Source organism: Pseudopipra pipra, chromosome 14 (genome assembly GCF_036250125.1).
Source record: "Pseudopipra pipra isolate bDixPip1 chromosome 14, bDixPip1.hap1, whole genome shotgun sequence".
NCBI lineage: Eukaryota > Metazoa > Chordata > Aves > Passeriformes > Pipridae > Pseudopipra > Pseudopipra pipra.
The window spans coordinates 9412656-9688620 of NC_087562.1; the positions used below are offsets into that span (position 1 = coordinate 9412656).

A 275965-nucleotide genomic window follows, 5' to 3' on the forward strand; every position below is an offset into this window, starting at 1 on the left:
AAAGGAGGCCCCAGGTGCTCACACGGCTGTCCGGGTACACCATCCCTCTCTCCCAGACTTAGTGGCTGTAACTGCAAGAACAACCGATGCCTCGTGTCCTGTGACCAGACCTAAGTAGTGCTGCTTTCCCCTCACTTATTCCTTCCTTTTTCCAGCGGGATCTCTGCTTCCTGCTGATTTCCAACTCATGGTTCCTTATAGGAACATGACAGCTCCTGCACAGCTTGTGTATGTCCTTAACCCACAGATTCAAAAAACCAAGATGCAGCTGACAGCAGGAGCAGTGGAAATGGTGCCGTGATGGCGTGAATACACAACAGCCCCAAGAGCACTGCCAGCACGTGGGCAGTGGGCAGGAGGTGGCCCTGGGGGCTCTTCTGCACCTTCCCCTGGCCCTGAGGGGAGGCATTTAAACCCAACCAGCACTGGGCAGCCTGCTCCAGCTGACCCTGCCTAGGCAGGATGAGGGGATGAGCCAGTTGACCAGGTGTTTGAGCAATGGGAATGTCGCAGGGTTGGCTCCTGTGTGACTGGAGTGGGTGGGCCCCCACATGCACCAACATTCCCCACAACAAGTTTTCATGGGAACAAGTGGCAGATGAAGGGACAGAGGAGACACAAAGCAGTGCTGTCCACTCTGGGATGTGGCCTGGGCTCTCAGTCTGCACCGGGAACACAGCAAGGCAGGTCCCGACCCATTTTTGCCACTGTGGCTGTTTCCCCCTGCTCTGTTTATACACATCCAGTTTGTTCTCTCTCCATTTCCTGGCGAGGACCCTCTCCCGAGAGCTGCCGTGGTTTTTTAATAAGTATTTTTCAAGTAGCTGGCCGAGACCCCGGGAAGGATAATGAGATCATTCCCAGTGCGGAATGCAAAGCCTGCAAGCCTGTGCCAGTTGTTGTCGCTCCCGGTGGACCCTGCCCACGCTGCCGGTATTGCTGTTGCTGTTCCTCATCCCAAACACAGGAGCGTGCCCCGGGCAGCACCTGATGGGATCGGGCCAGGGTACAGCTCCCTGCCAACAGGAAGACCTGGGAATTATCACTGAAACCGCCCAGAAATAAGCTTCGAGGCTCATTAAAATTCTACCGATGCAAACGCTGATTCCATTCATGAATCCCATTCCCCTTTCAGGACCCGCTGGCCCTCCACCGGCCACAGGCTGCGGCCGCGCTGCGGCGGGGGCACCGGGCACCCCAATCGCCGGGAATCCCCGCACGGGTACCCCGGGCCCAGGCAGCGGTCCCGGCGCGCCGCCCAGCCCCGACCGGGACTGCGGCGGAACAAAGGTGCCCGGGGGGTGCCCAGGAGGTTCGGGGGGTGCCGGGAGGTGCCCCCGAGGTGCCCCTGAGGTGCCCCCGAGGTGCCGGGGCCGCCGGGGCGGAGCCGCCCCCAGCGCGAGCAGGGCGAGCAGCGCAGCGCGGGCCGAGAGCGACCCCTGCCGGGCGTGGGGAGCGGGGTCTGTCCGCGCGCCTGCGCGGTGCGTCCGCCCGCAGAGCTCGGGACCCCCCCGGCTGTCCCCGGACACCCCCAGAACTCCAGATCCCGGCACACCCACGTGCCCGGACCCCCTGTCCCGGAGCCTTCTGGTTTTTTTCACTCTCTTCTTTCCTTTCATCCCCAGTCCTCTCTTAGCCCCCGCCCAACACTGGCACAGGTTGCCCAGAGAAGCTGTGACTGCCCCATCCCTGCAAGTGTCCAAGGCCAGATTGGACCGGGCAACCTGGTCTAGTGGAAGGTGTCCCTGCCCATGGCAGGAGGTGCAACAAGATGAGTTTGAAGTCCCTTCCAACCCCAACCCTTCTACAATTCCTCGATCCCACAGCAGGCTCTGCCAAGCAGCCATGTCATCTCTGTCAGTTTTGTCACTGAAATGCACAAGCAGCCCTGGATGGAGCTGCTCCCACAGCTCTCCAGAGCTCTCCAGACCCTTCCCCACCCTAATCCTGGGATAGTTGGTTGGGCTTTTGTTTTTTCGTTTTTCCTTTCCCCTTCCCAGCAAAGGCTGACGGAGGGGGCCCAAAACATGATTCTGAGGTCAGAGTTGGGCTACCGGAGGATGGAGTCCAATCTAGCTAAAATGTATGCTATTTTTCCTGTGGTTACAATTATTTTTAATACCAGTAATCTTTTACATGCAAAACTTCTCCACTTATTCCATAACTCAGGAATAGTTGAAAAGAGGCTAATCAAACACCTGAATTAAATGTATTTTTACGCAAAAAATTTTAGCTGCAAACAGGAGTGTTCCAGGAGTTTGGCCCAAGTGGCACAGGCCGTGACTGTGGTCCCCAGCCTGCAGACAGTGACATACAGGTGACCTCAGCTCCCTTGCTGCTCAGGCACAGCCCCCTGAGCAGGCTGGGAGCCTGCACGCAACCTCCAGCCCAAGGTCTGAGATAGCTCACCTGAAGCCTGGGGCACCCCAGAGGTGCCCAGGGATGGGGACCCTAGCTCAGGGCACCAGGGGGGCAGTGAAGACCTCACTCGGTGTGTCCCACCCCACCATGGGACCACCAGCATCAGTGGGGATCAGGCACAGGTGGGCAGAGCTGGAAACAAACCGTCCAGACTTGGTTCCAAGTGGCCGTGGATGGCCCATTGTCCAGTTTGTTCTGCCTAGAGGTAACCACTCCTGCATGTGCTGTACTCCAGTTTCAGTTTGGCTTGTCTCATCTCAGCCATCAGACTGGCATGCATTTTCACCTGCTGACCCAAGAGCCTCCTCCTAACGGCTCTGTTCCCACTTTCCACTGTTACATTCTGATGTGTGACCAAATTACCCCTCACTCAGCGTCATTTAAGTCATGCAGGCTGACGCAGTGCCCATGTCTTCTCCTAGAGCCTTTCCCAGAGTTCCAAAGTCCCCCTGCACCCTGAGCAGTGGGAGCACGTGGGCCCCCACTGCCACAAGGGCCATGTTGCCACCATGGCTGGACATTTGGCTGCACAAGCAGCCACTGGCATGCCCCACACACCACTGGGATGTGCCAGTGCAGTGGCTGCTGCTGCACAAGCTGCTTGTGCATTCACAAGCAGTGTAGGTACAAGCAAGACCTCAACTCATCTAGTCCTTTGGCTCCCCTTTGTGAAATGGGGATCAGAGCACTTGTTTTGCAGAGGGGCCCTGCAGTTCGGTTCCTGAATATAAAGTGGTTTGAGCTGCTGTGGTGGAAGGTGCTGGGAATGGACAAAGGGGCACCAATGGCCCAAAACTGACGGAGCCCCAAGCAGTGTTCTCACCCAGTTGCACTGTGTTTGCTAAGCCAAGTGTGTAATCGGCACACACGGGAGACATGTTGGCTTGGGCTGTGTCACTCACAGCAGCTCAGAGCACTCTCACTGCGAGCTCGCGCTCCCCAAGAGGGGCTGTCAGCGTCTGCGCAGCCACGGAGGCCGGGTGAGGAGCAGGCGAGGATGGAGCTGGCGGCGGCGGAAGCGCGAGATGGGTATCATCAGCACACAGCCATGGCGCCGTCCTCGGAACAGAGAACATCCAAACCTCCCTCCTCCCCCCACCCCTGCCCGCCAGCTCTCCCAAATGAAGTCCCAGCTTTGTTTTCCTGATTTCCATTTTGTATCCTAAAATATTCACTCCAAGTTCCGCTTGACAGACAGCCCTAATCTAATCTCCATGTCTGCTTTCTAATTTTCGCAGCCGGGATAAAACAAATTGGCTGGCGTTAATTGCCTGTGCAGCGGCCTGGAGCTCTGAGCCGTGATTTACGAGCTCGGAGCAGGCGCTCTGCAACACATTTTTCTTAATTTATTTTTAATGAGTCTCTCAATTAATTTTCTTGGAAACATCTTAATGATGTTGGAGGCGGGTGTTAATGAGGTTTGTACCAGTGCCTCATTTTGCATATTTTAAAGTTCTGAATGGCATCATGAGCAAACTCCTGGTCCTAAAACAGAAAAAAGGTTAAGGCTAGAGAGTGGCACCCACCTGGGCTGACACTGCTGCCCTGGCTGAGGCTGAGGGGCAGCATGGGCCAGTTGGTGACTGTGAACATTGCGAGGCTGAAGCCAGTTGAGCTCACAGGGATGGCAGGACTTCGGCAGCATGGTGGGGCCGAGGGGCCACACTGGGGCATGGCTGGTGGCCAGATGCTTCTTAAGAGGCAGAATGAAAGCCTGGACTCTGGACACTGAGACCTCCATGCTGGCATCCCCCATGTTGTGGACATCCCATCCCCTGCATCCCCCTGGCCAGACCCTTTGGGTAGGAGCGCCCTGGGACACAGGATGGGGCTGCCTGGGGCTGGCAGCTGTTGGGTGCTCCAGGGTGTCTCTGCTGGCCCACAGGGTCCCCAGTAATTGCTGGTGTATGTGTGCCAGCAAGAGGCAGCGGCAGGATCGCCTTTGTTTTCTCCCAGCATGTCAGTCTTCATTAAACCAGAGGGGAATGAAAAAGGATTCACTTTTGTCCCAGCCTGAACGCGGCAGCTGTTTAATTTCAATTAACGTGGCACTGAAAAGAATAACATTACGGTAGTAATTAAAGTGAGACAACTCCCACCCCCAGGACTGCGGCTCACCCAGCAGAGGGGCCAATTTGACCACCCTGTCCCCTCAGCACTAGTCAAGCTTAGGTGGGCAGCTGTGGGTCAGGGCTGCGGGGCTGCCCCACAGGCTCATAGAGAGCTGGAGCAGGGTCAAGCCCTTCCAGACAGGCACTGCCCACAGCTCATCACGGTGTGGCACATGTGTTGGTACAATGCAGCATGGCATTGCATATGGCACAATGCAACATGGCGCAGCACAGCACACAGCACGAGGCTCTGTACCCCAGGATGCTCTGTGCCCCATGGAGGCTCTGTGCCCCAGCTGTCGCTGCCTGAACAAGACTGAAATCCCTTGCAACTGGCAGAAATTATGGTCAAATTGTTGTGTTCTGGCCGGGGGGGTCAGCAGCCCTGTTAGCAGAACTGTTGGTGCTGCGCCTGCTCCCACCGCCTGTGGCTGCAACCCGCTGGTGGAGCAGGTCGTCATAGCAACCGATGATTTCTATTATGGTACATCTGCATTCACCTTCTGGGCCCAGCCTGGCCTTGGAAATTTCCAGTTAAAACACTTACCTGTGAAACTGCACTGAGTGTCAGCAAGGGACAGCACACAGCACAGGGAGCCCTGTGGCACCGGCACAGGCCAGCGGCAAGTCTGTGCCCACACTCAGGGTGCTGCTGGCCCTCAGAGACCCGTTCTGCTTCTCTGAGCACCCGGGCACTGTGGAGTGGCCCCAGGCAGGGCGAGTCTACCGGCCACACACACGCTCAGCCTTCTCTGGGCACACTCAGCCTCTGCTGGGGCCTGTGGCCTGTGGCTCCACCAGGACGTGCCCCTGCAGTGGGTCTCCCCGGCCCTGCCCTGAGCACGGGGTGCGAAGCAGAGGGGCCACACTGGGGAGGCTGCTGTGTCTGGCTGTCCCAGGGCACAGCCCCAAGTGTGGCACCACTGCTCACCCCGCTGCCACCCAGCCCTGGCTGCAGGCCTGTGGCGTGTCCTGGGACCAGCCGCAGGCTGAGTACAGCCTGAGGACAGGGCAGGGGCAGTGTGAGGGTGGCAAGGCCCCGCCATGGCAGGAGGGTGTTGCCGTGCCCTGGCCCAGTTCTGAGGATGATGCCCAGAACCTGGTGACCTCATGGTGGCAGACAGGGAAGTGCCACAGCGTGCTAGGGACACAGAGCGGTGAGGAGGATCATGGCCCAGGAAGACCGCGGTGAGGACTGTGGGCAGTGGCGGGGTCAGGTGCTGCTGAGGGGGGGCTGCAGTCCCGCACAGCTCTACCATGCTTTTCTAGGGGTCCCAGGCTCGGCCTCTCCTGCTGGCACCAGGTGCTCCCCTGATGGGGAGTGGCAGTGCCAATGCCATGGGCTGGTGGGGCTGCCCCAGGCACGGCTGGGTGACATCCCTGGGACTGAGGGTTGTCTGGCGTCACAGGAAAGGCCTGTCCCCTGTTGTGGTCCTTCCAGCAGTGAGGGATTGGCCAAAATGTGACACATCCAGGGAGGTTCCTGCACCTCAGGGTTAGCCTGAGGGTTCAAAGGTATCACTGTACAGGGCTACCGGGGGCAGAAGAGACAACACCAGAGCTGAGCGACTCCATCCAGCAGCTTCAGCAGGAGACAGAGGCCTGGCAGCCCCAGGTAAGTAGTGCCGACCCTGTGCTCCACCCAGGTGCTGGTCATGTGGCCACAGGATGGTGGCCAGGTGGTACAGGAGACCTTGACCAGCCTTGACTAAGCCACCAGACACCTTGTCCCCAGGGCTGGGGAGAGCACAAGGGCTTGGGGGTACCCAGTCTTCCTGTGGCTGCACTGGTCCCACAGCCACTGCTTCCCACAGTGCCACAGTTCATGCTGGTGTCACTGCAGTGCTGAGGGCCAGTGGTGTTGGGGGCTTGGCCATTTGTGAGCCCAGGGGGGGCTGTGTGGGTCACACACACACACAGACAGGGTGACGCTGTCTGGGGGGGGGTAGGGTTGTACCCACCTATCAGCAACATGCTCTGTTGCTGCTCTGCACAAAATCAGGACTGCCAGCCTTGTCCAGCCCTGGTGTCTGCCCAGGCAGGAGCTGCAATATGGGTTGGCCACAGTGGCAAGCTGGACAGATGCTGCTCACACTATGTCCTAGAGCCAAAGGCAATCGTTGGTGCTGGAGCCACAGCCTGGGGAGCCCAGAGTATGCCAGGATACACAGCAGCAGGAGCTGGAGCCAGCTGATGTACTGGCCACGATACAGGCACTGCAGCGGGACCTGGACTTCTGCAGGGATGTGAACCGCAAGCGACTGGCCCAGCTGCAGCAGCAGGAGTGTGAAATGGAGCAGGAGCACCAGGACTTGGTCTCTCTGATGCAGCAGTGCCACGTGCTGATAGACAAGGTACCACTGCTGGGCACAATAGCTGCAGGCCAAACTGCATGTGTCCCCCACTGCATTTCCATAACAGGCTAGGCACCATGCCTGCCCCACAGCCTGTGCAAACAGCTGGTGACCCCCCATGGGAGGGTAGGGGATGTCCTGCCAGCCATGCAAGGGACAGGGCTGTAGCACCACACCCTGTACAGAGCAGCACAGTCACAGGGCAGGCATGGCTGGCACAACCCAGTCCACTCAGCTGAGCAGAGCAGGAAGACTGCAGCCCCCAATGGCCCCACTGTGACACCTTGGGCACTGTACCAGGGCTGGTGGCACTGCTGCAGCCTGCAACCTCCTCAGTGAGCTGGGATCACCACTCTCCCTGTGACCATGCTCTATCACAGGTCAGGGACCACGAGGATGGTCATCTAGAGCTGCTGGCTGTCCAGCAGACACTGCCACAACAGGGGGGGCTGCACAGGGATGAGAGGGCCAGAAGCCAGCAGCCTTCCTGCCTCCCACCTGGTGCAGGCCACATTCCTTTGCCACAGGCCCTCCCCCACAGCTCATTGTCCATGGGTTGACACAAAGTGGCTCCACCTCCAGCCCCAGCTCTGCACAGCAGGGGCACAGGGTGATCCCACATCCTACTGGATACCCACAGGTCAGTGATGCACCTTTCCACCTGAAGGACCAAGCAGTGCAGACAGAGGTCACCTCCAATGTGGCTGCCCACAGCCATTCTGTCACCAGCCACAATATCCCAGTGGAGAGCAGAAAGCTGCTCAAGCAGGTCAGTGCCAGCAACCCCCCAGCCACTGCATCAAGTCTGGGAGGAAGCAGTCTGGGGGGCACAGGAGCCAATACAGCCAGTGTCCCAAAACGTGCTGCAGGGCTGAGCCCTGCTCCACTTCCCCCAGAAACCCTGGGGTAGGGTGGGCGGTGGCAATGCCAGCTTTCCCCCACTGCCTCACACAGCCAGGCACCAGCTGGCTCAGAGCTCCCTGCGGCACAAAGAGGGCAGTTGTGCCCCTGCCCAGGGAAGGGCACACAGCACGAGGCCAACCCACCAACGCACTGCCTTCTCTGCAGCTGGGGACACAGGAGAACCAGGGCCCGCAGCACAGCCCAGCTCAGCTGAAGGAGCAGTTGGGAGCCACCGAGGCCCAGAAGAAGCAGAGTCTGCACCAGCTGAGTGGAGCTGAGGAGACCATCCAAGGCCCCCACCAAGAAGTGGTAGAGCTGCAGCAACAGGTGAGGGCAGGGCAGGACAGGGATGCAGCCTCAGTGCCAGAGCCCTCTCCTGCCTCCAGGAGACGCTCAGCCTGCCCATGGTGTAGCCAACCACTCTCCCTGCCCCACAGCTTTGCGGGCAGGTGCAGGACACAGCCAACCTGCAGGAAGAACTGGCCCAAGCCTGGCGAGAGAGCACCAAGCAGGAGAAAAAGATCACAGTCCATAAGACACAACGGCAGCAGCTCCATCAGGGGCTGAGGAAGAGTTCTCAGCAACAGAGCAAGCCAGAGGTAAGGATGTCTCAAGCCTTCCTGTGGGGCACCAGGAGTCTGTCCTCAGCCCATCTCTCTCACTGTGCCACTGGTATGTCTACTCCCTCCAGGAGAGGCTGCAGGACCTGAGCAGACAAGCCCAACACTGGCAGCAGCTACATGTGGACAGTGAGAGAGCTCTGGCTCTGCGAGAAGAGGAGCTGGTTGTCTGCAAGGTGGAGCTGGCTTTCCTTATGGAAGAGCTCAGCAAGGTGACAGAGCAGGTGGAGGATACAAACAGGCATTCAAGACACGCCAGGCAGGATGCAGGAGAACCCACATCTCACAGTCAGAACACCTGAGCAGCCCCACAAGTGTCAGCAGCTGAAAAAGTGAGCAGAATCCCTTGCACAGCCTGGTCTGAAACAGGGCTGGGCCAACAGTCCCAGGTGTGCAGGGACAGCTGGGCACAAGCTACCTGCCAAGGGCATGGGCTGTGGGAGAACTGCCTTTGCATGAGTATGGGCCGGGGTTGAAACAGGGACAGGCTGTATTTGTCCTTCAGGTCACTGAAATTCTGTGCTTTGTTCCAGGTTCTACAGGGCAACAACCTGACAGCACCAGCCTTGCACAATTCTGCAGAGCTGCCTCCACCCAATACTTGCCTCTGGGACAAGAAGCAGCACAAAAGAAAGCAAGGATTAAGACTGACAACCTTTAAACAAATAAAATTCTTTCTGTTCTGTAGCAAAATTAGTGCCAAGCACCAAAGCCTTCCTGGGCCACAAGCTGTGGCCTCTCATAGAATACAGTGATCAGGGGAGTTGGGAACTCTCCTGAGACTCAGCTGCTCCCAGAAGTCCTTAAGTCTCAAAGCAACAGGTACTGCCATCTCAGAGGCCAAAGCGGGCTGGGGTGCGTCGTGGCGTCAGGGGCTCCCCCTGCTCCTTCCGCCCAGGGGTGTAGATTTTAGTAGATCTGTCAGAGACGACAAGGGTAATTAATGGAAAATGCAACCTTTTGCTGTGCCAGAATGCCCATGGGGAAGCTGGGATGCTTCATGCAGGCAAGCCATGGCCAGGCAGGGCCAGCACCCACCTTGCACTGCCCAGTGGGTTACGACGCTCCTGCTCCTCCCGGCGGGCACGCAGCTGCTCCTCCGCCAAAGCCATCTCCTCCTCCATGGCAGACACTTCCTCCTTGGCACGGCGGCGGTTCTCCTGGAGCAAGGCAGCAGCAGGTCAGGGACAAGAGAGGGATGGCCTGTTCCCTCCATGTCAAAATACACACACACAGCAATAGAATAGGCACGCAATGGGCCTACCATCTGCCAGCTCATCCTGAACAAGAGACTTACCTGGCGTGACTTGCCAGCATGTTTGATACTGTAGAACATGGGGCCCAGCTCTGCCAGCCACTCTCCATCCACAGCAGTGACACACTGCATGTATTCCTGCAGGGACAGAAGGGAAGACCAGGGTAGCAGGATGGTACTCTTGGGGCCTGGGCACTATGCACAGAGCCATGGCAGCTCCCTTTCTCCCCCACTTGCTGATGGCACTTCTCAGGCTGGAACCATACCCCTTCCAAACAATTCCTCCTGGACTCAGAGGGCCCCCTGCTATGGGTTAGATTTGGTGAGACCACAAGGAGGTTCAAACATGTCCCACAGAGGCCAGGGAAAAATAGTGGGAAAGAGACAAATAGGACCCTGCAGATGACACAGATGTACTTAGTTGGTACAGATGGGAAAGGCTGAGAACTGCCACTCAGGCAGATTCCAGTCTCACAGCAAAGCCCTCCCATCTCCCTTGGAGCACTTGTCACCCTTCCTGGCAGCCCTCAGCTTAAGCTCACCTTTGTGGTCATAACCAATTCGTGATACACAATGTAGTCTGGTGTGTAGCCCATGCCAAACAGAGAGCTCGTGGGGTGCAGGTGGCAGGGCATGCCTGTGCGGATGTTCACATACTCCCCAATGCCCTGCAAAAACAAGTGTGCTTAGCCCACCTGTTCCCAGGCAGGACCTCACAGCCCCCAGGCAGCTCAAACACCTCTCACCTTCAGCTTTGCAGCCTGATGGAAATATGCAGCACAGATGCACTTCCTGACAACATCCCAGTCCGTACCACAGGACGCCAGGCTCATCCGTTGCTGCACCATAATGTCCTTGAGCTGGGCACGCACCTCCCGCACCTGCAAAGGTGTGTGCTAGTCAGAGCCCTCTCCTGCACAAGGCTCCTTCCCCCAGGCTCATGGCCACAGCCTCACCTTCCGCATGGCCTTGGCATGGATGAAGTGCTGATTGCACCACAGGGTAGAATAGCTGTTGTTTTTCCACTGCAGGTAAACATTCAGGTAAGTCAAGTGATCACTCTCTGGAACAGCAAATTTCTCCCGCACTTGGTCACTCTCCTCCTCTCGGCCCTGAAGGGTGAGCAAAGAACACAGACTAGTCAAGGAAAAAGCAGGGCCCCAAGCAGGGAAACGCCCCAAGCTGCTGGAATGAAACGGGTACCTTAGGACGATAAAAGATGGCAGGCACAGACAACATGGAGACAACAAGCAAGATCTCAGAGCTGCAACCCATGTCACAGGAGACTATGAGCATTTTGGAGAGCGCAGGGTCCAGTGGGAACTCCACCATGAGACGTCCCGTTGAGGTCAGACCACCTGTAGGAACAGCACAGGGATCACTGATCAGCAGCTGGGCAGGTCCCAGTTCCATGTGCTGGCAGCTTGCCTCAGCAGCCAATACCTGTGTTATCCAGGGCCCCCAGGATCCACAGCTGGTACATGGAGTTCAACATGTTGTCCTCAGGGGGTGGATCCATGAAGTGGAACTGTAGCAGGTCCTGCACACCCAGGGACTTGAGCAAGAGCACTACGTTGGCGAGGTTGGTGCGCTGGATCTCAGGTACTGTGGTTGTCAGCAGCTCATTCTTGTAAGCACTCTGGGTGTAGAGCCTGGGAACAGATGCCAAGAGCATGCTCCTCCTGTTCTGGCCACTGTGTTTCTTACAGACTTGCCAGCCTCTGCCCAGCCCAGCCTGGCATGGCACAAGGCAGCAACCCTGCACCCAGACAGCAGGACCCTGGGGGGCACCTCTACCCCAGCCAAAGCGTGTCCTCCCCAGCACATCAGGGTGTTTGGGCTGCAGCACAGCACCCGCCCAAGCACAGCCCTTCCCTGGTCTCAGAGCAAAGCCTGGGAAAGGCCTTTGGTTTGGCTGTTATCCTGACAGCATCCAGGGCGGAACAGCCACAAGTGAAGATGAGCACAGGAAGAAGCTGGAGCACATCCTTTTCTCTGCAGAGAACTGGGTCCCAAGGAGGAGTCCTTCAGGCCTGCCTATTGCCCACATCCCCCCAGAGTTCAAGATAATGAACAGCTCCAGTGAGCAAAAACATAGGTAACTTGATGCCAAGCTCGGGATACAAAAGGAACAGGAACACCAGTGATGTGCCTACCTGAAGCAGTGGCCTGGGCCTGTCCGGCCAGCTCGGCCTGCCCTCTGATTGGCATTGGCCTGACTGATGGGGTAGATCTGCAGCGCATCCATGCCTATGCGGGGGTTGAAAACCTGCAGGGCACAAGAAGATCAGATGGAAGTAAGAGGAAGGCTGGATCACAAATGCAGCAGAGATCACAGATAGTACAGGAAATCCTGGCTGACCTTCAACTTGCAGTAGCCAGAGTCAATCACAAACATGATGCCATCCACTGTCAGTGAGGTCTCTGCAATGTTAGTGGCAACGATGCACTTCCTGACCCCGTCGGGAGCCTGCAAGCACACTACACATCAGTCACACCCCCGGGCAAGGCTCTGCTCCCCTGGGGAGGAGCGTGGAGCAGCAATACAGAGCCCCAAGTGACAAGTGGAAGGGGGCACATGCTTTCTCTCACCCTCCACATTCAATACAGAGACATGTCTGCACCCCTCCCTCCTGCTCTGTACTGCCTCCTGCTCCACTTTTCCCTGTCCCCACCCCTATCACAGAGCACACATCAGCACCTTCTGGAAGATCTTGGCCTGCAAGTCCGAGGGCAGCTGAGAATAGATTGGCAGTACAGCAAGAGCAGGAGCCTTCTCCAGCTCCTCAAGGTGCTCCACAATCTGCTCTGAGGTCACCTAAACACAAAGAGGGGCATAAGCATCAGATTGAAACAAGGGGGTAGGACAGTGCCTGCCCTTCCAGCTCACCTCAATGTCCTCCTGGCCAGGCATGAAGACGAGGATGTCTCCAGGAGCACCAGACAAGTGGACCTGCAGGGCTTGTTTCACTGCAGCCTCCACATAATCCTCCTGTGGGGTCTGAAAGGCAGAGCTCAGGTTAACAAGGGCCTGTCCTGTGTGCAGCACACTACGGCCACTCCTCCTCTGTCCTGTGTGTCCACCCCAGAGTACAGCACATCCAGGTCACAACCCCCTCCTGTCACAACAGTACTTCCCTCCACAACACTGACCATACCTTGCTGAAAAGAATATCCACAGGGAAAGTGCGCCCAGGAATGTGGAAAATTGGAACGTTCCCAAAGAAGGAGGCAAACTTATCTGCATCCATGGTGGCCGAGGTGACAACAAGTTTCAGATCTGAGCGTCGGGCCACCACCTAGAAAGCAGATGAAAGGAACAATAAGGAAGGGGTATTTGTGCATGGCTGTGGGCTGCTTCTATTCTTACTGAGACAATGGCACAGGACAGAGCTTCTGCTGTCTACAGAGGCACTGGCAGCTCATGCCAGGGAACACAGGTGCTGTATGATCTGCACAGTTAAAAAGACCCACCAACCTTGGTCCAGGAAGCCTTAAGCCAGCAAAGATCTCTGTACTGAGAGTTCTGACACTCAGTCAGTGAGACTCCGGCAGCACCAGGGGAGATTTAACCCTCCAGAACCAGGAACCCAGATACTGGAGCAGCAAGTGCAAGACAGAGGCATGACAGCTCTGCTTCCCTCTCCCAGACCTGGCAGAGAAGGGCTGTCTCTGCCAATACTCTGCTCAAATTGCCCCACGCTGCTGTCTTCTAGCCCAGGCTCACACACACCTCCCGAAGCAGCCCGAAGAGCACATCAGTGTTGAGTGAGCGCTCATGAGCCTCATCCATGATGATAGCACTGTAGTTGTCCAGGTCAGCCTCCCTCAGTGACTCACGGAGGAGGATCCCATCTGTCATGTACTTGATTACTGTGTTCTCGGACGTGCAGTCCTCAAAACGGATGGCATAGCCCACCTGGGAAGGCAGAGATACCAGCAAGTCTTCCAACAGCCCCATGCACTCACTGTCATTGGGTGGTACCCCTGCACCCTCTGCCAGACTCACCTCCTCCCCCAGACGGACCCCCATCTCCTCACTGACCCGCTTGGCCACCGACATTGCGGCCACTCTGCGGGGCTGGGTGCAGCCGATCATGCCATAGTCAGTGTAGCCATCCTCGTGCAGGTACTGTGTCAGCTGAGTCGTCTTCCCACTCCCCGTCTCCCCTACCACAATCACAATGCTGTTGTCTCTGAGGAAAGAGAAAAAGTATTTCTTTGTACACCATGAAGAAAAGTTTTTGTGTTCACCTGTCAAGTGTCATCCTGCTCAGGCAGGAGCTGCCATCACCCACGGACAGCAGTGCAGTTTGTTCCCCAAGAACACAGCTTCCAAACACCCATGAGTCTAGGAGAATTCCTCACTTGGGTTCCCAAATGTAGGCCAATGTCCTGGGGATGCCCTGGCAGCCATACCTGAGGATGGAGAGCAGTTCCTGCTGCACAGCAAAGATAGGCAGGTATTGTCTCTGCTCCAGGATTGATTTCTTCTTGGCAAACTCACTGCTGGCTTCACTTTTTTCTTTCATGTGTTCAGCAAACTTCTGCTCAGTCCTAAGGACACATCACAAGTCCTGAAGCTGCTTCTCCACACACTCTGCTATACCCACAGCCCCCATCACCAGCTGAACAAGTAATTCAGAGCAAGTCCCTACTTGTAATCCACTTTGCCATCTTCCGTCACCATCTCATCCTTCTCCTCCTCTTTCTTGATCCCCATAATGTCTCCCAATTTAGTGCCTGCCAGCTCCCAGTGCTTGTGCTGTGCCTGGAAAGATAGAGAGCAGCATAACTTTACCACAAGAAGCACAGACAATCCTAGTTATAAGCCTAGGTCCCACAATTTCCCAATGCAGAACGCACATCCCACTCTTCATCAGGTCTTCCTCTTCCAAATGAATTGGAGCAGAGTTTTAAGACACTGCTATGGATACAGGCACAGGATGACCAACCACCTGCTAAGAAAATAGTACGCCATACTGCTACCATACTGCCTGCTGACTGTCCCTAAGCTGACTGGCATTCTTCCATCTGCTTTCTTCTTCCACAATTCAAATGTCTGTTGGATCAGCCTCCTCTGCACAAGTGCACAGTGATTCATGTCCCAGGCAGTGCCCAAGGTAATCACAGCACAGCAGCTGCTATGAGGCAATGCAGTGAGCTGGGCTGCCAAGATGTCCCAAGTTACAAAAATATGAACTCCTTATCACCACTGCTGCCAAAGCCCGAATTCTGCAGAGTCCAAACAAGACTGTGAGGCACTACCTAACATGTACAGTGGGCAGTAAGCCAAAAGATCACAGCATACCCTCTTACGCTCCTTCTGCTCCCTGTGCTTGCGCACCAGCTGGCTGCCTTTCCGGGCTATGATGGCCAAATCCGAGGTGGCATCCTTCACAGGGATAACTGGCTCTGGCTGGAGGAAGGAGGCATTGCTTCAGTACAAAGGGCTCACACATGCAGCCATCAGCACCTTCAGCTGCAGCCTCTACCTGCTTGGTGAAGACAATCCTTCCATCCAGGAAAGGAGGCACGAGGTTGTGCACCAACAAGTGAACTTTAGCGGAGTTATCCTCTTCAAAATCTTCATCCACTTCAATCCGATGAACCACACCACTGGTCAGCATGCGATTCGTCTCCCAGCGCTCGTTATCCTGCAAGAAACAACATATCATAAACACACAGAAGACTCACAGAAAGTCACGGAGATCACACCAGAACACTGAGCTCGGGCCTGGGCGCCACACTGGCAACAGGATGGAACTGATGGTTCCAACCTAGGGAGCCTGAAAGTAGGCATGAGGGAAGAAACAATAACTGGAAGTAGAGTACAAGAAACAGACTGGTCACGTGAGTCATGTGGTCAACAGGACTGCCTCCAAGGAAATGCAGGACAGACACTGCCCACAAGGCCCCCATACCACTCAGAATACGCAAAGAAGCCTGGACATAATCCCGCTCGTGTGCTGAGGGCAGCTGCCCCCAGCATCCACTGGGCCAATAGTGGACAATACTAGTAAATGTACCTCACACCCATAACAACAGGAGCACAGCCCTTTGCACTCCTGCTGCCTTAGAACTGCAATCCACCAACCACTTGAACTGCAAATTCTGCCCACACAAGAAATGCAGAGCTGGAATTTCCAGAGGGACACAATCACAGCTTCCCTGTGAGCCCTCCCTCAGCTTGGGTCAGGACCGAGAGTGTCCTTCTCCACTTGACAGCAAGGGCTCAGCCCATGGTCTCCCAAGGGGCAGCCAACCCCACGTGTTCAGAGCAGCCAACCCCACATCTTGGCCCTACCTCATTGATCTGCCGCCGCTGTGCTGAGATCCGCTTCTGCCTCTGCTTGTGTAAGTGCTGCTCACGCTTCTTCACGTACTCCTCAGAAGAGTAGGCCAAGGGGTTGTGAAACTCATCATAGCCCTCATCCATCATGTACCAGTCCCGGTCAGCTTGCTGGGAAGGGAGAGGTGCAGCACTCAGCTCTGCCCGTCCCCACAGCCCGGCAGCCCCAAGCCCCTCACCTGCCCTCGGCTCTCACCCGCTGGTCATCCTCCCACTGCTGCCGCTCCTCCTCTGTCTCAAAGGCGATGCCCTCCTCGCCGTCTGCGCGCCGCCCTGCAGGTGTGCCAGTTGGTCCAGAACGCTCCCAAGGAAACCCCACAGAGCTGACCCTGTGCTGCAGGGAAAGGGATTCCCCACTGCCCACCCTGGGCAGCCCAGCCCAGACTCCTCACCTCTCCCTCGGGACAGCCGTGGCGTGGCTCCGAGGTGCTTCCTGTCGTCAGCCCACTCATTGTATTTGTACGATGGGGTGGGCAATGGCGTCTTGTCTGAGTACCTGCTCCTCACAGACCTGAAAACAGAGCAGGAGTGAGGAACTGGTGTCACAGCTCAGCGCTGCTCACAAGCACACTGTCCCCCTTCTGCAGCCCCACAGCTCACAGTCCTACCCCAGGCACTGGTACCTGTCCCGTTCCCGCCGGTCCGTGTCCCGCAGTGACGATGGCCGGTGGCTGCGCTCCGAGTCCCGATAGGAAGGCGTGGGTGAGGGAGATTCCCACTGTGAGCGACGGGTACTGCTGCAGCCACTATCATCTTCCTCCCAGCTGGAGCGAGATGGTGTGGCTGCATCTGGTAGAGGAGGTGGGGTTTCACACCTGATGTTCCAACAGCGGCCCCGAGCAACTGGAGCCACCTAACACCTTCTAGCAAGGAGCAGGGAGAGAGAGTATTCATTTTCCCTCCCTCTAAGGGCAGGGGCTGACCCAGTGATTCCAAGGAATTGCCAAAGGGCCACATTTCCATCACACAGACCCAGAACAGACCCCACTCGGCAGAGATCTGCCTGATTTTCACACATCTCTGTCCTTACACAACCAGCAGGAAGCAAAAAAAAAAACCAAACCCCTCCCTGTTAAGTCTCACACAAAAGCTCTACGGGGTCCCACTCCCACCTTTGGGCCGATGTCGGGGGCTCTCAGGTTCACTCCTCCTGCTGCTCCGTTCTGACGAGCCATCCCTTTCCGATCTGCTGCTGTGACGACTCCTGTCCCGCTCCTCTGTGAAAACAAAGTAGGATCAGGTGCCTATTGCACAAACAAGCTTCCCAAGTCTGCTGGAGAAATCACCACAAACGTTAGCTAAGAACTACAAACAGGCGGCAGGACAAGCCCAGACCCAAACCAAGAAGCACCACAAAGGTCTCTGAGCAGTTACCACGGTCCCGTTTACGATCGTGGTCCCGCTCCCTACTGCGTTCCTTCTTCCGTTCCTTCTCCTCCTTGGAGGAGGCAAAGACTCCGTGTTCCCGACGCTCTCTTTCCCGCTGCCGGCTGCGTTCCCAGAACTCCTCGCTGACACCCCCTGTGTATGAAGGTGTCTCCACGTGGACGGAGCGGTAATGCCTGGGCAGGCAGAGCAGAAAGAAGGAACGCTCAGGAGTGCTGAGCAGTAGCTGCCTTTCAGCTGGTCTCGTACGGCTCCAGTTTCAAGCTCGGCCATAGTGGCCCGCAGTCCCCCTCAGGCCTCCGTCTCTGCCACGCCGGAGGCCGCAGCCCCGTGACACCGCCTGTGCTCGCCCCTCGCTCCCTTCCCGGCCGGGAGCGACCCCCGCGGGCATCAGGAGCCCCCCGCAGACCCCACCTGTTCCTGCGAGCTTTGCGGCTGCTCCGGTCGTCTTCATCCTCTTCCTCATCCTCCTCCTCGGCGCTGCCCGCCTCGTCACGACCCTCTTCCCAGTCTTTGTAGGATGCGACCCGGGATCGCTTCCCTCCGGCCTCCTCCTCCTGGCGCTCTCGCCGCTTCTGCGCCGCCAGCACGTCCAGGCCCAGCAGGGAGGTGCGCGGGGCCGGCGCCTTGAAGATGTGCTGTTCGGCGCCCTGCGCCCGCAGCACCAGCCCGCCCGCCTCGCCGTCCGGGCTCGTCCCCGACAGCCGGTGCAGCGACTCCTCGCTCGCCGCGGCCATCGCGGCCGCAGCGCCGCCCGGGCCCCGCCGCCGGCACCGCCCGCAGCTTCCTCAGCGACCGTAACCCAGCTCCCCGAGCGCCGCCATGGCCGCCCCACAGTGCTCCGCGGGAGGAGCCGCTCTAGCCACACGCACCATAGACACAGCGGCCAGGGCCTATGGGAGCGCCGCCACCGCAGGGTGAAAACACCGCTGGGCAAAGACGCGCTACCGCTCCTGGCGGACTTCCGGCGTGGGGAACGCCCGCGGGGTCACGTGGCCGCCGAGGCAGCGGGGGAGTTACGGACGGGCGGGACCGGCGGCGGCAGCCCGGGGACAGAGAGCCCCCACGGGGATAGAGAGTCCCCCACGGGGAGAGCCCCCCACGGACACCCACACACCGCGGAGGGCGGCGAGAACCCCCCAGAGCCCCGGGCAGTCCCTGCAGCCCCGAGCCTTCCAGCCAACCGCCGGCGAAGGCTTCCAGGGACCCACCGGGATGTGGTGGGGCGAGAGGAGGCACAAGCTCGCCCCTGCGCAGACAGGCCCATGTGCTGCACAGACACAGAGCCTGCGGACAGACAGACACACACACACACAGTCTGCACAGAGACACAGCCTGCAGCCCGAGGCAGGACAGTTTTATTCCCCCACGGCCCCTCAGCTGGCTGTAACTGTCTCCTTCACCCAGGCCAAGACGCGCTGCACGTCCACGTACACACCGTACTTGGCGGCCGTGCAGGTCTTGTCATAGCTGAGGATGCCAGCTGCGTACCAGGTGTCATCATCAGGGTCCTGCACAGCAAAGGCCCCACCAGCATCCCCATAGCAGGTGTCCTCCCGCAGCTCACTCATGCCCACGCAGAAGGTATTGTTGCTGAGGATGGGCTGCACCCAGTAGGACGCATTCCGTGCCCTGTAGTACTCCTGGCACTGCTTGTCCTCAGCCACTGGGAGCATCACATACTTCAGCATGTCAGAGAAGGCGAAGGTGGCACCACGGCCCCAGCCTGAGACATAGCCCACCCGCCCTGGCTGCACGTAGTCTTTCTGGGGCAGGCAGATGGGCATCACTTCCTCTCCAACAAGCACCTTCTGTTTGAGCTTCAGCAGGGCCAGGTCCACAGTCTGTGGGTAGCCAGGGTGCAGCACGATGCGCTCGATGCCCAAGGCAGGCTGCTTCCGGCTGCCCAGGAACAGCTGCAGCGTAGGGGCAATCTCCTCTGGATTGGTGTTCTCGCTGTGGTTCAGGTACACGTTCCTGCCAGTGGTTAGCAGCCACTGATCACTGATAAGTGTGGCCCCCACAGTGAGGTTGTGGCGGGTCACCATCCGGGCCTGCCAAGGGAAGCTGCCCTTCTGAGCCAGCAGACCCCCAATGATGCGCTGCATCTGCCTGGGGGGGTTCTTTGGCTTCCCACACACTGCATAGGACAGAGCAGGGCCCAGGTTGAGCCCTCTCAGCCCAGTGGAGCTCAGCAGCCCCTACAGCCCTTTGACTGCACAGACTGCTCACGGCCCCACAGCTGCCCTGCTTTTCACAGCCCCAGCCCCTGTGACTCTGCTCTCACCTGGCTCGCAGACAGGCACCTCCTTACCAGCTTCAGGACTCACCCACACCTGATTCCCATCACATTTGTATGTCCCTTTGAAGAGAAACCAGAGTCAACATCCCTGCCCTGCAGCCAGGGAGGCACAGAGGTGCTTGTACCTCCCTGGGGCTTGGGTGAGCAGATGAAGCTACTCATACCCCTGAGGAAGTGGGGTAGGGGGCTGCATCCCTGGCATTGGGGCAGCCCCTTGCATCCCCTGGAGCTGGGGATGTGCCTCACCATCATCGGAGCCGCGCAGCCGGTAGTATGGGTCGCAGCGGTACCTGACCACCAGGTGCTCCACGTGGCCGTGTTCAATCTCCGCAGGCTTTGCACAGCTCCGCTCTGCAGGCAGACAATGCTCAGCTGGCCCAGAGCACCAAGCCCAGGACATGCTCCCACCTCCATTGGGTCCCTCCCTAGTTCCATCTTCCCTGACCCTGCCTGCTCCCTGCCAAGTCCCCTCCCCTTCGTCTGAACCCCAGTGCTCCCTGCCTGCCCTGGAAGGTACCGGTGGCAGCTGCAGTCCCCAGCACGCTCCAGGCCAGGCCAGCGATCAGCAGCTCTGCAGGTCTGCAGGGAGAAGAGGGCAGCATCAGCAGAGCGCTCCCAGAAAGCTCCCCTGCTCCCAGCTGTGGGCTCCACCAGGACCCTGTTTGGGCTCCTGTCCTGTCCCAGGAGGGCCCTCGGGGCTGCCCATCAGACAGCCAGGAGCCAGACCTGGACCCTGCTGCTGCAGAGGGCAAGGCTGCAGTGTTGGGACCTGGGGTGCTTCCAGGCCCAATATGGGTTCTGCCATGGCCCTCAGCAGGGCCAGGTCCTCAGCCAGGCCCTCAGCCAGGCAAGCAGGACAGACAGAGCACCGAGCACATGGAGGGACATGTCAGTGTTGCTTACCCCATGCTGGCAGCTCCCTGCTCACAGCAGCCTCCTCCTGCAGGTCACTGCTGCTCGGGGCTCCCTCCTCACCCCTTTTATTGTCACCTCCCTCCCCCTGGTGCAGCTCAAGAGCTCCAGACCTCCTGACCCTGCTGCCTGCAGCCAGCACCTTTCCCAGCAGGAGGAGCACAAAAAGCCCCACCTGGCTCTCTGCCGGCTTGGCAGAGGCTCTCGGGAAGCTGCCAAGCCCCCACGGGAAGCCAATGTGCCAAGAGTTTCCCGGATTTTGTAGCTACAAATATGGGGGGGTCTGGCTGCAGACTAGTGCCCTGGCACTGTGACACCAGCTGAGGCTCACAGAGAGCAGACCAGCCTCTGCCCTTGGCAAACCTGCCCTGTGCCCACACCTACCACAGTCCCTGCAGGGCACAGGTGACCACCCCAGTGCTGGCAGGAGAAGCTGGGTCCCAGGAGCCAGGTCCCATCCCATCCTGTGCCTGGCTTTGCTCACAGTCAGGGCACACCCACCCAGAGCTGGGGTACCAGTGCCCTGGGCAGTGCCACCCTGCTGGCCAAGGGGAGCAGCATGTCCCACACTAGGGACAGGTTCTGAGGGACTGCAGCCAATCCGGCTTCCAACCAGTACCCACCCCTTCCCACGCAGAGGGGCCACAGCCCTGTGTCCTGGCAGCCCCTGGCCCCAGGGGTGCAGGTTGTTTGTCAGCAGCATCGAGGGCTCAACCCAGGCTTACGGGAACTCACAGCAGCAACTGCTGGCCAGTGCCCAGCTGGATGTGGCTGGGCAGCAGGGGTGCAGGGCAGAGCACATCAGCCTATTCCCACGAGCAGTCTGCCTCCAGCAGGAGTACAGCTGAGGGGCAGCAGGAGAGGAGGGAGCCAGTGCTGCAGGGAAGCCACCCCAAAACCATTCATAGCATGTGGTGCTAGCCCCAGCCCTGAGCCATTGAAGCTTGGCCTGCCAGGGTCTTGCCAGTGCCCCCCTGCCCCTTGGATGCTCCAGCTCTTCGGGCTCAGGAGGGACATCTGTGGCTGGTCCCAGACACCCCAGGTGGCTTTCCCATCCTCTATGTGCTTCTTCCCATCTCATGGGGCATTTGTGTCCCCAAACAATGCAGAGCTTGACATCCCTGATCCAGCAGCAGCCATACTTGTACCACCACACAGAAGGCTTGAGTCCAGCACCAAATGCATCAGGGCTTGGCAGCTCTGATCCGTGAACAGCACCAGTACCTTAGGAAGGTGCTGTGTCACCCTCAGCCTGAAAGAGCAAGAGTCTCCCAGGCACTCTCCAAAGCACATCAACACCTTGGCCGACAGATCAGGTGAATTCCCTGTTAGAGCAGCGATAGGTGTCACCTGCCCACAGCAGAGAATCTGGGACATGAAGTGGCTGGTGCAGGGGGCTGCAGAAGGGGGAGGCAGGTGGGTGATGACCCTGACATGAGCAGAGTGCCACTCGGAGCAGGGGCAGGAGTTGTAAACAACTTTGGGGAAGTGCTGTGGCGCAATCCTGCTCTGCAGGGTGGACTGCGAAAGGCTGCCAAAAGAAATGTTGTGTCCAGGGCAAGCTCTTGTTCAAGCAAAGCCCAAGGTAACTGCAGGAAGTTCAGGGCGAAGGAACAGTCAGTGCTGGAGGCTCCAGAAACAAAACCAACAGGCAGAAGCACTACCAATCAGACCTTTTCCACAACAATAACAGGGCATAACCACAGCCATCTCCAAACAGCTTTGTACTGGCAGCAAAGGGAAGAACTGGCACCCAGCAACCCCAAGTGCCTGGCCTCGGGCAGAGATCTCTATGAGGGGAGCCCTGGTGCACTTCTGTCGGTTCATCCCAGAGCTCAGCTATCCTGCAGCTTCTCCCACCAGAAAAGTGGGAGCAACATAGAGAGCCGATCCTGCTTGGCTCAGGAGACCTGGGCTGTGTCCCTCCAGCCCACGAGGTATCCCTGGAGCAGCATACACGACTACGTGAGCCAAATGTTTATTGATACTTGGGCTGGGTTCGGCTGCCCACAGGAAAGCCAAAACACAGCCCTGGGCAGTGGCACTGGTGTGGAGGTCCCCTCCCCTGCTCCCCACTAATGCAGCCCCTGCTTCACCCATCAGAGGCTTGGTCCCAGCCTGCCCAGTACTGGAATTATCAGACTCATTCCTGCTCAGCCATGGCTCCTCCTGGCTAGACCTTGGTTCTGCAGCATGTCAGCACCGGTGATCTGCTCCAACCGCCTCCATGACGTTCTTGAAGCCCTGCTCCCTAACCAGGGACAGTGCGAGATGGCAGGGCCAGCCTGGCACTGCAGCTCAGCCTGGTGGTGCACTGCTTGGGCACCAGCACAAAGTTGTTCAGAGCCACCCTGGGCCCAGGGGCTCCCTGGGGAGGTGCCTGGAGCCCCCTCACCTCAGCAGCTCCTCCAGTTCCCGCTTCACTGCCCCCACCACTGGTGGCCCGTGGTACACAAGGGCTGTGTACAGCTGCACAAGGGAGGCTCCGGCACGGATCTTCTCCAGGGCATCCCGCCCGCTGCTCACCCCACCCACCCCGATGATGGGCACCCGGCCTGTGGGCAGGCACAGGTTCAGGAAGGCACAGGCAATGAGGGCATGCACCCCCCAAGCCCTGCTCTGCTCCCACCTTGGGTGAGGCAGTACATCTCCCTGATGGTCTGTGTGGAGAGCTCCCGCAGGGGCTTCCCGCTGAGGCCCCCGGGCTCCATGCGCTGCCTGCTCTGGAGGCTGCTGGGGCGGCTCACGGTGGTGTTGCTGACAATCAGCCCATCCACACCTAGCTGAGGGGGTCAGCAGCGTGAGGACACAGCAGCAACAAGCAGCTCCCCCCCATCCCATCCCATCCCATCCCATTCCTGGGATGCCAGGTCAGGGCTCCCCCAGCACATAACCCCAGAAACATCCCTGGGCACAAAGCAGCTGCCCCTCACTGCTTGGACTATCTGAGTCACCCAAGGTCTGGTTGACACACATAGGTCCTCACAGACTCCAAGCTACCCAGGATACCACCCCTATGGCAGCCAGGGAGCTGCAGGTGCACCTATCTTTCAGAGAGGAGACCTGTCAGGAGTGCCATGGTCCTGCCCCCGTGCTGTGTGAGGTGAGGCAGGAGGCACACCAGCCTTCCCTTCCCATCTCACCTCGCAGATAACGCTGGCAATGTCGCGCTTGTCCTGTGCAGTGAGATCAGGGGCAATCTTCACCAGCACGGCTGGCTTGTGCTCGCAGGGCAGCAGGTCCCTCTCTGCCAGCACCTGCGGGTGCACATGGCAATGCATGGCAGGGAGAAACCTCATGTCTGACCAGGAGCCACAGGTGCCAACCAGCACAGGGACAGGCCCTGCTCCTCTACATGGCATTCTTGACAGAGAGGCACCCTCAGTACAGGGCCTAGGGCACACGGCCAGCACAGGACCCCAAGGACACCCAAAGCCGTGGGGTGGGTGACTTGCTGCCTCTGGCAGGAACAGAGTGGATGGCGATACCTCACTGCTCCTGAGCCTTTTGCTGGGGTACAGTGCCCTGGTGCACCCCACGGCAGCAGCTGATCAGGGGACATCTCAGCAATCCTGCCTGCCACTCCTGGGAGCCGCCCCACTTATCCCTGTGCCAGGGCAAACCCACTGGCTGGAGTGGAGCAGACACTGCCAGGGCACATGATGCATCCAGTGCTGCAGCTGCAGGTTGGGCTGGCTGGGGGAAGTGACCCACCTTTCTCAGCAGGTCCTGCAGCTCAGTCTTGCCCTGTAGGTCTCGTAGCCCTGGGGTGTTCGGGCTGGACACGTTCACAACCAGGTAGTCAGCCAAAGGGCCCAGTGTCCGGACCCCAGCCACGTAGTCAGCTGCAGCGTCTATGGAGCTCTTGTTCTTGCCCAGGTTGATTCCAAGGGGCATCCCCGCTGGAACATAGACATGGCTAAACTAGGGCAGGACCAACCCCCACCCAAGGGCCAGAGTACCAAAAAGGGAGGCTCTAGGACCAGCTAAAATCAAGATGGGGATATGCAGCCCATGTATTTCATGGGAATGGGCCTGGCACTGTCCCACAGCCACAGGAGCATCGCCACAGCTGCCCCGCTCAGCACCTCCCAGCACCACAGCCTGGCAGAGGTTGCTGTCAGGATCTGCCCAGCTGGGGTCCTTTTAGCTTTGGCTTTAACATGTTCTGCCTAAAGCAGTATGTGCAGCTCGGTCCCAAAGAAAATGGCAGGAGAAAGGTGGCTAATCACAATCCCAAGGGGAGAGGCTACAGCCCCAAGAGGGTCCTGCTGTTTGAGTGTACCTTGCTCTGGCCAGGGTGCTCCTGTGCCTGGACACTGGTGTTACACACCTTTTCTGGCCTACAGCTACCTGGGAGACCCCCAAACCCACCCTGCAGACCCCAAGAGCAAAGTCTTACAAGCTTGTCTCACCACCAGTGAGCCTGGTCTGTGTCTCCTGGCGGGCCCGTAGCCTATGCTCCACTGCAACATGGCCATGGCTGTTGAATCCATACCTGCACCAGGACAGATGGTTCAGGGCTGGGCTAGTGTCCACAAACCCCAAACAGAACACAGGAGAAACAAGGCAGACGCGTAGTCTCTGCAGCTCTGCTCAGCACATCCAACCCAAAAGCCACCACAGCACCAACCACAGAGCTGGGACCACCCAAATAACCTTGCACTGCCACGTGCACCCGCAGGTGCTGGCACAGAGGGACTTGCTGCCCTTTGAGTGCAAGCCAGACATGGGGTGAAAATCACCCCTGACCTTCCCCAAATAACCACCCTCGAGGTGGGCAGACTGCAGGACACGGCTGAACACTGCCCTCAGATCCCACCTGTTGATGACCGCCTCGTCCTCTGCCAGCCGGAAGACCCTGGGCTTGGGGTTCCCTTCCTGGGGCTTGGGTGTGACGGTCCCCACTTCCACAAAGCCAAAGCCCATCTTGTACAGCCCGTCCACAGCCTCACCCTGCTTGTCAAAGCCAGCGGCCAGGCCCAGGGGGTTGCGGAATCGCTGCCCGAGGACTCGCACCTCCTGCGGGGACAGGTCTGGGTCAGAGCCCACCGACCGCAGAAACCACAGCCGGGGCCTCGCTCCAGACCCCTCCCGAACAACTCCAGCTGCCTCCCCTGACCTCCCTTCCTCTGCCCCATGGAGTGCCTGCCCGAGAGACCCTCGTCTTCCCCCGCGGACTGTGACAGGTTTCCACTGGCACCCGACCGCCCGCCCCCCGTCCACTCCGCCCTCCCGACTCCCTGCCCCAATCCCCGCCCCGCCCCACCCCCGATCTCCCCCCGCCAGAGCCGCACCAGCGCGGGGCCGTCGGGACGGGCGGAGGGCAGCAGCCCAAGGGCAGCAGCGCGCAGAGCCAGGCCGTGGGCGGTCTCGGGGGGCAGCGCCCGGAGCGCGGGCATCACCGCCGTCGCGTAGAGCCGCTCGTCTCCTGCCGCCAGCGCCGAGCCCAGCAGCAGCCCGCAGCCTCCCAGTGCCAGCGCCCGCAGCCGCCCCTGCCCACAGCCGTCAGCGGTGCACCGGCACCGATCCCCTCTACCGGCACCAGCACCCCTCCATCCCGGTACCGATCCCCTCCCCATTCCCTACCGGCACCAGCACCCATCCCATCCTGGTACCGATCCCAACCCGGCACCCTCACCAACACCCATCCCATCCTGGTACCGGCACCGATCCCATTCCACCCCCCGCACCCATCCCACCCCGGTACCCATCCCATCCTGGTACCGGCACTCCCTTTCCCCCCATCCCAGGCCATACCCTTATATCCCGGCACTACGGCCCCGGATCCCACTCCACCCGTCCCGTCCCGCCCCGCTCCAGCCCCAGCCGCCCCGTCCCCGCGAACGGCCCCGCCGGGCCGGTCCCGATCTGCCCCCGCTCACGCGCAGCGGCGCCGCCATGGGCTCAGCCCGCCACGTGCGAGCACTTCCGGGATCCCCCTCGGTGATTGGGGGAGCGCGGACCCTTCCACCCAATAGCGACGCAGAAGCAGCAGCAGCAGTTCAGGGCGGGGCCCCGCTGGGGGGCGCTCCCGGCCCCGCCCGCGCGGCGCGCGCACAGGACGGATCCCGGGCCTCGCTTTATTGGAACCGCGGGAAGCGTCTGCGACTTCACGGACAGGCACAGGACAGGGACCGTACAGGTGTGGCAGCATCACGAACAGGTGAAGTACAGCCCTAGGAGGCCCCACCCCTGGCCCGGGGAAAAACAAGGTGCTGCCGCATATCCCATCAGATTCCCAAGAGCGCAGCAGAGCAGCTAGGGGAGCCCCTGGGCAGCAGAAGCCGCCTAGCCCTGCCAGTCGTGCTCTCAAGTAGGCCCAGGCAGAACATGATGCCTTGGGAACAGACCCCCCCCCCCGAGAACACCATGAAGGCCAGCAAGGGCTCCCCGAGAGGGAGCCTCCTCTGGGAGCACAGAGCCATCATGAAGGCAGCCAGGAACAGTGCCCAGAACATCAGGCACAACTTTCCCATACATCTACTCAGACTGACAGGGGCCCAATCTTGCACAATTCCCTACAGTTCACCTCCTGGAGCAACAAAGATCAGGAAAGTGGCAGCATTTGGTGTAAGTATAGTAGGAAGAGAGCTCAAAAAGGAGAGCGTGTTCATTTGAGGTTAATACAGGAAACCAATTTCAAGGAGAGTCTTTTTCAGAGAGAAGCTCCTGCCTCTCCTTCCTGCAGCCCAGAAAGTTTTATGTCTTCTTCTTTAGCTCCTCAAATCTCCGAGAAAGATCATCAAAGTCAATGTCTTCTGAGGCGGAGGAGTTGGCGCCAGCAGATGCCGTTGGCAGCGTGTCTGGCACAGACGGTAATTCAGGCAGCACAAAGTTATCAAAGGTATTAGGAGCTCCAGCTCTTGGTTTAGGAGAAGCTTCTGGCTTGGGCTCAGGCCCTGTTTAAAAGAGAAGTATCATTGCATCTCACTGTCAGCACACGCTCACTGGGCCAAATGGAGCTGCATAAAGTAAAGCTCACCCCAGGAAACAGACAGCACCAGTGGGTTTTTCTGAACAGCCCCTAACACCCACTGGTTTCCCAAACCCCTGGACATACTCACCAGGCACTGGTGCAGCAATGTCCTTGTCAGCATTTGGCTCATCAATCTGAAAAAGACTCTCAGTTACTACAGCTCTGTCCCACCAGGCACGGTCACTTCAGCATGCAGGCAGAGCTAAGCGGCACAGTCCCAGCAGAGCAGTGCACATTCCTCCCTGCCCTGAGCAGGTAGCCCTGGCTTTGGAACAATCTGCCTCTCTTCCCAAGAAACAGAGGCAGCACTTCAGCTTTCTTTTCCCTCCCTTTCAATTAAAGCAGCTTCACTGACTATGTTCTGGAACTGAATCAACGGAGCATATCCACTATCAGGTCTGAAACATTCAAGAGCATGAGTGCAAAAAGACTGCCCTCTTCACCCATGTCATCACAGCTCTTCTGCCCTTCCTCATAAACCACTGACAGGCCCTTGTGACTAGCAGCAGGATATGAAATGATGCAAACTCAGGTTTTGGTCTAGCTGGGACAAAGGCCCACAGCACACCCAGCTGTGCTGTTAAAGCTTCTCATTTCCTGCAGGCTGCAGCCAGCAACATCCATCCCCACCCAGTTCACCTGCACTGCTGTGCCTGTGCCTGCCCCTCCCGAACTCAGGCTGTTGTGCAGGGAGCCCAAGGTTCAACACAGCTCCTCCCTACTCTGGATAACACAAAAACAAGCACCATGTCACCAAAGGCAGAGTGGGGGAGGCATGACCATGAACTACAGCAACAAAACCACAAACAAGCAAAAAAAGGGAAGTCTCCAGCCTCTCTTTCATTGTTCCCCAAGGACTGAGTGAAGTCTGGGAAAGAAAGAGTGTTTAAACATACAGCATCTGGGTCAGCCAAAATTGTCATTCAGGCTATTAATTAGTTCAAAAGCCATAATTAAACAGACTCGAGACGATAAACCCTTCACATTGCAAAGACCAGAATTTGTAGACTCTGCTTCTGCTTGTTAACTGTTTATCACTACTTGAATGATGCAGCAAGAGAAATGTTGGCTTTCCTTTGCAGCCAAAGCACAGAGCTGAACAAGGAACTTCTTCCCACAAGTCATCCTCCCATCACGCGCACTCAGTGATTCACCCGTAAGCAATGCCAGCACCACCCCAAAAGCTCCAAAGGTTGGCAGCAGTGTCCTTAATGAACACTTCCCTTCTCTGTGGCTACCACTGCACTCTCTTTGAGGGTCCCCTGCTGCCTGCAATGGCCATTCAGCTCAGGCACTTACAGACTCATATGTGGGTGGGTTTGCCGGAATTGGTGGTGGGTGGATGTTAGTGAAAGGCTGGTAGGTCCCCACTGGCAGGCCACTGAAGTTCTCCTGTACAGAGAGATCAGTCATGCACCACACTACTCACCTGGGATACCACACCTACAGCTGCTACAGGAGCCACAGGAAGTAGTCTTAGATAAATGCAGGCAAGTATCCAACTGGATTGAGTTTATGATACAAGTAAAAGATTCTCAAGTATTAAGTCAGTTGTAGTCACCTGGTGCAGGCAGACCCAGCTAACAGGATTATTCTAAAGAATCAGCACAGGTAAACACTTCATCTTCCAAGGCATAAGTAGTACCAGGACAAAAAGGGAATACTCTGCCATTTTTGGCCCTGTGTGCAGTATCACAGAACAGGAAGGAGATTTCTGCCTCACACAAGGCTCTGTATTACACCCTCACTTGTAACACAACAATGCCTCAAGGATGCAGACTTGGCGCAAGTCCTCAGCACGTTTATGCCTGGGCCAACAGCCAGCTGATGATACTTGGCCCAGGTTTTCCACAAAAACCACTGCAGCACTACTGGGACCATGTTAAGACTCCAAGCCATCCCACTATTCTGATACTCTCAGTCTACAGAGATATCCTGTAAATGACTGAATTTAGAGAATGGGGCTCTTTTCAGCTCCCACATTCCACCCTCACAGAAAGTCATCTGCAAGAGTCATTGGCTCAGTCTCCTTCCCTTGCAGGTCTGAAGGCAGGGCTCTTCTGCATTTTTCTGTGCTGTTCCCACCCCAAAAAACTCACCTGATTTCCTTGACTGAATCTTGGCACACTACCAGCCTACCAACTTCGAAGTGCAGCTCCAACTCCTGGACAAAAGCCTGGCAGTCAGAAGACTGCCTCAGGAGTTAAGTCTGGACTCCTCTGTTCCCTGAAGGCAAAGAGGGCTGGCTGGAGAAGAGGGGTAGGAACCTCCACAGTCAAGAAGCAACACGAAGCTTCAGCTGCACTGCCAACAGTCCCCATCCCATGTAACCTCACACCAAAACAATGGCCTTCTGACAAATCAAGCTATCAGGTACAGACACTTTCTAGTCAGCAGGCACAGGGCTAAGCACCACACTCAAGAGTCTTTCACAGAAAAAGGAAACACACAAAGCCAAGAAACTTACCGGTCCCTTTGGAGGTGGATAGGAGAAGGGCGGATTTGGTGTTGGCATGGGCATAGGCATCATCACGGGCATGGGTACTAACCCATCATGACCCATCATCGGGGCTGTAAATCCACCACCTCCACCCCCTCCATGGCCACCCTTCTTCACATCATCCGTGAACCCCACATCAATTAGATCTGCTTCTCCACCTGCTGGGGCTTCAGCCTGGAAAGGGTGGAAGAATTCTGCTCACCACCACATCTCTGTTCCAATCACTGCCCTCTGAACAGCAGTAGATGCAGCCTTTGTCACTGGACAAGATGGGAATAAACAACGAGGACAGAACAGAGAGCAGCTATACAGTGGTATTAACAGAAAACAGAACAGGAACCAAGCAGTTGCATGAGTAACTACGGGCACATGCTGTAGGGCTGTGGGAAGGAACAAGGACCGTGCTGTGCTGGGGCTGTCTAGAAGACACCAAAGCACAATGATCACCAAGTTCACTACAATGCCACAGCCCACGGCTCACTCACCATCACCACAGAGTCAGGCTCATAGGGCACATTGTAGTTCTTAGCAATCTCGATGAGGTATCTCTCCACCAAGATCTTGGGCGGCGCCTCAACGCTCAGTTTGTGCATCAGCTGGAACACAGGGATGGAGAAACTCAGTGGGGCTGGGGCAGTGGAGCACCCCACAGCTCTGGCCCAGCACCATGCCAGCTCTATCCCAGCCAGGGCCACCAGGAAGCACTGGGCAGCCCTGGGGAAGCCTCTCTGTCCAGTGCAGCACACTGTGGGCAGCAACAGGCCAGGGCTCCATGTGCTCCCCCCTGCCCAGGCTCTCAGCACCGTGCTCCAACACAGGTGGGCTCCATCTGCCCGCCCTGCTCTGCAGGGACTGTGGGCATCACCCACTGGCCACAGGCCCAAGGGGCAGTGAGCCTCAGCAGGCGTGGCTGCTCTGCCAGCTCCAGCTGTTCCACCAGTTCATTACCCTGTCATTGACTGTCCCAATCTGGTTTGTCCGGCACAGCTTCCCGTACTCCTTGCTGTACTTGGCACACAGCTGGTCAGCAACCTGCAATAGGAGAGAAACTCTAGGAAGACGCATACTTTTGCTTTCCCCCACCACACACTGCACACCTGCTGTAGGCCCCACAGCCACCCCCCTCCCTCTCATTTCTGCCACTGAGCATCCCTGTTCAGCAGCCACAGCCACCCTGGATGCTCCAGGGACACCTGGTCTCCATCTGCAGAGCCCATGAAAACACATCCTCTGTTTTAACGACACAAAGTCCCAAACAAGGGCTTCCACCAGCTTCTGGCAGCATCATCTCCACCCTGCATGCACAACACCCTCAAAGAACTCTACTCACAATCTTCAGCTCGGCCACTTCCGACTGGAGACGTGGTGCAGCCCAAATCAGGGTCGATACCGCCTCTGCCAGGCCAGAGTCCAGCTCCCTAGGACACAATAAACAGTTCTCTCATGCACCCTGCCTTTGCTTCTCTCAATCTGCTCAGCCTCAAAGCTCCCATCCTCCACATTGGGCACCAGAGTCTTTCCTGCCTGGGGAAGAAAAGGTCTCTGAGGGCCTTAGGACACTGAGACAAACACAGGTGCCCTTCTGTACCCCAGACATGCCCCAGCAGTGTCCCTCCCTGAGCCCAGGACCCTCTCAGCCAGAGCTTACTTCATGGACTGGATCAAGCCAAAGCGGGCAAGCAGCAGATCACAGTACAGCTCCAGGATCTCCATGGCCTCCACAAGGTAATCTTCACGGATGATGTGCTCCACACGAATCCTGGCACGCTCATCTTTTCCAGCTGCCAGGTAATCTGCAATCTCCTTCCTTGCCTTCTGGGCCAACTCAGCTGCAGCACACATCCCCGAGCATGGTCACCGTGCTGCCTGGGGCTGCTGCCTCCAGACCCCCCACAGTCCCCACCACACCCAAAGCCACCACCAGCTTCTCTCCCCCACTGAGCTTCTGCAGCACGAGACACTTGGCCAGAGCTTGGCAGAGCCCTTGTGTCCACGTCCAAGTACACTAACTCACAGGAGACAGGAGAGTGGGCTTTAGCTGCTGGAAACACTCCTGCACCTACAACCTCCCTGCAGAGTCAATCGGGACCACAGACCTAATCTGTGTCAGGGCAGGGCAGGGCAAGTGGGGAGAGGCTCCCACAGCACGCAGGGAGTTTCCCACTGTGCTGTGAGCACACACAGCCCACAGCTACCACTCCACACATTGCACTCCAGCACTTGCCAGGAAGATGGAGAGAAGCCAACCCCAGCCAGCCTGCTCCTCTGGGCCCTCACACACTGGGACAGGCTGTAAGGCCTAGGTCCAGCTAGGAAGAGCAGAATACTGAATACTTGGCCCACAAAAGCATCCTGACTTCAGAAAAACCTCTTTAAGTCTCCTGAGCCCCAAAAGTATGGTGGAGCCCACCTGCCCCCTCCAGTACTCACTCTTCTTTTTCTCCAGCAGTTTGAGGCGATTGATAACAAGGCGCAGGTTGACTCGCAAGCGCTCGGCCTTGAACCCAGAGCCCAGCATCATAAACACCTTCTGGGGAGAAGAGGGAGGGTCACTGGAAGCAGGGAGGCCAAGAAATTCCCCCCAAAGCCCAAGCCTGCCATTCCCGAATCTAGTTATTTATAAATAGCTGGACCTCCAGCGCTCATCATTACCTCTTCCACTTCACAACCCTGCACCCAACCAAGCCCAACAGGTTTGGCCTTGGAAACTTCCAGGAAACTATCCAGGAAACTTCCTGGATATTTTTAAAGAAACAGGAAAGTCAACTGGAAGAAAAAAGCCCATCTCTGTCATACCAATATGCAAGTTATAAACCAGCTAGATAACTAACCCAAGAACTGTAGAAACTAAGGTTGTAAGAGTCGTGTCAGGAGAAGGAAAAGCTGCCATTCCACATTCCCCACACTCTTCCTGCTTACTGAACACACGCTCTGGCACTCCCCCAGTCTCCCCAGGAGCCATTTCAACTCATTAATCCTACAGAAAGCTAATTCTGAAGATATTTAATTACTGCATTTTGCTTTGCCGATAACCATTCATCAAAAAAACCCCAACCTTCCTGAAAAGATATTATATAGAAAGACGTTGGTTTGTATCTCGCCTCTCCATTCTTCCCTGCCGGCGGCTGCTCTGGCCACCGCGGGGCGAGCCGTGACCTGGCCCGGCTGCCAGGGCGGCCACACCAGCCCCATCAGCCACCCGGCGAGACCCGCCGCGTCCGGCCCGGTGCCCAGGGACAGTTCGGACAGTGCCCTGGGCGGGCTCCATCGGCGCAGCTGCACCCGAGGAGCCGCGGGGGGAATTCCCTCTCTCTCCCCAGCCAAAGAGAACGTCCCACAGCGCGGGCGGGGCAGGTCCCGGGACTGCGGGAGACTGGGGAAGGGCCTCCGCGTCACCACCAGCACCTCTTCGGCCGCAGAACGCGACCCACCACCCCGCTCCTGCTCCTCGACCCCGGACCCCGCTCACCTCCCGCCGCTCCTCACGGCCCAGTCACCCAAAATGGCGCGCACTGGTTGGCAGCACCTCACCGCGAGCGGAGGGATCCCCACAGCCGGCACTCCCCGCTCCCCGTCCGGGGCACTGCCGAGCTGCTGCGGCGGGCGCTCTTCCGGTCTGGCCCTCAGATGCCGCCTCGGCGCGGCGCCGGCCGGGCAGGAACGGGGAGGAGCGGACACGGCCCCGGGAGAGGGGCGCAGAGGGACTACATGGCTCGGCGGAGGGATCCTGTGCGCAGCGCTGTAGTGTCGCGCCCGATAGGCGCCCGCTGGTGCCCGCCCCCGGCGCGGTGGTTCCGGCAGTGCGGCGTTCCGCCTGTGGCTGCCGCGCCGTGCCCTGGCTGCGGATGGTGAGAGGGGCCGGGGTGTTCTCGGTTCTCTGAGGGTTGCATGGCGCTGGCGCCACTGCAAGGGAGGGTCGGGCCGAGGTTCAGCCGGGTCCTGGGCCCGGTGCCGCAGCCCCACGGTGAGCCGGCCCGCGGCGGCCGCGCTCAGCGGCCTGCGAGGGGAGGCGGCTCCGAGCCTCCGGGGAGGGGCGGTTCAGCTCTCAGTGGGAGCGCGAGTTCACAACGCGCGCAGTGGGTCCGAGTTAATATTAAACCCGTGGGTTTTGGCCTTGCAGGGTACGCGAGATCCCTGTGAGCCGGGACGGCACAGGCGCTCCCGGTGAGCTGTCGGCGGAGGCGGCCGGGGCAGGGGAGCCCCGCCGCAGGCACAGATGAGCTCCCTCGGGCGGCCGGGAGCCGCGGGCTGGGGCGGATCAATGGCAAACAGGTGAGATGCTTCAGCTAATGAAAAACCGGCACCTGAGGTCTTGAGGGCGAGCCGGTGACAGCCAGGACGGCGCTGGGCTGGGGCTCCCGGTGCGTGCCGGTGCCGTGCCCGTGCCGTGCCGGTGCCGTGCCCGTGCCGTGCCGGTGCCGTGCCCGTGCCGTGCCGGTGCCGTGCCCGTGCCGTGCCGGTGCCGTGCCCGTGCCGGGCTCTCCCGGTGCCGAGCCGTCGCTCCCGTGCCCGCGCCCGTGCCCGCGCCGCGCGCTCCAGCGGCGCCGCCATCTTGCCCGTCCGTCTGTCCGCTGCCCTTTGTCTGTCCGTGGCTCCCGGCGCCTGCGGCGGGACCGGGTAAGGCGGGCCAGGCCGGGCCGGGCCGGCGCTGCCGCCCCCGAGGGGCGGGACGGGCCCCGCGGCGGCCCCTCCGCTGCCGGGGCCGGTCTGTCTGTCGGGGCTGCTGGGCCGGGACCCTCGGCGGTCCGTACCACTGCCAGGGGAGCCGGGTCCCTTTGTGTGTCCGGCCGCTTGCGGGCCCGGTTGCTCCTGCCGCCTCCCGTGCCCTGGGACTGCCGTCTGCGTCCCGCTGTTTGGGGAGGCTGACGGGATCCCCGTGTCTATCCATCTGAGGCGGCTGACGGGATCCTTTTGTCTGTCTGTCTGAGGCTGGTGGGATCCCTGTGTCCATCAGTTGGTGAGGGACTGACGGGATCCTTGTGTGTGTGTCAGCGAAAGGCTGACAGGATCTCTGTGTCCACCTTTCTGAGGAGGCTGATGGGATCCGTGTGACCATCTGTCTTGTGGGAAAGGATTTGGATCCTCCTTTTGTCTGAGGGGACTGCTGGGATTGCCACCTTCTTCTGTCAGTTTGAGGACAACCAGTCGATGATGAGGCTGCAGGAATGGACAGGAGGTAGAAGTGTGTTGGGACTGAGGTAGCAGTCACTCTTGAAAGGGGCACTCAGGTTTTTTTTTTGGGGGGAGGCAGGATTGCTTAAACCTTTGCCTGAGAACTGGAGAGGACTGCCTGTGCACGGTGACTTGTAAAACGCTTGTGGATCGTGTTGGATGCTGGCACGAAATCCAGCTGTGCTGATGCAGAACGAGCCTCGTAGACAGAAGGTGGAGAGTAACCATGGGACAACCAGCTGAGCTTGGCCAGAGACTCGGAAGGTTCCAGTGAAGTGTGTGACAGGCTCTTCTCTTCTCAGGTGAGCCCTCTGCTGACGGGAGGAACACTCTGCTCCCAGGTCAGGGAAACATGTCCCGTCGGAAACAGACCACTCCTAACAAAGTTCACTGTGAGTATGATGTTACACAGCAGTGTGGGACCCTCTGTCTGGATTGTGGAGTGAGAAGGGGAGGATGGGAATGACGGGAAGGTACAGGTTGCGGGGAACAGTGGTTACTCACATTTTGTCTTAGGGAGCGTAAGAAGAGAAGCTGAGCTCTGTGCGTCAAGGGAGCTGGCTGTGCCCTGGCGTGGCAGGATGGGGATAGGCTTGAACAAACAACTAATGCTGTAGAGATAGGTGTGTATGTGCAGGGCCTGTAGCTGGGCTTTGTGTTCACACTGTCATAAGTGCAAGTTGGAATACTAGGAAATGCGACTTAGGGCTCTGGCCTGCTTGAGTAGCAAAGGAGGTTCTAGGCAAGGTGGTTGGAGCGTGTGGCTGAAAGCCAGCAAGTCTTGGGTTTTGATCTTTGTCCTACCAGACTCAGCTGACTGGCCTTGGCATGTTACTTAAGCTCACTGTACCCCAGTTTCCTACTAAATAATTAAATAAAGCCACTTGCTCTTTCCTGTGAGGGAATGGGTGGTGGTAGGTAATTCACAGGACAGAAAAATACTGTCTGCCAGATCATTCTTGAGCTCAGCTGGTAGGACAGATCTCTGTTTCTCCAACCTTGCCAAGACCCGAACATTTGTTTGACAGTGGAAGGGCTGAAGATGCTGTACATCAGCACTTCTTGTGGGCAGGCTACAGCCAGGTGTCAGTGCAGCTGGGAGACATGGATGGAGGTTTGGCTGCAGAGGGGAAACTGCACATGTATGGCTTTTGGTTGACTGGTGGTAGCAGAGGGACGTTGAGGGGCCTGAAGCTATGCCCTTGTTCATACCCGGGTTTGTGGCTGGAGACATGCTTGGAATTTGGGCTGGAATAAGGAATACAAGTTCTTCTTCCATTTCTGTAGACCCATGAGAGCAAGGCTGCTGAGAGGGCCCTGGATATTGCTAGCTGCAGTAGCTGTCAGGAGTATGAGACAGAGCTGAGTGCTGCAGCCCTAACACTGCCTCACTGCTGGTGCTGCTGGCTTGCATGTCTGTGTGCTGCCTCCGTGCACGGGTACACAGCAGGGATCTGTGCATGCTGCTCTCTGTGTGAGGAAACACTGCTGGAGCGTGGCACCGTGCACACTCGGTGAGTGCACTGGGAAGAACTGCCTCTCTCTGGGACTTGCAGCCGCACCGGCCGCTCAGCTCGGGAGAGCTGACCGAGCTGTCCTTGGTGACCAGCGTGAGGGTCTCGGGGTGTGGCTTGTGGCATCTGCACTGCCCTGTACTCTCCAATTCCTGCTTCTGGGTGCTGGGTTCCACAGTGGGCAGACTACAGTTGTGATTTGCCTGATACTGCATTAATGACTTTGCAGTTGTTTTCCTCAGAGAAATTTGGAATGTCCTGTATTTTGTCCTGTGATGCCAGTAACACGCCTTGTGTCCACATACTTTTGCTTCTGAGAGTGCCCAGGTATTAGTGCTGCCATTGAGCTCAGGTTTATATCAGGCATGCACTTAAACTGTGTCCCTGGGGGCAGAGTTGAGGTTTCTCTCGAGTGTGGAAACCAAGGGCTACAGCAGCTCTAATGGTGCAGGTACAGCTTCCATGGTGTTTTGGTGGCGCTTTTCTGCACTCCACAGTGTAAGGGTCATGTTCTTCAGAAGCTTGTACTATTATATACAAAACTCTATATATCACAGAGTTCAGCTGTGCACTGTTTTCACAGTGAACATTGCTCTTCTATCTGCAATACAAGTGATTGTATCTCCAGTCTTGGTCTTGGGGGAAGCTGCCTGACAAACACTCTACCGGTGGGCATGAGGTTGAGGTTATGGCATCAGGTATGCCATGGAGAGCAATTCTGGGACCTGTTCACCTCCTTTACATGCAGTACGTTGCTGCAGAGCAACTATTCAGCAGGAGCCATCAGGACCAGCAAGTAGGACTACAAGAAAATAAAGGGACCGAAAGATACCAGAAACATGTCAATGATGATGTCTCCACCTTGGGATGGAAAATCTTGTCTGTCTTATGATGAACACCACGAAATCGTTGGGACTTCTCTGTCTACCTAGCCTGCTGTGTGTCTGGAGGGCCCAGAAATGCCGTGCAGTGCCCTGACGAGGATAATCGGAGAGAGCATCGGCTCCAAGAACGGGGTGAGCCAGCAGAATGAGGAGTCAGGCTGAGACATAGCAGACACGTTACTGGGACTTCTTCACAGGGACTGCAGTGGTTGGGAGGAGAGGAATGAAAGGGACAGCAGGTATGCAGCTTTTTACACAGTTGTCTGCAGCTGGGGTCTGATTTGGCAGGCTCTGGGGCTGGGGAAGTGCTTTTTGGATTTGCATAAATACAACTGTGAATATCTGACTGGACAAATTTAATGGGAGGATGGTGCCTACTTCTTCCTTGCATGGCTACTCCATGTTCTCTTCTTGGACTCACCAGGGCAAGCGACAGCTGCAGATCTCCTCTCCCTGGCTTGCTTGGTGCTTCCTCTTTCCAGGGTTACTTTCCAGGCTTGGCATGGCCCTCATTTCACCTTGCTCTCACAACAACATGGTTTGCTGTCCTCACTTAGCACAGAAATGTTTTGTTTGGCATGCAGAGTGACCGGCTAGGAGATTGTGTTACAAGTCAAAAGAGTTTTAAATGGAAGTTGATGTGTAAGGAAATTCAAAGTAATACTGAAGCAATGGTAAAACAATTATAAAAATTACTATTATCACTAAAGTCTCATTGTGCATGGTGGCCAGTGCTGCAGTTTTAATTGTAGTCATTTCTCCTGCAGCATGTAATTGGCTCTTGATAATTTAATTTTGTTTTGCCATGTGGTGCATGAAAAACACACCTGACAAAGTGCTAAAAAAGAGAACAGTAACAGTGGAATATATTTACTGAAAAATACAATACAGTTAAGTTGTTTCTGTGGAGTAACCTTAATTGATTCAATTTGGTCTTTATTGTCTCCCAGAGTCTGAAGTAGAAAAGTATAAAAACTCTCTAAGCAATTCATCTGCTCTTGCATTCAAGCCCATCTGTTGCTGCACTGTCACCCCATCAGTCGTGGACCACTTGCTGCTTTGCACTTGCCAAAATTTGCTGCAGGTGTTAGTGTGCACTTCTCTCTCCCTGCCATCCATGAGCTGCTTTGCTTTCTATTGCTTGTGCCCTCTGCAACTGATGCTTATTTTAGAACTCTGGAGAACAGCTTCTGTTAGTCAGATTAATTCCTGCTTCCGAGCTCTATTTATCATGGTCCTAATATCCCATTAATCCTCTATTTGCTTCCCTCTCTCTCTGACACACACATATTCTGTGCTCCTTGGATTCTGCTGTCTATAATATTCCCAGTTTGAAGAGGGAGTATCTTGCAAGAAATAGCACCCAGCATTCTCAACCAAGCAGAAATGTTACTTGCATCAAAACCCTTGGTTCTGAAGGGCTCCGTGGGCTGCCATTGTTAACCCTTTCAATTGTGTTGTTTTTCATTTCAGTAACCACTACAGCAGTGTGGACAACCCAGAATAGCCATGGGGCAGGTGGAATAGATCCACAGTGGTGGAAAGACTTGCAAATTTCAGGTCCAGGAACACAGAGAAGACCTACACGAACAGGGACTTTTAAATTGGTGTACAAGGGGGAATAAAGTGACTAATCTCTGAGAGACCTTTCTGTTTAGGAAAGAAGGCAGGGGAATGATGCAGTTCCTTTGGATTTTGTTTTGTGGATTTTGGGGTGGGAGTTGTTTGTTTGTGTGTTTATTTTCCAGAACACCTGAGAGTTATCCTACATTCATACAGTTGGAGAAGGGAAGGGCTCAGGGCTGATAACCCAGCAGACCCTAACAGTCATGCCTATCTCTGTTGCTCAGTACCACAGGGCTGTCCCCTACCTCCACCGCTGCTCACCTGGTATCCCACTCATTCACAGGAGTATGGAGAGGAGAATGGAATACAAAGCAGAGGCATTTGTGTGATCTCTCATCTCTAGCTGCTTGTAAGCAACTTCAGTGACTTGTTTTGGTGTTGTGGTCAGCCTGCAGCCCTTTTTGTATTTAATAAAGAAACTTCTGGAGAAGAGTCTGTGAATTCACTATTGAGCATAACATCCTTTATTTATGGCAGTGATGCTAAAGCTGTTGCCTGTCTTACTCCCCTTCCAAATGAATGGAAGTGAACCCAAAGCGGGGTGGAGGGAGGGATGTAAGTGGCTATATGGGAGCATGTGTGTGCAGAAACAACAAAAGCACAATCCTGTACTTATCAAATGTTAAAGTGCTAAGGCTTCATCAAAGTAGGACTTAGTTCATCAGTAGGTGAACAGGACACTCTTTGCTAAGTCATTTTGGGCTCTATTATTATAACACATAAGAAATTCTGTGCAAGCTGAAGACAGCATTTTTACATGTTTGAGTTTCCCAATCCCGTGATGGTTTTGGATTCAGGCTGTGGAGGATGCACAGGGTGTCCCTGCTAACAGCACGGGTTTGGTTAACAGGTTGCATTGCTGGCTGTAAGCTGGCTGTTCTCTGCACTGTGCTGAGTCAATGCTCACTGGGCTCTGGGGGTGTTGTGCCCCTGGCACACACAATTACTCTTGGTTACTGTGACTGATGCCAGTGTTCCTGATGGGAGGAGTTCCCTCCTCTGTCACCTGGATAGAGATCCTAGCTCTTAAATCCTGCAGACTGTCTGCATGGCTTGTGTAACTGAGCAGGAACCTGCCTGCCTTTGGACTCCAGGCTGCTGCTCAGTGGGAATGTAATCTGGAAGGGAAGAAAACAAACACAGCTGCTTCCACGAGAGCTGCAGTGGCGTTTGGGAATCCCATTTTGGAACTCTGTCACAGGTAGCACATCTCCCACCGTAGTTTTATATCTGTCCTGCGTTCTGCAGGTTTCCTCATTTCACCATGCTTTCTCTTTCTCTTGCAATGCTTTTTTGGTCTCTGGGCTTTTATCCTGGTGGTTTGTGGGTATCTGCTTCTTGGAGAGGCTCTGGGATTATGTGTGTCTGCTGCTCATACAGTCTGTATCTCAGTCCTACCAACGTGAGGCTGTGATCCAGGCATAAAAACACAACTCCAGATCATGAAAACCATTTGGTGCTGGAATGGCTTCTGAAGGGGCTACGTGTATCACAGCAGTCATGACAGTACCTGTTGCTTTCAGTGACAAATAGACTTGGGGTGCTTCTCAGCACCTCTCCTCACATGCATGGATTGTGTTCTCAAGTTGTCTCTACAGAAACCTTTCTCACATTTCTAAACAGAATGATAAAAACCTTCAAATGCTTTTGGAAACCTCCATGGGGACATTGGGAACTAAAACTCTTCTCCCACAGTCTCTGTGAAACTTCTGAAGGTCTTTGAAATCTTCTCTAAATTATGGCTTTTTAAAGCCCTGCCAAAATGGTGAGGTAAGCCCCAGGAAAGGCAGGGAGTGGGAACACAGAGCAACACTGACTGGAACAGTTCAGCATGTGAGAATGTGCCTGTCCTTGTAACAGGACTGGTGCTCTCTCGAGAATTCAATTCCCTGGTTATACTGATGCCAGCTGTGGCCCAGTATTAAAAAGTAGCATTTTCTTCTGAAAGCTGTGTTTTGATTTTATTTGAAAAATGCACTGCATCTTCCTTGGCATTTTTGCATTTGTGCTTTGAATGGTCCTTAAGCACTTAAAAATCAGTTGATAAATGCAACCCAAAAGCCAGCCTGCTGGGAACTTCAGCATCTTTGCCAGGCCTCCCAGCTCATCCACTGAAAAAGGTAAATCACAACTACACCTGGAACAAAGTAATTTGTTTGCTTGAATATGAAAATTAATGGTTACCTTTTATTGTTATTCTCTGGAACCGAAAGTTATCTCGAGTGGGGATTGCTGAAAGTTTTCTTTCAGAGAAGCACAAATAACTGCTTTCTTAAAAGGTGTTTGTCATTTCCTGTTGAGCTGAGATACTAGCGGTCAGTGCTTTCAACAGAACGGGCTGTTTTATCCTGAACGTGCATCTCAGCTCTCAGGGTTCCTTCCCTTGGGTTGCTGTTTTGAGCACATGAAGTGCCACTGAGATTCTACTTTAGCGAGAGCCATTTCTGGGCAAGGCAAGGTAGTGGAGCAAGTCATCCATCGTATGCACAGGAGAACATCAGCTCCAAGCACAAACACCTTCTACAGGGACAGCTTGTCCTTATCCCTCCTGGAACAGAAGGAGGTGACAGAGCATGCCAAGAACAGCCCCTAGTTTTGGTATTACTGTGGAGGGCAGGTGATGTACCAGACCCTTAGGGAGGCTCTATTTTTGTGCAAGATGCCTGTTATAGCAGGGAATAGGACTTAATGATTTAGAAGAGCTATATAGTATCTGTATCCCTGATCTGGGATACTGTCATAGTCCCCAGGGGCTTTGCCCAGCCTAGAGCTGTGCTGTAGGATATTGGTGGACAACTTGTCAGCAAAAGCCACCTGGCTATCTAAGGCAGGTATATGGGTCTCGCAGGTTTTTTTGTGGCTGGAGCAGCATATACAGCGTATGCAGGGGGCAGGCCAATGCTGGACATTGCCCTAGTGAGACTGTTCTATACCCAGGCACTGGACTTGCACCAGTAGGTGCCAGAGGCTGGTGTGGCAGGGTAGGCAGAGAAGTGACCTAAGTGCTTTCCAAGAGGTGACTCCAGAGGTTCTGCACAGTGCAGGTGAGCAGCCCTATGCCTGTTGCATTTTTGGCAAGCTGTGGTGGTGAACACGATGGAACAGCACTGGTCTGACTCTTTGTCCTTGTGGCTGCCAGGGGAGCAAGTCTTTGCAGGGCTGGAGGAGCAAGCCCGCCAAGCCATGATGAAAAACAACTTTCCTGGAGCTCTTGGGGACCAGAGGCCAGCCATCCGTCCGCTGCAAGACCCCGACTCCAGCAGCAGTGAGTTCTGCCCCTTCCAGTAACGGCAAGGTAGTGAACTGGGGAGACTGACAAGGCATGAGGCTACAGGGTGTGGGGGGTTCCCTGAGAACCATCTTACCCAGCTCCTCTTCTGTGTCAGCCCTTGGCTCCTGTGCAGGACTTTGTCCTGAGAGAAGGCAAGCCCAGAGCCAAGGACCAGCACAGCACAGACTGGGCAATGCCCTCACCACTGGGACACAGTCCCATCTCACCAGAGCAGGGAAGGAACTGCAGCAGGTCCAGCTGACAGTTTGGCAATTATCGAGGAAGGCAGGATAAAAGGCCATGCCCAGGGACTCTGCAGAGCAGCTCAGGGACTGAAGTGCCCCAGACTGAGTTTAAATGAAGCCCATGGTGGGAGGGGGTGGGTAGAGTCACCATATGATGCTGGTCAAGACAGTTAAGACCTGTAAGTTAAGACCCTGAGGCCTATGAGCGCCCTCAGGGTCCTTACACTTGGCATAACTGTTCTGCATGTTTCAGGTGGCAGTGATGATGAGGAAACCACCCAGGATGAAGTTTCTTCCCATACATCCGAGGAGGATGGCTCAATGGTGAAAGTGAAGAAGGAATTGGAGAATGCAGAACGACCCATGGCTGGAACCCCACTGATGAGAGAAAACGAGGCAAGTGTGTATTGGCTCTGCATTCACTGTAGCCTCCAGGGAGGGGAAGGGTACTGTCTAAAAACCTCCTGTCCCATCATGGGTCTTTATCTTTCTTTCCCTCCCACCTCCTCCAAACTTCTCCTGGCAGGAGGAAAGGGTATGAAGAGCTCTTGGACTGCCACAAATATGAGACAGCAGGCATGAACTGGCCAAAATGTTTGTGGAGTGTGTCCCCTTCCTTCAGTTTTGGTGCCTCTTTCTGATTGACTTCCCCTTCCCCCCTGCCGCAGAGCAGGCCCTGCCTTCCAGAGCCACTGTGCTGGCAAGAGCCTGGGTGCTAGTGGAGGCTGTGAGGCCTCTGCCTCTTCTCCCTGAGATGTAGGAGTTTTGCTCAGAGGCTACGTGAGGGAGGTTTCAGATGTCAGGAACCCAAAGCAGCCCCAGTGGGACTGGGCACACAGCACTGGATCTGCAGCAGCTCTGGGAGGAGCTCAGGGAGAGTGGGAGGCTGCGGGGGGTCTGTGTGCCTTTCACCAAAGTGGCTGTTCCTCTCTGTAGGTGCCCGAGAGTTTGCACACTGACCCCATGCTGGGACTGTCACAGTGCCCCCTCTGCCAGCTGGAGTGTGGAAGCAGAGAGCAGCTTATTGCTCATGTGTACCAGGTAGGGATGTCTCTGGCCTGAAGGCCTAAGTCCAGGTCCAAAGCACAGAGTAACTTTGTTCTGGTCTTTCCAATCACAGAACTGAGCTTCTAGCTAGGATGTGACTGAACTTTACAGCAGTAAACTGTGTCCAGAGGGTGTCCCAGGGAAAGAATTAGCAAGGCACCAGTCTGCAGATCTGAAAAACACAACTCTATCCCATGGCAGTCTCTGCAAGTATTGCAGGCTGAAACCAGGCAGTTCCTTCAGATTAAGCGGAAGCAATTTTTACATCATTCAGTGAGATAAGAAACCTTCCTCCTAATAACTCATTTATTTTTTACTTCATTACAGTTCTTGTAATTACCCATGAGAATAGCTGTTCTTCCTCTACATGGTTCCAGTTTTGCAGGAAATCTGTGGTGGAATCTCAGGTTTTGTTGTCAGTGCTCTCTTCATAGCATATCAAAGTCTGTAACAGAAGGAATGAAGCAGAACTGAATTGGCCACTTACCTGCACCAGCTGCCTCCATCTAAGTGCTTCCTCACCAGCATCCTGCCTGCTGTTAATCCAGTCATGCTTTGTCCAGCACCAGCTGCTCCTCAAATGCATTTCTGAAAACGAGGGTCAGGTCTTATGATCCAAGTATGTTGGCCTTAATTGTTTCTCCTGCACTGGAGTGGAGCTGTAGAAGGGTTTCTTCCTTGTTTGACCTGTGACACACCAAATGTCTTGAGCTTGGTCTAGTTGCTGTCAGACAGAGGTTTAGTGGTAAAGGGTTCCCATTCCAAGAGGATGAACAGAATGGTTTGAGCGTGCCTTGGGCAGGGAGCTGGGCAGTGTGTAACTGACATCTGAGTGGTTGTTTTGCAGCACACTGCAGCAGTGGTGAGTGCCAAGAGCTACCTGTGTCCTGTGTGTGGCAGAGCCCTCAGCTCACCGGGGTCCCTTGGGAGGCACCTCCTGATCCACTCAGAGGACCAGCTGTCCAACTGTGCAGTGTGTGGAGCACGCTTCACCAGCCATGCCACCTTCAACAGGTCAGGGTCTCCCTGGCTGGTGAGTGGGCTAGAGCACCACATTAAAGATTAAGTGGGTTGCCTTAAATGACTCAGAAGTTGTGGCTGTGGACACACCGAGGCCTGTAGGACAGTGCTAAACATCCCCAGTGAGTGAGATTCCCTTGATCCTTTCCTGCCTGCAGCTCCGCATCCCCTGCAAAGACCTCCAGGGGCTGTGGTGCTACAAGGGTGTTCCTTAGCTCTGTGCAGAGCTAGAGGGGTGCAGAAAGCACTGGGGTCTCCAGTAATTGGAGAACAACACGCTGCTTCCCTTACCCAGCAATCCATCAGCATAAGGCTGCACTGCCCAGGTAGGTTCATCATTTTCAAAGCAGGGCTATAGGCAGAGACCAAAATGTTCTTTCTCTGTGCCCTGCCTGGTGGGAGATTATCCACTGACCAGTGGAATGGGGCTGAAAGGAGAAATCCAGAGATGAGGGGAGGAGCAGCTCACTGGTTAATTCCTGCTCTTGCACTCTTCCAACCCAGACACCTCTCTGGGCTAACCCACTTCCTACGCCCGGATAGGATGGTGCTTTACTTCAGATGCATCTGAGGACAAATGGTTTAGCAGAGGCCTCTGCCATGGGCTGTAGTGGGAGCACTGTTTGTGGCAGTCCCTGGAAGGGGGCAGGGAACTGAGATGGGGACTCTGCCAACAGCACCAAGTCTCTGACTCTGCTCCTTATGCTCTGCAGTGAGAAGCTGCCGGATGTGCTCAGTGCAGATCGGCTGCCAGCGCCGCAGAGCCAGGGCCCCTCCGGAGCCGAGGGGAAGGACGTTGCCTTTCGCACCCCCGTGTACCCCGCGGGCATCCTCCTGGTGTGCAACAACTGCGCCGCGTACCGCAAGCTGCTGGAGGCGCAGAGCCCCAGCATGCGCAAGTGGGCCCTGCGGCGGCAGAACGAGCCCCTGGAGGTGCGGCTGCAGCGCCTGGAGCGGGAGCGCACGGCCAAGAAGAGCCGGCGGGACAACGAGACACCCGAGGAGCGGGAAGTGAGGCGCATGCGGGACCGGGAAGCCAAGCGGCTGCAGCGCATGCAGGAGACAGACGAGCAGCGGGCGCGGCGGCTGCAGCGGGACCGGGAGGCCATGCGCCTGAAACGCGCCAACGAGACCCCTGAGAAGCGACAGGCCCGGCTCATCCGGGAGCGTGAGGCCAAGAGGCTCAAGCGGCGCCTGGAGAAAATGGACATGATGCTCCGGGCACAGTTTGGCCAGGACCCCTCTGCCATGGCTGCTTTGGCAGCTGAGATGAACTTTTTCCAGCTACCAGTGAGCAATGTGGAGCTGGAGAGCCAGCTGCTGGGCAAAATGACCTTTGAGGAGCAGAGCAACAGTGCGCTGCAGTAAACCACAGCCACGAATGGTGCTGCCTCTGCTGTGCCTGCCCCAGGTGCACTTAGCAGGCTTCTGCACTCAGGAGGTTGCTGGGGGTCTCTCTGACCTTCCCTGACAGGTGGTTCTGGTTCTCCTCTGAACCAGAGGAGGAGAACAGAGGAGAGAGATGTCTGCCAAAGCAGCTCTGGTAGGAGCAGATTCTGAGTATACGGTCTGCTCTGGGGGCCAAGTCACAGCCTGTGACAGAAGGAAAATAAATTAATGTTCACATTTATTAGTCCCCTTCTTTACCTTTTGTGCTTTGTCCTGTTCTTGGATCCTGGCCCCATAGATGGGTCTGGGCTGTGGCAGTTCTGCTGTATGTGAAACCCACCTCACTACAAAGGGATCTTGTTTACTGCAGCATGAATTATGAAGCTGAAGACTTTGACAGTCCACAAGTCCTCCAGGAATAAATCCTTTGCAGTCTGTGCCCATAAAAAGGAAACAAAGGAGGATGTCTTGCTGGAAATGGCTGTGTACACTGTTTTTCTTAACACTGTTATTATGTGCTTATTTGCAGTAGCAGCCATGGAAAAATTAAGAGGAAGCTAAGCTCCTGTTGTAAGATACTCCATAAAAACAGTAAAAGAAAGGCTGGCTGAGGAAAGCAAACAGCAGACAAGTTTGCTGCTTTACTCACAAGTTAATTTTCACCTAAACAACATTTCAGGTTTGCAAGTGGTTGAATGATAAATAATACAGCAGGTCAGTTTCTAGGACTGGATGGGTTTGCTTTCTTTACTCAGCGCTGGTGAGACCACACCTAGAGTCCTGTGTCCAGTGCTGAGGTTCCCAGTGCAAAAGCAGCACAGATGTACTGGAGGCAAAATGTGATCATAGCCTATGCCTATAGGAAAAGGTTCCAACTATTAAACTATGGAAATTAAATCTAGGCATCTTGAATGTGGAAAAGGCAAAAAGCAGTGGCACAGAAGGACTCATGAGGGGCAAAGAGGTGGTACACTCTCTGTTATTGGGTTTCTTTAAGAATGTGCATCTGAAAATGCATGGTGTAGCTTTGTGGTTTCCAAACATCAGCCACTGTGCCACACCTCTGTGTTTTGTAGCCTAAAGACCCCTACTACCTCCATAGCATTTCCAGTGAAGGTCTTGTGTCACACAGACTGGTTCAAACACCCTGGGAGCTACTGTCTTCTCTCTGGTGGCTGTTTTTCTGCTTTGCAGAGAAATGGAGACCACAAGACTCCTATTTGAGATCAGAAGAGTAAAGTTAAAACAAGAAGCAAAACCTTTTGACCAGACTACTTAGAACCCTATTTCCCCCTCATTTTTCAGTTTGAAAATCTTTTGATTGCAGTCCCTTAAAGCCCGAGTTAAACTTACAAAAGTTGCCTTCAAAGTGCATTTATGTTGCAGTTTTCTGGCGATAATGAACTACTCTTAGTGCCAGCCCTGGGGACGCTGCTAGGAAAGAGCACCAAACCTTTTCAGTGCTAGTTTCCTCCACATGCCACTGCAACATCTTGTTTCCTCCTTACAGAAGCTGTTTTAACATGAAATTCATCACGTAGAACTGACACCCAGGAGCCATCCCTGTCTCTCTCACTTTGGGAAAAGGCACCAGATTTGGAAAAGGAGCTGTTCAGTTCATGTTCCTTTGTTCATCTCCTGCTTTGTTCTCTGATCTCTCACTTTTATCCTTACCTCTGTTCATTTTCATACGCAAACCCAGTTTGCTTTTGGCAATATTTGCTTTTGCTCTACCTCATGTATTTTGCTTGCCCAGCAGAGATGTACCTTCACTCTGCAACCTGCAGCTGGAACTTTCCCTGCAGCATCACTGGCATCTTTATGCCAAGGGGTTCAAGAGAGACCACATAAAACAAAAGTATCTGAAAAAATTATGGCTTATAATCCGTCTGTCAAACAACCTGTACCTTGCCCTTGTCATGAGTCTCCAGATCACTGTGTAAGACCAGAGAAGCCACATCTTGATGATCACTGATGCTACAGACGAGCAAAAAGTCTCAAACACCAAAGGAAAAGCTATTGGTTTATATATAGATATATATATATATAGATATATACTGTGTTTACAGAGTCAACAAGTTAAATGCAATATTCATAAGAGCATTAACAATAAAAATACAATCTGTGTGTAGCCAAGTACAGACTTAAAATGGTAAAACAGGAAAAAGGATCTCACCAAAAGTACAAATATACAGTACAAATTGATTTATTTAAAACAGTTACAAAAAAAGCACAACAAAATAGAGATTATCCTTAGAATTATTAATGCTTTGTTAAAGATCAGGTAGGAGGAAAGGGGCAGGGACAAGGTCGGAGGGGAGCACCTGACTAGTTCTAAGGCTTTAGATACACTGCGTTGGTTACATGTTAATACAGCCATATACTGGGGTTATAGTGAGGGGTCAGCACTTATCTACAAACACCTCCCTGCCTCAGGGCAGCCCAGCCAGCCCTCCTGTGTCTGTCTGTCTGTCTCTGGGCAGACCCTCCCCGGCGCTAAGGTGCCATGAAAGCCGAAAACAACTCGAGTGTGCAGGGGCACGTTGGCAGCAGCAGCCTGGAAGGACTTTAGGGGCAATCCTGTCCTCCACAGACAGGTGTGAAGGCCGTGCAAGGGCCTGGACCATCAACCTTTTAAGCCATACATGGAACACCCTGGGCCAAACTGTACAGAATGTGCATTTGTGGCCATCGTAGCAGCTTCTGCAAAGTGTCAGGCCCTAGGACAGCCTGAAAGACAAGGAGCAGTTGTGAGTGATGCTGGGGAAAGGCACGTGTGCTGCTGCGGGCAGGAACTACCATTTGGGCTACTCCAGCTGCTGTAGTTTCTTTTACAATATTTTCTGAGTAACAAGGATTGTTAGTTCTCTATGGGGCAAAGTGACTTCAAGTGTGGGGGTGGGGACAGGGACACTTAATGTGAAAAGTGCATTATACCTGCTCGGTGGCTGGAAGGGGAAGGCAGAGGGGGCCCTCTGCAGCTTCCTCCCTTCCAGACAGAGCTTCCTCTGCATAGTCGTAGGCATGAGCACTCTCTGCTGTGAATGACAGGCCTGGCTCCGCTGGGCAGCTGACTCGAGGAATGTTCCATGGGATGGGACAGATGGCTACAGAACACTCAGTATTGCATCCCACAGACTCCTGCTACAGAGTGTGAGCTGGGTAAGACCAGGGCCAGGAGGCCTTCTCCTCCTCCAGGCAGGACAGACCACAGCTCTCCTCCACAATAGGAACATATTTCTCTGAAGTCTGTCACATCTCTGCCAGCAGAAAAGCCCAGGTAACCATCCCACTCCACAATGTTTTCCTGGCTTTATCTCCTCTTTTCCCTGTAAACCCAAGAAATAAAAGAATGAGCTCCACAGGCTCATTCACAGCCTTTCTGCCTGCAGCAGAGCCTATCTCACACACTCCCTGTCCCAGGAGAGTCTCAATGCTCAGCACAACCACCATTGCAGTGCTGAGCCACACAGCCCAGCCCTGTAAGGACAAGTTCCAGTGATACCAGTACTGCTGAGCTGGGCTGAAGGACCTCCAGTGGTCCACTCCTGCCCACCGTTTGGGGCAAGCAGCCAGATGCACAGATTCTTCATCTCAGTGCCCTGCCTTGAGCTGTGCCTGAAAGCACTGCTTCCAGGGAGGAGCTGGCAGCTGAAATATGCACAACAGTGGGAGTGACAGGGAGTCTGGGAAGAAGGAGTGAGGTCCAGTTCACCCTGGCCTGTTCCACAGAGCTCAGGACTGCACTCAACAGAGGTGCAGCAAGCCAAAGTCCAGGTCAGCAGCCAGGTAAACAATGAGGGTGAGCACCTTCACAGCCCTTCAGCTGCCTACAGTACAAAGCTGTTTTAGCCACACAGCATCTTGCCTCGGTCATCTGTGCTGCCCGTTCAGACCACGGCACAGTGTGGCTGAGATCGGAGAGGAGTCACAGTAACACACAGGGGATAAGGCAGGCTCTCCAAATCCTCACTCAGACAGACTCCTGTGTTCACACATGTGAGGGGCTGCACCCTCAGCTGCTCAGACATTCCCTCTGTGGTGTGGCCAACCCCTCTACATTCACACGCCACACGTATGTGAGATCCCTTCCTCAGCTTTCACAGCTCTCAATTCCTCTGCATGCACCGAGCAAAGAACACGCACGAGAACCTGGGCTCCTCTGTCTCCAGCCTCTGGCCACAGACACCTCGGGTATCCTGAGCATTACGTACTGATTACCAACATTAATCGAGGTCTTTGCGTAGGAGAGTGCAGTGAACAGGAGCTGTGACACCCCCGGGTGACGGGGGGGCCCAGGGGGACACTTCACTGACAAACAGGGCTGTGAAAACAGCGTCTGTTCCTGCAGATGCTGCACCTGAGGAAGCAGAATCTTCACCCGACAGCATCGCCGTGACTTCACACATCTCAAATACAGCTGATGAGATCAGAAGTAGTGTGTCATTTGGGAGCAGCTACACATGATACAGGCAGCACCCTCATTCTGGAGAGCCCCGTGAGGCACAAACACTGAAGGCATGATTAGCACAAGTCACCTAAGGCCTGAAAAGAGTCTGTCCAGGTGCAGGTATTTCAAAGGCAACAGAAATGGCTAGCAATGTGCTAGGAAAACAGGACGGGGATGGAAGGGACATTCTGGAGACTCTCTAATTTGCCTGATACACAGGCAGAGCACCTGCCCATCACACAGCAGAAGCCAACCAGTTACAGGACACACTCCTAGAGAGTGCAGAAGAGCCCTCAGGCAGCATCACTGCAAGGAGAGGTGCTGACACACACCATTCTGTGACAGAGAGGAGCAGTGCCCCAGAAGTCAGGCACACCCAACAGAAACTTCAGGAAGATGAGAGCAGTGAGACAGAAACAGCATGCTGGACGTAAGGGCTCTGCACACTGAGAAAAGCCCTCTCCAAAGCCTGGTCCTAGCACAGAGATGGGCACCTGAACACAAGGAATACTTAACCCAGGTTAAGTCAGTGAAAACTTTCCTCCCCAGAATAGTGACCATTCTTTATCCTGGCTGAGCAGTTGTAGCTGGTGTCATAATACACCATCAGAGAGAACAGATTAGTGTAACTACAGGAGCCTTCACTCAATAGAGTGTTATCACCACAATGAGGTATTCATACACAATTGTATTAAGTCCCACCATGAAAGAGACTGGTCTTGATTTTACCTTATTGTTCTACAGAGGAACTCCGAAGTGAAGCATCAGAAAAACTAACAAAACCACCCCAAAATGCCCTGTGATGCTGTGATATTTTTAGAGCCCCTACATTAATGAACTGTACTTTTCAGAAACTTTGTACCTCGCCTGCACATGCACAAACACTTGTCTCTTGTCCAGAGCTTATTCAGGAAACTGTCTGCAGGGAAGAATTAGCCATCCAGAATGGTTTTTTTTCTGAGTTAATTACAAAATAGCCTCGGTCTTCTCACAGAAAAGGATGTTTTCATCCTTTCCTGGAGAATGCTGAATATATTTTAATCCAGCTTTAAAAAAATACAAACTAACAAAATACCAAACCCCCAAATCCAACCAGACAAAAAACCCCAACCCCATTCATTCCTAGGCAAAGACTCTGCAAATTTATAAGCCCAGGATTTTTTTTTAAAGTTACTAACATGGGAAGAAAGATTTGATTTGGTGGCAAACAATTAAATGTATTTTATAGCAGGAAACTAAATGTCTCCCAGCTCAACTTGTGTCCCATCCCAAGTGGTCAAGTTCCCTATTCACCTACACCCAAACCCATCCTTTTGGTCCTTCCTCTTGAATTTCTGTGAATCATTTAAATCTGTACATTCTTTGCAAGAAGAAAGAGCAGTTGGATTCAGTGGAAGAGACATTAATCAGAACCACCAGAGAAGCACCTCCGTCCTGCCCTCGAGAGCTCCGTCAGTGAACGGTCCTTTTAAAGTGCATGTGTGAAGAAAGGGGATACTGGGAGTAGAGCCCCCAGACTCCAGTGGGGACCCGTCTCTCCCCATCATGAGAAAGGAGGAATAAAATCTTCAGCAATTTTATCTGCTACCTTAAGCCGTGTCTGCCCTCCTCATTTCCCCACCTGTCCTGAATGCTCAGCCCCTGCCCTGCAGGGAGTCAGTTATCCCTGGAGGTGGGAGAAAGCCCCAGCCTCCAGCCTCTGGAATGCACTCATTGCATGCTCATGAGCACGTCCATGCTCCCCACCCCAGCTAAGCCTGTCGCTGCTCCCTGAGGCACTGGAGCCCTCCTGACTCCCCAAGAGTCAGCCACGGAGCTGGAATAGAGCCAGTCCTGCAGGGCAGAGAGCAGCCTTGCTGGTGAACCTGTCAGAGTCTGTGCAATTCCTCCACCTGAGGGGGAGGCTCACCTGCCGGGACTGCCCCAGCTCACACCTCCACGGGATCACTTCCCTGCATTCGAACGCCCTTCAATAGACAGCTTCACCTCCTGGGGAATGAAAGAGGGACGGAGCAGGGAGGGCCGAGGCTCCTCTGCCTGCACGCTGTATCTTTGGAAGCCTGGGGCTGCCCAGCTGTGCTGAGTGCCAGCCTCAGGCTGAGAGGGCTCTGCGCGAGCGCTCTGGGCCGCGCTGTCCCTGTCCGTGTGGCTCTTCCTTTCAGCAGCTCTGTCAGGTGGCTCTCGGAGCCCCTGAGCTGTTCGTTCCGATCTCTCCCTGGCAGATCCCAGCTGATCTGTGAGAGGGGAGTTGGCCTGAGAAGCAGAGTTGCCATTCATGCTCTGTAAACTGATTGATATGCAGACATCCCCCACTTGCAGCCTGTGACAGGGCAAAGCAAAGAGCTGAGCAGTCCGCCCCGGGCTGCAGGAGGACCAGCCCTGGCCATACACAAAGAAGGGATGCTCCGGGGGCACATCAATGCTCACTTTACTTTGTTGCTCCCCAACCACAAAATGCAGTGTGACAAGCCCAGGCCACTGGCTTTCCTGAATATCCACCACAGTGCTGGAGTCGATCTTCAGGCCCCCGCTCACCTCCGCACTGCGAACAAAATCTTGAGTCTGCAGGTCCTCCACCCGCTTCAGCTCTCCAGTTGCCAGCTGGATGATGGCTCCTTTCATGAAGTGAGAGGGCAGCTGGGAGGAGCTGGGTGGCTGCAGCTGGGCCAGCTCCTTTTCCAGCACGCTTCCTCGAGCCTGTGCATCTGGGCTCTGCCTCACCAGGGCTTCTGAAGTGGAAGACCTGATGGGCTCAGACCCAATGGGAACAAGGACTGGCTTGCCGTTGGCTACCACCATTCCTTTGGTTAACTGTCTCTGTCTAACAGCCTCCTCGGGGGACATTCCACATGGGCTCCGGGACTGGCTGTTCCCAGCCCTATCCACGGTGTTTCTCAGCATGTCTTCCTGCCCATCAGGGATATTATGGCAAAGGTTCAAAGGGCTCGGATCATCTTTCCTCTGGGCTGCCAGAACATGATAATCCTGAGACGCCAGCACTCCCACCACCCTCTGAACCTCCAGATCAGTGTCTGGGGTGCTCCTGTGAGCTGGCACAGAAATCTCTCTTCCCAGCATCTGGTAACCTGGAAGGAACTGTCCGTCACCCACACCTCCTGCTGCAGCCCCCAGGGGCTGACAGTCCTCAGCTGCACTGCTGGCAGAGTCCACGGCCTCGCTGAGTCTCCTGGCCATGCTTTGCTCCAGGGGCCTCTGCCCACCGTTGGCTGCAGCCACCTCTGAGCTCAGCTGACTGTCCTGCTGAGGAGACACTGGGCTCCCACCTGCTGCAGGTGCCTCATAGGCCGCATACCCTGGTGGGAGGCGGGACATCTGATAATAAACAGGAATCCTGCCCGGGGCCATGTCCAGCTGGGGCACAGAGTGGTGCTGCACCTGCCCAGGAGAGGCTGCAGAGGCGGATTTGTTGAAGCTGTGGGTGGGAGAGGTAGTCTGGGGGGAAGGAGTAGCTTCTTCCGCGAACAGGGAGGCATATGGCACAAAGTGGGGGACGTGGGGGGCAGCGAGGTTGGTGGAAGGAGACAGGAGAGGACTAGGCAGGAAGGCAGGAGGGACGGCATAGGGCACTGTGTAGTGGGACCCGATGAGCTGCAGGGAGGCCGGAGGGATCTGCGCGTAGTGGATGGGGGGGAAGGGCACCCCCGGGTGCTGAATGATGGGCGAGCTCACGTTGAAGGCGGGGGACAGGGGGCTCACGTTCACCACGGGGTGCAGGCCCGTGGGGGAGAAGGTGGCAGGTGGTGCTGCCACTTTGTAGAGCATCCCGTACTGGTCCACCGTAAGCCCCGCCGCCGCCTCGGGGGCTTCGCCGGGGCCATAGCGGGGGGCGGCAGGACCCGGTCCGGCCGTTCGGGCCCACTCCGGGCCCTCGCCCGAGCCCTGGGGGCCCCCCGCCCGTCCCGCCTCGGTGCCGGCGCTGGCGGCGGGAAGGTCCCGTTTCTTTGGCGGGAGGCACTCCTGGCTCCGCTCGTGGCCCGCTCTCATGGCGCCCCGCGCTGTCCCGGCTGCCCCGGCCGCCGCGCTCCTTCATGGGGGCACCCGCTGGGGCTGCCCCGCGCGGGTTCCCGGATCCGCGCCGCCCGCCGCCGCCTCACCTGCGCCAGGAACAGAGGGAGCCGTGAGTCCCACACACAGGCACGGCGGCGGCCCCCGGCCCAGAGCCGGCACCCCGGGCACGAGAGACGCCCGAGCCCGGTCGCCGCCCCAGCCCCGGCCCCAGAGCCCCGGCCGCGCTGCGCCCCGCGGACCCGCCTGGTGCCCGCCCAATGCCCGCGGCTCACCCGCCATGGCCCAGCCCGGCCCCGCGGACCCGCCCGGTGCCCGCGGCTCACCCGCCATGGCCCGGTCCGGCCCCGCGGGCCCGCCCGGTGCCCACACCGGCTCCTCCCCGCCCGCGGCGCGCAGCGATGACGCGCCACGCCGCGATGACGCGCCCGGCGCACAGGAAGGGCCTCATCCGTCGGCGGGAGTTCTGCCGCCGCCGCGCCCGGATGACGTCACGTGGCAGCAGCAGCGCCGTTGCCGTGGCAACGGGCCGCGTAGGCCCGGGGCCGGCCCGGCGGCAGCGCCGTGCGGGGTCTGTCGGTCCCGCGCCCCACGCGGACACTCCTCGGCTGGGCGGGAGCGCGGGCCCCGCGGCGCAGCAGCCCGGCTCACCTGCGGGAGCCTGCGGTCTGAAGGGCCCCGCTCCCTTTCTCGCACCCCCGTAGTGTCCCGCAGGGCCCGCGCTGCCGGCCGGAGCCCCGCGGAGGGCAGTTTCTCGGCATTCGGTGATCGCTGAGGTGACAAAAGGTCCTGGAAGGGCGGACAGAAGAACTGCTCAGGGCGGGAGCGGCTGTACACCCCTTTCCTGAGGCGCCTCGCTCCTCCCGCCGCCGACGGACGCTTCGACAGGGCGAGATCGCGGGGGGGCGGGGAGCGGTCCCGGAGCCCCCCGGAACCCCGGGCGCGGGCGGCGGGACCCGCCCGGCCCCGCCGCCGGGAGCGCGCGCCGCCGGGACCGCCCCTCGCGTGACGTCATCAGGGACTGCCACGGTGCAGACGCACCGTGCCTAGTCAAACCAGTCCCGCGGGTGCTTCCGCCAAGAAAAGTAGTGCAAAAGGCCTTTTCCGCCGCGCCGCCGGCGGTGCCGAGCCGCTCCCGCTCCGTTCCCGCCCAGCCCAGCTCAGCCCGGCTGCGCCCCCGCCCGCGGCCGGGACAGCCCGGGGGGCTGCGGCGAGCGAACCGGCGCGCGGATCCCTCCGCCTGCGGTATCGGTGCTGCGGCCGCGCCGCCGCCATTTTGAATGCCCGGCTCCGTCTGCCGCTGCCGCTGCAGGGACCGGCCCGGTGAGTGGGACCGGCTCAGGCGCCGCCGCCCGGTCCGGGACTCCGCCGCCACGAGGTCCCGCTGCTCGGGGCCCCGCGAGCTTCGGTGCCTCTGCCCGCCCCGAGCTCCGCGGCCGGGCCGCGGTCGCTCTGCTCGCGGGGCCGCCCGGTGCCCTCCCGCTGCCGGCGCCGCTGCCTCCGCCCGGCGGCTCGGCCGCCTCGGACTCTGCCCCCCGCGCCCTAAGGCCGCCTGCCCGGGCACCAGGAGCGCTCCGTGCCCGGCCTGGGCCGTTCCCCGGTGCGGGCTGCGCCCCGTGCCCACGGTTGGGGGGCCGCGCGGTGGCCGAGGGGAGCGCAGCCCGGGACTGGTCCGTGCTGGGGCCTGTGGCCGTCCCAGGAGCAGCCGGGACCTGTGCCCGTCCTGCCGCCGGGATGTGATTGCCTGGGCTGTGCAGCCGCTCCGAGCGTTACGGCGTCCCCAGTGCTTGCCGTGTTTGCCGGCGATCAGGGGTTTCAGCAGGCGCAGGAGATGCACGATCCGGCCCGAGGCATTCTGAGCTGTGGCGGCCGGTTTGTCAGGGAGGCTTCAAGTCCTTTCTTCAAGGCTGATTGAGTTCTCTTCTCGCACAAACTATAAGACAAACTATATATATTTAATTTTTTTTATAGTGAGCTTTGTTTTTAAAGTTAGCAGATGGAACAGGTGTGCTTTTTATTATGTTGTAAGTGATGCTTAAGAATGCTGAGTGATTTATTTCAGTTTCTGATGCTTGAGATGTTAATGAGGCAGCACAGAATCCCAGTGGAATACCTTTGGAAGTGTGACATGTCACACGTGTGGGTAGAAGGTATTTGGTCTGTAGTGGCTTAAACAGAGTAGAACATGTATGTGTTTTCCCCTGCATGGTGCTCCAGTATCCCACATTTAATATGGCAGGGAATTTTGTGTTGTTTTCTTTTTCTCTTTTTTTTTCCCGTTCCACTTCTGTGTGATAGAGCACAGCAGCTTTTTGTACCCCTGTTTCGCCACCACTGCTCCTCTAAACTACACTTTGTATTTTTCCCTGTGTTTATTTGCATGTCCTGTTCTATTGCCGAATTCTTTCTTTTGCCTACTCCTGTGCATTCCTGTTTGGCAGGGTTTGAAAACCTACTGGGTACTCAGGAGCTCAGCAAAGGCAGGAGATTTTGTGGGTTTTTCTGAGGAGTTCAGTGTGAATCTCTTCATTCTTCTGGGCTGGGAGAAAGAGGGGAAAAGGTATTTAAATTCCTAGGACTTGAGGAGGGGAAAGTCTGTGGTAATTGTTTTGTGAAGGGATCCAACTTTAGTGTTTCCAGTGTCTGAGATAACTTTCAGACTTCCTCCTTTTATGATAAAAAACTCCATTATCTTCCTTTTTTTCTTTTCTTTTGTGTTCCTGTGACTGCTGATCTATTTTCCTGAAGGTGGTGTGGTAGGGATGGGTGGATCCTGTAGCACCTTTGTGGTGTTGTGTGAGAGAGTAAGGGATGCAGAAATGTTCGGATTCTTGGTAGCTCCTTGTGTACAGAGTCTTGTAGTGGCATCTCTGTCCAACAGAGTGAGTGAGTGTGTCAGGCCATGGTGTGAGGAGGTTGTGGACAGCAGCAAAGAAACCCAGATTGTCAGTTCTCAGGCACACACAGCCTGCCCTGCTTGGTGCAGTTCAGGTTTGGAAGGTTGCCTTTCCAAGTGTGAGGGCTCGTGGAAATCTTAACTGCTGCTAAAGCTGATGTCACTCACTCAGTAAAGCTCCTCGAGCCTCTCTAGTGTGAGTATTTGTATTTGTGAGTAGGCAGTGTATAACTTCAGCAAATGGGTTGTTTGACCTCTTCATATTTTTTAGTGACACGACAAACTCTTCTGACTGAAGGTGATGTTAACTTGTTGTAGATGATACTCAGCTATTCTCTAGGGAAAAGGGTCTGCTCTGCCTTGTACCAGCATTCCATCACTGGACAGAAGCTCGGGAGTTAATAAGTAAATATATGATGAGGCTGTAACTTGAAAAACAGAGCTACGCTAACATGGGGACAAGTGAAACTGCTGATATCACAGGTATTAGTACAACCTGTACCTGCTGTTTGGCAGAGATGCTGCAGATAAAATTGAAGACTAGAACTTCCTAGAGCATAGCCGAAGTTACCTGGCCTGTTGTAAAGTGTATATTAATGAATGTAAAAATGGGGCATCCTGTCTTTCATGTGGCATTAACCAGGGTTAAAAAGAGTGTGGGGTTTTTAGTCACAAAGTAGTAGCTAATTTTTTTTTTATTTAAAGTCTAATTCTACAGGGAAGTGAACAGGAAGTAAAATAGGCAGATTACAGATTAAAATAGCGAGGGACCTAGAAGTAGGTAATAAATACAAAGGTAATGTAGGTCAGTGGTGATTGAAGTATAGAAATGGAAGCCAGGAAATCTGGAATTCTGTGTGCAGCTGTCATACTGATCAGCTCTGTAGCTGTGCTAATTCTTCTTCGTACCTTTGTTAGCATCTAAAAAAAGGGAAATATTTATTTTCTTTTTGGGCAGCTGTTGAGGTCAGTGTTTGTAGTGGTTGTGAACTCAGCACATCTTTTGAAGGCAGTTGAGGAGCTGTTTGGTTTGGGGTGTGTGCACAGTTGTGCAGGAGTGGGAACCTCATCCAAAGTGCTGAGTTGTGTGTGGGGCTGTGCCCCAGGCAGCAGAGAGTGGGAGGGGGCAGTGGGGTCTGTGCACACTGGGGGTCTGTGAGAACTGGTCCTACCCTGCCTCTCCCCTTCCCTTCCTCTCAGCCCCTGAGCAGCACCCTGCCTCACCTCTTCAATACTCTTGTGCTACATTTCTTGTTCATTTTTTTAAGATGTAACTGGAAGTGGGACCATCACTTCTCCAAGACTACTTTTTCTCTCTTCTTTAGGGGCACTCTTTTCCTTACTTGATCTCCCCCCTCTCCCTCAACTGTCTTTGTATAAAGCGAAACATAAGCCTGGTGCCTTCTATTATGAGAATGCATTTTGAAGCCCCCTGCTGCCTTAATTTCTTTCTGATTTTCTGATGTTACTTTCTAATTCTCTTGTATTCAAAAGCTTTTTCTCAGGAGAGGTTGTTCCACTTAGCATGTTACATGGTTGGTTACCCTTTCACTCAGCTCTTTGTGTTGCCTTTGCCCTTGATGATGATGGTGCTCCTTACTTTGGTGTTTACTGTTTTCTGTATAAATATTGGTAATACTCGACCATACACCGATATCCCTGCTTTTGTTCACGGCTTCATCTCTGCTTGCAGTGCATATTTCTGGTTTTACTGCCAATGTATCTTTGTTTTGAATTATCTGATAGAAGTGTGAAGCCCACTGATAGCAGTGTGGCGTTGAGGCCATCGGCGTTGTGTATCAACATTGCAGGCAGATCCTCTGCTCTTGTGTGTGGGAGGCTGGATTCAGTGGGACCAAAGCAAGTGGGGGAGTTCTGCTACTGATTTCAGTTGGGAGTTGGGTCAGGCTTTCATTGCCTAACTTCCTGAAAGCTGTGTTTGCTCGAGGAGTGTGATTGCCTGTGCAGGCACTGGGGTGGAGCAACTGGAGGTGTGTATTTCAGATGTGTGTGAAATGTGTGCTGCTTCAAGCTTGGGGTGCTTTCTAGACAGAACCGACTTCAGAAATACTATTTACAGGAAAAGCTATAACTTGGCGTGTGTCTCACTAGAACTGGAAATTCAGACTATTTTCCCAAACAGTAGAGCCCTTCTGTGAATAGTTGAATGGCTTTGATGGCCTTTATGTCTTAACGTTTCCGGAATTCAAGGCTGAATAATAATGGAATGTTAAAATGTTAAATGTCTGATAATTTGTCCTAAAGAAGTTTTAAAACAACTGTTTGTTTTTTTAATGTCATTACCATAGAGACACGTTAGACATTTTAGACATAAGCTAATATTTCTGAAGAGTTTCCAGAGGAGAAGGTCTCAACTCAACATTTAAGGATAGTCTGTCCTTTGTCTTTACACTGCAATTCCTGATGGAGGAATATAGCTTGACTGAAGCACTTGAGCATTTTCAAGGTTGATTTTGGTAATACTAGGTGCTTCTTGTAAATATAAAAGGTGACTCACCATTTTTAAATGTGACTGTGTTCTAAGAGAGACTTCTGGTAAAGTTTTGTACTCAAATATTTTTGGTATAATGGCATGTTGTGTAAAATCTTTAACTCGGAAATGTGACACGCTAACTAGTAAAAGACCATAAAAGAGGAGAAAATACTGATTTAGCAGCATAATTTAGATGAAATTTAATACATTATGATTTTTGTTTTCTTTATTTTTTTTTTGTTTCTTTGTTGTTGTTGTTTTTTCCTCACTTTTGGATAGTTTAGAAGAAATGAGTTGCATAAAGAGAGGGTGCCTTTTTATTGGTTCGGGGGAGGATTCCTGAATAGCAGAGGGAGGAGAATCACTGAGATAGAACCTTTTGTGCAACCCAGAGAATAGGAAAAAAGCTGGAATTCTATTTTCAAAGGAACTTAGACACCTGCCACCATTTGAACTAATCTGAGTTAGGTATCTGACTCTCTCAGAAGTTTTCATCTTGATAGTAGGTTCTTCTGAGGAGCAAGGCCTTCACAATGAGAAAGGGGAAACAGATCTGATGAGGGAGAAGAATTCTGTGTACAATCCTGCCAGATACTGTAAATATTAACTTTTAGGCTCTTTTCAGGGCCTGATTTCTGGGGCTTGTAGTTAGCAAAGAAATGGCCAAGGGAAACTCCTGCTGTAAACCAAAGGAGGAAATAGGTAACTACTTCTAAAAACTGCCTTGTTGTTTATGTTAATGTGCAAAGAATAAAAGCATGTGCCTGTGCTGGTGAAAAATGTTAACTAATCCTGAAAAACAAGATCTGCTGCTTTGGAGGAAGTTATAAGCAGCACTTAGGCACCAGCTAAATTAAAACTCCGGGTCTCCTTTGGTAGATGATACTGTTGTCCTCCCATTGTTGCATTAAAGGTCTGTTGGCATTATGATAGACTTTGGAATTGTTGAGAATAGGTAAATGCTAATCTCTTCTGGAATGTTTCTGAATTTAAGTGTTCTTGTGTCCCAAGTTTCTTCTCATCTGCAATATCTACTGCTTATGCTTACTTGCATGTTTGAAACTCCAAACTGAGGTGAAATTTCTAAGGTATTAACATGCAAAAGAATCTGAAAGTCGATGAAGGCAGAGAACAGGTACCTGCTGCAAGAATTTCTTGGTATTAAGAGAAGGCTTGTGGAGGGGAAGAAACCCCAACGTGCTGTGTGGCATGGGAACTGTGTTGTGTTGAAATGCTGGAGGAGTGTGTGCACAAGAATGGAGCTCAAGCTTCTAGGATAAGCATGTGAGGGGATTTGTGAGGGAGAGACACTATTTTACATAGATGGGTGCAAAACCTTTTTTATGGGGAGGCATTTAAAGGTATATTAAAAAAGCTGAATGATTTAATATTGACTGAAAGAAAAAGAGTATGTAGTTGCAGCAAAAGGACGGAAGTTCTCAATGTTGGAAAATAAACCATAGCTTTGTCTTTTGTCCTTGATGATGTCCTCCATCAGAGCAGTTCTGAATTGTTCTGTTCTCATCAGGCAGGAAGCTGGTGTGAGACGCAGGTGCTCTTAGGCAGTCTTAGGTTGGACTGTGTCTGTGGGACTGTGTGTCAGTGTGTTACATGAGTGAGGACAGCAGGTAGCCTCAGAATTTGGCTGTTGAGACTTACTCATCAATTCTCTGCTTTTTGTGCTGGTTTCTAATTGCTTTCCTGTGGTTGTGGGGTGAGGAGAAAAAATAATCTTTACGATGTGTCTTGCTGATTCTTTATTTATGCAAGGACATTTGTAAATGTGAGTTGTTCATTTTGTCAGCACCTGGATGATGTTTGGGTGCAGTCCTGTTAGATCTTCAGTGTTTGTTTTCACGGTACCTGCCTTCTCAGTGAGGTAGGAAGTCCTGCCTAAACACTGGGGAAGGATGCAAAAAAATATTCATAGAAAGTTGCACTTAGAATATATGGTAACTTTGTTCAATTCTCTTTTTCATTGACTAGAACTGAATAGGCAGTCTGTCCTTTTACTTTCTGTTGTCCAGGGCCAAACTTAAAGTGCTGAAGCCTTCCATGGGCATACTGACAGAAAGTTTTGGACCCATGGCAAGGAAAGCACTGGGCTTGTAGAAGTCACAGGCTGCATATATCAGTGTTCAGAGTTTATAAACTCTTCAGATATAGAGTGGGAGCAAAGCAACTTGTATCAAAGCAACTTGTTGCTGAACTTCAGTTTGTTTGCAGATTATGTATTGGTGTTTCAAAAACTTTCTAAACAGATCTTTCTTTAAAATAACAGTCATAGTTTTAGCTTACAGTAGACACTGCCTATCTTCTCAGGAACAGCAAAGTTGTAGATCAGCTTAATTAGGGTGCATGGCCATAGCATAAGTGTGGATTACTGCTGGAGAGAACCCTTCTCCTCTTTCCCACTTGGTCTCTGCATGTTCTCGCTGCTCCCTTTGTGTCTGCACAAGCCAGACTGATGTGTCTGGGCACTGCTCTTGGGAGGAAAGGGGAAGGCTGTTTCTCAGATGTACAGGTTGCCTCACGTGGTGCACTGTCCCTGGAATGCCAGAGTCAGCACAGTGGAAGGACTGGAGCCACCTTTTTCAGCATGAGCCCCCACATGGCTGGTCTTGATGATTATGAAATTATTGGCTGTAGACTGCAGAGGAATATTCCTGCAGTAGTGCTTTTATTTTTGTAACTTCTGCCCAATCTTCCAACAAGAGCATGGCTTATCAAAATCAGTTTAGAAGCATGTGATATATGTGAATAGTAGGTGAGTCCAGGCTTTAAAATTGGGGACTTTAAACAGACAGTTGTCACCCAGGAAGGAGTTTTTTGGGTTTATGATACTGTTATGTGAAAAATGCAAACTGAGCACTTTTTAGCAATCAGAACTCCAAAATGAGTGTTACCAATTGTTAAGAAAATAATAGGGAGCAAAATAGGAGATATTTAATATAAATAAATCAATAGCACACCTACCTCTCAAGTGCTGAGTGCAGCATTTTGCCCTCCTTTCCCTTCAGAAAGGATGCAGAAGAACTGGAAAATGTGCAGGCAGGGCAGCAGAGGTAATGGTCATGGAAGGACTTCTGGAGATTCTTAGTTCCCTGTGACTATTTCTGTGATGCTTGTTAGTGCAGCATGAGTGCATAGCAACAGTTAATTTATTCCTATTGCAGTAATGTGAGGAAGTGTTATGAATTCACATGGAGAGACAAGGAGAGACTAAGGAATAATGTGTCCAATAACCTTGGTCCTACATGTGTCAGCATTTTGGGACACTTTACTTATGCAGGAAGAACATCTCTTCCATTTTCAGAGCTGAATGCTTTGTGTCTCTGTAAATTCAAACTTTCTAAGTATGAAGATGGGGAACTGAAATATGAGGAGTCTACTTGGTTTGGCTGAAGAGGCTTGGTGTTATGTATGAGTTTAAAATTGAGACTTACAGACCTGGCTTTGGCTGGCTTACTGTGAGGCCACCTTTACTTGTTGAACATGCATCTCTCTCTGCTTTTCTGAAAGCGAACAAGCCCCCTCTTAGCTCTGTATGTGTCCTAGCCTGTCTGTGGTGTCATGCAAGCTAGTTAGTGCAGTACTTGAATGCACATCTTCTTCTGATATGGTAATGCTTAAAAAGTATGACACACTGTTCTGGGGGGACGATGACCCAGACAAAATCTGTAGTAGACTGCCATGGCAACTTTTTACAAGTTGATGTGATATTATCTGTTATCAGAAGGGCTCGGTTCCATTCACAGGCTGGCATGGATGAAAGAAGGCTGTAAAGATGCTTGTGTAGTCTGAGCTCCCAGAAAGTCAGAAGTGAGCTTTGGTGAGCATGAACTAAAAGCTCAGTTGTTGAACATAATCCTAAAGTTTGGCTCCTGTTTGAGAGCCACTTCCCTCTTACCAGATACTTGGTAGGCTACGTTGCTCTTGGGGTCAGATGGCTCCGTCAATATTCCATCTGATGAGGTGAAGCTACTCTTGAATGTTTTTGCACGCTCTTTTCATACCAGTGCCACCAGACAGTAATGTCACAGGCTTTGTTTGTTTCAGAAAAGGTGGTTCTATTTGGGATGTAATAAAAGGATGGTGTCAACTTGATATATTTATTTTTAAAACAGGATTCTCTGCAGTATCCACACAGCTAGGATTGCTCTTCCCTCTGCTTTTCTGCTGACTTCCACACTGCTATGAAGGAAGTGTATATGGCACAGGTTTGGAGGAGTTTTGAAGCACGGCCATCTGAAGCACTTATATGAAGTCTTGTGGAAGTTATTAAACAGAGTTGTGTTTTTTAAAGGATTTCTGACCCAAGTTGTCATGATTCTGGGATCAGCTGTCTTTGGAACCTGGCTTTTCTGGAGAGAGGCAGATGATATGAATATGAGAGTACCTTGCAGAATGCTGTTTCTACCTGTTTCAAGTGGGGAGTCATGTTCTATTCATTTGACAGGTGGCTCAAATCACAGCAATTCCCATTTCTAATGTTCTGGAAAAGCAAATGTGAGGTACAATGAATTCCTCATGTTCTCAAGTTTACTTTTAACCATGCTATGTTTTCTTCATTCTTTTACTTATATACTGGTAGGGTAAGAAATAAAAAAAATACGCAGCAGTATGAGAACAGCATGAAGCCTTTAGGTACAGTACCAGTTTTACAGACCTCTTTCTTCTCCCAGAGGATGCCAGCCCCCATCAGACTGCGGGAGTTGATCCGGACCATCCGGACAGCAAGAACCCAGGCAGAAGAGCGTGAGATGATCCAAAAGGAATGTGCTGCTATCCGGTCGTCCTTCCGAGAGGAAGATAACACATACCGATGCAGGAACGTGGCAAAGCTGCTGTATATGCACATGCTGGGATATCCTGCACATTTCGGACAGGTAGGTCAGAATTCAGTGCCCTCTGTGCATATGCCAGTCTGCCTTCTGGTTTTGGGCACGTTGACTTGTTCAGAGCATTCCTGCGTGCGGTTTTGCTTTGTTCCTTTGGGATGTTTTGAGGTGTGTTTTCATGTATGATCTGCACTTCGATCAGTTAGTTTTGACTTTGTTAGTGATATCTGCTGTTTGGGGACTTAATGTATTTTGTTTTGAAACTTAGTCTGCTTTTGCCATACTGTCTCCCACCTCACCGCTTGTGTTTCTGCAGAGCAGTGGTGCTTAAACCACAGTCCAAGACAGAGATATTTTTAGATGGGTTCAGAACAGCACTTTGGATTTTTATCTCTGGTGGAAAATACCAGATACTTCAAAGGAGTTTCTATACCCTTTTCCTTCTAAAGCAGACAAGAGCTGGTGTGTTCCCAGCAATCAGAAGTTGTGTTCCTTAACCATCTTAGTGAGGTGACATGGAGAATGCAGGTATGAGTTTTCCATCTCTTGGCTTATTTTTGATGTGCTATTTTTGACACAGATTGTGGAAAAGGGAGATAAGAAGATGAAAGTTCTTGATCTACAAGTTCTTGACAGGGTTAGCTTTGCTCAGTCTTTGGGGCACGATCTGTTTTGCTTAGAAGTCAGTAAGTGTCCTGTTAGTGGTAATGTAACCTAGGTCTTCAGTAAAGTTGCAGTCAGTCAGATCGTTGTATCCCTTCAAGTAACTTCATGTCTTGTGAGTCTATCTGTTCATGATTGGATTTACCAATCCTGATATGTATCACTGAAACAGTAAACTCAAACTAGTGAAATCAAAATGCAAATAGTGTTAGGGAGTGAGCGTGGGCTGTGCTTTTCCATATAAAGTGCATCATCTTACTTCTGTATCGTTGGATTCTTCCCTCAGGATAATGAATTGTTGAGTAAGAGCAAGTGAATTTGTGCATTATTATGTCTTTAATGCTTTTCATAGCCAGGCTCCCTGGTCCAAGAGAGAAACTTCCTGTCACAAAAATTAAGGCTTAAGTATCTTAAAACTGTAAGAATAATGATAAGTGTTACAGATAAGCATCATTGAGAATTTCTCTGTTTGGTCTATGTTACAAACATGTTTAAATTTCATTCTTTTGTTTTGTTACTCAAGTATTTAATGCCATTCGCTTAAGAGTTGGACTCAATGATCCTTGTGGGTCCCTTCCAACTCAGTATATTTTGTGATTCTGTAATATATAGAAGATTAGATCAGATATCTAGTAACTTGCAGTTTCTGCTTTGGTCAGTAGTGGTAAATTCACTCTCAGTGAAAGAAGGATAAAGCAGATTTTTCAATATCTGTTGTTGCCAGGATTGCTACATCTCAAGAAGAAGCATCTATTCTGACTGTTTTGGGAGCAGGGCACTTCATTCGATGCCCTTGGTTGTCATGGAGTTTATCAGCTGCACTTTCAGAAAGGCTCCTTCAGGAACCACTTTTCAGTACCCCAGTGCTGAAAAGGGGTTTTAACAAGTGTTCTCCAAGTGAGTGACTTAGAGACCTTCACATGTCCTCAATGCTTATTACTGGAAGGAATCTTTCAAGATGGTGCTGTTGTGTAGGAGGAGTGTGGTTTGTGTGAGCTGGGGACCTGTTGAGGACACATGCTGTTCCAGCAGTGGAGTGGAGCAGAGAGACAGTCCTGCGTTGTAGACAGGAAGCTTCTGAGAGTGACAAGATAAATACGCAGGACAGATGTTTTGGTGAAAAACAGGAGAGCCACAAGTGGTGATAGTCTCTCTTAAGGCTGTAAGCAGCCTGCAGCTAACAGTGTGGGTGGGGTAACCAGGAGTGAATGGTCAGTATTGTTCTTTCCGAGCCAGGGATCCTCAGCTTTCACCCAGGATATCTTGTACACAAAGACAAGCATGAGCAAACTGTCTCCTGAGCATGTGCAAAGGCCATTTGTGCAAGTTCAGAAGTTGTCAGACAGCCCAGACAAATGGTCAAATAACGTTACTATTGTCATTGTGTCTGTTTGCAAAAAAATTGTAGTTGGTAGAGTGGTTATGTCAGTAAAAGTTGGGTAAGTTGTAGTCTTGTTACATGCCAGTACTGTATTAGCTTTGCTAATGTATCTGTTACAGTACTGATGTAGCAGATTTTAATTGTTCCTTTGAATGAAATGGATATAACAGTATCAAGATTTTTTCCACTAATTGACCTAGTAAGAGCTTCAGCTGATCATGTTTCTTAGCGTTGCTGTGCATGTATCTAGTTTGCATGTATTTATATACAAGTAAAGCAAGAATTCATCAGCCTTTCATGGGGTAAACTTCACTAATATCTTTTAAATTCAAAAGTACTTGAAATATATCTTAGAGTATCTGTTGCAGTCATCAGTTTTCTTATGTTCTTCCTCAGTCATTCATCTTCTGCCTTTGTTGGCTCTCATACTGTAGCTTAGATGTCATCAATTTTACATTGCATTTTTGCAGAGGATTGTATAAGAAAGTATCTTGTAAAGCCAGGAAAAAAAGTTGATTCACAGGTGCATTATTCTCTTACAGAAAGCACAGGAAAGATGAGAGCTCGATATCTAGTGTTCTGTACCTTATCCCTGGTTGATCTTACCCATTTGTGCAAATTCAGTTATCTTTGTGCATGACTGGTCTTATTGTTCAGAGGTGTTTATTCTAGGTTTTCATCCCCTTTAAACCTAGCAAACTGAACTTGCTTGCTTTCAAGCTTTTTCTTACTGGTTTGTCACCCTGCACTAGCTGGGCGTTCGCACATGACAACAACTTGCCCAGTTGAGTGTGTGTTCTGATGCCACATGGTTGTGAGAACTTAGCAGTGATGAGGCCATAGCACTTTCTATGGTGCTTCAACTTTCATTTTCTTACCAGTGTCCTGTGCAACTTCCCCCTTGTGATGTGTGTGCTTCTTGCATCTCTCCTGTGCCCGTTGCCCTGTTCAAGCTTCCGTCTAGCTGGGGCCGTGAATCCCTTTTCCCAACACCCTGTATCTCTGCCTGTGCATGCCTCCTTTACTTCCTTTGCAATGGATCTGTTGCCAGCTCTGTCTGACCCCTCCTCAAACTCATCATGTACACCTACTTGCTGCCCCAGCTAGTTTGTAAAGCAGACTTACAGGAACTGTTTGTGAGGGAGAGGTCTTTACTTTCCTGTCTGGAAAGTAGATGTTGATTATACTTGGTTAGTTTTCTGTTATAGAAAAATATTTTGGTGCATAGTAATGTCAGAATATCTCTGTTTTGGTTTGGGTTGTTTGTTTTTTTTTTTTTCAGTGCTAAGTTTAAAAATGGGTTAGCAATTAAATTCTTAATCAGCAGAGTGCAAGTGGCAGCTATGTGTGTTGTTTTTGGGATTTCCTCTATGCTATTGGACACAGTTGCTGTTTCTACACAGTGAAGGGAAGTTTGTAGTGGCTACAGTGCACGTGATTTTAGTAGACTTCTGGTGTTCCAGCAGAGATTAAAGAGCAATGCAGAAACTTAACTATCTCTGACAGTCTCTGGTTTACCTAGGTAGCAAGTGAGTTACAGATCATAATAACAAAACTTGTTTTTAGAATCATAGAATCCTAGAATGGTCTGAGTTGAAAGGGACCGTAAAGGTCGTCTAGTTCCAACTGCCATGGGTAGGGACACCTTCTACTAGACCAGGTTGCTCCAAGCCCCGTCCAACCTGGCCTTGAACACTTCAAGGGGTGGAGCAGCCACAGCTTCTATGGGGAACCTGTGCCAGGGCCTGAGCACCCTCACAGGCAAGAATTTCTTCCTAATAACTAACCTAAACCTGCTCTTTTTTCATTTGAAGCCATTGCCTCTTTTCCTATCACTACATGCCCTTGTTTTGCCAACTTACAGAGCATTGATCCTCTCTCTGGTAGATAAATAGAGGCTCTTAAGTCTGGTTCAGAAGTTTCTGGTGCAGAGTCAACAAAATCTAGATTTCTAGATCTTTACAATTTTGTTTTTAGTGATGGATCTATGATCTCTATCAATATGTTATCGTTTACTTTTGTGATGTGACATAAACCCACATATCTAGTATGTCTGAGGTCATGGAAGGCCAACAGTGTCTGACCAAGACACAGGAGCTGCTAGTGACCTTCCTGCTGGCTTGCTGGGAACTTTGGGCAGGTCATTTAACTTTTCTTGGTTTTCCACATCACCAAAATGGGAATCAAATACACTTTCAACAATGCATTCCAAGAGACCTATATTAGTATGCATCAAAATTCAAACTGTTTCTCCTCTAGCTAAGAAGTAGTTTTAAGCTAATTGTCTTTTTTTTTTTTCCTCTTTTTTCTTTTTTTTTTTCCAGTTGGAGTGCCTCAAGCTCATTGCCTCTCAGAAATTCACAGACAAGCGCATTGGGTATTTAGGTGCCATGTTGCTGCTGGATGAGAGACAGGATGTCCATCTTCTTATGACCAATTGCATCAAGAAGTAAGGGTACCACCTCTCTCTCCATCAACACATGCTCTGAGGTTTCAGGATCAGGAAGTACACTCCTGACAGTGATGTTTTGAGTACTTCAGGTTTTTTTCCCCTTGTATTAGAAAACTGGTATCTTCAATTTGTTGTATGCCATTGACCTTAATAAGGCTGTTGTAGTGTTGCACTGTATTGGATGATCCTGCTTCCTTAGTGGGAAGAGAATATAAAATTGCATTGGTTTGGAAGAGGCATATGTAGAAAGCAACACATATTGTCCTGTGTTTGTTTGCTTCTGCTGACGAGCTCTGGAGAGTCGTCAAGGAGCAAGGTTGTGTATCTTACTTTCTCTTTAGGGTTGCCCTGACAGTCCTGATGAATGGTTTTCCTTGGAAGCAGGGCAGCAACTTGGGATGTACTGTCTGTGTGTCATTTTGCTGAAATGAGACAAGAAGGGATGGGAATTAATTTTTTTTTAACACTTTTCTTCTCTCAGCAAAACGATTTTAAACTGGGACTTTTCTACATCTTAGTATAGTAAATGACAATTAGTGTGTTTCCAGTAACGTTACTTTCAAGATGGATGGGAGCAGGAGTGGAACAGCTGGGTTCTGGGTGACTTACCCAAAGGCCTGTTTGGTTGTGTGGAGTGTGTCTGTTTTTATTATGATTTACTTTTAGCACATAAGCCTCTCATATATGAGCAAGTAAAGCACTGATCTTCACTTAGACTGTGGCCTCAAAGTGCTTGGAAAGAAACTTGACAAAACTGCAGGCCTGAGGATCTGCTAACTTTGGCCCCAGTGTCCAGGAGATAAAAGATGTTTGTGTAAAGATCTTCCACTGAAATGCCATACCTATGAGGCTCTTCCGTTAGAACCAGGCTGCAGGTTAACACCTTTTGATTGTTTATACTGCAGTGAATTTGATAAGGGTGTTGTGAGTTTGAACGGGGAATGGGTCAGGCTGAAGCTGAGCAAAAATGGTGGAGAGCTTCCTACTACCTCCCTGGGTTGTTTATTGATTTCTCCTTTGGCTTTCTGTATCTACCACTTTGTCTTGCTTTTATCTAGACATTAAGGGATTTGATTTATGTCATTGTTTTTAATTATTTTATAGCAAGACCTAGATTTTTGATACAAAAGGGTGAGCACCCTCTTGAAGCAGGTACTTGCTATACACACAGCTTTATGTAGCTGCCAAAAATTTGTTAAAGGAAGGAAACAAAAGACCAACCCATTTAGTAGCATGTGCTGTCTGTTCCTTCATCCGCACGTTGCCATAACTACTTGGTGTTACAACCAGGATACTGTTCTCTCTCTGTTCTGCACCTCCTGTGTGTTGGGTTACCCACCACTGGTTTCCCTGGCTCTTCCATGGTGCAGTCCCCAGCTCCCCTTGCCTACCAAGCCAGAAGCTATATTTTTTACTTTCTTCAGCATTGAATCCTGGGTGCTGTGGCAACATGAGTACCAAACATAGATGGAGAAGTAGTGTGCAAACAGGTTTTAAAGGCTGTTGGGATTGCCGTGTGGAACCTATATGTTGTCTTGTGCTTAGTGTGACATTGGTACTTGGCCTCATGAATAGTATCTCCTGTTAGGTGGTTTAACTTCTTATTAACCACTTTTCACAACTTCCTTAGGCATATGAATAGGAAGAATTGCTGAACAGAATTCCTGTATGGTTTATTTTCAGGGTGTGTGAGTGGTGGGGTTTGCGGCTTTTGGTCAGGATAGCGGATACTTTTACGTAGATTCTTCTATCCTGTTTGGTTTGTAAATGCAGGAGCTAAAGTCTGTCTTAGAACATGTTTCATATGGGACAGCCCACAGAGTCACTGCAGGTCTGTACTTCATGTTAATTTCTTTTCTGCACTCAAGTTCCAAAATACAGTGTTTTGGTTTTAGAAGTTTTAATGGAATTCTGTGTGGTCTTCCTTCTTCTCAGCTCAATCCCTGGATACCCACCTGATAGTTGAGCCAAGTATTTTATCTTTTTAATTGAGGATTCTAAGTAGAAGTAGTAGCAAACCCTGTGGTACATGCACTCAAAGCTGCTATTGTTCCCAAATTGTGCTCCCACATAGCTGAGAATCTGGAAGGTTCTTTTGGGCCATGAGTGCAGCTGGTTAGATGACTGTAGCTATAGATGCCTTTTTTTGTGTGTTGTTCAGTTTCTCTGTGTGCATGCTGATTGACTTTTTTTGTTCTCCTTTACAGTGACCTTAATCACAGCACACAGTATGTGCAGGGGCTGGCACTCTGTACTCTTGGCTGCATGGGCTCCTCAGAAATGTGCAGAGACCTTGCAGGAGAGGTGGAAAAGCTCCTCAAAACTTCCAACTCCTACTTGAGGAAGAAGGTACTTCAGGAAACTTTTGAATACTTTTTTATGTGGATTAAAAGGCAAGATTGATTGAATACCCTGGTAATATATGGAATATTAGATGACTGAGATGACAGTGGCTGAATATTTTCCCATTGTGCAAGACAGAGCTCAACACTCCCTGTCTGTCGATAGCAGGAATGTGTGTAAGCCTCTAAAAGACAGGCCTCCAATGGGTGAGACAGTTGTTTGTATTTTTGTACTCTCATTCCTAAAGTTATTGATGGTAATGTGAACACCTGACCCTCCGCAGACATTACCCCCAAACTCATGGTCATCAGTTTTATTTCTTGACAGATAAGTCCAGAGAAACTTTAATTATTAGCAGTGCAGACTGGTATCTGAAGATTTGGACCTATTTGGTGTCTTCTGTTGATGATGGTGGTGACAGTAGTAAGAGAGCTAGAAAGGTTAAGGTCTTGAAATGTGAAAACACAAATTTTCTTGTTTCTGCAGCAAATGTGCCATAACATCTGCAGAGTGTGATCACCCTCCTTCTTCTAGATTTATTTACTGATAAATTTTGGGAAGAGTGCGGAGCTGTAAGATTTAGGAAGAGGTGCATTGTTACTTCTTTGTCTAGTGCTGGATCTAGAGAGAGATTGGAGAGAAAGCAAAGCTAAGAGGTATTGCTGTATTCTGGGAAGAGGCCCTTAGTGCAATTCTCAAGCAGCTGCAAAGAATAGTTTTTCCTGTTGCTTTGGCATCCTAGAAAAAAGAGGCTTTTTTTTTCTCTCCAAAAAACCCTGAAAGTATACTTTTGTTTCTCATAGCACCCATCACCTACAGGAGGAAGTTATTTTGTGGGGAGGGAGATGATATTCAAGGGAAAGTAAATGAGCCATAATTTGACATAAGTTCAATTATTTGCTTCCAATGCATTGTCTCTTCCCTAGCAATAGGAAGACAGGCTGAAGTAGCCCTGTTAAAGGCAGAGTTGCTTTGCAGACAGTAGAACTTCTGATGTGAATAATGTAGAAGTGAACCATTGCTAGTGGGAGTATTAGCTTGTAGCTCAGTGCTCCTGCACCCCAATTCATGGTAGTTTTATTGAACATTCTTCTATGATGCTGTTTAGTGAAAAAATTTACCATAAACTTTCCAGACCTTTGTGTATCATGAAGTCTGTGACAGTTCCCACTATGGCAGACGTTCTCAGAAGGGGTATTGTTGTCATTGCAGTCTATACTAACTGAGGTGTTTTTCCTATCCAGGCAGCCCTGTGTGCTGTTCATGTCATCAGAAAGGTGCCTGAACTCATGGAGATGTTCCTGCCAGCCACCAAAAACTTGCTGAATGAGAAGAACCATGGTAATAGCTGAGAGAGTACTTAGGAGGGCTAGACCATTCTCTACAGGATGGTGCACTCGCTACCTAAGCCTTTAGTTTGGAGGGAACTTTTGAGGTCTATTTGCATGATTTGTTTCTTCCCATTTCTATGCAATGAAAACAAATGTCATTCAGAAGGAAGGGATGTGTAGGATTCTGCTAGTCAGCAGGACTTTTACATGGCATAGGTGAGAAAAGGAACTCTCTTGCTGTGTTTTGATACACTTCAGAGTAGTGGGTGAAATGGGAAAGTTTGGGATTTTTATCCAATACACTGCCTAAAGTGACTCTAAAGTGCAGTTTTTAGGTTTGGTTGGGGTTTTTTTTTTGTGTAGTCTTTCTCTAGATGGAGTTCTGAGACTGTCTGAGGAATGCCCAGTCCAGGTCACATAAGGTCAGCTAGGCTACCTAAATCAGAAGAGAAAATCAGGAAGTATGAGAAACCCAACATCCACAATGCCATTGACACATTGTCCTTCTGGAGTCTTTTGTTTGTACAGAACTGTAGAGTGGTAGGATTTAGAAGGGTCCTTAGGGGTCACGTAGCCCATGTCTGTTACTGTATGTTTAGTTTATGGAAATTTCTGCAGAGCAAGTCCAGTTTCCCTCCTCCTTTGACCTTTAGTTACAGATCTAAGACATGAGCACATTGCTATCTGCCTCCCCTTGGGCACAGCTGCAATCACAAATACCTGTAGTGGTAGATACACTACAGGTTGAATTCAAGAATACTATGTTTTTAATGATTTCCTGTTGTTTTCTTATGATCTTTGTCACGTGTCTGGAGCCAATGGAGTTATGTTAAATGTAGATATGTTTTTCTTTTCCCCACCTCACGTTTAGGTGTTCTTCACACATCAGTTGTCCTTCTCACAGAGATGTGTGAGAGAAGCCCAGACATGCTTGCACACTTTAGAAAGGTAAGTGTGAACTGGTAATATTGCAGAATTAATATTCATGGCCTTTTAATAAAATCCTTACAAGTCTTTGGGTGTAGACTTTAATGATACTGTCTGCTTGTTATCTAAATTTTTTTAAAAAGGTATTAAATGTGTGAATCTTGTGTGTATCTAGCCTAATCTCCTTCAGTAAGTTGGGTAAATTACAGAACATCAGTCTTAAGATTGTGCAGTATAAAACATCCTGAAGTTAGATTTGAAGTGTTGCCTTTGATGGTCCCTTAGGGTTTTTTCCAGTCTTTGTATCTAATTGCATAGTGACACTATAATCACAAATGTAGCAAACATAAAGAGACAAAGATGAAAAACCAAAGCTTATGCCAATACCTAAATGCCTTAACCACAGCCACACAATTGTATAAACTCAGGTCAAAAATACCCATGAGAGTGCTATAGATACCTCATGTCTGATTCAGGCTGTACTACATCATTTTCCATTTTAACTTAAGGGTTTGAGAGTCAGTGTCACTCTTCCTCCTCTGGTTAGGAATGTTTGCTTCCCACCACCCCCCGGACTTCATTTTTTGCTATAATTTGCTGAGAATATTATTGCTGTGTGAAAGACTACCAATAGAAGGGCATCTTAAAATTGCCTTGATTGTCATTTTGACTCCTTGGTCAAAGAAGGAGAAACTGAACAAAGCTGGTAGAACAGAACTGGCCATTTGCTCCTCTGAAAAGTCTTAAAGGGGTTTGTTTATTTGCATGCCCAGTTTACTGTTCTTGGCTTGTCTGTATCATTAGGAATTTCAAACTGTGCATCCTTTGGTGCATTTTCCCTTGCCCTGATTGCATATATCAAAGCAGGATTGAAACTCGGATGAGGTTCATTTTGCAGGTACCATCTCTGCTACTAATGCTCAGTTAAGATGATAGATATGGGAAAAGAAGGAAGAGCTGAGTCCACAAAATTTAGTTACTAGGTACATTGTTTCTAGCTATTTCTTATGGTTGTTTATGCTGTGAATGGTGCAACAGTGACCTGTGCCTAATGCTCGCTTTGTCTGTTTTGTCCCTTTTGTCTGTTTGGAATCCTGCTGAGTTAGAATGAAAAGGTAAGAGTTAATTTTTCTAGATGGTGCATGTTTGCCTTGAATCTGTAGATGTTTGTCCCTTGTGAGGCAGTGCCTGTTAATGACACATTTGTGATTGATGCTGCATGCTTAGATCAACTGTACTTGTCTAACGCTCTTTGTATGCTGATCTTGTCACTTAAACCTCTAGACCCATGGCAGCCCTGAATCTCAGTTGTGGCCTTCTCATCAGCCTGTTTTCCTCGCTCTCTCTCATTTGAGGAATACTTCAGGGAATTTTTTGTACCTGTACAAGCTGTAGCCCTGGACCTTCTTCGTTTCACAAACTTGGCTTTGTGTTTTGCCTGAATCATGGGGCAACCTTGGGTGATTCCCAAAAGGGAGCAGGACAGACAGGTGTTTAGCTGCCTCTAGGAGGCTGTAAAGCCTTACTGTGCTAAAAAGAGCTACCAAGTCCAGCTGCAGTGCTGATATTCTTCGTGGGTATAATTTGTACTCCAGAAGATGGGGGGGCAGCCCTCAACTGATCTCCAGGGCTGTAATGTTTCTCTCTGTTTGTCCTCAGTCCTGATAACTCTTGCATGTTGGAAGGCAAAGAAAATGTTCATCAGGGTTCTAGAAATGCTCTGCTTGTCTTTGTCTTGAGGGAAAATGTTGCAGCACCTTTTGATTTCCTCTTTAAGGCAGATATAGGAAATTCAGGGTTGCTTTTGTTTGTGTGTTTAGTTAAATGCATGTTTTCAGAGTAGTATATGTGTCCTGAAGAGCAAAGGTAGGAACAAAAAGAGACGATGGGGAATCTCAGCTGGTTTCCTTCTTGCACTGTACCACAAGTGTAGATTTAGTACTTTAAAGATACAATATGGTGCTCCAGTCCCAGCTTAACTGTATCTAGTTGTGCCTTAGCTAAGCTGTAAGTATTCATATAGCATCAGCTCTAGCTGTGCAGGTTGAACTTTGTGGAAGAATCCAGACTGACTTGCTTTCAAATACAAGATTTGTTCTTGGACCTGTGCTTCAGACCTGGAATTGGGGAAAGAACAACACTCTAATAGAACAACTCTCTTCTTCACAGCTTGTTCCCCAATTAGTTCGTATTCTGAAGAACCTTATCATGTCTGGATATTCACCAGAGCATGATGTGTCTGGGATCAGTGACCCCTTTTTGCAGGTAAGAACTGATGTAAAGTGACTGATAGCTTTAATTCTAGTACTGTGTTTTGAGCCTTAGGTGTGATGAGGTGGCGATCTCAGGGCAGCTGTGTTGATTTTAAGATTTTTGTGACTTCATTAGAGCTGATTGTGAAAATGCTCTTCATCTGCCCTAGTGAAAGACACCTGCCTTAGTTTAACCAGCAGTTGTAGTGCCTTACCCCACCCACGTCATGTGACAGAAGAGAGAAGCAGCAGCATGTGTTGGTCTCGCAAGGCTGTGCCTGGTAGTGAGGGGGCTCTGAATGGTTCTGGCTAGTGGGAAGAAAATGAGCACAACATAAGCGTGTTCTTATTGATAAAGGTCTTACTCAGGATAAGCATTTTGCTTAAGAATGGAAATCAGCAGCCTGTTTTGCTTCTTCACCACTCCTCATAAAATGTACTGGGCATTTCATGACCCATGTCAAGCACTGCCATCCAATGAGCTTTTCTTTCCTTTATTTTGTCAAATAGGTACGAATCCTGCGGTTACTAAGAATTTTAGGGAGAAATGATGATGATTCTAGTGAAGCAATGAATGATATACTTGCACAGGTGAGGTCTGAAAGGTTGATGAGCGGTTTAAACTCTCTCTTGGTTTTTTAATAATTTGGATTCAGCAGCTCTGGGGAGGATACAGCTGCTTGTCATGGTGGGTGGAATTTTGCTGAAAGAGATGCGTGTTCACAAATGTGATGCTGTTTGCTAGGGATTAGTTACTTTCACTGCTTGTTCTGCACAACAGCACAAAGGGGAACTGCTTTGCTTGTGTTGGAGTTGCTTATTTTGTTTCCTTTCTTCAGGTTGCCACTAACACAGAAACAAGTAAAAATGTGGGAAATGCCATTCTATATGAAACTGTGCTGACTATTATGGACATAAAATCTGAGAGTGGCCTGAGAGTAAGTTGCCTTTGCTATGGCCTGTGTTTTTTTCCTAGTATTGTGTGTTAGAGTAATTTGTTTGGAGGGCATGAAGCAAGGTTGTTTCACCCAAACACAGCTCTGCAGTTGACTCTAGATAAGACTGTAACCTTTTCAGAAAGTGGTGTTTGTTTTTGGTTTTGAGGTTTTTTAATAACAAAAATTAAAAAGCAGAACTTCCTGCAGACTGTGTTTCCTTGAGTGCAGGTGAGAGCCTGTGCTCGTGTTTCTTAGCTTCTCCTCTGCTTAGGCAGCTCTTGGAGTTCTTTTTGGCTAAGAACCACAATGGTAGTTTCGACATCTTGCCTTTAAGATCACCATGAGATGATGAAGATGACCAGCAGCCTTTTTAGATCACTGACCTTCCCTAACTCTTTCTGCAGGTCTTAGCCATTAACATCCTAGGCCGTTTCTTATTAAACAACGACAAAAATATTAGGTAAGTTGTACAAAGCATGTTTTGACAACACCCAGTTTAAAATGTGTGAGAAGCAATTACATAAAGATGATGCTGAGGTGGAGCTTTCCAGGAGACCCTGTTGGGATCACTGCTGTTGGGATTAGTGTGGCTGTCGAGCTTGCTGCTTTCTTGATGCATTCTTTTCTCTGCAAACTGTGGCCCTGCCCTTCTTAGTTGATAAGCCTGGGTGTATTATCTAATTCTTAACTTGTGGGTTTTAATCAGGTCCACCTTTTTTTCCAATAACCCGTGAATCCCCTGTGTTGTCCCAAGTAGTCTGTGGTGCAATTCAAATCGGAGATGGCATTGGAGATCTGACAAATTAGGCAAAGACTGTGCACTGGTGGAAACAAGGGAGTTCAGTTGCACTTTGGTCCCTCTTAACCTGGACATGGAATTGCTGTAACTGCTAGAATTGAGTCCCATCTCTACAGGCAGTTGGATATGGCAAATCATGATATGGGTCGCAGACTTCGGCCGTGGGAATTGTGACTCGTGCTAGTTTGAGTGTAAGATCCATGGATGTCTAATTTTTAATTGCCCTATTTTTCAAAATCTTTTTGAAGGCTGGACAGCTGATCTGAGCCCAGGAACTGGGGCAGGTGCTTGTCTAGGCAGTGGGGTGTTGTTAAGCACGTTACAGCTTAGTGTGGTAACTCACCTGTGAAGACAGGCCAGGCAGTCCCCTGGAGGATTTCCATTTGTTACTGAGTACAAGAGAATCCTGTTCTGTTGGAAAATAAGAACAAGTTTGGGACAGGGGCAGTGTCTGTGCACAGAAATCAAATGGCTGCTGACACACTGATGACTGTGTGTCCTTGTCGCAGATATGTAGCCCTGACGTCATTGTTGAAAACGGTGCAGACAGACCATAATGCAGTACAGCGACACAGAAGCACCATTGTGGACTGCCTGAAGGATCTGGATGTCTCCATTAAAAGGTAATCGAAGTCTCAGTGAAATAGACTCTCTAGGTTGACAGCCTATGGAAGGTGAGCAGGGCATAGGGGAAAATGACGATAATCCTGGGGAACTGTTAGTGAGATGAATGTGAAGATATAGTATGGTTTGTAATTCAAAGAAGGTAATGAAGGTGTTTCCTTCTTTGGAAAGCTGCTGTTACATTTCATGGGGAAAAAAAAAATTTTGTTTGCCTGAATTTTTCCAAAATGGAATCTCATTGGAGATCAGATTTGTGTGCTCTCAGTGAGATGGAAAGTCTCTGTACAGTATGGTCCTGATCAAATCTACTCTGATGTGTTCCACCTTGTTTTTCTTTCCCAGATGAACAGGCAGTGCCATGTTGTCATGAAACAGTGTTAAGTCATCCAAATAATGTATTCTAGATTAAATGGATTAGGCAGTGGTAGAATTGAGACTAAACTTGATTGTTCAAACAATTTGCTTACAAACTGCTTGCTGTTATCATATCCTTTTATCGTTCTTTGTGTTCATTTGTCATTTGAATAGTGGTATGTTGCTGCTTCTCTGGCCAATAGGAAAGCTTGCTATCATACTTCTCGCTACAGAAATACTTTTTGTCATATACTCAGTCTTAGCTTCTTCCTCTGTTTCTTCACCCAGAGGGTGGTTGGGCACTGGAGCAGGCTCCCCAGGACAGTGATCACAGCACCAAGCCTGACAGAGATCAAGAAGCATTTAGATGATACTCTCAGGCATATGGTGTAACTCTTGGGGATGGTCCTATGCAGGGCCAGGAGCTGGACTTGATGATCCTTGTGGGTCCTTTCCAACTCAGCATATTCTGTAATTCTGTGATTCTCATTACTTCAGTTATGTTCCTTTTACTCATAATAATACCTTTCTCCTGTTTCTGTCAGTCACTCATAGAAACTTTTGCCCTGCCTGTGTGGAATGCTGCTCTTCTAAATTGAGTCTTTCAGCCTGTCAATTCCTAGTTCTTTCTTTCAGAACTTTCTTCCTTATCATTATTCTTTCTGTAACTGGGTTACGAAGAGGGGTCTGAGCTCAGTACAGCATACAACATGCAGTGATGGCACCCCTGTTGCATTTGTGGAATCTCTGCTACAGGCCAAAATTTCATTAAGCTTTCATCACATCATATACCTTCAAAATATACCTTAAAAATTGCTCAACCTCTTTTTTCCATCTACTCAGACTGATCAGATACCCTATAGATACTTGTTCTTACAGGCATTCTTCAAATTTATGCCCATCTTTGAATAAGATCTAGATTTTTTTAAAAATCTACTCAGTCTAATAGGTAAAGAATAGGGAAGAAAGTGGATTTGTCTTGCTTCTGAAACTTAGTTTAAACTGTTATGTAATGGGTATCATGTAATCTATTTTTACAGTTGCAATCTATGCCAAAACACAAATTTGTATCTTAAATGCTGAGCAAGTCTGGCTGCTGTTGCTGTTTGGTACCAGACTCAGTAGAGGGCTAGGCTGTAGAACAGCAAAGCCCCATTAAAGTTTTGATTAGAAGGCAACAAAACCATTTTATTGATTCCTGCTAGGAAAATACTACTGAGCTTCATGTCTGAGTGCTGTTGGAGGATGAAGCCTTTGAGTGATCCATCAGCAGAGCACGATGTTGCCATGCTGACACTTGTGCTGCTGACAATGCACTTCTTCATTGAAGCAATATATTGACTGCATGTGTGTCAAACTCCCCAGGTAGCAAGTTCCAAGGGCTGGGACTTGAGGGAAAGGCGTGATACCTGATTTTGGTTATCTGAAGCATGGTGTCTTCTCATCATGTAACTGTTGCAGTGTGTCTTTGGTCCATGTAGTATAATTCAGAATGGCTTTGCTATTTAATTCAAGTCTTTTTGTCTGCTTAATATGATCAAACTACATGATTAAGAGCTTCATGACAAATGAAACATGTAATATGACTGAAGGTAAGAAATACATGCTGAGGTAAATGCCTGGTTCTAAGATTACAGTGTACTCCTGCGCACTTGCAGTGTTGCTATATCTGCTATAACGTGACTGAAAATTTAAACATAAATATGTAACCCAGTATGGTCAGGTGCAAGGAGTTGGGAACCAGTTGGAGGGATGGAAGTAATTCTAATAATGGTCTAGGTCATCAACTAGACACATGTTTAAATGTTAAAAGGTAACAATTTAGTTAAATATTTCCACCCTAAGTCTGAACGCCTCTGTGTTTTCAGTCTCTGAGTATTAGTTGGGTAAAAGGCAAAGTAACACATTTACAATTCACCATTCTGTAGAAATCCTTATTACAGTAATAACTAGGAAGATGTTGAGAAGCAGTGCTGTCTAGATGTTCTCAGATTCTTGAGAACAAATAACTTGTGTCCAATACCATTTTAAAGATCAGTCAGGGTTGTTTAGTGAGCCTGCTTTAATGCATTTTAATTTAACTATTGCAAAGTTGTGCAGAAATTAATCTACTTTTGAAGGTAGTAGTCTTAATTCAAAAAATGTCAGAAGAATGAGAGACCTGTGCTAGAATCAACTACAGAAGCTTCAAGTAGAAAGGCCAAGGAATAGCCTCTGAGCTCTGGATGTGCACCAGAAGGAACAGCAGGGAACTGGTACTCTTGACTAGTTGTGGTGTCAGCCTGTCTGTAGGGAGGAGGAATAAATGGAGCACCAGCGTAGCTTTGGGTTCTAGAAATCTTACATAGTCTATCCAACAGTGTACAGTGAAGCTTATCAATGAATACTTTAAATCTCTACTGTATATGAATCTCTAATATATGGATTGGAAACAGGTCTCTTCTGGATCCCTGAATCTGGAGAAAGCATGTTATAACGTGGATTAGTTGTTGCACTTGTGTGTCAGAAGTGACCAGCAAGTGATTACAAACACTTGGACAGTCAGAGTTTAATGCTGATGGACTCTGGTTGCTGAAAGATATTGCCAGCCTTAAGGACACATGGATAGATGTTTCTAGAACACTCTGCACCCTTGCTTCCCCCTTAGTTTTTTGGAGGGTGGGTGTTTATTGTCTGCCTATGAACAGGAAAATACTGGCACATTTAATGTGAAAGGCTATTCCCACAGAATTATATAAATATTGCTCTCTTCTTAATTAAAAGGCAACTTTGTTTTTGTAGCTGGACTTGTGGTTTGTGGGGTTTTTTCTTCCTTCACTAGGTGAAGATACTTGATTGGTTTTCTGTCTCTTGCCCTAGGCGTGCAATGGAACTGAGTTTTGCTCTTGTTAATGGGAACAATGTCCGTGGAATGATGAAGGAGTTGCTGTATTTTCTAGATTCCTGTGAGCCAGAGTTCAAAGCAGACTGTGCATCTGGAATATTTCTTGCAGCTGAAAAGTATGGAGTCATTTTACTTGCTATTAATTTTTGGTACATCCTCAGAATTGTGAGCATCTTGTATATTGTTCCTTCCCTTCCCCACTCCCCAAGAGAGAATGTGTTGATCATTTCTTCTCCGTTTGATCTGTGGGTGGTTTATCAGTTGTAGCCCACTCTGAGGAACAGGATACACTAGTGTTGGTGTCCCCCCTCAGGAAGCAGTGGGCCAAGAAATAACTGAGGGGAGATGTTATGATGATGATGAGTTTCTTGCTGGTGTTGAAGGCTGGCAATTATTGCTCCAACTTGTTTTCTTAATTTTGTCAGATATGCTCCTTCCAAGCGCTGGCACATAGACACGATTATGAGAGTCTTAACAACGGTAAGTGAAATTGCCTCTCTACATAAAATTTTCTTAATTCTTTAGGAAGTTACTCTTCATCAAGTTGGAGATGGCTATAAAGGCTGGCGGATAATAAACACAGAGGAAGTGCACTTATGATAGTGACCCAAGGCAGCCAGTCAGAAATATGTAAACTCAGTAAATATGACTGAGTGGTTTTTTAGAGGAAATGTATGATTTCAGAAACACACAAGAATAAGAGTGTGTAGCAGAGGATTTCTACTGCAGTAGTCACATTAGCTTCTAAGTTAGGACAGCTCTTGTCCTGTCTGATTCCAGTATACAGTGCTTTCAGAGGAGAGTGAACGCAGCCTTAAGTGACTTGCAAAGAGAAAGGGGGTGAAGCAGTTTCTTGGAATTATTCTGAGTTTATCAAAGCTTATTAATGAAACTTCAGTTCCTCCTCTTTGTGTTTAATTATTACTCTTTACCTCATAGCTGAGGTGGAACTGGAGTATTGTTTTGGCAAACGAGGGAAGAGATCTTGATAACTTGGGTAAGACAGTGTGTTCCCTCAGGCAAAGGAGTGGGAAGAGATTTATCAGTATTTGTGTTCAAATTTGAGAAACTCATCAAGAAGGGAGTCTGGCTTGTGTGCTGTTTTGCCACCCTGAAACAGAGAAAAGTAGATTTCTCTGAACTGAGAATCGATTTCCATTAGAAGGTCGGCTGTGAGAATTGCTCTCAGATGACCTCGTTCAATAAAGTAACTTCCTTTTCTTGACTGCTAGAGAAACCTTGTATTATAACCTCTTGCAATTTCAGGGTATCTATAGTATGGATTTCTCTGGGTACAGTTTTGTTCATTGGTAAATATGCTGTCCTGTACTTCTACCTCTCTGAACCTGCTCAAAATCAACCATAAAGTGCTCACAGATCAGAAGGCTGATTTTTATTTCCATGCACTTCAGGTGGTTTTGTGAAAGGTAGCAGCAGCTGCTGGGTGTTACTGAGAAGGTGGATAGTAAAACCTAACAATTGTTCTTGCAGGCAGGAAGTTATGTTCGTGACGATGCTGTTCCCAATCTGATCCAGCTAATAACCAATAGTGTGGAGATGCATGCCTACACTGTGCAGAGACTCTACAAAGCCATCCTTGGAGATTACTCTCAGGTAAAACCAAACATGGCCAGCTTCGTTTTCCTTGTTGTACTGCAATAAATATGCATTTTTACTAAGCATCTCAAGGTAAGCCAACACCACTCTGTCTGGCTCCAAGGGACAGATTGCAGAGAAGGCATGTTTTCTATAAGTTCACATTTTTAGTTTCTTCAATTCTCTTACAGAATTCTTGATCAAATCAAACATTTCCTTTTTTCTGCTGTGGAGAACTTCCTTCACTGGGAGGAAGACTAAGCTTGCTCTTGGAAATGAAGGTGGTTTAATTTATCATACAGGCATCCATTTATCTCTGAGGCTTCTCTGGTTTTTCTTCCAACAGCAACCCCTGGTGCAAGTGGCCTCCTGGTGCATAGGAGAGTATGGAGATCTTCTGGTGTCCGGTCAGTGTGAAGAGGAGGAACCAATACAGGTATAGCTTGGGAAAGAACAGCAATGGTATCCCTGGCTGAGGCTGGAGCTGCTTGATGCTGGCTATGTGAGGGGAATGCTTGCAACAATTCCTTAGCATTAATGTCTGTGATGGTGATGGACTCTGGGCAGGAATCTCCTTCCCCTGCTGCAGGCATGGACTGTGTAAACACTGGCTGTGTGGAGTGATGCTGCAGTTGGCAGAATGGTGTGGTTTCAGTGCTAACCTGCCTTGCAAGGAGTCTGCCAGTGTCTTAGCTGTCTATTTTGGTGATAAACCTGCCCTTATATGTGTGGAACAGGAACTGTATTTTAAAATTTGTACCATGAGATCTCCACCTGGATGCATCTGTCTCACATGCTTTGAACATAACGCTACGGGCTCAGAGTTGCAGAGGAGGTGTGACATGGCCATTAAGCAAGAGACAGGTTTTTACAGTATGCTCTGGCAGGCTTGCTGCAAAGCTCCTCTCTGTCTCAGCCTAACCTCTCTGTACCTTTTCAGGTAACAGAGGATGAAGTTCTTGATATTTTAGAAAGCGTCCTGATATCTAATATGTCTGCATCTGTGACACGAGGCTATGCTCTCACTGCCATCATGAAGCTTTCCACAAGGTTCACCTGCACTGTCAAGTGAGTTCTCATTGGTGGTGTACTGCACAGGGCTTTGTTGCAAATATGCTGGCATCAGTTGTCTTCAGTAGGAGTATTCCTTGAATATGTTCTGCTTCCATGGGTTACAAGAGTCATCCTGTTACTTGTTGGCTTTTAGAGTCCTCCTTTGCTCACTGAATGGAAGATGTCTGCTGTTTGTACTGTTTTCTCTATGGATGTCCTCTACTATATGGGACTTAATCCATGTTGCCATTTCTTGAAAATTTATGGGAAAGAGAAGTCCTTACTTTCAGTGGGCTGTTCTTTCCAGTTCCTTTTTCGGATGATGGGGAGAAAAATAGCCTTGTTTCCTCTTGGAGGCTCCTTGGTGTGGGTAGTTGAGCTTTGTTATGCTGTACCTTAAGGTGGTGTGTTAATCACCTGCTGATGATGTTGTGAGAGGACAGTTCAGATACGGATATTGCATGGATACTGCAGGGACTGCTGTGTTACATGAGTTACAGGGGACTTGTGTTGAGCAGAGGCCAAGTAGCATCTTCAGGATGACACATGCTAATCCCTCGGTTATTGCTGATAATTCCGTGGTGTGTTTGTTTGTTCCCCCTGCCCCAACAGTCGCATTAAGAAGGTAGTTTCCATCTACGGCAGCAGCATCGATGTGGAGCTGCAGCAGAGAGCCGTGGAGTATAATGCACTTTTCAAGAAATATGATCACATGAGGTAAGTACTGATGAGTTTTGGTGTTTGAAAAGGGTCATTATAATGTGTGCTGATCTCCTGTTGATGACACTCCGGGCTTTGAGAGCTTTGTCTGGTGATTTTGGTAGGTTTACAGGGGAACTAGAATCCCTTCCCCATCTATAGGGTTAGTGAGTGTTTTAAGGACTTAATGTACCCTGCGATATTGTTCTGTGATCAGAGACTTTCTCTGCCAAAACATTTGTCCTGCTTTGAGCCTGAGCTTGACCGATTTTTACTTCTCGGTGTTGAATCTTAAATTTCCTAGGTGAGTTAATACCTGCAGGTAGCTTCTACTGTACTAGCGTTACTGGAGTCATTAGGTTCAAACTGATCTTAAAATGCCTTTGGAATAAAGATGAAGAGATGCACTGACCTGTCCTCCTAAGCTGTTTTCTGAACTAGTAGCAGTTCTTCCGACTATCAATACTTTTCAGTTTTTTAGAACATCTTTTTCATTTACTGTATCTTCTTGTAGTATCTGTTTAAAATCTCAAATTCTGCATGGAAAGGCATGCTGTTTCACTGCACCACTCAGCATCCCTGTTTTACATTTAGTGAGCATGGTAACCTTCTTACACCGTATCATTCAGAGGTCTCCATTCATAATTGTCTTGCACGAGTGATTGTTTTTCTATGAAGCAGTTAAAGCCTTGGTTTGTTACAGTAACTAAAACTGTTAATTCTTAGCAGAAGTCATTAATCTGCTATGTGCAGTAGTTAATTGTTGATACCTAGGAGCACCACAGATTGTTCTATTCAATGAGGATCATAAGATTGGAGGAGATTTGCTGAGGATTAACTTCATCCACCCTTGAAAACTTTCCTTAAGATACCATGGGATGAAATTTTAGAATTTAGAGGAAAGATAAAATGGGTGCCACTGGACTAAATATTGCTTGTGTTTGTAGGGACTTCTAAACCTTGTTTGAAAGGCTCTTCACAATCACATTTTTCCATAGATACCATCCTATTCACTATGTGTAGGACACAACATCCTTGTGACTTCCTTTTTTCTCTCCCCCTGTGGTATCTATGCAGCAACTCAAATTGTTCTTAGATAAGTCACGTTAAGGAGCAAGAGCATGTGAACTGCCTGGGGCTTCCATGGAGCCTTATGAATGAGTTGAGAAAAATCCAGCATGAGGGCCTTTTGATCTGAGCTGACCATTGCAGCTGACAGTGTCTGGCCATCAGCTTGGCAGTGTTTGCTGTTCCCAGTTTTGGGAGGCATTGCACTTCAGGAATATATATGTGAACTTTGTTAACTTTTACAAGACAGCATTTGTACTTTTTCCGCCAGTGTATTCTGCTGCTCATGACAGTGTAAAGGTCAATGTTTAGTAGTTTCTGCCCATTAAGACTGTTCATGGTCAAAAACGTAGCCCATTGTTGGGTTTATTGGCACCGTAGCACCTTTTCAGCCCCAAGATGTGTAGACAATGTGGCTTGCCCCTGTTACATGCAGCGCTTTATGGCTCAATCTACAAGGGGTTTCTTATATTTACAGACTAGTTCTCCCTGTGTCAGGATTCAGGATCCCATGCCTCTTCTTCAGTCTCTGTGTCATTTCAGGAGGGTACTCTGAGGCTGGGTGTCCATGTCTTTGGAAACTTAATTTGGCTACATGAGAGCGTGGTGACTGCTTTTCCAGCTTTGCCACCTGTTTTAAGTGGTTAACCCTTCTGCAAAGAACTCAGATGAGCTAACTCTGACTCACCAGCATGTGGGACAGAGCAGTCAAGTGGCCCAGGTCTGCAGCTAATCCACCATTGCTCAGTTATGTAATTTTTATCTTGGATTTGTTATCCTAGCCCCATAGTGGAAACTGTATCAGGTGCTGGGGGAAAACCTGAGACAGGAGGGCTCCTTTGGTTTTTAGCTGTCAGCTAATGTATTTACAGTGGCACAGAATGCCAGGGATTGCTTCTGACCACCTCAAGCTGTCATGCAGTCTTACTGTTCCCCTGCATTGGAGCTCAAAAGAAAAGGCAGGTTGCCTTGTGTAAATCATCTCTTGAATGTTTAAGTATTTGGATTGGGATCCAGGAAGATGGCACAGTGTAACTATGTCAGCTTCTTTCAGGCCAGCACTGCTTGAGAGAATGCCAGTAATGGAGAAAGTCACCACAAATGGCCCTACTGAGATTGTACAGACCAACGGAGAGACAGAGCCAGTGGTACTGGAAACCAAACCTCCACCCTCTGGATTGCAGCCTGCCAGCCAGGTAACTGAAAGTGACTTGGGATGAGCTTCCACTACATGTCAGATCATGCTCTAGCCACTGCCAACAGTAAACTGAAACCATCTCCCTCCCCCTCTCTGCCTCTTTGCTAGTTCTGACTGGTGGTGATAGATCATGGCTCTGCTCTGATGGCTCTAGTGTCCAGAACAGGTGTGTCAAACAGGTCATCGTGGGCCTCCCAGGAGAGGGTTGGATTAGCTCTGTTGGTTATGGTGCTAATAATGCCAAGGCCGTGGCTCTGATCCCAGTATGGGCCATTCATTCCAGAGTTGGACTCGATGATCCTTGTGGGTCCCTTCCAACTCAGGATGTTCTGTGATTCCCCAGCCTGTCTCCATGTGCACGAGCTCTTTCCTTCTCTAGCTCTGCGGTCCCATGAGCATGGAAACAAGATCTCTTGTGGGGTGTGGGATCACAGTGAAACTAAGAACCCCTGTGACTGGCCAGCAGCTCTGTTGGTCTTCAGTTTGAGAACAAGTAGAATCCACTGCACTAAAAGAGAAAGTAGCAGAAAGTTGAATATATGTAACTATTACATCCTCTCTCTCATTAGGCAAATGATTTATTGGACTTATTGGGTGGAAGTGATATAACACCTGTAATCCCCACTGCACCTACAAGCAAGCCAGCCTCTGCTGGTGGGGAGCTCCTTGACCTCCTGGGAGACCTCAACCTAACAGGTGAGCAGGCTGCGTTTCTTAGAAGTCCACATTCTCAATGCTGGGGTGCAATGAGAGGGAACTAGTTCTTCATTGTCTTTTAAGTCCTAGTTTTCACACTTATTCTTACCAAGATCCATATTAGCATACAGGTGGGAGTTGGGGAGTGAAGTCCCAGGTTGACTCTGCCTGATTAGCTGGTGAGACTTGAGCATTTCTGCACTTCAGTCTGGGAATGCTGTGAGCCTTTCCCAGAGAGGACTGAGAGATGTGAAGAATTAATTCCATTTGAATGCCTGCTGGCTCAAGAGGAGCTGGTTCTTGAAAGCAAAGAAGGGGGAGGATGACAACACAGATTTTTTTGTAGAGCTTCAAGAAGTACAATATGCAGTGGTCAGTCTTTGGTGAAGAAGTAATTATTCTTCATTTCATGACAGACAAGTAATAATCATTCAATGTTTTTTGTAGGTTCTCCAGTATCTGCCCCTGCACCCCAGATAGCACAGCCTCCATTCCTGCTCGATGGACTCACATCACAGCCTCTCTTCAATGATATTGCTGCAGGTTAGGGACATATAAATCCTTTGCCCTGAAGTTTCTCAGCACTCAACTAGAAGAGGAAACAAGGGATAGTAAAAAAAAGGGGGGGGAGGGGATTTGAAAATGTGGCATAGACACTGGAGTAGAAGGGGCTGTGTTTAATCTTCGGAAGAGTTCATGTCTGGGGTAAATTAAATGCATGCTATGATGTTGAAATGATCTCTGGATTCTGTAGGTCCTCTGCTTTTTTGTTTTGTACAGGAATCCCCTCCATTACTGCATACAACAAGAACGGGCTGAAGATTGACTTCACCTTTGAGAGGTCGAACACGAACCCCAGTGTCACTGTAATCACAATACAGGCCTCCAACAGCACAGAGCTGGATATGACAGATTTTGTTTTCCAAGCTGCAGTACCAAAGGTAGAGCCACTTAGGGCAACTACAGTGAGAGGTAGAGGGCCAGCTGCAAACACTCCCTGGGCGGTGCTTTCATGTAGACAGAAATTTGCAAGGTAAACAAGGCTGAGAGCTGTTAAAAGGATTTCTTAGTGCTCAGTTTGGTCATCTCTTTCTAGTCTGAAAGTAAATGTTGTAAATGCAATAGAACACAGGTTCCTATCAGATTGGACTACTTTTGCTTGGACAAAATAGTGTTTTAAAATCATCACTTTCTAGGAAAGTTGCTAAACTGCACGCAAAAAAATGTTGAGTCAAAAAACATATTTTGGAGATGCTAATCATTCCTTTTAATCTTATTTTCTAAGAAATATATCATGTTCTTCGCAGCTATGAATACATGAAAGAGAAACTCTTCGAAGTTATTAGCTGCTTATAAAATTTGAATGAGTCACCATATGGTGATTAGTGGCAGTCCTCATTTAAAGGAGTGAATTCTTCCCTTGCATTCAGCTGCAGCACAAAATATGGGAGTCGGATATTGCCTAGTTTATAGTAGAGCAGACTGCTGAAGCAGGATGTGACTGGAATGCTCTCCAAATTTGGGAAAATGCATTCACTTCTGAGAGTTTCACTTCTGGGAATTAGTATTCCCCTGCCTTGGATTCAGGTTGGTTTCATACCTGCCATAGGAAGGTATTAGGACAGAATGGGCCTCCTGAAGTTCTAATTTTCCTTGCTTTCTCCCAGTGCAAAAAAGTCATTTTATGTTCTTACTTGATTAAGCACCAAATTTTCTCTTTGCCTTTCTTCAGACATTCCAGCTGCAGCTCCTGTCTCCCAGCAGCAGTGTCATCCCTGCATTTAACTCGGGGACCATCACACAGGTCATTAAAGTCCTGAATCCACAGAAGGTGAGTGATTCCAAGAAGAATTATTAAAGATACTGTCTTGGAATTGTTCATTTAGTGGCAGTCAGTTAGGGATTCATCTGTGATGAGAGGTAGGGAGTGATGGTAGTGAATGATGTGTTTTTCATGATGGTCATTTTGGTTAGGGTTAGGAAAAGGTTATGAAAAATAGAGTTTTGGGGAAAAAAAAGGAGGTTCTGGCCTTCTATTTGGTTATACTGCTAAAACAGATTCACAGCTTTGCTATCTTGAATTCATTCAAGTCTTACATTGGAGTGGTTGTGAAGTTTTCAGGTGACCTTTCCAGAGGAGCTCAGCCTAGTATTTATATGGGTGGTAAAAGTGGTGTCTGGAAAGCAAGCATCTTGCCATGTGAAGATATTCAACATTTGTTCTTGCTATCTGCAGCAACATTACTTGAAATGTTTGCTACACAAAAAGTAGCTTGATACATTTTCTTAACAAAATTGTCTGTTTTCTCAAGTGGTGTCATTTGTTTTTAATGTGATGAGCGTAGTTTTAAACAGTTGATTGAAAGAATCTTTAGGTGTGATGTAATCATAATTCCATTTGTTTTATAGCCTTCAGAGACAGGCTTCAAGACTGGAATATAACAGATTTGAGGGGAGGGAGGGATGTCCTCCTTAAGAGGCTTTGCAAGTGCTCAGATGTCATCAGAAAGAAAAATAAAATTGAGAGCACGTGTTTCTTCTTTTGAGGGACAACCTTGAGATCTTAAACGACTCTAAGAACTTAAAACATCTGACGTTTTTCATAGAAGTATATCATGTTCTTTGCAAGTTAATACTTACGTACTGCTCTAGATGTAAAGTATTGCTGCTAGACTGAAGTGCAAGTGAGAACACAATCACAAATTTCAGCCCAAGATTTCAGTGAATGGCTGTCTTCTAGTGCATAGCTTTTGTGGATTCCATGCATCTCCCCTTATTTCCATGTAGTCTGCTCACCTCTGCCTATATTCAACCACAAGACTAATTATTCTCTGTCTTGTATACATCTGGTAGGAGTTTCTCTGTGGTGCCACAGAGCACCTTTCAAAGATCACCGTGAAAGTTATTTTCTGAACTTTGGAGGATTTAGGAGTTTTCCTGTGATGTGCCAGAAGTCACAATATAGCCCCCTCAGGTGGTACCCCCAAGGTGGAATACAGCTGGGTAGTGGCATGTTTCCTTGTTGGAACACCACAGCTCCCAGGAACACTTCAGAGTACAGAAGTGCAAAATAGTGTCCATTGAAACTGAATTGAAACTGATGGCAAGTTTTCCAAAACAACACCAAATAAACAAAAAAATGACACTGATGATGTTGATCTATTAGTGATAAAACATAACTTCTTTATCCTGAATCTGGTTGGAGCAGTCCTTGTCCTCCTTTCCTCCCTCTGCTATCCCTTTTGCATATTTATGTGTAGGTATGGAGAAAAGAGACAGAAATGGTTGACTTTTTGCTTTTCTTCTTAGGGTTTTTTGAGAGTGAGGAGAATAGGGAACTTGACTGGAGCATGCTGTGTTTTAGGGCCACTTAGTATCTGGGTGACAGCCAAATGACAGCGTAAAGCAGCTTCTGAGCTATTCCATCATTTACTCCCAGCAGAAGGCTTGGAGGCTCTTGTTTCCAGTCTTTCATAGGCTATTTCCTTCACAGTGCTGCTGAGCTGTACAGTACTTGAAGTTTCCAGACTGCTGTGTTGAGTGGACAGCCAGTTTGGGAAATGCCATCTTTCCCTCCAAGCCCAAGTGCAGAGCAGTGGAGTACGGACCTGCCTCCTGCTTTCTTCTATTGTTAACTGGAATTTTAAGTTACTTTTGTATTTAAGGACCTCAGTGCTTGCAAGAGCAGGGCCAGTGCAGAGAGATGTAGGTAGAAGCTGTGCTATAGCTTTTCTAAGAGCTCGTACCTGATCTGACAACTAGTGACCAATCAATGTTCTACCAGATTGAGCATTTATCTGCAGTGGCATGGCTCACCCTGCACATCCTTCCAGCAAGCTCTTGCAGTCAGGAAAGGTCTGTGTTGAGTATTCATGGGCTAAGGGAGGGGAAATGAATGTTGTGGGATTCGCTGACCTTTAAGGAAGACCTGAATTTGTTTTGTGTGTGTGTTTGTTTCCCCCTTTTCTCTTGTAGCAACAACTACGTATGCGGATCAAGTTGACGTATAATCACAAGGGCTCAGCAATGCAGGATCTAGCAGAAGTCAACAACTTCCCCCCTCAGTCTTGGCAGTGAGGCTCTGGCACCATTCTTATTCTCATCCCACCCAATCAAAAGAACTCTGGGAAGAAGGTTGTGATCCTTGGCAATCCCCCAAACTGCACCATGGGCATGGGGAACAGATGAGACCTGCTGATGAGGAGGAATTTTCCTGAAGTGATTGCTGACTTTGAAGCATATCTGTTAAGACTAATCTCCTCTCCTCCGCTGATGAGGCTGGTGGCTTGTGGACGCTACTGTGCACTCCCTCACACATGCATTCACAGCCAGAAGCAACATTCCCTTCTCCCCTTCCCCCGCCTTCCCCTGGCCCCTCAAAAAGAAACACAGCCTGGTTGGAAGAGAAGTCTGGAATTTCTAGCAGGGAAACTTTCTTCTCTCTGAGCAGTTGCCCCTTCTTTCTGCTGTCTTTTTTCCCTGGGATGGGCAAGGCGTGTCATCATTCATTTCTAGCTGGATTTCTTCAGGCATTTTCATCTGGGACTCAGATGGGGACTTGGGGAATGTCAGGCTGCCTTGCCTCTTTCTTCTTGTATCCCATAGGTCTGAAGGGGCTGGAGGCTTCTTATGACCTTCTCAGTGCATTATTGTATACACCCACCTCTTAGTTATGTGATGGCATACAAAGAGCAAGTGAGGCCTTGGGAGTTCATCTGCAAACCTGGGACAGTGCAGGAAAAGAGGTGCTGGCAAGAGCTGGTAAAATTGCGTTTGGTGCTGTACTTGGAAATGAAGACCTTACACTTGAATTTTCTTTCTTTCTATCAGTAGCTACAGCCATGCAGATCCACAGAGTCTTCTGTAGCTTCCCCAGAAAGTGTAGCGAGATATGAGAAACGTAGGGATCCAAGGAGCAGCTGATTTCCTACCACAGACGGTTTCAAAGTCTTTCACCCTGTTAGTTGTGGTTTATGGGTAGAAAAGACACATTCAGTTTTGTAGATCAGTCTTTGGGCAAGGGCTCTGCTCCTGCTGGGAGAGTCATCAGAGACTATGCTGCAAAGTTGCTCTTCCTGGTTATTCCAGACCTTCTCCCCAATTTAATTTCCAGAGCCTGTTGTAGACCCCCTGGGTTCCATTTGAGTTACTTCTGACTGGGATATTTGTGTTGTATCTGTAATATTGGCACTGAAATAAAGACCATGCGGTTTAAAGAGACCTTTCCCATTTTGTTACTTAATTGATCCTTGTAGTTTACTCCTTGCTCCCCTTTCAGGAGAGTAATGTGCCAGTTCAGGTTCAGACTGAAAGTAATTTTACTGTGTTTTGAACGGAAGCCAGTTGTTTGAGTATTTGGATCCAAAGAGGTGAGGTACAGTACCCCTGTGAGCTCATGGAAAGCTGTGTTCAGGATGTTCCTGTGGAACTGCTGGTGGTGCAGTTCAGGGCGGTCTTTCAGAGGCCATGCGTAGGACATAAAGCACAGTGTGACAAACTGTTCAGATATTCAGTGCTCTTCAGGGAGGAAGAGGGGAGGATACATCTTAGATCTTCATCTATGAGTGTGCTGGTAAGCTGAAGGTAGGGTGTGTCTGCTGCAGTTCTGTTTTAGGGCTTTCCGGACAGTGATCGTTGAGTGCTCTCATGGCAAACTTAGACACAGCTTTTTGTGTCCGCAGAAGTGCTAATACTGGGCTCCAGACCTTGCCAAAAGTGTTGCAAGAGTGGTACACAGTGTATTTTGGAAAAATTGAAGACCTATTCTGCCATTGAATTGGGAACAGGAGGACACTAAAGGTTGTTCAGTCTGCTTTGGTTTTAACTGCATTAAGTAATATAAGGTAGGACTGACTGTCACTGACATAAGTGCCAGTCATGTGTTAGTGGAGTAAGTTTGTCTTCTCTCAGAGGCCTTTTTTACTACCTTACTGATTAAACAGGTTTGGGCCTTTGGATTAGCAAAGAGCTTTATTCTATTAGAACTGGCATCAGCATGGGGTTATAAAATCTAGAAGAATAATGTATGATTTCCTTAAAAGTAACTTTGGGTTGTGGTAGGGTCATGCCTTGGCTATCAGTGGTGGGATAGATCCTGTGCTTCTATCTAGAAGCATTATGAAACAGGCAGTCTAGCAGGAAATGGCTGAATTAAGGTACATTTCTGGTGCTGAGCATTTAACTTTGTTGCTTTCACTGCAGTTCTGGCTATTCATCACCCCACTAGCTCAAACTCAGTGTTGAAAACTGACCATGTTAAGTTTGTACTTCAGTGAGCTTTGAGGGCGTCCCAGAGAGAACACTAATGGAAAGTCTTTGCCTTGGTTCCTGAGCTCCTTATAAGCTCTCCTGTTCTCTTCACAGAATTGTACATGGTCACTTGTACTGAAAGCCACACACCTTGCTCTCCCTTTGGTTTTGCTGGGAAAGAGCACTGGTGCGGGAGATTAGATGGGAAGGAAGAAGGAAATGGTCTGTCACCTGGCGAGTTTGTTGCAGCAGAGTTGGGAACAGTGTATCTTGTCCCTCTTGTCATGCTTGTGTTCTGTCCCTAGAGCAGCTGGGTTTTGCTGTTGGTCTCTGGTAAGCTTGTAGGATGAATTCCTTCTGTGTTCTTGGCTCCTTCAACCACCCCTTGCACCGTGTCTGTGCTTGGGGAAATGGGCACTTTGTCACATGGGGGCTGGAGGAGGTGGCATGTGTACCCGAGATGTGTTTTGCAGGAAGCCATCCCTTGGCTATGAAGAACTCTTTTGTAGCAGCCAAACATTCCGCTTGTCCTTGGAGCTCTCTCCCCTCCTCACTAAGGGATGGGCGCTGACATTCTGCCAGAAGGAAGGCCAGGCTTCCCACCTTCCCGTACCCGCAGTCCCAGATAACGCTGCTTGCTCCTTGACCCCTGTGTGCTCCTCAAGCTCTGTGCTGCTGCTGAGGTTTCCCTCTGGAGAGTACTCACACGTCTGAGGCACTCCCAGACTGAGTCCTCTTCCCACCAGCTGAATGCAACAATTCTTACAGGCCTGGTCAACGTTTTACTTGCTTCACTGTAAGGGGAATATAAAGGCAGCAAGATACAGACTTCATGGCTAATCTTACTAACCTACATGGAAGACTGGAGCTGGGAGATATTGAATGTCTGTTTTTTTCAAGTGAATGTATTTTGAGTCAAAAAATGACAGAAACAATAGTGGCCATATTGGGCCTGAAGGGGGAGGAGACATGGGAAGGTCCTAAAGTCGACTTTATCCAGGTTTTGATGGGACAAAATATGGCCTTGAACAACTTATTGAAGCAATAGCAGTGAGGGGACTGCCACCTTTACAGTACCTTGGATCTATAACTTGGAAGATGCTGAAACAGCTGGGAAAGGTGCCAGTGCCTTCCCTGAGGCTGGTCCCAGCTGTGAGCTGCGGCAGCAATGATGCTGGTGCACTTTTATGTGTTCATTTTCTACTTGGAGGCTGTGAGGGAAGGAGCTGCTGGACTACTTCCCTCTGAACTTTCACTCTATTCCTGTATATTTCTTTTTCTTTCCTGATGTTGTAATTTAAATTTTGCATAGAGCCCCAATTCCACCTCTTTGACAGTATAGAGAAAAAAATTAGCAAACAAAAAACCCCATGAAAATACAACCCCCCAACAAACCCAACCAAATTTGAAGTAAGAACATGCCATTTGAGCAGGGAGCCTGGTGGCACTTGAAATTCTGGAGACCTATTTTTGAGATGTGAAAAATTTAAGTAAATGCTGAGTCGTAGGTGAATGAGGAGCTTAACGGATGTAAACATTTACATGGGATGCATTAGACTTCTGCTGTGTGTATTGTCTTTTGGTTGAAACAAATTATGAAGTGACTAATAAAATGAGTCAATATTCAATGATTTAAAACTGTGCCTTGTTGCTTTCTGCAAGTACAGCTGGATAGGATATTTTGATTCTTAATGTTTGGCCATGGCAAGTTCAGATGATGCAAAAAAAAAAAAAAGGGAGATTTTGAAAACCTTTATGGGAAATTTTGGAGAGCAAAATGAGAGGACAATTGCAAAACGCTTGGGCAGTTCAGAATAGCACCTGGAGAGAGAGTGTGTTAGTTAGTTACTAGCAGCAATGCTTGTCCAGGTGCTAGAAATGTGTGTGGGATCTGAACACGAAGAATATTTTTCACCGGTATTTGCAGTGTGCTGTGGGTATTGGTCATGATTCCATTGCTACTTAAAAGGCCCTTTGGTACTCCGTGTGCCTCTGGGACAAGGATCACCATCATCTCTGTGTCAGAGCAGCATCTGTGTCTGCGGGGAGGCTCTGCCTTGTGTTTTCTAGTCACAGTCACATTTCATTAGATAACTTTTCAAGTCTCTTCTAGCACGTAATTGCACTGTGGGGAAGATGGGAGGCTTTTGTTGTTAGTGTGCTTGATGCTGTTGGGGCATGAGCAGTAGGTGCCCTAAAGCATTAATCAGATTCTTCCAAACTGCACCGCGGTGATGATGTCGTTAGTAGATAATTATATCATTAGTAGCAGCCACTAGTTAAGAGTGGCAGAGCTTACGTGGTGGACCTGCAGGGCACCAGGAGGAAGGCGATGTTCGGCTGTCGAGCTGTGTTCCTCCAGCCGTGGCAGCTGGTGGTGACAGACGCTGGAGGTAAGCGGAGGGCGGGCAGTGACGGGTGTGTTTGCTGCGCTCAGGTGAGCTTTGCCCCGTACCCGGCCGGCCGGCGAGCGCTTCTCTCAAGGCACCTGGCGCCGGTGGGAGGCACGGACACAGCGCCCGGGACGGGGGAAGGACCGCGGGGCCCGGCCCGGGAGGGGACAGCGGGGCCCGGCCCGGGAGGGGACAGCGGGGCCCGGCCCGGGAGGGGACAGCGGGGCCCGGCCCGGGAGGGGACAGCGGGGCCCGGGAGCTGCCGCCGCCACCCGGGGGCGGGGCCTGGGCCGCCCGCCCCGCGCGCTTCCGGGGCGGGGCCGCCGCCGCCGCCCGGGGTGTGGGTCCGGCCGGGATGGGGGAGGCCGGGCCGGGGCCGGGGCCCGGGCCCAGGGAGGCGCAGGAGCCCGAGGAGGACGAGGCGGCGGTGCCGGGCGGCGCACGAGGGGGCCGGGCCGGGCCCCGCGGCGGCATCCGGGTGCTGAAGGTGAGGAGGGGGCCGGGGCCTCCGGCGGGGTGGGGGTTGGTCGGCCGCGGGGCGCCGGGGGCGCTTCCCGCCGCGACCTTGGCGGGGCGGCCGGGCGGGGCCGGGGTCTTCCCGTGCCCGGCGCGGGGCTCCCGGCGGTGCGGCCTGTGCGGCGGGGCCGCGGCCGGAGGCGGTGCTGACGCTCTCGGGTCTTGGCTGCCTTGCAGAGGAACGCGAAACGCGCCGGCAGCAGGAGCTGCCTGAGCAGGAGCCGGGTTGGGTCCCGTGAGAGGGCCTGGCTGAAAGGGGACGTCGGACGGGGCTGCGTGTATGTTTATGGAAGAGACTCTGCAGCTGCGGCTCCCTCGGACTTGCGCCTGGTCCTGTGCACGGTGGACACCCCAGCGTCGGAGATCTGTAATGGAGAAGGGAGGAAAAACCTCTTTTTGCAGCTTCATGGAGACCTGGTCAGGTGAGGGCTGAGAAGGGATAAATCTGACTGAGAAAGGTTTAGTAAGGGTTTGCGGGGCTCCGTTCACTGTGTGCCTGCGCCTGTTGGCAGGGCAGGTAGGGAACAGGCAGAGGTGACAGGTGGCAGGGCAGGTACAGCCTTGAGTCATGCAATTCATAAAAATGAATTGCAGGTGATGTGCCCTTTACACAACTCTTAGTTAAGTGTTTAACTGGGAGGGTTTGGCTGGTGCACCAGCCAGAACTATGTCCTCGTTTTCTAGGTAGAGGCTCCTGTTCATATATCCCTTTGTTATGTTCTGTGTTATGGGCGTTTTAGTGTCCAGATAACCTGAGCTATTTAAGAGGCTGTAAACAGTTATTCCGAGTCAGCAAAACATGTAAGGTGCTTTCACAGTTTTGTCATGTAATATTTATGTATTAGTAATTTTTTTACTAGGAAGAGTTGCCAGGTAAATAATTAAAGGCAGACAGGAAGTGTAGCAAGGGTTATATAAAGAAGGCTTAAGCATCAGATTATATGTTTTATGCCTGAAATTGATTTAGGCTGAAAATAGACAGCTCAGAGTTTGATGTGCATGAACTTTGTCCTGTGGGTGTGTTATGGACTCCTAGTTTAGAAACTCCCATTCATTTTGTTAGGTTTTAGACTTTGCACTGATTCTTCTTGACTTAAGATTCAGTTATAAAATTGTCACCCCTGTTCTCAGGGACAGATAATTGTTGTGGGGTCCTTATGTGAAGGCTATTTAGACCTATTTGCCATGTCCAGTCAGGGTTGTTGGAACCAGGGATGAATTATTTAGAAACACTGTATGAGGACAGATGGACACTTGAACATAGCCATTGAGGCAGCTGAAAACCTCTGTTTGTTGGTTGAAGAATTCGTAAGGAAGTTGGCTTGTTTTGCACCCTAAGAATGAGCAGATTTTCCAGCATTTAGAAGGAAGAGCAGACCCATTACTGCAGATCATGAAAAAGCTTAGGTAAAGCTTATAGATGTGTTCAGAGAGGCACTTTTTGACATTTTTGACTCTTGAAATGGCTTTTGTGTTCGAATTCTTTTTGGTCTCTGTTTTCACATGCTACCTAGCTGTGCCTGTCTTTGATCTGTGGCAGGCTTTGTGCTGGATTAGCAAATTGGATCTGTTGCCATTGTTTTGAAAGAGAGTACTGAGCTATAAATTACTGCTTCCCACTCTTTTTGCCACTTGATGTCTCTCTAGAACTTGGTCAAGATTTGTCATAAATTTTGTGAAGAGTTCTTCATTAAGGGGTGTGTATTCCTTGTAATCCTCAGAATGTGTTTGCCACAGAAGACATCCTTGAATTACTTCCCACTGGGGTTGTTCTTGGTAGGAAAATGGGAGTTACCAGTATTGCTTCAGTAGCACTTGTGTTAGTAACAGGAAGCAGGCCTGAATGGTACCTGCGTGCGTGTCCACAGGAAGATGACAGAGTGCTTGAGATCCCCATGCTCTGTTGAGATAATTCCTTCCTTGAACAAAGCTTGCTGATTACTTTAATAATGTATTCACAAATATCAATTACTCTATTAAGCATCTGATCGTATCTTACTGTAAGTGCATGTGTCCCCCAAACACCTTCTGAATTCTTCACCCTTTTAATGTCAGGAGGTGACTTTCTTTCTGAAGCTGAGTGTGGCAAAGGTTGATTTGGCACCTGACTTGGGAGTCTGAAAGCTGGATGGAAGAATAGCAAAACCTTTTTTGTGTATTCACACTAAATATTCAGCAGTGTCCTTGTGATCACCCCTTGTTTCTGCTTCAATTTTGGGAATTCAAGTCAGTTTCTGTCAAAACTTTTTCTTCTCCACAATGCACCTCGAGGATCTTTAGCTTTCTGCTAGCTAGAATCTTTTCTTATGTTTCCATCCCTTCATATCCAGAAAACATACCTTCCTGCAGAGGGGAGGTTAAACAAGAATAGCACAGATACATTCTTTAGTCTGGACACCCTTCACAACAAAAACTTAAACTGCAAAGATTTGAAAACTTGGCCGTTGCTTATGGAGAGCTACAGGTGCTACAGGAGTTGTGAAACTGTTGCTACTTCTTGTTGGCTTTTCTGTCTCCTAAGCCTTTGCACCTGGGCTCAGCAGAGAGGCTCTGAGCAGTGAAGTGTCCAGTCCCTGATGTGTGATAGTACTGTGGCTGCCATGGGCTGTTTGTGCTGCTGTGACAGCCGGGTGTTCCTGTGTGTGCCAGCATTCAGAGTCAACTGCGCTGGGTACAGGATGAATGTGTACAGTTCTAATGTGATCTCGTGCCAGTTTGGGTTTCACACCACATTGCTTTCTCTCAAAAGGAAAACATATTTTTCTATCTCAATTTGACTATTACTTCCAGAACCTGTCAGCCTTGATCAAGTTAGTGAAGAAATTCGGTACAGAAACTGCCATTCCATGTGGTTTTCCCTTTGCTGGCCTGCTCAAATATTTTTTAGCAAAACACATGGCTCTTGATGAGAATTTGGACCAATAATCCATTCTGCCAGGTCTCCAGAATGTCTCCAAAAGCATTCAGTGACCTGCTCCCTTTCCTGGTGTGAGCATGGTCTGTAGGCAATGAGCTGTTTTGTTTGTGGCTTTATTTCCAGAGCCCTGTATGGGACTTGTGTGTGTCGTCAGTGGGACACCTGGGCTGGTCACAGGTCCAGCACACGGCCAGTGCCAGCAGGGAGTCAAACACCCTTCCCACTGTGTCTGAAACACCCAACCCCAAGCAGAGTGGCCAGTCATTGCCTCCTGCCACTTTTTGGGTTGAGATTTTTCTGTAAGCTCAAAACTCCCTTGCCAGGTAGTGAGCTTTGACCAACTTGTGGTGTTTTACAGACAGCTTCCAGAATTCAGAAGACTTTGGCAAGGTTTTTGTCCTGCAACCATTGACCAGCAAGCCTGGTTGGTGCAATAGCACGAGCTGCTCTTTTGGTTGGTTTTCAGACAGGAATGAGTGGTATGGCATGAGAGGTACATTTGTAGAGGATTGCTGACAATGTTCCTTTTGTATATGGCTTTCATAAAAAAGAAATAAAACTAAGGGCATTGTGTTTGTCTTCAAAGAGCATATCAGTGTGATTTATGTGGACAAGAAAGAAAATTAAGAGGTTTTCAAATTAGCATTTTGAAACTTTGCAGCGTTAATTCTAGCTGAAGTGTAAGATGAGAAGAATAAAAAATAAAAAAAGCAGATCTCATCTCCAGAAGGGGCAAGTGTGATGGGATAGAGTATCCAGCTCTTTCAGGAGGATGAGCCACAGTACCTCAGGTGAGCATTTAGCAACCTGTACAACTGTGACTTAATTTGTGTTGTACGAAAAGCACTTTTCCCTCCACTGCATTACTGTTCTTCCTGAATTCTGATATGCAGATATATTGTTCAGTGTGTACTCACAAAAGCCTCAGTCCATTCAGTGACCAAATAGTAAAGTTTGAGTGTTTGTTTGGTTTTTTTCCCTGGGAAGTCTAGATGCAGACTACTCGACGTGTTCTTTTTGTGAGTGACACTCAAGCATTTATCGTTCCTGAGCCACAGGTCACATGCTGGAAAAGCTGTTTTCTGGCAAGCATAAGGCTTTAATAGCAGAAGAATAGGAATCTAGGGTTAGCCAAGGGAAACTTGGGCAAGGTATTTGGAGATCCAGTCAAATCTCTCATATTCTTCTTGTATTCTGTGCAGAAAGGTATAGAATACATTGGGTATACTGTACTGGAAGGCAGCAGTGTTTGATGCAGTTATTATTTATTCCAGTTTCTTGCCTGTTAAAGGAGGCAGATACATAGGTTTGTCATTTCCAAGGTTACCTCAAAAAGCTCTTTTGAATGTTTGCTGTTGTGTTTCTGTAGCAAAAAAAAAAGAAAAATTAAGTGATAACATAAACCTCAGTTACATATTTGTAGAAGTGCTTGGCTCTGAGCTTGTAAATTTTAACAGGCAGTTCTAAAGGCTGAGAGCCTGAAATCTCAGCAAAGAAAAAAGAATTGATGGCATTACGCTCTTTTGAACCAATCTCTTGTCCTACATCCAGGGAAAGAAACAACATTTAATACATCACCTTTTCATACTGATTGTACAAGAACTCCATCTTAGCTGACATCAGCTTATTAGTGAATAGAAGCTCCAAGAGACAATTTCTGAAGCGAGAGGAAGGGGGTTATTTCACATAGAGCCTTCTGGCTAGCAAGTAGATGTATTTCTGTGTAAAACAAAAGCAGGGAGCAAAGTTGCCCTAAGCAGGCTTAGCAAGCATTGAGCAGTAAGAACTGGTTTTCTGGGTCAGCTGCATATCAACTACATTGCCTTTTCAGGCTAGAAACTTTGTTGTTTTGCACCAGAACTTTGAGAGTGATCCAGAGATGTGTGAAGTGAAAGAGTTGCAATGTATCTCCTTGAAATACCTGAGGTCATTTTACATCTTTTTGAGATGCATCCTGTTGACTACAAAGGAAGCCTGGAGGACTAGGTACATGTAAATGGTGCATGTTTTATGAAATTGGTCCTGCCTTAATTATGAGATGACATTTGTAAAGCTGTCAGTAACAGTGTAAATATTCTGATAGAGTCATTAAAAAGAATCAGAAATATTTTTGTTCTTGAAAAGAGGTGAGAGGAAGCGGAAGGGTTTGGTACATACAGCAGTAAAATATTTCACGTTCAGACACGCAGTATAAACAATGTTATGCAAGTCAACAAAGTTTAGTGGAAAACAGGTCCTACCAAACAAGCTTGATCTTGATGCTTTGAAATTTCAAGCTCAGTTGCCAAAGGCATTAGTCATTTGTTGCAGTGAGATGTTGGACAGGGCTCTGAGCAACCTGGTTGAGTTGAAGATGTCCCTGTCCATGGTGGGAGGTTGGAATAGATGACCTTTAAATGTCCCTTCCAACCTAAAGTGTCCTGAGATTCTGTGTTCTGATGTCATGGGGAGAAAAGCAGTGCACAAAACAGTAAAACTCGTTGACTGATACCTTACAAACTGGAAACTGTTATTCAGTGTAAGCATCCTGGTTTGGATGAGGAGTTAATGTGTGTTTGAAAGAAGAAAGATAAATTTGCACTGTTCAGTTGTTTTGTTAATAACCTGTGGCTAAAAAAAAGGTCATGCTCAGGAGGGCATGGATGGAGGGAGTGATGGGTACTGAGAAGTCAGTGCAGCAGGCTGATGTAAATGGTTTAGCATGGAGTATTCCCTGGAAAACATTGGGTTTATTTATGTAAAAGACAAGAGTACTAAATTCTGCAGAGGAGAGGAAGGATGCTGTAACTTGCCAAAACTGTGGTTCAGGAGGACTCGTGGATTGAAGGGATATGAGTGAATGTGCCAAACAGTCAAGAGTAGGTCTGATCCAGGATTATAAAAGCTGTTGAGCAGAACCAATACCTCTCTGCAGTGCGTGGATACAGGGACCAGTCCTACTTACTGGTGCTGACAGAGTGGGGATAAACTAAAAACAGTTGGGTGGTAAAAATCCTTTTTAATCAAAGTAGACCCACCCTACTGCAAGAAAAATTTTAAAAGCACGTTGAGCCTCATCTTGAAGAGGAAGTTTGAATAGTTAATGACATGATTTATAAATGTCTGCTTAAAGAATAGGTGACAGTTGAGGTCCAGTGACTGTAATCTGAAGCTAGGCACTTTCAGATTAAAAATGGAGATTTTTAATGGTGGATAATGAGTTGACCATTATAACAGTTTATTTTAATTCCTATCTAATGTTTTCAGTGCTTAATCTTTTACACTGGTATTTTTTTCCCTAAAGTAAAACTTCTAATTTAGTGAGAAACTCAGTTGTTTTTATTGCAGAAAATAACAATTCAGGTTCTCTGGAAGAAGTGAGAAGAGAGGATCAGAAAACATCTTTTCTGTTCTGAGTATACTAAACCTGATGGTTCAAGAGAACTTTTCTTATTGACATTTATTCAAGTTAGTCACTGAATCCTTCCTGCAATCTTCTGTAGTCCTAAAAAGTCCTTTTTAAATGTACTGGTTGAGTTAATTTGCCAAAATATGAGACTCTTGCACTGGTGAGAGCTGAAGAGAGTAGGAAATTTCTTTTTTTCTTTCTTTTTAGAACTTATTCTTCAGGAGGATTCTTCATATGCTTTGTTCCCAGCTGCATTTGGAAGAAAAATTTAAGAGTTCTTTTATATCTTTGAGTCATTGTACGTAGGGGTTTTTAATTATTTGGCATCTGCTTTTTGCGCAGTATTTCTGGTTTTGTGTCTTGTCATTGTTTCCTCCTGGTGCTCCTTAAATCGTGGAATGGAAATGCTCACCATGGATTGTGTGGCTTATGCCTATTGCTTTTCTTCTCTGTTTCTCTTCTGCAATGTAATCACAAGTGCTACAGTTCTTAAGTGCTGCTTGCCAAGCAGGGAGCACAGCCCCAAGGGTGCATGCTTGCAAGACCTTTTCAGAGGAGCAGAACAGCCAGAGTGTCACTATTCCTCACACCTTTGCTGCATTGAGACTTGTTTAATCTTTTTTTGTGTTCTCAAACTATTTTCTTGTATGTTTTGACAGGAGGCTGGAGCCCACAGAAAAACCCCTTCAGATTGTGTATGACTACTTGGCTGGGTTGGGTTTTGATGATCCTCTCAGAATGCAGGAAGAGGCAGCAAACTCTGATCTCAGCTGTATGATTCGCTTTTACAGTGGTAAGAAATTGTGTGTGCACACTGTCACTGTTCCTGTAGCTGTAACTGTGAGCTGGAACTCAGCTGAAGCCTTAGTCATCGGCCTACTGCCTTTATAGAGGGCTGCATCAAGCACCCAAAGTACCAGTAAGCATTTCTTAAAATAAAACATTTCCAAGATTAATAGAAAAAACTCACAGTTCTGTAGTTTTTTGTTTCTGTCTGTGACTTGATATGAAGATAGGTCCATGGGATTGCTCTGTTGTCTTTAGTTTCTGGTGTTGCAGCTGATGGTTTGTAGCTCCCAGTGGGATCAGAAACATACTGCAGTTTGGTCTAGATGTGCCTGGAGATTGTATTTACAAAAAATGTCAGGAAGGTCCTGGTCAAATACCTCCACAGCCTGTAACTAGAGAGCGAAGGTGCCAGCTGGTTAATAATAATGCAGGCTGCCATCAGGAACCCAGGGCATTGGATTGCTGAAGCCAGACTTGGGAAAGTGGCTGCTGAATTGGTTTACTCAGGACACAGTGTGCACAAGGAGCCACAGAGTCAGAGGCCTGTGGTCTATGGTGCTAGCAGTCAAAAAGGGAATTCACTGAAGTTAAGATGAAATATAAAAGAAATAAGGGAGAGGAAAGCTAATAAAGGAATTATTTCCTTACTTTTAAATACTTCGCTTGTGTATTTTTTTGCATTTCAGAAAAAAAAAAAGCGCTTTTAATGGAAAATTTTTCTTGCTTCATGGATCTGGGCAGCCAGACTAAGCTGCTAGCCATCATTTGTTTGTTCAGTGTCAAAAAATGCATTCATGAGAAATCAGCTTCCTCACTCTGTTATCTGAGACAAACCCTTTCGGTCTGGGAGCTGTGTGCAGAACAGGCAAAACAGTGTATATGCTGTATATATGCAAATATATATAGATATAGATATATATGCACAAAACAGTATAACAGATGGAAAGAAGTATGATGAGTAGTGTGAATTTATGGGGCAAGGAAGAGGGAGTCAGAAGTTACTTCAGCTGGAAGGAGGAAAGGCATAAAGCCTAGGGCTATGGAGAGCTTTTGAAGAAAAAATGAGCAATTTATTTTGGCTATGTCAGGCAGGAACTGCTGAGGATTCAGGAACAGTGACTCAACTTCATGGAAGCAAGTAGGTAGAAAATGAAATTGAGTAGTTTCAGTCAGCGTGGGAGGCTGCTCCTGCTTAGAAAGAGGCTGTGAAGGAAGAAATACAAGGGTTGAAGAGTATTCAGGAGACCTGTTTTAAGAAAGTAAAAGCAAATGCTGACAAAGTGATTCTCAAAGTTAGCAGAGGAATTAGAGGGAAAGCTATGGAGGATGATACAATAATTTTGCAAAGCCTACAGCTGAAAACATAAGGGAGGAAGTATGGATTTTCCCCAGAGAAACACTACTTAGAATCATGGCATCACAGACTCTGGGTTGAGTTGGAAGGGGCCTTAAAGATCACCCAGTTCCACCCCCTGCCATAGGCAGGGACACTTTTCACTATCCCAGGTTGGTCCAAGCCCCATCCAGCCTGGCCTTGAGCACTTCCAGGGATGGGGCAGCCACAGCTTCTCTGGGCACCTGTGCCAGGGCCTTACTGTAAAACATTTCTTCCTTATGTCCAATGTAAATCTGCCCTCTTTCAGGTTAGAACTGTTGCCCCTTGTTCTGTCACTACAGGCCTTGGTAAAAAGTCTTCCTATGCCTTTCTTGTTTCTTTCTTCCCAGAGCTTTCTCTTCTCCGGGCTGAACAACCCCAACTCTCTCAGTTTGTCTCCATAGGAGAGGTGCTCCAGCCACCTGACTGTTTCCATGGCCTCCCCTGGCCCTGCTCTAGGACATAGGTGTTGTGGTTTTGGAGCAGATAGGGAAACCAGAGGATTGGTGTAGCTGCTTAGTAAGGCTTGGAACAGTGCTGCTGTCGCAGTCAGTAGGACACCACTTGTGGTCCCATAATCCTGTTTTCTTACAAGTCTGGGGCTAGTCTTTCAGCTTGGTGAAATCAAAGCAGTTTTTTCTGTGGATGCTTACAGTTTCTCACTAATGAAGGACATCTGCCACACTTCATGTCCCTGAAACAAAACAACTGTTGCAAATAAACAACTAAATGTTCCAGCTAAATTCAGCCAGGTATGGGCATCAAGACAACGCTTTAGATTTGGCAAGCTGAAGATCTGCTGTCTAACTGAGAAACAGTATAACAGCTTTAGTTGGTAGTTAACTTTTTGCTCCTAATAAATGTTTGGAGTATGGTTTGTGTCTGGAAGTGGGGCATGTATAACCGACAGTGAGAATATTTTTCCAGCCCGTCTAATGAGATTTTTTTGTCATTGTCTGACATGTGTGTTGGCTGCTCAGTTCCTCTGTCTGACTTTAGGGGAGGAGAGTACTGGAATATGAATCCCTGCAGCTTCATGCTGTTTCTGGATATCAGGACACTTGTAGGACAGTTGGAGAGAGAAGCAGCATGTCAGCAGCAACTTCTGAAAGAAAAAGTATCCTTTCCTAAGTAAAACAAAGTATCAGTTGCCAGCATCTGTCTTAGGGATTATTTAGGAAAAAATGAATAAAAAATTTATATGAGGAGATTCTTAACACTTCAAACTCATTGCTCTGTCAGGTCAGGCTTATTCCTGTTCTTTAAAGTGTTTGATTAAGTGACTATTTGGAAAATATTCCTAATCAGTAAGAGAGCATAAACAGTGGACAGAATCTTGAAAAGCATCTGGGAGACATTAAAAGGTCCTTGGCTTGGGGTAGGCACTGCTGAGCAACAGTGATCAAGGCATATTGCTTCTCACTTTCTGGTCTTTAATACAGTGGGGCCTCTTCAGCATGTATCACCTCCTCCTGTGGGGACATTTGGAAATCTTTGCCTTCTGGCCAGTCCATGATCACTTCCAAGATTCCTGGATGACTGAGGTTCCTTATTTGAGCTTGTATGATCCATGTGACCCGCTTACTCCGTGTAGCATCAGTTGCATGATGCATAGAGGAGACCCTCCTTTTGAACATCCAGCCCAGCACCCCAGAGAGGTGCCAGGAGCAGCTGGGCCTCACTATGCTGCCAGTATCTCTTTTTCAGTTATAGTGGACTTCAAATCCTCTATCCCTGACTCCAGAAGCTGAAGGGTTGAGCTTGAGTGTGTCTGGTGCTTTGTGCCAGAGGCTCTAGGTAGGGCCATTCTTCCCATTTGCACAGTAAAGCTCATGTTTTATATCTTGTCCTGTTTGGACTGGCCCAAGGCTGCATGAACAAATGGCCCGAGGGCTACTGCTTGAACAGTCTCCTGCTTGATGTGTTCAAAGGCTTGTTGTTGCTTAGGGCCATTTGAAATCATTCTTCTTCCAGGTCACTTGATGGAGAGGGCTGACAATCAGACTGTAATCCAGAATATACATTCTCCAAAATCCCACAGTGCCTAAAAAACCTTGTGTTTCTTGCTTGTTAGTTGGTGGAGCCATTGCTATTATCTTGTTAATCATATCCACTGTAATCCGATGACAGCCATCTTGCCATTTTATTCCTAAAAAAATGGATCTTCTGTGCAGGTCCCCTGACCTTTGTTTTATGGCAAAACCAACTTTCAGAAGGATTTGGACTATTTTCTTCCCTTTCTCAAAAACCTCTTCTGCTGTGTTGCCCCACGCGATGATATCAGCCATGTATTGCAGGTGTTCTGGAGCTTCCCCCTGTTCCAGTGCAGTCGGGATCAGGCCATGGCAGATGGTGGGGCTGTATTTCTGCCCCTGGGGCAGTTGATGCCAAGTGTACTGGACATCCCTCCAGGTGAAAGCAAACTGCACTCTGCTGTCAAAGGGATGGAGAAGAATGCATTAGTAATATCAGCTGTGACACTGCTGGGCTGCCTTTGGCTCCACTTCCTTTTGGAGTTCCAGCATGTCCATTGTGGCAGCACTCGGCAGCAACCTCCAGTCAGATCTGAGCAGCCACAGTGCTTGTCATGGCTTAGAGTAGCTGCAAATAGTTGCTTCACCCTAAACAAGACCTGAACCACATTCATAGTTCCTAGCAGTAGGACCACACTGGTTTCAGCTTCCCAAGGATATTCAAAATTCCCAAATGCTGTTGTAATTAGCCTGGTGGAGAAAAGGAGAATGTGGGAAGGGTCTGCTTCCTAGGCAGGCTCTCCAAGAAGAAAAGGCAGACAGTGTCATTGTTGGTATTTTCCACTATATGGCACCAGAGCACAAGAGGTGAGGGCTGTGCTGAGCACACAGACCAGATGACAAGGTACAACACGATAACCTTAACCCAGCCCTTACAGCAGGTAAGGTGGTACATAAGTGCCACAAAACAGAGCAAATAAATCAACATTGTGACCAACCACTATTAAACCAATACAATAAATGCTTATAGCAAATTTGTTTTAGCACAGTCTGGTCAGGTCTGTCTGTCTCTACCATTTGTGCCCCACATATGGCACAAAAAAGGACTGTTGTGGTTTAACACCAGGTGGCCACTAAGCACCATGCAGCTGCTCACCCCACACACTGCTTCCCCCATGGAATGGGAAGGAGAATTGGAAAAAGATAAAACCTGTGGGCCGAGAACAGTTTAATAATTGAAATAAAGTAAAATAATAACAATAATTGTAATGAAAAAGGAAATAACAAAGAGAGAGGAATCAAACACAAGTGATGCACAATACAATTGCTCATCACACGCTGACCAGTGCCCCTCTCTGAGCAGTGATTGGCCCTTCTGGCCCACTTCTTCCAGTTTGTACAAGTGGGCATGATCTTCTATGGTGTGGAATACCCCTTTTGCCAGTTTGGATCAGCTGTCCCAGCCGTGCTTCCTTCCATCTTCTTGTGCACCTGCTCGCTGCAGAGAATGGGACACTGAAAAGTCCTTGACTTGGGGTGAGCACTGCTGAGCAACAACCCAAACAGCAGGGTGTTATCAACACTATTCTCACATGGAATCCAGAACACAGCCCTCCACTGTCTGCTAGGAAGAAAATGAATTATATCCCAGGCAAAACCAAAACAGTCATCGTCAGGGAAAGAACTTCCTTCTGTAGCTGATTTTCCAGGCCTTCCCTGAAAGCCCAGTAGAAGCCACTTATTTGATGGTTTCTGTGACTTTAGCTGATTTAATGAGAGTTTGAAAGAGCTTTTCTGTTGCATCTGAATGAAGGATATTTGTCAGGCATATAGGTTTGCTAAGGTCTGTAATTATCTGTAGATTAAAAACACACTGCATGGCAACCATTCTAACATTGCTTGGGAGGCACGTGATGGTGCTGCTCAGCTGTTCCTGCGCTGACTGAGGAGGTTACTTGTTCTCTGCATGAGGCTTTTTTATTTTTAAAGTGCAACTTGTCTACCTGTTCTTAACAACACCTGGTTTTGCATGTCAAATCTGTGTCGTTATTTGTACACTCAGATGAGAACAAAGAATGTACGGAAAGTAAATGCTAATGACTCCTTTTTTCTTCAGAAAAGCCGTGTCAGGTGGAACAGTTGGATCGCATTCTCCTCTCTGGAGTCTATAACGTCCGCAAAGGAAAGACCCAGCTGCACAAGTGGGCAGAGCGCTCAGTCACTCTCTGTGGCACGTGCCTCATTGTGTCCTCGGTGAAGGACAGCCATGCAGGCAAGATGCACATCTTGCCTCTCATTGGAGGGAAGGTAAGGCTTTTTTTGGTTAGCTCTCTGTAGCTTGGGAAGGAAGAAGGGATTGTAATGTTGGGAATCGTCCACAAGAGGCTAATGTAGGCTTTTGTAACAGTGTTAACACACACAGCCCTTTTCTATTTGCTTTGCTTAAGTAGTAGTCTGAAGGCTACTAAAATGAAGAGACACTACTTCTGCTTTCACATTACTAGCCAGCGTTGTGAATGGACACCCTGGAAATTATTACTTCTTGGATCTACATCAGAAAGGTGTTAAGCAGGATTTACTTCTGAGCTTTTCTCCAGTGACTTTACAGCTGTGTTTTCAGCAAAATGTAATATTACTGGTGGCCATTAATACCTCACCCTAGACTCCAGGTCGGTTGTAGCTGCTGGAGCTTAGGCAGACTGTTGTCAATTCTCCCTTTGCAGGTGGAAGAGATGAAACGTCGGCAGTACACCCTTGCTTTCACCTCGGCTGGAGCACAGGCTCAGACGTACCACGTTTCCTTTGACTCGCTGGCAGAGTGCCAGCGGTGGCACCGGAGGGCGTCCACGGTGAGGCCCTGGGGACACTGTGCTTCGGGCCATGGGTGGAGGGATAGGAAGGGTTTTCAGATGCAGACTTGGTCTGCAGGCAGAGGTGAAGCTAGGATGTTGGAGAAAGTACCTAGGACACTTTCCAGCTTTCTTGATTTCCTTTGTGCTCTGGACTACAGAGATTTTTCTTTTAGCCTTTTCTTCTCTTCTACCTGTGCAACAATGTCCAGCAGTAGTTCTGTGTTGTTTTAACCCCTGCTGCACCTGTGAGAGTAACTTCATGACAGGTCACGACAGCAAACCCCAGGGACTGGCTGACTTTACAGCCACAGAAACCTACAAATTGCACTTGTTGCCATACTTGAACCTGCCTGAAGTGCATTCACAGGGTTGCCCTGCTAGATTTGAGTCACAGAGATCATAGGTCAGCAGGGGATGTGTGCATCAGAACACACTGACCTGCTTTATTTCAGATTAGAGTGTGATTAGATGGTGATAGCTTAATGCTGAACCACACTTTTGCCTCATAGATATGGTTGTATATATAACCCATGTATAAATGGGTGTATATATATTTTGTAATATATCTATAAATGAACTATGAAATAAGGTCAGATTAAAGCAGGTCATAAAATGTCAAATGAAGCATCAAAGACCTTGAAATAAAACATACTTAATGAAAGGAGATCTGGTATTTGCAAAGACTTTATGAAGTGTTGCAAAACCATAATTTATTAAGGCTTTTCGTAACAGGTTATGTTTCAAATTTTATATCCTCAACAAACTAACAAAAAAAAGAAGTAGGTAGAAGTACAGAAGAAGCAGCTAGGCAGAGGTTCTGTAAACCTCAAATAACTGAACTGGAAAATCAACTGCTTCCTGTTGCTACTTGCACCTTTGGAAGGCACTTGAGATCATCCTTTCTCAAGAGTTTCCTCAGCCTAAGATCTGTTTTTCTCCATTAGGTTGGCTCTCTTACAGCCTAGACTTTAGGCAGTGCCCTGTGCACATACAGAGAAGGGCTTTGTGTGAGTCCAGGTTGGTATCCCTGTCAGGGGTGTAGCAAATGGCATAGACTCATAGTCCACAGTATGGATACTCCACCTGATGGATACAAGGAGTTCTTTCATGTTTTTGTAAATTGTTTGCTACTTTCACCTTTGCATTCTTTGGCCTTCCATTAGACTTCCAGAGAAAAATCATTGCAGAGCTGCAGCTCTTTCTCCTCCTTTTCAGGTTGTGTCTATGCGACTTAGCATGGTTGATCTTTCATGCTACAGCCTTGAGGAACTACCTGAACACCTCTTCTACAGTCAAGATATCACCTACCTCAACCTACGACACAATTTTATGAGATCAAGTGGAGCAGGGAGTCTTGACTCTCTTTGCAGGTCTGCAAAGAATTATTTTTCTTCTACATTTGGAGTCCTTGACATGTGGATCCAGGGATAAAGTATTGCCAGCTCTCTTGGGGTTGATAAAAAGATTGATCTTCAGGAAGCTCTAACAAGTGAGGGGTTTGGAAGCAGAACTGGACAGCACAGGCAGGCATAAGCTCCCAACAACTTAGAGTATTCGTGAGCTCCCTTCTACAGATTCTGTGCTAATTCTGATCTGAGATGAGCATTGTGGGGTGATGTGCCATTTATATGGATGTGATACAATAGTAATATAAGGCTGCTTGCTAAACAGAGAACATCTTGGCGTATAAAATAAAAGGTGAGGGAAAGCATAATGCTGCTATTGTGAGTAAATAAGTTTGTAAGAAGAAATTCAAATCTGAAAAAAATGTTTTGGCAAGTTCTTAATGTGCATTTGGAATTGGCAGAGGGCCTATGACTCTGGTTTTGCTTTGGAAACTTTGATCTACTTTTAAGAGAGTAGCAGTTGTGTGATGGTATGGAAGCATGATGTAGTCATCTTAGGTAAGCCAAGGTGTCTTACAAAAATATTTTTAAATTAATTCCCAAAACCCATAAAAATCTAGAGGAAGGTTAGTCTGTTGATATCTATATTAGCCATGCTAAGTAGAATTCAAGAAGTTGCTTTATGGATTTCAAAAGCCAGTAGGAAGCCTGTAGTAATATTGTCCAATGGCTCTGTTTGGAACACATTGTGCCTTAAGAAAAATGCATTTGAAGAAACTTTGCAAAACTGCTTAGGGTTGTTTTGTTGTTGTTTTGGGGTTTTGAGGTTTGCTTTTTGCGGGGGTGGGGGCAGAGCGGGAGTGGTGAGTGGTGCTTTTGTTTTGTTTGTCTCTAGGGGCCTATTAGTGTGCTATTTCATTTTTCTTCTTACAGAGTCATGAGATACCCAGGTATCCATGGAGGTATACAGGGAAAAAAATTACTCACCTGTGGGAATACTTTGCAGTTTCATTGAGAGCCGAGTCTAGTCTGGTTTTGTTTTAATTCCAAACTTGTTTAAATGTTTTCTAACTGTTGAATTGTAATAGATTCTGTTATTGGAAAAGCTACTTAAAATAATTTAAGATTTTGCTTTCTACTTCTCTCTTCAAATACATTGTATGATGATGTAAACCGTACCAAAACTTTATTTTCTAAAATGCGGTATCCTTGGTTCACAGGATCAGCAAAGGGGCTTGAAATTTCTTTTGACCTTGCATGTAGTCAACAAGAAATCTGACATGTCAGAAACTCGGCTCTTTTCCTGGCAGTGACTATGTCTGATGAAGCTGAAATCCTCAAACAAACAAAAGCCATAAAAGAAGTCCTCACTTCACACAATCTTGAATAAACAGGTAGCATTAGGTAGCCCACATAAGGCTGCTCATTGCCTTTTGAAAAGGTTTTCTTTCTGAGGTTTTTAGGATGTTTCTCAGGTCACAGCCCCACAAAAAGACCCTTGCTCACTTGCAGTATGTGCCACCAGTACCTTGAGACTGTCAATTCCCAACAGCAGAATTTTTTGCAATAGTCAGATCTCTTCCTCTTGGGAATTCTTTAAAGCTCTAGGAGTCTAATTAGCTATAACTATAATAATGGAACAAAAATAATTAACTAAAGGGAAAACGTTAAGCAAAGGGCATTAAACAACCCTACATGTTTTATGTCCTAGCTCATTTTTAACAAAACAAACTGCCTTTCAAGTATCTCCTTTTTCTGAAAAACACTCAGATCTGGTCTTCATTGATGTGTGTGCACACGTTATGTGTGCATGTCTCTTATCAGTGTTTTAGCCAGCAGATACAGAGTTGTGCTGGGGTGCTTTGCTGGTAGAACAGGCTGTTGTGTTAAACGGGGAATATTTCAAGGCAGCACCAGTTTGGGCTGCTGAGCAGAGGATGGTCATCCCATGGAAGATTCATTACTGTTTCCACACCTCTTTGCTGTTATGTCAGTATGCCTGTGAGAGCACAGACCAAAACGAGGACCCACAATGATTTCAGGATCTTTATTCCCTATAATACCTGGTTCATGTATGCAGCTTGAATGACAGTTGCATTTGTACTCCATTCCTACATCCCTACGTGACATTATTGGGGCAAAGGAGAAGGAACAGAAGGAGAACTCGGAAAGCTTTTGAGTATCATTCTTCCCATTGAGTATGGAAGGCTGCTCAAGGAATCTCAGACCAAGCTGTGTCATGTACCAGTTTCCCTTCAGCTTTTGGAAACTTTAATGCCCCTCTTCTATGTGCTTTGATATTGTTGCAGAGGGATGAATTCTAAACATTGGTTGTGCTGTTGTGTGTAGTGCTGTGTCTCTTGGGGCAGCTTCTCACCACACTCTGCTAATGAGAGAGAAACACTGCTTGGTGTTAAGGAGAGGTGCTGTAGCCATTGCAGACTCCAGAGAAAGCAATTTCATTAAAGTGTTTGCTGATTTCAGAACCTGAGAGCTGTGACCTGTCCTAAATCTCTTCAAGTTGAACCAGCTAATAAGAAAGTTCAAATCTTTAGGTTTATCCTCATTGTTTTATTCTTCTCCAGTATTGTGCTGAAGTTCCATGTGCAAGTTTCTGATCCTTGTTAGATCTTTGCATTATGCAGTGTGTTCCCTTGAGGAAGGCTTTTACCAACACAACATCTTTCTCTTTGGCATTCAGTTGCGGTACAAGAGCGTCTGTGGCTGCAGCAAACATGGAATGCTGATGCTTTATTTATATGACAGCAAACAACCCATGTCCAAGTTTCAGCTATGCTCCCTCTTTCAAAAGAACAACCACCCCTCCAAGATTATGAAGCAAAGTGGAGAAATATAATACATAATTCCTACACAGATCATTCCAAGTATTTTGAGTCTGATGAAGGGTCACTGTAAAAAATAAAAATACTTCAGAATCTTTCAGTCTTATATTTTAAAACATCTCAAGCTAGAAGCAATATTCTCCCTCAAGCTTGTTAACCTTAGTTTTGTTACCTGTATTAAAACTTTTGCTTCAAAATAAGAGCTACTCACCAATACCTGGCAAAAACTCAGATAGGTGGGGCAGATTAATGAACTTCTGTTTCCAAGAAGTAGTTCTATGGTACATGAAATTTGTAGTTACTTCATAAAAGTGAGATATTAATTTCCCCACTGAATTAATTTCTGATGATTCCAGTTTGGGATGAGGAGGTTATTACTTGGGGAAAAATACTTTTGTTTCCTGTAGAAAGAGGCAGGAACTCTTGGAGAAGAACCTCCTCTATGTTACTCCAGCTTATGCAAATTCCTTCTCTCTCTTTGGACCTTTCCCAGTGATGGAAGGGGATGGAATAGACAGTCATTTGTTAAGCACAAGTGGGACTTTTGTGACCATGGGGCTGTGTCAGCACTTGGGGCAGTACCTGGAGTAGTGTGCTGAGCGAGGGGCGCTGTAGACATGGAATCCTGTTCAAGCACCTCTGGGTGCAGGTCTTGGGGCTTCCCAGCATGAAGTGAGCACTTTCCTAGTTTTCCCTTTCGCAGCTCTGCTCAGCTTTCTGTTGTGCTCAGCTCGAAAAGGGAATTCCCATTTTCTGTTGTTCTCAGAATAGTCACAGTGAATGTTTTCAGCTCCTCTTTTCCCAAGCAGCGTAATTGTAGACTTTTACTCTAATTAATTCTTTGAAGGTTGTTTTTTTGAACTGAGTATTTTAGTCTCCTTAATCTTAGTCACTAGGAGGGAGCCTGTCAAATCAGGGTAGAAGGTCGTTATTAGTTTCTGCAGTAAAACCATGGTATTTGATCACTTTCAGCATGACCACTGTGAAAAATATCAGTGACTTAAAATTAAATTTGTGCAGGAACTACTGTAACGAGTTAGCTGATTGTATCACCAGTGTACAAAGACTTAAGAGTTCTTTATGACTGGTTTTGTATGTTCTTGCTTTGAGACCGTTTAGGTTTATGAATTAACTAGTGTTCTTGCCAATAGGTTTTCTCAGTTGAAGAATCTGAACCTGTCCAATAATAGACTGGGAGAGTTTCCTGTATCACTGTGTGAGATCTCTACTCTGACAGAGCTTAATATTTCCTGTAATGGACTTCATTACCTGCCAAGTCAGATTGGCAAACTGTTGAAGTGAGTATGTTCTTTTCACCTGTGATCATAACCATCCTTGGTGCCTCAGCTGAGCACTGCTGACATGCAGGTACTGCTTCTGAAAGTGTGAGTGTAGGGCAGCCTGTTCTGCATATGAAGGCTGAATGATTGATTTGACTCCAGCAGGAGGTCAAGAACCAAGATGTGCAATCCCTTAATCACTATTGTTAAAATGTTAAGGTTGCTGGTGTAGAAAAGATGAGGAAACTTGATGCAGCTGAGGTATTGAAGGCAATTGTATTGTTTCTCAGATGAGTCAATGCACATTCCTCTGCAGCTGCAGAGTTGTGTGACTTTCTGAATTTATTATTTGTATTAATATTTTCAGTACTGATGCAATTTCTATTGAAGTTTTAATTTGTTACAGAAAACTTTTCTGTGGTAACTTCTCACAGGGGTCTAGTGATTTTTTGTCAGCACGGGTATGTTTTGATAGTGTTCTGCAGAATTGGCTGCTTTTTGTGTTAGAGGATTTTAACATGGAAATATTGGGGCAATCCCATCTGAAGATTTTGTCGTAAGGTGTTTGCTGGAATAAAAACCTTGTCCATTTTCCCCTGTAGCTACCCCAAATGTATAAAAACTTAAGCTTAGGTTAATTTAATTGCAGGACTATTATTACATTTGTTTAGATAAACATCAATGTCATGCTTTTGGTTCATTGCGGTCTGCTTTTCCTCCAGCTTGTGTTTTTAAAAAAGGAGTGTCTGGAGCCACACTGGATGTAAGCAAGTAATTTCCAGAGTGATCTTTTAGCCATATGCAAACTGTGAGGAAAAAGCTGTGTGTAGGCTTACACTTTAGGGAGGTTTACAGCTTAGTTATGGGTCCAGTTATCTTGATGACCCCTTGAGCCCTTATTCACAAGAATATTTTGTGGCCTCAGATTGCATTTTTACCACCACTAAACAGTGGTCAGGAAGTTCTCTGTTGGAAACAACAGAGAACTTATAGTCATAGTAAGAGAATTGTATATTTGGGATCTGAGTCTCAAAAGCCATGCAAACTTTGAAACAATTCATCTTACAACAGAAAGCCTTCCTGTTCTTTTCCCAGTGTTGGAACAGACAACTAGAGTGTAAAAATCTGCTACCAATGTGTTATTGTGGTAGATATTGTGATTAAACAGTGCCATTTTTAGAAAACCAAGTAATTAAGTAAATAACTTTAATTTACAACATAAGTACTGATTTGTATTTTGCTTGTGTTAACTTACAATCTTTGGCACAACTGGAAGTTTATCTCCAAAATAATTTAAGAACTATTTGGTATTGCATATATGCAGTTCCAAGCTTATTACATGTGTGATAAAAGTACTTTAGTAACTTTGTGTGTATAAGAATAAAATTAGCTGTTGGGTATCTTTGAAAAATAGCCACACTGAGACCAGCTAGCTACATGAGAAAATGCACTGAAAATATTAAATGCAATGTTCACTACTCTTTGTGGAATTATTTTCTCTTTTTCACTGCTGCAGTCTCCAGACCTTCTGGCTTGATGGCAATTTCCTCACATCCTTACCAGAAGAGCTGGGAAACCTCCAGCAGCTCAGCTGTCTTGGGCTTTCTTTCAATAACTTCTGTGAACTGCCAGCAATTTGTGAGAAACTCGTCGCCTTAGACAAACTAGCCCTGGCAGGGAACTTGCTGGAGACCCTGGACCTGGCGATGCTGAACCGTATGAGTCACATCAAAAGTGTGGACCTGAGGTAAGGGGGGAAACTTGCAGGTGTCTATAAAACCAGATTGCTGCCTTCTAGTTGTAGCAGAGGAGCTGTGTAACTTCTAGTACGTTTTGCAATAAACAAGGTGCAGTTTTTCATCTTACTGATTCTTTAGCTTTTAGGGAGTTCTGTTTCTGAGGGTGTGCAGAATCCACTTGGAAAAGCAGAGCTAACTGAGCAGTGCCTGACACTGAATGTGGCCCAGCCCTCTAGTTTCCTCTTGTGATATGTTGTTACCCTGAGCTTTGGTAGATCTTTGATCTATCCTTCCCTTCCTTGCCTCCCGGCCCTAGAGATGTGATCCTGATTCTCCAGGCTGCCAACTGCAGTACTCTCAGAAAGGGACAAAGAGGTTTTTGCTGTGGCAGGACAGTCTAGTATCTGTTCTCTGCATTAGCTTTGTGTGGCAGTGTAAAATAGCAGTCCCTTGACCTGACTTCTCTTTCCTAGACTGAATCTTCAGAATCTCTTAGAAACTGGGGAATGAGTAAAATGGTTACACATGGTAGTGTAGACAAAGGAAATGTTTTTGTTTGTATTGGCTGCTTGAAATTCACCATTGCTCCTCACACATTTCACTGCACTCACCTTTGGTGTTAGCCTTCACCAGAACTCTTCCTTTCTTTTTGTTTCTTCTCTCTTCTTACTGATGTCCAGTGTTCAGTGTTCTGTTTTCTGACTTTTTAACTCATCTCTGAGTGTTTAGGCTGAACAACCTGAAGAGAGCAACAGCTGACACTCTGGAGGGGAACAAATCCGTGACTTACATGGATTTACGAGACAATCAGATGACAGATCTGGATCTGAGCTCCTTGGGCAGCCTGGAGCAGCTGCACTGTGAGCGGAATAAGCTGAGAGAGCTGACGCTGAGTGGCTTCTCCCTTCGGGCCCTCTATGCCAACAGCAATTGTATGTCTCTATGTCTTCTTCACCTGCCTTCTCCCTTTAAGCCTCAGGAGTAAGGGAAAACAGCCATTTGCCCTCTCCCACACATCTTCCAAAATACTTAATCTGGTGTTATTGTGCCAAGACCGTATGTGATGGGTCCTCTGAGGTTAACTCCTAGGGATCACATATGCATGTGTGTGTGCAGGATGTATACCGGGGCGAGGTTGTGGTGTTGAGTTATTGTCCAAGGAATTCATCTTCCAGTGGGATGTCTCTGGGAGCTCACAAAGAAAAGTACAGTTCTCCCTTGTTCTGGTGCCCCACGTGACAGATTGAGAAATGGGATAGTGAGATGCTGTAGTGCCATATGGCAGATGTATGAATTGTGAATTCTGTGTTAGAAAGGATCAACAAAGACCTTGAGCCTCCATAAAGAAAGACAATGAGTCTCATTTGATAGCTAAGCTGCTTCTCTGTGCTGTTTTCTCTCTGAAGCTCTGCAATCATACTTATTTGCTTTACTTCATCAGGTCTGGCAGCTGTCAATATTTATCCGGTTCCTGGTCAACTGACATGTCTAGAACTCTCTCAGTAAGTGACTATACAGCACAGAATTTAAAGCAAGTATCTGGACACCTTTGCTGTTTCCTGCAAAATTTTCTGGAAGTTTTAAGCTTTCGACAGAGTTGAGAGCAATTAAACACAATATAACTGCAAAGCTCAGCACTAAAAAATGGTGAAAGTGTTCCAGACCAGAAGCTCCTCTGAACCAGTATGGCCTGTCCAGGTGACTGGCTGTCCTTCAGCTGTAGTCTGTGATCAGAAAAGCCAAGCAGGGACCACTGAACTTGTGGCAGCTTACTGGGCTGGATGGTGGGGATCTGTGGAGCAAACATTTAGAGTAGCTGCCAGTGATCTCTGCTGTTGGTTTCGTTGCCTATGTCTGCCTTCGGAGCAGTGTTGTGAGATCTGTAAGACAGGATGCCCTCCCAAGTCATGCACCAGCTCAGTTTGCATTACACAGCTTAGCCATGAGATAAATTCCATATGACTAACTTGGATGCTGGTGTTCATTTTTTGTCTGTTGTTTTTGGTTTGGCTGTCACTAACTTCATGCAGCATTCAAACAGGGTCTGTTCCATATGGAATGCTGGTGTCTAGCTTTTCCCACTTGCTTTTCTCAGCAATCAATTACAGTGTATCCCAGACTGGGCCTGTGAAGCAAAGAAACTGGAAGTTTTGGATGTGAGCTACAACCTCCTTGTGGAGCTTCCATCAAGGTCAGCAAACCTGCATAAACGGAGCTGAGCTTTCTTCTACAGTGGGCTGTCTGGGAACAGAGAGAAACAGTGCTGTTCCAGTTGCTTTTTTCCTTGTTGTACACAGATATAATCCACTTTATGTATGCAGCATTGAAAATACTCTGTATTCAAATGTTGGAAGGAACTAATTTCTAGGTCAGCCTCTTTAACAACAGAGGCCGGGTAATTCCATCCTGTGCTTTTGGCTGCTACTGCTGCTCTTTGCACTTGATATAGAACACACTGCTATGACTTATTTGTGTTACCATAGTGTCTGTGAACACAGGTCATAGGTGAGACCCTAATATGTACAGAAATTTTATCTGTTACCTTTGATAGGGAATTACCACAAAGGGACAATACAGCTGATCTCAGAGGTAGCTTTTGCAGCACACAATCAGCCAGCTCCTTTCTCCGTTTCCCTTTCACTTTCTGCAGAAATGCAGTAAAGGAGAGCCAGGAACTAATATAAGTTTTCAGATATTTATGACTTCTCCAAGGTATGGAGGATATTCTGGGAAGAAGCAAAGCAGCTTAACAAGGGTGTTTGGTGGGGGTGTGAGTGTAATGAATGACACAGTGTCTAGGGTAAGCTGCATTAAAATTGAATGGAGGAGTGGGTGGCAGGGAAGAAATGCAGAGCATGGGTTGAAGAAATTAAAGCAAGAGGCATAGGAAATGCTAGGCAGTGACATTCTAATGATTGTCACAGAAAAGTTATATACATCAAAAGCAAGATAAGGATGTAACAAGGATGTGATAATGAGAAGTTAGAAGATAATTTTAGCCATATCAATGGATGAAGGAGACCAAATTTTATATATGTTATGCAAAGAATAATTTACTGCCTCAGGAATAATGCAGGAGTGTTAAGCAGCTAGTTAAAGCTCTGAATTTAGGTTGGCACAAGGAAGCACTTCTTTCTGCCTACAGCTTAAAGCAGGCATTTAAAGCCATCCTTGTGACTTCTCTGTCTGCCTGAGAGAATGCTGGGCGCATGCACACCAACACACCTGCATCACAAGATACCAGTCTGCAGTAGAATAGAGGGAAATGTAGATATGCTTCCAAGCATTCAGAGTGACTGAGGCATTGTGTGTTGTTCTGCTTTGTCATTGTTTACATTTTATGGATCAGTGTATTTTAATTTTTCTCTGCTGTACAGTCAAATTAAGTGGATTAAATACTACCTTTCCCACTCTGGGGATGTCAAGAGGAGTGAACCAAGTTAAATAGAAAACCCTGTGTCCTTCTAGGGTCCTCAGCAGCCTGAGCCTTCGGAAGTTGATGGTTGGGCACAATCGTCTGCACAGCCTTCCACCTCTTCTAGAACACATTCCACTGGAGGTGCTGGACCTTCAGCACAACCTGTTGACTAAACTCCCAGAGACACTCTTTCTCAAGGCTCTGAAGTGAGTGTCAGTAGCAAACGTCTTTTGGCTACATTATCCTTTGGAGCCATAAAGGCTTAAAGGTTTATGGTGTGTGCTTCCACCAGTATTACCCAAAGGCTCTTCAGTATTCACTGTTTACTTTAAAATGCTGTGTGCATCCACAGTGCTATATAGCTAATATGTCATTAGTAGACTCGTAAATCTTAATGTGAGTAGGGATGTTACAGTGCTGTCTGGGCTCCTGTCTGATACTGCTGTCCACACTGGCATTTGTGTAGCTTCTTTTCCTGCTGTTAATGGGGTGGTTTGGATGATGTGAAGTCTAATTCTTGCACTTGCTGTGTTAGCCTCAGGTACCTGAATGCATCTGCAAACAGCCTGGAGTCATTGCCCTCTGCATGTGTGGGGGAGGAGAGTCTGAGCATGCTGCAGCTGCTGTACTTGACCAATAACAACCTCACAGATCAGTCCATCCCTGTCTTGGTGGGACACCCAAACCTACGGATCCTGCATCTGGCAAACAACAACCTGCAGACTTTTCCTGCAAGGTAAGTCAGTAAGACTTCTGGGCACGACAGTGCTCCCCAGGATTTTAGGGGAGCCAGAGGCAGAGCGAGATGCTCTCCCTGTGGCTTGATGACAAAAGCCTGACATTTCTACACACAAAGTCAGGAGAAGCGTGTTAAGGGATTGGCACAGGGTACTGTTGTCTGTAGGGGTTCCTGTCCTCCTAGTTGTGGTGCCATCCAGAGGGACCAAGGGATACACCTAGTTGTGTGGATGGGGTGGTATTTGCAGCTTCAGCAGTGATGGTAAGGGGGCCTATCTGTTGTAGAAATCCAAGCCAGGCACATCCAAGCCAAGCCAACCCTGCACTCTTACTAGAGCATCTCTTAGGACTTTTGGTCTCCTATCAATAAATCAGAAAAGTAGCTCATAAAGGGCAACGTCTATGGATTCTGCAGCTTCAGAAAGTGACAAGTTCTTATCTGTAAGTTACAGTACTTTTTTGTTTCCTTTTCAGCAAACTTAGTAAGCTGGAACACTTGGAAGAACTGAATCTGAGTGGCAACAAACTGAAAACAATTCCTACAACGATTGCAAACTGCAAGCTACTTCATACCCTTATTGCACATTCTAATGAAATCAGCATCTTTCCAGAGATCCTGCATTTGCCCCGTATTCAGGTATTCATATGGAGAAGAGAAAGAGATGTCAGGGGAAAGTTTGGGTTAGAAATTGAAGAGTAACTGCTAGAGAAACTAGAGAAACTGGAGATCGCAGCAAGGCCAAGTGCAGGTGCTACGACCAGTATCAATCTGTGCTGGGGGATGAAGGGATCAAGAGCAGCCCTGGGGAGAAGGACTTGGGTGGATGAGAGGCACCCAGAAATCCCCCATGCCCTGGGCTGATCCCACAGCATGGGCAGCAGGGAAGAGGAAGATTCTGCCCCTCTGCCCTACTAAGATGAGACCCCCACCTGCAGTGCTCCCTCCAGCTCTGGGATCCCAGCATAGGAAGGACGTGGATCTATTAAGAATGAGTCTAGAGGGGGCCATGAAGATGATCAGAGGGCTGGGACACCTCTCCTATGGAGACAGTCTGGGAGAGCTGGGGGTGTTCAGCCTGCAAAAGAGAAAGCTCTAGGGAGACCTTAGAGTCCCTTCCAGTACCTAAAGTGTCTACAGGAGAGCTGGAGAGACTTTGGACAAGGGAATGGAGTGACAGGACAAGGGGAAGTAGCTTTAAACTGAAAGAGAGTAGGTTTAGGTTTGATATTAGGAAGAAACTCTTCCCTGTGAGGGTGGTGAGGCCCTGGCACAGGTTGTCCAGAGAAGCTGTGGCTGCCCCATCCCTGGAAGTGTTCAAGGCCAGACTCGATGGGGCTTGGAGCAACCTGGGATAGTGGAAGGTTTCCCTGCCCATGGCAGGGAATGGAAGAAAATGACCTCTAACAGACCATTCCAACACAAACAATTCTGTGGTTCTATGATTTTTCTCGATCAACTCTAGAACAGGGTACAGGATGTGCATTCTAGATCTGTCACCTTTCTGAGTTGATCAAAGATCATCTCTCATTCACCTTTACCCCCTCTCTGACTTGGAATTTCCAGTTTCTGGCATTTGAGACAGTGGGCAATGTTATTATAGCTAGGCAGGTTTGAATATAGAGGCCTTCTTTTATCTTTAGTGTGACCTCATCATTCAGTATTGGAGTCCTGGCTATTGGAAGTTATAAGTCTTTGCTGCTTATAAATAATTCTCCAGCTGACAAATCATTTTCATGACCTGTGTGTGGGAAACAATCAGTAACAAGGCTGTTTGTAAGGAGCACTGGAGTAACTGATGACATGACACAACAAAGAGTATTTTCTTTATCATTTGTGCTGTTTGTTGCTACTGCAGTTTGTGGACTTGAGCTGCAACGAGTTAACCGAAATCCTAATCCCTGAGGCACTGCCAAGTGCCTTGCAAGAGCTGGACCTGAGCGGAAACACAAACCTGGTGCTAGAACACAAGACACTGGATATCTTCAGGTGAGCTATCAAGATGTCAACCCAGTAGAGACCTGCACTAGAGGGAAGGGTAACCCTTCCCAGGGGAGGAAATGGGATAGTAAAGTGTGTATCACAGCACTGCATGGTGTTATAATGTTCCCTGCCTGAGGCAGCTGAGACTTCTGTCTGTAGGTAGGAAAAAGTCCAAAACATCAGAGCAAGCAATTTTTCATCGTATGAGGTTCTCCCAGCTATCTCTGGCATAAGCAGCCAGATATCTCCAGAAGGCCAAGACTTTAAATTCCTCTCCTTGATGCAGTTCTTTCCACAAACTGCTATCTAAAACTCTTGGCTGGACAAGGTCCTATGGCCACAACCTGTTCAGCAGGGTCTAGAAGAGCATGACTTCTGTTCTCTCTGTAGTCACATTACCACACTGAAGATTGATGCTAAGCCCTCCCTCACGGCAGACTCGGCACTCACTTCTTCCTTCTGGAGTCACGGTGTAGCTGAGATGGCAGGCCAAAGAAATAAGTGAGTATTGTGGTCTGGTGGATGCTGACACTTTGTCTTCTGAGGGTGCTGGGCAGAGTGCACTGCTGAGCACCCATGCAGACCTGTTTTGCCCGAGAGCTCATCCGTCCCATCCGTCTCTCCAGATTTCTTACTAAGTCTTAGTAACGCAAACCTCCACATTGTCTTTTCTTTCAATTTTTACACTTATTCTGGGACGCTTGGACTTTCCTTCCCACTCCAGCAGAGATGCTTTTTCTCTTGCCAGCTATGCATGTTGCCCTTTCCTGCTTGTGGTCATGGAGGGTTTGGGAGTTCCAGTAATAAAGTTCAGCTGTACATCTCCTGGGGCAGTGACTGTGGGGACAGTGGCTTTGCTACCCTGTCAGAGTGGCACTCACAGCAAGGTGCCTGATGGCTGTGGTTTTGGGGACCATATAATCTTTTGAGACATATTAACTTTGCTTGTATGCTTTTCTAACAGGCTGTGTGTGTCATCCCTGGCACTGGGGAGCTTTGCAGAGGGGGTGGAAGCTGTGTATGGCATGTTTGATGGTGACAAGAATGAAGAACTGCCACGCTTACTGCAATGCACCATGGCCGATGTGCTCCTGGAGGAGGTACAGCAGTCAGACACCATGTTCATGTCCAACACCTTCTTGGTCTCCCACAGGTAGGACAGTGAGCAAGCTGGTCCTGGTGGGACCTGCACTGGCATATCAATGTATTAGGTGGGGTGAGGCAGCCTTCCAGAATGCCTGTCACTGGAGTCTGGAGCCTCCTACACCTTCTCCTCCCACAGGAAGCTGGGCATGGCTGGGCAGAAGCTGGGTTCCTCTGCTGTCCTGTGCTATATTCGTCACGAGGTGGCTGATCCAGCCAGCAACTTTTCTCTGACGGTGGCCAATGTGGGGACGTGCCAAGCCATTCTGTGCCGAAGTGGAAAACCGCTGCCTCTCTCCAAAGTCTTCAGCCTTGAACAATGTTCAGAAGAAGCCAGGAGGGTCAAGGAGCAAAAAGCCATTATAACAGAGGTTTGTTTGGACCTGTTTCACTTCAGTTTCCACCCTCCCATAAAAGCTTGAGCTCTGCTGCTTGCACAACACTGTAGGGGAGAAGGTGACATGAAGGTGTCTGAGTGACTTGGCTGGTGCTTCCTGCTCTGCTTCTTTTGCTGATTAGCTGTTGAAAATGACGTGTTCCTAAAACACCCATTGTGGCCTGAGAACTACAGGTACAGGATGACTGGTTTTATGCAAAGTATTACAATTATTTCTGGAGAACTCTTAAAGGTTAACTTTCTAAAAGCTTGGAAATAACAAGCAAGTTCCAAAGAACTAAAAAAATCCATCAGCAGTAAAGATCTTGAGAAGTCAGCACCAGTTATTTTAGTTTTATGCTCAGTGAATCTTTTAAAAAGTATCAAGTTGTTAGATAGAAGTGTTTCTCATAGGGATAATCTGTCACTGTGTATAGCTCTGCAAGGTGCTGTAACACTGCACCACATCACTCTGACTGAAAAGAACTGTGGAATCAATGTAGCACATTAAATGCTTTAGAAACTGGCTCATTAATGGATTCTGAAAAGCAGAAGTGAAATAATTGTCTAAGGAGACCTCCCTGCATGTGTCCTCTGCTGGGTTTTAACACTTGGCAGCAGCAGCAACATTAACACCCAGAGGATATAGAAATTAAGAACACTGAAATTAAATTCAAAACACTGGGGAAGCTGTGTACTCTGTAGGCACTGACTTGGAAAAGAGACCGAGGGCTGTGGGCACTTTTCTGTCCAAGAGGCTGCTGCCAGGCTGGCCAGGAGACCATCTACCAGAAGGGGGTAATACATCCATGTTACAGAAACAGTGTGAGATACCTACTTGTTCTTTTCTTCCTCTGGATGTAGTGTCCACACTTCAGAATGCAGTTACATGTTAACAAAGAGGGAAATAGTTCAGATAATACACAGAAATCATTTAATGTCAGGATAATCTGCCTTGCAGTGAGAAACTCAGAAGTCATTATCTCGCTTGTACTGAAAAAATACATTTCGTGTGAGACTTGTGAGACTCTTTGATCAGTGTGCTGCAGGGAGTCTGAACATTTCAGAGGAGTCTGCTACAATTCCTCAGGGTACCACAAAAAGTCTTGTGGGGTACAAGTGTGCCATTGCCAGCATGGGTAATGTCTGTGCTGTAATATCTGCACCTAGATCCCTTTCTCCTGGGAGCTGTGTAACTGGCATTTCTCAAGGCTCCAAACCAGCATATGGACAGAGGAAAGGTTGCTCTCAAAATGATCTAATAGCACTTCCAAAGCTACTGTCTTGTTTCTCTCGTCTGCAGGACAATAAGGTCAATGGTGTGACCTGCTGTACTCGGATGCTGGGCTGCACCTACTTGCATCCTTGGATCCTGCCCAAACCACATGTCAATTCGATTCCACTGACTGTACAAGATGAGCTGCTACTTCTAGGGAACAAAGCTCTCTGGGAACACCTTTCTTATGCAGAGGCCATCTCAGCCGTGCGGCACCTACACGACCCACTAGCTGCTGCAAAGAAACTCTGCACTTTAGCCCAAAGCTATGGTTGCCAAGACAATGTAGGTGCAATGGTGGTGTACCTGAACATCAGTGAGGACAACTGCACATGTGAGATGCATGGCCTGACTCTGACAGGTCCTGGGGGATTTAGTTCCACCACCACCAAGCCAGCAACACCTTCATCTAGCAGTGGAATTGCTTCTGAGTTCGGCAGTGAACTGTCTGCTTCTGAGGTCAGCAGTGAGGTGGGCTCTACTGCTTCAGATGAACACAGTGCTGTTGGTCTTGATGGCAGTTTGCTACCACGACAAGAGCGACGTTGCAGCCTACATCCTGTGCCCCCCTCGAGCATCTTTCAGCGCCAACCTTCCAGTGCCACCTTCTCTAGCAACCAGTCTGACAACGGTCTGGATAGCGATGATGAGCAGCCTGTGGAAGGTGTGATGACAAATGGCAGTAAAGTGGAGGTAGCAGTGGACATCCACTGCTGTAAAGGAAAGGGCCTGGAGTTTGAATGTCTTGCTACAGAGTACAACTCCCCTGCTCCAAGGCCAGAGGATGACTCTGGGCTCATCCTCATCATTCGGAGACAGAACAGCGTAAACAGCAACACTGTGCAGAGAGGGGTCAAAGAAAAGTGTGAACTGCAAAAATCTCTTTCCACATGTTGTCTTTATGGAAAGAAGCTTTCCAACGGCTCCATAGTGCCCTTGGAGGAGAGCCTCAACCTCATCGAAGTAGCCACAGAGGCACCCAAGAAGAAGACTGGCTATTTTGCTGCTCCATCCCAGATGGAGCCAGAAGATCAATTTGTGGTGCCACCTGATCTGGAAGAAGAAGTGAAGGAACAAATGAAGCAGCACCAGGAGAATGGAGCAGATCAGGAGCCAAAAGAGGAACATGCAGCACCCCTGCCAGAGGAATTTGACACAGCTTTGTAACCCTACGATTACCAGTCCCACGTTGTCTGTCCCAGGAAGCTCTGTCTCATAAGGGCTGTCTTGCCCTCCAAGCAGACCTGGGATCTGCAAGGAGTACAGGCACCTGCTGCTTCCTTAATGGAGTCGAGGAAGAATCAGGAGTGCCAAGGTCTGGGCTGTCCACTTTTCACTGCAGAGTCTCAGTTGTTCTATGAGCACTCAGACCAGCAGCTGAGCTCTGTGATAGGGACTGTCTGTAACTCCTTAAACCCTGAGGTTCTGCCAGCTCTGCAGGAAAGGGTCTGGTGTACATGTGTGTGGGGTGAGGAGGCTGCTGAGGGGGAAATGTTCAGTGTTACGAGTCCTATGAATATTTCTAATGCAGTGTCCCGCCCTCCCCCCCAACACCTTTGTTATTCCTTGAAAGAATACAGACAGTTGCAATGAAGCTGACCTAAGAATGATTTCCTACATTAACTGCAAGCACTTTTATTGATTGCACTTAAGCTATTCTTCTCCCCTTCAGCCCAGCACTTTATTATTTAGGGTTAGGGGAGAAAGCACTCCACAGCAGGTATGCTGGGGGCTTTTTCCAGTGGATATTGTTAGGGCAGTTAGGACTCAGGGTACCAGTGTTCTGATGAGCACTGGTGCAGGAAGAGTGAGGGTTATGATGGGATCATCCTGTGCAGAATGAGAAAATACATAGCTGAGTGATAAGCAGGTGCCAACTGATGCATTTCATATGGAGCATAGAAAAGATCAGCTCTGGACTGGTTGATTCAGGTAACGTGTAGAGCTACTGCTTCTCACTGCAGAGCACAGACCCAATTCATCAGCAACTTGGCCATCTCCATCATGGATGCTTCAGAGTAGTGGCTTCCTCTATCCAGAAGACATGGGATAAGCCCAGGAGCTTGTGCTTGTCTCAGTGCCCAGTCAGGGGAGCCAAGCTGGAAGTAGTGCTGTGCTGCTCTAGGGCTGGTGAGCAGTGGGGCTGCCCTGCTGCACCGAGTGCTCTGTTCCACCAACACAAACGTCTGCACTGGCAACTACAGCGTCTCTGCTTGCCTCTGAAAACAGGAGTCATATTCCAAATTCACAGCAACCAGCATTTCATGGTACATGCCCAATCTGGCCACAAACGAGGTGAAAGCATACTTGTTCCTCCTTAGTTTTCAGTACTAAAAAAGCTAAAATAGAACTTTTCTTAGTAACATCTATATCAGAGCTGAAAAAGATGTTTAAAACAGCCCCACTAATGGTGAACAGGCCAGTCTGCACTCGGATGTGTTGTGTTTCCAGTAGGATTTTTGATGCAGGGTGTAAGTTGGCTGCCTGTGTTGTCACCTTTGTAAGGGTTGTGGAGACCACTGCCCCTGTAACATGCAGATCTGTCTTCCTTGCTGACAGAGCTGGACAGCAGCTGCCCCGGTCATGTCAGTGGTGCAATAATCCTGACTGTAATGTGGGCTAGTGCCTTTTCTTCTTTGTTAATTATATTTATGAAGAAAACTTAGGAGTTTCTTCTGGAGAGATCTGAGGGGCTTGAGTTGTCTATTTTTGGATCAAATTCAGGCCTTGCTCAGAAGGAAATACTGTGCAGACTACTTGTGGGATTCTGTCAATGTCAATATAGATCTTTTGACAAAATCTAATGGAGTTTTACTCAAAATTTCAAAGCACCTTGAATTTCTTCTTACTGGGAAAAAAATGTATTTTTACCATGCATGAGGAGCAGCATTTAAGGATATGCTTTGTGCTGGTTGCAATGTAATCACAAAACAACCCAACTTTTTCTAAAGTTTAAACTCACACAGTTTTTGGTTGTTTAAATGCCTGTTTCATTTGGAACTAGAGATTGAAGCTAATTATTAGAATCACAGAAACAACAGCATTTGAATCTCTTAGGCAGAGAAACAACAGCAGAAAAGATTCAAATGCTAAACTCCAAATTTCTTTCATGTTCTCATCATATAAGTGCAGAAAAGACTCATCCCAATGTATTTGACTGCAACTTTTGATTCCATCACTGGCGATAACTTTACCAAATACCTGTGCCTAGCCCAACACCTTCTGATACCTGAAAGGGCTGCAGAGCAGCCTCTGTCCACAATGGGACTGATGCAGGAACCCTTCTTTCTGAGTAAGACTGTGACAAACCTTGCACTCCGAGAGTGGCGAATGTTAATGCAAATCAGGTCTCTATTTCTTGCACTGATGTGGAAAGTCCAGTGTGTCCTTGCCAGTCTGAACCAGTAGCATCGTGTGGAGAGTTGCCACAAGGAGTTAGTAATGAAAGGCTCTACCTAGCTCAGTGTTGAAGGACTAAGGAAAACAGCTCTGCAATGGAGCGTGCAGATTTCTAAACTGCTCCTCTTCATTGGCAGAATGGAACACAAGGAATTCCTACTTTTTCTCCAGTGCTGTTTCTGGTTTTGAAGCAGAAAGGGAGTTTAATACAGCCAGCTCCTATTTTCTATGGGTATGCATTGTCATGGAAGACATGGCTTGTTATCTTCCTTACACTCTAGGTAGAGTCTACAGATTTCTCTGCTTAAGCTGGTATTATGAACTGTTTGTCTCACTCTGGGCAGCACAGCCTGAGTTGACTTTACCTGTTCCAAATAATCTTCCTCTATTTGGCTAAGATGAGCATTGGTGTCCTCAAGCAGCTTCTGCATATCTTCTGTGTGCTTCTTCTGAAGATTAAGCTTTTCCTTTTCCACTTCAGCCACGGCATTTGTGAAGCTTTTTTTCCACTCATCCAAAATCCTTTTCATGCATTAAAAATAGTGCCTGTTTACCACAAAAAGTGCTTCTTTTTCCTAGGCCAGTTTTGGGTGTCAGCAAAGACACTGACATCATTTTTTCATGCAAATGTCTTGGATTTTCTAACACAAGATTCCAGCTCTTGAGACATGGTTCAAGGCCACTGTCATCCAAAAAAATGGGTGTTTTCTGACATTGGTCAGACAGGGGTGTGGCTGGATTATCTTCATCTTTCTTCAGTAATTCTGGCTCTGCTGATGAGCTCCCTCACTGAGAAAGGTACTCTGAAAAGGTACTGACCTGTCTGCCTGTCCTGTCCAGAAAGGCTTCTGCAAAAGGAACCCATAAAGGTTATCTTCAGTCATGGGTAGTTGGGGCCCAGGTGTTAAGGATAAGGGATATCCTCCAAGTTGCCCCCAGCACCAGGAACAGGCCCAACGAAGGCAGCATCACAGGCTGTTCATACCAGACCAGAATCCTCAGTTAGATGGGAGGATAAAATCCTGTTCCAAGGAGGAGAGCAAGTATTTCTCTCTCTCAGGGACAGGCTGCTGTGAAGTCTGAAATCCTTCCTCTAGTACACAGGACCTTCAGCCACACCTATGGCCTCGGACCTGCAGAGCTTCTGCACTCCTTCCAGATGGTGACGGCTTTCATGTCCCTTGCCAAAGGCCTTCTTCAGGCAGTAGGATCACCTCTTTGGTTTTGTGCAATCGTTGTCTGCTGTTCTATTGCTATCTGAAGACTCAACCGTCTTTTTCCTCTTTTTTCACATTTTAAAATGTTGCCTTTTTTTAAACTTGACTCATATGACCCGATGCATGTTAAAGAAATATTGCAGTGCACCGATTGTTTATTAAATTACCTTTTTTCATGGGTTTTTTGTTTGTTTTTAAAAAGGAGAGTATTTTCTGTATCCCTGTATACTCTAGCATGCACCTATGACAATCCCTGTTTTTATTGTGTGTGGAGTAGGTTGTCCAATGAATGCAACTTCAGCACTGTGGCCTATGTTTGTATTGCTTTGGAGAGGTAAATAATGTCAGATTGCTGGAAAACACTAGCCCATTGATTCTTTATTCAGATGTATAGAGCAGTTCAGGAAGGAAGAATATTTTTGCATCAAATTTTTGGCTGACTTAGCAATAAAGATTTTTACTTTCATCTAACAGTTTATTCTGATTCTGTTACTGTGCTGGAGGGAATTGGTGCCGTATCACAGTCAAAGGTAGCTGTGTCTAGCAGCAGCTGTGCTGCAGGTTCTCCTTCACTAAGCTCTCTGGGCTACTTCACTCATCAGCCTTCCATACAAAAGCTACTTGCAGAACACTGTGAGGGTGGAATTCATAATACCAATTATTAAGGTAGCTTTCTGTTGCCTGCTAGAGGAATCCTGCCCTATGAACTTGCTCTAATAGCACTGTACAGCTCTCTAGAAGTAGCTGCAGCAAGGGGACATACTGAAATCTTAATAGGAATAGGACCACAGTGGGCTGTCCACATAAACCCCTGTGCTGAGACACTTGATGCATCTAGCTACTAAGAGGCAGGAGAAATCAAACAAACCCCAGAGCACCTGGCGTGTTCCTATTTGGCATCTGTTTTACTTTCCTGTCTCTAGTTCCAACAACATTCCATGGTTTTGGTAATAGTGAGGATTTAGTCACTGGTGCCAGTGAAAGTGGAGATATGTCCAAGGCAAAGCATGTTTCTGGTGTGTTTAGTTTATTTAATATGAGCAGAACTCATCTGTAAGGCCATGGTCATTCCATTCTCATATGAACAATGCACATAGTGGGCACTGCTCTGAAGTGACATTTCATTTTGAGGCACAACTTGGTGATTCTAGTGCTACTTTTCCCAGTTAAATTTCATATAAAAGTCTTTCTAAGAAAATATATGAGTAGCATCTCATTTCCCCAACTTGTACATTAAAATGTATTTTGAAAACAATATACTTGTACATTAAACCACTTTGATCTCTTAAAGCTTTTGTCTGATTATCCCAACTCAGGGTATCTTTTTAAGCAAAACTGTTGTATACAAGTTATATAAAAGACTATTTCATACAAAAATGAGCCCTCTCCAGGAGTTTGAAATGGCACTGTGTCACAAGTTATATGGAGTGTATCCATCATTTTGCAAGGTATTTTTAGGATTTTTGGATGGCCTTATAAATGCTATGTTCATACTGCACTGTTAATTCCAAGAGACCTACAAGGAAGCAATATTTAGCTGCCACAACCATGGGCCTCAACCCCTTGTTTTTAAGAGCTCTGTTCTCAGTGAAGTTATGTGTCTTTTGTAATGGCAGTTTTGGCTACACAAAGCTGTTCAGCAGCAGAAGGATGTAGTGGCAGGACTTGTAGCAAGACCTCACTGGAGGAGAACAGGACACCCAACAGTGGGATTGAAGGGCTGCCTGTGAGGCAGGAGACAAGTCACTGGATTAGCTTTGAGTCATTAATAATTCAATAACACAAACTCAAGTTAGGAACAGCCTGACTACCATATTTAGAGCTACACCCACTTGGTGTGTGTTCTGCTGCAGCATTAAGGCTGCACTGCCTAGAAGCAAGGAAAGCATACTGCTTCATCTAAGGAGACTGGCAAAAATCATGACCATTTTACTAGAGTGGAGGAATCATTTGAAAGCTCTTATAATTGTACTGGCTTCTGTTTCTGTTGGGAAACTGCCCTGTACCCTCTGACAGCCAGGACTGCACTCAACAGGTATGCCACAGTGGCCATGCAGCCTAAAAGGCCAACAGCAACCTCTGCCCCGTGCAGGCTGCAGCTGAAGCCCTGATAGCCTTTGCTTTGATAAAGCTGCTCTCTCTCTTTGCACACTGATGAATTATAAACTCCCACCATGGAATGGAAGAAATAGTACAGAGCAGGCACTGTGCCAACTGCAATCGCTATGTCCAGGGCGCTTTCAACTAGCAGCCATGCTGGGAAATGCCATGGTACCTGTAGAACACCAACCAAAATAAGAATACAAGGGAAGACCAGGAGACACCCTCCCACGGCCATCGCTGCCCTTGCAATGGGCAGCTTCAGGAGGTAGAAACGCTGGTCAAGCTGCTGGGCTCGCTCCCCGTCCGCTCCGCTGAAGCCGCTGTAGGCCCCGCCGTACTGGTAGTAGTAGATGCCCCCCAGGGCGGGGAGGCCGGTGTATCCTCCTGCCGAGCCGCCGGACACGGAGCTGCAGACGAGGACCAGCACGGCGAGCAGCACCTCCACCATCTGGCAGCAGGCTGCAGGGGAGGCCAAGGTGGGTCGGCGGCCGCGGCGGAGCGCCCGGGAGGCCGGCGGGGAGCCGGGCCGGGCGCTCCGCTCGGCGGGACGGTGGGGGCGGCTCCCGCCCGCCGCGCTCACCCCGGCCCGTGCGCAGGTACCGGCAGCGGCGGCGCTCCAGCGGCTCCTCCGGCGCTGCTCCGGCCACGGCGCTGAGGGGAGATGAGAGCGGCGATGGCGGTGACCCGCCCGGGCCCCTCCCGGCCACCGGCCCGGCCTGTCCAGCCTCGGCCCGGCCACCCCGGCCCCTCGCGGCCGCCCGCCCGCTCCCCCCTCACCGCCCGCTCCCCTCACCGTCCGCCCGCCACGGCGCGCCCCCTCCGCCCGGCCCCGGGGCAGCCCCGCTCGGCCATGGCCCGGCGCGGCCCCGCTCGGCCGGCACTGGGGACGGGCGGCGGGGCCGGGCCGGGCCGCCCGCCTCGGGGTAGTGCCGGTGCGGTGACCTCCGTCCTGGCCGCCCGGTGCTCGCCTCAGCCCCGCCGGGTCCTGCCGACGGCGGTGGAAGCTCCGGCCCTACCCCGCCCGAGGGTGCTCGGCTCCGCGGCGCAGGGGCGCGGCCCTGCAGCACCTGCGCACGGTTCACCTGCTGCTCGCAGGTGTGCCCGCTCCCCTTCGCTCGCACGGGCACTGTCCCCGCAGCCCCTTGCGGCGACAACGTCCCGTGGTTTCCCACCTGCCACAGAACATGTGCTTGTTAGTACCCATTGGAAACTGATTAAATTTCACTCACAAAAGATTCACAATTTTACAAGTTCCACTTTCTCCCGTGCTGTGAGTTTTGGTGAAAGTGTTCTTCATTCAGTTTGCCTGCCGCCTTCTGCCTCTGTAGACTTCAGTCTTGCCACTCTGTTCCCTTATGAAACCCCAGTCCCAGTCTTCTTTGTCTCTCCTGGCACAGCAGTGCCACCATTCCCTGCGTTGTACCTGCTGCCCTTCTCTGGACCTGCCCTAACTCCTCTAAACCCATCCTGGGATGCAGTGACTGCATCTTCATCCGGCGTTCAAGACATGAGTGCACCAGGGATTTACATCACAGAACAAGTGCCTCTGCCTTGTCCTGGCAATGCACAGCATTTTGTTGTTTCTCCAGCTGCCCCAGCACGGAGCCTGTGTCTCCAGGTACAGTCATGAACACCTTGGGACCTGTCCTGCAGTGCAACTGTCAGGTTCCAGTTCAGAACTCAGCAGACCACATTCAGGTAATTTTCTTTAGATACATTACCTTATAATTATCCATACAGAACCAAATAGACCTCTCTGTGTCTGTTTGCTGGAGGCCACTTCAGACAGTATGATGTGACCTTTTAATTGGCAATATTGTCCTGCTGCCAATCTGTCCTCCCATTCCAGCAGGCCCCTGAGTGCAGCACCCTCACCTGCCAGCAGTGGAGGTGGTGAATTACTCCTTTGATTACTGTGGTGGCTGGAGTGAAGGAAAGTGTCCAGGATCTCACCCATGCACAAGTGTCAGCATTGCTCAGGGCTGGTAAGGGCAGATCTGATTCAGGAAAGGGAGAAAAGTAAACAGCAGGACCATTTGAAAACACAAAGATAAGCACAGAAAACTCCACATGCAGAGCAAATGTTTTTATTCAAGAATTTGACCAAACACTGCCTATAAAAGCTCTAGCATTACAAAGAAATAATTTTGTTGCATTTAGGAAAACAGATCTTTTCAGGGAAACAGTTACACCATAAGGTCTCGGACATACCGCCTGAATGTGTGCCCTGAGAGGTCCAAATTTGTCACAAAGATGCAGAAATACATTTCCCCCATCTGTAAGACTGGTGGCAACAGTAAGATTGTTTCACCCTTCTGTCCTTGCAGAAGCAACAGCAACAATCCTATAGACTAATACGGTGAGAAGCCTATAAACTGCAGTACTTCTGCACCTCAACACTGTAGGAAAACATTCTCTTCAACATTCGCTTGATTCCAGAAAGGAATGGAGATCTGAAAAGTCATCTTTAAATTTACTTAAAAGAACCCTTGTTTCAACCCCCAGTTCAGATAGAGGGGACAGGAGTTGTGTGCTGAGTTAGGAAATGGGGAAACCATAGGGAGCTTAGGATGAGGTCTCTGGAGATAGTGCAGATGCTCAGCAGTGAGGCTGTTGCACACCCCTTTTCATCTGCATATTTTGCATCACTTGTGTTCATGTGCCAGAACCTAGGCCTCCTTGCTGCCATCCACAGAATAAGTTTAAAAGCTTTTAACAGCCCTTTGTAAACTTTTAGGATCATGCACAGTGCCATTTGGCTTAGTAGAGCTTTTAACTGACATGAAAGGGACATGAACTAAGCTGAATAATCATAAGTCACAAGAAGGGATGAAATATGTATTTCTTATGCAGAATGTTGCTGCTGGTCATCCAACAACCTGAGCTGAAGCTTTCTTTGGATCTGTGTTGTGCTGAAACTGCTTGTTCAAAGACAGAGCTGGGAGTTACCCCTCTGTTGATTTGGAGATATGTTCAGTGTTTTACTATAGTGTTTGCTGCTAACAGGTGAGGTACAAACTTCAAGGTACTGCAAGACTGAGACAATCTTATTCCACTTTTGTTGCTATAATGAGAAATCATAAAACAATGCTTTGTGTCACTTCACTCCTACTCAAAGTACCACAGCTGAACCTGGTCAGTATCATCTTCTGGGTTCTTATTCTTACTGCAACAAACAGCAGTCAGCAGAAGAGAGCAATAGGAAGCCAAGGATACAAATATTAACCTTCACCACTGTTTTGGCTTGTCTTTTATTTATTTATTTTTAATTTTTGGCTCTTTTGTTTCTGGCCGCTTCTGATGTCATTGCTGCTCTAAGAGAGAGAAGAGGCTGGCTTGACTTGCCATGGACCAGGAGCTCCGACCTGGTTCAATGCCCTCCCTGGGAACTTGGAGAGTAAAGTAGAAGGAGCAAGTCATGAACTGCCTCGTATTTCTCCAGTGTGAGGCAGCTGGGAACTGCAGCACAATCGCTGCTGAACACCACAACCAGATTTATTGACTGTCCCACATAAATAAATAATTGCAGGGACAATGAGTGCAGTATGATGACGATACAGCAATACTACAGAAAAGAACTGCAGGTTATTGTTAATGACAAACTGAACTCGAGTCCACAATGTCATCCTGTTGCGAAAAAAACTAACATTGCTAGGGTGTACGAACAGGAATGTCATGTGTAGGACACATGAAGAAATTCTTCTGCCCCCCCTCCAGTGCTGGTTTGGCCTCCAGTCTTGCACACTGTGTTTCCAGAGGCCAGTGGATCAGCTGGAGGGGATCCAGAGGAAAGCAAAAGAAAGCTCTAGAAATACAGCCTATGAGGAAAAGATTGGTCACAGTGACCTCATTTGAAATAACAGGTATCTGTTAACAACTTGCAAGCCTGTTAATAGAGAGGTGTCTAAACAACTTGCAAACTTGTCAAGACCAGGGAAATATTTTGTTCTCTCTCTCTGCTGTTGGCATGGTCAGGAAAGAGTGAGCTTAGCCTGAAGCAAGCGGGATGTCTTTCAGGCACAAAAAAGGCAAAATTTCTCCTGCACACACCAACTCCACCACTTTGTAAAGAGATGAGCAGTTGTTGCAGGAACAGATAGTCAGGCAGGTGGTGGGTTTCCATCACTGGGGCTCAAATTCAGTCATGTGAGGGGCTCACCTGTCTGTGTTCTTGAGAGAAGGAGGTGCTGGTGCTGCCCATGCCACTCACTGTGAGCTCACAGTGTCATTTCACCCCACAAAGCCACTGTGTCCCTTTTTACCCCACCCTCACCGGCTGGTCACTGTCCCTGTGGCTCCAAGGCCATTGGGGAACAGTTGCCACAACACATCATGCAACAGCTCAAGTCTCTGAAGTCATAACTCAAACACAGGATATGCATTTACCTGGATAATGTTTACCTGGATGTAAACAAGCACAAGTGTGGACAAGGTGTTTCTCTTCACTGTGCCTGTACCCAGGAACCAATAACACTCATACTTTGTGGAACATTCCTCTCAGCATCTGTAACAATCTTGCAAATCTCTCGTTGTGGTTGTCGGGCCCCTCGCTCACTGGTGCTTCCAACTCCCCAAGAAGCTGGAGTGCACTCTGTGTCTTTCACATGCCTGCAATGGACTCAGTGCCCAGGCTGAGTGAGGAAGGGCCCCCACAGCTGCTGGACTCTGTCCCCTCCCCAGGCAGTGTCTGCCTTGCTCAGCACAGCTGCTACCAGGTTGCTGCAGTGCATTTTAAGGTGCTAGTGTTGTGGGAGGTCACAAAAGCATTTGTTGTTTACATTCCCTAGTTTTCCTGACAGAGGGAAATTGCAAATAGTAGGAGATGGTGCTCATGAAGTCAGGTGTATCAATGAAGCTGTTTCCAGTCTGCCCAGGGCTTGCAGAGGAGAGCTCTACCATCCTAGGCAGGTCCCTGTTCTTGCTGCAATGCCCTGGATTTGTGCACGGTGGGAGCCACCTTGTTCCCCTTCTAAAAGAAGTGCAGAGATTAGACAGCTCCCAGACACCAGTGGTCTGCTTTCCAAAGCCCAGCTCACATGGGTGGCAAGAGCATCCTGCATATCACTTGCTACACACAGAGTACTTTTCCAGAATGAGCCATCTCTACTAGACTGTGTAATGTCAGTGTCTTTCAGATTTTTATTTCTGAAATCAAATCAAAATTGATCCTAAATACAGGCAGATAGATAAACTGTAGCTACTGTATATTTTTAGTCATTCCGTTATTGGCTTTGAGCCACTCTATGTGGCTTGTGCCATCTTTCTGGCTCTTAAACACACTGTTTGCAGAGCTTTTCAGAACCTAGCTGAGGTTTTTTTGAGCTGATTTTCTGCTCTGATTATGCAAAGAGGTAACAGGTGCTGTTACAGGTGCTTAATTCCATTTCAGCAATTAAGATTGCTGGAGGCACAACCATCACCATAGTTTATCAGAGGCTCATGCAGATACATGTAGGTTTGGCACAGCAGCTTTGCTCACACTGCCAGACAGCTTTAACTATGAATATTTGCATTTTAAGAGTGCCTGTGTGACCTGACCTGTAAGAGACAAGATTTGCCCCTTGCATTTCAGGAAACCTGCTGCAGTTTTATAAAGATGCTGTCGGAATCAATAAACAGCCACAACATTAATGAGAGACATGGTGGCTTTATTGCTGTTTGCTCAACAATGATTCGATGAAAAAAAAAAGAAAATCACATATTTGATTGTTAAAAGGTAATTCAAGTAGAAATGCAGAGACCAAACACGGATTAGGTTACACACAAATCCTCAACCAGTTGGGACTGTACCAGTGTCTGAAAGGAGCAGACATAAATTGCTGGAAATAAAAGCAAAATATGAGGGGGTAACTATTAAAGTGGTTTGTTACTGACCTCAGTGGATTTTTATGCAGAGTACCAGTTTGCAGTCTGTTCCTGCAGTAGTGCATCCTGAATGGGTGCATGGGCAAAACTCTCCTGGTGCATGACCTACGTGCAGTCTGGCACAGACAGGTTTGTCAGTGCAGCGATGCTCGAGCCTGTGTTCCTCTGAAGCCCCTTGTCAGTCCTGCTTTGGAACTGTGACTGGGCCTGGAAGAGGGAACTGCTTGCTCTTGCTGGCTTGGTCTCTGTCCACAGAAATGGGACTCAGGGCAGTCCTAGTACCAGAGCAAGGCAGTACCATAAAAAACAATGAAGCCATCACCAGTTTCTCCTTCCACTGGGAAAAGACAAGAATCAATTGCTCAAGCTACACAAGAAAGAAGGAGCTGAAGAGGTAAGCAACAAGGCACCTGTGGGGGTGAGCTGCTGAGACAGGGGAGCAAACCACAAAGGGGAGGGTAGTCAGGGCTAGTGGGGTGCAGAGGGCGTGACAGTCAAGACAGCCAGCAGCCTTGCTGGCAGAAATCATCCTGCAGGGTATGGCTGCCTCTTTAACTGCACCATACAAGGATGGCTTGGCCATTTCTAGAATACAAAGTACTGGGTTGTGTGTTCATGCTTTGTTCCTGGGAGGGCCTGCGCACAACAAGACAGGGAGAGGGCTGCAGACCCCATGTGAGAGCATCTGGAGAAGGACTAGAGTCATGCAGAGAGAGGAGAAAGGCACTCCCAGTAATAGCGGGAGAAACCCACTGATGCAATTGTACACTGCTCCTCAAGCCGCTTTTGGCCAGGTTCTCAACCTTATGTAACTGGGTCTGCCTGTGTCTCCTGAGCCACATTTTTTCCCTCTCTTGGCAGCAGGCTTCCACTGTGCCCTCCCCTGAACCCCACTGCTGCGTGCAGTATGACGGGTAGAGCTCCAGTTGCATAAGTTTGGGGGTTGTTGCAAGGCAGAACATGCAGCACTGTCCTTGAGGCAGCCCAATGCCATGTTTAACCCTGCCAGGCATGGCAAGAGGTGGGGTCAGCTGCGAGAAGTCAGAAAATAACCCATAGGTGCTTGGAGAGGGTCTGCATGAATTTCTGAAGGTTGTTTATGTCACATTTCAGTCAAAAGAAGAGAGAAACTGTGCAGCCCTCAGCAGAAGACAGTCCAAGCAGCTTCAATACGTGACGTTTCTCCGTGAAGGGTTTTTGAAAGGCGCTATTCCTTGTCCAAAGGCCTTGTGAGTGAATGCCATGGGAGGCCTGCCCTCCAGTCTGGGGCTGGGGACCCTGGCTGGGCCTGTTGGCTGCACCCCACCACCTCCCAGCCTGCCTCCAGCCCTGAATCCCTGTCCCCCTTTGTGGCCTCAGCAGCGCCCATTGCAGCACTCTGGTCAATGGCAGGTCATGGCTCTGCAGCAGTGTCAGCCCAGCCCTGGCACTGAGGGAAGGGGCCAGTGCTTTGCACCCGGGGAGGTGAAGCCTTACTGCTGGTGGTGTAGTGAGCATGGGTTGAGTGCAATTGGTTCTTCCTCCTCCCACTCAGATGCGGATGTAAACAGGAAAAAATCACACAGAGTGCTGGCCTCTTCAGTGAAGGCATCAGCAGTCTGTTTGCCCAAAGATTGGCTCTTGTCCCTGAGCAGCTCTTCAGACTCTGGTCATTTGCTGCCATGGCAATAAGACAAGACTTAGAGCAGTCCTTGGAAGACAGGGAGGGTGCAGATGCCCCTCATTAATCCCAGGCCTGCAGGAATCAAGAGACAGGAAGGCATAGGTTCACATCACTGAGCAGAATAGGCCCTTCTGGGAATGGTGTAATCTGTGCTTTGCAGTACTGTCAGAGAGGGAAGAATTGCATAATTTCTGCTGGTTGCCAGAATTAGAAGTTTGCTTGGGTCTTGCAGCAACCAAAAAAAGGGAAAAGGCAAAAAAAACCCAAAACAATGACAACTTGAGCTTTCTTTAATCCTTCGGGTCCTGGTATCTCCAAAACACTGGCTAGGGAAGTACCCTCTTCTCTAAAGCCTATAGATGAAGATGTCTCCTGATTGTAATGAAGCCACAAACTGGCCTTCCTCAGCTGGTGCATTTGAGCCCAGAGCTTTGAAGTCAGGACAGACTGATGGCTTCCTCAGGCTTTATGGTCCATCAATCCACTCTCAGTGAATTACAAGGTGGTAGCACTGGAATACTTGGACTCTGCAGATTTGCTTCTAATAGTCCTTGTGGACTGAGGGAAGTGGTGCCAAAGGGTAGCAGCCCAGGTGCTCCTGGAAGCCAAGATGTGTCCTGTAGGCCACCCCCAGAAAGAGTTAATAATGCAGAGGCATGTTCCAGGTGTTTGGAGTGAGGACAGTTGCAAAGGGGAGGAGAGGTCATTTTTGGGTGGAGAGAGCAGCCCTCTCTGTGAGCCAATGGCTGAACGATTTGGTCCCAACGCCCAGTTTTGGGGATTATTTCATGGGCAAGAATTCGCGGGACTTTCCTCTCAAAGAGATTTGTTCTGGATGAAAACTAGAGACTGGACCCCCGAGCTTGTTGGTGTCTTCCTGTCTGCACTGTAGAAGGTAAAATGCTATGCTCTGGTACCTTGCTTCTTTTAGGGGAGAAGTTTGGAGATCTTCCCTGGCTGCCTACATTGAAGGCATCTACTGTCCCTGTGTCTACAGCTCCTCTTTTTGGGAGAACCATGTTGCAGGGTGGTGTGAGATTCTCTGCTGGGATAGACTGTGCTTTTGGGACTCAGCCCTGTTACTGAACTGAGATATATGGCTCATTTCTAAGCTCAGTTTTTTTATGCAGATCTCCTGTATATTTCTTCAGCTGCCTTTCTTCTAACCTAGAAGGTATTATCTACAGAAAAGCGAGGTCTTGCTTTGTGACCCTGTCAGATCAGCCTGAGTTGCTGTAAGCAGTCTAATAAGGCACTGCTGGTACAGTAACTGCAGCAGGATGGGGCATCTCGAGGTGCAAACTTGATTGAAACAGTGAGAAATTTGTTCAGATAGCAAATTCTACCTGAACTGGGCAACACTACAACCCTTCTGGCTCAGTCTCTGTAGCAAGGAAGGGGAAGCTGTGTTGTAAATATCTACAAGTCTGAGGCTAAGTAACTACCCTCAGGAAAGGGCCACTGTTCACTGAATTGCCTTTCAATGGAACAGAGAAATAAGACAGTACAGAAAGCATAAGCAGTTTGTGGCAGGATTACAAGGCGGTGTGCTAGTATCAGCAAGAATGGACTTTGTGTCTCAGGAGGTCTATACCTGCCCTGAGCCCTGTCCCCCACGTGCAGGTAGAAAGCCCTGAGCTGTCAGCAGTTTGTAAGTAAGGCTTTTCCTGCCTGGGTCTAGCTCATGCTCTGGGTATGTATGCTGGGGTGTGTAAGTCACTTTTGTGCCCATTTTAGGGCCTTGAAGGCAGCTGTTCCTCTGCTGTGCCTTGCTTGTTACCCAGCCTCAGATGGGACTACGGGCCCTTTGCTTGGGGCAGTGCTGCCTCCTGGATTTCCCTCTTGGCCATATCAGTCTTGCTCCATTTTCTAAGCACTGTCTTTTGATCTAGACACTCTGGGCTGGACTGTTCTCTGCTGGCAGAGGCAAGTGTCTAACCTCTACCTTGCCACAGTCCAATGCATCCTGATAGCATTGGACAAGAACTACCATTTTGGCAGCTGAGATGTGATTTACAGTGCTGCGTTTCTGTCTGTAGACTGGAGGAACGTTCTGGATGTGAACACACATAGTGGGCCAGTCCTAGTGGTTGCAGCTTGAGGTGTGCAAGTTGATAGCTGAGGGGAGGAACGGGGTGACCTGGTCCTTCTGTCGGTGGAATATTGAATCTGCAGTCAAGCAGTGACTACAACATATTGCTAACTCTTGGCTGCTGTCTTTAGTGGGCCCTGCTCCTCTTCAGCACAGCAGGTCCATGCTGGGCAGTGGTGCAGCTGGCACAGAGAATTGCATTTATCTTTCCCACTGTATTGTGCTCTCACTTATGCATGGGGTTTCACTGCACTCTGGCAGTGAAAATACAGCCCTACTGGCTGCTGCTGCTTTGTCCATAGGCAATAGGTAAGAATTTACAGCTTTTGGAAGTTTTACTTTTGGGCTGCATCCTCAAACGGACAGATTCCTTGTTTGACATGAGTTAATTAAGCCCAGGAAATTCACTTTGCACTGACAGTTCTCAGGATGGACTCGTACCTGATCCAAGTGAATGGCCGTGGAGACCACACCCCTATGCGAGATGTTCATCTCAAGAGCACTGGGAACACCATATCACCTGGGAAGGCAAAGGGCCGGAAGCCAAGATGGGCTGTCAGGGCTTCTGAAATGTCAAAGAAGACTTTCAATCCTGTCCGAGCCATCGTAGACACCATGAAGGTGGAACCCAACCCAAAGAAATCTATGATCTCCTTGTCCTTAGGTGAGCATAGTCCTGTGGCTGAAGCCTCTGGGTATTGTGGTCAACTGTGTGGCTGGCAGATTGCAGGGCTCTGAAGCACAAAGTTTGTGCGAACACCGAGGGATAGGCCAGACAACCACACAGATCTATGCCTGTCACAGATTGTGAAAACTTTACTATTTTTTCAATCTTTGAAAAGGAGACCCAACAGTCTTTGGAAACCTTCCCACAAATGATGAGGTCACACGGGCTGTGAAGGAGGTTTTGGACTCAGGACGGTGGAATGGTTACGCTCCATCTGTCGGTAAGTTGACAAAGTTCATCCTGTGAGAGTTGGATGAAGGCATGTGCCAGCTCCTACCCCACAGCAGGTATACAGAGCCCACAGACATCCTTCCATTGGCACCCTGCAGCTGTCCTCACTAGCAGTGACATGAAAACACAAATATGTGTATCCCCCAGATACACCTGAGTGCCCTTTCCTGCCTGAGCTGTTTGAGGCCCAGAGCTCCTGCAGAAGCTGTTTGCTGCCCCAGCCATCGGAGCAAGCAGGTTTTCAAGCACCCAGAAGAGCTCGGAACTCTGTGTCCCTGCCGTGGGTTGCAGCCAAGCTCCTTTCTGATCTGCCTTGATCCAGGACTCCCGTTGGGATCCCTGACTTCACCAACAACATGAGCCTTGTTTGCAGCTCGTGCCAAAATTGTGCACAGCACATAGATCATGCCTGCCTCACTCTCCATGTGGTGACAGGAAGGGCTGCCCCAGTGCCATCACTAAAAAGTGAAGGCCATGTCATTGCGTGTGGCTTTCTTCCAGCTCAGAAAACTCCCTGGTTACCCTCCACCCTGCTCCTGTCAGTTCTGTCCCCAGGACATGCTGGAGTCAGAGCCTGCTTCCCTGCCCAAGGTCTGTCCCTGCTCTTGGCCATCCTGGCCCAGCCTTGGGGTTGCATCCTTCTTGGCCTTAAGCAGGACAGTTTCTGCCACCCTGGGACACCACTAAATGGGTGAGAAGAAGAAACAGGCTGTAAAAACCTCCCTTCCATGTTTGACTTCTCTTTTTTCAGGCTACCAGTCCTGTCGGGAAGCTGTGGCTGCATACTACAACTGCCCAGAGGCACCACTGAAGGCCCAGGTACTGGTGCCCAGCCAAGGCGCTCCCATCACAGTGCAGGCAGGGTGCTGCTGCCTGTGCCCAGACCACAGGGCATGGGAGCCCTGCCCCAGCTCTCCCTCCCTGCCCAGCTGTGGGACTGAAGGCTTTGATCGCCTTGCCCCAAGGTCACCCCCTGCTGCCCTCATCCCTTCCCTGAGGCCTTCACCTCCACTCTCCTCAGAAGGAGGCTGGGCTTTCCAGCTGTTGGAAGTTTCATGCTTTCAGTCAGGCTCTGGTGCTGCCTTTTTGGCCATGCTCTACCTGTCAGAGCTGAGCCTGGGTGTTGTGTCACTCCCACATGTCTGGAGCACTTCAGAGTGGCTGTGCTTCCCTCTGACCTCTCTCTCTGCTCTTTGCAGGATGTCATCCTAACAAGTGGCTGCAGCCAGGCCATAGAGCTTGCCTTGGCAGTACTGGCCAACCCAGGCCAGAACATCCTGGTGCCACGGCCTGGCTTCTCCCTTTACAAGACTCTGGCATTGTCTATGGGGATTGAGGTCAAACTTTACAACCTCTTGGTAAGTGGTGGCAGGCCTGGAAGGGGCATCCCTGACATTTCTGCCTCTCAGAAATACCCTGGCCTTGCCAGGGGATGTGAGTAACCCTGGATGCCCTGGCACACCTCACCCTATGTGGCAAGTCTAGTTCCTCAGCTGTTACTTCCCCTTCTCTTTACTTCACTAGCCAGAGAAGGCCTGGGAAATTGATTTGGAGCACTTGGAGTCTCTGGTGGATGAGAAAACAGCTTGCCTCATTATGAACAACCCATCGAACCCCTGTGGCTCTGTGTTCAGCAAGAGCCATCTCCAGGAGATCCTGGCAGGTAAGCCTGCCTGTTTGTATCTGGGACATGGTTACAGTCCAGTATCTGCCCACATTGCCCATGTCTCAATCACTGCAGTACCATGGCCCAGGGCTTTGCTTCTCTCCTCATGACTGACTCCACCTCAGAAATCAGGGCCTGCTCAGTGTAAGGGTGTAGTCTTATCCAGTCAAGAAGATGCAGAGCGTGTGTCTTCCTCAAAAGTTCTGTGTGGCTTGGACTGCTCATTTCTCCACTCTGGCTCTGCAGAGAGAGTGTTCACAGGAGTCCTGTACTTCCTGAGCCCTGGCCTGACAGAGGGAGGGCTATGCTGCCAGTTCCCACAGGCTGGAGCAGTACTAGGCTCAGCCAGGGCAGGGATCTCCAATAGTTAGGCATTCTGAATGAACAGTCTATAGGAGGAAGATAGGAACCCTCTGCCCTGGGACAGAGCTTCCCTCAGAGCCCTGCAGCAAAGGGCAAGTCTGTTCCCATGGAGGATGCAGGGTGGCCAAGCTGAATGTCCTCTCTCCCACAGTGGCATCAAGACAGTGCGTACCCATCCTTGCTGACGAGATCTACGGAGACATGGTGAGTGACAGCTGCAGTCCTTTGCACCCCCAACGCTGCCTGTCCTTTTTGATGCACCTTGGCCATGACAGCCAGAGCCAGAGTTGAGGGGCAGCTCCATTCCCCTATGCCTGGGTCCATGCCTGGAGCTCCCAGTCCTTTGGTACACAGTCCTGGGGCTACCTCTCTTGTCCAGCTCCTTTCCTCTTCCCAAACTGCTTGCTTTTATGTGAGTGCACTTTCAATGTTCATATCTTGAAGCTGTGAGCTTTCACCATCAATTTCCCATCACTTCCCTGCATCCTTTCTTGTTAAGTCTCATGCACACCCCAACAGTTCTCACAATAAGAGGCAGGTTCAGCCCTAACACAGTCTCCTGTCACAGGTGTTTGCTGATTGCAAGTTTGAACCCATTGCAACTCTCAGCACCAATGTGCCAATCTTGTCCTGTGGTGGCTTGGCAAAGCGGTGGCTAGTCCCTGGCTGGAGGATGGGCTGGATCCTAATTCATGACAGGAGAGACATCTTTGGTAATGAGGTGAGAACCGCTGAGTGTTGCTGTCATGGCAACACACTTGCAGTCTTCAGTGTGTGGATCACCAGGTCTTTAACTGATACAGGCAGGTACTGCTCTTTTGCTCTCACATCGGTGTCACCGAATTGATTTTACATGTGTTTATGCACCTCTAGGCCCTTCATGTCCCTTCCTTACTCCATCTGCTCCCAGACATGGCCTTCCAGCCACACTACACTGTAATACACTCCTTGTTTCTGCTGTTCCTTAATATATGCCTTGTCCTTCTTGTGTACACCTAAATTCTCTTCTCAAATAGCTGCAATGTGCACTGAAAGTGTTGCATGACTTATCCAGCATGTGGAGTCCATGTGTGATGTCTATGTGCTCTTACATGGTTTCTCTTAAAAGTAAGCACAAAGCACCCTGCAGTGCTGCCAGTGCCTTATCTGGCTATTTTTCAGCTGTGTTACAAGAACAACCATCTACTGCAGTGACCTTTCCACCTAGAAGGCTCTCTGCAGAAGAAGAGGGAGAAGAGAGGACCAAATGAGTGAGCAGAAAAGCTAATGTTGATTGTCCTTACCTGGCTTTGAAAGTGTGCAATGTGGGCCCAAAACTAAGGGAAATGCAAAGTGGTATTTGGAACAGCTCTGGCTTTGTATTATCTATATTCCAGCCTGGTTTGAGTCAGATTGGGAAGCTCCAAAGGTTTTCTCTGTTGGCATTACAATCTGCAAATGAGGAACAGAGAATGGCACTGTAAATAGTCTGCAAAACCTGGCATATAGTCAAGCAAATGTTCTTTAGTGCTCTGTATGCTCACTGAAGAGAGGGGTGTGAACAGCTGTAGAAATACAGAAAGTGGGCCTTGAAGCTGTTCCTTTCCTTAAGGGAAGCATCATCTGAGCTGTGTCATGATGTTTTCTCAGATCAGGGATGGCCTTGTAAGACTGAGTCAGAGGATCCTAGGACCCTGTACACTTGTCCAAGGAGCACTGGAGCGCATCTTGCGCCGAACACCACCTGAGTTCTACCACAACACCCTAAGCATCCTCAAGGTAAACAGGCTGTAACAGCAGCAAGGTTTGTTTATGGATTGTTTGGAGGGAGTCATATCTCCAGCTCATCATCCTTCCGCACCTCACTTTCAGGTGCAGTTTTGTCTGTGAATAGGACAGCACAGCAAATCAAAGTCCAGCGGGAGACATTGTAACTGAGGCAGAAATACTGGCTGGCATAAGTTTCAGGCAGCCCAGCCCTGCAGCTGGAGTTGCTGACCCAGGGGATAAATGTAGCATTTGGCACTGACTTGCTGAGCTCAGCTCAGTAACACCTGCTGTGCTCAAGGCCATGATCTCTCATGCTGTTTACATTTGTTGTGCCTTTGTTTGCAGTAGGCAAACCTGCTTATAGTCCCAGTTCAGAGCTTGGCTTCCATTTGCTGAGCTGCTTCCTGGAATTTCTCCTGTTTTGAAATTTCTCTTTTTTGCTTTTCAGTCCAATGCTGACCTTTGTTATGCTGCCTTATCAGCTATCCCTGGCCTTCAGCCTGTCCGGCCCTCTGGAGCCATGTACCTCATGGTAAGTGAGGAGTGATGTGCCATTTCCAGACCACCAACATTCACAATAGGTCTCATTGCCAGTGCTTGTTGATGTTTCAGATTCGTAGTTGGCACCAGATCTCCCTTACTATGTGTATTTCCACATTGCCCTCTGCAGTAGATGCATCCCCATGTCACTGGTCACAGAGCTGAGGCCAGTACAGTTCATCTGCTTGCTCCTGCACGGAGATCCATGACTTGTACTTTGCAAGACAATGTTGTTTTACCTGGATTTGAACTCAGGTGGCAAGGGGAAGCCTCTACACTACAAGGCAGATTTTCATACCTCTTGTAGAAGATGTAGCCTTCTTCATAGTAGCATGTGTTGTCTTCTGCCTATGGTGTTGCCTCTTTTTATACCTTTTACCATGCCTGTTTAACTTTTTATAGTATTCTAAAATTTCCTTTTTCATCTCATCAAGCTCAATTGAGACATTTATGACACTTTAACGCATTTTGAATCTTTTATTTTTTTTGTCTCATGATGTCTCCAGTTTTTCATCAGATCTTAAAACATGGACTTAGAACTGGGGAATACTACAATATCAGTCTCGCTCATGTTCTATAGAGAAATCCTTATCAGTTGACTTATTTCCAGTTTTACCCAGAGCTACAAAGGTCATTCTGCTCATGCTCTTTGTGTAGAGGCACAGCTCTAAGATTCTTTCACACCTATTATATTTCTGCAGTAGCTGAACATTTATTTCAAACTAGATCATCTGGTATATTTTTTCCTACCAACACTTTCAGAACTTCTTCATGCAAATTGTTTCACAAATTACGTGTTTAACAATATTTTCATGAGATGTTTAAAATAATTTTTGGTTATAAAGGTCAGGCTGGATGGGGCCCTGAGCAACCTGATCTAGTGGGTGGCAGCCCTGCCCACTGGAGAGTTTGGAACTAGATGAGCTTTAAGGTCCCATCCAACCCAAATAATTCCAGAATTCTATAAATGAATGGCCAGCATAGCACTGTCTTTAACTGACAGATGGACAGATGCCTTCTTTCCAGATACAGAACAGAAATATTTATTGAAGATTTTCGCATTTTCATATAATTTTAAATTTTTCATATAATTCTACAAGGATTTATTTTGCTCGTGATATTATATGCCTTACTATCTTTATTTTTTTTAAATCAAAACATTAGTTTGTCTTTTTCTTACCATATGGATTTCCTGCATGACAGAATTGTTAATGTATATTAAGTTCTCTACCAAGCTCTTTTTCAATGTTTTCTTTATTCCTTTTCACTTTTAATTGGTTACTGTATCTTTGCCATCAGGTGCTTTTTACTGAAGTTGTGCTTAACTGAAATTCCAGCTTTAGGTAGTTAATGAAGGCTTCTTGACAAGCCCAGCTTTCATTAATATGTTTCTGTTTGTATCTTATATTCAAGTCAAAAAATTGAGGGCAGACAGCTGCACTTGACTGGGAAGCTGTTGGACCATGTGTGTAAACAAGGACACTGCAGATAGTTTTGGTGCCCTTGATTGCCATGTTATATCCCCCTACTGCAGGTCGAGATTGAGATGGAGCATTTCCCGGAGTTTGAAAATGATGTGGAGTTCACGGAGCGACTCATCTCAGAGCAGTCTGTGTTCTGCCTGCCAGCCTCGGTGAGCCTCACACTGAGAGCCCCAGGGAGCTGCAGGTCCAAAGCATAGCAGGAGAAGCTGCAGGGTTTTGCATCCTTGAGCTCTGAAGGCAGGCTGGGAGTTGTGTGTGCAGTGTCCATGGTCTTCAATAGTGTGTATGAGCTGACTTTCTGCTCCAGGCAGTCTCTGGCTCATAGCCCTCAGTCAGGCTGCCAGGATCTTCCCAGCTCCAGGCTTGCTCTGTATTGCTCAAGTTGGCAGAGCTGTATCCCTGAACTCTGTGTACCCCCACACCTTCTTGCTGAAGGTGCTCCCTCAGAGACCTGGAGCTGCTCCCACCTGTGTTCCTTTCCTCAGCCTGTTTGCAGCCCCCAGCCCCTGTAGGCACAAGGAAGGCTGAGAACGTCTGTGCCCTGTGTTCACCTTCTTCCAGCTCCATTTCCAGCACTGGATGTGGACAGTGTCTTAAATATTCTCCAGCCCTCTCCTTCACTAATTCCTCTCAGTCCATTCCCTGAGTCTGCACAGTCCACACAGAGAGTTCTTGGGCCTATCACCCTCACAGCAGCATATCTACACAGACACAGGCGGGAGGTTTGCTTCAAACAAAAAAAAAAAACAGTCTAAGGGAGCATGAGCCCAGCCCTGCTGTCCTGCACTGACCATTTTCACTTGCTGATGCAGCACATGGCCCCAAGGCAGGTCTCTGAAACTACAGCACTACCCCAGGCAATCTGCCAGCTTCATCTTTTCTTCTTTCAGTGCTTTGAGTACCCAAACTTCTTCCGAGTGGTGATCACCATGCCTGAGGAGATGATCTTGGAGGCCTGCAGTCGCATTCAGGAGTTCTGTGAGATGCACTACCAGGGTGCTGAGGGAGCCCAGGATCTGGAGTGCGACAAGTAGCCACAGCTGGCCTCCTGCCTCTGTCCGGCTAGACCTTGTGCGAGGCAGCAGCCAGGCAGGCAAGGCTGCTTCCAGCCAGCCCCACATCCCCCTGCCTGCAAGCAGCCACTGTCTTGCTGCATCAATTTTTGTGCTCCAGAGAGCCTCAGCACTATGGGAAGAAGATGCCACTTCCTCTCCTCCTCCACTACAGCCTGCACACCCTCTTGCATCCAGTCCCCCTGGTCTCCATATAGTCAGCATCTGCACCCTGTGGTGGTCTATGCTGCCTGTGAACCAGCTGCAGGCAGAGGCAGAAGGCTGTTCCTGGGCCAGCCCCTGTGGCAAAGGCCCCACTGGCCTGTGGCTCCTGTGCTGGCCATACTTACCCTCAGGCCACTGTCTCAGAGGATAAGAGAAAAGTACCCACCTCTCAGTTACTTGTGTTACCTTAGGAGGCCAGAGCTCTTTATACTAAGCCCTTTGTGTGACAAAGGGAGTAAGTTATTGTAACTTTTTTTATTAATAAAGATTCTGACATGTCAATCCTGCACTGTGCTCCTGCTGCGCCAGGTCAAGCTTGGTCACCGTGTGTGTCACCCTTGCTCGCCCCATGGTGCTGCAGTGCCCCAGGAACCATCCCCACCTTGTGACTGGCTGCCCAGAGCCATCCTGTGTGCCAGTATGGACATGGTGAGAGTGCCTCGGACCCCCAAAGAAACCCATCAGGCCTGGGGGCAGGATGGGCCCTGCAAGCTTGGCACAGACTGGAGCCAAGACAGCTCGCTGTGCCAGCCTGGCTGCTCCCCACAGAACAGTCCTGTCTGCACCTTCTCCTTGTCCCTCACAGCCCCCCCACCATGGACTTCAACAGAGCAGAGGCTGCTGGTGCCAACTGCTGTGGGGAGGCAGCTGCCCCTGGGACCGGAGCCAGCCATGCTGGGTGCTGGTGCCTAAGTACTCAAGGCTGGGGCAGCCACACATTTCCTGCTGTAGTGGTGAATCATGGGGTGGAACCCCATAGCTCATATTGTACAGGGTGTTTGTGACACGCCAGTGGGGCCAGGGTCACTGATTGCCGAATACATCAGCTCCCTAAAATAATAAGGAAATGGTGGCCTGGTATCTGTTCATTTGGTGGAAACAAGAGGAGGTGATAACACTCATCAGAGCACGTGTCCTGGTGAGCTGCCCAGGAGCCACTTCTGGAACTGACAGAGGGGTAAGCTGCAGAGTGCCTCATGTCATCCCCTTCAGCTCTAGTCACCTGTCCTCCTGCAGAATTGGGATTCACGGGTCAACCCTGCACCACCAATGACAGGAAAATGAGCTATCTCTAGATCACACACTGCCAGACCTGACAGGTTCTGTAGGCGTCTCACTGTCTCCCCTTACCTTGCCCAGTGCAAAATCTGGGTACCAATAGTCCATTAGAGGAGAGGTATCTATATGAGAAAGATAGCAGTATATGAAAAGGTCTTTGACATGTGAGCTGAATGTCCATGCTACATCTTTTCCCTTCAAAGAAAGTAATCCCAGAACAAAACGAGAGGGAAGCTGGGACTATGGGTGAGTAGTACACAGCATGAGAGATTTCATGCCATTTCATGCCATTAGACCTCTAAATAGAGCCAAATAACCAGAGCTGCCTAAAATTAAACATTGACAAATAATAAGTAAAATGATGTGTGAGGGGTCTGTTGGGCCAGGAGATCTTTACAGTATGATGTTTCTGCATTGTTATGCCATCTTGCATCTACTACAGCTGTCAAGTTTCATCTGTTTCCTTGAACTCTTCTCCACACATCTTAGGTTCTGTGGCTTTAATCCCCATTACTAATGAACAGGTCCTGCTTTTAGAGAAAGCCATTCCTTTGAGATCACTCTCCCTTTAGGAACCCCTTTCCTTTCACAGTCCTCTCAAAGGTGTCTGTTAACATGTAAATATACTGCAATAACTAACCTGATTCTATTTCTTCTTGACCCAGTAGCATTTGGCCTGGGATGCTGAGGGAGCCATACCTCACAATATTCAGCATATTTAGATTTCTCAAGACCACATCCTCTTTTGCCATCTTTTGCAAACATAACACTGCCTTTTGACCACACCTAAGTTTTCCTGGATGCAATAGCAAACTAGCATTAAACCACAAATGTGCTGGTATCGTTTTTCAGGTATTATACTCACAGATGCTTTGCGTCATAATGTGGGTGTAGCCTAGAGCACCCTGCCAGCCATACAAACTAGCCTAAGCTGGTGTTTGGAGATGCTTTGTGCCAGAGAAAACCCCTTCAGCAATGAGACCAAGGAAGAAGTCAAGACACTGTCCTGAAGCTGCTCTTTGCAGATGTTTAGACAAGGTCTGCAGGGCTTTAGTAGAACTCCCTGAGAGCCCTTATGACTGATGGTGGGAAAGTAACGGAAGATTGGTGAGGAGGATTGTAGATAAATCCAAGTGACTTGCAGCTGAGGTGAGGTGTAGAAAAACACATGTATTGTACTAGTTGTTGTTTAGCCTTGTGTGTTTGATGAGTAGTACATCTGTGTTTAGATAACACAGGCCTGTGATAGGCTGAGAAGCACCCCACTGAACATGCTTGGGATTCCTGCTCTGCTGTGGTAAACTATGTCTGCAATAATCCCTAATATGCAGGTGAAAACAGCAGGTTTGGTGACCCTTGAGCAAGGACCAGGCTCTGCAGTGCTGGCATCCCTGTTTGTGTGCCTCTGGCTTTGGGTACCGCTTTGAGGATCCTCTGGTTGGTGAGGTAATGGAAATAAATTTACTCTGTATTTCATCTGTGGTTTTGTGTTTGTCCCTGCATCCTGCCTCTGCCAGCTCACACACACTGATCCACAGCCATCCTCCCTGTCTTAGCTGGGGAGCACCAGTGGTACACCCTGGCAGAGGCTTGCAGTGTGCTTCTGCTCTTTACTGTGCTGTCTGGACTGGCTGTGTTTAGGAGGAGAGTGACCTACCCCAGATATGGGAACCTAGGCAGAGAGGCAACCTTGTGCCTAGTGCTCTTTTTGGGAAAGGAAGAAATTTCTCAGCTCAGGGGCCAATGCAGGTGAAGTGTACTAGTCCTCAGCTCCCGAAGGGGCTGGCAGTGGGGTTCAGCACTGCTGGCAAGCAGGGCCAAATCACACCTGCCAGCAGTGAGGCCATCAGCAACCCCAGGTGCCTTAGGAACCTGAATGCAGCCCAGCCCCTGGCTTCACCCACTCCTTCTTCTAGCAGCCCTGGCTGCTTCCAGTAGGGCTGTAGAACAGAGGGGTCCTTGAGGGTCTTTCTGCCTTGGGGCTATGGCTTTTGGCTGCAAGAACTTGTCTGCACTGGCCTGCTCTCCACCAGCACGTAGTCACTCTGGACACCTGCAGTGGGAAGATGTGATTTGCACTGACCTGGACCCAGGATGGCTGCGGGGAGTCAGTCTGGGCATGAAGGTGGAGGCTGTGGTGACCCAGGGCCCAGCGTGCCCGGGAGCTCAGGTGAGGCATGAGCATCGCACGGGAGTGGGACCCCAGGGGACCCAGGGGAAGGTGTCCATGCAACACTTCTTTGTACGTGAGGGCTGGCATGTAACCTTGTTCTCCCAGGCTGTGCAGGCCTGTCAGAGGCTAGAGGAGCTGACTTGCTCTGGTGGCATTACCCAAGACACACAGCAAAGGGAGGCAGAGATAGGCTTCCACGAGGATGAGAAGTAGCCATGAAAAGACTGTGGATGTAAGAGGAGGCAGCAGCAGTGGGCTGGGAAACAATAGTTGCTTGAGGTGATTGGGAGGGATTTTGCAAACCAGAGTGTGAGAGGGCAGAGGAGTTCTGCAGGAGAAGGAAGGCTCAGCACAGGCAAAGTCTTGCTATTTACAGGACAGCCATGAAAGACACAGCAGCAGGGTTCCAGTCACTGGAAGGCACCTAAAAACTAGCTAAACTTAACTGGTCAGAAGAAGGTTATGGTTATATCTTCTATACTGGCCTGCGTCCCCAGCACTGGGAGAGCCTCCTAGGGGGCAGAAGCACTGAGATCTTCCTCATGGTTTGGCTGTCAGGCACAGACTATCACAGTGCTGGGAGCCCAGATCTATACCAGCCCTTTGCTTTGTCGTGTATTGTCTTCAGTTTTCTTATTTGACTTGGGTCAGTGTTCCCTGAAGCTTTGCCAGAGCAAATAGGCACTGTCAATGATCTAAATGACTTATTTCCTGGATGCCTGGCAGAAGTAGTTGGTGCTAGCATGGGATCTTCTGTGCTCCAGTGCACTGCGTGAGCTTCTGCATGCTTCAGGTCTGTTTACTGCTGTTGTTTCTCTCAACCCTAAACTAGCTGTTCTGCTCTAAGATTCAGTGCCTTGCTGATGACTGCCTATGTAGTTAAAGAAGGCAGAAGCTGACCAGTGAAATTAATTCAAAAGTTGAATAAATACTTTTTTTCTTACTATTTTTCTCTTTCCTGTAATGTGTTGGTAAAGTATTATGTGACCTCATTTTTAGAGCCTGCTTTACACAAGCTTCTTTCTTGCTTTCTCTCATGTTTTCACATTTTCCTGTTCTCCCACCACTTGATATTAGAATGCCATATTACAATGAAAACAGTAAATGATACAGCAACTGCACTCAGGGTGAGAGAGGGAGGGGGTCAGCCACTATCCTTGCTCTTGCCTACGGCAACTTTGGGTACTTATGTGCCAGTTAAGATACATCTATTTATCTCAAACTGCTTTCAAATAAAAATATAACTTTAAAACTTATCTCTAACACAAGGAAAAGGCCATAGCAACTTCAGTGCAGAAGCACACCAGCCTGTCCTTAGAGAGATGCCTCATATAGGACATCATATCAGTCATTTGTCTCATTCTTCCTTTTTCTAGAAGCTCTGGCTCAGAAAAAAACTTGCTCTGACTGGAGTTTAGCATAGACATTGCAGCTCTGCTCCTATGGATTCTGGGGCTTGCCTTGCTGCTGCATTTTCTTTCCATCTTCTATGAATGGTGACTTCTTAAGCAATCAGGGTGACTGTATAAAACATCCCTACCAAAAAAGCTCTTTCCTAAAGCCAGAGTTCCACTCTGTTGCCTTTATCCAGATGAAAATGATGAGCAATTGACATAGTTTTGTTCTTTTTTTTTTTTTTAGATTACTGTCAGGTTTCTTTTCTGCAAGGAGCAGAGTTTTGCCTGTACAATTCAAAACACAACAATATAGCAGTACTCAAATCCAGTGATCAGCACAAGAGACCGTACATAGCCTCTATGTGAGCAGCCACATCACAGCTTTCTGTCACACTCAATCTTGCAGAGCCATAAATTTCCATCTTTCCTTTGCAGCTTTAGTGGTGTCAGCTGGAAAGCAACTGAACTCTCTCTGCTTTGAAAGGGAGACGTCTTTCTGTGGTAAGCATTCACCAGTGCAGTCATAGCATTGACTCTTCCAGCAGCTCCCTGGTGTCGTAACCTTTGGGATGCAGAAAATGTGAACCATCCCAACATATACCTAAAAGACACAGAGACTTCCACAGCATGATTCCCATGAGCTGCTTTAGTTATCAACCTGGTATGAACTGTTCTGCGGGCCATATAAGAGCAGACATTAAAATCTTGAATAGCTTGAAGACTATACAAGTAGGAAGAAATTATTCATTGTCTCTCTTGATTAAAAAAAAATGTGATAATATCAAAAACAGTTTTTATATGTAGGTTCAAAACAGAGGAAAATAGTTCTCACAACATGCAGCCCAACATACCTCTATTGCCAGGAAATCTTGTTGATGTCAAAAGTGTCTGAGTTCAAAACATGATTGGAGAAGTGAATATTAAAAAGATCTAGGTGCTGTCAAATGCAAAGACAAGGTTAATCTGAACTGAGATTAGACAGCTTCTGTGTTTACACAAGCATCACCCTCCACTCTTGCCACAGCCAACAGAAAGGAACAGGAACTTCCAGGGCATCATTCACTAGTTTATTTTGGACAACTCCATTCAGAGAGGTGAATTGTGTCCTCTAGATCCCTGGCTTCAGGCCAAGAGAGCATGTAGGGAGGAAATGTGTTTCTTGTTCTCTCCTCTAGGCATCTGCTTTTGATGATGGTAGATCTTTTGATGATGGTAGAAGACAGGGGTTAGTCTGAGCTGGTTTCACTGCTCCAGGTATGCCTTGTTCTCTCATCAGCTGTCAAAGACACACCCTCAGGCAAACTACATACAGTTGGAACAGAAATTTTGATACATCTCTGTTCATGCAACTGTTGGCCAGGGAGGAATAACGCTTCAGGAAGAGCCACTCAAGTGGTGTGACCTTTACAAAGGTTTTGAACCCTTCATGACCTACAGGTGAATCCTTCCTATGGATGGTGTCAGTGCAGGGCATGGGAACACACAGCTGAAATCCAGGTTGCACAAAACATTGCATGGTTCATTACAGGGCCCTACCTGGGCCACTGCCAGCTTCTCACCTTGTTTCCCAGCCCAGGGTTACCAGGGCTTGACCATTGTGTTGGCAATGCTGCAAGTGAAAGAGAACATGACCTGCCCCATTTGGGTTGTTTCTCTTGCTGGAACCTTACCCAGACTTTTTGCTTCTACTGTCTCCTATACTTCACTTGCCCTGAGAGCATGTCAATGATGTCCTTGGGGACAGGGGACACCCTTAAGGGGAGGTCTACATTTCTCCAAACTGTGTGACAGAAATTATAAGATCTGGAATAGGAATGAGCCAAAGCAATTGTCTCTGCACAGTAGTATTTCTCTTGAGCCCAGTGCTGCCCTGGCTCACTACCTTACCTGCCACAGCCCCACTGCAGCTCCAGCACCTTTGTGAATCATTAACAGGCCAAGTCCAGCTGCTCCTTCCACAGCTTCTCCTTTCACACAATTTTCTTCCCCAGCACCCCAAATATTTAATTCAAGCAAGGCACAGACAGAGAAGAGACAAAAAGATTTTATGTGAATTTGCATTTGCTGATAACATGACAAGCAGCCAGAGCAATGGCAGGAAAATATGCCTTGTCTCTGCACTCCTGGTGGGCAAGCTCTGACACTCCACAGACATCCCTGTTCCTCCTTTTATAGAGCCATCTCTTTGGGGGCTTGCAACAGGACTTAGCTTAAAAGCGCTTCCCAATCTCCTTCATAAACTTTCTGGCCCTGCTCCTTTATTAGCAGTTCCTGGTCATTTGAGCCCCTGCAAAAAACTCCCAGTATGATGCTTTGTGCTCAGTGCAGGGTGGAGCTTTTCTAGTCCAAGGCTGATCAAAGTAGGCGGGCAGTGCAGAGCAGTCACTCTTAGAGCTGGGATGTACACAAATAAAGGGGACGGGAAGGAGCAGCCACAGGTGTAGGTGGGAGCTGAGAACACGTGTATATGAGAGCCCAGCACGTAGGCAGAGTGTTCGTGTGACTGCCTAGAGGGCTGTGGAGCACAGCAGTGAACGGGTGTGAGGGCAACTTTGCTTGAATCAGGCCTGGTGGTGCTTCAAGAGGACTTTGCTAAGGTGAGAGATTTTCAACCATTTCTTGGTATCTGGTGTGGATGCTCTTGTGCCCAGAACTGTAGTCACTGCTCATGCTTAGCAGCCTGAACTGGGAGATAACTTTTGTAAAACACTGCAGACATCCAGATGCCAGCAAATTGCTACGATTCTTCCTGCAGACAGAAGCTGTTGGCCTGACTTAGAGGGTAGCTCCTGCTTCTACAGGCTGTCTTCTCAGTGCCCTTGCTTAGCTTTTCCCACTATTGACTGTCATGCCAGCTGCTCTCCTCTGGGCAGATGACTTCTAATTCTGCAGAAGATGACCAGGACAAATTGAAGAAGCATTTGAAAAAACTATGAGCAACCATCAGTGCCATCAAAGAGGAGTGCCTGGGGCTTCCCTGGCACCAAATCCTCTTTGCTATACTGCTGCCACTACAGCAATGGAGAATGTGTACAGGTCTGGAGAACTCCCCCACACTGGCAGAGCACTTAACACCAGTCTGCACTGCATGAGATATTTTGGGCTATCTCACACCTACCCCAGGCATGTATAGATTCAACAAACCCTGGGGACGTGCCACTCAATACCACAAACTTTGTACTCTGGGAACAGGCTACCCAATGCTCAGAGTGTGTTTGATGGGTAGATTTCCCTTGGGCTGCTTGTTGCTTTCTGTAATGCTTGCTTTTTGCCAGGATCAAGATTTTCCAAGGTCCCTGTGTCTTTCTGGAAAAGCATAAAACTCTGCTTTTTTTTTTTTTTTTTTTTTTTTTTTTTTTTTTTTTTTTTTTTTTTGGAGACTCTAGCTGCTCAGGCAGGCAGATCCCAGCTATTTGTGTTCTCATATATTGGCTGTGGGAGACTAACACAGCAACACTGGATTGTTGTTTTTTTCAGTAGTTCCTGTACTTCATCCTCTGTACTTGAGATTCTTCCTATTCTTTCTGCTCTCAGCCAAATCCTGACTCATCTCTCTGCCAGCACACAGTAGCAGTGTGCCTTTTTTTTGTTCTGCAGTTGAGATTGTCTCAATCATTCTGGGCTGATCTTTACTCAGCAGCTCTATGAGAGCTTCATATTTTCACTTTTGCAATATGAAATTAACTGAATCCCTGGTGACTCCGGATGTTTGCTGTGGGGAAAATGTTTAGACCTTAGTTTAGAAATATCCCAGCTGCCATGATTGAGAGATGCAGTGGTGAAGAATAAGGTTATGTAACTAGTATTTCTAGGTATGGTATTTCATACCATATTAGGGGAGGTACGATACAACCTCTACTGTTCTTTGCTGCTACTCTATTCCACTTCACCAGGCACACAAGTCATTTCAGTCCTGCCCTCTGCGGAACAGACTTCTCAGGGCAACAATCATCACTATTTCTTGTATAAGAGTGAAGAAGCTGTTGAGACTGTGGCCTCACACGAGGTCATTTCTACCAAGAACAGTCACAGGAATGGCCTGCATACTCTGTCAAATGTCTAAAACATGCAGCTATCCCACCCTGATTTGATTCAAGATAAAAACATTCCCTACCAAATCCATTCTCAGACTATTTGCATGCAAGTTCCCATAGAAATAATTATTTCTGTGGTTTTAAATCTGCCTGGGCATTTTCATGCTGGTGTTCATGTTTGCTCAACAGAATTTTCTTGATTAATAACTTCTGGCTGTAGTCCAGGAACTCTGTGAGGAGTTAGAGTAACAATATTAATCGCGCCAGATGGAAGAGATATTGTCAAAGTTAATTTGGAAGCCGGGACTTTTGGTAAACACTACTGTATTCCTTGCATTGTATTTGCAAGGAGGAAGCTGATAAGTGACTGATTTTTACAACGCTCTTTGTTTGCAGCTTTTCCTGGGTTGGTCCAAATAGCGACCTGATTCAGCTTATCGTCAGACCTGAACACTACAGCCGTTTGTGTAACCAAAAAAATCAGTGGGCTTCTTGTCCAGGAGACCAGAAGCTTGTGGTCCCTTACTAAATGCACAGCCCTATCCTTGCAAGACATTATTAAAGGAAAATTCATATTGTGGTAGCACTTACAGGCTTACCCATTGGGCTGGTTATTGTACTGGCTCTGAAAAATTATAATTGCTGCCTTATACCTAAGCTCAAAACAATGCATAGCAGATAGCTTAGATAAACAAGTCAATTTAGCATATATGCTGGAGGGACAGACGAGTTCCTAGCTGGTTAGCAGCAGTGACTGTACCTGAAAATCTAAAACATCAGTACTAGAGGAACTGAAATAATAGGAGGAGGCACCCCCATACAAATTTGGCCAGTGTGGCCAGTGCTGTGAGCACTCCTCTGTATTTGAGGCACAGTCAGGCACTGCTGGGGGAGGGAAGGAGAGAGCACAAGACAGGAGCAGTTGGCAGAGCATGCTTTAATGTACTTTTTAAAACAGAGGTTTAGTGTGAGATACAAGGAGCCAGCTTTGGGCAGAACTTTGAGTTCAATTAGCACAATCTATTGTACCTCTTCTCATACAAGACCTATGGAATGAGTGGGGTAGGGAAGAAGGGTAGCAGGAGACAGTCTTTAAAAAGGAGTTAGGCTAAGAAGAGGACTAGTAGGCAGGCAAGCCTGCCTACACTTGTAGGCCTTTCTAGCAAAATTGCTTATGATGCTTTAACTGTGGAGGAGATATTGTTGTGCTTGGATTTATCACAGTGCCAAATTACTTCCTTTGGTTTGTGAGTTTTTGCCTGTGGTGATAATAAATGTTTCCTGAAATTTCAAAAAGAATATAATTAAAAAACCCTGAAACCTATATTGTATGTTTACAGCGTTTTGGCATTAAAATAATTGTAAATGGTGGTCAGAGCAAGTGTTTAAAAGTAACACTGTGGAACTGTTGAATTCTCCACAAAAAAGTGGTTTTTTACATCTTTTCTTCATAAAAATTGCCCAGTTCATGTCTGCAAGGCTTGTGTACATGAAGTACACATTTGTGTGTATGGACTTATTTCAATGCACTCAGCTAGCTCTTAAACTTCCATAAAAATGCAGACAAGCTTTTCAATATCTTCTAGGACAGCATCAGACAACACTTACTGACAACATTAGACAAACTTACTGACAAATTGTGTTTTTGTTACAGAAAACCTCCAGCCCTGCAGAACTTACGTCCTTTTCAAAGACGGCTTGTGCAGTGGTTGTCACAATGTCATTGGTATTGTGACAGCTTTCTAAAACCCTGTGCCTACAGAGAAATTCACAGGAGCCTGATGCACCACATCCTGCCTTCTTTGTGATCCTGTGATGCTGAACTTCCTCTGTCTCTGTAGGTCCTTTGCAACCATGGTGAAGTCTAAAAGAGTGCATGTGCTCCTGATCCTGGTAGTTCTATCCTTCCTCCTGATCCACTTCCTGCCCTGCAGCAACAATGCCCCCATGGAAGAAAAACCTTCTCCAGTCCACATCCTCATTCTCTCCACCTGGCGATCAGGATCTTCCTTCACTGGGCAAATCTTCAGCCAGCACCCCAGCGTCTTCTACCTGATGGAGCCCGCATGGCATGTCTGGGTTAAGATGTCCCAGAACAGTGCCAAAGTCTTACACATGGCAGTGCGGGACTTAGTCAGGTCGGTCTTTCTGTGTGACATGTCTGTGTTTGATGCTTACATGTCTAGCCAGAAGCAAAAGTCCGATTTATTTCAATGGGAGACAAGCCGAGCCTTGTGCTCCCCACCTGCCTGCGACTTGTTCAATCGCACTGACATAATCACTGCAGGCAATTGCAAAAAGATCTGTAGCAAGTACCCATTCAGCAAGGTGGAGGAAGCTTGTAAAACCTACAGCCATGTTGCCATCAAGGAGGTTCGATTCTTTGACCTGAAAGTCCTTTACCCCCTTCTCACTGATCCATCCCTGAACATCAAAATTATTCACTTGGTCCGTGATCCCCGGGCTGTGTTCAGGTCCCGCGAGAAGACAGCGGCAGACCTGAAACGTGACAGTAACATTATTGTGGGGTCTCAGAGGACAAAGGGTGAAATGGGGCCCTACAACACAATGCAAGTAATTTGCAGAAGTCATGTTGAGATTTATAAGGCAGGAATTCAGGCCACTCCCAGCTTCCTGAAAGACAGATACTTGCTGGTTCGCTATGAAGACATAGTCAGAGACCCTCTGGCAAGGGCTGCTCAGATGTACAGGTTTGCAGAACTACATTTCACACCAGAACTTCAGAAGTGGGTGCACAACATCACTCATGGGAAGGGTCTCGGAGCACATGCCTTTGTAATTGGGTCCAGAGATGCACAGAGAGTATCTCAGGCCTGGAGGGAGACACTTCCCTTCCAGAAAATAGAAAAAGTGCAAAACGTGTGCAAGGATGCAATGGACTTGCTGGGCTATCGGCTCGTTCAATCTGAAGAAGAGCAAAAAAATATGTCACTGGATCTTTTGTTTGCCCAGAACTCCTCTGAGTATCAAACTCTGAAGGCAGAACAGCTGGTGTCTGTACCTACTCTCTGAAGGCTGCAGAGGGCAGAACTGTCCACTAGAACAAAAGAGGACAGAGGTGCAGGCATAGAAGCGTAAGAGCATGTGCATGGATATGCATGGTTGCAAGGACAGGTAACATAAGAATCCTGACTGCATTCACAAGAGCTCTCAGCAGCCCAGGGTCGCTCTCTAAGGCCCCCTGGAGACTCAGCCACAATGGAGGCTGAAGTAATGCAAGTTTGTTCTCCAAATTAACTATGTTTAGATTGGAGCATACAAACTAGCAAAGCAGTGGGACCAGATAGCAGAACTCGACCCCCCCACGTGGAAGCAATTGCACTGCAAAGGAAGAGGAAATATAAAAGGAAGCTGAATAGAGAGAACATTATTTGTCATGCTACCACACGGGACATGTAATGCCAGAAGAGATGCAAGGATGACCAACATTTGGTTTCTGGAAAGATGCTTTTTTTTTGAACGGTTTTCAAGCCGAGTTTTCCTTTTGCTTCATTCCTTTGCCTGGGTATCCAGCCTTGCTGGCAGTGTTGGGGAAATGTTTGTGTTCATTTACTGTATAATGGGAAAATGGAATAAACCTGCTATTGTTGAAAATAAAAACTCTTGGATTTGCATGTGGGGATCCATTTGTGGGATTATATGAATCCATTTATTTTTATGGTTGAAATAATTCTGTCTTTTAGCTTTCAAACCTGAGAATAGTTGTACCCCATGAGTTCTCACAGTCCATATGTGCGACAGTGGAATTCATGGTAAGGTTGAGATCCTAAAGACAAGGTAAGGACACAGTTTCCATTGGTATAAATACTGGACTGAGAAGATAGGTTTATGGGAGTGGACTGAAGAAGCCCATGGCACAATTGGAGATGCCATTCTCCCACCTCCAATGGGAATATGTAGCTCAAACCAGAACAACAGAATTATTTTTACCAGGTTTTAACAGTGTTCTAGAAGACAAGGAGAAAAATTTGTTACCAGACTTGGGGAGGACTGAAATGCCTACAAATACCTCTTCCTAAACATCTCTTTCACATGTAAGTTGTGGATTCCCTTTAACACACATCTACAGATCACTTGCTACCTTGGCAATGTGGATATCTATATTCCAACAACTAAACTTCTAATCCCTGCAAAGGGTGGGATGTTGTATTATGGAAATAATAGTGTTATTACGGGGGATCTTGTTGTTGAATGACAAAATCCATGGCGAGCAGGCAGCACTGGCATCATGGTACTAAGTCCACTGAAAGCAAGGCATCTTCCTTTACACAGTGTTTGTGCAAACTTAGGGGAGGTAGGCTGACATAGAGAAGTGGGACTTGTACTGTGCCAGGGAACCACATAGCCAGTTTTTCTTCAAAGTCCCTTTAAAATAGACCTTAACATAACCAGCTAATAGCATGGGGTCTCAGAAGCCTCTTCTTATTGAAGTTATAGTAAAGAGCTTCCTACTTTAAGTGCCAAGAAGCTTGATTTTGAGCAAATATAGTCTTTTCAATACATTACTAATTATATCTCTACGTCAGCTTGAGTGACTTAAGTTCTATTATAAATACTCGTTTTCAGTGGACTCAATCAATGCTGTCTATCAAATGTTTACCTGAACAAAAGCCTTGATAGTGTTTCCAGTCAGTCAGTAAACAAATGACATAAAAGTAATACATAATGCATTTTCTTAGTGTACTGTTTTGAAAATTACTTTAACTTCTGCTTCCTGGAATGGGAAGCTTTTTGCTGCAGGGGGTGACAGATCTCCTGTTGATGAACCTGGTCATCAGCAGTACTTGGATTTCAAATCCAGCTGGTAAAGTTTCTAATTTAAAATTCTTACTATTCTGTTTGCTCTGATGTCTTGCACTCCCTTGTTAAGTGCTTGTCTGGCCTTCCACACAAGTCTCAAATAACCAGCCTGAACGGCATGAATGTGCCAAATAATTAGTGTTTTTTCAGCAGGAATGACCTGTCCAGTGAAACACTGCATAGTGCAGTTTCAGCATTTATTTGGTTACGTTGGTTAACTCCCCTAATAATCAGTTGGTGTTTCAGATGTTTCTGTGGTTTCCTGAAATAGCAGTCTCATTATATCAAACTGTTACTTACTTTCAAGATAATCTGAATTTGGCTTAAAATCTGCAACTTCCCAATCCACCTTAATTTGTGTGCCACAGTGCAATAAGCAAAAAACCCAAAATATAAATCTTTAGGAAAAAAAAAATTTGGTTTTACCAGCCCATTTAGTTTCACCAAAAGAATGAACTCCAGATTTATAAGATTCACTTCAAATAATATTATGTGACCAGAGCACAACAAGCTAAAATAACCGAATTTTTCAGATTGTGACTGTATACTAGCAACTATCACAACTTAGGTGATACCTTAACTCTGGGCACTCTTAGTTAACTTGTCTCTCCTACTTCTATTATTGCACATGGCTCTGGAAGCTGGTGTACTTTTTCCAACTAGAATATATGGTCTGGTACATGTGTTACTTTGCCTGGATTAAGGAAGCTACAACACTTCAACCTGTAGAGATAAAAATGGGCCTTTTATTAAAAAAAGTTACTTTAAAGCATTGAAACTTCATAATGTTGATCAAATTTTCCATCACATTTCTGAAATGACTATAAAGTTCCTGCCACAGTCCTAGATCAGTCGTCCTCCTCTTGCTAACTCTTCCTAAATGCTATCCGCTTTGCTACATTTTCAGCTCCAAATTTGGCTATCAATTTATTTCTGACATGTTCATCATCCTTTTGCAATTCTAAATCATCCTCTCTGCTCCATACAGGGTACCCATCCATGCGCTGCCCCATCTGCAGAAAGTCTGAAGTAGCCTCCACTTCACCACTGTTTTTCAGAAAGGCCTGTGTAACAGTGAACAGGTCCACACTGAACTTATCCATGAACTGCTGCATAGTTTTTACTACTTCTCCCACCACACTGGAAGAACAAGTGCTTGTTGGTCTTTCTTCCCTTTGTAACTGAGTGTCAGGGAAAGCAGAGTCCTCCAGTCCAGATTTCAAATCAGATGCTGTTTCTCCTGGGGAATTTCCTCCTTCATCTTGTGTAGAAAATTCTTCTGAAACATCCGAAGTGTCGCTTTCTGACTGAGAGTAAAAGAAGTGGAGTCACCAATTAGACATGGTATTTTCTGACCAGCTTTTTTTAGTACTGCTACCAACTACCTTCCACTGTGACTCTACAGTATATAAAACCCTCAGAAATTACTAGGCATGGTAAAATTCAATTACTGAAGTTAAGCTGTATGTGTTAATGAAGATACACTTGATCATAGAAAGGCATGAAATGCAAGGGAGACTTTGAACAAACTAAGCATAAAAAGCAAAAGTGATGATGCAGCGGCAGGAACATTTTGTGCCTGAGATGAAAGGATGACTTCTATTTGCCAATGCAGGTTTTAACGTGACAACCCCATCACATAAACCTCCTCATGTTAACTTGGGCAGGGAACAAAGTTAAGAAAATCTGTGGCAGCAAGGCCCCGTGCATCACAAGCTATGTAGCTGACAGCTCACAAGAAGCTCCCCTTTAGCCGCAGAAGGGATGTCACGGTGCAAAGGCATTTCACTTGTTAATGACGCGTAGGGATGCTGCCGCCTGTGACACCGGGGAGGGTCGGCCCCGAGCCGCTCGCGGCACCGCTGCTGCCCGGGCTGGCCCCACTCACCTCCGCGCTTTCGAACTCCTGGTTATTGGCCGCGAAGACACCCGAGACCTGCGAGGTCTCCTCCGCCTGCAGAGGCTCTGCGGAAACACGCGGGCACCGTCAGCGGGGCCTCAGCGGGGCCCGGGCCCGCGCTCGGCCCCGCCATTCCCGCCCTGCCCGCCGTGTGCCCCCCGCTCACCCCCGAGCAGCGGCCGCAGGTGCCGCAGGAAGCGGTCGCGCATGGCCTGCCAGCTGTGCCGGGTCAGCCCGCTCCGCTCCAGCTCCATCCACAGCGCCCGCCCGCCCACCCGCGCCGCGCCCCCGTCGCGCACCGCCCGCAGCAGCGCCGCGTCCTCCGCCTCCGTGAAGGCCAGGCGGCCGCGCGGGGCGGCGGCGGCGGCGGCGGGGGGCGGCGCAGCGGGCAGCACGAAGGGCTCCAGCGGCAGCCGCTCGTTGCGCTCCACGCACTCCGTCACGTACTCGGTGGAGACGGCCCCGCCGGGAGCCGCCTCGCCGGGCTCCGCCAGGAGCAAGGCCCCGGGCTCCTGCACGCGGCACAGCCGCCCGCCGCCCGCCAGCACCAGCGGCGCCAGGCGCAGCTTGGCCGCCCCGGGCCGCACGTAGAACCGCATCGGGCGCCCGTCGTCCCACAGGAACAGCGACCGGGACCGCGCCGCCTCCGCCGCGGCGCCCGACATCGCCGCCCCGCGCCCGCCCGCCATCCCTGCCTCGGGCCCGCCTATCGCCAACACTCCCCGCGCCCGCCCATCGCCATCGCCATCACCGCCCCGCGCCCGCCCATCGCCATCGCCATCGCCATCACCGCCCCGCGCCTGCCCATCGCCATCACCGCCCCGCGCCCGCCCATCGCCATCGCCATCACCGCCCCGCGCCCGCCCATCGCCATCACCGCCCCGTGCCCGCCCCGTCACCGCCCCCAACCCGCCCCCAACCCACCCCCCATCACCGCCCCGTGTCCGCCCATTGCCATTATCCCGCGCGCAGGGGCGGGAGGCCGGGAAGGCGGTGCTGGCAGCGGGAGATGGCGGCGGCGGCGGCGGCGGCAGAGCGCGCGTGCGAGGCGGCGGAGACCGAGTCGCACCTCAGCAAAAAGTGAGGGTGGGCGGGCAGGCGGGGCCGGGCCGGGGAGGTGAAGTTGAAGGTGAAGGTGAAAGTGAGGCGAGGCGAGTGTCCGGCTGACTCAGTGCGTGTCTCCGCCAAGGCACCCGGCGGAGCCCCATGCTGAGCCCCGTCGCCGCGCGGCTCCGCGGCTGGGCCTGGAGGGCCGCGCCCGCGCTCCGATGGCGGCAGGCGCTTCATGGCCGAAGCAGGTCGGTGCTTTGCGTCTGGCTCGGACCAGTTCTGTCCTCACGGAGTCCCGGACGGCGGGGTCGGGAGCGCGGTAGGAGCCTGAGTGCCCTGGGGAAACGGGCCGGACCGCGAAGGCGGCTTCGGGAACCTTCCGTTCGCCTGACCTCTTGCAATGGGCACCTTGCCTTGTTTCACTTTCATGCTGCGTGGGGCTGCCAGGCTCATTGTAGTAAAATGGGTGTGGAATGCCCCTGGATGCTTAGGCGTTGTCTCCGCTGTTTAATTTCGCTTTCACTTTCCCTGAGTATTTGTATCGTAGGATATGAACTAAAAGAGTTCAAAGAATAAAATGTTCAAAGGTGCTTAAGCATTATCTTGACTTTTGGGCAGATTAAGAGAAGTGACAGGGTTATTTGGCAGGATCCTGCCAAAATCTTACTGTATAATTGTTTCCCTGTAGAAGTATCAGGGTACCTGCTACATCTGGTTTCTCTTTTGCAGTGAGCTGAAGAGACGTTTAAAGGCTGAGAGAAAAATAGCTGAAAAAGAGGCAAAGCAGAAAGAGCAAAGTGAAAAGGATTCAAATAAGCCTTCCTTGACATCTGAGAATAATGCTGGAGCTGATGAGGAAAGCTTGGATCCAAATGTGAGCATCTAGTCTCATGCTTATTGCTGTTCTGTGAATAAATCTTATTGACTTAAATTTTATTTTTTTCTTCGTGATTAAAAAATGGCTTTTCCTGTATAAGGGCAGCTGCATTTTGATTTGTACCCTGTAATGTATTTTCAGATTCTAATAAAATCGTTTTGGTTGTGTTTGTTTCTGGTGACAGCAATACTTCAAGATTCGTACCCATGCAATCCAGCAGCTGAAGGGCACCAGTGAAGATCCCTATCCCCACAAGTTCCATGTAGACTTATCTCTCTCAGATTTTATAGACAAGTACAGTCACCTGCAGCCAGGAGATCACCTGAAAGACATTACAGTGAGAGTGGCAGGTAAAGGCTTATGTGGGATACAGAAATATGTAAAGTCTTAGCTGCTTTTATTGATGGGTTGGTCTCTTTGAATTTTGCTGATCCTCGGTCGTGAAGTCTGTAGCAATGTTAAACTATTTGGTACATGTGCCTTCAGACTGAGTGGACCTGTGCAGCATCCCTTACAACTAGAAGATCAGATTGCAGTGTGGGCTCCAGGACCTAAAGTGCATATGGTATTGAGACTTAACTGCTTCTCTTTCACAGTCAGCAACAGTTTTGCTCTGCCTGGGCTTTCAGGATCATGCCTGAAGCTCTCATGGCATGGGATTAGACTCAGCAGCAGTACTCCCGCTCTGCTCACTGCAGAGACGATGATTCTTTGTCTAAATGATAATTCTGTGGCTCTTGTCCCTGTTTCCTTTCTGCTGGGGACTCTTTTCCTGATGTTCTGCATGCTTTGATATTTAGGTCGAATCCATGCGAAGCGTGCCTCTGGAGGGAAACTGATTTTCTATGATCTTCGTGGTGAAGGAGTCAAGCTGCAGATCATGGCAAATTCCAGGTAAGGAGAGGTATTCCCAGTAGCATTCTATACAGCACTGTATTTTGGGGCCTAGAGATCTGTATTTGAGTATTCTATTTCGTCTGGGTTGGCTTAGGCAGCCAGATAACATTATGCTTAGGATGTTGTGTTTGTCTTCCCTGTTGAGTAAATTTATTTTTTTTTTAAGGATTTGGTCTTGGGAGAGACTTGAGGACAGTTTGGAAGATTGAATTTTAAACAAGCCTGCTTACATTTGTTTTGTAATTACAGCTTCTACAAATCCGAGGAAGAGTATTTCATTGTTAACAACAAGCTACGTCGTGGGGACATTATTGGTGTAGAGGGGAATCCTGGGAAAACAAAGAAAGGGGAACTGAGTATTATTCCTTATGAAATCACTCTGCTGTCTCCATGCCTGCACATGTTGCCTCATCTTCATTTTGGCCTCAAAGATAAGGTACTTGTCATACCTGCCAGTCTTGGAGGCAATTTGACAGATCATAGAAGGGTTTGGGTTGGAAGGGACCTTAAAGATCATTTAGTTCCAACACTCCTGCCATGGGCAGGAATGCCACAGATAGGACTGAATGGATGACCTTTGGTACCTGTTGATGTTGTCGGTCAGCAAAGGAACGTTAGTTTTGGTTTGATATTTTTTTCCTTTCGCATCACGTTTTATCTAGCTTGTTCTAAGGGTATGTGTTCTTTTCAGGAAACTAGGTATCGTCAGCGATATTTGGATTTAATTCTTAATGATTATGTGAGGCAGAAATTTATAACCCGTGCAAAGATCATCACTTATCTTCGGCATTTTCTAGACGAGTTGGGCTTCCTTGAGGTAAGGCTTCAGTGTTTATTTCTTTCCCGATACTGAAAGTGTTTAGAGCTTCTCAGCTTCAAGGGTGCTTTATATTCAGGCTCGTATGCAAAGTACTTACAGAGGTAATATAATTACCTTAGCATGATGTGTTTTATCAGTTTAATGTAATGGGAGCCATTCCTTTCTTCTCTTTTTAAAGTTAAGACTATTCATCAGTTGGCGAGGTTATGACTTGGGAAAATTTTATCAATGTAGTACTCCAAACTACTGCTATTTTTTCCTTATTCCAGTACATTAAGTGGAAACAACATCTTTGAAGTGGTGTTTTGCTGCTGGAGATAAAAGCAGGGGTTACTTCCTTGGATAAAATTGGATTACCCTGACCCATGTGCAGGAGCTTTCACTTGGCTTTGTTGAACTTCATTTTCTGCAGTGTAGAGAGAGGATTTTGTGGTAATGTCATGGTGCTGTTCCTGGCTTTGGTAACAGCAGGTTCATGTTTGTGGTAAATACGAATGGCTCTTGATAGCAACAGATCAGTTATATAATTTGTTTTTACTGACCACGTGAAAGAAATGCACTTCAGAATTGTTTTACTACATTTTTCATATATTTCATATAGTGAAATGTCAATAAGTGAAATACAAAGATTTTTCATCGAAACTAGGTGCGGTTTGTTTGCTTGATCAGTTCTGTTTTGGAAACAGATTTGATGAAAACAGGACAATTTTTGTTGTTATTTTACAGATTGAAACTCCTATGATGAATATAATTCCAGGTGGAGCTGTGGCAAAACCATTTATCACATACCACAATGAATTGGATATGAATTTGTATATGAGAATTGCTCCAGAGCTTTACCATAAGGTAGAATGCAAGCCTCTCATGGCTAAGCCTGTATTCTTCAAACTGTTTTAAAAAAGTAAATGTAGTGCAAATGAGAGTTATTCTTGAAGAAAGATGGACTTGTCTCATTGTGCTGCAGTTGTGTGTGTTCGAACTCTCTTTAAGGTCTTTTGAAAAAGTCAGTGTATTTACTACAATTCCATTTTGTTTAGATGTTGGTGGTTGGAGGTCTGGACAGAGTATATGAAATTGGGCGTCAGTTCCGGAATGAAGGAATCGATTTGACTCACAATCCTGAGTTCACAACTTGTGAATTCTACATGGCTTACGCAGACTACCACGACTTGATGGACATTACAGAGAAGTTGCTTTCAGGTGATGTATGCAGTATTAATAACAAAAGAGGAAGAATCTCTGGAAGAATTGCTTATTATGTGGCATACTCTTCTTCTAAACTCGAGGTTCCTTTTGTAGGGATGGTGAAACATATTACTGGGAGTTACAAGATCACTTATCATCCAGACGGCCCAGATGGACAGGCGTACGAGATAGATTTTACTCCTCCCTTCCGGCGAATCAGCATGGTGTATGATCTGGAAAAGGCCCTGGGAGTGAAATTTCCACCGACTGACTGTTTTGAAACTGAAGGTTAGATGCTGAATGTGAATGTCCTATAATTCTTCCTTAACAGAAAGTGGGCAAAAGGTAGCAAGTTCTCAGCCTGCAGTTTGTCAGCTGCATTTTTGAGGTAGTGCTAACGCATGGGATTACTTCTCTGTGGTTTTGTCAGTTTACCCAAGAGTCCAGAAAGAAGCCTTAATACCTTGCTGTCTTTGACAGGATCTGACTCTTTTTGGCTCTTCCTTTGTTGGGTATATGTGAAAGGATGTACTCAAGAAGTGTGATGTGGGGAGTTCCTGATCTGTTGAAGAGATACAACTTTTTACTTCTTATTTCTTCTGTCTTTTGTGCAGTTGAGTTTCTGTGCCTGCAATCATAGCTTAGGTCTATGATTATTAGGGACTTTCTTCAAAATGTACTTATGTGCTATTTTATTCCTGGAATCAATAGACATAAGAAAATAAATTCATACACTTCTTAGTGATTTTTTTTTTTTTATTCCAGTAATAATGTCCAGCAGTCATGTGGTGGTATCAAATTTCTGAAGTATAACATAACTTATATTTTACTGTAAATTATTAAAGCGAGACACTATTTTTGTGGATTGACATTTAAGCCCGTGGTTTTCCATGATGTCTACCATTAAGATCTTCTAAATCACTCTAAAACATGTTGAAGGATCTAGTAAGAACAAAAAATGATTGCTTGGGTGGCTTTTCTAATTTTTTGTTTACAATTTCAGAAACTCGCAAGTTCTTTGATAATCTTTGTGCAGAGAGAGACATTGAATGTCCACCTCCCAGGACAACAGCCAGGCTTCTTGACAAAGTAAGTAAGGGTGCTGTTTTTATGATCCTAATGTCTTTGAGGGTTTATCTGTATCAACAGAAGCCTCTTCAGAGAAGTTTAACTGGAAAACTGTGCTGAAGTGCATATCAGCTATTGCTGTATTAGAGTGAGAAAACTTGCTGTGTCAAAATCTTCTTTTGTGTTGTCTACACTAAAATGTAGTTTACTTATGTCTGCTTAATTTGAGTGCTAGAGAATTTTAGTTTGTTAGCTGGTGTCTTGTGGTTAAAGCAGATATGCTTTATCTCATGTCAGTTTTGTCTGAGAGATGTGTGTATCTGTAGGTACCTTACCAAACAGGTAGGCTTAGCATGTAGTTCCATCAGCTGTACCCAAACACTGTCTGATAGCTGTTCTTCTGATGCTTTTCTTTTTGGCCTTTGCTGTAACATGCAAAGTGAATTATTATACAGTTTTTGCTATGTCATTTTTCTTACCTGACTAGGACACACACTCTCTGTTAATGAAGACATTACCATGATCAGAAATTATTACTTGGGAAACTCTTTGAATTTATGGTACCACCTTCCCTTCAGTAGCAAAGGGAAGAAATCAGGATGCTTTGTGAAGGCAGTGCTCGGAAAGTGATATTGTTTTTGTACTCTGTGTAATTTTGTTTTTGTACTCTATGTAATTGTTTCACTTTTGTTTTCCCAGTTAGTTGGTGAATTCCTGGAAGTCACATGTATCAACCCTACATTCATCTGTGATCACCCACAGGTCATGAGTCCTCTTGCCAAATGGTAAGAGTATGAGTCACAGTCAGTATGTAATTCTTTTAAATGCTCTACTCCTATTTTATAAAAAAAGAAAAAAAAAGAAGTCACATATGTGAAAACAGAGATTTTGATGTTGTGTGCTAATTTGTGAATTCTCACACAAATCAAGGTTGGTTCCTGAGCTGTGAAACCCATCATCCAGGGAAAAAGCATGTCGAAGTTTTGACAGCTGTTAGTGCCAAGTGTGCACAGTCCCCCATAGTAATGCATGTGCTCTTTGCTTCAATAAATATGTTAATTTTAAGGTTTGGCTGTTTTGCCTTCTTCACACAGGCATCGCTCCCATCCAGGACTGACTGAACGCTTCGAACTCTTTGTGATGAAGAAGGAAGTGTGCAATGCGTACACAGAGCTCAACGATCCCGTCCGACAACGGCAGCTCTTCGAGGATCAGGCCAAGGTATGATGTCTTACTGATGGTGAATCAATGATACAGATGTGTAAGTAAAGAGTATTTCCTATGGCTCCTCCAAATCAGTCACTGGTACCTACTGCTGAAAAGAGTTACTACTTTGAGGCGAGTGTTGCTCACTCAAGTGAAAGCCTGTCATTAAAATTCAATTCCTCTTAAAGGAACCTTGCTCTCTAAAGTAAGGAACCTTACTCTCTAAGGTAAACAAGTCCAAACACTGCTGTTGATTAGGTTTTTTTAGCGCAACTTTGTTTTGGAATATTTTCCCTTTTATTCTACCTAAAGTACTAATCTGGAAAAACACAAATGTGCAAAGTGTTTTCTGTGTCTTGCCTAGGTTGAAAGTTATTTTTCCCCAACTAAGTATTTACATAGTCATGCAACATTATACTTTAAGTTCTGAAGTAAATTTTCATGTCCAGTAAGAGTTTGAATGCTGTCTAAGAAATAGCTTAATGTCCTGAACTGAGTTATTAATATTTTAAGTCGACTCACAGAACAGAGCTGCAGATTGGAAATTATTAGCTTGCAAATTTATGTTGCTAGGTTTCTCTAAATAATAGGTCTCTTAAAGGAGTGACTGAAACTCATTTTGTTATTACTTGGGTATACACAGCCATGAATGCATGCTTGTCCCCAAATGATTGAGGTCAGATGTGGTTTGCAGAAACAAAGCTGTCCTTTATACTGTCTCTAATTGCTTCACAGTGCCTGAGAGGATTAAACAATTGTCAAAGTCAGTAAAATAGACTTAGGTTAACTAACTTGATAGTAAATTTCAAAATGTTCAGTCAGAATGACTAATACTACAGATGCCTGTTATGTTTCATCTGTTGTATATACATTTACTGTAGCTGTCTCATGATTATAGTCAGACTTTGCAGATATAGGATTATATGTATTGAATGAAAATTTGCCTGAAAATTTAATGTTAAGGTGGAGACTGAGGTGAAGAATGACAGTTTGCATTTCAAGATTTCAGGCAGAAAAGTTTGCTCTAAGTCTTTCGCAAAGTCTTCCTTGAAACTGGGCAAAAATGTTTGCTGTTGTTTTGACATGTTGGGCATTTTCTAAATTTGAGATGGCTAGTCTGCTTTTTTATTATTGTGACTTTTGTCACTTGGAGGCTGTCAGGGCATTAGTTACTATCTCAGTGTAGGGTTTTTTAATTTTTCTAAGTGAGAGGAAAAAGGCAGTCCCTAAACTTTGTTTCATGGAGCAGCTACTGATGATTCAAACAGTTATGCTTCTTAGTTGTTTCTGCAAACATTAAAGGAGGGGTTGCAAGCAATAAAGAACCTGAGAAGCTTTTAAAAGCAATTAATTCTTCTGTCATCTGCTGCTGTATGGCTTTGAAGATGGCTTTTACTGAAGAGCCTGGGCCTTTGCCAAGAAAGGAAACTGACAGGTCAGAAAGGAACTGAGCCTGGAGCTGTTTTGGGAGCACCTGTACAAGTGGCCCCCACAGTTGTCCAGGTGCTGCGGTTCCTTCATTTGTTACTCACTTCCACAGCTGTACAGGGTTTAGATTTCATCAGCTCCATGGCTGCTACAAATACTAGTGTTCTTCTTTTTTGGTAGCAGAAGTGGTGCTATCTAGCTCTGTACAATCCACCTTTTACTATTAACTTCCTCATTTAGGCAAAAGCTGCAGGTGATGATGAAGCCATGTTTATTGATGAAAACTTCTGCACTGCCCTGGAGTATGGCCTTCCTCCTACAGCCGGCTGGGGCATGGGAATTGATCGCTTGACCATGTTCCTTACAGACTCCAATAACATCAAGGTAAGCATTGGCAGTGGCAGTGCCTAACTGCAGGCTTTTCAGGGAGCAGGGAATGGCATTCTGCAAAGCTGGCCATCTCCTCAACAGTGACACAACAGTGCAGCCGTGTCAGAGGCCTGGAGATGCACAGTTCCCCTAGGAAAAGCTCCTTCACTGTGCCTGCTCAGCTCTGGGGAGGCTGAGCTGGGCTGGGGCTGTTCTCACGAGACCTGTGCGCGGTGCTGACGCTGTCACTGTCCGCAGGAGGTGCTGCTCTTCCCCGCCATGAAGCCAGAGGACAACAAGAAGGAGGCGCAGCCTGAGCCCCCCGCCGAGGGCACCTCCGTGTGAGGCTCCAGACCGTCACAGGCACCTCTGTGAGCGCCGGGTGGCGCGAACATAAATAAAGGCAACGCTCTTTGCACCCTGAAAAAGGTTGTTAATCCTGTTATATGCTTTTGCTTAATTTACCTGAGAAACTTGCCTGATATTAATGTTGTTGGAATCTTTCCTTGTCTGAGAAATTTGCCTGAGAATCCTATAACTTTTAAGGTAAGACGTGTCGTTTGAATATGTTTTTGTATTGCTTAAAAGCAGCAACTGATCAGAAACCAGCCTCCAAGGCTGTGAGACTACCCAACCAAGAACAAAGAACAGAAGAACCAGTTTCATGAGTTGGAAACGAGACAACTGAAAGGGAACTGTTAAACACTATCTGCTAAATCTTTTATATTCCAAATTAAGCTTGAATTTATTAGTATAAGTTTTTTAAAGATTTTAATTTTTCTACTAACACTTTAATAGAAAACATTTAATAAAGAACTAACATAGAATTATGTTAGGCTAAAGTATATGTACAAGAACCTTTGATTTTGCTTAACTTGCTGAGAATTTTCTAACTTTTAGATAATAGGAACTGGGAAAGGAACATAACTTTTGCAAATAGATAGCATATATCTTCGAACTGACAAGTAACCAGTCAACTTCCAGCGTTGAAGTCATTTGAAAGGCTGTGAAACAAGTCATTTGAAGCGAAAAGATATAAGCAGTACAACGGAATTATTTATGGACTAAAAAGATGCGTTTCTAAGAGACTGTAAATGTAATTAGATAAAAGGACGCTAGATGGGAGCAGAGACCGTGAAATAATTACAGCGATAAATATAGCGTGGGCGCGGACTAGGCGGGATTTAACATGAATGTGTAATGACTTGTGAAAAGAGGTTTTTGCTTTTGTGATGTTGTCGGAGCACTTAAGGGCGCGTTTATCCGCGGTGCGCCCCAGTACTGTCAATAAAGGACGCCTGCTCGACACTGACAAAATTCCGGCCTTGGGGTCAATCTTTGTTTCGCCCCCGTGCGCGTGCGCAGGAGCCGCTCTCGGGCCGCGGCTGCGCGTGCGCGGCGCCCCCCGCGGCCGGTCCCCCGCCCGTGTCCTCGTGGGGAGGGTGCGGGTGGGTGTTCGCGGGCTGTGAGGGGATCCGGCCCCGTTCGGAGCCTGCACCTGCACCGGGAGCCATGTGGTCAGCTGATGAAATCGCTGGGCTGTGCTACCTGCATTATAGGACGAGACTCCCCAGGCAGGGGAAGCCAGATCCAAACAGGGAATGGACTTCACTGGCAGCTGTTGTCAAAGTGGAGTCTGCAGCCCAAACGGAGGTTTTTGCTAGTCCGGGGAACCTCCAGGGTAAGAATGAGTTGGGATAGGGTTGGGAGGTGGGGAATGGGGAGAGGAGGTGGCAGTCCTTGATGCGCTTTCCCCCCCCCCCCGCCCCCAAGATGACTTTTAAGAAAAGCATACACCCCTTCCTGTCCCATTTCTGTCTCCACCCAAATTCTTTACTCTTTGTAATTGTAAAAGCTTTTACAATTTCTGTCTGGAAAGAGATGGTTATAGTGAAACGCTGTTCTTCCCAGACTAACTAAGAAGATGAAAGCCTGCATTTGGCTATTCAGTAAGTGGTGAAGGTCCAGGCAGGACCTGAATTCCTAATATAAACACTTGCAAAGATGTTTAGCTACTATTTGAAAGAATCCTGGGAAGATCTCAGTTTGCTCTCCTTTAACAGACTGTCTTACTGCATTTTGCATTTGTGTATATATTCCTTTCTCTTACTGGCACTTCAGTGTCGTCAGGCAGATTGTATCCAGTGTTTATTTCTTATGTGTTTGGGGAATGCTCTGCCAGTGTCCACTTGTGCTGCCTGGCACATCAAGCCTCTATTGGCGTTCCTACTTTGCCATCATAGACTTTTCTCACACTGGTGCCTCTGCCTCCTGTGTTCAGTTCTGGATCTGTCTGCTTTCTGTAAGGTTACATGGCCTGTCTCCCTGTCCATTCCCTTCTACACAATGTTCTGTGTGTTGTTTTACCAGAATAACTGTGTAAGAGCAAGACTTCTGGCAATAGTTGGTGATAGTTTGTTCAGTTAACGTTTCTTTTTCAGTATCTAAGGAAGTTGTTGCTATGGGAACTGGAACAAAATGTATTGGCCAAAACAAAATGAGAAAAAATGGTAAGTATGGTGTAAAATTCGAGAACAGACTACCTATGTTATCTTCTCTCTTGCTGGTATCATAGAATCAATAAAAATGTACAAAGCATTCTGCTCAGACTTATTCTGAATTGAAGCCAGAACTGTAAGTCAGACCACCCCTTATCAAGGAGAGAGGAGCTTCAGCAGCCAGAATGGCTGCCCTGAAAGTTTGCTGCACTTGCTGCCTTAAGGGTGAACGAACTTTTTATATGTAGAAATGTGTAGGTTAGGTCCGGAGTCTGCATGCTCAAAGACATCATAGCTAAAAGCAGAGCAAAACATAAGCAAAATAATTGCGCATTGGTTACCTGACAGTCTGCCACTGCTGAGTTTGGGGTGACATCAGGAAGACAATAACAGGCTTTTTCTCCCTTACTGCATATTCTGCAATGAGATAGTTTTAAGTGTTTGTACCAAAAGCGTATGGGTTAGATACATGACTTCACACAACTACCGTTTTTCACTATTTATTGCAGGGCTTTCCTTGCTCTGCATGTCCATTTTTATCCTTCATTTGTGTAGTCTCCTTTTGTAGTGATTGGTAGTTTAAATATCTTACAATAACCTAATACCGGTGTTAAACCCTCAAATGCTAATAAATCTGGAGAACTGTCCTATGTGAAATTCTCTTTGCTTTGTTTGTCTACTTTTCAGTCATGATTTGTATTCTCACTTGGTTGTTGCTTTAGGAGACATTTTGAATGACAGTCATGCTGAAGTTGTGGCCAAGAGGAGCTTCCAGAGGTGAGTTCATGTGCTGTTACTCAATGCCACTTGAAGGGCTTGAAATACAAATGGTTTTGATCTGTTGCTGAAATAGCCATATTTTGCCCCTTCAGATAGGAGAGTGTAATGAAACACTGCATTACTTCTCTGGAGGCAACAATCTTTCCCACTGTTAGTGGGATTTTAGCCTAATTTTTACACTTTTAGGTGGTGTTAAGGTCCTTTCACAAAAACTTGTTTCGTCTGTGTTCTTGTAGAGCCTCTTTATGAAGAATTAGGTTCTGATTTCATGTGACATCAATGCAGGTCTGATGACTACTGGTCAAGGGCAGAAGTTTTGCTGTTTCCCACATACCAGTCCTCTTGTTTACATGGGATAAGCTGGTTCAAGGAACTGAGCCAGGAGAATAGTAATTCTGCAGAAATTAGTACATTTCTTGCGATTTGATGCCACCAAACTGAGTCTTACAGAGTCAGATGAGTTCCAGTGCTGGTAAAAACACACATAGTGGGAGGAGAGGGCCTTATATACACAATTTGAGGAGATAGTTAACTCCACTGAATACAACCCTTTGAGGTCTGTTATTGAAATTCCAATTATGTGTTTTCATTTATGGAGTATGTTGGATCCCGTCTATCTGTAGAAGCACAATTGATTGGCTCCTCATAGACTGCATCAGGAAACAACAGGCACTAGAGGGCATCTAAGTTTTGTTGTTTTCCCATGCATCAAAAATGCAGTAAATGTTTCATGAAAACTTTCTGCCTAACAGGTACCTTCTCCATCAGATGTGTCTGGCAGCTTCCCATCAGCAGTGTAGTATCTTTAGTCCGGGAACTGAAACTGGAAAATGGAAGCTTAAACCAAATATCATATTTGTTTTCTTCTCCAGTCATACCCCATGTGAGTATGCTGGAGTGAACCAATTACATTGCTCCCACTTTTAAAATATTTTCTGCCCCTTGCCTTTCTTTGGTTTCTCTTTGGTCTGAAGTGAGGGTGAGGCAGTAATTCATGTTACAAGTATGTGCCCGAAGATGCACTTGACTGATCCTCTACAGATAGATTTGGCATTTTATCTCGCTGGATGTGATTCATGAGAGCTCAGTAAATCTGATATACTGCTCGTTATATAGTTGAATGCTTCACTTTAAAGAATAATAGCTAGTATTTTCTTTTCCAGAAACCAAGATACTTGCCAAAGGCCCTGTCATATTGTGTGGTTGCTTTGCTTTAAACATTCTCCTTGGATTAAAATTTTAATAGAAAACACTGACATTTACCACAGTTACTAAAACCAACCAAGCAAACAATACCCCCCTCAACCCAGTGAAACAGAAAACCAAAAAAACAAACACAAAACCCCTGCAACTTCTGTCATGGAAAATGCTCTTTTTGTCACCAGGCCTGTCAGACTTGCTTTGCTTGCTTTGAGCTGAGCTTCAGAATTCTGGTTTTGAGCTTGTTTCAGTGATACAGATTAAAGTTTTCACCCTTATTTGACAGATTATTCTTTAATTACTCTTTTGAGGTTCATGTTGTTTAGTTAGATCAGACTGGTTTTCCTGCGAGTCTTCAGCACTGCTTGTAGCCTGTCAAATGCCTTTGTTACCTTTTGCTTTATAGGTTTTGTTTTAACTTTTGCTCTTTTGATTGTTTCTTACGTAGAATGCAAAACTTGAAGTTGAGCATATATTGGCTCAAATTTCAGTGAAATCTGATTCATCATTGCACAGGACAATGTTGTCTTAAAAACACATTCTCGTAGTTAAATTTTGCTGAGTGCAACTCTCTGAAAGCTAATAGTAGTTGTGATATTACTGGTGTGATGTGTTCCAGTCATGAAATGTGTTTTTGGCCAACTTTATGTTTTTTTTTTGGTTCTAGGTGGAGATGCTTCTATTATTCCAATCAGCGAACCAGAGAACCAGCTTTCTAAGCCAGTGACTGCAGGTGATGCAGCTGGACAATCAGCAGAGTGTAGAAGTAACCATGATCATTTGTGTCCAGAAGATAAAAGGAAAGCAGAGAATATGGCAAGTAATCGTGCAGTCAAGAGAATGAAGACTGAAGATGATGGTTGTTTTTCCACAATCAGCAAAGACCTGCCTGCTCAGCAAGAATCTGTAAAACGAGAAGATGACACAAATCAAAAGTGCTGTGACTGTTCTGCAGAGATGCAAACAGCTCATAAGGAGACTGGCTTAGTGAGACCAAAGGTAGTAGATGTTCATAGAACTGGAGCCAAATGTGTGCCTGGAGAGCTGGATGATGCCCGAACACCTGGGCTGGGGTACCACTGTGTGGGATTATTACGAGTGAAGCCAGGTCGTGGAGACAGAACATGCTCCATGTCCTGCAGTGATAAACTGGCTCGCTGGAATGTGTTAGGGTGTCAAGGAGCTCTTCTCATGCATTTCCTGCAGTATCCAGTGTATCTGTCAGCAATTATAGTGGGGAAGTGTCCATATAGCCAGGAAGCCATGCGGAGAGCAATTATTGAAAGGTAAGTGCTCTCCTTTGGAAATCAGATGGTGTGTGTGGAGACAGTGAGCTTGGAAAGAAAATGTGTGTCACACAAATATCAGAACTTCAGTAAGCTTTTGACACTGCGTCTTGTAAGGTCCTAATAGAGAATCTGTAAAGTACGAGCTGGATGAGCAGACATGTGGATTGAAAACTGTCTGAGTGGCTGGGCCCAGAGCCATTCAGACTGAGAGCCAGAGAGCAGTGATCACTGGGCAAGGTGTAGTTGAAGGTGTAAGTAGCCATGTACCCTGGGGTCAATACTAGATCCAGTCCTGTTCAATGTCTTCATTAATCATCTGGATGATGGTGCAGAGCATATGCCCAGCAAGTTTGCTGAAGACTCAAAATGGAGAGGAGTGGCTGATATGCCAGGGCATTGTGCTGCTGTCCAGAGGGACCTCAACAGGCTGGAGGAAGGTAGGAACCTCATGAAGGTCAGCAAGGGAGAGTGCAAAGTCCTGCACCAATACATGCTGGGGGTTGCCCAGCTGGAAAGAAGCTTCACAGAAAAGGATTGGGGGGGTCCAGCTAGACCCAAAGTTGAAAATGAGCCAGCAGTGTGCTCTGGCAGCAAAGACTAATGGAGACCTGAGCCACATTAGGCAAAGTAATGCAGCAGGTCCAGGGAGATGATCCTTCCCCTGTACTGGCACTGGTGAGGCCACACCTGGAAGGCTTTGTCTGGTTCTGGGCTTCTCAGTACAAGAGAGACATGGGCATACTGGAGGGAGTCCAGCAAGGGGCCTCAAAGATGCATAAGGGATTTTGAACACCTCTTATATGAGGAGAGGCTGAGAAAGCTGGGATTGTTCAGCCTGGAAAAGAGAAGGCTTGTGGGGATCTTACCAATTTGTATACATACCTAAAGGGAGAGTGCAGAGAAAATGGAACTAGGCTGTTTTCGGTGGTGTCAATGACAGGACAAGAGGCAATGGGCACAAACTGAAGCACAGAAGGTTCCCTTGGAATATCAGGAAATCCTTTCTGATATCCTTTCTGAGTGTGATGGAGCCCTGGCAGATGTTGCCCAGAGAGGTTGTGGAGTCTCCCATCTTGCAGTTACTCAAAAGCCATCTGGACACTGTCCTGAGCAACTGGCTGTAGGTGGCTCTACTGGAGCAAGGGCAGTTGGACCAGATGACCTACAAGAGGTCTCTTCCCACCTCAAGTGTTCTCTGATTTACTGAAGTGGTTCAGGACTAGCATGTGACAGCTTGCATTGGTCCACAGGAAGAAGACAGAGTTGTGTTACACTGGAAAGGGAAAGCTTATATACATTTCCATGGTGGTAAAAATTTGTCTGCTGCTTTAATCTGAATTACATCCAAGATTTCATCTTTGTCCCTGCTGTGAGGAGTAGAGCTCTCCTAGCACAACCTGTCACCTCAGGGAAATTTATGTGGGAGATGAAGTGCGGTGCTGCTAAATGAGGAAAGTCATCTGTTGTGCTCTGGCTTGCTTTCCCCTCAGATCCTTGAGCTGATGAAAACTATCTCAGCAATGAAAGGATAGGAAGTGGATGTTTTTCTTACTTGGGAGGCTAAATGTGTGCAACAAAGGAATCTGCAAGTAGTAGAGAAGAGTAAATGGATCTGGACAGAGTAGAGGGAAAGGAGAACAAGAAAGAAGCCTTGGAGCTGAACCATTCTCTTTCAGAGGCAGTTACTAGACCAGTTCATATGAAAGGTTTAACTTTGTTTAGTAACTCCTTTTCTCCATAGCCCTGCATCCTTCAAGGATGATTGTAAGAGAGGTCATAGTGTGTTAATGGGGAAACTCTGAACTATCTACCCAGTGGAGCTCTCTGTATAATCCTTTCCTTGCTCTGTAACACGTGACAAGAACTTGCCTAGCCTCATTATTCTTAGGTTGCAAAGTCAGGCACTTTTTCAGACTATTGCATCTGACAGTATGAACCTCAGTCTTAATTTGTTCCTGCTCTGTGTAAATATTTTTTTGTCATATCCTAATCTCATTCAGTATGCAATAGTAATGTAAGGTAACGAAGATGCAATTACACTGCAATAGAACTGCAAGTATATTTTGTATCTGTTTAGGCTTTGATTATGAACCGTTAGGTTCATTAAAAATTGCTAATGTAATGTGGTTGACATAATATAAGTACTTCATGATCATTATTTTTCTTTGTGATTGCAGAAGTATATTGCAGTTTTTATCCTGCATACTGGCTTTTAACTAGACCTTTTAAAAAATCAGTTCATTGTAGTTTTTCTAGGATGGTCAAGGTCTTAATAAACTAATGTGGTTTTGTTTGGGTTTTTTTTTAACAAATATTTTTTAAGGGAAAAATGCCTCCAAACCTCGTTGTCTTTCCTTTGTAACTCATGTTGAATTCAGTTTTTCGTGTAAAAGCAACATATTTTGGATAATGAAGGAAAATTATACAAAATGGGCTTGTTTGGGAAGAACAGACTGAAAATCATTTGCATTTTTCTGCCTTTACTTTAGGTGTAAGCACATCTCATCTTTACCAGATGGTTTTCTGGCCCAGGAGGTTAAGCTGCTGCAGTCGGATCTTCGATTCGAACACAGTCGTGAGGCAGTTCAGGAAGTTCAATCTAACAGCAAAACAAAACTTGTTCCTTGTAGTGCAGGTGAGTTAACTTGGGCCAATTGCATAACTGAGTGCAGAAGTCCAAATAGAAGTGAAGTGGTTTGGATTGTTTGGAACATCATTCAGTGCCAGTGCTAGAGGCAAAGTATGAACAGCAGGAAATTAATTTCACGTCATAACTTAATTGTTAATAATTAATATTATGCAGCTCAACCTCTAGTTTCCTGTAGGGAGTTTTTGGACTGAATAAACACTTGGTTGATGACATTAAGAATTTATAATCTCAACACAGACAGAAAATAACTAGGGAAAACAAAAGTTCAGAGGGCAAGAAGAAAACAAAAATATCAAAAGACTTCTTGTTTCAGTTAGTTTTGCATTCTCCTTGGTAATGAAAAGACGAATTGCCATGCTGAGTTATGCTTGTAATTGCTCCAGAAATCTGAACGAAGAAAGAATACAGAGTAGTATAGTGTAAAGGTTTAATTGATAGAGATTTTGGACATGGCATTTTTTGTCATGGTGATGAATGAATATGCAAGTCTCGTTGTGATTTAGCAACATGGTCTCATTTTGGAAAAAAAAATAGAGCTGCCACTCTGTGTGTGGTTAAGCAGTTTCCTTAAACTTGGACATGCCTGCCTTCTGCTGTCTGAAGCAGAACTGGAAGTTTTTCTATTACAATAGAGCTGATGATAAAATAGAATGGAAACAAAGGGTTCCTTAATGGAATTCAGATTCATTAAATTGGAGTTATTTACAAGTGCCAGGAGGGAAACTATTTCGATTTTGTGAGATAGGAAACAAAATTCATCATTGAAAAATACTGCCAATTCACATATCAAAAAAGATCTGAAACAAACTGTGACTAAATTCAGTGTATGTCTGTCTTTCTGTACACTTTTCAAGTAATTTTGTTAAATGAAAATGAATGATACTTTTTCAGGGTTTTTTTGCACATGTGAATTATGCTGGCTTGATTCTTTTCTTGAAGGATTGAAAATCAGAATAAACTCTAAATTCTGGACTGTTACCCTCAGCATTGAAATATGCTCAATAGGAACATTTCAGCTGGTATTTTTAAAAAAAGAAAAACATGTTCTGTTTAGTATTTTGAAGTTCGAGATAATTAGGAAGAAGTGAAAGAATAGAAAGTGTTCTCATTTTTAAGTGACTTTGTATTTGCTTGTCAGAATCTGATGTCCTCTGACCAGGTGATTTTTAGATACTCTACATGTGGAGGGTTTAATACCAGTTGTATGTATCTAATGTTATTTCATACTAAATAAGATTGTAATTTAGTAGAGCCATACAGAATTGTACTTAAATCACAGTGCAGGTACAATTGACACTTAGTTGAGTGTGACAGTTGCAGCTGAATCATAACCAGTCTTTGAGAGTCTTGGATGGCAAGATGGTCTTTAGAGTTAATGAACATGCAGCTGTTTTGCCTGTTAGGAACACAGAGAAATGGGATAATTTAGGGAACAGAAGTTGTCTTACGGCAGTAGAAGTTAAAGGACCTGCTGTGCAGGGGCAGATGGGACACGCCAGGTTCTGCCAATGCTGCCGATGCTTTGCTGGTTACTTATAAATCATAAGGTGTCCTATGCAGAGTTTCAGCATTAAGAAGTTTACAGTCTCAAATGATGACAAAGTTCCCAGAATTGGGGCAAAGGATAAGGTTGTTGGCATATGCTACTTCTTTCAGCAAACTGTTTTTGACTACTAGCTAATAATATTTTTCAAGTAAAGTCTACAGATACTTGATGTACATCAGTTATCAAACATAGAACTATTTACACCATAAAATAATAGCAAACAATAAATTACTAAGGAAAACACAGAATGACTGGTGCAAGTAGCTTAGGGGACCGTTTCACTACCTGATGTGAAAATAAGCCATCTGACTTGGGAATTTCTTCATGTTTTATCTGGACAGGATGTACAAAAGAAAGTGGAATCCCCCTAAGAAAGGGAGAATTACAAAGCTGGAGGCCAGATATTTAGAAGCATGCATTCTTAAAGGATCTAATTAAGATGAAAGCTCTGTGTGTGTGTGTGTGTATATGTATTTTAATTTTTTTTTTTTATTAAACCGAGTTTACCTGTTCTTTTAGGTACTGGAATTCCGGCCCTAGAGAACCATGGTCCTCTTTCTAGTTTGAGTTACTTTGGGAAGCAGCACGTGAACACATAGGAACTGCTAGGTTCTGCTTTTGTGATAAGAGCATCTCCCTTGTTCATAATCCTTTCTTCTACAGCCATCAGTTGGAGTGCAGTCCCTGAGGAACCTCTGGATGTCACCTCAAATGGCTTCCGCCAGGGAACAACAAAGAAGGGGATTGGGAGCCATCAGAGCAGGTGTGAGAATATTGTAATATCCAGACACACGTTTTATTTGTTACCATACATGCCTCTGTCAGCTCATGTGATGTGTAGGGCTTTGTCAGAGCAGAAGGAAGTCTAGGGAATGGGGAAAAGGAGAGAAGGGAGGGAGCAGGAGAAAGGGGAGAGTCACTGTGTAAGGGAGAGAGGGGAGTTGCAATAAAAAAGTTAAATGAGAGTTAACAAGTTTATCCTATTTCTTTGTCATTGTTGAGAGCGTTGTGGATAAAGGCGGGTGACTATGATAAATTTTTATGAGAAGGATATTTACTGGTGAAGTTAACAATTTTTGCTTTATATTTTTTTGGTTTGATGACTATGAAGGAATTGTGTACATTGCAGGTTCTCTTTTTGCAGATTTCTTTTTCTTTAAGAGTCAAGCCAACTGAACTGGGTGTATGATTGTTAGAAGTGTTGCTTTGAAGCATGACTTTCTGCCTTAAAGTTTGAAAATGTATTGAAATGCTTGCAGCACATTCCTGACATGAAACATGTAACCTTTCCAACTGTGGTCTTGGCACTGTGCTCTTTAAAACATCTCATAATCTTTTATCAACAATTAATGTTTAAAAAAGCCAGTTGCGTATTTTTCTTGTGGTTGAGAACAATTACTTGTAACACCTGCAGACAAATTTCTCCATCTCGATGTTATCTTCAGTTTAGGTGAGGTGACCAAAATCATCAGTGGTCTGTGGAAATTCAGCTTGAGAGTTAGGGTTTGTGTATTAGTTGTTGGCTACTTCTACTACCAGTTTATCAGTAGTCATATCGTTCATTTTTCCCACACTTTCTGGGAGAATGACAATAATCCTGAGTAGTGAATAGCATAATAAGTGGAGCCTAGACAATTCTTTTGGAGAATTTGTTCACATACCTGCAAGTTGCACATTCTGAGCTTCTTGAGGTTAGGCCTGACTTGACTCAAGTTCATACTGGTATATCCTAGTATTTTCAAATTTTCTGTGTAAAGAAGGGGAACTTTGTGGTTTGTGACCAGTGTTGGTGTCTGGGGTATTGCTAACATGCATGACCTGGGTGAATTAGTGTGTCTTTTGAGACAGGTTTTGTGTGCACTGTAGAATAGTAGCTTTCAATATGTGGTGTATAATGTATTCCAGAAGATGTGTGAAAGATCAAACAAACCAACCAACTCCTTTTTTCTCAGTAGGCCTAAATTTGTTACATAGCATGTATGTATCAGCTCAAAAACTTGAGAGCCATCTGCTAGCTGCCAGTTAGCACAGAAGTGTAAGAACTTAATTAGTGTTGAGAGATCCTTCTCTCAATATGTGCTCAAAATTCACTAAAACATTCAAAAGTTATTAGAGTCTACAAGACTGTGATTACAAACGTCTCATTTCCTTAGGAAATCAGGATTAAAAGCAATGTCAAGGAACAACTATTTACACTTTCATGATAAACAGTCACAAAAACTTTTATAATGAAAATAAGAAATTTACAGCCTTATTAAGTGTGGTGCTGGTTAATAATAAACGTGATAAGTATTTCTACACTTTTTTTTCTCTCGAGGAATCAATATGCTAGATAACACTAGATATCAAGGAAGATAAAGCTGACTGACTAAAAGGAATTTGTAGGTAAATGTCTGGTATGTACTTTTGTTAATGCTTAATTAACTACACCACCAAAGACTACAGTACGAACCTTTGACAGATTAAGTCGAAGATTATATTTTAGTGTCTTTGCATGACCTGGTCACCAGTGGGGTTCAGCAGGGCTCTCTTTTAGGGTCAGTGCTTTTCAACATCTTCATAAGCGACTTGGACACGGGACTTGAAGGTACAATAAGTAAGTTTGCTTCTGAAGATACTAAACTGGGAGGAGCTGTCGACTCCCTGGAAGGAAGAGAGGCCCTGCAGACACCTCGAGAAATTAGAGGGCTGAGCAATTACCAACCCTTACGAAGTTTGAAAAAGAAAAGTCCTGGTTTCTGCATCTGGGATGGGGCAACCCTGGATGTACGTACAGGCTGGGGAATGGAGGCTGGAGAGCAGTGCTGCGGAAAAGGACCTGGGGGTCCTGGTCAGTGGCAAGTTGGACATGAGTCAGCAGTGCCCTGGCAGCCAGGAGGGCCAGGCCTGTCCTGGGGGGCATCAGGCAAAGCATTGCTGGCCCGGCGAGGGAGAGGATTGTCTCGCTCTGCTCAGCACTGGGGCAGCCTCACCTTGAGTATCGTGTGCAGTTTTGGGCACCAGAACATAAGAAGAATATAAAGCTATTAGTGTCCAGAGAAGGAGCCATCAAGATAATGAATGGTCTGAGGGGGAAGCCTTATGAGGAGCGGCTGAGGTGACTTGATTTGTTCAGCCTGGAGGAGACTGAGGGGAGACCTCATCACAGTTACAACTTCCTCACGAGGGGACATGGAGGGGCAGACATTGATCTCTGCTCTTCACGGGGAAGTAAACTTCTGATTTCTTTTTTCTATTAGAATTTCTAATTTATTTTTTTTTATATATTAGATCCAAGATCTGTAAAGTGGAGCTCTTCCATAAATTCCAAAAGCTGGTGACAAGTATTTCACAAGAGGATCTACCAGACACTCTCCGGTAAAGGCATTATTATTGCATTTAGAAGAGTGAGTTTTTCTTAATGAAACCAAAGAATACTGTGATGATACTAGAATCTGCTCATGAATCTCCCTTCAGATAAGTTCATTGTTAAAATCTGATACTTGAAAAATGTGAAAAGAGATACAAGATGAGGCAATAGTATCTTTTTTTGAAAACATGGCTACTAGATCAGCTGCCTGCCCTTGGTGGTGTTCAAACCCCGCATCCAAAAATTGGGGAGTTATTGATATCTAGTTGGTGTTTAGTAATGCTATCAAATGCCATTTCTTTGTTTCACAAAAAGGAAGAGTTTCAGTAAAACCTTTTTTTTTTTAAGTCTAGGCTAAAATCTTTTCTCAGTGTGTGGTGGAGTAGGAGCTAGTAAGGTGGGATAGTGTGTATGGCTCTTTATGCAATGCGTATGTTACATAGATGGAGACTTTCTGGAAAGAACAGAAGGAAGCTTTTGTGTGAGGAGGCCATACTTGGAATTTTCCTTTACATTATTAGAAACAAGTTTGGTTTATCAAACTAGAGTTAATTACTTGCAGTAATCATCCAGTCTGCCTTAGCATTATGTGCATTATTGGTTGGTATTCCAGCCCCAATAGCTGCCATAAAGTAAGGCATAGTTTCACATGCACAGAAAACTTCTCTCTCTGGCTTAGAGATTCTGAGAGAGGTAGAAGGTTCCAAATCCATTGCCATAGAAGGTTTATTTTATTTTAGACTTATTTCCAGGTATAATTTCACCAGCTCTAGGATGCAGTTACATGAACTCTTGAGCTAATTTAACTGCTTGTAGTTGGTGATAGGGATGGTCCCCCAGCAGTCTCTGCTGCTACTGGCTGTAGATTCCTGTTTTCTCCCTTGTATCAGAAGCACTTCTCCAATCTCATAGTGAGTCAGTTCAACTAGCTAATGTGGATGAAAACAATTTTCTTGTTTTCTGTGTTTTCTCTTGGACTAATGAGCTGAATTGGCTCATGGAAAGTTAAAACAGGAAGTAGGAGGTGTGTGGCTGGAAGCAGGGGAGATAGGCCCTTTCAGCCTTTCATGGTACCAAGACAGTAGATGCAGTGAAATTAGCCAAAGTAAGTGCACCTTGGATCTTTAATTAGTAGATCTTGCTTGCTTTTGAGTTTTGTTGAATTAAAGATTCTGTAGAAGTGTCTCATAACTATTTCAAAGTTCTGATGTCAGCATGAGATGCTTTCAACTCATTCTAAAGTAGAGATACACTTTCTTTGTAAATCAGTTTAAAATATAAAATTATTATTATTATAAAATATAATATTATTATTCTCTTTTGGGTAGGAGTTTGTCCTCACTTGTTTAGCCATCATAATTTCCTCAAAACAGGTTGTGAACTGGTGCATTGTTGGGTAGGTGACTCATTGTTCTGATTATGTGCTGCTTACATAAAGTCACTTCACCTCAGGGCTTTTCTAGACTCCAGTGGCTCTGCCATTTCCTTTGACTTTTTTGTCCTCTACTGTTTTTCTGTCTGGGCTTCTCCTGACAAAGTCCAGCTGATTCACAGATGTGACACTGGTTTTAGGCTGCATAAACTCTATTTATACAGTAGAGGTGCTAGCTCACCAGTCAGCTTGTGCAGCTGATTCACTTTTGTAGTCTTTGTTTTTCTTCCTCTTCACTTAAAAAGCAAAATAAAAATAGTGTCTTAGTGTTGCTGTTTCCTTCATCTTCCCTTTCCTTTTCTGCACAATATTCTGACATATTTTTGGTTTTCTTTCTTCCTTGGAGTCTGAGTTTGAATGAACTTCAGATAAGAAATCCCACAATCTCAAATTGCATCCTCTAAACTTCTGTGTATTTAACTGTTACCCAGTTTTGTATTTTCTTTTCATTCAAAGGTATCCTGTTATCTCTTCCCACGAATGGTTGGCTCTAATGCTGCTGCCACCCAGTTTCCTTTTCGCACTTTGACCCAAAGTTCCTCCCCTGCCTCTTCTAGTCTACTTTTTGGTCTCTTGCCTCCCATCTTTTCTGTTCCATTGGGGGAAACTCATTCTGTAATAATTTCAAATTTGCTGAATAGCTTGTTTTGTAGTTGTAGGGTGTATTAGGACAAGGATCATTCTTCACTTAACCCTTCCTTCCAACTTAACTGTTGTCCACTGTTAGCCTAAGAACCAGGGAAGTTAAAGCTTTATACTGATTCTTATGTTTTGTTTTCTTCTTTTGTGTATCTAAAGCTGCTTCTCCTGCTTCTTTTGTCTTCCTTTCTCTTTCATTCTTTGCTTCTATCCAGAGAATGAGTGTGGGCACTGTTAAATTGGAACAGGTAGAGAGCCTACTGGGGCCAGAACTTTGCTGGCTCTCCTAGAAGGCAAGGTTAGGTGTTTGTATTAGTGTAGCTTAGCTAAGATTTTTAGCATCATTCAGCGATTGGTAATTTTTGTATGAGTAATATTTTGATTGATTCCTTGTACGTATTTTTCACGTGCAATGTGTCTGTAATCTTGCAAGTACATTATGGGTTAAACATAAATGTTTGAAGCTGAATATGGAGTTAAAGGTAGGGTTTGTTACCTGAGAAGGAGGTATTGTTGCAGTGTATTGCTTTTCTTTGCAGGCTGCCTTTTTAATGAGCCCATTCCTGCTCAGCTTTGCATGTAGCTGAGCATGTGAATGTTTTCAAGCATAATGGTGATTTTTGTAAGGCTCTTTTGTGTTACTTTTCAGAGTGAAGTCTGTGGACCACTTCTCATGTCTCTGGCACAAGCTATCAGAATCCCTGTCTCTCTCTTGCACAGTAGTGTAGGGGCAAGATTGAAATAGTAAAGGGAAACATGCAAGAAACGTACGTCAGACAGACTTGGATAGGGTGGAGATCCTGTGACTGTGTTTAACTTTGCCTGGGGCAGCAAACTAGTGTTTGCTTCTGCCAAAAAAAGGTCACAGGTTCTTCATTACTAATGCTCAGAGCCTTAACTACATCTGAGATACAGTGAAATCACCTAAGGTTTTTATGCAGATACAATGTACGTAGAATTTTAAGGCATTTTTCCTGTATATGTGTTGAAAATTTCTTAGAAGCTTAATGCACAAATCAAGCATGAATTAACTAAATCTGTTGATTTTGTCAGCTCTTTGAGGAAACTGTTTAAAATACTTTTTTAATTTCTGTTGCATGCACTTTTAAATCACTGTACTGATGTTGTCTGCTTGGAGAATGAGACCCCAAGAGGCTGTGGTCACATGTGCTCTAGTAGTTGCTACAGTGTGGTGAGAATCCTGCTCCTGTCTATCCTGCTTTTGTTCTAGCTATCTTTTTACTGTCTGCTGTAAGAGTTTCCAAACAAAAGTCTGTTGGAATAATGTAGGTTAGAAAAATCCCATGTGTTTTAGTTAAATTGGGTCAGACTGATAGGTATGAGTCAGAGCTGCTAATTTGACATCAGATTCAGGGAAAAAGAGCAACATTTAGCAAGGAAGAAATGAAAAATCGATGAAATGAAGGTGAAGGTGCAGGTGGTTTGTACTGTGTTTGAGGCACATGTTACCTGGGAGAGAAGCAGCTTGCCTATGCCAGGGTTTTGGAGCCAATTGTGGAGGGTTGACTTTGATCCTTCTTGGACCAGGTTGTTTCCTGAATGCTGCTTATGCAAATAGTTGCTGGTCTTTTGCCTGTTCAATGATGCTCCTATACTATGATCCACTACAGATTATGGGGTTCTGTGACTGTTCCACTGCCCAGGTGGGGGAGAGTTGCAGGGGGCCCTTCCATGGAACTTTGCAGAGGAGCTCAAAGTTAGTTTCACGGAATATGATTAATGTGAAAGAGGTAAAGCAGAATGAATTAGCTGGGATGAGAGTGCAGGGCAGGTTTGTTAAGGGGGAAGACATCTCCTGTGTTCAGCAAGGGCATAGACAGGTTCACCACTCTCTCATATTCAGAACATGAGGTCTGCAGGATAGATAATATGGCTTTCTATGCATGTCACAGCGTTCTAGAAATAAATTCATAGCAGAATGATGAATGCCTGAAACACAGCTTCTGATGGTCTGCAGTTTTGGGGGTAATGGGTGATCATTATTGCCTTTGAGGATTAAAGCCTGTTCTAGAATTTAGTGCAGTGGTTCTCAGACTTTTTAGATTAGGGTTCCTGTAGTAGTTTGGCTCTTCCTCTTTCTTGGTGAAGGTCATGTTGCCTGTCGTCTTTCCTTCGTATTGGGTTTAATGTGTTAAAACATTGCATACCACATGTGGCTGACAGACTTTTTGGCAAAGGGAGATGAAAGAAGCTGAGAAAGGAATGCAAGGAAAGGAAAAAAGTCTTGATGAGATTGTCTTAGAGGCACTTGTTGTCAGATACTCTAGGCCTGAATTTCTCTCTTTTGAAAATCAATGGCATAATGTACTCAGCAGAGTGACCAATAGTTCTGCTGAGACTGTGGGGAATAGGTGCTACTTGAGGAAGAGAAACAGAACACCAAAATCACTGAGTCTCTTTTGCTTTAGGGAAAGAAAAAAAATTATTTTCTCCTTTGTCTCACTCTTCTTCATCAGTTTTGTGTTGGAAAAGAACTGTCCTGTTTGTTCCGTCCCTTTCCCTTCCAACCAGCAAGCATATCTGTTCTTCTAGCAAGCTAAGGCTACTTCTACCCAATTCAAAGCACCTCTAGCCACCTTTTCAGCTTTGCTTCAGCATTTTTTGCTATCATGGAAATTTTCTGTAACCTGTGGTCACACAGTCAGACACTTCTATTGCTGGATAGTGTGTACGAAGCATGGTAGAAGAGTTGCTTTGCTGCCTTTTGTAAGACTGCTGACAATGTCTGGCTTCAGAGCCTGGGCCTCTTCAAGTCTCTCTAGAAGAGAATTTCACCTAGTAGCATGAAAGAGCTCATAGGGTATCATCATGTTCTTAGAAGTTTGATTGCTTTTTTCATTCTGTGACATCATATTCAATAGGATCATAGAATTGTTTTCATTTTTGTGCATTTTCTGTCAGGATGAAGACTCTAAAAACCTACTGGGACTACAAGGAAGCTGCATTAAATTATCAAGAAGCCTGGAAAGTGCTGCGTAGCCAAGCCCTGCTGGGTTGGGTCAAGAATGCCAAAGAATACTTGCACTTCACATGAGAATCCATGTGGCTATGTAAATCCAGCAATAAGCTCTGGTCCACAGCAGATACCTCTGCAGTTCAAGGTCCAGGAAAAGATGTCCTCAGTTGATGTGCTGTAAAGAGACAGGAGTGAAAAGAAAAGAAATTTATAGAGGTCTTTATTTTCGTTGTGTTGACGTGCCCTTTTTATTTAAATGCAGAAAACGATCATTGCTGACTTGAAGTTCTGAGCTGCATGAAACAATATGCCTCCAAAAGAAAGGAAGCAGGGATGTGCTGCCCTCTGTTATATGAGGATATGATCAATCTGCCATAATTGTTGCAGTGAAAGTAACGTCACCTGAAATTGAAGCAGAGCTGTGGAAGAAAGGCCGTCACTGTGAAATTTTAGCGCTGCTTTTTTCTTCCACTCCTCGTAATGTTATGGTTGTTTTTCTGTTGCTGGGACAACACTAATGTATAGTAAGTAATATTTTTATAACTCTTGGCTCTCCTTGTCTGGTGCCTGGAAGAATTTTCCATGTCCCCCAGCCCCATTGCTTCTAACTGGAAATACTAGTTCAGTTAAAGCGCCATTTTCTCTGGGAATCAATCATATATAGTGCTATTTACTAAATATAGCCACAGCTACAGCCACAGCAGAAGTAAAAGAGTGCTGGGGAGGAGTCTGTGTCAAATAATACCTCTTATGATATCCCATGCATCTCTCTTAATTTCAGACAGATACCCCTCCAACTGCTTTGCTTCCATAGGAAAGAAAGAAATGTCCTGAATTACGTGATTCAAACCTGTCAATCCTGTGGAACTACAGGCAAACATTTACCTACTTTTCAGTGTTTCAAGCACTGTGCATCCCCCTTGTCCCCCTGTGGGACACGGTTAATTAAAAGCAGAAATGCCTTAGCCATTTATGTCACTGTTCCCTGGCAAGTGTTCATTAATAGCCTGGCAAAGGTGGAGATGCTTTGGGGGGACTGAAAGTAGTCTCTGGCATGTGTCTTGCAGTCTCTTGTCATCATGCTTCATTACCAACTAACATCTGCACGGCAAAACTGTCAACACTGTGAGCAGTTGTGGGGGAAGCAGTGGATGGATAACCCTCCCTAAACTTTCTGTCCCAGTTATTGCCTTCTATGAGCAAGTTCAGGACTGTGTAACTGCTACTGAGCACACTCCCCCTTTGTATTTTTTCTCTTGTAAACCACAAATCATAAAATATTTGGACAAGGCAATGGCAAGATGAACGAAGTGGATAATTTAGAACACAGGAATTCTTCAGTGATTTGAGTTTTCTGCTCTTCGGTATATTACAGTTTTGGATTTGAAAAACGGGCACAGCAGTTCTCCAAACAGCCTTTGCTGTCAACCTACTGAGCTAGATATGGGACCAAACAGTATACATCACATTACACTCTGAGAATTGATTTCAGCAAATCCTTTTACTTCATGATTACATTGACTTGTCAGATAAGTATAGTTCTCTCTTACTTGTTGAAGAAATAACAAAAAACTTGAATTCTTTGTGTATAAGCCTATCCTCAAATACAGCACTAACATGCAGAAAGACCAGTTGTACTGGTGAGGGGGGAGTCATTGTATGTTTGTAGAGGGCAAGGGATTATGGAGATTGGGTGACTTGCATGATTCATCAGAGGATAAAAAAGGGCCAGATGCCATTGCACATGGGCCACAGGGTGAACTGCTGAAGACAAATGGTAGCAGTTACTGTAGTTGAGCAAACAGTGTTGCAAAGGCAGTCCTGTAGTGTACCTAAAGAACTACCAGTAAATTTCCAGGTTCCTGAAATTTACGTATGTCATTTCCTGAAATCTTGCACAAACTATTAACTTACCATACCTGGTCTCCCTTTGTTAATCAACAATGTCTTAGTGAACCTGCTGACCAGACTGGAATGTTCCCATTTCCTATTCAGCTGCAATATTAAAATGGGTTGTGTAAGACTCGTTCTGTAGTCTTGGCATCAGACTGGTTTTCAGATGAGCAGTTATATGATTTAAATTCTTATAACTCTTTTCTAAAATTTGAGCCTGGCTGTTAGGATTGTTGCTGGTAAGATTTTTCTGTGCCTTTGTAAGATACTTGTGAACTGTAGGCTGCCATTTTTCTATTACTTGTCAGATTTAAAAGCAGTTTTCGAGGTGCTGAATACTGATATTAACCTCATGTTTTGAGTGGAGTCGAGGACATATTTAAGCTAGAGCATGTCAGTGAATATACAAAGAGAGGAAAGGAGCTAAAACAAAACAGCATTTAAAAGGCTAAGCCTGTGGAGGATCTTATACTCAACTGGATGGCATTTCTGTGATGGAAAATAAGTATTTAAATGCTGCATCTGTTTAATTCCAAAATGTCAAGAAATGCTGTTAGCAGTACTGTGAAACTGGTCTAAAAATCAGAAGGGAAAGATGCAGAGATAGGAGAGGACACAGTCTCTGCTTTTGTAAGAGGTAGCAAACTAAACTTTGATCATTGCCAGCAGATCTTTGGAAGAATTGCTCTTGAAAAGTACCAGTTTATGTGTTCCAAGCTTGTATCACTCCTTTGTGCTAGGATAGCTGACACCCTGAGAAACAGAGATAGGCAGGGCACAGGGAGGACAGCAGAATGCAGACTCTGCCACAGGGGAGCAGAGTTGGGGGGAGTGAAATAGCAGGAATGAAGTGCCCACAGGTCATGGTTAAGGACGACATTAAAACAATTCATAGTGGGAGAAACAGAGCATAGGAGGGTGCCAAGGCTCCCATGGGATGTGTCAAATGCTCTACAGAGCATTGTACTACCCAGATAGGTCCTTGCCTTTCCCAAACTAGTATGGGGACCAGTGGTCTCTGATTGCCAGAACAAAGAAACTGTAATCATTGAGTGGGATGTCTTTAACAGCCTCACTGTTGGAGACATCATTCTGTTCTCAATCACAGTAAGGCGGCAGGGCAGACTCCCTGCTCATCTTTAAGGAAGTCAAAACCAGAACATAGAACATGTTTTTGTCCAAGGGTAGGAGTAACAAATCTGTTTGACCTGGAGGCTGCAGTTCCATGAGACAGGATGCTATCATCCCACTAACTTTGAAAAAGCAAGATTTTGATTTTCACAGTGTGCTTCCACTGCTCACCTTAAACAGGCTGGAAGGCTTACTATCTCAGTACATTCAGAGTAAATCGGAGACTATTAAATAGCTGTATTTGTAGAAAAACAAACCACGAGTCCAAAGCAAGGTGTAGCCTTTCACTAGAAATTAAATGAGCTTTGCAATAAATCCAGTAAGCACTATAGGAAAGGAAGAGCTCAGGCTGTGCTGCTGAGGGCAGGAGAATTCTGTTGGTAAGGAGGAAAGAAAGGTGTTGGAGTTCTTTCTCTCATAGTATCTGATAATGCCATAAGCAGGTTGCAGCAATGATTTGCAGGTAGAGGCAAGATAATTTTTGAGAAAAGACCATCTAAATGGTCTGAATACTAAATATTTACTGAATACTAAATTCATCCAGTACTAGTCTAGTTATATCAGAGGTGACATTTCAATTTAAAGATAGGTGATACAGAAGTGTTGCTGTGTAGTAGTAACAAGGTATTTCTTTGTTTTCTATTCAGTGTATTAATTTAAATGCCTTCCCAATCTTAAAGAGTTAACAGCAAGTGAAGATCATATGGGACCCAAATGCTTTTAATAATTTTACAGGAGTGATTGTACTTTCTAAAGGGATACATTTCATCTGTGCATTTTGAAAAGAAACCTTGATGTTTTATTGCCATTTGAAGTGCATCTGCAGAGGAAAAGTAAAGTTACTGCTGTAGAATGTTTATCCTTGCATTCTCTAGAATTACTTGCATATCTGGGCTCCTTAATCTAAACTAATAAATACAGAGATGTTAAAGAGAATAGTTATGTGGTGGTCTAAGAGGATTATGAAGGCTAATACAAAAGTCACCTCGATTATAACATCTTTCCTTGCTTTTAGATATATCTATTTGCTAACCTGTAATTACCTTTATCTACCAGTTTTAAGTGATGTGTTAACAACTAAGAAAAAATATTACTTGATAACTAGAAAAACTCTGAAGTTTCAGCTTAAAGGAAACAACACTTTCCAGTAATAAAAGGTAATTAAAAAAAATGACAGATGAAATCACTTTTCTTTATTCTGAATCAAAAATTCTGTTACGAGTAAACATTAATGCCTGGAAAGGGGGTTAGAAGGAATTCAGGACAGAAGCAGTGATGGAATATTTACTAAAGCAGTGCTATACAGTGCAGTGCTATTGTGAATAATGAAAGGCTTACTGAGACCAACAGAGCATTTTCTGATGCAGTCAGCACATGGAGCACAGTTACTGTGACAAGCCTCAATAATAGAGTAGTGTGAACATTTCACAGGCTCCTACCTTCACATTTTGGAGTCTTTCTGCCAACACTTGTGAATGACTGCAGAGCCAAACATAATTCTAGGCATAATATGCCTTCATGGAACTTTGAGTTAGTATGAATTTAATTTTGGAAAGTGATAAATTCCCACTGTAACTGGAAACATTTTAAAAATTAAATTTTTATGCACCACGTAGTGTGAAAATGAAGTAAAACTTCTGTTAGGAATGTAAACTGTATTTAGTGTTTCCTTGCTGGCTTAGGAAGGTCAGTTTGATGCTACTTTTCCATGCCAGTGGTATCCTTTAATATCAAGGCATGAACTTCAGTACTGTGCAATTGGTTCAATGAGGTGGTTTTTCCACCCTCCTCTCCTGGGTGATCCACAGGTTTGCTTCTTTGCCTGTAAGTAGAAGTAGCTGTGTAACTTTGAAGAGAAGATTTTGGTTTCTGACTAAGCCTCTTCACTTTTGCTGTACTGGGTACGTGCTTTGGCAACAGTGCTCAATAAACTGGAGGAACTGATCTTGAATATTGTGCATGCAGCATTTCTAATTCTAGCTGTCTGTCTCAATGAAGTAGAATCATAAGAGTGGTTTGGTTTGGATAGTTAGGGACCTCCAAAGGTCCAACTTCCCTCTGCAGTAAGCAGGCACACCTTCCACTAGAACAGGGTGCTCAGAGCCTTGTTCAATCTGACCTTGAATGTTTCCAGGGAGGGTGCATTTAGAACGTCCCTGGGCACTCTGTTCAATTTTCTTATCATCCTCATAAAAAAAAATTCTTCCTTAAATCTTGTCAGAGTCTACCCTCATAGTTTAAAACCATGAAAATGTCTGCCCCATCTTTCTTATAGCCCTCTTTTAAGTACTGAAAAGCTGCAATGAGGTCTCTCCAGAGCCTTCTCTGGGCAACCTCAGCTCTCTCAGCTTGTCTTCATAGGAGAGTCGTTCCAGCCCTCGGTAGTTTTTGTGACCTGCTCTGGACCTGCTCCAATAGGACCGTGTCTTTCCTGTGCTGAGGAGCCCCAAGCTGTGCTTCAGTCTCACCAGAGCAGAGGAGAGGGACAGAATCCCCTCCCTTACCCTGCTGGCCATGCTTTTTTCGATGCAGCCCAGGATGCAATTGGTTTTCTGACCTGTGAGTGTACTCTGCCAGCTCATGTCCAGTTTTTCATCCTTCAGTACCCCAAAGTCTTCTCAGGGTTGCTCATTCCCTTCAGTCCCTGCCTGTACTGATCCTGGGGGTTGCCCTGGCCCAGCTGCAGCACCTTGCACTTGTTGGACTTCATGAGGTTCACATGGGCCCATTTCTTGAGCTGCTCCAGGTCCCTCTGAATGGTGTCCCCTCCCTCTGGCGTGTCACCCGAACCACTCAGCTGTACAGGGAAGCTGTTCTTTCATGGACTGGGTTCTGTAACATCGTTACAATATCTACTGAGTTTTGATTGGAAAGGATGTGTATAATTACCTGTAATGCAACTACTTTTTAGGGTGAGGGGGTGTTTGTTTTGGTTTTGTTGTTTGTTTTTTTTTAAGAGCTACTCATGCAGCTGTTTTAATCTGAACTCCTTTGCAATTATTTCATGCTCTGCAATAACTCATGTAAGAATTATACCTTCCACTTCTTCAGATCTCTAGGTCTCCTATTTGTATAATTCCTTCACCTAGGTGCCCATCCCTTACATGCTGTGCTTTTGACACCTGGGCCCTGTTCTCCAAAGTCCATGGTATTTACTCATCCATTATAGCCTGTGGGCCAGCTTAGCTCTCTTCCTGATGAGATGTAGTAGATCTGAAGTTCTTGGGTTTGGAACCTACAAAGAGCTCCTTGTTTCTTCCTTGCATCATCAGCCACACTAAAGTCTGAGAAGCTGTTCAGCATCTAGTAAGTAATATAAGAAGCTGTATAGGATCTAGTAAATGGGATGTGCAACTTTCTGGACAAAATTAAGGTAAAGAAATGACAGCACTGCCTGTTTGTGACAGGAATTTTTATTGTACTTGTTTGTTAATTGAGAAAGAGGAACATACTGGCTCAATTCAACACGATCAGCATCTTGGTCCTGCTTAGGAGAAGCTAGCAAATCCAGTGTTCCCAATACTAATTTATTGGTTTTATTTTTCTTAAACTAACACCTCAAAACAGAATAAATGTGTGTTCTTCTCTTCATGTTTTAGTAGCCCAACTACTTTGCTTTATTATTTTATCAATGTCATCAAATGTATCCTCCAAAGAAGTGAGGCTCTGGGAATTCATAGCCATGAGAAAAAACCAAAAATGCACAAAACCAACAAAACTTTTTTTTTATAATTTAACAGTCTAATAAAACAAGATCTATCAATATATTAAGAAATAAATCCAGTTACAAATGCATGTATATAGAAGGAACTTCTGTGGACATCCGAACAGAAAATGATCAGCTATTTACAAGATACACAGCAGGATGGTATAGTATCCAAGACCCACCATTCAGAAACCAAATGTGTTCTCTCCACTGTAGGCAACATATAAGAATCCATCCTCATCCTTTTCCTTCTCATAAAGTTGTCCCATAGTTAAGCTTCAAGGGGAAAAAAAGAGAAAGGGTTTGCTTGGCTCATGACAGTTGCAAATATTAACAGTTAGAACCTTGCATAAACAAGGAGTAATAAAAGCTAAAACTTATAAATCTGTATATAAATTAAAATGCAAAAATGAGGATATATGAAAAGCAGTTGACTCTTGAGTTAGCAAAATGAGCCTGGGCTCTCTGCAGAGTAAATTTTTGATAATTCTTCACAAACGCGTTTGTCAGAATGCTTTTTATTTTATTGGAAATAAATCACTGAATGTATTTCAGGTTCTGAATCGTGCATTAGATGCTGTGACTAATACCAGGATTAATGGCCTGACAGTACTTGAATGCAGCTGCATTAATGTCTTGCTTCTTGTGTGAGCAACCTCATTCCTCCCTCCACCTGGTTCTGAATGTTCAGCCGGTCTCTTTTTTGGACTGTTTCTTTGAGGTCCAGGTTGTTTTGGGGGGCAAAACCTTTGTTTTCTATATTGTCAAAAAGTGATGACTTCACATAGTGCTGGTACCAATATATGTGGGCAGTAAATTACAATTTAGTTGGAAACTAATGCTTTTTCAGTGGCTGAGGGTTTGAACGTTTGATCAAATAAAAAATTTCTTAAACTTAATACGCATGTGGCCCTTCACAGTCCTAGCAGCTGTGGTCTTTAGGGCAATGTCTGTATTTTGAAACCAAAAAGAAACCCAAGCAATTACTTGGCCAGTACAACTGCTGCAACCATTTACCTACAGATGGAACAGGCAGTTGACATTAGTCAGGTGCACAAATGTTCCTCCTCAGCTCACCTTTCTCCAGCTTCCCAGGACTGAGAAAAGGCTCATGAACTGAAAGGTGGAGAGCGGATGGGAGCAACAGGGAAAACGACCACGTCGTTCTACCCAAGAGAGGAGTTGGGAGGATGTGGAGGCAGTGCTTGAAATGGAAGAGAACTGGTGAGTAGCAGATAGATCACTAACCCTTGACATCCTCCTCTCCTCATCCAGTTTATGTAATAAACTCAGCCTATGAGATGAGCAGAGCCATTAACAGGATATTTGATCTGTTAAAAAGTTATCATTTTTACATTGATATTGAAGGTTCAAGGCCCTTTTTTTCCAGTTGAGATGTTCACCTCATAGTGAACATGTGATGTGAGACAATGTGTCTGTCTGTCCTGTTCCTAGCAGTTCTACAGTCCTGTTATGAAGATGACATACAGGCATTCCTCTTAAAACAAAACAAGTAGAAAAAGATGGTTGTCATGGTTCTCCCTACTGTGTATCACAGAGTAAATAAAAGATGTTCCTGAGTCTGGACAGGTTACCTGGAGGGACTGTTACTGTTAACAACAAGTAAGTAATAAGAATATTATTACATCTAAGCCATGTAACAACATGACTTACTATTTCTTCAAATGTTGTTAAAAAATCTCCTGTAGAAAGCAGCTGTAGTAGCTGCTTCTGCTATATTCTGTATGTAGCAGACAACAGTGAAACTTACTCCTATATAAAAGCAATGTGGAAAACCTTTCTATAGCAATTGTGCATTTTTTTGTTTATAGATGAAAATAATTAACTTTTTAAAAAAGTAACAGCAATTAGTCTGTAACATCATAATTTCTTTGTAAGCTGACAAGTTATTGGTTTTTTAGAATAATTTATGACATTTGCTATTAAATATTTAATGTGCACCTTTTTTGTTACATTGAGAAGAATAATTTTTTGAGATTGATTATGTATGTGTTCTTGCACTCAGCCAAGGATATCATAACTGCAAAGCTCACCCTTTTGCCATGGAAGTAAATTATAATATAGTTTTCAGTCACCTTTCCTTTAAGCCTGGCTCAAAAAATAAGATGTTTATCAAACTCATAAGGAAAAACCCTTTACAATGATATGAAGATGTAACCAAACACCTCCTAAAACCACCAAATGAGCCTCAAAGAATGGTGTTACTGACCCTCTGATATGCACAGGTTTGCTGAAATGGTTCTGAATACTACGTGAATAGCCTCTCACCTGGATTGTGGGACAGTCTTGTCTACAAAGAGGAATATTGCTTTCTCAGATGGCAGTTGAATCCTCTTCCTGATGATCCACATGAACTGGGCCACGGTGATGTCAGATGGAACTAAGTACTTCCTCTTGTCAATATCAACAATCTGAGATCCTGAGACCTTCTCCACTATGACCTGTAAAGTGCAAGTGTGAAGGTCAGGATTGGGATGAACAGACAGCTTGGGTAAATCTCTTGCCTGGCACAGGCTGGCAACAGCGAGCAGAGGGGAGGAACAAAAAGGTTTCTTGACTGCAACCAAATGAGAGGTAGAACTGGCTCAGTACCGTAAAACCTGATTTTACGGCTACACTGAAACCTACATTCATACACACAATGGCTCAAAACTTCCTGTGTCTGAGGCTGACAGTCATGAGGTAAAAAGCTGCATTATGCCCAAAAGAAACCCATGACAGGGAATTACATGTGTCATTTAACTTCGTACACTGACGACACGAAATCATTGCAATGTGGACCCAAAGTTGAAAATAAGCCAGCAGTGTGCCCTGGCAGCAAATAAGGCTAATGGCATCCTGTGCTGCATTAGGCAAAGTACTGAGAGGTGATCCTGTACTGGTACTGGTGAGGCCACCACTGAATTATGCTGAACTGACATTAGAACATCTTTCATCATACCTTAGGAAATCAGGAATAGACTACAGGAAGGAAAGAGCAAGATGGCCACAAACAAAATGAAACAAAAAGCAGCAGACACAGGGGAAAGGAGAATTAAGCATTACTTGTGATAAAGACCTGATGCTTACTGCTCCATACAGGCTAGTTCTTGAAGGAAAAATGCAGCAGGTGGGGAAATCAGTTTTACAAGAGGTTCCAGTGTCTCCATTCCTTAGCTCTGTGTTCCCCTTAAAACAGTGTTCAAAAAACACTTTTAACTATTAAACTGGTACCAACTATTTTATGAAAGGTACACGGCTCAATCTGAATCATCAAGCAGAAAACATGGACCTGTCCAAACAAAGCACTACACTGCAATTTGAGATTTAATTCCTGTATCTACATACACCTTGTTGCCCATTCCTGATACAGCAGCATGTAATTCTGTCTCTCACTGAGAGTTTCTACGTTTCTTTTCCCCCTATGGTTAAGAAGGATATTCTTGAAGCAGATGAATGGATATCTGTGGAGGTGTATGGTCATTAAGGATGCTGCAGTCCATATAGGAGGGGACAGTTAGGCAGGAAAGGATGGGAAGGATCATATCAGCTTGCCAGACTGCAACTGGAGACAATGTTGTGACAATTAGGTGCAACTGAGCAGCAGAGAAAGGCAACAGGAATAGATTCTTCTCTGGGCTGTGCTAATGAAGAAGTTACTCACCAAGAGGTGAGGCAGGAGTAGCACTAACTGGCCCATGGTCAGATGGGATGTGGGACATTTTACACACGAGCAAGTAAGTTGAGAATGTGGACATGTTGCTAGCTGTTATATAAGGATGTGAAGCGTGGTCATTTCACAGACTGAAACATGATAAAAGGGATTGTGGAGTGAAGAAGAGAGGTCACTCACTATTTGGCAGAATGGTAGGTATTAATGCAGAAAGGAGGTCTCACCACTTGTACTGGCTCTTCAAACAGTGTTTGCATGAGATTCACCATGATGATTGGTTATAGGCATGGAATACAAGAGGGAATATCATCTAACTCATATATCCAGGATGGAGGATTGTCAAGGTTTAAAGAATTCATAATCTTTCTTAGGATCAGGCACAGAATGAATCCTCAAGATAATGAAGATGTTTGCTGGGATATAATTGCCATTAGAAGAAATCAGGACCCTTATAAATCATTAAAATGCCTGGAAAGTGTTTATAAAGTTAGGCACTCTTGCTTATTTGTCAATATACACTGGGACAGGAAAGGGAGCATTGGATTAGTTAGATGTGTTTGGGGCTTCTTTACAACACCTAAGGATACAAGAAGGAACATGAATTTACTTAGTAGGAACTGATCAGAGTGTGAAGGACGGAAACAGCTTATCTGCCTTTGCCTCTAAGTACTCTGAGGAAGCTGGCTCAGTTACTCACCGGGACACGGTCGGGGTATTTGGCTCGGATTTTTGCCGACTCGACACATCTGTGCTCTGTGAACAAAACTCATAATTAGTCACTGCACAGTAATACTACTGCCGGCGTCACAGGCCGAGAGGGCAGCGCCCGCAGGGCCGAGAGCCTGCGAGGATAGCAGCCACCTCCCCACCCTCCGAGGGGATCTCCAGCTTTTCGGCGAGGCCGTCCCCGGGCATCGCACCACCCTTCGGCGAGGGCCGCAAGCGACTGCCCGCCCACAGACGAGCGGCTGGGGGAGCCGACCGGGGCAGATGGCGACACAGCAGACGGAGGGCGGCGGGGCCGCTGGCGGGCAGCGCCCGGCCCGGGTCCACCCTTACCCAGCGCGTGGTCCTCCTTGAACATCCACTTCATGGTGCGGGCGGGCGGGAAGCGGAGCCGGCGGCGAGGCCCGTGTGCGGGGGGCGGGGGCTCGTGCCGGGCCTGTCGCTGTCACGGTCCCTGTCACAACAACAACAGCCGCGGCTCGGCAGGCGGGACTTCCGGCTCGCCCGTTCCCCGGCAACGGCCCGGCCCGCCGCGCTTCCGGCCGGGGATCGCGGGGCGGGGCTGTGGCATCCGGCGCGGAGCCACCGGCCGGTGGTGAGGCCGCCGTCAGCCCCGCACACGGCGCTGCCGGGGCGCTCGGGACCGCGCCACGGGCTCGGCCGGCCCGGCAGTGCCCCGGCAGTGCCCCGGCAGTGCCCCGACCGCGCGGCCCCTCCCGCCGCCGGCGCTGCCCCGCCTCACGCGGCCCGCGGCCCCAGGGGCGGTGCTGTGCGCTCATTGGCTGGCTCGCCCGGCCCCTCGGCGCTGATTGGCGCGGCTCCCGTCAGTCCGCGCTGGTGCGCGGCGGGAGCGCGGCCCGGGCGGAGCGCTCGCCATGGCTGGCGTGGAGCTGTTCTCGCACCCAGCGCTCTACACGCGCTACCGGGCCGGGCTCTGCTCCGCTGCGGCACTGGCGCTGTTGCTCATCACCGCGCTCACCTATGTGCCGCCGCTGCTGGTGGCCTACCGGAGCCACGGTGAGCGCCACTCGACCCCACGCGGCTCGGCCGGGCCCGGCTCGGCCCTGAAATCTCGTGCTGTCTCTGCCCTCAGGTTTCTGGCTGAAGCAGAGCACGTACCTGGAGCAGCCCACTGTGCGGTTCCGGTACGAGGTTCTCCTCGTCGCCACCATCGGGCCCAGCCCGGGCAGCTTCTTGGCGTGGAGCACGTTCCCAGCGTTCAACAGGCTGCAGGAGGACCGGCTCCGAGTCCCGCTCCTGGCGGTAGGCCTGCCCGGGGCGGCCCGGCGGCAGCGGCGAGAAGCGGGGCTGCAGAGTGGGGCAGCCGGCTCGGGGCGTGAGTGGGCACTGCTCCCTTCAAGGAACAGCAGCTTCACGCATAACCTCGTGCCTCACATCAGAATCCAGCTGGGAGAAGTGATTTTTAACGAGTCCGGTTTAACTCCCTCTTCAGTGCTACTGAATCATAGAATTACTTAGATTGGAAAAGACCCTTATGATCATCAAGTCCAACCATTAACCAAACTACCGGTTTCTGAACCATGTCCCTAAGCACCACTGGTGGTTTGCATGAACACGTCAGTTTACTTCCCTCAAATCACTTGTGCTCTCCTCCCCTGGCCACATGGCTTATCATGATGTGAACTTGCATGGGTCGCTAGGTAGGCCCTAGTTTTGGAAGCATATAGCCTTCCTAAAGCACATAGCCTTTGCCTTGCAGTCATTGTTCCTTCTGGGATTCCACAATGGCAGTTATTTTTCCGTCTGCCTCTGTTACGAGTCCTGCTATGCTTGCAAATAGCTGAGGTACTGGGCATTTGTGGCACGGAGGTGTAGCAAGCCTTGGCTCACAGCCAGGGATTGGAGTACAGAGGCCATTAAGAGGCATGCTGCAGTGGCAGGAGGCAAAAGCCTGACCACCTGTCATATTTGCACAGGATCTGACAGAAGATCCAGCACTAAAGCATGCTTTGTAGGATGCAGGGGAGGTGGTCAGAATGGTGTAGGGCAGAAAAGACTTTGAAGAGTCTAGTGAGTTTTCCCTTCCTGGGGGGGCATATGAGATGTTGTATAACAGACATCATTGCAGGCTTCTTCCTTGTCTCTAGTTCTTGGTCTATCAAGTCAAGAAGCTTTTTATTTCTTTTGTAACACTGCAGCTTATTTGCTTCCTTTGATTGTGCATACTGCAGTTGTGGAGGTCCCCTGGGGTTTTACCTTTTCTGGTTTTCTTTCTAACAGAAATTCCTGTATTTTTAAAAAATCATATTATTTTAGACTAGAGAAGAAGACAAAAATCAAGATGGCAAAATGGATCAGTTGCATTTTGAATTGGAACTTCCACTCCAACCCACAGAGCATGTATTTGGCATTCAGCTGATTCTACTCTTTTCCTACCAGCTTTATGTGAGCATTTTTAGTTATGTTTGTTGTGATGTATAGACCCAGTGTAATATTCCAGTAGTGGTTATACACAAAGGATGAGAAGAAACTTTTCACATTTGAAATTCCTATCTAAAATATTTATTTTACTAACAAATATTTAATTTTCTCCTCTGCTGAGTCATTCCTAGTCTAGCTGTAGCTTGCGTATTTTGATACACTTTGTTAGAAATTTTTTTTTAAATTTTTTCTAAGATCTATATTCTCTTGGGTTGTGGTGCAGCATAAAAGACAGAAATGCACAACAGTGAGTATCAGTGTGGGTGGCACCAGGAAATAACTGATAGTCTTGCAGTAGGGAGAGGGATGTGCATTCTTACATACTGCTGTGTCTTGACATAACCAGTTAGTTTTCTGAGGTGGAGAGGCAGGCTGTTGCAACAGCCTAAAACTCCATATATTTTGCTTCCTTAACAACTCTTGAAGCATTGGTAATGATCTACCAGGATCTTCTGTATCTTGTAACAGGGAGGAGGAAGAAAGTATTACAGGAAGACAAGACAATACAATTCTGCTACTGTTGTATCTCAAGGAATGTGTTCAGTCATCTTGCTACTTTTTACATGTAATACTGTCATTAACCACAGACTGTTGGATTGAATTTCCTGTGGAAATTTGTATGCAATAACTAAGGTAGATCACTTCATGAAAAAAATAAAAATAATTTTTATTCGGTGTTCCCTTGTTTAGACCAATATAATGATCTGAAACTTGGGAGTCAGAAAAATATTGAATCCACGTAGAAAATTTGTAGATACAAAGAGGTAGAAATGTGTGTGGGGGGGTGTCCCCGCCTAAATTCTCTTCTCTTGTGTTCACTATTTCAGAGAATGTCAACATTTGTGATGCAGAGCATGGCTTTTCTTCAGTTTTTTTCTCCTGTGCCCGGGTCTCGGCTCTATATGAATGGAGACCTGAAACTGAACCAGAGGCAATTACTTAACCATTGTGGACTGGATACCAGATACAATGTGAGGAAATGTTTTTCCCTTCCCCATCAATTCCCCTCCCCTTTTATCCTCCTGGTATCGTAGGTGACACCCTGGTTATTTGTAGTCCTGCACAGAGTGAACCCTAAAACTTTGGAACTGGTGTTTTATTGTTAGGCTAAAAGAGGGAAGAGGTTATTGTGCCAAGATGTTCAGTCTGATGTTTATGTGCATTCCCTCAAGGGCATGGTTATTTTGTGTAAGAAACTCAGTAGAATTATTGTCTCAAAGACTGGACAAATAATGCAAGTGTCTCCTTGTTGTAACAGGTGTCTGTGGTCAATGGCACAAGTCCTTTTGCAAGTGACTATGATCTAACAAACATCATTGCAGCATATTGGGATAGAAATGGTAAGCCTGAATGTGCAGCTGTGAACTACAAGACAGTAGTAGTTCGCATATTGGCAGATGTTTTGTGAGGTATTTAGGTCCTGTATTAAGACCTAAAAGCCCCTTAACCTGGATGTTTCCTTTCCCCATTTTAGTGACAACAGTCTTTTCAGATCCCAGCCCTGTTTGGATGACAGGAAGAGCAACAGATACACCATTTATCATTAATGCCACTATTCATTATCCAGTGGAAGTTATTTTATATCCTTTGAAAACTGCATAAACTGTGACATAATTGGGTTGCGTTATTTAGGCCTTCACATACAGGCCAAGTGAAAACTGTTTTCTTCTAGATTTGTTTCTAAACTTTTTCTTTGTTAGCTAAGCAAATGCTGAAGTTCTGGAGTTAATGAAATACCTATTTTCCATTCCTCCAGATGGTTCTACTTGCCTAACCACTTTCTGCCTTTCTCTACTGGGAACTTATGTTGCTTTTCAGCTTTACTAAACAGGCCTTTAAGGCAGTTTCTTAGCCATTTTCAGTGAATATTCTTAGTGAATCTTGCTTTGCTCATGCAGCACCTGCTGTCCCAGTCTGTCACGGATGCCACTAGCAAAGCATGGTACTGTAGTCTGTGACCTAAAGCAAATCATTAGAAATATGCATGCAAGATAATAATAACCCCCACAGTGGAGGAGTTACATCTGTTACACATGCAAGCAGACTTGATTTTTTTTTTTTTTGCAAAATAATACTTTGTTAATTGTGGTTTTGCTCATTTTCTCAGACAAGAACCAGCCTGTGTTTAAGAGAATCTGTATGGAGCATACTTCTTAATGAGGTTTGTTTACCTGCCTGACTATTACGAATAACAACTTTCTGGTGAGTCAGGCACAAAATAGGTACTTTACCCAGAATTGGTTTAAATGTTTTCTAGGACAGATATTCTCTGCAGCTTTTGTTACCTACTGTGGTAAAAGGCTTTTAGGTGTTTCTGTGGCTCAGAGGCTTTGCATTTGCTACAAAAACTGATATCTTAACAGATTTTGTGCCTTTCTGCCTCTGAGTTCCTTTGTTTGCTTATTGCAATCAGAAGCTTCTTCATTAACACTCCTTGACTTTCTTTAAATATCAGCCAGGATTCTGGGAAATTATTAAATTTGCCTGGATCCAGTATGTCAGCATCCTCCTTATCTTTCTTTGGGTGTTTGGTAGGATTAAGATGTTTTTGTTCCAGAATCAGGTGTTGACTACAATTCCAGTATCATCAGTTCTGCCAGTGTCTCCAGTACTATCCTACAAACACCACCAGTCCTGAGGAGATGCCTGAGAACACTTTAATGAAATGCAGTTCAAAAATAGTCACCTGCTTTTATTCTCTATTCACTTTTTACTTTGGAAGATCAGAATTTTGTAAGTATGTTTCAAGTATGCTCTGTTTGTGCTTTCTTTTTAAATACAAGTTCATTCATCTAATTTTTCTGGGAACACTGCTTTGGAACTGAAAATTTTAATTTTTTTGACAATTAAGAGTTAAAGAAGAGCTTAGTTATTTTTTTTTGCAACTGGACCACACTTTAAAAGCCAGTAGGAAGCAATGAGTCTGCTTTTGCATTATCTTAATTTTGCTACACCTTGAAGACTGAAAATAATATGCTAAAAGTAACAATATAAACTGGTTTTACTGTCTTGTGAATTAATTCACTTCTGACTTAGAGTTCTGTCCAGAGCTGTTTGTACATGCATTTATGTACACTATGAAATGAAACAAAATATGAGGAATGTGAAAAAATGTATGGATGAGTTAAGGTCAGAGACACTCCTGTCACAGTACAGCCACAGTTATGTGGCTATACATGCTCAGCAATTTAGTTGTTAAATTGGATGATGGATAAATTCAAGGTTGATGTGAGAAACTGGGTCGTGGGTGATAGCATGTGCAAGGTTTGCACAACCATTTACTATTGGCATTATTACTGTAGCACTAGACCATTAATTGTGAATTGTGAATAGTAAAACAGAGAAGCCTGGTATTTATTGAAAGAAAAGTAACAAAAAATACTACCAGAGAAGCTTTAGAGTTCCAAAGTAAGTGAATAATTACTTTCAGAACTTAAATAGCTTAGAACTGATAAAAAATATAATCACCTGATGAAGATGATATTTACCAAATATAATCACTTTTTCAGATGACTCAGTTCCCTGAATGAACTTGTTATGTGCCTGCACAAGCATTTGAGTGGGCATAAGCAAGGGGTAGAAATCTCTGGAGAGGCCACAGGACCTCATTTTAAGGGTTTGAATGTTGTACTCTGACAAAACTGGAATGTGTAACAGTCTTCCTCCAGGCTGAACAGAAAGCTGTTCAAGGTAACAACAGGAACATGGAAGAGACTAGTGCCAGCAAACAACAGTATTGGGAGACTTCAGTAATTTCTGTCTCACTGTTATCTCCTATTGTAGCCTTTCACCTTAAGTTATGACAAGTGATGCTGCTCAGAGCAACAGTTCAGTGAGTGCATGTGAAATAGAAAATGGAGAATAGGTCTGGTTTAGGAAAGACAGATTAAAGTATTGTTATATTCTCTTTTCCTTTAGAAAGAGAAAGCTGGAAAAAAATCCTCTACAGTAATTTAAGTGGAGAACTATATAAGTTAAAAGGACGAAATCAAAAAGAGTTATTTGCTTGCCAGTGGCAAGTAACTGTTTAGTATGACCTGAAACAATCCCTCCATTTCTTTTGAAAGAGGTGTGTGTCATGACTGCAGCTAGTAAGTGAATGCAGGGTGAAAGGAGCCCTAAAGGCAAGTGTGACCACAGCAGGGGAAAAAAAACTTGTTTGTGATACCTCTGCTGTGGTAACTTCCTGGATCACTGTTATACTGAAAATAGTTCTTGGTTCATAGTTCTGACTCGTTTCTCAAGCTTGAAGAGACATTCTACTTCTGTAAGTAACCAAGCAATAGAAAAAAGATTTTTCAGCTGTAGCAATAAACTGAACTACAGGGAAAAAATATACCTGAGGATCTGCTGCAAGTACCATTAAGGGAGGTTGAGGAAGGAAGAGCCTTTCTCAGAAGGCTGTCTGCGAGGACTCTTCCTTTAGCTTTCTAAGCGACCCAAAATAAAATGACAAAAAATATCTGAAACCAGTGCTATCTGCCACAGTGCTACTACACAGATCTTATGTGTACACATATGGCAGAGAACAACCTAAATGCTCTTCACTGAGGAAGGACACAATGGCTTGCTGTGATTCTGTAAGAAGAAAAAGTAAGCATCTGGTTAAAGATCCTATGCATAAATTGAAGTGGGAATGTGGCCGTTTAAGAGCCACGCTTCAGGAGTCTTTTAAGGCGTGGAGCTGGGATAAAAGAAACGACCCCGGTGCTCGTTAACCGGCCGTTTGCAGGGCCAGGACCCTCCGGTTCTGCTCGCCTGAGGCGAGCGGGACGCGGCCGCGCCGAGCCCCGTGCGCCTGGGGCTGGGGCGGGCTTGGGGGCAGAAGGAGGAGGGGGAGGAAAAGGACGAGAGGGAGGAAGAGGAGGGGGCTGCCGCGGCAGGCGGGCCCGAGGCACGCGCGGCGCTGCCCGAGCCGTCCCCGCGGGTGCCGCGCTCGGGGCGGGCGCCGGTGCCGCTCGAGCCCGCGGGCAGCCGGTGCTGGGCGGGGCCGCCTCTGCCAGCCTGCGCCTCTGCCCGGGGATGCTCCGGGAGCGGGGCGGATCGGCTCCTTCCCGGGCTCCTCCCGCTGCCCCGGCGCCTCGGCCACGTCTGAAAGCGGCTCATTGTCTCTGTCGGCAGCTCGGAGCCGCGGCGGTGGCGGCGGGAAGGTACGGGCGGGCTGGTGGGGTGGGGGTGGCGGCTGTTCGCAGGACTCGTCGTCGCGGCCAGACCGTTTTTTCCGGTGTCAGCGGTGCTTACAGTCAGTCGCACTACGCTTCAGGGGATGTATTCGAGCCGTTCGCACTCTCATTACGTTTCGGGGGATGTATTCGAGCTGTTCGCACTCGCACTACGTTTCGGGGGATGTTTTTGAGCCGTCCGCCCCCGCCCCTGCCCGTGGCGGTGAAGTAGCGGGAGCACCAGGTGCGGCGGAGCCGGTGTCGCACCGTCTGAGCCGTTGGCTGAGGTGCAGTCGGTTGTTGACAGAGGTCAAGCTGTCGAAAATCAGACCTTTTTTTGGTTAGGTTTTTTTTCTTCTTCTTCTTTCCTCTCCCCTAGAGAACATGGCTGAGGTGGTTAAGTGGTTTCGTTTGCTAGAGTCAGGTCGTGAAATAAGGTGCGTTAGAGAACATTTCCCGTCGTTCCGGGAAATCCCTTCCAGTTTTTCTGTTGTGTCCAGCCTCTCTTTCCAGATGAAGGTCACACACCGGTCGGAAGAATTTGTCTTTATTTATTAGTTGCAACAGTTGCTTCAGTGGGGCACACAGGGCACACCTCAGCCCATTCGTCCTAGGACGGTTTGAATTTGAGGACATTATTGTGCTGCTGCATTCAGAGTCTCAAGTAAGTGAATAGCATACAGTCACTGTAGGTGTCTCTTTGTCAATCCAGTTTTGCCATAGTAAAAATTCTTAACAAAAATTGCAGCTAAGCAGACCTCATTTCTTGAACACCAGTAATTCTAGCAGCTGAAAACGCTTTGTGATCTTCAGCTGCATTGCATGGAGAAACAGGTGGTGAAGGGCTGTGCCTCAACACTGCTTTTTGTTCAGGCTGGACAACTTTATCTAACTCCAAAAATTATAAATAAAACCCAAAGGAAACAGTACCTTTTGAAAAAAAGAACTTTAATGGTCATGTAATTAAATCCATGGTACGTTTAATTGTATTATACACTATTTCAGCCTGATGATTTCCTACAAACATTTGTTCCAACCTCATTTGCCCCTAGATTGTGAAAAGAAGTACATTTCCAAAAGCTAAATTAACAGTATCAGCTGGAATTCTAATATATTGTTATTATTCAGAATTATTACAGTACATTTACTGTACTTTTATTGTTTTAGTTGCAGTTTCACTGTTCTATTAAAAAAATTAAGCAGGCTTTTGAATCTCAACTATTTAGTATTGGCCAGCTATTAGAAAGACTTTTAACTTATTGAAGTACCAGTAGTTACAGAAGGCACCCTCCAAACGAACTGTTTCTTTCCCCATTCAAAGATCAATCTGCAATACAGTAACCTTTTGCCTTATGAAGGTGTGTGATTTCTAGCTGCAGAAGAACACTAGAAATGGATATTTTGTCAGCTGGGTAATTACAGCAAGAATTACTAGTAATATTGTTGTGCATTTTTCTTTGACCAGCTTTGTCACGTTCCTGCAATTTCACTTTTTAGAGCAGCAAAGCGTGTTCCTAATGTTGAGCCCATAGAAGCAATTCTGGTGTTGATTGCATTGGTGTGATGTCTTATAGGCGAAGTATGCAGTGAGTAAACTTCTCCATGAGGGACAGTAGAACTTCAAGTGATCTTTGCTCTGTTTATAATGCCATGCACAAATATTTTCCTGTTATTTCTACAAAATGCATGATGACATTCACCATTATCATTCTTTTTACAGTCAGTACTGCTGCATCTGGTGAATCGTAAGTACATAGGTGATACTTATATTCATCTTGTATGATTGCTCTGAAAAGTCAGCATGTAGTGTATGACAGGCATACAGGACAATCATTGTTGGCTACCAAAAGGTATTAATTTTTCAGTGGAAAAGACCAATCTGGGAAATTAATTGAGAACATTATATGAAATTGAAGTAATTTCTGTGTAATCTATAAAGACTTTGGTTTAAAAGTGCTGCATAAACTGTCTTAAATTAAAGTGTGCTGGACCTTTTCTTAGACTCAAAATGGCCAAGGAAGACTGACAAAGACAGTTAAAATTCAGTTGCTCAGAAGCCATTGTAGGAGAGCAGGTATTTATAATTCCTCATTCAGATATTTTGCTTTATTCCAGCCAGGGTTTTCAGTCTTCCCAAAGCAGACCTAGGCCTGTTGGTTCTGAGGGAGTCTTTCATCCCAGCCTTTTGTCCCAAGCTCAAAGAGAGAGCATGTTTCTTTACAGCTCTAATGTGAGGCACTCTCTGTCTTTCTACCATCTTTTTAGTACCCCAGAAAAAAAAATTGAGCAGTGTAAATAGGAGGGTCTTTCTTTTTTAAGCTATAGATCTTATTGTTGATAATTTACTAGGTCTCTCCAGGTTGAATTCTGTGCTGAAAGGAAGTTACTTAGAAACTGTACTCCTTTCAGAGATGACCTGCAAAGATCTCATTACTCAATTCCAACATTACATGACTTACAGGACAAATGAATAAAAGTTCCCGAAAGCAAGACCTAAATAATCATCCATTACACAGTTTCTTTCTCTCTTTTCTGCCATTCTGGGTCTGAAAAGTGCTCTCTTTAGAAAACAAGCCCAGCAACCACTGGCTGTATTTTTACCCTGCTTGGTAAAACTGGATAGCTTTCTGTGTTGTATCTAGTTTCTTGGCAAGCAGTGGCAGATGCTAGTGGCCCTGCAGCTCAGCAGTCTATCAGAGGCAGTTTAAGTCATGAAGAAAATGATTGCTCTGTTGGCCAGTTTATATAATTTCCTTTGGATGTTATGGAAGAATAGTTATTCTGGGACTGTCCCAGGGTTCATCTAGTCCAGGATCTTGTTTCCATTAGTAGCTGTTAGCAGGCAAGCCCAGTGACAGAGCTTGACTTAGAACTGTCAACTAAGCCATATAAGCAGATGCTTTTCAGATCACATTTTGAACATTTGTATTGGCCTGCGAAGAGATGATTGTGCCTCAAGAATTTGTGATGGTTAGACTTCTGATTATTCTGCTGTTTGCCAGAACTCTCCCTGAAGAAACAGTATCACAAAAGAAGTACTACTGCTACTATCACAGAAAAGGAATAATAGTGTAACTTTTATTAAAATAATTTATGCTTAGCAGTATTCATTATTTACAAAAGCATGTATTGTGGTGCCACCAAGTATTGCAATACTTCATGCGTGAGAGGTGTTGGAGTGCTCTGTGCTGCAAATTGCTGTCTGTCACAGTCTGTTTTTCTGCCTGTTGTAGCTCCCTTGCCACTTAGGGACAGAATGATTGCGTGAGTCTGTGAGGAGGTGCTTGCTAGAGTTTTGTCACTGAGGTGGCAGCTGGAGTGGCAGTAAGGACGTCTGGCCCCTCTGCTGCCCTTTCCCCCGTGCCTGTGGTCAGCAGGCCTGCTCTGGTCAGGCAGATGCAGCCAAGGAAGCACCCCTGTGGAGCAAAGAAGGAAGAAAGGAGGCAGAACAAGCCCCTCTTTGGCTCTCCTGAGAGGAGCTTGGGATGGACAGGTGGTGCCGCTGAGCTTTTGGCAAAGGAGGAGGGCACTGGCAGAAGGAGAGGTGAGGCAATGCAGAGCAAGTCACAGAGGAGTGTTTCACCTAGTAACCAATGCAGTTTTGGCATACTGCCTTTCTGTGCTGAAAGAGCTGGCCTAACAGCACCCTCTGGTGAGTCCTGAGAGGTTCTTCTTCCATTACTTACTTTTAATCAGTGTAATAGTTTGTTGAACTCTTGTATACTTCTGCTGCCACAGCATTTTGAGGCGGAGTTTCATATTTTTAAGATGCAGCATACAAAAAGGTTTTGTAATGAGAGATCATTAATTCAATTCCCCCAATTTTCCTGTTTCGAGCAGTCATGAGAGTGTGTTTTTGCAGTTGTTCTTTCCAGGCCAGTTGTGATTTCCCTGTCTAGGGAGCCTCTTTTCTAGGCTGAGGAGCAACAGTCACTTCACTATTCCTTTTACAGAAGTCATTGACTGTCCTTGTGCTTGATCTTCACTCCTTACTGTATTCAACTATATTGTCTTGAAGAATTCTTGTGGGCACATCAGAACTAAGAACTTAATGCATTTTATTATGTCAAATGAGTGTGTATATATATTTGCTAGTCTGCATGGTTTCAAGAGTCCAGAGTGTGTTGGTATGTCTCTCTCACTGTAACAAGAAACAAATTGTGTAAATGCAGCTAGATAGCAAATACGGAGATGATCTGCATACATGAGGACTCGTACTTTCCTAATACCTTGCCTGCTAACTTATACTGATTGCCTACAAGTGGAATCTGCACAACTGAGGGCACAAAGGGGCAGGTGCCAAAAACCTCTCATTAAAAGCTGTGAGGAATGCATGTGGCTTGAACTTTGACTTCAAAGTAAAACAGTTCCACTTGGGGTTGACATGTCTAAAATTTTCTAGGAGTTATATGTCATTTCTATATGTCTAGTCATTTCTAACTCCCAAATGGGTAATTCCCTTAAGTGCAAACTTGGGGTATTCAGTCTTGGGGTATATGCGCTCCAGACCAAAGACACATGTCAGCTGCTTTTTCATTTTATCCTATGTGGCCAGATGTGGCTTCAGGTTGTGAGTTTTCACCCATCTTCTGCAGTTTGAAAAACAGAGGGTTGTGCACAAGCATCAACTGGTGTAGCAGCCTGCTGCCACTGCAGGGTACAGCACTCACATTAGAAAAGAAGATGATTTTTTTTTCAGCAGCCAGTTACTGATGTTCCCATCTACTCCTTTTAGGGGATAGAAATCATTGTAGTGTCAAACTGAAACAGAAATACAGTGGAGTCATTCAGAAGGATTTTTTTTTTTTATCTCTCGGCAGTATTTACCAGTATTCAAGTTGAGGGCTTTGTGTACTTTGTAGATTTTTTTTTTTAAATCCAAGAATTGACCTGCATCAACCCCAGGTTTTCTTCAACATCAAACATTTACTTATTTGCTTATTTGTGCAGTGATCTTACTGTCACACATTACTTCCTTTCAGTTTCTAACAGCTGTCACCTGCAGATGAATATCTCCAAGTGCAACTGGTTAAGGAAGCAGTTAGTGCCTATTTGAAGGAAGGTTTTACTAATGCAAGAGTTTGTATTGTGTAAGTTTTATTGTTATTGTGCCACAGGAGCGATGGCTCACCAGCATTTCCCTTCTCTTTTTCAGCTTTTCTTATTGCTCTTCCTCGGTGAGAATGGCAAGGATTCGGATTCCTAGCACAGTCGTTATACTTTTTGTTACAGTTCAGACTGGATTCTTACTCTTCATGTTTGCCCGGTACAGTAGTTTCATGCCTCAGGCGGAGAAACCATCACAAGTCCACATCCTCATTCTCTCCTCCTGGCGGTCAGGATCTTCTTTTGTCGGGCAGCTTTTCAGCCAGCACCCCAGCGTCTTCTACCTGATGGAGCCAGCGTGGCACGTGTGGGTTACGATGTCCCAGAACAGTGCCAAAGTCTTACACATGGCAGTGCGGGACTTAGTCAGGTCGGTCTTCCTGTGTGACATGTCTGTGTTTGATGCTTACATGCCTTGGAAAAGAAACTTATCCGATCTTTTCCAGTGGGCAGTGAGTCGGGCTCTGTGCTCAGCTCCTGCTTGTGACTCTTTTCAACGCACTGACATTACCAGTGAAATGGCCTGCAAGACTCTTTGTGGACGGTATCCGTTCAGCAAGGTGGAGGAAGCCTGTAAAACTTACAGCCATGTTGTCATCAAGGAAGTTCGATTCTTTGACTTGAAGGTCCTCTACCCTCTTCTCACTGACCCATCCCTGAATCTCAAAATTATTCACCTGGTCCGTGACCCCAGGGCAGTCGTTAAGTCACGGGAACAATCAGTGAAAGCTTTAGCCCGTGACAATGGAATTGTCTTGAGTACCAATGGCACTAAAGTGGAAGACAGCAAATACAAAGTAATGCAAGAGGTTTGTAGAAGTCATGTTCAGATTTATGAAACGGCTACTCTAAAACCACCTAATTTCCTTAAAAATCGCTATTTAATGATCCGTTTTGAAGATCTGGTAAGAGATCCATTATCAGAAATCTCAGAAATGTACAAATTTGCAGATCTTAATTTGACCCCCAGGCTCAAAAGCTGGATCTATAATATCACACATGGACAAGGACCAGGAAAAAAAAAAGAAGCCTTCAAAATCACGTCTCGAGATGCAGTTAGTGTTTCACAGGCCTGGAGAAACGTTCTTCCCTTTCAGAAAGTTAAGAAAGTACAGGAAGTTTGCAAAGGTGCTATAAACATGCTTGGCTATCAGCTGGTGGATTCCGAAAAAGAACAAAGAGATCTGACATTGGATTTAGTGTTGCCAAGACGACAAAATCAATTTAGTTGGTTATCATTTAATCCACAGCACTGAAACACTATTTTTGAGAGATGTGGGGGGGTGGGGCAGGGTAGATGTTTGACTGTTTCTCTACTGCTCAGCGTATAGTAATTGGAAAATCCTTGGCTGATGACTTTAAGTGTCTTTCTGTCTACTACTTTTCCGTTAATGGAAGGAGTATTTTTTTCCTGAGTTTCTTACACCTCAAAAACAAAAAAAGGCAAGATAATTGTCAGATTGCAAATATACAACTGAGCTGTGCTGCTTACAGCATTGTTTAAAAGTACTATAATTTAAGTACTTTCTGTTAAAAGGTGAATTTTCAAAGATGTCTTTATTGATAATAGTTCACTTCTGTTTTCATGTTTTATATATTTAAGAATCACAGTTCTTTATTTGTATAAATGGAATGAAGTAGATACTAAATTCCTTCATTCGACTTTCTTCTTTCCTTTAAAGTTGTTGTGCACTTGTGTATTTTTTTTAGACTTCTTTAGATGTTTTAAATTTTTAACATAAAAGTTTTCCAAAAGCTGGGGCAACCGCAGTAGTTCTGTTGTAAAGGGCTTAAACGGGAACTTAATTTATTGATAGATTTCATAGTGGTTTCCTTGGAGTGGCAACTTTTACAATCAGGTACTTGAATGTGATGTCGGCGTGGAGTGCAAAAAGCAAAAATACATGAAGAAGCTTGGAGCAGAATCACAGCTGGTTAATGGCGTCCCTGTCGCGTTCTGTGACACAGAGCAGGTGCAACACGCTTGCTCCTGCAGCGCAGTTACCCTCTGTGTTCAGGACACGACGCTGTCAGTGAAGATGCCGGAGTTGGCCGGGACACGCTCGGACGGGCTCGCTCGGTCCCGGCGGGGGCTCCGGGCACGGCGGGGGGCAGAGGGCGCGTGCGCAGTGGCTCCCGAGCGTCTCCGGTACTGCGCTGAGAGCCGGGCATGCGCAGTTCGCGGGGGGGGGGGGGGGGCAGTGCCGTGTTTGGGCGGCCTCTGCCGCCCCCCGGTGCCCGGCCCTCGGCACGGCTGGAGCGGACCCGCCGCTCCGGCACGGCGGGGTTGCTTCCCTGAGGGAGCGCAAAGCGCGGAACTGCGGCCCGGCTGCCACTCTGCTTTCGGGCGCCGGCCCTGGAGCCCGGGGGGCAGTGGGCGGTGAGCCAGGGGAGGAGCGGGGCGGGGAATGGGAAAGGGATGCCTTTCCTGGCGGATCCCCGCGCGTGGCTCTGCCCCTTTAGCGCGTCTGCACCCCTTCGCGTGTGGCCCGTGAGAGTGAGGAGGGGCCAGGGCAGCCCCGGGTGTGGCCGTGAGGGTGAGGAGGGGCCAGGGCAGCCCCGGGTGTGGCCGTGAGGGTGAGGAGGGGCGGGCCCTGCTGGGGCAGCTCTCGGCAGTCACCCCGGTGCACATTTCGCGGGGAGAGGCCGAGGGAGTGGTCCCAGGGAGTCTTACAAGGAACGACGGTGAGAGCATTTCGTAGGGCCTGGGGGAGCGCCTGAATGTGCCTGAAGATGGAGCTTTGCTCGAGGAAGGTGCCGAGGGACGAGCCCTGTACCGAGGGGCAGCGGAGGAGAGGGGAGAAGCACCTGAGCAGGTTGGGCAGTGTGGGCACTGTTAGTTAAATGCTGATAAGGACGCTTGCTTTGATTGCACCTGTACATCAGAGTTCTCCCTTGGTTATAAAAGCAAGAAGTCTCTCTACTGCCTGTACCAAATGCACTCTTTTATTTAATTCACATGTAAAAAGCCTACACAGACACACACAGGTAAATCTTCTGGACTAACCTTAGCACATTACATTTCTGCCTGTATCTTCTGGGCATAAACTACATATTTCCATTCCGAGACATGCAGACTTTTGGTCTTGAAAATGGAAACATAATGCAGTTTTGTTCCCAGCTGGCCACAATTGCTCCTAATCTAAAACAGGTCACTGTTCCAAAGGAGAATCTGCACAGGCCCCAGTTCTAATTTCTGGTTTTATTTATTGGTCTCTTGTGGTTAGTGAGATAAAGTGAATGGAAGGCAACAAGCAAGAACTAGCTGAGGCTTCTTTGCTTATAACTGGGCACAGCAGAAAAATCATGATCTTGATATTCCTGTTTCCACCTTTCCCTCTAGCGTTGTGCTCAGAATGTTTTTCCTAAATTTTGCAGTTAATCAGGCATGATCACGGGAAGCCATGACATGCAGAGGAATTCCATTAAGCTGAGTTAGACTATCCTCAGTCAGTAACAACTTGAAATAAATAAATACCCTTTCATATGAGAAGATGACTGTATGCTTCTGGAATAGAAATCCAACTTAACTCTGGACTTTTTTAGGAAGGAAGATCAGTAGCTTATTCCAGAGTTACTATTAATTCTGGTGTGCGACTTTTTTTTCCCAAGGCAATATTAAAGATCCTGATCTCAGGAGGTGGAAAATCCTGAACAGGAGTGATGATTCCTATACCACAATATCCCTTATATTCAGCAGCCATATCTGAACTAGTTGCTATCCAGGTGAACTGCCATTTGGATGAAGAAAATTGCTGGGCTCTAGATGTGAATGAACTTTGCTGTGCCTTGAATGAAGCCAAGGTGTATTGCAACCCAAAACTCCTCTGCATCATCAACCCCAGAAATCCCACGGGTCTGGGAACTTTGTTTAATGGATTGATTTTAAGACCAATTTTTTTTTCTTTTTCATTCATTTGACATTGCAGGCAAATCCTAAATACACATCAAATATGTAAAGCTGAATTTTACAGTCAATGCTCTAAGTAGGACAGTATGTCATATTTTCAGAAATATTTTTTCAGTTTTGTGGAACTCCAGAGAGTGGGGAGCAGGTTCACTTCACTGGATCCCATTTGAAGCCACTGCTTCCACTGAACTTCTGCAGACTTGTGGAATGACTTTCAGTCATTCCTTTGGTCTTTATGAAAGATCTTGCTTCTGGCATGGCCTGTAGCCTTTTGCTTCTCAGAGGCAATGACTGTAGATACTCTCTGAACTCCATGGCAACCACTGCCTCCCTCAGAATTTAGGTTTTTGAGTAGTTGAGATTGATCAGTGAGAAACTAGATCCCATTGACCTATCATGCATGTGAGCATTTAAAATTATAAGTTATACACAGAGTACTCTTAATAAGTCATTGACTGATTACTTTATATCACATTTCCTTTGCTTGAGATGGACTAAGTTACCTTGAACCATCATTCCTCCAAAAATGCTCCCTAATTTCATACTTGGTGAAGTGAATTCTTAAGTTCAGTAGCACTTTTCTGAGAAAGAGGGATATCTTGTTGAAAAGCTGGAAGTCTTACTAGGTCTGGGTGAAAAGATATATATCTAGATACATCTAGATATCTAGATATATGTGCTCCACTAACTTTCTTCTTGCTTTAAAAATCATACTATAGGACAGGTGCAAACCAGAAAGTGCATTGAAGATGTGATACAAGAGAAACTTGTTCTTCTGGCTGATGAGGTAACGGAATATTCTGTTCTCTCAAAAGCACAGCTGAGAGTACTCATATGAAGTGTAATTTTGTTCCATGTGTGGTACAGGGAACAGATTCTCTGTTATATTAAGACATGAACAAACATTCAAGATTCTTAGTATCAAAGGATCAATATAACAGGTTGCTTGATCTGGATTTGAACTAGAGAGAAAGTGTAGGGAACACAAGGAAGAACTTTGTTGGAACTGACCTAAAAACCTGTGTGAAGCTGAGACCACTTCAAATGAAAGAAACAGAAGGAAAATCAATTTAAATGTGCAAGTAAAGGTTAAATTGTGTACAAAGAAGCTCACTGTTCTTCCTTTAACTATGGTCACATGATATGAAGTATATCATGACAGTAACTATTATTTAACAAAGAACCTTGTGTCTTCTAACAGCTCTTAAGTTTTGAGTGTTACCACTGTTTCTTCAGTTCAGATCTGACTCTCTAAAAAGCCATGTTTTATCCTTAGTTTGGAGAACAGAGCACATTAATGTCTTCTGACTGTTCAGGTTTACCAGGACAATGTGTACTCTGAAGGATGCCAGTTCCATTCTTTCAAAAAGATTCTGTATGAGGTGGGACCTGAGTACTAAAACAATGTTGAGCTGGCCTCTTTTCACCTCTAAGGGAGTCATGGGCAGGTAAGTCTGATTTAGTTTTTTTTATTTCATCTTCCTCATTAATCTGGTTGGACAGCCCTTTCATGTTACTGACCTGAAAGTAATCCACCGTCTTCTATGAATTTTAACTAAAAACTATCAAGAAAAGGAAAAAAAGCATTTAAAGCACAGAGTAATGGATTAGCTCTGTGGTTTTCAAAGTATTAAATAATAAGCACATTTATTTCAGACACCTAATGCCTCAGTTCCACAGAGGTGAAATCCTACAGTAGCAGTCTTGACCTGTGATAATGGAAAATTGGTCTCCAACATTCAGATGAACAGCTCAATAATTACTGGGATGTCTAATGCTGTAAATGTTTGGGTTTGGTTGTTTTGGGGAGGAAGAGATGGAAGAAAAAGAATTTTCTGATGAAATATATGCTACTGCAGCCATGTGCTCCTGTTCTGAAGATTAAACAATCCATGTTAACTCACCTGACAGGGAAGCTGCATGTACACCTTTGTCTCTGTATGGGATACTAGGACTTAGGGACATTTAGTTCCATCTTGAACCATTATCAATGTAAGAGCTGTTTCAACAACCTGCATGTTACATATTGTAAGATTCTCATTAATTGTCTTTCCTACTCTGCAGTCACTTTCATTGCTTTCCCAGTATTTATACACTCAAGGTTGACCAATCTTTTCCTTTCACTTTGTCACAGATGTGGCTACAGAGGACATTATGTGGAGGTCATTTACTTGCACCCAGAAATTAAAGGACAGCTTGTTAAGCTGCTTTCTGTTCGCCTTTATCCCCAAGTCTCAGGACAAGCAGCAATGGATATTGTAGTGAATCCTCCATTACCTGGAGAAGAGTCTTATGCACAGTTCATAAAGGTCAGCAATAATATGCTTGTTCTTTTGTGCATTTCCTGAACCTATCCTAAGTATTGGGAACTCAAAATATTCACAGAGACAAGTCCTCTTTCATTTCTCCTCAGACAATGCTGTAATAACACAAATTTACAGAACTATGCAGTGTATTTAAAATTAATTCAATATGACTACATTTAAAAATACTAAGGAGCCATTATCAAATCGGTTTTCTTGCCAGTAAAATCAACTTTTCTCCTGTGTTTAATATGACAAAAGGATTACTAAATAAGGTCTGCTCTTACTAAGATCTAAAGAGGAATGTAAGTTCAAATACAGTTATAAAATCAGCCATGTTCTTAGGTATCCAGTGCCTCTGCGTTAAAGTATACACATAGTTTCTCACTGGTAAAAAGAAAACTGAGTCTGGCTTAGGAAATTACATTATTGAGTCAGATCAAAAATTCAGCCAATGTGGTCTCTAAAAACAACCAAGAGTGGATGCTCAGAAGGAAGAATGTAAGAAGGCACACAGATAGAGACTTCTGCATGTTATTGTCTGTCTGCAACATTTTATAGTTGTATCCTGCTAATGCCTTTTTGCATTCCTGCCTTTAAGAGCAGAACTAGAATTTGGAACATTGTTTGCTCTAATAACAAAGCCCTAAAAGTGTTTAATCCAGGAAAGCATCATAGTTTCCTCTGGAGTTTTTATTACCACTTCAGATGTGTCTAACTGAAGACCTTCCTTTTAAACAGGAGAAGGAGTCTGTTTTGAATAGTCTTGCCAAGAAAGCCAAACTAACAGAAGACATGTTTAACAAGATACTAGGCATTCACTGCAATCCTCTTCAAGGAGCTATGTATGCTGTACCACAGATCTTTATTCCTTCCAAAGCCATTGAGGAAGCAAAGGTCAGTCAGTTACTTTTACCTCAATTAATTTTAACCTTCACTGGCCTGTGCCTGCCACTTCTAATGATATTTTTATTCCAGAGACAAAGTAAGCTCAGGTAGTTACCAAGGACATTGGTGTTTAAGTCATACAAGTAGCTGGACCTGTGCAATTCCAGATTGCTGCCCCTGCCTGGGTTAGGGAGGCAGTGGATTGGGAATGGCAGTGTGCTACTGAGCCTGCAAAAGAAGCCCCACTCAGCAAGTCTGGGAAAGAGGTTTCCTTACAAATTTTACCTTTTTGCATTTGGGCTAGTAACATCTATTACTAAATAACAAATCTTTCTATTCCTAACTAGAGCTTTGATACCTGATATGTAATACTAACTTTTTAAAGGGAATTTTATCAGCACAGCTGAGAACAAAAATAAGGCTGTTTTTCAGTTGCTTATTTGATTAGATTTATAACTCGCATGTATTTAAGAACTTTCCTGGGGACTTCCTAATCAGCAGATAATTCAGGGGGGAAAAATAGTAACTGCCAACAGAACTGGAACACACAGTTCTCAAATTAATTTAATCTTATCAAATGTCAGTGCCTTAGGTTTTTCTAAGTACAATTTTGAGACTTTTGACAAAAAGTTATAAGCAAGTCAAGAAGAATAACAACATTACCTAAACCCTTTTTTTTGAAGTGAGTGTTTTGTGTAGGTTCTTCAGCCCTGTTCCTCCATGAAGTACTGTTATTTAATTCACAGGGTGAACTTGTGAACTGTCCCATTAGCAACTGTTCCTCACCTTCCTTAGTAAATAGAATAAGGAACTAATAAGGTAAGATAAGGTTTCAGGGGGGAAAAAAAGAATAATGAAATTCTATATATTTGGGAATATTTTCACTTCAATAATTCCAAAGCATCCATTTCCTTAGGCTCATGAAGTGACACCTAGTATGTTGTATTGCATGAAACTTCTGGAAGAGACTGGAATATGTGTTGTACCTGGAAGTGGATTTGGCCAAAGAGAAGGAACCCACCATTTCAGTTACAGTTTCTGTTTGTTTGAAATCAAATTAACAGTAATAAGCAAAGTACCATCCAAATACTTTCTCTTCTGATTAAATACAAGGATTTTTATTTCAGTGTACATTGTCTCACTTTAAACTGGACAGTTTCTGAGATCTGATCTAGGCCAAAGACCTCATCTGCTAGATGAGCTATTCAGGTTTTTGTGGTGTTTTCATAGCTTGGTGACATAATTTTATTCTATTTTTATACACTGGTATTTGAAATGCCTTCTCCAGGAATACAAACAATAATAATACCTTAGACTTTAATCTTAAAATTGGCTATAGAATTACAAAAATTGCCCTGCATTCTTTGGGAGGAGGGGGGATTAAACAGTGTTTCCATATGGAGAAACTGCATTAGAAGTGCAGTATTTTCCCTATAGAACTGCTCCTTAAAAACACTGAATAACTTTTCACTTTGCCAAAACAAGATGTTGAGCTAAATAATGCGATACCAAAACTGTGAACATAAACTCAGTTGCTTTTGCTTCCAATAAGCAGCACTTTGCTCCAGGCAAGCCACTGATAGCTGGAATTTGTCATGGAATTTAGTCTTCTTCAGTCTGAAACAATATAACAGAAGGTATCTTTAGCCTTGGTAGTTCTGCAACACAGCCAGCTGGGTGAGATATCTGGGTACATACAGCTCCAGGAAAAGCCAGGGAGTCCATTCCTGCACCAGTGTGGGAAAAACACTCTGTTCTGTAGGTCTTGCACACAATCTGGGATTTTCATATCATGCAGGAGAAGGAAAAAAGAGACTAAAAACTGCAGAGTGGGATGTTGCATTGTTTTAATGCAACTGAATTCAGTTTTCAGTTAAAGAAGGAATGTGCATTTACTGATAACTGCCCACTCCTAAAGCTTGAAAAGCTGGGTATAATTTGGCATAACTGCCCAACTCTGGAAACCAAGTTGCTGTTGTTTCTTGCTGATGACCTTCTTACCACTCAATAGAAAATAACAATTCTTGAATTCCTATGAACTAATCAATTGAAACAAATTGCTCTAGTTTAATAGTATAGTTCAATTAAAGTATAAATGCATGAAATAAGAGAATCACATCAAAACAAGTATTAACCTTAACATGTTACTTGATGTGCCCTGAGATTAATCAAGGTCTGGGCAAAGATCACAGTTTAGTTTGTTTAGTTTGTTCTGCAGATAAAAGTGGATTGTTTTTTTTCTTTCTTTAAATATTTTTCAGAATGACCATTCTTCCTCCAGTAGAGAAGCTGAAGATCCTACTGGAGAAAGTGAAAGACTTCTACATAAAATTTCTTGAAAAACATGAAACTACTGTGGCTTTTTCCCCCTCATCCCCTCCCTTTCAAAGCAAATGAAGGCAATGAACAAAGATGTGCTGAGAATGTGCTGTTCCTCTAATTTAACTAAATTCAAAACAGATAGAACCAGTCTCAGATACTGCTACAACTTATTGGACTATTAAAAGTTAATGTCTCGTATAGAAGACATTTTTTTAAGGGGAAGGGGAAGAATGTGAAGAAAGTGGTGAGAAGAAAGACTTAATAAATGTTTTTGTGCCTTGATTGGAAGATACATTGTGGACTTTTGACTCAATAGATTGGGAAAGGGAATTGCTCATTAAAATTATTACTGTTATGTGGAGGTTTTTTACCAAACGGAAATGCCAAGATAAATTGTTTAGCTAGGGATATGTTTCCCATCCTAAAATTCTACTAAACAAAAATTCAAGCCCCTACATTATAGGTATTGTTTGGTTTAATTTTTATTGTTGTTAAGTGTGAAGTCTTTAAATCTGATTAAGGATGTAGATACATCATGATTACTTAAAATAATCTTTGGCACATGTGTGCAGATACCTCTGAAATTCTGCTAGAAAGAAATCCTGCCATCACAGCATAATCAGAATGGAATATACAGTTTTGACCAGAGGAGTGAATACGATGCCTGCTTGAACCCTGTTTTTATGAAACTGAACATAATGAGGAATATAATCTTCTTCTTCTTCATGTGCTGTTCAGCACAAAATCCCAGCACAAGAGCGCTGAACATTTCCTCTCATAACAACTCCACGAGCCTCCTGTTAACTCACTTTTATATACATGGAACATAGTAAGGTACTGTTTCAAAGCAGATGAGAGCACAGTCAGTCCTTTCAGGTGGGCTGAAACATAACACACTTCCAGAACTGCTCTGTCTATGGAGAACATTTGTTTGGAACCACATGACGGAGACCCGTGGTGTGGCCAAAATCCAGCTTGAACTGGCAAAGGCTAACACATGTTGTTACCAGGGGAAATGCTGGGGGGGGGAATTCTAATGAAGAAAAAGGTCTTTAAAGGAAAATGTCTTGCACCAAGCATAAAGAGAATGATAGTACAGCTGACACTTAAATCTTCCACAGTCATGCCACTGGCTGAATGACCCTGAGTGCTTATTAAAGCCTGGCTCAACAAGGTTGATATCTAGGAGTACAGCTGTATGACTCCACTAATCTATGCCAGTTTCCCAGCAAAACAAAGGACAGCTTCTGTTTCTCTAGAGCTGGAAGCTGGACACCTCCTGCTAGCTCTGATAAAGGCTGAAGGAACAGACCTTCCAGTATTCAGATGTGAAAGCATTAGCATGTCAGGCTTTGCCTCAGCATTTACAGACTTTATTCATTAAGATATCACATTTAATCCAGACATTAATTTTAAGTTATTATTTAGAAGTAAACTCATTTTCATGTCTATTAGCACTTTGTTAGGCTGCCTCTGTAGCTGGTTCAACATCCTCTGCTGGTCCAAGTTACTAAAGCTGAGGGCTACAGAATCACCATATGGATAAACCTGTGCCAATTTATTATGTGTGGAAGACAAGAGATATTGCCAATAACGGTCCTTGCAAGAGCAGCTACCAGTATGACACAGTGTTAGCAGTGGGTGTACTTCTCACAGTTCCTTACTGAAGTCTGTGAGAAGAATTTAGTCCCTGTCAGTCACCTGCCAGTGTCCCAGGTTCATGGATGGAAATGGCACACTGATACAGAGAGTGATTGTGGGGGCCTGGAGAAAAATCATCCCCTTATCCTTGGAGAAATGCACTTGTGGGAGGACAGCAGACTGAGAATATTTATGTTGCTACTATCCATTGATAAATACAACCTTTTATCTGTTGGCATCCTTAATGTGCACTAATGAAACAAATCTAGAAAGCAAAACCGTAGCAAGAGATCAGAATATTGATGTAAAAATAAGACAAACAGCACTTTCCCATTTTAGGAATGTGGCCAAATGAGATCTAGCTTTGGACTTGTAAAGCAGTGTAGACCAAAAATAGGATCTAACGATGGGAGTTATGATTTTTTTTTATATTTTTGTAACTACAGCTTTTTCATGGGGTAGTATTTGTAATCTATTAAGTCAGTGGATTTTATATTTGCCTTGCATTTGCACCTGATACTTCTGGAAAAAAATGTAAATGTTTACAACTTTCTAATTTACAGATATTTATACATTATTTAAGATAATTTACAGGTGTGAACGGCTTTTTGTTTTGTCGAGACAGCAATTCTTACACTTTTAAATCAAAATATAATGACATAAGCTGAGCTTTTTCTAAACATTCTATTAAGGTGCCTTTTATGTCTGTGACATTATAAGGGATAACAATTTTTTCTTGGTGTGTCTCATGTGGAAGAGTGGTGATTTCTACTGTCCATCCACAATATTTATATGTATTATGATAAGGTTAATGTGCATTTTTGTGGAACAATCCTGTAAAGCTAAGAAAAGAGGCTTTATTTTCCATGTCTTTGAAATCTCTAATTAATGACAGACAATCATTACTTTCAAATGCATGCTTCTAGGTTTGATCTTCTTACAGGTGCTCCTTATAACAGTATTTCAGATGTACCAGACTTCCAAATAATAAAACACGTTAAAAAAAGGTAATAGTTCTCTGTTTCCTATGTCACTGAAGCAATACCAGCTGGATTGCACTATGACACATTAACTCCATGTCCAAACCAGTATTTACTAGTATTTAGTATCCATGTACCAGATCATTAATCTCTGCATCACTTCAATTTATGGACTTGAAATTTTCCAACGGTTACCACAAAACTATTTCCTACCATTTCAGAACTGTAAATAGAGGTGGTCTTGGGCAAATTTATGCTCATAGTAATCATATAATGTAAGGAATTAGGCAGGAGTTAGGCAAGCCAGACTCCTTTCTTTATAGAGAGGATCAACCAGTCAGTTGAGGCTGATCAACTGTGTCATGAAAGCTTTGGGGTTTGTTTGGTATTGTTGGTTGTTCCCTTTTAAAAAAAAATTCTTACATGGTTTATATGAGATTAAATTTACAGAGCAACACAATCTTTTTGCAGTGATACCTCTAGAATTACTTTAGTGGTGCTTGATAATTCCAAAGAAAAGGAAGTTTAGGGAAAGGAAAGTTAGTCCTGCTTCCCTAAACATATATGCATATGCCAGCACTGCTAAAAATGCCCCCAAAGCAGGCTATTCTTTTCTTTGTATCTGGTCTTTGAGTGTTTTCTGGAACAGAAACATTTATCTCCCTTTTTTTTTGGGGGGGGGGGGCAGGAAAGAGGTACATTGTTTGTTTTACAAACAAGAACATGATCTGATATAAAATGCTTATGAGTTATCAGTCAGATTTTTTACAGCTTTTTTTTCAGCGACATAGGCTGTCCCATCTGGCTCAGGAGATAAGGATGCTGTGCCAGATGCATATGATACAGAAAAAACTACTACAGAGAGCTTGCAGCATCAACTGTGGGAAAACCACTAGTGTTTTAAAATATTGTCTAAATTCCTTTTTATACAGTTCCTTGGTCAAACTTGTACAAAACCGAAGATGCTCATACCTCTGGCATGATTTTTTATTTGGATGCATGTAAGATAATAGGTTTCTTCAAGGGATTCTACTTTTAAGGATATGGATTTGAATATTCAAATATTAGGTGTAGTCATGCCTTTCTAATGTTCCACTTTATTACATGGTCATTAAATCCTGTGTTCACGTGATAAGCATTTACACAACCTGTGACCATTTGCATGAGGCAGAACAGGTTATTCACTTTGCTAGCTTTGAAGCTTTGCATGTCCTGCACACTAAACAGCAGTGAAGTATCTAAACCCAAACCTCGGCTCTAAAATAGGGCAGAAAGATTTTCCTGTTGAGCAGAAAGGTTTCCCAGTACCTGGTCCAAGCCCTGGCAGCACATCCACTGCCTGCCCCAGGCCCTGGACACCCTCTGGCCTTGGTCACTTCTCATCAGGGATGGAAGCACTCCCTCCTCATGTGCTCAGATTTGCAGTGGCTGCTTTAAACAACTAACAAAACAGAACAGTTAATTTGTTCCACCAGGACCAAGCCGTGTGTGTGTGTATGTGTGAGCCTGCCCAGCTCCTGTCAGGGCATGAGGGTCATAGAATGTTAAGGGGTTGGAAGGGTCCTTAAAGACTCTCTAGTCCCAACCGCCTGCCATGTTCAGGGACATCTTCCACTAGACCAGGTTGCTCAAGGCCTTATCCGACTTGGCCTTGAGCAGTGTCAGGGGTGGGGCATCCACAACCTCCCTGGCCAACCTGTGCCAGTGTCTAACCACCTTTACAGTGAAAAATTTCTTTGTAATATCTAACCTAAATTTCCCCTCTTTCAATTTGTACCCATTATTCCTTGTCCTATCACGACAGGACAGGACAGGACAGGACAGGGACAGGCTTTATGCCTCTCTGTCCATCCCTGGGGGACCACCGACACGAGGCACCCGCAGATCCCCCTCGTCCCCCGATCCGGGCCGTCCCACCCCCTCCCCGAAGGTGTGTCCGCCCCATCCCCTCCCCGAGGTGTGTCCGCCCGGCCCGCGGCGGGGGCGGAGGGAGGGATGATCCCCCGCTCTCCCCGCGGTCCCGGGCTCGGTTCCCGGCGGGATTGTCGCCATGCCCCTGAGGAAGCCCCCGGGCAAGCGGCAGAGCTCGGACTCGGGCGTGGAGCAGGACCGCGGGGCGCTGACCCAGGAGCGGGACCAGCGCCCCGGGCTGTCCCAGGAGAAGAAGGATCAGCTCATCGCGCTCTTCCTCAGCGACTTCGACCAGCAGGGTATGGCCGGGGGCGGAGGAGCTGCCCGGGGCGAAGCGGTGGTGCCCGCCCGCCGGCACTTCCCTGCCGGGATGGGTGGAGGGAGCAGCGGCTCCTGGCAGGAAGAGCCTCCGGGCCGGGAACGCGGTCCTCGTCCCGCGGAGTGGCTGGTAGCAGGCGCTTCGACTCCCAAGTCGGATTTCTCCCGATAAAACGTTATTTTAACTTTCTTGTATAATGCGATCTTCCAGCGCTTATACTTGAAAATATGTAACGTGCATGGCAATAAAAACCTGTTTTATTTTGAAGCCAAGGAGCAAGTCCAGGAGATGAAGAAGGAGATCGATGCGCTGCTGCAAACAGCTGAGAAGGCGTTTGCAGTGGAGCTGCTGACGATGGCGGCTGCCATCAGGAAAATGAAAAGGAAAGACTTGCTCAGTAAGTGTGAGTGGCCCTGTCCTTGCGAGGGGCGCGGACAGGACTAGGGCAGGATGTGTCTGTGACTGGTGTGAGAAAACCTGTAAACTTGGGGACTTTTATGAACAAGTTTACTTTGTCTGGTATTTTAAGCTAATCAGCAGAGCTGTTACCCTGCAGATGCTCACTGAGCACTCGTTCAAATAGACTGATATGTGTAAAACAGGGTGTAGAGTTAGTGTGTGTATAGAGTCTGGAGGGTTTTATGTGTGCTCTTAAGTAGTCTCATTTAAAGTCTGAAGAGACAAGGAATAATTACAGACCTAGTGTTTTCTGTGCATGAAAACGTAAGTGCTACTGTCCATCTGACTGTTAATGCCAGCAACAGAGATTTTTTTTGTCTTTCTCAGTTTGAAGTCTTTTACTACTGAGCCTTTCTCAGCTAGTTGTTCATCTGTGCTGATAAGCAAGTTTAATTTTAACTCCCATTTCTGCAGCAGTTTAAGATGTGGTATACACTCAGCCTCAGATTTATATTCTGGTGAGAACTGATGTTTTTGGAATCTACCTTGCACCTGGAAATTGCAGGGACCACACAAAGATCAAACTTAAGACTCTTGATGAACTTGAGTTTACCATAAGCCTGAGTATGTATTTCAGTGCTTTTCTTGAGAAATTTCAGCCTAAAAGCATTAGCTTTCTGCAGTACAATGTATGTGTGTGGTTCTTCTTGGAATTTGTTATCTACTATGTGACTACACTCAGTATCCTTTCAAAGAATTAACATCCTGAAATTTTCATGGTTTTGTAGGATGACTGTTGGTCTACAAGACTTGAATCTTGTTCCAATGCAACATGTATGCTAACTAAGGTTAACTATTTAAGCCATTGTAATCCTGAATAACTTGTTCTACTTCATAGGCAATAAGATAAAAACTTGAAGATAAAAATTTTGCAAGTAATAGTATCTAAAGAAGTTACACTTTCTTGGGTTACAGATTTGCAAGGAAGGGAGGAAGTGGCTCTTGCTGCTGCAGTGGTAAGTGTGTGTTTTCAAATTTTATCACAGTTTACAGAATAGAATTCTTCTCTCCCTGCTGTAAATGTTTCAGACAAAATATTTTGTTTGGCTGGGTGTTTAAATAGAAGATGATATGAAAAGACTAGACAGCCAGTCACAGTGCAGTTATGAACATTACCTAAATTTTAAGGTCATCTGTTGGCAGAAATCCAGATGTTTCTGGAAAAATAAACTGGTGTTTAGCCAATCCCACTTCTGTCACTTGCTTTCATCTACTGGGCAAAATCTGTTGACCTTTCCTTGTTGTATAAACACTTCTTTTTCAGACTGACTGCTCTCTAGAAGACATACCAAATCCAAAACTGGTGAGGACCAACAGCAAAAAAGGCAAGTCAATCCATTAATACATAGCTTGTGGTTCTTAAATTTTATTTTTTTTTTTATTGGTTTGAACTGAGCATTTGTAAAGGGAATGTTAAGCCTGGAGAATACAGGAAGGGAAAGTGTATAACAGTTCCCCCCAGCATTCAGTGTGGAGGATCATGAGTTATCCTACTGTTGAGGTACTTTAAAGGATAAGAGATCCTGCCCTTTGGATTTATCACTGAAAATGGTGAGAAGAGACAGATTTAAGTGACTTGTTAGTGCTTTACAGTATAGCACTTCTTTCCTTGCTTCCCCTTTGACCTTCTGCCCACCGAGCTTTGTAAGAAAAACACCATTTTTCTTCACATCCCAATATATGCAATAAGGAGGACACTGAGATGTAAATCTGTTTTGTCTGGGAGTTAAGGGATTATCTGGTGTCTTTTAACTGCCCCGTGTGTCCCAGTGTCTGCGAGGAACAGAGACAGTTTGTTTTCAAGTGTGTCCAGGTGAATGACCATTGTGGAGCAGCAGTGACATGTAACTGTCAGTGGGGAAACAGGCTTTAAACACAAGTCTGAAGTGGTGTTTTGTGCTCTTCATGAGATTTTTATTTTCCTTGTCTTGCTAATACATTTCTAGTTAAGATAACTACAATTGTCGAATATGAAGATGCCAAGCACAGTTCTGCAAAGAAAGTAACTAAAAAAGTAAGTCTATTTTTGCTTTATATTCAAAAAACATAAGGGCTTAGTCAGTTTTGACCTGCCGTGAACCCTGCCAGATCCATGACCAGGCAGGCCAGTGAACTGCTGATTTTTTGAAAAATCAGTTAAATTTAAAATATTTGAAGTTAAGCAAGGCTAAACAGTTTACTAAATCATTTTCATAAAGAAATATAGTATCTGCACTTCCAGTGACTAATTCACACAGACTTGCAAATACTGGCAGACATTCTTGACTTGTCAATTAGTCTTGAAGCTTTGAGAAACTATTTTTTGTTCAAACTTATTTTTTAAAAAAACCTGCATGTTTTAATGAATTCTTTTCTATATTTGAATGACTTGTGCATTCTTTCCATTTTAATCTCTGAACCAAATCAAGTATTAATTTTACCACCTCAGCCTGTCTGTGCAAAGTAGCTCCTCAGCCAGACACTGAAATATGTAGCAAGATAACAACAAAGACCAAAAAGATTCTATGCAGAGTTACAGGCATTAGTTGTAAGGTTTAAAAGTTGAAGGTGTATATATGAGACAGGTGGTTGGCTGTACAGAACTTCAGTATGAATACATTTTAACAGTATGAAACTCCTTTTAGAATGCATATTTGCCATATTATATACATGTAGAACTGTATAAAAGGCAGCACCGTGGGGCTTAACTGCTCTTTTTCAACAGGGAATTCTTACAGTATTGTTTCCTGCAAATGCCTATCATTTTGCTTTCAAATGCCACTTCTTTTAACTGCAGTCTTACATATATATTTTCAGGTTTCCAAAACCAAGTCGTTGGTTTCATTGGCCTCTGGTTTAAATAGCAAACTGAACCCTCTTTCTAGGTAAGACTGACCTTTGATAGCTTATTTAACTCACCTGAACTTCTGAATGCTGAATAACATTATTTTAAACTGAAGTAGCTGAGATTTGAGCCCAACAGGAATACATCTGATAAGGATGTCTTCCCTGATTGAGATGCACTGTGGTTTTGTGAACCCTGGACAAAAAAGCACCTCTAGATGATGAAGACATGGAGTTGTATCTCTCACTGAATGGTGCAGAGCTCTGAACTTAGGGAATCAGTATAGATTTCCAAACAATACTTAATGGAAGAGAACATGTAAGGAAAGCATCTTTGCTCTGTTAGGACTAATAAATTGTTCTGTAATAAACACTCAGTTTGGTTATTACAGCCCTCTCTTACCTACTAACATCAATTAATTCTTTTGTTCCTGTATGTTGTTAGGTCCCACAATACCATGTTTACCTCAGGAGGGCTTTGTCACATGTGCATACACTAGATGTCTGTCCTGGAGCACTCCCCAGTCCATTCTCTAATCCACCGTCGGTCTATCTGCATCCCAGCTAAAACTCCACATCGGAAGTAGATGAGGAGGAATAAATAAAAATAATAATAAAACAAGAACAAACCAAAAAAACCCCCAAACAAAATATAAAACTGATAACTACTTTTTTTTGAGTGTATTAACATCCTTTTGCAAGTCACACTTGCAGGAGAGTAAAGTCTCTTACTTCTCATTGCAGTGCCACAAATCTCAGAGCCACTCCAAAGGTATCCAACAGGTAAGGGGTTTTCAACTTGTTCTTAATAAATAATTTTGTTAAATACCACAGAATTTCACAGAATATTCTGAGTTGGAAGGGACCCACAGGGATCATTGAGTCCAGCTCTTAAGTGAATGGCCCATACAGGGATCAAACCCATCATGCTCTAATCAGCTGAGCCAAGACACTAAATATCTACATTATTATCAATCTAGATATTAATCATCATCAATCCAGACATAACTGATCTTCATGGTCTGCACTTAAATTTGACAGTGGGGATGTGAACCAGTTACACCTCCTGCTTTGAGTGTGGGTGTTAATTTGCACTCTCATGGAGGCACAGGATTTGATGTCCTAACTAAAGTTAGTTTAAAAAAAATGTACTAAGAGTATAAATTTTATTCTCAGTATTTAAGGGTTTACAGCTCAAACTTGTTCTCAGAGCCCAGCTTTGATTAAACTGTCACTAATATTGCTGTGCTTAAAAAAAAGTAAACCAACCCCCACAAAACCTCCACCCAAATACATTGACAATCAGTTCTTTGCATATTGAACAGTTAAGATTTTCAGTTAATATAATTCTCCACACACTACAGAGATTGGTTTTGGCTCAAGTCATCAGCTGAAATGAGAGGATGAATAACTCAGATGGGTCCTAAAAGCAGCAACTGGCTCAGTTTCACCTTGGCCTGATAAAAATGTCAAAGGCTTGTTTCCATGTAGAACATACCCAATTTTTAGGCAGAGTAAGAACAATTGTGTAATGAAAGCTTAGGAATTCTGTATGGCATAAGGTATGCCTTGTACCTCTGAGAGCAAGCAGCTCTGGTATTTATTGATTTCTCTCTGTAGTAGACAGATACAGCATGTCTTATCTTGAGCCCTGAGGCACGAAGTTTCCTCTTTCCCAAATTGTAAACATTCAATGCTGGTATTGGAGAGTGGATGTTTTTGTTACTGAGTGGTCCAAATGTCAGCTTGCTCCCTGGCCTGTAACAGGCTCAGAAGGTTACTGCAGAGTCAGGGGCATAAAACGTGAATGCTGCTGATGGTTGGATTTCCTGGAGTCTTGTGGCAGAACTGGACAAATTTGAAGCTGACTGCCTTTCCCTTAGGTGTATTTCCTACTACTTGGATTTGATTGAAAATTTCCAACAGATCATAGGAAGTTAGTTAACCTCAGAGTAACATCTTTATTGTATTCTAGTGCTGGATTACAACAGACTGTCTCAAGAACTTTACCTACCCGTGGAAGAGTTCAAGGCATGTTAAAAAGAAGTAAATCAGTACCCCAAAATAAATCAGTTCCATTTGTAAACATTCCTCTGGCTGACGGACAGGTATATATATATTTTTAAACATTTTCAACTTACAGCAGTTGATCAACGTGAACACTCATAGTGACAGCTCTTGCTATTCCTGAATGAGATGCTGCTAAACAAAATGAAAAATGGTTGCCAAAAGTTTTGCAGTGTAGCAGGGAAGCACGTGATTTTCAGAGAAGCTGGGCATGAGAGTAAAAACTTTCAGAGTAACTTTTAAAATTGTTTGTTTGCATTTAGACACTCTGTACAGCTGGTGGAGACCTCCGTAATATTGATGTGCAACTACTACATCAGGATACAGTACAGCACATTCATAACTTGGTGGTAAGCTTAAACTAGTAGGCTTAGACTAGTAGACACCTAGTCCTGAGTTTTCATGTGAGATACTCTCATGAATGCAAATTCTAAGTGCTTTAACTCTTTGGAGGTTAAGCCTAAATGGGTTGGTATAAACTGGGAGGAAGAGGGAGAGAACTGCTGCACATGGACCACATGTAAGAGTAAATGCCCTTAAAAAAGCATGTGCAGTTTGGTAACAGCCTGGGGGACCACAGAGCATAAACTCTTCCTTCTACACTGCTCTGGTGTCTCTCCTACCATGTGAGCAAAGTGCCATTCTCTTATCCCATGTTCAGAGGCTGACAAAGCTACAGCCAAGTTTTGATCCTTGTTATAATCTAGTATTGTGTGTCCCTTGCTTAGTAAGGACTATACACCTGTTAATTCTCTGCTGCAATTGAATAGGAACTGCCTTACCTCTGGTTCAGGGAGGTAAATGGTTTTGAAGCAAAAGGAAGTGGAGCAGAAACTTTGTAGCACATAGTGCCCCACTCTTCTGAAGATGAGGGTACCTGGGTATTGTTTGAAGTAATGGAAATCCATCCAGACATAAGAAATATTAGGCAGTTTACAGTTGTGCAGGCATTGAGACTTCATTGCAGCTATTTCAGTTAAGGGTCTGGAAGCTGTTCTGTTATTTTATAACATGGCCCTGCCTCTGTAGGCAGACAGTGGGGGAGGGAGTGAGGATTCACTGCTTGTTTTAGCAAGAGCAACTTTTTCTTCTTCCAAGATCTGTTGGGTGGCTTGAACTAAAACGATTTTTCCCCCCTTAGAATGAGCTGACTGTACTGTGTGGAAAGGCAACAGCTAAACCAAGTTAATGGAACTGTCTTGTGCCCACAGGATATTGGTGACAGTTCTTGCATGCTGCCTCTGAAGTGTTTAGATAATGCTTGTTATGTCTTAATAAAGCTGTATACCGGCCAGTAAATGTTTTTGTAAGCTTTTATATCATGTGATGTGTCTTATTAAGTTCATGCTATCTCTGTGAAGGATACTAAGTAGAAGAAAATGCTACTTTCTCAATTTCTCTATAAAAGGCTTAGTTAAAATCTAACATCAGTTCCCAGTAAAATGAGCAGTAATAGGTCGTAGGTAGGAAGTAAGTTTGAACTCTAATATTCTAAATAGGACTCTGGTTTTTTTACGTAAGTATAAGAACAAGCCTCTCCTTTAGGTTAAACATGAAGTGTACGGAACACTCACGAACAGTTAGTTAGGCAGTTCTCAATAGATTAACCTGAATTAACATCCATTTTCCACTGAATTAATCATGTGGTATCAGCTTTTAATTATTGCAGGCAAATGGACATTTCAACATGAACTGTTCACTCCCATACTACACTGAGGTAAACCTGCATTTTTCAAGTGGTTGGAAAAGGCAGTGCTTTGCAACAGGCCAACACACCTCTGTGGCTCCCTCACCATTTTGATGCTGCTGGCAAGAGCCTAAATTAATGCCACCTCAGGACTCAAGGAGAACTAGCCTATATACAGTGATCAACTCCTCCTCCACCTTCCTTACCTGAAATCCCTTCCTCTCTTCCCCCTCAAAAAAGCAATTTGAAAGGAGATTAAAAGTTTAGAATAGTACTCTATTTTTCAAGGAAGTGTATCTTAAAGCCACTACTTAAAACCAGAAGACATGTGGTGTAATTGTTTAAGCATTACAGGTTAAAGTGATCGACTTCTTGGAGAAATTAGTCAGGAGAAAGGATCAGCATGTAACCATGGCTTCACAAAAAGCAACCCAAAGTTTTAATAAATGAAAATAAAAGATCCACCAGAGAATGCCACAGCATAAGTCAATAATGAAATACAGATCAAACAGTATTTATTTTTGCTTCATTTTTAGAGTCTATAACAAGGATGTTCAGCAACACTCAAATGCCAATGCCTACCCAAGCACATGGAAACCCCTGGAGTTTGTCCCTCCAACCTCATTGGTAAAATGTCAACAACTATCAGAGCAATAACTAAACAAGTCACACTTCAGATTTGTAAAGAAAAGTAGAGCTTCAACTTTCTCACTTAAACAGGGAGAGAAACCTTGCTATAGAGAGGCAGCTTACCAACCAAACATTGTTCATGCACAACATTCCTTAATTAAGGTCACATTTTTGCCTTGTTGGGGCATTTTTACCAATTCAAAGTAACAGAACTGAAGCTGGAGAACTTAATATCTTCATAATTAAAACAAAGTGCAAACTACCAAAAAAGTAACAAAACCATCTACATTTATGATGTTTCCAGGTCAAACATATTTTTTTTTTAAACTGGAAACATTTCTCTAGGAAGTGAGGCTGAATCAGGCTTTGAGTAGGATTCAAAGGCTAAAAGAAAAACACCATTATTTCAGAATATAATCATCCCCATTTAAATGTTTTCTTATCTTCAAACTGAATTCGGTATTCCTTGTGTTTTCTTCACACAAAGGGGACATGGCTGCAACCTTCCCTGTGCCCATTTAGTCAAGTTTCATTTCAGGAAAAGACTTTTATGTGGCACACAATTGTTACCTAACCTTAGCTTAGTCTTAAAGCAGCTTCAGCCTCCCTGTGTTTACAAAATGTCTATCATCTACATTGTCTCCTCATACACAGACTAGTTAAAGCCACTGGAAAAGTAAGAGTTACAAGGCAAAAGAAATATATTATACACCAACTGCTTTTATTTAATTTCAGAAACCGTTCACAAGATGGTAGAAAAAACTTACAACCACTTCTAATTAATTCTTTCATTGTTCCCAGTCAGCTCTAAACCCATTATGTGCAAAGCCCATTTATTACCATGCATCTAGATGATAGATACAGGCTATGAAATTCTTGATTCTACTTGTAGCAGCTTATGCAGGTGCAGCCAAATACCAAGCCTCAGGACAAATTGTACACAAACTTTACAATGTAGAATTTGAATTTAAAATATGAAACTTAAAATCTACACAAAACTGATAAAAATCAAGCACAGATACGAGGACAAACTTAAAACCCATGTGAAAAGGAGTCTCGTCTTCCTTTCAAGTGCTTTATTCTGCTACACAGTCAAAATGAAGATGTAAGCTTGTGGTTAGTTTAAATTACACTCTGTAGATACTATAGACCAATTTAAAAGTTACACATACAGCAATAGATGTCCATTGGTTCATCTGGATTACTTATACAATCCAGCTGGATTGTTGAAAACAAGTCAGGCAAAATTTGAAAGAAAATCCTTGTGCAACTTTTTAGACAAATGTTTACTGATGGGCACACTGTACCCCAGGTCCATGATGGCTGCTTTCTTCGTCAGAACTATCATTATAAGCTTCGCGTCTCTGGCCACCACCTGAACCACGAGTGGTATCAAATTCCTGAAGATCTACCTCTTCTGCATCACCAATTACATTTGGAAATTCTGGTCTAGCTGGCAGAAGATCTTCAAGTTCCTGCCCCAAAAAAAGAAATGCATTCAGTATTGCATCTACAACTGCTGTGTAAAACATGACTGGTTTCGGTTTAGAAGTCTAAGCTGATGAAAGGCCTGAAGCACAGACTCATTTAATAGTATTTGTATCAATTGGAAGACACCACAGAAAGAAAACCAACTCAACATATCATCAACTGAAAGTGCAATCAGTAAATACAGTTGCGCTCTGACAACTTATCACACAGCAACAGAAAGATTCTTCCTCCTGCCTTCGTCTGCATAACATCTGCACAGTTCTTAAATACATGTTAATAAATTCTTATTCCAATGAGTATTTCCAAGTAACATGTTGCCCATAAAAAAGGTTAAAAGAACAATTGTACTTGCATCTAAATTTAACCACTGAAAGCAAGCACATGAGGTACAACACATGCCCTTGGCACACACTGTCAAATAAGACACCACAGTTATGCTTGAAAAAGTACTTACTGAAAGCTTTTCTGGGCTAATCCAGTTATTTTCAGGAAATTGAACGTCAAATTTAATGTAAAGATCCCCTTTCTCAAAAGGATTGCGATACTGTGGCATTCCTTCACCTCTGACTACACGGACACAACCTGGAATTCAAAGAGAAATAAGCTGGAGAGTGCTACTGCAGAACCATTGTCTCCACATAATTCTCTTAGTTTTCCTTGCTTAGGTTCAGTTAACGGGACAAGAATGGGATTAAGTGTTAAAGAATCACAAAAGCATAATCAAAGAAATCCTCATCAGGCCAAGCTTACCTGGTTCAATTACTTTTCCAGGAGGATATTTAACCACAATTTGACGTCCATCAAGGTGCTTAAATGTGAACTGAAACCCACACAGTGCTTCAACAAGTCCAATCTTGTGTGTCATATGCAAATCATTCACATCTCGCTGGAACACCTGAAAAATAAAAACGGATGTCTTTTCCAGTCCTATAATCACAACTCCACCAGGCTCATTATTTAATAAGTTCATTATTATTTATCCTTAAAATCAATGTCAGAGCAACAGCCCTTGTGTAAGTTAACTTGATTCTGTTAATTCAGACAGCTTAATGTGCTTGGAAAGTTTGTTTCTGATACAAGTGTCATCTAAGATAAGGCAAACCACACCACATGCTATGAGCTAAGGTTCAAATTAAACAAGGCCTGTATAGCAGCACTGCTCTTTTACCCCCAACATTTTCCACATAGCAACATATCAACAAAAGTTACCACAGCACTTCCCCTGCACTTGAGTACATAAACCACATCTCTGTTTCTCAACTTTTATTTTGTCATCATGCATATCTGCTTTAGCAAACTGGATCTACAGCAGGACTTCAATCAGTTAGTCCACAGCTGTCAGAAGTGACCTTTAAGCTATATTGCTCAAGATTCTTAATCAAAGTAAATCTAAGATTTATCCATTGGCAGAACCATGATTGCCACCTCAAGGAAAATTTTAAGAACATTAAAAGTCTATCTAGTTTTACTCTCTAGGACAAAGTACAGACCAACAGATTAGCAGTCCTTGACACAGCTTTGAAAATCTTACAAAGTACCTAATTATCAGCTAACCAACATTATATCCTTAATATATGACTGGAGTTTAAATTTGTACTGATGCTATTCTTTCTGTCACAACAGACACCCCCCTCCGAGTATAACACACCAACTATTTCTTATTTCATTACAGTAATACCTGGCATTTTTAAACAAAAGCATTCCAAAAAAAGCGCAGTCACCTCAACTCTGCCCCAAGAGTTTTAACAGAAAAAGATAAATTGCCATATTTAATTCCAAAGTGCAACCTATACACTCCAGAATACAGTGAGCACGAGTCTAGTATAAAATAATAATGCTTCTGCTTTGTTAAGTGAATCAGCAACATCACCATTTTGTGTTATTTCCAGAACCACAGCAACAGACACAGAAAGCATCATCTGGGGATTTTATCAGGAGTTCCCTGCCATGTCACAAGACATTCAAAAAAGCAACACTTAGCATTTTGTTAGTGTCACAAGCAAAGCAGATTAAAGTTAACATCCTGAACAGCTCTTCACTGCATCTACTGCATCAAAGTCACTCAGAGCTTATCTGAGAAAGTTACCTTTTATTAGCAGTAGGAAGCACCAGAATCTGCCTCACTCTGGCTAAGGACTCGCACAGTTTTCTCTGGCTCACCATGAAAGCCACATTACATACTATAAATTTATTAAAAGCTACTCACCATCTCTCCCAGAGCTCCAACTATATGAATTACTTTAAATGAATGGCCATCTATACAACTTAAATATTAACAACTAGGATAAAAGGCATTTAAAAGATAAAAGCATTACCTCATTCTCCTTTTCTTGGAGCAAAAGGACAATATCGCCTGGTTCCACACCTGGAGCCTGATCTGCTTCTCCACTGAATGTAATTCTTTGTCCATGTTTCATGCCTTTGTCTACATGGACTTCAAGTATTTTTACCTCCTTGATCACCTTCTTTCCTTCACATTTTTTACAGCGGTCTTTTTCATTAATTACTTCACCTAAATAAAGACAATTTTTGAGTTCAGAGATTTCCACATAATTGCATCCAATTCTGAAGAAAACCTGCCACAAGCAGATGCACTTGGTTTAAAACATTAAACTTTTCAGCTTAAATCACCTTTCAGTGAAACAAAGCACAACATCATGATGCAGTTGAAACTACTAAATATGTAGGTTAGGTATGTGAAATGATAAAGACAACATAATTTATTAAATGTTTTGACTAATCACAAAATACAACTCTTTGTAACTTCTGAGTGTTGTGATGAGTAAAATCATCCACAGGGTGAGGTAACTACTCTGCAAAATGCAGAAGACCTAAAAAGAAATCACACTAAGTGCAGATCACGTGCAGAGCTTGTTCCCCCTAAACAGAACCAATTCAGCCAAAGACATCTTCTTAATTTGAAGAAGTTAAAAATTCAATTTTAGGTTTCCATTTTTAACCTAAAACTGTCCTTGGATATTAGGAGAAGCAAAAAGACAAATAGCTCCTAAACCAGCAATATCTTTTTTTTTTCTTTAACACAAGAATAAGAGCAGTAAGTAATACCCACATCTAAGTGTTTTTAAAAACAATCAATCCCTGTTGTTCAAGCTTCTAGGCTGCTTTTCAGCTTTAACGCTGTAAATCTTGCTGCTGTTCTGGGTAAAATGATTCCTCCATGTTGACACCAAATTGAGACACAGCTGAGTAGATGGGGGCAGAACTGTCCTGGATAAGTTCCTCCTGAGACTTAAGCAGAAGGTTGAATCCAACCACACACATTTAGCAGCAGAGCACAGCTTGGCCTACCTTCTCCATTGCAGTCAGAGCACACAGACTGCATCTGCTGAACCATCCCGGGGGCGAGCTGTCGGATCATGATACGGACACCTCTGCCCCGGCACGCGTTACACTTCTGAACAGATCCAGCCTTCCCTCCCTGCCTGCAATGGACACCACCAGTTGCATGGAAAGTTAGTTTTTCAGAAACATACAACCAAAAAAACCCCTCCATCAGAAGGTTAACATGCCTACATGCCTAACGGCACTGCCAAAGTTCTCTCCTCTCCCACCCTTCCCCCAGACAAAGCCCTTGAATAGTTCCAGTTCCATCAACAGCATCATTCAAGTTCAACAATTTGCCAGTCTGAAAGCAGGCTCCAGTAAGTCAAATACTGATAAGGCTCCGACACAGGAGATCCTTCATTACACTATCTGCCAACAAAGCAACCAGAGAACTCAAAAATACAAACAAACTTACCCATTACATGCACTACAAAGGACATTCTTGCTAAGTTGTAGTTTAGTTGTCTTTCCATTATACAGATCTTCTAAAGAGACTCTACAAAATAAAGCATTTCTCCTGGGTTATCAATTAACAACTTACTTTCCCCATGTAATTAAAATACTTGCCTAGGACAAATGAAAGAAAAATAGAACTTCATAAAAAGACTAAATCTGCTATTAAAATATGATTTTAAAGCATTGCTTTGGCTTTCATGAGGAGTTACTAAAATAATATTTCATGCATGTCAATATACACTTGTAAATCTGAACACAGTTTCAGAGAAAAGCTGTAATTTAAGAAGAAACCAGATAGGACTGCTTGTGTTTCACAACAGGAAACAAGCTGATCTAGTATTTTAGGTGTTATTATATAGTCATAATTAATTATTATTTGTAGTTCTACCAGGCAGATGAGACAGTCCAGACAATATTTATAGCACGAATATGTAAGAACACATTTAGAATACTTACTACTGTATTGGCTTTCCACACAAGAGAGTTTAGTGAGGTGGAGTTAGCACATCCTCAAGGCCACTTAATCCTTTAGACTTGTTCATGTTTTAATTTTTTTAGAAGCTCTTCAATACACTATCAAACTCCAATACCCTTTATATATTGCTAGAAGATTATGTACATATATTTAGTGTTTCTCCTACAAGGGTTTGTTGGTGGATAGAAATTGCAATTCAAAGTATAAAGAAAAGGTTGCTTGGCATCAGTGTTTACAAATAACAACAAAACCAAAGCTAATTAACAATATACCGAGCAGTACTAGCTGCTAAACTAAGCATGTAAAATCAAACAGATTTTACTAAGTACGGTTTGCTGACCACAGGAAAGACTTAGCTTAACTTAAGAACTTAGGAAGGACCTGCTCAAAAGGCAAAAAGCCAGTCATGACTGCAGGAAGAGATCTACAAAACACAATTAGATGTGACATTCAAGAATGGCTTTGAAAAAAAGCCAAGCCAAAACCAAACCCTCCACACACACTTTTCCATTAATTACGAGGTTCAACTGTAGTTCCAGCTGGTAGTGGACTATGAATGCAACTTAAGTCTTTACAGAGCACCTCCACTTTCCTAAGAATCCAGCTAATGAGTAATACTTTGTTGTTGAAGGTTTTTTCAGATCAGAACTATCAAACATAGTTAAGGAGCAAAACAAAGGAAAATAAAGCTATCGAAGTACACACATTCTAATAACCTGGCAAATCATGGTTATATAGATTAACCAACCCTTGGTAACTCCACTGACCACCCTACACACAACATGCAGGTCTGAAAACCACTGCAGACAGCAGAGGATGTTAACTGAGAAGCATATCAAGAACAGAAACCAGCAGAGTCAAGTACTGATCAGGAAAGCTTGAAAGTACAAACTGCAGTATCAAGATACTCACTTGAGTGGATGCATCATATCTTCTCCTCTTCTTCTACCATTACGACTTCTACTCTGACCACCCATGAAATTGAACAATCCACCACCAAAGATATGGGAGAAAATATCGTCCATTCCACTGCTGCCGCTCCCTTCTCGGAGACCCTGCTCTCCATATCTATCATATAACTCACGTTTCTCCGGGTTTGACAATACTTCATAGGCAAAGCTTATTTCTTTGAACTAGAAGAGGAACAGAGTCAAAACAGTGCATGATAATTTAGAACTTCAAGGGAGTATTTTACTTGTTTCTCACCCAGCATGAACAGCCACCAATTATGGAAAAGTTTTCCACTCTCTTTCTAATATAACTTATTCTAAGCAAGACTTAAAAATGAAACTTGGGCTTAGTTTTTACTTAGCTGTGCTACTCCTTACCATAAAATAAGATATTTTACTGCAAAACTTGGTTGGCTTTGTTCTTTACTGTGCTTAGCATAAGACAAGGTTTCTTACAAATAATAAAAAAAAATCCAACTGAAGAAAACCCCCAAGTACACAAGACTGCAGAAGCCAATGGGGAAAATACCCAACAGAGCTACATACTAATGGCAAAGACTTCAAGATATGTTAGGCACTTGAAATACACAAACAATTAAGTAACTTACTAAAATGTATATTAATGTGTTTGTCTTTATGACAAATTAGTATCTTTTCACAGTCATCTCTGCTCACCCCTAAGCAGCCATTAGGACTTCAATTTTGTTAAAGATAATCAGCTGAGTCAACCTAATTGACAATTTTTAAATTGCTTTTAGCATAACAAACCTAATTCAACCTTCCCATCTATGTAATTTGTTTTATGCTGCAGCAGTTTCAAGAACCTCTACAATATACACTTTTCCATGTTGGAAAAACTTGGAAAACCGACTACCTTTTTCAAATACCTACATAGATGTCAATGCCAGCTGACACCATCTCAGCAGATGAAGAGAGGCAGCTTTCTCCTCAGCATTACTTTCTCAACCAATCTGACTCAGCCAACTGCTGCATTTTGTCAGTAGGCACACTGGCAGATTTTGAGATTGGGGAAAAAAGTTGACCTGATATGGTTCCCTCTCATAGTTATTATTTTTGAACAAACTGAATAGCAAGCCCCCAACACTTGTACTTTGTTCCCTACATGCTACTGTAGTAGCAAACTTAAGGTATTTAAAAAAAAAAAGAAGTCATCTTACTTTGTCACCTGCATTTGGATTCTTATCAGGATGGTATTCCTTAGCCAGCTTTCTGTATGCCTAGTTGAAAAAGGTAGAAAATTAGTTTAAATTTCAATTAATCAGTTTTCTAAGAAACTCAAGTAATGTCCCCAAAAAGAAGGAAAAAATCCTAATAAATCAAAATAAAAAAATTATAGTTTCAAAATCACTCATACATTGAAATGATATATAAAAATATTCTGACATCGCTACATGCATAAATTAACTACATTTGGATTTTAAACATAGCTATAGCACACAATAGCTGGAACTAGTTTTTCTGCTTCTCTTCATCAGCTTACAGGAAGAATCCCATTGGACTTTCATTAAAATTACTTACTCTAGAGAACCCACTCAAAACCTATAACACAACAGCAAATTTCAGCCCATTTGTCTTTCCCCTCAATCACAGCAGTAACTAACAACAAAATGGCTGCCTCAGCTTCTCATTCAACCCTACCAACCACTCCTCACAACCATCATTTTATTCTTCCTTACCTACCAATAATGGAAGATTTCATCTCACTTTGAACTAAGTACATGAGTTACATGTGCAGAAATATACATATTTATTTAACTTCTCTGTTCTAAAACAGCAGGAGGAACAAGTACAGCCAAATATCCAGAAGAAATTTTTCAGAATGTTTTTTTTTGACCAGTGCTTTCACTCCTAGGATCATCACTTGCCCTTCAGCACTTCATCTGTTCCACTTACACTTTGGAGGACCAAATCAAATTAACACAATAGGCAGAGACTGTTCCTACAATTTGAGTTTCTGACCTTCCCCCACTCCAGCTCAATGCCCCTCAGAAGCAATCAAGAAACAGATATTAACAAGTTACGTTGTAGAGTCTTTTATTCTCTAAATTATACATATTTTAAAAAGCTACAGTGATGCAATTGCAAAAAACTGAAACATCACTTCTTAGAGTAGACTTTCCAAAGGCTTTATTTCTGTATAACTGAGCACCTAAACTAACTCTTTAGAACTACAGTGTTAAGAGAGCTTTACACACAAAGCTTTACAACTTTTAAACAAGTACATTTCCTTTTTCTATATCTGGACAGTTACTTTGCTTTACTGATTTTATCTTGAAACACTCTGTACTTCTGCATGCAATCAATCAAGAAATGAAGCTTTATAATGAATTAATGAAATAAATCGAGAACGTTGATATTACAAGCAAAATATTCTGAACCATAGTAAATAAAAAGAACAAAAACCACATGTCTTCAGGACAAATTACCCCTCAGTAACAAAGCATAACTGTCCACGAATCTATGCATTCCATAAAAATGGATTTTCCCCACATATTTTAAGGAGTCTAGCTAAGGAAAAAACCAAAACACCACTGAAATGATAACCCAAGTAACATTATCTAATCAGGAAGAAAGCAGCTCACACGATGATCTTCAAAAAGATGTCTCTCTGCTGATAACAGCATTCCAGGCCAGAGCAATTTTTACAACTACCCATGGCCCTAAAGGAAGCCACCACAATTCATTTAATCAGAAACAGATTCAGAATCAAGGTCTACACTGGCAACATATTATAACTTAAAAGTTAATGTAACCATTGTCAAAACCTATTCTCTCAGCCTCTTTTGACTGAGATAGCAACTATTTTTCTTCTCTTTTCTATACTGTTGTAAACATGCTAAAATATCAGATTTTAAAGCATCCATGAAACCTCTCAATGACAATAACACATAGATGAACTCCTTGTTGTAGTAGCTGGAAACTTTACATTCCCTGATTAGTTTAAGCTGTAGTAATTAATACTGAGCAGTGCAGGCTACTCTAGTGGAAAATTTGTCCCCAGTTTTTCATTCTTACAGGACACAAATATATTTATGAGAGTCCTGTAAGAAAATACAATATTCTCCTGGACAGCGATGTACACCAAGCACAACCTTCCATCTCCAGCACTATATTTCAACACTGCAATCGCCGATCCCTGCACAAATGAGGCTGCCGCGAGCATGTCGGGTAAGGCGCAGTTGTTGGTGCCAGCACCACCCACCCGCGGAAGCCACTGCGAGTGAACTGTCTGGTTCATTCTCCTCCCTCACGTGTGAACGGTCATTACGGCCTTCCACAAAAAAAGTGCTTCATATGCTACAGGGTGCAATCGCTGTGGTGATGACCCGGCTGCGAGCTCTCACCTCCGCTCTTTGTTTATCTCGCCCCGCCGACCCCGGAGGGATCCCATGTGAGAGCGGGACCGAGGCCCCCCCGGGCCCGCACGTGGGGCGGACAATGGCCCCGGGGAGGAGCCACCCGCGGGGATTTCCCCCCTCCCCAAAAAACCCCTTCCCGGCCGCGCACCGCGTGGTGCCGGAACGAGCCGCGTCCCGCCCGCGCCCGGAGCCCGTCGGGGCAGGGCCGGGCCGGGCCGAGTGCGGCCGGGCCCCATCGCCCCCTCCTTCTCCTCCTCCTCCTCCTGCCGGGCCCTCACCCTGCCCGCGGCCTCCCGAGCACCGCGCTGCGCCCTCCCGGAGGCCTCGGTCCCGCCGCCCCCGCGCCCCCTCGGCCCCGCTCCCCTCACGACCCGCCCGCGGGCCCTGCCCGACCGGGCCCGGCCTCCCCCCCCACACACCGCCCGGCCTCCGCCCCTGCGCCGCACCTTCTTGAGCTCGTTGTCGGAGGCGCCGGGCGGCACCCCCAGGATGTCGTAGAGCTTGGTGTCGGCCACGTTGGCCATGTCGTGCGGGCGGCGGGGCCGAGCGGGGCCGGGCGGGCCGAGGGCGGGCGGGCAGGGCCGGGACCGGCGGCAGGACACGGGCACGGGCCGCCCGCGACGTCACCGCGCACGCGCTGCGTCACCGCGCCCGCGACGGGCGGACAGCGCGGCCCCGCCCCCGCCGCGGGGCCGCCTGACCCAGTTGCGGCGCGGCCCGGCAGGGGGCGCTGTGCGCGGGCGGGCTCTGCCCGGGCTGTGGGCGCTGCGCAGCGGAACGGGGTCCGCGGCTGCCCCGCCGCTCGTGTCACCGTCACGGAATCAGGGAGGTTGGAAGAGACCTCCGCGGTCATCGAGTCCAACCTGTGACCGATCCCCACCTTGTCACCCAGCCCGGAGCGCCTGTGCTTAAGCACCTCCGGGGACAGTGACTCCACCGCCTCCCTGGGCAACGCATTGCAATGTCTAATCACCCTTTCTGTGAAGAAGTTCGTCCTAATGCCCAATCCAAACCTTCCTTGGTGCAGCTTGAAGCTGCATCCTCTCGTCCTGTCACTTGTTGCCTAGGGGAAGAGCCCGACAAACCGACAACCCCCTGACAACCACCTGACAACCACCTCCTTCAGGGAGTTGTAGAGAATGATGAAGTCACCCCTGATGAGGCTCCTCTGGACTAAACACCCCCAGCCTGCTGAGCCGCTTCTCACAGGACGTGCTCCAGACCCTTCCCCAGCTCTGTCCCCTTCTCTGGACACGCTCCAGCCCCTCAATGTGCTTCCCGAATTGAGGGGCCCAGAACTGGGCACAGCACTCGAGCTGTGCAGTGCCCAGCACAGCGGGACAATCACTCCCTGCTTCTGCTGGCCACACTATTGCTGGTACAGGCCAGGATGGCAGCGGCCTCCTTGGTCACCTGGGCACATGCTGGTTAAAGTTGCTGTTGACCAGCACCCCCAGGTCCTTCTCCACTGGGCAGCTCTCCAGCCACTCTGCCCTCAGCCTGCAGCACTACCTGGGGTTGTTGCGGCCAAAGTTTAGGCCCCAGCACCTGGTCTTGTTGAACCTTCTTCAGGGACATGTTGCTAAGTAGTTATAAATAGCATTGGTACCCGTCTGCTCAGTTTTTGTGCTTTGCTGCGCTATTGGGATCTGAAGCACCAGTTGCTATGCTGGGCCCAGAGTGACTCACAAAATGTACCAGCCCCAAGGCCCCAGCTGGGAACCACTTCTAGCAGACAAATAAAAAGCTGGGTTGTGTTTAATTAGAGGTTTGTCTTTTATGCCTGGCGAGGCACTATTGAGCCTTTCCTTAGGTGTAGTCTCTTTGTTATTAGCTTCTTGTTAGGTGGGGGCTGCTGGAAGGCTCCAAAATTTGTGACACGTGTGTGGCTGAGGATGACAGGATGGGGTCTCTATAAGGGCAGGAAACAAAAGCAGCTTCCCGATTTCTCTCTGGGTAAACCCAGGTCATGCTTCAGAGAGGGTGCTCCCTAAGGAAGAAGTGAGTAAGGCTGAGCCCTGAGGAGAGTCTGCTGAGAACAGATTACTGGTCTGGCATATGAGAGAGAGCAGAAAAGGCCCTTTGAAATGATTAATAGGCTTGTGGTGTAGAAAATTGAGTAGGTTGCTTGCCAAAGGGGAACAGATCTGAGTGCTTGAAGGCTTCTTCCCTTGTTGTCTGTCGGGGTACTCTTCATTTTCAGTTCCTCCACACAGCTTGTAGTTGCAGTGGCTGGGTTGGGAAGTGCAGTCTGCTGATGGCTTCTCTGGTCCTTCTTAGGCAGGTGTTTATGGGGCCCTACATTCCATCAATGTGTTTATTCAGTCTGCAGTAATCTGGGTCAGGAGATGATGGTAATATCTGCCTCTGGTTTTGCAGGTGTGGCAGCAAGCAAGAGCTTCAAAGGAAAATGCAGACTTGTTCTTGAGGGAGAAAAATAGTAGTAGGGCAGAGAATGGCTATTGGAAAGAGTCCTGTGGACTGTAATTATTAGTCTGAGATGTGCAGAAAGAAAAAAACCTCATAAGGAGAGATATGTTCTTCTGGTGTTTTTGGAAGCTGTGTGTACAGCCTTTGGGAATTGCATGGTTTAACATATGTGGCTAAACCCAATAAGGCTTCACATTTTGGTTTATTTGTGTATTGCTCTACTTGGCTTCATCTTTTATTTTGGCAAGGCTAAATTCAGCTACTCTAAGAACTGTCTGGCATGCCTATCTGGCTTGACTGTTTTGGATTGTGCTTACTTTACAGCTTGGTATGTTTCTAGATGGGGTTTGTGTGTTTTTTATACACAAGATTTTCCTTTTAGTGGGCAGTCAGGTAGGAAGAAAAGTTAGGAGTGTGTGGAGGAGCACTTCTTTGCCCTGCAGGGCAGACTTGCCACTTCAGGAGTTAAGCAGAATCACCGGGACTGATATAAGCAATATTTAACATACTGTAGCATTTACATGTCCTTGTGATAAAAAATAAATCTAAAGCTCTGGGAAGGTGAGGTTGCTCAAACCAGTGGGATGCCATTCTTATGCCTGTGGGGAGGAAGTTTGCCATGAGCATGATGCAGACTTACCTGTCCTGTGAGCTGAGTGGCTTCTGAAGCCACTTGGCATCTTGAGGCCACGTTGGCAGCCAGACCGTGAGCCAGCAGATTGATGGATATGGGGGTGAGAGGTGAACTCGGTGTATCAGCTGGAGCCCAGGCCAAGGAGGCACTTTAGAAGCAGAGTTTGCGAACTTCCTTCTTCCCTGCCAAAACAGCCTTGTTACTACAGGCCTGGTTTGTGTCTTGCACAATCAAACCATGTAATGAATAATAAGAAAACTCCTCTGGGATGAAACTTTACATTTTATTTTCAAGTGGAGCTAAGGAATCACAAGATTGGATGATTATCTTTTTATTAAATAAAAATGTAGATGACGAACAAGATGAAGTTTCCTCTTCCTGCCTTACTGCTTTTACCACTGACTTGGGAGTTGTACTGACAGAACACATTAGGCTCACAGCTGAAATGTTGTGTCCTCTCCTGCTTTTTTTGGTAGCACTTGCACATTGTCCTTGTTTTCTTTGTGTGTCTTTTTCATTTTTTTTAAATTACTCTATTTCAAGATAAGAGCTCTTTCATTTAGTTTCTAATGTTATTATTATCACACAATGTGATGAAAAGCAGTTGCTACATGAAGCTTTGTTTGTTTCTACATGGACTGTACAACTCTCAGCTCTTTGAGGTATTGTTTTGGCCTTACACAGGCACCAGAAGGGACCATTCAAATTCAGTTATTGTTTCAGACCCTGTTTTTAATTCTTTATATGAAACAAATTTAATTTCTTTTTTAAGATGAAGCATTTTACAATGCTTCATTAGAAATCAAATAAGTATCGATTATGTTTATTACAGGAAAATTGGAAAGAGATCGGTTTTATGCTACTACAAGTGAAATAACTCCCCTTCGAGTTCACTTTATGTGTTCAACATGGTCTTAACACGAAAATATGACCAGGCATCACTAACTCCTGCTTTAATACTACACAGTCAAATTGAAATTAAAAAGAGCGTTCTGTTTAAATACTACTGAAAAATGCAGTTAGACTGCAAAAAAAAATGTAAGGTCCTATATAGCCATTGCTTTGAAACCTTTTTTGGTATCATCTTTCGTCAGATAAGGCAGTTGGTGTATTGTGCACACTGTCTGATTTCTACAACTTTTCAGCTAAGGAAAGAAAGCAAACCAGTAAAGAACAAAGAACCTGAAACTTGTAGAGAATTTTAGGACTCACAACTGAAGAACCTGTTAGGAAGTGGGCAGCTGCCTCTGCTGGCAGCTGTAGAGGGCACAACAACCAGACCTTGATTGCCAGCCAGTTGTTCCCTCACTGATCAGGAAGAATGCCCTGCCTGCCTCTCCCTGAATTCTCCCGGTCAGGGAGGCAGGTTCCAGTTTTTGATATGGTCAGAACAACAGGTTTGGTTTATTGTCCTGCCCAGGTGTGGTGATGAAACCCAGGGCTGTCTGACAGGTTCCTGTGTGCAGCATCAGTAATGACTTGCACACCTCATTCCTTTTGCCTCTTCCTGGCCATTGTTTTTGCTGTCCTTACACCTCTGTTTTTCCATCTCAGTCTCCTCCCAAATAAACAACCCACCCCTAATTGCTTATTCCCCATTGGCCCTGGTTTTGCTACATGTGCACTCAGATTTGGGTTACTTAGATACTGTTACTTAGATAATCTCAGCCTTATCAGGTATTACTGACACAGTTACTGAAGTGCTGGTGGCCTTGCATGACTTTACTCCCTGGAAGGTCCCTAAGAGTCCCTTCCAGTTCTGTCTGCCCTTTTCTCCTCTAACTCCTACTTGAGCACCTGGGGGATCAGCCACACTCACAACACTATCTGTAATTTTTGTCATCATCTCATAGCGTTATTTTTGTTTTCTAGTGAGACTTTTTTTTATGCCATGTCGGTAGTTTTCCCCATTTTGTTCAGTTAACTGAATCTCAGGCCCAAACTGATTCACTGGCCTGTCATTTGCCTGCAACCCTGACCGAGCATAGCTGATAGAAAATCAGAATGTTACTTTTAACTGAACACTGTGCATGTTTTCATTACAAAATTAAAGCAGACATCAGCAAGAAGGAGAACTTTGACAGGTAGTGCTAAACAAGCTAAAAAGGCTGTACTGCAGGAATCTGTTAAGGGGGAGCGGGAAGGGAAATAGGTTAAGGGGTTTTGCTTTTGAGCCAGCAAGAAGAATAATTTAGGAGTTCTGCATTTTTAAATGCCAAGTTATCGAGGCAGTTGGGTTTTACCAGATTTTTCCATCTGAAGGGTATGCAGCAAATATTTTTTTTCCCTTGTTTTGAGTATGGATTTAGGTTTTGGAGTTTTTGGGTGTAGTTTCAGAGATCACAGAGCAACATGGGTTGAGGGAAAGGGGTTTAATTTCCTCCTCACTGTTTACCTTTAAACAACAAGAAGTGGGTTTTAGAATTTTTTTCTTAATACCTTCTTTTCCTGCTTAAAATTTAAATTCAACTAAAGTTTACATATTTTGAACTATATGTCTTTAACAGCCTCTCCTGTTAGGGCCTGTTTTCTGTAATGGGTGCAAACATTCTCTGTGGAAAAAAATGTTCTCTCATTTACTACTTTCTGTTTTGTCTGTTCTTTAAATTGAGACCTATTCTCAACAAAAGGTTTCATTTCCAAGGAGAATAAAAAGGACATTTTCATGTCACATAAGTGTAAAGATACTGTTATTATACCTTTAGGTCTATTTAAATTTTTCTGAATTACGTTGCAGCTGTTATGAGTAGACCAGGCCCTCTAAATGTAGTGTGAGAAGGTAACCACTGTGGAGGGGGTAGCAAGTTAGTGCTGAACAGACTGTACAAAGGTTTAAGCCAAGATGAAAGAAACCCCTGGAGAAGGTAACTAGGGATAAACAGCAGTTGTTTGATGTCTACTTATTTTAAGAATGCTTTAGCAAAAAAAAAGTAATCTGGCTTCTTGAGGTAATAAGCTGCCACTGAATGTGTCCATCTGCAAGAGTACATACCTTTTTAGAAGAAAAGAGGCAGCAAAGGTGTGTAATATTTTGAGGCATGTATAAAATGCAATGAAAGTATTCTGTGGAAACCATCAAGTATTCACTCAGGAACTTATTTATTCTATAGAGGAAACCACACCTGCTTGTTAGCCTACCCATAATCCATCTTAAACGAAACCAGTCCAACTTCTGACAGAATCTTGTCCTTGAACAGAGTAAACACATTCCTGAAAGCTGTTACTGAATTCCAGCTGCTGATGAATTGTGACTCTTTCCTCTATGCTTTGAACTTATATTTGTAATTAATCCTATTACAGCCAAGAGTCAAGTTATTACTAGATCAACACACAGTTGGTGTTTAGGAAATGTGATTTATTAGAAACTGCTGAATATCAGATTTTTACAGTCTTTAAAATTTTTACAATATTTTCCATTGCACGTGCTCTCTCCAGTTTACATTGTGTCTCAGATAAATTAGTTTAGACAAAATATTTCACCACAGTTATTTCAATGAGTGCAAAGACTGCAGAAAAAATAACAAAGAATAATGTTTCATCTTAGGTTAGGAAGCATTTCCTTTCTTCCTTTATGTAGCCAAAACTCTGATGTCTAGAGTTATGTGTTATTTTTGAGAAAGTTCAACTGATAAAAGTTTTATGTATAAGATAGATCTTTGTGTTTAGATAAATGCATAAGATTGTCACATTTGTAGCCTTCCAAAACAAAACAGTTTTACAAACTGGTGCAGTATTTCTTAACCAATTCAAAAGTGCTATTTCAGAGTGGTGTACTAAAGGGCATATCTATCCTTATATATAGATTTTTATGAGTTTATTTAACCATGCACCAATACCTATTGCATTATTTGTTTTGGTTCTAAAGGTCACTTCATAACTTCAGCTTCAGCCTTGCTCCAGTTGATCTCAGTTTTACTGTTGATTTCAGCATAAGTGCAAGCCTGGAGCTTTACCCAATGTCTGTCTAAGCTTTGCCAATTTGAAACACTTTTGAATAACAAGTTAAAATGGGAATAGTTTTATATCTGTCATTGAACTGATAACATGGGCAGAGTATGTGAAAGTATGAGACATCTGCCTTTCAGCTCCCAACAAACTTTAGCCTTCAGAAATAATGTGACTTAGTGGAGAGAAAAACTGAAATTGTCTTGCAGATCCTCTCTAGTACTAAAAGAAAAAATTGTTTATTCATATATCTGTTAGCTTTGTACTCTGTAAAAATGTGAAAAATAACTCAACTTGTCATCATACTCCTTCATGTGAATAATGACTCATTTCTGACTTCTTATGAGAGGTTTGGGAAGGGGGAAAGGTAAGAAAGTAGAATATCTTCCTGTGTTATTTAATGACTTATTATCTTTTGTAATTCAAAGTGTGTGTGGGGGAAAAAGCCTGAAAAAAAATAATGGAAGGGTTTGTGAGAAACAGTGATTCTTCAGATAATCAGACTTACAGTCCCCAGAGATGGCTCTCATGATTTGGGCACAGGGTTCACACAGACGATTGGGGGATTTAAGATCATGTAATCAAACTTCCCCTGAAGGGAAGGCTGGCTTCCCTCATTCTCATCTAAGACTATTTGTAGTATTAAGGTGGTGTTCTAAAGGATTTGCCCCAATTACGATTTTGGTTAGTGGTTTTAATAGAGCACGCTAGTTTTTCCTTTCATGAGATAATTGCAGCGTCACTAGTTAAAACTTACAAATTAAACAGGAAAGGGGAGGAGTCCCAAAAAAGGGGATTTCCAAAGGAATCTGACTTATTTGTGCACGCACTTTTCCTGTCTTTTAAATCTGTATTATGTTGAAAACGCAACTTAGCGAATCAGCCAAGTATTGGAGATTTCTTCTCTTTTTTCCCCTTCCTTGTCTCTGTAAGGAATAAGGGAATTTGGCATCTGATCCCTGTGAAGAAAACGTCAAGAGAAACTTCAGAAATGCTTAGTTCCATTTTGTTTGTCTCTGCAAGTGGATACCCATTGCAACCCCCCGCAAGTTTCCACCCCCATCCCTCCCTGTTTCCTGTGGCTCAGCTGTGTCCAGGCAGTAGCTGCAGCCAGGCTGTGTCAGAGCCCTGTGGCACTGCAGGTGGGACTCACTGACAAAACACCCCTTCTCTACCAGAGGTCTGAGGCTTGAGAGGGGCCGGCTTTTCTCAAGGCCAGAGCTCTCCCCAGAGTGCTTTCCAACCACCTCTGATTAAAGCTGAGAACAGTTCTTTAAGGTCATGTACCAAATAATTGCAGTCATCAGGTGGTGAGTTTTGTGCTGTGTTACATGCTAGCAGCTCCCTTCTTGAAAAGTCTGTGGTAAAAGACTTAAACTCTTGTCTCTTGCTGCTTATTTGCCTTTTCTCTGCATCTCAGAAATTTGCCATGTGGCAGTTAAGCAGAGGCAGACTGGCTCTCTGATAAGGAATGTGGATATTCCTAGTGTTGTGTCAGAAGAAGAGGGAATGTAGTGCTGAAAATAACATAGTCTTCCTGTTCTGCCTTCATGATCAGAGAAGCAGGCTCACTAGGAAAAGAACAACTATTGTGGTTAATCTCGGATATCTTCAGATAAACTTCTGAACTTTGAAATCTTATTTCAATCAGTAAAGAAATCAGTCTCCCTCAAGCCAGTTGAAATGGGCATACTTCATTTCTGAGTAAGGCTGAAGCGTGCAGTTCAAAGAACATACTTGTTTCTTTCTCATTTTTATCAGCAGATCTTGGGGCAAAAAAAAAAAAAGGAGAAAAGCTTGGTATTTAAAATGTGGCACTTCTCCAAATCAAAGTAATTTTGTTGTCGATGACTTTAAAAAAAAATAATTATGTGTGTTGTGACAGTTTGGGATGCAGCTGACACGAGTTGAATTCAGTTACCTTAAAGTTATGAACTTTTTTGTCTTATGGGTATTATTTTGTCCCCCTTAATTGTTTCCTTCAATTAAAAGAATGCTTTTTGCTCTGTTTGCAAACGGCAATGGGCCCGAGGAGATGGCAGCCCTTGTGTGCCGGGACTCCCCGTGCTCGCTCCGGAGCCTCTGGGATGCCGCTGGAGGGAGCTCTGGCTCGGGAAATGGGTCTGGTCCCGTACCTGCCCCTACCGTGCCCCACCTAAAAACTTGCTTAAAAAACCCCGAAACTTCACTTTGTGACACTAAGCACTTTTCATTAAAATTACTCCTCTAAAATTTTCAGTTATGACAGAAGTATCAGGATTTGTTTCCATAGTAACTTGAAAATAGATGCTTAGAAACACAATTTACTAAACTGACAGTAAATTAAATTCGGAAAAATCCTCATAATGGGACTTCTGTAAATTCAATAAACTGTCCTTTTCAGCAAAATCTGCTCCATATTGCCTGGTCAGACAGCTCTGGCAGTTGGTTATATTGTATTATGCAGGAAACCAGTTTGAATACAACCCAGTGCTTCCAGTTTGGACATGGAACAGAAATAACAGTGAGAAGAATAGGGTCATGCTTTCAAAAAAAGGGGAAAATAAAATTTTGAAACCTATAGGTAACAGCTGAAAAGGAGGAAAAAAGGTTTGTAAATGGCAGACAAATTGAAAGCAGAGGATGACTTACATTTGCCACACATCTTGGAGTAGCAGGAAGGTTTAGGTAAGTGCTGTGTCCTGGAGAGTGGCAGACAAAGCTACTTCTGTTTCATTTAACGTGAAGTGTAACCATCTCTCGTGAGTATCTCATGAACACAGCCAAGACTTGTAACACCCTACCTTATCTTTTAGTAGAGGTCACAGCTTTGTGTGTTAAGCAAATTCTTCTCTTCCTGATCTATCTTTCACTTCCAAGGAAACAAAAGGAAAAACTAACTCCTTTAAGAAGTTTAGAGATTATCTCGTAGGGAACAAGAAATAAAGTTATGAAGAGGCTTGTATCTCCCTGCCCTCTTTTGTGTTACTTAGGTGATTTTTATATGAAATAGTTAATCAGAAAATAATTTTAAACTTGAACAGTCAAAATAACATTTTCTGCTTTTTTACTGATTGCATTGATAAGAGTTAATGAAGGCACAACCTATTCCTTTTTGCAAGTTTATAAACTGTGAATAAATATTTTGTGGAGCCTTCAGTTTAACTCAGAAAATGGAACTAAAGAACTAAATGGAACACAGGAAGCCTTTGCCTGGTATCCAAGAAACACATTTGGCAGTAATCCTGGGGCTTCTGATTACTAGCTGAAAGGAGAAACTTCATTATTTAAAGTACAGAAGAGACTGAGAGAAGCTTTTTCTGTAGTATTCTTGATTGTAGGAATGTAGTCTGTCATTTAACAGAGATAAAGCATTCTGCTGACAAATCACTGGGTAGGGGAAAGCAGAAACTGTAGAGTAAAAAGTCTGAAGACAAAACAGGATGATGCAGATTTTTAAATTCTAGGGGGGTTTTAAATAAATGGGCAGATTAATGGTTTCTATATTTTAAAATACCCTGTAGAAACCACAGTGCTTATTTCAGACTGTTAATTCCATCAGATGTTTAAGGCAGGATCCTGAGTTATGCTTGTATAGTTCACTATACAATGTTATATATATATGGTGTTATGAAATGTGATTGGCTGTGAAAATTTTTATTTGTAGGCAAGTAGGTTATCCTCATCTCAGGTACAATTTCAAAGAACTTCAAGTTTTGTGGACAGACTCTTAAAACGGCATCCTTTTAAGAGAATTGGCTTTATTCTTCCATAATTTATAACCTATATAAAAATGAAGCTAAGATTTGCACCTTTTTATTTTGATATTCCAGCATAGAACTAGTGCAGTAGTGGTTGCAGACAGGCTTCCTATGGATTCACTGAATGGAGAAAAGCTTTTTTGACCAGCATATGGGAACACAGTCTGTGTGTTGCTAAGTGGTTGTTACCTTATTAAGCTTTAAAACAGTTTGGCTTTTTATAGAGAGGGAAAAAAATCTGAAAGCTTGGGGTGTTTAATTCACTCAGTTCTATTAGCTAAAACCAGAAGAAATCACAATTAATCAAACAAGCTGATTTGACTCAGTTAATACAATTACAGTATATGGCTTTGGCATGCTGACAATTAAGTGAGGAGCTGAATTACACTGAGTATATTGATAATCTCCATGTTAAGATGCCCTGCTGGGGTAAGGTCTCATAGCAATGTCTGCTGTTTCCAGATGGAGAAGTGAGTAATGAGCCAAGCTGCCTTCCAGCATTGCTCCAGCTCACAAACACCACCTTCAGCATTGCCTGTTCCTGTCAAGTGTGGGAACATTTGGGCAATAACAGCTCGGTGCTCCTGACAGGGAGCATCTCTGCTAATGCTGTGTGACAAAGGGGGATATCCAAGCTCTGCCACAATACGTAGGAGAAGGAGAGTTCAGTGCCAGTTCTGAGCTGCTCTTTAGAACACACACACATGGAATTGACCTGTTGCTTCCAACAGATTCTGAATGAATCAAATGGAATCAAACCTACACTGAAAATACTGGCTAGAACTCTCCTTGCCAGTTCTTCTCAGTCTTGAGGTTGTGATGAGTATGAATTGAATTGTAAACTCAGGGAGAATTTATGCGAAAATTTTGGGGCAAGTAAGGTATCCATATAACTCCAAAATTAGGGGATCAAAAGCCAAAAAGAGGATTGCCATCTTTTGTGGGGTTATGCAGCTGCAGGAATCAAGGGGGCATGGTTTGGTAGCCCCAGGAAATGGTGGTGAACAGCAAGACCAGGTCAGGGCAAGAGGCAGCCCTGGCCACTAATTCCCCCTCCTGCTCTTTGTCCCTTATTGCTATATTGCAGTGTTGAATTTTGCCTGCATTGGTGAAAAGCCCTGGTCTGGTTTGTTGCATACCCGCATTGTCAGTCAAAACTCAATGAATGAATTCAGTAGATTCCTTGTGCAAAGTGTCAGTCAAACTAGACATCCATAAAAATAAAATGAGAACAGAAAAATCAAAAATGTGCCAGGTATTTTGCAGTATATAATTTAACATTGAATAAACATACACGTTAATGCACACTAACTTGCTTTAAAATGCACTGAAATGGGTTTAAAAACAAACCAACCCTCTGAATTGCAGGAAACATGAGGAATAGCACACATAAGAATGCAAATGTGCTGGGAATTTTAAATAAAAAATCAAAATCTGTAGAGCTACTGGTGTTGCATGTTAAAACCAATAAGAAAAATATTTATAATATGCATATGTCCCAGAAATTAGCTTTAGATTATATTATTATCTATAGATGCTCGTTGGAGAAAAAAGGACCTGCATTTTAAAGAGAGATTTAAATACAGTGCCAAGCTGATACAGCAGCTCTCCTTTTCCTGAAAATACTTTTGAATGTGTTGTTTGTCTAGTTTATTAGTAGACTCTAAATTCTCTTCTGAATCTTAAGCTTTTATTTCAATGCTAAAACATTATTCAAGCTTGGTAGTCTTTTAAAAACAACATTTTTAGCAACAGATCGGATACTACATCAAGTGTGGTGCAGGAAACTCACTTGGTAATTATCACAGTTACATTGCAAAACAGGCACAAATATAATAGAATCTAAATTTCTTCCCCTTTACATAAATCCAAGCCATAATTTTATATATTCTTTTTATATATGTAGTACAAAAACTTGCTTGTGTCAACCCAATAATGAGTTTCATGTAATTTAAAGTAGCTCATTATCTGGTTGAGTCTTTGCCTTCATTTCATGTTGTTACTCTGAACAATGGAAAAATGTCCAAAGTCTTACAAACATTTCTGGCCCCTGAAGATCCTCCTGTCTTGGTGTCTCTGGGGGGGGATGTTGGGAGGAAGGTTGTTCTAGAATATTTTTTCATTTTTTCCTTTTTTTTCTGTTTACAACAAAGAAATAAATATGTGATCTGGGTTTGTGTTTAGAACTTCTTTCTGCAGAAAATTTGAATTTCATATAAAAATAACGGTAATTGTGTACCTGTTTTATGTGTATTACACAGACTCCTCTTGACTGAACTGACAGCTCTCCTATTCATTTTTAGCTTAGTGAGGAGGTGAATACTATAGAGATTATGCTGATATTTACTTTTTTTCTGAATGTCATATTTTCTTTTAAATACTATGTGATAACCTTTCTTTCACTGTAGTTTGTTTTGTATGTTAAGGCAAAATTGATTCCTGAGCAGGAAGTTGATGCAAGACTTACGTGCCTCTTAAATTCTGTGTAAACTCCACCTGGTCCGTGGAATTTAAACTGATATTTTGTAGAGCTGAATTTAGACTTGGATAAGGCATTCTAAACTTGGTAGCAGTAGGCCATTTGTGAGGGGGGACACTGCTTAATAAGAGGTGATTCAAGTTTTACTTTTTTTTCACGCTGCATTTCTAGAAGTTTTAAATAATAGTTGTTATACATAAAGTTCAAGGACTTAATTAAAATTTGAAATTTAAATTCTTAGGCACTTCACTATCCACTTATGTTTATGAGTATTTTGATTTGGACTCTATCAGTGCTGTCAGTCAGACACACTTGATGTGCTCAACTGTTGGTCTTTAGTTCCACAGGTGAACTATCATATTTCTGATGAATATGGGCCAATTCTTAAACTGTTTAAGGGGGTTCTCAGTTTTCATGTGTGCTTCTACAGTGATGAATCAGATGTGTTTTTCTTCTGTTGTACTTGCTTCTTTTTATTGAGCTGGAGCTCTTTGATTTATTTTTTTTTTGTTAGTTCACGTACTCAGGGCCAGAATTTAGGCCATCACTGTATTAGTATTAATTCCAGTTAAAAATATTCTGGAATAAAGTCATGCTTCAGTTGACTTAAGGACTCCAAGTTGCACAGTAAGATCTATTATTTTATTGTACTGTCATTATTCAGTGCAGGGATTAAATTTTGTGTTAAAACACCAGAAATCATAACAGTGGAGGAATTATGGCCTTGGATACTTCAAAAACATACAAGAATTTTTTACAAATTTCTTTATTCTGCAATCATGAACCAGTATAAGCACTGGAAGAAAGGAGTATGTTTTACATCTTCCCTGTAAGCCCCAGGAAATACCAAAGAAAATAAACTGGTAGCTAAAATGGATCACAGAGCACTGAGAACTGGGAAAAAAACATAGAAGTAAAGTAATAGAGGCAAGAAATTTATTCAGGGCAGGGTTTCAGAAGTTTAGACATTTTCCTGTACAAATGTAAGCTCACATGTCTTGTGTCATTCTAATCAAAATTGCCTTTAATAAATTTCAGAAAAGCTAAATAAGCAGAGATGATTAGTGCTTTGGTAAATTTGGACAAATGCATGAGGATTTACAAAAATAATTATTTAAAAAATTGCTGAATTTTTGGCTTTGATTATGCTTTTAAAATTTAATAAGCATTTCTGTAAGGCAGTACTGTCTGATTTAACATTGTCTAAATTACGAACAGTCTTGCAGTCTTCCTTACTCAACTTAGTTTCAGGGCAACCTCATTACTTCTTTTCTGACCTTTGTCTGTGACTTGGTTCTGATATAACATCCTGGAAGACTTCAAGGCTATTACATCTTTCTGATTTAACAGGATTCCCTTGGTGTTCCAGGCTTTTTGGTTGCTTTTTTTTTTCCTCCAAGCTATCCCAGTGATGTGTGTGTGCAACACAGCACTACATTCATTAGCACTGAAAGTGTCCTGCTGATCTGATAGGTGAACAACTGAAGTAAAAATTATTAAAAAGAACCAAAAATCCTCCTAACTTTCTATAAAAAAACTAGTACAGAAGGTGCCTCAGTGGTTTGCATCTGTATCCTTTCAAGATTGTATGGCAGCGTAGGACAACAGATGGTTTTCTTACAAAAAATATGTTGGTGATTATAGAAATAGCTTCAGACTATAAATCAAATATATTCAGAAACTGATTAATGTTTTATAAGTCTCTATTGTCTTGACAACTTTATGTGCTAAAAGGCAATTCCTTTTTGTAGAATATTAGTGTTTTAGAAATCAAACTTCTTGAAGTGACTGCTTCAGAGGAACAACCAGATCAATGTGCAGTAGAGGGCTTTTATTTTAGCAGAGGTTAAAAAAAGCCACTGTACTGAAAGCTACTCATAGGATTGCATCATCAAAGTCTGAGATATCTATAGATAAATGTTACAATTACCTCCTAGTATATTTATTTTCTGTCTCTTCCAAATCTGAGTACATATCCCACAGGAGGAAAGCAGCTTGACCCAAAAAACTGTGATGTTTTATTTTCTATGGTGCTGTCAGTCGCTGCTACGTCAGCTGGGAAAGCTGGGGCAGAAAGGTCTGCTGTGAGCTGACTTTGCAGCCCTGTCTCCTCTCACTGCACACTTTTGAGTAGCTTTCTCCAGCTGACTTGCACAGATAATGATTGTTCATATCTTTCTGCCCTTGTGAGGACTTTGGCAATTGTCCTGTTCTTTCTGCGTGTGCTTCAAATCTCTAAAGTGTTTTTGCCAGCATCCTATAAATTCTAGATCTTCTTTAGCTTGAATGAGGAGATACAGCTCTTGCTGATAAGCTGTTTACTGTCATATGCTTTGTTAGTTCAGCTTTCTTTTTATTGCCTCTCTATTGTTTGTAGCTTATCTGTAAATAATGCTGAATCAAGAAAAGAAAACATAGACAAGTAGCAAAAGGTCTGGTTTTATCCACTTTTGCTTTAAAACATAAGATACATCTTTTGGGGTTGCTAGTGCTTAGGATATACTGTTTCACAGTGCACAATTTGGACAGATGTGATATATGGTGCTTTGCCAAAACAAATACTGTAATATTCAACTATCATCTCCAAACCTTATGTTTGAAGTTTGGGTAAAGTATCATTGAGACAGACTTGTTCTGTTAGGGTTGTCTGGAACTAAAATTTTCAAAGTGACAGTGTTAGGAAATGTTATAACTGTTGGAGCAGCATTGGTAACATTTGCCAGAAATGGCTCATAGTAGTCATAGTATTTTGCTTTAATTTAGTAGAGTATAACCTAGAGGCATTCTTTTCCCAGGAAGAAGAATTCAAACTCTGACAAAAACACATGAGCAAAGCATTGCTGATACATCTCTAAAAGGTAGTCATGTGACCTTGTGCTTGGTGGTGCAGATATGAGTAGAACAGTGTGTGGGCCCTACTGACAAGAGAAGAAAGCCTTGTCCTGTTCCAGTCTTCCTTCTGCTCTCTGTAGAACCCCCTCCTGCTAGGTCTCCAGAAGCAGATAGATGGGGTGAAAAGTTTGTTTGGGCCTTTTTTTGTCTTGTTTTTGTAATACACTTCTGCCTAAAGAAGCAATATTATTCCATGATCCTGTGGAAAGAGAGAAAGCAGGTTTTTGTATCTTTTTTTCCCTTATGGAAGTGGAGGCATTCTACAGAATTACTACTTAGAGTCTCTACCTTTTAAGGCTGAGACCGTGGGAGAGTGAAGAACCTCTAAGCTGTAACAAACCCCACAAACTCAGCAGTCAGGATCTCTGTGCAGAGTTCCCCACACGTAGACGTAGCAGGTGGCAGCTCCATTCAGATTTGCTGCCTCCAACAGCCTCCACATTAGGCAGCACCTGGTCTGCCCACACCTGGAGCTCCTGTTCCTCTTTGGTTAGAACATGGAGTTTCTATGAGCATCTGAAAATAAGTGTTTCATTTGTCATAAAACCTACTTGTTTCTACACAGTTGTTATTTATGTGACTAGATTCATTGCTAACACAAGTGAGTGCTCAGCTGAGTAAATCATAACATATCCCTTATCTCTTGCCAAGCACTCAGTTTCTTCAGTTGAAAGAAACTTAATTATCATAATTAATTGAGGAATTAATTATTACACTGTCTTGTATTTGAATGTTATGTCACTAGCAATAAATGTAGAAGGGCTTGAGAATTATTTATACTAGATTTTATATGCTTCTTAGGTTGCTCTTAAAAGAACAACAATCCTCAAATGTTTCCAATACTAGAACGGTTTAAAATCTCTTATGTATTTAGTTTATTCATCTGTCCTCTTGGTATTTATTTAAAAAAAAATAATCTGTCACTGAGCCCTGTTTTGAAAGGCTAGGAATCGTCTGTGGAGTTTAGAATTGCTATTCTAGTCCTCTCTTCCCCTGTGAGAGCAAAAATGTGTGTGTAGCCTTTTGAGCCTGTTGTGTCTCAGGATAGGCAGCAGTGGAACTTGCAGCCTTTCATCTCCTTTTTTTAATCTGCTTTCATAGCCACAGGTATAAATGAAGTATTTGTTTCCATTTTCTCTAATTTTCTGCTTAGTTTCTATCAAAGCAGACTCTTCTTGGAGGCTTTAAGTAATCCATTACTGAGATGCTTTTCTCTTAAAGGGTTATGGGCTTTTTTTCCTCAGGGAATGGACTATATGTTTTGTTCAGTATTGTAACCTAAAACTTACCCTCTTGCTGGAATGGCTGCTTTTACTTTCTACCTCAGAGATGACTGGGCACTAGACAGAGGGAAGAGCTGAGCATAAGTTAAAAAACAATAGATTTTTAAAAAATCAATTAATAGATCTAAGCCAGCAAAGTGAGACATTTCAATTTAATATCAAGTCACTAACCCTTGCTGCCATTCTCTGTGACCATTCCAACTGTTATAGAATTGTGCTGATTTAAATTGAATCAAAATTCAAAGTTACTACAAGGTAGGAAATTCTGCTTATGCTATAGAGGAAATGAGTTTGTTCTTTTTCCCACCCTTCTCTGTTTTTTTGGTTGGGTTTCTGGTTTTGTTTTGTTGTTTTTTGTTTTGTTTCTGAAAGACAAATGAAACACAACTCACCGAGCTTTGTTAGCCACGTCTGCTCCAGAACAGAGTTTTGTCATTTCTGTTATCCTCCTTTCTGTACCAGAACAGTTTCATCTGTTTTGTGACTACTTTTTTTCTTTCGTATTTCCAGTATCATCTGCATTAAATGGGAGGAACTGTGCCCAGAACTAGATGATATGAGTGTACTCTTGGCCAGGAAACAGCAGTTTAAGCAGTAATTTGTTTACAAATGTTTACTCTAGAAGAACATGACCTGAGCAACAAACATCACCTGTTCATATGCTGCCAAAAAGCCTGTCAGCATAATCCCCATTGCAACAACAGTGCCAGTGTTCTGGTTGCAGATAAATTGAAAAGGCCTATCACTAATGTATTAGGTGTATTAGCACTTTTGTGTGGATAGTTACTTTTCATTCTTTTAAATCTAAATATAATTTACTCGTTAATAAATACCCTCTAGTGTCTCATATTTCAGGACCTGGATAAAAGAAAAAGTAGACAGAACTTAGACAGGATGTGGTACCTGCATTGTCAGGATCCTGCCAATGTCTTCAGATACCTTAACATTGTGGCAAAAAGTTATATTTACTTCCTTGCTGTTTTGGTTATTCACTTTGGACAGTTTTAAATCTAATTTTAAAGAGATTGTGTGTTAATTACTTTACCTACTGACCTGTCTTTTTGTTTCTTTAAATACATTTTTAGCATAAATGAGAGCAGTGGTTGCCCTTTGCCCAGAGACAGCAGGAAGTAATCATATGTATCAAAGTGGAAGATGGTATTTGGTAATTGGATAACTTCTGTGTGTTGCTGTTTTTTTCTTCCTTTCCCTCTAGCCTAAATAAAGAACTTACTTGTATGTGGTTTTTTAATACTCCTCTTTCTTCATTGTTTTGTTTTTTTCTGTGCTGGGAAAGTAGCTCTGGCAAATTGCCACAATCTTGTTTTGGAGTAAAATATAATGAGGAGAATGCAGATTCCTTTCAGTGATGTGCATGTTGTCTTGTTTCAGGAGCACACAACAGTCTAAAGTTGAAAAGCCCAAGGTGAATACTTCACGTCTGCTCTAACATTTAGAAGTAAAACTGAACTTTATAGAAAACGAGTATTGTCACACCATTGGTAATATTTAGTTACATTTTTATTACTGCATCCATTATTTACTAGACAAATTGGATCATTTGATGTCAAACGATCAACCAAGACAACACAGTTAACAGTGGCAGAACTGGGAAGAAAATCCATGGCTGCTGAGAGAAAACTGATTGTTCTATCTTTTGGAATTTAACTACATCTGTATCCCTATCCAATCAGTATTATTTTGTAATATGACTGTAGTACAATTGTGTGCTTAAAATTATAGTCCACAGCTGCAGACAAAAGTACTCTTGAAACTGTTGAAATAGTTGATGTAGAGAGGCACAAACATAGATGCACCTTCACTCATGACCTGTACTAATTGATTTCTGAGCCCGCAAATGTAATGGGTGCAGGAATTAGGTACTTCACCCATGAGACTCTCCTTCCATGGTAGTGCTATGACTTAGTTGTTACTAGAATATCACATCACTGCAAGTCAGTTTTTACTGTCTGTTCTCTGCTTATTTATTTTGCCCTCAGGGTTCTTTGGCTGCCCTTAATGGAGGAACAGAAGCCTTTCATTTGTTTGTTTATCACGATGTAAAGAGAGTTTTGCTCTTGCTTTGCCCACTATAAGTTGTGACAAATCTAATTAAATGAGTGAGCTACGCAACTTCTGTAAATGAAATAAGAGGTATTTATCTTGTCTCCCCACTCAGTCTTGTTAGGAAAATGAGAAATCTAGATACAGTAAATAACCTTTCCACAGAGATAGGAGAAATCATTAATGTAATTGTAAAGGGGGCATGGCATGCCTTTTTTCTTGGCTCATTTCTGCTTTACCCCTCTGACTTCAAAGCCTGAAATGTACATTAATGTAGCAATTCAGTGAACTGCTGTCCAGTGAAAGAATTTTCTAAAAGCCTCTGTTTTGGTAGAGGTGTAATTGAGGCATCATTCCTTCTTCCAGAATGAGTCAGAATTCAGAGAAACATTTTTTTTTTTTAGTGTTCTCTTTCCCTCTGTATGAGCTATGTATCCAGATTAAGGATTTATTAAAAAACCTTTTCACTTGTTTGTGTTCAGGAGAGGGGGGAAAAAGTTATTTCTTTGATGTTCTCAAGATTTTCCACATAACTGGATTGAAACCTGAAACCATGTCAAGCAAAATCTGCGACAGTAATGTACCCTAATTTGTTTCCCTGAAGATTGGTGTGACGAGTTGTTCAAACTTTATTCTCTCTTCAGTTGTTTGAACACCTAATTTCCAGATAGCCATACATTATTCATCTTTAATGCTGATAGTAAGCTGATAATAAAACAGGAAATATCTCACCTCTTTGTTATATTTTCCAAAATATTCTTCTTGTTCTCCTGTACACATACTTTTTTAAATGTTGGTTGTCCAAGATGAAAATAGACATATTTTCAATGATATGTGTACCTACTTATAGGGCTGCTGGCTAACTGCTTAGCAGATTGTCTTCCCTATTTGTGACAGGTATTAATGAGTCAGTATTTTAAATAACTGCTACAGGAACATAACATCATACATTCTTACGTTTATTTGAATGCAGATTCAAATAAATATGGAACATGAATTATTACCTGCATGCAGACAGCAGAGAGCAGTAGTCACCGAGCTGTTGGTCAGATGGAGGGAAGGACAAGGATAGAAAGTAATTTCATAATCAACAGCTTTAATGGATGATAACAGTGTAGGAAAAAGCAGAGCTGGCAGGCTTTGGCAGCATATTCAATCTGAGGTTACTGTTGTTATTTGAGCTAACACTGACATGAAACTAATGAAGATACATTTGTTTAGATGTGCTGTGTACAGACATTACTGGACACATGGCCCCATCTGATGAGAAAATAGGTTTAGCTATTTTTTAAATGTTTGCTGCTGGAGCAGGCTAAAGAGGACAATATTCTTGAATAATCAGATTTGCCTGGGCTTAAGAGGTTTTCTGCACTAGAAATGAAGAACTTGGTATTTGATCTACTTTATGTACCATCAGGATCATGAGTGATGCATCTCTGAATCACTGTCATGGTGTAAAACCTTTAGTGGTGTCATACAGGAAAATTAGACCCATGGACGGGTGATAAACTTCACTGGCAATAAATGAGACAAATTGTGCATTACTAGACTGGTGCTTCAATAATGCTGTAGTGTTTCTGAGCTCTAGAAAAGTAAATCTATTTTCAATTTACAGCTTTATACTGGCATTAGAGATACACATGAGTTATGTCTTGGGTTACGTACACAATTCAATTTTTCAGCTCTTTGTAGGCTGTGATTGTGTAGCATCTGTTCTGATACTTTTGTAACTTAACCTTTCTTTTTTATACTTTCCTACCTAGCTTTTGCTTTCTGTAAGAGGTTATGACAAAGATTTTCCTCCAAAATCCTTTTAAAAATAGTAAAAATAAGCATTAGATTAGATGTGGTATTTTGCTTATGTAGTTTGGCTGCTGAGAAGAGAGAATCTGGTTTAATTTAATTTGCTATATTGTCTTTCAGTTCTTCAATTCTAGGCATTAGCCATTAATATTCATACAAAGTCTCCCTTAAAAAGAAAAAAAATCAATACACAGATCTGACCTTAATAACAAGGGTTTGCTGTTAATCAATAGAATCACTAACATAATGAATTACCCTTCAAAATAGCACTCTAGATGTTTGGATCTGTCTTGAAATCTTTCAACTTGAGTCTGGTTTAGTGCTGAAAAGTGTTTCAGTTATGTTCAATAAAGCTGATGTCTACTGTTCATAGGGCATCCAGACCTTGCTCTTTAGGAGAATATGATTTTTTTTTTTTGATGCTTATACACTGAAGCTGGTGGACTTTCTATTAGACCCTAGAATTTTTTTTTCCCTTGTTATATCATACCAGGTATTTCTTTTAAGATTAGCCTGGGGCCCACAGGCAGGATTGTCACTAATTTCAGATATTCTCCTATCAGTACTGAAAGTGCTTTCATGATGAAAGAAGAGAGGGGGTACCCCCATGGTTAGGCAAGCAGAAGACTAGTTAGTACACTTTCAAATATATGGCAGACAAGTTGTTCTGCTTTGAGATAGGATCGGCTTTCTGCCACTTCCTTCAGTCATTGTCAGCTGTTCTTTGTAACTCGACAAGGCAACCAAACAAACTGTATTTTCTTGCAGTTCTACAGAAATAATTTTTCATTATACTGTAAATCTGAAGTGGCTGTTGCTTATCTTTTGGTTTTTTTTTTTTGGGAGGGGAGATTAATTTCTATGTAGTCCTACAGTGAGCATAAGCCAGGACTTCTTGCTCTGATTCACATAAAATTATGTGTATTTCCCTTAGTAGTCCTTGTTTGGTCACCTGGTGTATTTTTTGATTTTAAATGATGCCTATAGGAAAATAATGTAGAAATACCTTCTATTTTCTGCTTCCTATTAATGTTCCCCTAAGCCTTGAGGGCTACTTTAACTTGAGCTGTGTGTTTGGTACTGTTGCTAAAGAACAGTTGGTAGCCTTTATTTGTGTTCCTGGGGGGGAGAGAGAGTACTGAAAAAGAAGTGGGTTTATGCTTTTTATTTCTCTTGTTGAGCATTAGTATTTGTCAGCTGCAGTAGTGTTATAGGTGGTGCTAAAATGTCATTAAATCTTGATGTGACACATCTGGTGACTTGTTGTAATGTAAACTATTCCATGAATGTAGGTAATGCAGTTTTTTATACTTTTATAAATTGACATTAAACCCAAGTATTTAGTAATTTTAAACACAGCAATGCAATATTTAAATCTACTTATTATAGCTGTTTGTGGACAAAAAAATCCACATTTGCTTTAGAAGACATTTTATCTTACGATGCTAATAATTAAAGGGAATTAAAAAACCAACAAAACAAAGTAACAAAAACAAACACCCAAACTTTGTTCTAACAATAAGTCGTGTTTGGATTCTGATAGTTCAAGTAAAGGATGTCTTTTCCTTCCGCTAATGTCTGTCCTTGCTTTTACTCTCATGAGGGAAGTGCAGTACAGTAAAACTTTCCAAGTCTGCAGCTTTATTAGTTCTGGATCTTAAAGGCCAAGAACCTCGTTTTCTCTTATTACTACTTCTCTTGCACAGTTTTAATATATGAGAGCTTGTATTCAAATCTGCCAACAGAGAAAATGCAGAGATGTCTGGGAGAATGTGATAACCTTAGGAGTCATACAGAGTTCTAGAAAATACCTAATATATGAGATTATTTTAAGTATCTGTTCGTTTTGATTTGTTTGCTATACAATTGAATTGTACATAGATATTTTGTGCTGTTCTTTTATATTCCAGAATTCCCTTTACTGTTAAAGATAACACTTAATGATGACAGAAGATTAAATGGCCTGTCCAGAATCTTTTGCCTCTGGTAAGTGCAAAACAAATATCTTCACTCTACTAGATCTTTGTTTTTCATTACTACAGAAAGATTAAAATTATTTGCCTTGGCCTCAGGCCTTCAATTGCTCTGTTGGGTTATTAAACCTACATTGGAGAGCCAGTAATGAGTGGTATTCCTTATGTAGCTTGGTTGTTTGTTCCTTACAAATAGAAGATTGATTACAATGGTTAAGAGACTTGGGATTTATTGACTTGTCTTTCTTTTATCTCATAATTGCTTTCAAGAGTATTTTCCTGCTTTTTTCACCCCCATTAATCACTAAATCATCTTTTTCTATAATAATCAATAGTAACCGAGAATGTTAGTCCACAAACTCAGGACTAGCAGGTGGCTTTTTCCAATTTATCAGGAGTATGAGGGTCTTTACTGATATGAGGGAACCTAAAATATAGGTAGAATTGTGGGCTTTATTACCTTGAGGCTAATTCGACTGCATTGAAGGGCAAGTTAAACACTGTATCAGAAATGTCCAGTGGTTAATATTTAATCATTTCCTGTTTGGTATTTTAAACAAAGAATTCTCTGATTTTCAACTTCTCTCCTGTCTGCAAACAGCTTAAGCCCTGGATTCCTGTGTTATTCACAGGTGAATGTATTAAAGACAAGTGTTATGAGCAAACCAGGGCAAACTAAATCCTCTCACAAAACAACACAGGCCCTTTTAATTCTGATATTACTTCCCTATAAAATACTAAACCTTGAGTTTTAGAGCACTGATGTGCTCTGTTCCAGTTTAGCCATGTTCATTCTAGGTCAAGGAGATAATTCTGTGAGCTTTGAGTTTTCTTTGTATCCTCTTACTTCTCTGGTGAAAAATAAACTGCAGTATAGTCTCAGAATTAACATAGTGTTTAAAGTCTGAAATGCTGTGGTTTAATGAGAAATATTTTGCAATATAATTACTGCTCCTAAAAAACATTTGGAAGGAAGACAGAAGCGACTTTTTGTAGGTGATAATGAACTGTGAGGCTAATTATGAGATGTAATATGCATATATTTATATATAAATTGATAAAATAGTAATATAAGTTTTAACACTTTAAAAATGTCTAGGAAATCTGTGTTTGGGCCAAGAAGTAGCTTTTCAGAGAAGATGGCGTGATGTGCATCTTTTAAGTACACTGGTAGCACTGACAGCCCATACCCTTCAGATTTAGATTCCAAAAGAGCAAATTATTTTGAATTTTGAGGTGTGTAGATCTTAGGTACCGATTATTTGGTTTATATTGTAAGACTTTCTTTTTTCTTGAACCGAATTCAGCATGAAGTTTTTAAGGGTATCTCCACTATACAAGTTATTACCATAAATTATGGGATGGTAGTGGAAAGACAAAGACACCAAGATCTTACTTTGTTTCTCCTGAGCCTGGTTTTGTAAGAACAGACTTATAAAAGCTAAGCTGTTTTATCTGGTATATGGTAGATTATCTTCAATAGAGAGATAAGAGGGAACAAGTTGACCATTCAGAAATTACTGTTGTTGATCTATGAAACAGATGGAAAAAGACTTTAAGCTGATTGTTAAGCTGATTGTGTAAAATGGAGTGTAGCAAAGAATCTGAGTATGAAAATAAACTTGCAGTTCCATGGTCACACTGAACCACATATTACAGCATATTGGCATGTGATTTATGTATTTGTAGGGGGGATTTATGCTGTACTGAGATGGTTATTAGATACCACAGGAACAGAAGTAGCTTTTATATTGTTAGATTGAGATAGGTGGTGTAAATACTAATTTTCAAAGCGCGAGTTAACTCATCCAGGTTTTTCATTTTAAAATCCTTTCTTCCATTATAATTAATATTCAGTTTTAGCAGTGTGATCTCAGTGTAAAATCAGCTTATCTTTCAGACTGACATGGATTAGGAATCTTGTTTTGATAAACAGTCTACAGACCTTCTGAGAAATCATAGGGTTTATGCATAAACTTTGAAATAAGGACATGTAAAAGTAAATGGATTTGACTGAGTTTTAATGTGAACAGATATATAGAGCCTGACCATACAGAAAGGTCAGACTGTAGATATGCTTTTGTATATCCATGTGAATCAAGTTGTTCCATTTCAAGCAGTAATTTACTCTTGGCTTCCCAGGTAGAGGTGCCAAGATTTTTTTTTAATTTTTTTTTTTACTACTTCTGTTTGGTATCCTTTCAGATAAAGGATTATACTTACACAGTTTGGAAACTTCAATGTCCTGATAAATGATGTAAGAACTTTATTTAATTTGTTTTGCAAATAAGTCAAGCCTTTTTTCCTCATTTAGCAGATGTGCTGGTAACACACAAAATTCTTTGTACCAAGTAAAAACCAAAACAAAGTGTATTTTAATGGGGCAAGTGTTAAACAGGCAGGAGTGTCTTGACTTTAATCCCTAAGCCAGAACAGATAGCAAAGAAGGGGGGAAAGCAAAGCTTGTAGAGGTGGAGTTGGGAATACTGGGAGAAGTTGTGCTCAAAAGACGTGACTGGCTGTGGGAGCTCACCTGTGTGCTCCGGGGTAGCCAAAAAGCACCTGTGCTCTGACCAGGGATTTGGAAAATTATGAGAGACTGAAATATCACCCAAGCCATTTGGGAACTTCTTCAATAGAGCTGTTCCCTTTTCCCGACAGACCTGGGCTTTGGAGGCTTGCTATTCGTTTTATTAATACAGGTTTACTGTTCAGAGACAACATAACTTAGGGAAGAGTAGGGATCATGTTATTTTTATCACATGGATAAATGTAGCACAAAAAGAAAACTTAATCATGCAAACCTAGCACTTACAGGAGTTATACACATAAAAATGACCTGTGTAAAATTACATACTTGTAAAAAGAATCTGGAACTAACAGACTGTCAGAAATAACATTCTGTGTCTTACAGGTCATGGTGAGGTATTTATTACTGAAAGTGTAGAAGTTACTGAAAATATTACTGAAAGTAAATGAAATCTGTCAAATGTTTTAATTTAATAT

The 275965-nt window shown here is 45.5% G+C and overlaps 18 protein-coding genes, 1 long non-coding RNA gene and 1 other non-coding gene across 64 annotated transcripts; 12 read left to right on the forward strand and 8 right to left on the reverse strand.

Moving 5' to 3' along the window:
* Nucleotides 1-2856: 2856 nt before the first annotated feature.
* Nucleotides 2857-9102, forward strand: LOC135421780 (transcription factor SPT20 homolog). Of its 3 annotated transcripts, none has more exons than XM_064670536.1 (8): nucleotides 2857-5729; nucleotides 6062-6147; nucleotides 6638-6886; nucleotides 7527-7655; nucleotides 7955-8116; nucleotides 8227-8388; nucleotides 8481-8741; nucleotides 8943-9102. In XM_064670536.1, exons 1-7 carry the CDS (start codon nucleotides 5702-5704, stop codon nucleotides 8709-8711), a joined length of 1047 nt encoding a protein of 348 aa, XP_064526606.1. In that variant the 5' UTR covers nucleotides 2857-5701; the 3' UTR covers nucleotides 8712-8741; nucleotides 8943-9102. The 3 variants fall into 3 exon arrangements, with proteins under 3 accessions (XP_064526606.1, XP_064526608.1, XP_064526607.1); XM_064670538.1 differs by having other exon boundaries at nucleotides 6638-6871; XM_064670537.1 differs by having other exon boundaries at nucleotides 2859-5720.
* Nucleotides 9062-18331, reverse strand: DHX38 (DEAH-box helicase 38). Of its 2 annotated transcripts, XM_064670467.1 has the most exons (26): nucleotides 17817-18331; nucleotides 17391-17578; nucleotides 17129-17233; nucleotides 16640-16805; nucleotides 16409-16527; nucleotides 16213-16289; nucleotides 15972-16127; nucleotides 15160-15321; nucleotides 14976-15083; nucleotides 14323-14435; nucleotides 14084-14221; nucleotides 13674-13860; nucleotides 13398-13583; nucleotides 12823-12963; nucleotides 12555-12665; nucleotides 12366-12482; nucleotides 12027-12134; nucleotides 11821-11933; nucleotides 11108-11316; nucleotides 10868-11022; nucleotides 10621-10776; nucleotides 10411-10545; nucleotides 10207-10332; nucleotides 9707-9802; nucleotides 9448-9569; nucleotides 9062-9327 (listed from the first exon to the last, which is right to left on the reverse strand). In XM_064670467.1, exons 1-26 carry the CDS (start codon nucleotides 18137-18139, stop codon nucleotides 9243-9245), a joined length of 3702 nt encoding a protein of 1233 aa, XP_064526537.1. In that variant the 5' UTR covers nucleotides 18140-18331; the 3' UTR covers nucleotides 9062-9242. The 2 variants fall into 2 exon arrangements, with proteins under 2 accessions (XP_064526537.1, XP_064526538.1); XM_064670468.1 differs by lacking the exon at nucleotides 17817-18331 and having other exon boundaries at nucleotides 16640-16734.
* A 390-nt stretch (nucleotides 18332-18721) lies between these two features.
* On the reverse strand, nucleotides 18722-26560 carry DHODH (dihydroorotate dehydrogenase (quinone)). Of its 7 annotated transcripts, XM_064670475.1 has the most exons (12): nucleotides 26502-26534; nucleotides 25914-26111; nucleotides 25439-25638; nucleotides 25032-25114; nucleotides 24331-24518; nucleotides 23760-23873; nucleotides 23246-23399; nucleotides 23012-23171; nucleotides 20210-20283; nucleotides 19951-20055; nucleotides 19690-19764; nucleotides 18722-19542 (listed from the first exon to the last, which is right to left on the reverse strand). In XM_064670475.1, the coding sequence occupies exons 1-12, from the start codon at nucleotides 26517-26519 to the stop codon at nucleotides 18779-18781; spliced, it is 2133 nt and encodes a 710-aa protein (XP_064526545.1). In that variant the 5' UTR covers nucleotides 26520-26534; the 3' UTR covers nucleotides 18722-18778. The 7 variants fall into 7 exon arrangements, with proteins under 7 accessions (XP_064526545.1, XP_064526544.1, XP_064526546.1 ...); XM_064670474.1 differs by lacking the exon at nucleotides 26502-26534 and having other exon boundaries at nucleotides 20222-20283; nucleotides 25914-26213; XM_064670476.1 differs by lacking the exons at nucleotides 20210-20283; nucleotides 23012-23171; nucleotides 26502-26534 and having other exon boundaries at nucleotides 25914-26213.
* Nucleotides 26561-26620: 60 nt separating this feature from the next.
* On the reverse strand, nucleotides 26621-33797 carry IST1 (IST1 factor associated with ESCRT-III). Of its 5 annotated transcripts, none has more exons than XM_064670532.1 (10): nucleotides 33565-33776; nucleotides 32526-32625; nucleotides 31744-31924; nucleotides 31426-31513; nucleotides 31044-31127; nucleotides 30581-30691; nucleotides 30063-30269; nucleotides 28895-28987; nucleotides 27684-27729; nucleotides 26621-27518 (listed from the first exon to the last, which is right to left on the reverse strand). In XM_064670532.1, exons 2-10 carry the CDS (start codon nucleotides 32614-32616, stop codon nucleotides 27319-27321), a joined length of 1101 nt encoding a protein of 366 aa, XP_064526602.1. In that variant the 5' UTR covers nucleotides 32617-32625; nucleotides 33565-33776; the 3' UTR covers nucleotides 26621-27318. The 5 variants fall into 5 exon arrangements, with proteins under 5 accessions (XP_064526602.1, XP_064526605.1, XP_064526600.1 ...); XM_064670535.1 differs by having other exon boundaries at nucleotides 27212-27518; nucleotides 28899-28987; nucleotides 33565-33771; XM_064670530.1 differs by having other exon boundaries at nucleotides 27212-27518; nucleotides 32526-32622; nucleotides 33565-33768.
* Nucleotides 33798-33831: 34 nt separating this feature from the next.
* Nucleotides 33832-46504, forward strand: ZNF821 (zinc finger protein 821). Of its 18 annotated transcripts, XM_064670524.1 has the most exons (9): nucleotides 33832-33943; nucleotides 34216-34367; nucleotides 35570-35659; nucleotides 37714-37904; nucleotides 42431-42556; nucleotides 43061-43203; nucleotides 43744-43848; nucleotides 44702-44868; nucleotides 45588-46504. In XM_064670524.1, the coding sequence occupies exons 4-9, from the start codon at nucleotides 37889-37891 to the stop codon at nucleotides 46240-46242; spliced, it is 1212 nt and encodes a 403-aa protein (XP_064526594.1). In that variant the 5' UTR covers nucleotides 33832-33943; nucleotides 34216-34367; nucleotides 35570-35659; nucleotides 37714-37888; the 3' UTR covers nucleotides 46243-46504. The 18 variants fall into 18 exon arrangements, with proteins under 18 accessions (XP_064526594.1, XP_064526592.1, XP_064526593.1 ...); XM_064670522.1 differs by lacking the exon at nucleotides 37714-37904; XM_064670519.1 differs by lacking the exons at nucleotides 33832-33943; nucleotides 34216-34367 and adding an exon at nucleotides 36555-36781 and having other exon boundaries at nucleotides 37714-37797; nucleotides 39516-42556.
* A 1769-nt stretch (nucleotides 46505-48273) lies between these two features.
* On the reverse strand, nucleotides 48274-55635 carry ATXN1L (ataxin 1 like). Of its 4 annotated transcripts, none has more exons than XM_064670485.1 (3): nucleotides 55391-55635; nucleotides 53249-54828; nucleotides 48274-49592 (listed from the first exon to the last, which is right to left on the reverse strand). In XM_064670485.1, the coding sequence occupies exons 2-3, from the start codon at nucleotides 54716-54718 to the stop codon at nucleotides 49371-49373; spliced, it is 1692 nt and encodes a 563-aa protein (XP_064526555.1). In that variant the 5' UTR covers nucleotides 54719-54828; nucleotides 55391-55635; the 3' UTR covers nucleotides 48274-49370. The 4 variants fall into 4 exon arrangements, with proteins under 4 accessions (XP_064526555.1, XP_064526551.1, XP_064526552.1 ...); XM_064670484.1 differs by having other exon boundaries at nucleotides 49486-49592; nucleotides 52623-54828; XM_064670481.1 differs by having other exon boundaries at nucleotides 49474-54828; nucleotides 55066-55635.
* A 9182-nt stretch (nucleotides 55636-64817) lies between these two features.
* On the forward strand, nucleotides 64818-96115 carry AP1G1 (adaptor related protein complex 1 subunit gamma 1). Of its 2 annotated transcripts, none has more exons than XM_064670473.1 (22): nucleotides 64818-65018; nucleotides 69339-69463; nucleotides 71674-71815; nucleotides 73054-73150; nucleotides 74012-74088; nucleotides 76237-76332; nucleotides 76830-76910; nucleotides 77159-77257; nucleotides 77662-77717; nucleotides 78566-78679; nucleotides 81894-82034; nucleotides 82344-82398; nucleotides 83410-83532; nucleotides 83861-83950; nucleotides 84455-84582; nucleotides 85180-85284; nucleotides 87389-87530; nucleotides 88102-88228; nucleotides 88676-88771; nucleotides 89009-89261; nucleotides 89961-90059; nucleotides 92204-96115. In XM_064670473.1, exons 1-21 carry the CDS (start codon nucleotides 64818-64820, stop codon nucleotides 90046-90048), a joined length of 2436 nt encoding a protein of 811 aa, XP_064526543.1. In that variant the 3' UTR covers nucleotides 90049-90059; nucleotides 92204-96115. The 2 variants fall into 2 exon arrangements, with proteins under 2 accessions (XP_064526543.1, XP_064526542.1); XM_064670472.1 differs by having other exon boundaries at nucleotides 89009-89169.
* LOC135421789 (uncharacterized) lies at nucleotides 67318-97244 on the reverse strand. The gene is made up of 2 exons (XR_010434190.1): nucleotides 96777-97244; nucleotides 67318-69888 (listed from the first exon to the last, which is right to left on the reverse strand). It is a non-coding gene; the product is annotated as an uncharacterized LOC135421789 (long non-coding RNA).
* LOC135422291 (small nucleolar RNA SNORD71) lies at nucleotides 80266-80352 on the forward strand. Its single transcript, XR_010434412.1, has one exon. It is a non-coding gene; the product is annotated as a small nucleolar RNA SNORD71 (small nucleolar RNA).
* On the forward strand, nucleotides 97194-131907 carry PHLPP2 (PH domain and leucine rich repeat protein phosphatase 2). The gene is made up of 19 exons (XM_064670466.1): nucleotides 97194-97357; nucleotides 97564-97808; nucleotides 104351-104484; nucleotides 109945-110135; nucleotides 110552-110677; nucleotides 111896-112050; nucleotides 116021-116167; nucleotides 117666-117896; nucleotides 118618-118820; nucleotides 119330-119390; nucleotides 119984-120079; nucleotides 121357-121512; nucleotides 121842-122042; nucleotides 122519-122681; nucleotides 123901-124031; nucleotides 124416-124526; nucleotides 124990-125178; nucleotides 125308-125539; nucleotides 126848-131907. Exons 1-19 carry the CDS (start codon nucleotides 97226-97228, stop codon nucleotides 127985-127987), a joined length of 4044 nt encoding a protein of 1347 aa, XP_064526536.1. The 5' UTR covers nucleotides 97194-97225; the 3' UTR covers nucleotides 127988-131907.
* A 539-nt stretch (nucleotides 131908-132446) lies between these two features.
* On the reverse strand, nucleotides 132447-143138 carry MARVELD3 (MARVEL domain containing 3). Its single transcript, XM_064671365.1, has 3 exons — nucleotides 143013-143138; nucleotides 134333-134711; nucleotides 132447-134190 (listed from the first exon to the last, which is right to left on the reverse strand). The coding sequence occupies exons 1-3, from the start codon at nucleotides 143136-143138 to the stop codon at nucleotides 133397-133399; spliced, it is 1299 nt and encodes a 432-aa protein (XP_064527435.1). The 3' UTR covers nucleotides 132447-133396.
* On the forward strand, nucleotides 141788-151478 carry TAT (tyrosine aminotransferase). The gene is made up of 12 exons (XM_064670502.1): nucleotides 141788-141962; nucleotides 143581-143823; nucleotides 144002-144106; nucleotides 144869-144936; nucleotides 145317-145475; nucleotides 145642-145780; nucleotides 146298-146350; nucleotides 146715-146867; nucleotides 147776-147904; nucleotides 148344-148427; nucleotides 149970-150068; nucleotides 150810-151478. The coding sequence occupies exons 2-12, from the start codon at nucleotides 143589-143591 to the stop codon at nucleotides 150951-150953; spliced, it is 1368 nt and encodes a 455-aa protein (XP_064526572.1). The 5' UTR covers nucleotides 141788-141962; nucleotides 143581-143588; the 3' UTR covers nucleotides 150954-151478.
* Nucleotides 151479-152540: 1062 nt separating this feature from the next.
* CHST4 (carbohydrate sulfotransferase 4) lies at nucleotides 152541-163494 on the forward strand. 3 transcript variants are annotated; one of them, XM_064670528.1, is made up of 2 exons: nucleotides 152541-153701; nucleotides 161514-163494. In XM_064670528.1, the coding sequence occupies exon 2, from the start codon at nucleotides 161675-161677 to the stop codon at nucleotides 162890-162892; it is 1218 nt and encodes a 405-aa protein (XP_064526598.1). In that variant the 5' UTR covers nucleotides 152541-153701; nucleotides 161514-161674; the 3' UTR covers nucleotides 162893-163494. The 3 variants fall into 3 exon arrangements, with proteins under 3 accessions (XP_064526598.1, XP_064526599.1, XP_064526597.1); XM_064670529.1 differs by lacking the exon at nucleotides 152541-153701 and adding an exon at nucleotides 157501-158422 and having other exon boundaries at nucleotides 161701-163494; XM_064670527.1 differs by lacking the exon at nucleotides 152541-153701 and adding an exon at nucleotides 157504-158422.
* Nucleotides 163495-166772: 3278 nt separating this feature from the next.
* Nucleotides 166773-175908, forward strand: KARS1 (lysyl-tRNA synthetase 1). 3 transcript variants are annotated; one of them, XM_064670493.1, is made up of 14 exons: nucleotides 166773-167167; nucleotides 168360-168504; nucleotides 168692-168857; nucleotides 169308-169401; nucleotides 169654-169840; nucleotides 170096-170221; nucleotides 170951-171070; nucleotides 171262-171424; nucleotides 171524-171697; nucleotides 172413-172498; nucleotides 173177-173262; nucleotides 173572-173698; nucleotides 175352-175495; nucleotides 175739-175908. In XM_064670493.1, exons 1-14 carry the CDS (start codon nucleotides 166788-166790, stop codon nucleotides 175823-175825), a joined length of 2085 nt encoding a protein of 694 aa, XP_064526563.1. In that variant the 5' UTR covers nucleotides 166773-166787; the 3' UTR covers nucleotides 175826-175908. The 3 variants fall into 3 exon arrangements, with proteins under 3 accessions (XP_064526563.1, XP_064526562.1, XP_064526561.1); XM_064670492.1 differs by lacking the exon at nucleotides 166773-167167 and adding an exon at nucleotides 167502-167660; XM_064670491.1 differs by lacking the exon at nucleotides 166773-167167 and adding an exon at nucleotides 167713-167878.
* A 953-nt stretch (nucleotides 175909-176861) lies between these two features.
* Nucleotides 176862-198815, forward strand: ADAT1 (adenosine deaminase tRNA specific 1). Of its 5 annotated transcripts, none has more exons than XM_064670498.1 (9): nucleotides 176862-177161; nucleotides 177922-177990; nucleotides 178701-178755; nucleotides 179511-179641; nucleotides 180626-181244; nucleotides 183737-183882; nucleotides 186107-186206; nucleotides 188714-188800; nucleotides 193786-198815. In XM_064670498.1, the coding sequence occupies exons 1-9, from the start codon at nucleotides 176993-176995 to the stop codon at nucleotides 193916-193918; spliced, it is 1509 nt and encodes a 502-aa protein (XP_064526568.1). In that variant the 5' UTR covers nucleotides 176862-176992; the 3' UTR covers nucleotides 193919-198815. The 5 variants fall into 5 exon arrangements, 4 of the variants coding, with proteins under 4 accessions (XP_064526568.1, XP_064526571.1, XP_064526570.1 ...); XR_010434185.1 differs by having other exon boundaries at nucleotides 176882-177161; nucleotides 187980-188800; nucleotides 193786-193838; XM_064670500.1 differs by lacking the exon at nucleotides 193786-198815 and adding an exon at nucleotides 187980-188039 and having other exon boundaries at nucleotides 176882-177161.
* Nucleotides 198816-200261: 1446 nt separating this feature from the next.
* On the reverse strand, nucleotides 200262-205577 carry GABARAPL2 (GABA type A receptor associated protein like 2). Its single transcript, XM_064670545.1, has 4 exons — nucleotides 205303-205577; nucleotides 204941-204996; nucleotides 202860-203032; nucleotides 200262-200846 (listed from the first exon to the last, which is right to left on the reverse strand). The coding sequence occupies exons 1-4, from the start codon at nucleotides 205334-205336 to the stop codon at nucleotides 200756-200758; spliced, it is 354 nt and encodes a 117-aa protein (XP_064526615.1). The 5' UTR covers nucleotides 205337-205577; the 3' UTR covers nucleotides 200262-200755.
* A 225-nt stretch (nucleotides 205578-205802) lies between these two features.
* Nucleotides 205803-210632, forward strand: TMEM231 (transmembrane protein 231). 2 transcript variants are annotated; one of them, XM_064670539.1, is made up of 7 exons: nucleotides 205807-205986; nucleotides 206063-206232; nucleotides 207247-207375; nucleotides 208239-208382; nucleotides 208670-208751; nucleotides 208886-208991; nucleotides 209860-210632. In XM_064670539.1, exons 1-7 carry the CDS (start codon nucleotides 205845-205847, stop codon nucleotides 210047-210049), a joined length of 963 nt encoding a protein of 320 aa, XP_064526609.1. In that variant the 5' UTR covers nucleotides 205807-205844; the 3' UTR covers nucleotides 210050-210632. The 2 variants fall into 2 exon arrangements, with proteins under 2 accessions (XP_064526610.1, XP_064526609.1); XM_064670540.1 differs by lacking the exon at nucleotides 207247-207375 and having other exon boundaries at nucleotides 205803-205986.
* Nucleotides 210633-212370: 1738 nt separating this feature from the next.
* Nucleotides 212371-227390, forward strand: LOC135421773 (carbohydrate sulfotransferase 5-like). 2 transcript variants are annotated; one of them, XM_064670504.1, is made up of 7 exons: nucleotides 212371-212561; nucleotides 217729-220059; nucleotides 220382-222376; nucleotides 222906-223037; nucleotides 223724-223898; nucleotides 224634-224789; nucleotides 225697-227390. In XM_064670504.1, the coding sequence occupies exons 1-2, from the start codon at nucleotides 212434-212436 to the stop codon at nucleotides 218933-218935; spliced, it is 1335 nt and encodes a 444-aa protein (XP_064526574.1). In that variant the 5' UTR covers nucleotides 212371-212433; the 3' UTR covers nucleotides 218936-220059; nucleotides 220382-222376; nucleotides 222906-223037; nucleotides 223724-223898; nucleotides 224634-224789; nucleotides 225697-227390. The 2 variants fall into 2 exon arrangements, with proteins under 2 accessions (XP_064526574.1, XP_064526573.1); XM_064670503.1 differs by lacking the exons at nucleotides 212371-212561; nucleotides 223724-223898 and adding an exon at nucleotides 212595-214318.
* A 4304-nt stretch (nucleotides 227391-231694) lies between these two features.
* On the forward strand, nucleotides 231695-238619 carry LOC135422113 (borealin-2-like). Its single transcript, XM_064671120.1, has 10 exons — nucleotides 231695-231933; nucleotides 232222-232350; nucleotides 233328-233368; nucleotides 233677-233737; nucleotides 234359-234426; nucleotides 235209-235276; nucleotides 235980-236018; nucleotides 237211-237343; nucleotides 237566-237652; nucleotides 238444-238619. Exons 1-10 carry the CDS (start codon nucleotides 231774-231776, stop codon nucleotides 238489-238491), a joined length of 834 nt encoding a protein of 277 aa, XP_064527190.1. The 5' UTR covers nucleotides 231695-231773; the 3' UTR covers nucleotides 238492-238619.
* An 868-nt stretch (nucleotides 238620-239487) lies between these two features.
* Nucleotides 239488-250363, reverse strand: DNAJA2 (DnaJ heat shock protein family (Hsp40) member A2). The gene is made up of 9 exons (XM_064671118.1): nucleotides 250163-250363; nucleotides 247515-247574; nucleotides 246299-246519; nucleotides 244871-244951; nucleotides 244420-244553; nucleotides 243426-243622; nucleotides 241861-242005; nucleotides 241565-241692; nucleotides 239488-241094 (listed from the first exon to the last, which is right to left on the reverse strand). Exons 1-9 carry the CDS (start codon nucleotides 250238-250240, stop codon nucleotides 240906-240908), a joined length of 1233 nt encoding a protein of 410 aa, XP_064527188.1. The 5' UTR covers nucleotides 250241-250363; the 3' UTR covers nucleotides 239488-240905.
* Between the last annotated feature and the right edge of the window lie 25602 nt (nucleotides 250364-275965).

Bases quoted from the DNA above. Each gene is read 5' to 3' on its own strand.
- KARS1 (XM_064670493.1), top strand. From the start codon at position 166,788: ATGGCCTGCCAGCTGTGCCGGGTCAGCCCGCTCCGCTCCAGCTCCATC. The intron at 169,402-169,653 runs GTAAGGAGAGGT...TTGTAATTACAG, and splicing joins CAGATCATGGCAAATTCCAG to CTTCTACAAATCCGAGGAAG. The intron at 175,496-175,738 runs GTAAGCATTGGC...CACTGTCCGCAG, and splicing joins CAGACTCCAATAACATCAAG to GAGGTGCTGCTCTTCCCCGC.
- LOC135421780 (XM_064670536.1), top strand. From the start codon at position 5,702: ATGGCCCAGGAAGACCGCGGTGAGGACT. The intron at 6,148-6,637 runs GTAAGTAGTGCC...ACTATGTCCTAG, and splicing joins CAGAGGCCTGGCAGCCCCAG to AGCCAAAGGCAATCGTTGGT. The intron at 7,656-7,954 runs GTCAGTGCCAGC...CCTTCTCTGCAG, and splicing joins GCAGAAAGCTGCTCAAGCAG to CTGGGGACACAGGAGAACCA.
- TAT (XM_064670502.1), top strand. From the start codon at position 143,589: ATGGACTCGTACCTGATCCAAGTGAATGGCCGTGGAGACCACACCCCT. The intron at 144,937-145,316 runs GTACTGGTGCCC...TGCTCTTTGCAG, and splicing joins AGGCACCACTGAAGGCCCAG to GATGTCATCCTAACAAGTGG. The intron at 148,428-149,969 runs GTAAGTGAGGAG...CCCCTACTGCAG, and splicing joins CTGGAGCCATGTACCTCATG to GTCGAGATTGAGATGGAGCA.
- LOC135421773 (XM_064670503.1), top strand. From the start codon at position 214,176: ATGAGGGACAGTAGAACTTCAAGTGATCTTTGCTCTGTTTATAATGCC. The intron at 214,319-217,728 runs GTAAGTACATAG...TCTCTTTTTCAG, and splicing joins ACTGCTGCATCTGGTGAATC to CTTTTCTTATTGCTCTTCCT.
- DHODH (XM_064670474.1), bottom strand. From the start codon at position 26,198: ATGGGGAGGGGATCGGTACCGGGATGGAGGGGTGCTGGTGCCGGTAGA. The intron at 25,115-25,438 runs GTGGGATCTGAG...GTCCTGGTGCAG, and splicing joins GACGAGGCGGTCATCAACAG to GTATGGATTCAACAGCCATG. The intron at 23,172-23,245 runs GTGGGAGCAGAG...GCCTGCCCACAG, and splicing joins GATGTACTGCCTCACCCAAG to GCCGGGTGCCCATCATCGGG.
- CHST4 (XM_064670528.1), top strand. From the start codon at position 161,675: ATGCTGAACTTCCTCTGTCTCTGTAGGTCCTTTGCAACCATGGTGAAG.
- ATXN1L (XM_064670481.1), bottom strand. From the start codon at position 54,718: ATGAGAGCGGGCCACGAGCGGAGCCAGGAGTGCCTCCCGCCAAAGAAA.
- AP1G1 (XM_064670472.1), top strand. From the start codon at position 64,818: ATGCCAGCCCCCATCAGACTGCGGGAGTTGATCCGGACCATCCGGACA. The intron at 78,680-81,893 runs GTAATCGAAGTC...CTCTTGCCCTAG, and splicing joins CTGGATGTCTCCATTAAAAG to GCGTGCAATGGAACTGAGTT. The intron at 88,772-89,008 runs GTTAGGGACATA...TGTTTTGTACAG, and splicing joins CTTCAATGATATTGCTGCAG to GAATCCCCTCCATTACTGCA.
- GABARAPL2 (XM_064670545.1), bottom strand. From the start codon at position 205,336: ATGAAGTGGATGTTCAAGGAGGACCACGCGCTGG. The intron at 204,997-205,302 runs GTAAGGGTGGAC...TTTTGTTCACAG, and splicing joins CAAGGAGGACCACGCGCTGG to AGCACAGATGTGTCGAGTCG. The intron at 203,033-204,940 runs GTGAGTAACTGA...TGCACTTTACAG, and splicing joins AATACCCCGACCGTGTCCCG to GTCATAGTGGAGAAGGTCTC.
- ZNF821 (XM_064670512.1), top strand. From the start codon at position 42,388: ATGGAACAGCACTGGTCTGACTCTTTGTCCTTGTGGCTGCCAGGGGAG. The intron at 42,557-43,060 runs GTGAGTTCTGCC...TGCATGTTTCAG, and splicing joins AGACCCCGACTCCAGCAGCA to GTGGCAGTGATGATGAGGAA. The intron at 43,204-43,743 runs GCAAGTGTGTAT...TCCTCTCTGTAG, and splicing joins CACTGATGAGAGAAAACGAG to GTGCCCGAGAGTTTGCACAC.
- TMEM231 (XM_064670539.1), top strand. From the start codon at position 205,845: ATGGCTGGCGTGGAGCTGTTCTCGCACCCAGCGCTCTACACGCGCTAC. The intron at 205,987-206,062 runs GTGAGCGCCACT...CTCTGCCCTCAG, and splicing joins GGTGGCCTACCGGAGCCACG to GTTTCTGGCTGAAGCAGAGC. The intron at 206,233-207,246 runs GTAGGCCTGCCC...ATATTATTTTAG, and splicing joins TCCGAGTCCCGCTCCTGGCG to ACTAGAGAAGAAGACAAAAA.
- MARVELD3 (XM_064671365.1), bottom strand. From the start codon at position 143,138: ATGTGTGTTCACATCCAGAACGTTCCTCCAGTCTACAGACAGAAACGC. The intron at 134,712-143,012 runs GTAGAGGTTAGA...GTTCTGTGGCAG, and splicing joins ATGCATTGGACTGTGGCAAG to GTGGGAAACCACGGGACGTT. The intron at 134,191-134,332 runs GTGAGGGGAGCG...ATCTCCCCTCAG, and splicing joins CGCGCCGTGGCGGGCGGACG to CGCCGTGGCCGGAGCAGCGC.
- DHX38 (XM_064670467.1), bottom strand. From the start codon at position 18,139: ATGGCCGCGGCGAGCGAGGAGTCGCTGCACCGGCTGTCGGGGACGAGC. The intron at 16,290-16,408 runs GTGAGGAGTCTG...GCACACCTGCAG, and splicing joins ACGGCTGTCCCGAGGGAGAG to GGCGGCGCGCAGACGGCGAG. The intron at 10,333-10,410 runs GTGAGAGGTGTT...TTGTTTTTGCAG, and splicing joins ATCAGGCTGCAAAGCTGAAG to GGCATTGGGGAGTATGTGAA.
- DNAJA2 (XM_064671118.1), bottom strand. From the start codon at position 250,240: ATGGCCAACGTGGCCGACACCAAGCTCTACGACATCCTGGGGGTGCCG. The intron at 244,554-244,870 runs GTAAGTTTGTTT...TGTCCATTGCAG, and splicing joins CTTTGTAGTGCATGTAATGG to GCAGGGAGGGAAGGCTGGAT. The intron at 243,623-244,419 runs GTAGGCCAAGCT...GTCTTTATTTAG, and splicing joins CTCTGACTGCAATGGAGAAG to GTGAAGTAATTAATGAAAAA.
- IST1 (XM_064670532.1), bottom strand. From the start codon at position 32,616: ATGATGCTGGGCTCTGGGTTCAAGGCCGAGCGCTTGCGAGTCAACCTG. The intron at 31,514-31,743 runs GTAAGCTCTGGC...ATTGTGTCCTAG, and splicing joins GGCTTGATCCAGTCCATGAA to GGAGCTGGACTCTGGCCTGG. The intron at 30,270-30,580 runs GTGAGTGAGCCG...CACCCTTTCCAG, and splicing joins AGCCTGACTCTGTGGTGATG to GCTGAAGCCCCAGCAGGTGG.
- ADAT1 (XM_064670498.1), top strand. From the start codon at position 176,993: ATGTGGTCAGCTGATGAAATCGCTGGGCTGTGCTACCTGCATTATAGG. The intron at 177,991-178,700 runs GTAAGTATGGTG...TTGTTGCTTTAG, and splicing joins AAACAAAATGAGAAAAAATG to GAGACATTTTGAATGACAGT. The intron at 188,801-193,785 runs GTAAAGGCATTA...ATTTTCTGTCAG, and splicing joins GATCTACCAGACACTCTCCG to GATGAAGACTCTAAAAACCT.
- PHLPP2 (XM_064670466.1), top strand. From the start codon at position 97,226: ATGGGGGAGGCCGGGCCGGGGCCGGGGCCCGGGCCCAGGGAGGCGCAG. The intron at 97,809-104,350 runs GTGAGGGCTGAG...ATGTTTTGACAG, and splicing joins CTTCATGGAGACCTGGTCAG to GAGGCTGGAGCCCACAGAAA. The intron at 119,391-119,983 runs GTAAGTGACTAT...TGCTTTTCTCAG, and splicing joins ACATGTCTAGAACTCTCTCA to CAATCAATTACAGTGTATCC.
- LOC135422113 (XM_064671120.1), top strand. From the start codon at position 231,774: ATGCCCCTGAGGAAGCCCCCGGGCAAGCGGCAGAGCTCGGACTCGGGC. The intron at 234,427-235,208 runs GTAAGTCTATTT...ATATATTTTCAG, and splicing joins CAAAGAAAGTAACTAAAAAA to GTTTCCAAAACCAAGTCGTT. The intron at 237,653-238,443 runs GTAAGCTTAAAC...TTCCCCCCTTAG, and splicing joins AGCACATTCATAACTTGGTG to AATGAGCTGACTGTACTGTG.